Genomic DNA, 267,695 nt, shown 5'->3' with positions numbered 1-267,695 from the left:
TTAACCATCAGACCAAGTGTGTACAGCAAGCCTGTACACGTGAGCCTCCCATCCATCATATTAGCTTCCTTCCTTTATGGAACAATTTACTACCACAGGCCTTCCCACATATTCAAAATGCTGCATCAATGTTGCCTATGAACAATTTCTCACATAATGGTAATGATGTTTGCAAGCCAATCCCTTCTTTAGAAATAAAGGCATACGTGGATAATTGAGCCACATTTAGCCACAAGCACAGGTCCAGCGGATAAAGATCAATGTTGCTAATGAGGTAAGAGGATGCATGGTGGAGAGAACACAGGCGTAAGAGATGTGGTTTACATAGGAGATGTGGTTCCGCTGCTTGTTTCCTCTCAAAGGTTAGGAAGCAATGGCCCTGCCCACCCCAGCCCGTGGAGATGTGTATCCCTGAATCGCTGTGAAGGACTTGACAAGTGATATCACCAGGCCACTGATTACTGATGACAACGGATCCGCAGTCTTTATTCTCCAGATAGCAGGAACCCTGCAGGGTCAGAAACCATCAGCTCCTACACCCCTGAAGATCAAAAATGTTCTAATCCATGGCTAAGGGCTGCCTCCAGTGGAGTGGAAATGTACTGCAGGCCTTCTGTGGTCTCAAGACACAAAAACACCATGCAATGCTCAGTGCAGCCCTTGTAAAATGCTTTCCTCTCTTAAGCGAATTCCAAAGCTTTAACCCATCTTCCCTGGGCTTGCTCTCTGACGTGCCATTATGCAGCCATCAGATCACGGCGCTCAGATGACAGAATGTGAGCATCGCTGCATTGCGTTAACTTTTTTCAACCTCAGTTTTTAGAGCTTTAAGAACTAGAAAAGATCTCCTTATGGTGCTGTTCTAAAACAGAAAAGCAGTAGATGTGTAAATACTGGAATATATGGCAAAGCAACCAAAATATATCTATTAGTAGGTTCCCCTCTACCAGCCATCTCTCCATTTCACAGCTGACATGATCTAATTAGGACAGACTAGTTTTCAACCAAGATTATCTCTGTGTTACAGCTCTAACAGGAAAGGCCTCCTGAACAGAAATATTATAGCTCTGAGGAAGAAGGCAACCAGGAGACAAGAAATATCGCAAAGTCACCCCACAACAAACCTCACACAACAGATTTCTTGAGTAGTAAAAACCCAGGCAGAGGTGGCTGCCTCTGCTCAGGTGAGAAGCAGCAGAAAACTGAGCATTAGACAGGATTTATGTAGTTTCTTGCAGGGCAGATCTTTCCAAGGTAGAGATTTCTAGGATGGGGATGGGTGGGTTTTCAGGCCCTGAGCCTGGGCTTTTTATACTCTGTATGGAGCGGCTGATTCCAGAGCCTGGCAGTTGAGGTCCCCAGGAAGGAACAGGGCCAGGCCACTTGCAGGCCTTGGGATGACAGGCACATTTTTCTTCTGATGACCAATTCCCAAATATCCTACTCAATGTAAAAGTACCCAGACACGAGTACTACTTTTCAAGCTATTTGTACAGCTTCCCTTTTTGCCACCCCCCTCCATTTCTATTCAGGAAACACATGACTCCTGGTGAGTTACACATTCTTGTTGTAGAGTCTCAGATAAGAGTATTTTAAGAAGTCGGGAGGCGGTGGTGGCACACACCTTTAATCCCAGCACTTGGGAAGCAGAGGCAGAGACAGGTGGATTTCTGAGTTCAAGGCCAGCCTAGTCTACAGAGTGAGTTCCAGGACAGCCAAGGCTACACAAAGAAACCCTGTCTCGAAAATACAAAAAAAAAAAAAAAAAAAAAAGTGTTTTAAGAAAAAGATGCAAATTTTGTAAACATGTGTTTTTTCTACACAAAGGGCAAAAACAACAGTCAAGGAACTAAATTCAAGTAACACCCTAACACCTGAGCATTCTGAACTTGGTCCTAACTGCTCATATCCACAAATATCTACCACATACCCTAGCCCTGCCACCCAGGACCAGCTCCAGATGTGTTCTTGCATTTATTTACTTTTCAAATATCATGTGAGGGCGCCCACAGGGCCTCTGAGGAAGTCAAGATCAACTTGACTTGTCGATGTTGGTTTTCTCCTCCCACGGTGGGAGTTCAGGGACAGCCATCAGGCCTGGCGGTGGCAAGCTTCCTGACCATAACTCCAGGATCTGGAATGCACTCTCCAGCACTCCATCCAAACCTATTCTCACAAAGGCTCAATGTGTTGCATGCAGCGAGTTCCTCTAAGTTACTTGATGTAATAAAAAGGGAGGCTAATGATATAATTACCCATGTTGAGTATTCAAGTTTCCTTTTCTGGTCATCATGTACAAAACATGCATTTTATGTGTATCAGTATAAATTTTTCTTATATGGCTTAGCAATTTAAAATATCTTAGACCAAGTAATACGTAATGTCCAAATTGGTAGCCCCAAGAACTCCCATGTGTTTAATTTTCGAGCTGCCTGAACTCTCTAGAGCAGCGCTGTTCTGAAGGTGACTACGGTTATGTAATCCAGGACGGCCTTGTAGATCTCCAACTAAAAACCTTTCTGCTCACTTACACCACCTTCTTAGAAAGGTACCAGCAGACATTTATTCAGTATTTTTTTATCATTTCATGAACTAGCAAGACAAGAAAGTAATTTTGAAAACACAAATAGAAACCCTACATAAATTAATAAGCTTTCAAACTATTTCAGGGCTCAAAATTTAAATAAGTAGTCACAGAAAAGTCACGTTTTTATGGAAATGCTTTATTTATTTAAAAAGAAACATCATGAATATACCTGCCTCACTTTTTCAAAGCAATGCAATGCCCAGCAACTGAGAAAAGGACACCCTGCTCTCTGAACCTGCTTCTAGAAATACTGAGGCACGGGGCTCATGGGAAGGAGAAATGTACAATGTAATTACCAGACATAATATATAAGAGAAAGCACACATAACTCAATGGTCATGAAAAAAAAATAGATTAATCAAAATATTTTGTTTAAAAATAGTTAAGTTCAAGTTATATGGAAATTGTACGCATGAAGCACAGTGTGTAATCAGAAGGACTCTTCAATGGTCACTTCTACAACAAACTAGCTTGAGTTAGAAAGCTAAACTTGTTTAACTTCTCTTTTTCAAAGTACTTCAAAACATCACCAAAGTAAACTACCATATTTTAACCGTTCCAAAACCCGTTCTACAGTTCCTACCACATGCATTCCCCTTGGGGTGCACACAAAAGACACAGCTGCTAACAGAGCAAAGTAGAGAGCCAATCAAGAAAAGAAAACAGCCCAAGTAAGTGAGATCAGCATCCGAGCTTTAACTACATCCCTTCCCCCTTTCCCCATCACTTCTCTCATGTTGTCTCTGGAAAATAAGCAACTAGGGGCAACTGGTGGAGTCACTCCCTTGTGAGACCTCTGCTCCTGGCCACCACAGTGTGGCCAGCACAGGTACCCCTCTCCATCTGACAGAAGTGAGGCCCAAACCTCACTCCCACCCTTGGGCTGGAGGAATAACACTGAAGACTCTACTACTACTGCAAAAAGGGAGACTTCTTACTGCTTGGTTGCCGTGATAGCACTTAACCATTTAAATAAAGCTTAAAATTAAAAACCAGAAACCAAACTGCACATAGCCACCCTCGAGAAAACGCAAAGTAAATGATAACCCTACCCATAAAGTCCCCTCCTCTATGCCCAAGTCATGGCATTCACTTTCCCTGTAATAACCCTCAACATCCACGGTTAGATCTTCCCTGCCAAGAACACTGTCAGAGCCAGCATGCTGGAGGCTGTGGGACAAACAGGCAGCTTCAAGCCCACTTTAGCCATCAGGCTGGTCTTTCCTGTTCTCAGTCTGCACACCCAAAGTGCTGGAAGCTTCTGGAGACAGCAGCTGGGGGAAGCCAGCCTGGCTCGCTGCTGAGGGGGTTGGCAGGGAAGGCCCCCCGCACAGTGGAGTCCGCCTCAGCTTGATCACTCGATGGGGTGGAGACTTCTTGTCAGAAAGGAGCACCTTGGCGGGAGGTGGCTGTGTGGCTTGGTTTTCAGAGCTCTGGGCATCTGGGGAAGCAGGACCATGTCCAGACGCCCCTGTGGCCACAGAGCACTGGGCAGCCTTCCCACCACTGCCTCTTTGAGAGCGGTTTGCCGTAGCCTGAGAGGAGAGCTGGGCAGCGTTGGCAGGTGACACCCTCACTGAAGCAGAGTTCTTGACTTTAATTTGGGTACTTGTAGAAGGGCCCAAAAATCTGACTGGCTTAGGACCAGTCTTACAGTTCACACCTTCGTCCTCTTCCCTGAGGGCTATCAGCCGCCTGGAAATACAGAAGCATTCTTTTCAGCACTTATACTTTTGGTAGCCAATAAAAGTAAGTCTCTGTTATTGGGTCGCCTCAGGATGACACTGGAGACACACATAGTATGCACTCACTGATATTAGCCTAGAAGCTCAGATTACCCAAGAAACAATTCACATATCAAATGATACCCAAGAAGAAGGAAGGAGAGGCCCCTGGTCCTGGAAAGACTCAGTGCAGCAGTACAGGGGAATACCAGGACAGGGAAATGGGAAAGGGTGGATGGGGAACAGGGGGAGGGAAGAGGGCTTATGGGACTTTCGGGGAGGGGGGATCCAGGAAAGGGGAAATCATCCAAAATGTAAATAAAGAGTAGATAGATAGATAGATAGATAGATAGATAGATAGATAGATAGGTCTATGAAGTTCACATTCAAGCCTAACAAAGAAAGAGAATGTTTATGGATAGCAGCTCGCCTCATTCCCCACCACGGTCAACTGCAATGCAGTGAGTTTCCTAAAGACTGTGTCTGATGCTTACACACTGTATCCTAAAACCACACATGGAGTACTGAGTAAGAATTAGACTACATATCACTCTGCTCCCAAGAGTTTTGCGTGATGCACAGGATAACCAAGAATATTCAGTGTTCTTTCCAAGAACTGCAGAAAGGGAGTTCTCAGCCAAATGAATGTTACTCTCCAACTCAAGCTTTAAAACCCATGCTGACAAAGAGAAAGGCTGCAAGCCTCAGGAAAGGCAATGTGCCTATTGAACTGCCGCAGCTGTATTTGCCAGTCACCATTGTCCTGACAGCCGGCAGAATCTGCATGCCGTGACACACATTTAGAGGAGACAGCTATTAACAGTCATGCCCATGCTAGACATAGGTATTTTTAAATCTGAAAAGTACTGAACAAATTACTCAGACTACTGAAATGAGTTTACCATTCATTATAAACAGCCTAAAGGAAAAAAAACTGCCAAAATTGACCTTAAAATTGTAAAAGTCCTGCCTGCTCCGCCCAGTTTTCCTTTCCTGGCCTAGGCCCCTCCTGAACAAACAGAGCATTTGTTCACTGTGGTGCACTTCCTCTCCACAGTACTGTCTGCTAGAAGCAGTGCAGCACAGTGAACCCTTGTCTTTGAAACAGAATCCTGGTCTAGCTTCATAGAATCTTCCACACATAGCAAAGAATGCTAATATAATATACACAGCTTTAAAATGTTACTGATCATAATTACACATCACTTTTGTTATCTTGTTTATGCATCAAAATGCTACTTCCCAAAACTCCGAGAAAAGATCATTGACATGACAAAGAGAAGGCTACCATCAGCCATTCCTCCGCTCTGCTTCCCGTCTGTATCTTCACCTGACTCCACACCAAGGTCTCTTGACCTTGGTACAACCGACCATTTCAGTAAAATCATTCTTTTGAGGGAAGCTGCCAGCAAGATAAGTCCCAATATCCCTGTCATCTACCTATAAGATACCAGGAGCATCTCCCTCCCTGTGGAGTGCAATCCAAAAGCTCCAGATATTGCTAAATAGCTCAGAAAAAGGATTTATTAAAAAAAATCCTTCCCAGTTGAGAACCAATGTTCTAGATTCAACATTTGCTGATGGTCCAAACAACAAAATAAACTAATAATATAATAATATATAAATTAGAAACACAGTATCTTTTAAGAAATAAAATGTTGGGTTGGAGAGATGGCTCAGCTGTTAAGAGCACTGATTGCTCTTCCAGAGGTCCTGAGTTCAATTCCCAGCAACTACATGATGGTTCATAACCTTCTATAATGGGATTTCATGCCCTCTTCTGGTGTGTCTGAAGACAGCTACAGTATACTCACATACATAAAACAGATAAATATTAAAAAGAGTTAAGAGAGAGAGAGAGAACAGCTAAGAAGTAAAATGTTTTACAAAGAGATCTTTACTAAAGAATCACCTTTATTTCTTTGAAGAATTCAGAGGGAAAAGGCAGGAAAGCAGTCACAGTTGCACTTGTAATCAAATCCCAGAACAAGGGATTGAGGAACAAAACACCTGATGCTGTGGATAAACTGAGACATTAAAAAAGAAATACAGGGGGCTGGAGAGATGGCTCAGGGCTTAAGAGCACTGACTGCTCTTCCAGAGGTCCTGAGTTCAATTCCCAGCAACCACATGGTAGCTCACAACCATCTGTAATAGGATCTGATGCCCTCTTCTGGTGTGTGTCTGAAGAAAGCTACAGTGTACTCATCTAAATAAAAATAGAGAATTTAAAAAAAAAAAAAGAAGAAGAAAAAAGAAATACAGGACTGGAGAGATGGCTCAGCAGTTAAGAGTACTGACTTCTCTGACAGAGGCCCTGAGTTCAATTCCTAGCAACCACATGGTGGCTAAAAAAACAATCTGTAATGGGATCTGATGCTCTCTTCTAGTGTGTGTCTGAAGACAGCTGCAGAGTACTCATAATTAATAAATATATGTCTTAAATAATAAAAATGTTTAAAAGAAGGGAGTCTGGAGAGATGGCTCAGCAGTTAAGAGCACTGACTGCTCTTCCAGAGGTCCTGAGTTCAAATCCCAGCAATTGCATGGTGGCTGACAGCCATTTGTAATGAGAAACAAATAAAAAACCTTTGGGTCAGGAGCCAGCAGGGCTGGAGCAAGATGAAGAAGGGAAGGAAATAAATAAACAAACAAACAAACAAACAAAAAAGAAATACAATCTTACAGCACGTAAAACACAGTTATAGACACGGCCAAAGAGTGAAAATAATGCTAATAATTTCATGGAACTCAAGAAAACATTACCAAATAAAGATGCTACTTGTGACAATAGAAAAAGAAAAAAGAATTTCAGACCAAGCCACAGGAAATGTCCAGTAGTAAGCCTAAGTACGTTTTTTTTAAGAACTGCCAACAAAGCCTGGCATTTCACTTCTGTGGGGGAAACAAGCCTGCCACAGCATGGCCACAGCATCTACCCTTCCTCCTACAGCCACAGTCTCCTAATGAAAACATACTTCACATCAAAGGACAGCAGAATAACCTACTTTTTCATAGTTTTTGTATCTTTTTTATTTAATAAGATCAATATTTTTATGTTAATGCAGAATATTTATTATGTGATTAAAAGTAAAGCCAAGAGTATTCATTTCCCCTTTATGATGGTGACAAAAAAATATCAACTACAGATTTTAAAACAAGATGTAATCATAGCTAACCTCTTTCGAATTGGGGCCATATGGCGCAGGCTTCCATGTAAAGGCCGTTCTTCCAAAGTCCAACACTCTATCAGCTCGTGGGGCACACGCCAGTAGCTGACTCCTTGGAGATAAAAAGATAATTGAGAGAGCTATAGGAAAGCACTCCGTCACCAGAGACTGGCCTAAAGTTGTCTATAGTTTGTTCCCCTCAGGTGATGGACAGGTTTGGACAGCAGATACAGGAAGTGCCTTCTAGTGGCACCAGGACAGCAGAGTCACAGCTCATGAGCTGGGTCCAAGAGCAGCTGGCTTCGATCCAGGGCATGCTCACAGAATGGGAAGTATGCTGGTTACAGGCACAGGCTCTGATCCTGCTGCGCCCGAATCTCACTGTCACTCACCGAAGTGACCTTGGCAAAGTTATCCTCTTCTATGAAAGTTTCATATAAGAGGGTATATGATGTTTTTAATGATCATAGTATATACCCTGCAAGAGTGCTGTGATCGTTAAATATGTTAATATACATGAAATGCTTAGAACAGGTTAGGTACTCTTAAAGCCTTCAGGGTTTTACAGACAATTGCAGTATGAGTAAAAGCGTAAAGGACGTTTACAGTGGTGTCTATACCAGTGCTCTGTCTGCTGCATTGGGCTACTGTGACCATCAAATCGGGTGTACCTGTGAACCACCCTGTAGACCATTGTCACCAGACAGGGTTGAGTAGTTAACAGCACTTGCTGATCTTAAGGGAACTATACGGAGTTCCCAGCAGCCATGTCAGGCAGCTCACAAGTACCTGAAACTCCAGCTTCCAGGGAAGCTGCCAACCCATTTTGGCCTCTGCAAGGACATGCATACAGATGGGCACACACAAATAAAAATGTTTTTAAAAAAAAAACTTTAAAACAAGAATAATCTAATCTAATAATCAAGCCAGGATTTTAGCAAATTTCATTCTGTATTTCAAATCTGATATACTTTGATTCAAAGTTTAAGAATGTACCCTTACAAGCCTCAGTGGCATTGTACTAGTAAAGAAATTGAACACAGAAGGTCACATATTTTACAATCTCATTCATATGAAATATCCAGGACAGGCAGACACTGAGACAGAAGGAAGACTGTGCAGGAGAGCATGGAGGAGAGACTGTGGGTTCCCTGAGAAGATGAAAACACTCTGGAACTCGACAGCAGGTGGCTGCTAAGCAGGGCAGCAACGCCACTGATGCGCATGCATTTTACACCACCTCCTTCTACCTCACCTCACCCCACTCCAATAAAACACACAAAATTATACACAGACATACAAAAAACACTAAAAGAGTAATTTTCAATAAAAAACTGTTGGGTTCTTTACAGTAACAGCTTTTAAGTCTCCACAATGAGATCAGTATCTTTTTAACCATTAAAGTTCTAGAAAACATGACTACCTTAGTAAACTGGCATATAAAAAAATTCATATATACCATATATCCAATACTCAAGAACTCAATGACACTCATTAAGGCCAACACTTTGTAATTATTTACTATTTCCAAACCTATATCTATTCTACTACAGAAGTATTCCTAAACCTGGTCCATTAAGTTCACCTGATTTTTCAGGTTAAATTTATAATAAAATTTACATGAAACTTATTTTTTGAGAGATACAGTTCAATGAATTGGACAATGCTAGTCACTCACTGGCCGTGCCTAAAAATTTCCTCCTACCACCTCCCAGCCACGGGTTTCCCTTCTGAGCCTAGTTTTGTCTTCTCCAGAATGTCATATACATCAATCACAGAATATTCATACTTGTATCTGGTTTCTTTAATGTGCTATATCAAGATTTACCCACCCTGACATACTGATAAACATGCATGCTCTACTGCCTAGAGGATATGCACTCCAACTTGATTAAGCAACGTGTTTCACCTCTGAATTCTGAAACAGCTCACTGCTCCACAGTGCAGCCAGCTGCTGAGGCGGGGCAGCCAGCCCTCCGGCCCTTCCCTCCCAGTGCTGGGATCAAGGCTGCAGTCAGCATACTCAGCTAAAACCTTTTTTTTTCAACATATAAATAATTCACATCATTGTACATAACTTGGAAAATCTAGAAAAGTAGACAGCTAAAAACTAAGGAATGATAATTCAAGATGCATCAGTACATTTTCATTCTAGTATGTTTTGTTTGTTTTCAAACAGAGTCTAACTATCTAAACCAGGTTGCTCTAAAACTCACTATGTAGCCCAGGCTAGCCTTCAACTCGGCGAGCCAAGCCTCCTGCCTGAGACTCCTAAGTGCTAAGAGTTCAGGAGTAAGCCACCATGTCCAACCAATTCCAGTCTTTTTTCATTTGGATTCCTTCTTATAAACGTTTATTTGATTCTGTGTGTATGTTTGTGGGCACAGGCATGGTCCAGTCTATGCTGGAGATCAAAGGATAAGGTGCAGAAGTCAGTTCTCTCCTTCCACCTTGTGGATTCAGGGATTAGCCTTGGGTCAATCTGGCTTGGGGAAAAATCTCACCAGCCTCCTTCTCAGTGTTGAAGTACACACTTCTTAAACATTGCAAGTTACACAGTAGATCTAAATAAACTCTTACTTATTAAATATACATAGCTAAGAACCATACTTGAAGTCACTGAATTATAAATAAATAACAATACATAGCAACTCATGCATGGGTGTACAGATTTGAAAGCTTCAATATCACCGTATGGTGACAGACAAGTGACACACTGAAAAGTATACTTCTAGGAAGAGAGGGGCGCAGATGAAAGGAAGGGACAAACAAGGGGTGCAGAGAAAGAAAGGCCGCCTTTGCCCACTTGGAAGTGGGACAGGGACTGAGTGCATGGGGAGGCGAGCCTGTATTCCCAGGAGGCAGAAGCAGCATTGCTCCAAGGCCCAGGCCAGCTACACCAGGCTGCACAGTAAGTTCTAGGCCAGCTTGAGCTACAGTGGAAAATTTTGTCTCAAAAACTAGAAGAAAAAAAGAGAAAACAAGAAAAAGTCCACGTGTGTCCATGAAGCAGATGTTTGCACCCTACCTACCTTTTCCTTCCCAAGCATCAAAGGCATCCATCATTTTCTTCAGCTCGGCTACTGAGTAATAGCTCCAAATGTACTGGACATTATTCCCCGCCTCTCTAGAAACATTGCAGAAATGTAATGACAATCTACTACTTACATATGAATGTGTCTGTGTATATCCAGGTAACACGCACTCAATAAATACTTGATAATCAAGGGGAGAAGTATCTAAGCACCACTTGTTCCTCTATTGCCCCTAAGCATAGGTTATGTACTCAGAAACCACAGCAGATAATAAGAATTCATCTCCTTTTAAAGGTAGTATTCATCAATTCCACAATATGGAAGTATATCGATATATTTTTAAAACATTTTAGAAAGCATTTATGTATAACTGGGCATAATGACACATGCCTTTAGCTCCAGCACTTGGGAGGCAGAGACTGGTAGATCTGAGTTCCAGGCCACCCAAAGCTATATAGTGAGAAATTGTCTCAAAATAAAACCAACAAATGCTAGTTAGAAAAGATCCAACTTTGATGACATTTCCCTAGCATCATGTCAGGTGCTTGGATGTCTTATATAGATTATTGCCTATAAAGATTTCAGAAACAGCAATAATCCTAGTCACCTGAGAAGCAAGCTTATACGTATTAGTGATTACATGGACCACTTCAATCTCCCACAGAATATACAGGAGAGAGAAACTCTGTTAAGTGACTTGATCAGTACGAGTTCACATGGATATCACAAGAGGACAAACGTTAAGAATTTAACACACCCACATCACAGAAGCCTAAATCTGAAAGGGGCCAAAACAAGGCCCAGACTGGCCTCCAGGCCGCTCGATGGGCTTGGCGACTCTGGCTGGTGCACGTGCCCCACACTGCAGTCCAGGGGAGGTATTAAGCGGGAGGCTTCTTTCTCTTAGCTCTATAAAGGCTGATTATGGCACTTGAGACTCAATGCACAGAGAACCACTGTTCTTGATCCTGCAAAAGGCCCAGAACTGACATCTCTGTGCAAAGGCCTTAAATCGCACCCAGCCTGAAGCAGCCATGCCATAGCTCTGAGGGCTCTGTCCACTGGGCCACACCCACAGCCTCTTGTAGTTCATTCAGTACAGTATTTCATTCAATAACAATTCTCAAAACTGTTGAAGGATACCAAGCCTCTCTTTTTGCACTTGCTTACATTGAATTTTGAACATACCTTTTGAAAATGCTTTTACTGTGAATTCTTCCTCCCAGCTGCTTATCAATGGCATCTGTCCCATCAGTTTTTGTAGCATAGACACCAATAATTCTACTCTCACAGCTTGCACCAGATGTGTTAAGATAGTGGAGAACCCAAACTGTTGGTTTATTGCAAACTAAGCCATAGGAATCACAGAAGTCTGTTAAAGCCTAAAGCAAACATATATATAAACTTAGATTTAATTATGAAATAAAAGATAAATGAGCTAGATTACTTTCATGAAAAGCTAAATGTGAACTAGTCACAAAGAGAAATAAAAATGTCATGAATTTTAACTTAGTCTATAAACATAAATATAATAAATTAATTGGGAGGTTTTTTTTTCCTTTACCAAAAAAAAAAAATCAAACAACAAAAAACCTCTACAACTCTTTATTTAGAGAGACTACTTTTCCAATCAGAATTGTTCTTTTATTTCTTCTTTTGGCTTGCCATCATCACTTTTAATTTTATAATCTTCATACAATAACTAAAAGTTAGAATTTCTCTTTCCTCAGAATACTTTCTCAAACTTCTCACTTAAGCCCACAGCTGGTCCTTATTTTTAACTCCAAACTCCAACAATGAATTAATCAGATGAGCTTGTCCTTCTATGCTGCAGGGTTGCTATGGTGAGGTCCAGCAGTGTCTGAACTCATCTGGCATTTACTTACTTAAGTCATCCACTGACTTGCACACTAAACACCCACTATCTGCTGAGCACTCTCAGGTCCCGCAGATGTGACAGTGAATATGAGAGACAGTCTAAATACTGTGTCCATACCTAACTCAGAAGACCGACACTGAGTGATCAGCACACCATGTAGCAAGCCCAGATGTGCTCGCACAGGAGGCTCCTCCCAGGACTGTGGCGCAGACCTTCCCTGGAATGGCACTGCTGCTCTGAGTGCCTGCAGGACAAGCGTCTTTGCTGTGTCCACTGACAGTCTTAGTGTCTGGGAGAGCAGGCAACGTGAACACACCTGCTGCTTATCTATTCAGTCATGGAACCAGGGTCCTCACATGTCTGGCGCTAAATAACTCCTCTATTCATCTTTAGCATTATGTGTACACATATAAGAATTCCAAATCAAACTGTCCTAGGGAAAGAACTAGATTCCATTTCTTGGTACTCCACACAGTCCCTTTACAAGGCCATACAGAATGTGGCACTTATGAAATAAACATTTATAAAATAGGCTGTTGGAATAAATGCAGGCATTCTTTGCTCTTTTTAAAATATAAACCAGAAGACAAAGGCTAAGAGCTAAGGCAGAAGAAGATGATGCTAACCTCTCTAATCTCCCAGCAAGACTTTTGAGCTCTATTCTGTTGTTTGGCTAAGTGGCATTATCAAGACTATCACTTGGCAATTAAATGTGCGAAACATTAGTAACAGATTCCATATACTCAGGCAAGTCCCTAAAAGGGATTTTTCTGCTGCACTCCTAATAACCAACCAGCCATCAGTTTGCTTCCTGAACGGACATCCAATTCTAAAGCTCCTATCAAGGTTCAGGAGCAACATCTGCTTACAGAAATAATTTCTGTATGTGTTAATTATCAACAAATACAACACCTATTAATAAGGCACAGATACCAAAGCTTTTCAAATCATGTAAAGATCTCTAAAGTGTGATATAAAATAGAAACATTTGCTGATCTTGAAGTGAACTCTGCATATCTTACTTAACATGACAAGCTGCCATATTCACTACGTCAGGTAAGAGTTTCTTACTTAGCATAAAACATAAAAAAAAATTATCTTAGTAAATAGTACCATTATACCGTCATTAACATAGTATTTCTCTAGTTTAAAAAGAACTTCAGAAGCCAAGTATATTAGTGTGTGACTTTAATCCCAGCACTCAGGAGGCAGAGGCAGGTGGATCACTGTAAGTTCAAAGCCAACCGGGACTGCATAGCCAGTTCCAAGCCACCCAGAGCTATATAGTAAGACCTTTTCTCAAAACAGAAACAACTTCAGAAGAACAGTTCTATTAAAAAAGAATCAAAAAGTGTTACGTTTTCAGTGAGATACATAAGCTTAATAAAACTTTTTGCCTAGAATTAATTTTGGCCTTTAAGAATGACTAGCAGTAATTAAGAAACATGTTCAAAACTGATTACAGACTGCCTTGCACTGTATATATGTGATATCACAAACTATGCAAAATAACATATCGCTTTGTGCATAATAAATATGTATTTTGAAACTTGAGAAAATGCCAAGACCTTTTTAAGTTCTATATTTGACCTTAAAGAATATGTCTCCATCTCATTGGCCAAGTGGTCAGACAGGCTGTACGGGTAAGGGATGCCAAAGTAGTCAGCCTCTTCCTGCAGGGCGGCTCGAGTCTGCTCGTCCAAGGGGGTCTGAACCTCCCCGTGGAGGTAGTCCAAAATGTATTTAAATAGATGTCCATCACGGTCAATAATACACGCCCCTAGAAAACAGTTCCAAAATGGTTGTGCAGATTCATATGATGATCAATAAGAAGTCAAAGCAGCCAATACCCTTACAGTAATGTTTCTTTTCCTCACAAGATTAACACTTAGTGTGGAAGTGGGTCCACATCAGTCAGATGAAGCTAAACTTCTGCCTCACTGCCACAGCAAATATAATGATGCTCCCTCAACTCAGTAGATAATATTCTAAAAACTGAATTATTTGGAGGCAATACCTATATTTCTAGAACACTGTAAATAATTCTGAATACAAACATATATGACCTGTCACCATGTCTGATTGTACAAGTATACTATGTGCACAGGAACCAGGCTAAGGGGGTGGGTGAGGCTGAAACCAAACCCATACTTTGCCTCATAAACCCTACTACACAACCATACCTTCCTGCAAAAACTGGTTCCTTCTCTAACTTACACAAAGAAACTATATGAGTTAATGGGGGACCTTCTGTATTCTCAGCCCCACATAGTAAAGTGTATTCCAAGACCCACTTGGCTCTTCAGATGCCGTCACTATCACCCTGATATAGCCAACTGCAAAAGCCCAGGCTTCTGGCAGAAGAGATGTGCCCCTAACCTCAGCACAGCTGGGCAGGACAGGCGTGTGTGGCTCCACAGTAAGGAGAGTGTGCTTGCCCCTATGTCGACTGTTTGAATGTCATCGACAACACATGTCTGGGATTTCTGGTGCTAGGTGTGGACTGTATTTGAAAGCATTGGGTTAGTCCCTTTGGAGTGTGAGAATCTACATTTAAAGAAGGAAGGCAAGCTGTGAGGAGTGGTAGCACACAGCCACAGGTCCCAGCACTCAGGTGAAGGCAGGAGAACTGCTGTGAGTGTGGAAGCCAGCCTGAACAGCTCTGGGAGCTCCTATCTCCAAAAAAGTTTAAAATTAGTTTTAAAAACAAGAAATGCTTTGCTAGCATCGCATATGATTAAAGACTTTGCTTAAGACAACTCAGCAGAATTAAAAAGAAAAAAACCTCGGCATAATGGTAACTAAGGAGTTCAACCCCCCACACCCTTTTATTTTTCTTGCAGTGATGGACACTTATCAATCCATCCACATCTCTCCTTCTCTCCCTGTCCCTCTCTTCCTCCCTCCCTCCCTTTACTCTCCAACAGTAGTTCCTGACAGGTAGACAGAGGCTCGCAGGAGGGCCAGCGGGTTACTCTCTGCTTTCAACCACCAGCTGCAGGCGGGGCAGTTCTCTAAGACCCTACTCCTGCCCAGGTCATCTCCTTCCCTCCCTGTAACACGCAGGCCATTTTTCTGGGGCTCACACATGGGGCAAAAAAAATTGAGCTGTCTAGCATCCTCTTGTGCTAATGAAGATTCACAGCAGGTTCTGTTACTCCCACAGTACTTAAAGGAAAGAGACCACCCAGAGCCCTAGCCTTTATGATGTAGTTCTCTGAATGACCCACAATAGGAACTTGCCGTTTTTCAACCACACACGTCAGGTCATACAAAACTGCACAGTTGGACCAAGAACTGAGGACAGCACTGGCACTCTCCAATGGCTGCTTTGCGAGCTATGAGGATAGTTGCTTTTTTAGGAAAATCAACCTTGAAGTGCGGAGAGAAGCTAATAAAGCATCTGTCTCACCACCATCCATAGTGCCGCATGGAAGCACCTCCTTCCAAACCACAGCTACTGCCATAACCAGGCCACGGCCGACCTGCACACCACCTCACTTCTCTGTCAACCTTTAGGAACAGCACCACAAATTTTAAAACTGGTATTTAATTTCTCTATGTACTTAATGAATCTCCATACAGTCATAATGAGCTAAGGAATTAGTAGGCTAATATAATACATTCCTACAAAATAAAATCAAAAGGAACTTAAAACAGACTCCCACTTTACTGAGCATTCACTCGGTCCACACTTCAGACATTTACCAGATTCATCCGTTTTTAGAGGGAAACGACCACTGAACATAGATGCCAGCATGGAGTCCTTAAAGCGGCACAGAGACTCTCGCCGGGCTGTGTAAGTGCAGCCACCCACGCTCAGCCGAAGGATGTCGAGCACTTCCTCTGCTTCCCGGCCGGCCATGGCTCCCTTCGACACCTAGAGCTTTGCCTTAAGCGTTCAGAAACTTCAAAACAATCGCAGTCCCAGACCTCTGTAAAAACAAAGGACAAATAAATACCCTGCTGAAAACAAATGGACGAGCTAAATATATTTCAGTACAATTATACAGAGTCTCTTTCGTGTGGTATGGAAGACAGCTAAGATATGGTGTGTTGGGAAAATCTGTGCCTGGGGTTTTACAAATATACAGTAATATAAATCACAGCTGATTAAATGACTGTTTAAAGAGTTACACAAGACAATGCCCAGCAGGCACAAGTAGAGCCAAGGTAAGACATGCTGATGATTATTGGCACTCACATGTTCTTGACAAGTCTGAAGGAACCATCTAGACTACAGAAATCAGTATTTAACATAGGAGCCAAAAGGCTTCAGCACTTACAATCTCTGGGTTCTTGGTGAAATCATTTACATTCATTTTCTTGTTTCCTTGTCTATAAAATGGAGGCAGCAATGGTCCAAAGAGCTCCGGAGACGTAATTAAGGTAACACCGCAAAGCAAAACATGCGGCACACACTAAGTAAGTATACAGTAAATGACAAACTAGATATGAGCATACAAAATTTCCCTTAACGTATACACTGAGGAACTTGAAGTAAACTTTAGAGATTAAAGAAATAAAGAGCAGAAACTAAGGATAACTGGATCATTAAGTTATAGTTAACTATATATCACTAACTGAAATCAGAAGTCTATTCATGCCAAGGGCCAGGGTGGCCAAGTGGTTAAGAGCACATGGCTATTTTTGAAAAGACCCAGGTTCAATTCTCAGTACCATATGACCTACAATAGTCAATAGCTGTGACTCCAGGGATCTGATACCCTCTTCCAGCCTCTAGGGGCACTGTATGTACTGTAGCACACAGAAACACAGGCAGGCAAAACACCCATACACACCAAAACGAAGGAAATGTCCAAAACTGAATTCTATTTCTACAGATTGTTCTAGATCCTCAGGTGACACCCTGTAAGTCATTCAGCTTCTTGACTCTAAAACAGCCAAAGCTTTGGGGAAGGTTTAAACATTTCTCCAGAATTCTCCATGGAATCTGAAATGGGCTGAAAATCAAAGGTTAAGTTCCTTACTACTGAACATCTGCAGTCTCTATACTTTCATAGTAAGTCTTAAAATGGCTGCCAAACTCAACTATATCCAAACCAATTCAGTGGTACTGACCAACTAAAATCCTTCCCCACAGACACCAACTCTGCCATATGCCAATAAAATGGGAGGAGACCATTAGAATCTGAGAAAGGACAATAGACAAAATTCATTAGGGACCAAACAAGGTCCAGGCCTCCAAAAACACTTACTGGTGTGACCTCTTGCTGCCTTAAGGTCCTGGAAGTAGCACTCTAATCAATCATGAGCAGGGCACCAACTGGTTCACACTGTTCAGTTACCTGCTCTCTAGAATTCTATTTTTCATATTCCTACATAAGATTCATCTCTTGCAAGATCTTTCTGTGCAGAATTAGAATCCTTGCACAACAAACTCTTATACAGATTTTATACCATGTGTTTAATCTCTACCTTTTTCTTCTTTTTTTTATTTTATTTTGTCCATAAGCCCAATAAAAGCAAAGGCACTGTCATTCTTGGTAATCCCCATTTACTGAATGCTTATTGCGTACCAGACACTGTGAAGAAACACTAGACAGATATGACCTAAATCATAGAAAACTTTATCATACAAACATTACTGTCCCTATTGACACAGAACACTAGGGGCAAAAAAGTCATTGATGTGTGTGGTGTCCACACAGACTTGCCTGTTAATAGGCAGTGGGGCCAGGCACAACCCAGGGCAGCCAGGTGAACCTGAAGGGTTCTCATAGATGCTCCCACAGACCATCCCTTTAACACAAGTTCCACCTCTAGGGCTCCCGATTTAGGCCCTTCACTGACTATCAGCTGCCATCTGGGGACCACAGCCCAAGGCCAGGCCCTGTGATGGCACTCCTCGAAGCACCCACTGAGGCCTCTGTTGTGTGAAGGCAGGGTTCCTGCACGATCATCTGCAGCAAACCGTCGAGGATGTCTGCTGAAAGGGCAGACTCCGGGCCACATCAGGGTCTGATTCACGAAGTCTGATCTGAGAGGTGGGGATGGGCGCCGACTCCACTTTGAGAGACACAGCTCATGGGGCTCACGGCCCTTCGCCACAGCTGGACAAAACCGAGAACGGTGGGGTTCACCAGGCCCCGCAGAGGCCAGGTCCGCCTGGGCCAGCGGAGCCCGATTCGGTCCACACCGAAGCCTGGTGCCCAAGGCGCCCGTGTCATCAGAGAGGCGGGCCGGGGCCTCCCTCGGGACGCCCCCCGAGGCTTCAGAGCCCGCCACCCACCCGGAGCCGGGTTCCTCCTCGCCGGGCGGAGCGGCGACTGTCTACTGACCTGCGGCCGCCAGGCCCAGGGCGCAGCCGCCCGACGCCGCGGGGCCCGGACGCGGAAGTAAGCCGTCGCCTACTCGGATGCTCCGCTACTGGTAGAGCGGAGCAACCCTCGGCGCCCCCGTGCGGTCCCGACGTGCAGTGCGCCAAAAGGGAGGCCTCAACCCCGGATACGCCCCGCCCACGGGACGGCGGTGGCCACGCCCCAAGAACATTCCGGAACTGTCCCGCGAGTCTAGGCCCCGCCTTGGATCACCTCTTCCTGGAAAAGAATCTTTTCCAACCCCAGGGGGCAAACTACTCCTTTAAGCTTATAGAACTTGGATATATCCATTTGCATTGTTTGTGGCTTACAAAGCTTTTTCACATGGCACACTTTAATTTAGTCTATAACTTTAAAGGTGGTGATTGGTTTCTAAAAATACTTATTAGATCTTTGGAAATTTCATACATCAGAACTAAGATGGTAGTTTTATTCTTGTTACAGAAAGGAAAACCGAAGAGGGAGGGCAAGCCTCCATTCCTGCATACCTGGCACTGTGTTAAGTCCCTTGTAGGACTATTTAATTTCATCTTAATAAAACCCCCGTAACACTTTCATCTTCCAACTGCACAGGACGAGGTATTTCAAGATGAATGAAACAGTCCTGTTTTTCAGGCACTCCACTCCTTACTAGATTCTAAAGTCCTCTTTACAGGTCTTAGGAAAGAAACCAGCCGGAAGTAAGGCAGGCAAAGAAGTTTTGGGAGACAGGGAAGGTTTGTTCAAGCTACCGGGATTTCTCACAGGGCCTGAGAATGGAGCGCTGGTCAAGACAATGTCAATAGTTTACATTTTAGTATTTTTAATGACTGTAATCAAAAGATCTGACACAAACAACTTAGGGGAGTGAAGGTTTATTTTGACTCTGAGTTTCAAAGATATCAGTTCATCACAGACACCAGCCAATTCAAAGCAGTCTATCCCTAACAGCAGCCCTCTCTTCAAATGCCCACATAGACACATGTAGGCTTGCCTCACCAATCTTATCTGAAGAAAAAAAAAAAAAGAAGGAAAAACAATTGTGTTTTAAGCACAGCTGCTCAGCTCTCCTAATGTGGTGTGAAAGTAGACATAGACAATGAAAGAAAATGAATGAGCATTACTGAAGTTCAGCTTTATATGGGCAGTGAAATTAAAATTTCTTATTGCATGGGTCAGGAAATATTCTTCAAAATGAGGGTTTTTTTTGTAACACTAATATATGAGGTATGTATTCTTAGATCATGGATTGTAAAAAACCAATGGCTGACCCAGAAAATGGGAAATCATTTGAAATGTAAATAAAGAATACATCGAATAATAATAATAAAAAAACGTCAAAAAACCCTAAAAAATAAATAAATAAATAAATAAATAAATAACCAATGGCTGCCTGCCTATGGCCCGTAATTCGCTGCCTCCTCTTCCTCCTCTTTGGAGGAGCAGGGAGGCAAAACAGATACCAATCAAATATTTACAGAGGATAATGGCTACCTCAGAGCAGAGGCGGGGCAATGTTCAGCTAAAATGAATGAAGCTTGAGTGGAGATCCCTCATTGGTGGGGGCCTGGGGGACTTCAGGTGGAGAGCTAAAAAACGGGGATGTGTTCACTTTCTGAAGAGACTCAATAATAATATTTTAAAGAAGAAAAGAACTTGGAAATTTGTAGAAAGAAAAGAAACTGGTATACCTGAAGCTGGGTAGGCACTGGGATATTGGGAAAGGTGAGAGAGGGAAGTTGAAGAGTTAGAAACCAGATTTTTACAATCTTTGTTTTGAAAGAGGGTTTTGCTCTGTCAGTAGGGCTAGCCTGAAGCTCATTGTCCTCCTGCTGAGTAGTGGGATTACATCTGAATCATCTGCGGGTTACAGGTCTACACCGGCAGGATTACATCTGAAACAGCTGTGGCCCTTGTCTTAGTTTAAGCATAACAGGAAACCATTAACCAGACTGAAGCAGGGAAGTTGTGTCTGTCTGTCTGTCTGTGGGCTGACATGAGAACAAATGAGAAAGGTATAATATTGAAGCAATTAATTATTGTAATAATTTGGAGGAGAATAATAGTGTCTCTCTGACCTGTGATGGCTACAAATAGATCCAGGTATTTAATACATTTAGAAAACAGAAAGGGCATAAAGTCAACTAGTAAATCACCCAGGATGTTTTAGTTCAGGTCCTTGAGCAAGCATCAGACAATAGGATGAGATTAAGTAGGCAAGAGACTTACCAGCTTCTTTGGTATGAGGGAGTGATGTCAAGGCAGGGAGGAGGAACAGAGAGAGATTAAACTGGATGCAAATTTAATTCCAAGGAGGTAAGGATGTGAAGGCTGTGAAAGGCCAGGCCTGTGGTGGCGCTTCTTAGAAAACTTAAAACTGGATGTGATGACTCACACGTGGAGACACAGATTCGGGGACAGAGGGAAGATCATAATCCTAAGTCTGATAAATCAGCCCAAACTACGCTGTTACAGGACAAGATGGGCCATGCTATGAGCCCAAACAAGAAAGTTTCAACAGACCTGCGGAAGTCTCCAAAGGAGTCTGTCTTAGTGTCTCTGCCCCATTCAATTGCTGGGGGTGGAAGGGGGCAGTCTGGAGGAAGTACTATAGCTTTGAGCACAGGGGAAGGATTTCAGAGCACAGCAGCTGGGCTGGAGCCCTCAACAGTGCTCCCAGCAGCTGGAGACTGGTATGCTGCACATTCGTGATAGTCATATAAAGGTCATAAAGCAAAGGGGGAATCCATTACCTTTGAAGTGTTAGCGTAAACTGAACAATGGCAAATTTCCTAGGATGTTGCATTATGGGAGAGAACATACATACTTGAGGAAAGAGATAAGAAGCTGTCCTGTGCTGGTGGTGGTGACAGTGGCAGTGGCACACGCCTTTAATCCCAGCAAGTAGATCTCTGAGTTCAAGGTCAGGCTGGCCAACGGAGTAAGTTCCAGGACGCCCAGGGCTAAGGGCTACACAGAGAATCTTGAGGATGAGAGCTAGGTGTCAGACACCAAAGTGGAAAGATAAATAGAAATGAATCTATCAAATCTTTGTACATGTCTTTGTGGGTCTGTGGGGTAGAAGATATGATGTAGATACCAGCCCAGCCTCTCAATAGCATGAACAACCTTGACTAGAGCCTGCGGATAAGCAATAAGTGGACAGTATCCAGCCAGAAAACTGACTACACTTCTGGATATCTTATCCACCCCTAGGTAGATCCCCCTTCCATACACACATACGCCTAGACCAGCAATACAGGGTCTTGTCTAAATTACAGAAACATTCTTGAATCATCCGAAGTCTCATGACCATTTCCCTCTATTCCTAACAATGCTCCTGTTGTTTTTTTTTTTTTTTCAAAAAGAGTCTGATCCATCTTCCCATCTGCAACGCCATTAAAATTCTCTAGGGCTCCCCCTCCATCATCCAGAAAGTCGACCATCCTAGACTGATCACTCAAGATCCATCCCCTAGCTTCCTACTTTTCAACCTTTGCATCAAGTTGCCCGTACCCCAGCAGTTCTTAACTGCTTCTACAGCAGGCTGTGGCTGTCAGCCAGATGGATCCCAGCTTGATTTCATGCCTTCTGATGTGGTTTTGCCTAGAGCCTGTATTGCTGGTCTAGGTGTATGTGTGTATGGAAGGCTGCCTACTCCTCCGTCAGCTATTCTTTACTTCTGAATTATTTCCGCAGGACCACATGTGGTCTCATTCACGGTCTTCTCAACACAGCGTAGAGGAACGGCTCATTTGTTTGCTTTCCTTCTCCTCTGGTAAAAGATGAACTGCCATACTGATCTTTAACTTCAGCAAAACCCCAGGCTCAAGGTACAGAGAAGAAAAGGAAGTGGGCAAACAGGCAACAGGAAAAACTTCAAAGGATGGGTTCCATCCCTCCAAATCAAAGGACAGATGTGTAGCCATGAGCCTCCTTGTTTCCAGAATAACAACTCTGAGAGTTAATTATTTATAACAAATGTCTAGGTCATAAGCTTTGGTCCATTCCTTGACTAGCTCATAACTTTATATTATTATTATTATTATCATTATTATTATTATATGTAAGTACACTGTAGCTGTCATCAGACACCCCAGAAGAGGGCATCAGATCTCATTACAGATGGTTGTGAGCCACCGTGTGGTTGCTGGGATTTGAACTCAGGACTTTCGGAAGAGCAGTCAGTACTCTTAAATGCTGAGCCATCTCTCCAGCCGCAGCTAGCTCATAACTTATATAGTAGTCTGTGTCTGCCACATGGCTGGTTACTTTCCTCAGTTTCATGCATACTGCTTTCTCGGAGTTGGGACACTCCAAGAATTCCAATCTCTCTCTACCAGAACTCCCATTTTCTATTACCTGCCTTATCAACTTTTTATTGGCAAGTGATGCTTCCACACAGTATGTAAGACATTCTATCTACAGACAGATGACCCAGATTCTTTAGTTCAAATACCAGCGTGTCACTCACTAAATCTTACAGACATTTTTAGCTTTTCTATGGTTAATTTCCTCAATTATGAAACTGGAAACTGATGTCTGCAAGAGAAGCAGGTAGGCTGACTCCCTTGCTCCTCCAGATCCAATCCCCAGGCTCATTCCCAGCCCTGCAGCAGAACAGCTGCTGCAGACCCCCTCATCTCCAGTGGATCCCACAGGTCTTGCCCTCACAATCTCCCTCCCCACACTCATTGCACTGTTCCACGCCCCGATTCCAGCAGGAACGCCTAGGAACACACAGGCCCATCTGACCAAGGAAGCAGGTAGATTGACTAAAGATCTTCGCTTCTGCCTCCACTCCTCCCAGTACAATCCTCCAGTCTCATTCCCAGCTCTAGCAGCAGACCCTCTGCTGTGGCCTCTCCTCACTCTCTGACCCAATTGCCAGGGAGTAACTATATCCTGTAGGAGAACCCCAGCACATCACTATTTCTAAGTGTCAGCTCCGATACCAAGATGCTCATTTTACCTAAAACCTCCAGTGGCCACATTATCAGGACTCCAGATGACACAGAGCCACCGCACACTACTAAGAACCAGAGGGGAAAGAGAAGCAAGGAACAAAACACCCACCCAACAAAGATAAGACCAGGTATCTGCACTTAGAATTGCAATCTTCCCCATCCCAGAGGTATTTATTGCCAGTGTGAGAATAGAATCAACAAAACAACAGCCAGGACAATATACCACCAGCAGCACAAATGGTCAAATGAAATAAATAAAATGGTTCAAGACCTGAAAGTAGAAATAAAATCAATAAAGAAAACTCAAACTGAAGGAAGTCTGGAAATTAAAATTTTAGGATTTTAGACAGGAGCCACAGAGGCACGCCTCACCAACAGAATCCCAGAGATGGAAGGTAGAATTTCTGGTATTGACTCAATAGAAAAATGGATAGCTCAGTCAAAGAAAATGTTAACTCTAAAAACTCCTGGCATGAAACACCCAGTGGATCTGGGATATTATGAAAAGACCAAATCTAAGAATTATAGGCATAGAGGAGGGAGAAGAAAGCCAGGACAAAGGCACAGAAAATATTTTCAACAAAATATCGTAGAAGAAAACTTCCCTAACCTAAAGGAGATATCTACCAAGGTACAAGAAGCTTACAGAACACCGAATAGACTGGTGGACTAGGAAAAAAATTCCAACATAATAATCAAACCATTAAACATAAAACCAAAAAGCAGAGTATTAAAAGATGAAAGGCCGGCAGTGGTAGTGCACGCCTTTAATCCTAGCACTTGGGAGGCAGAGGCAGGCGGATTTCTGAGTTTGAGGCCAGCCTGGTCTACAGAGTGAGTTCCAGGACAGCCAGGGCTACACAGAGAAACACTGTCTTGAAAAAGAGAAAGAAAGAGAAAAAAAAGAAAAAGAAAAGGAAAAGGAAAAGGAAAAGGAAAAGGAAAGGAAAAAGAAAAGCTGAAAGGGGAAAAATAAACAACTATAGACGGAGACCTACTAGAATTACACTTGGCTTCTCAATGACAGCTCTAAAAGCCAGAAGGGCATGGACAGATATGCTGCATGCCCTAGGAGACCACAGATGCCTTCCAAGACTATTATATCCAGCAAAACTTTCAACCACCAGAGATGGAGAAAAATAAGACACTCCGTGATAAAACCAAATTTAAGTATTATCTATTTATAAATCCACCTCCATAGAAGGTACTAGAAGGAAAACTTTAACCTAAGGAGGTTAACTACAAAACACTGGAAATAAATGATCCCAGACCAGCCAAAATCAAAAGAGGGGAAGTACACAGACACACACACACACACACACACCATTGCTGAACAACAAGAACAAAATAACAGTAATCGACAATCCCTGGATATTAATATCTCTCAACATCAGTGGCTCCAATTCCCCAGAAAACTACAAACTAACAATGGATGGGAAAACAGAATGCATCCTTCTATTGTATCCAAGAAACCTGCCTTAACATCAACGATGCATATTACTTTACAGTGTAGGTATGGAAAAAGGTATTCCAAGCAAATGGACCTAAGAAGCAATCTGGTATAACCGTATTAATATCTGACAAGATAGACTTCAAACCAAAAATAATCAGAAGAGCTAGAGATGTATACTACATATTCATCAAAAGAAAACTCCACCAAAGATAGTGAATTCTTAACATCTATGCAACAAACACAAAGACACCCAAGTTCAAAAAAGAAACCCTGCTCCAGCTTAAAAAACACATAGACCTCACAAACTATTAGGAGATCTTCAACACTCCACGTTGACCAATAGATAAGTAAAAAACTAAACAGAAAAATGCTAGAGCTAACTGAAGTTATAAGTCAAATGGACCTAATACATATTTACAGAACATTTCATCCAACTATAAGACCTTCTTCTCAGCACCTAAATTAAACATTCTCCAAAATGGATCACATACACAAACACAAAATAAGTCTCAACAGATATAAGAAAATTGAAATAACACTCTACATCCTTTCTGACCACCATAGAAACTTAACAACTTATCCATTAGAAAGAACATTGCACATTTTATTTTATGAAGCCACAGTTACCCTGATACCCAACCACATAAAGACCCAACAAGAAAAGAGAATTACAAACCAATTTCCATTATGAACATAGATGCAAAAATTCTCAACAAAATACTTATAAATGGAATCCAGAAGACATCAAAATAGACCATCCACTATGATCAAGTAAGATTCATCCCAGAGATGGAGGGATGGTTCGATGTACATAAGCTGATAAATATAATCCACCATACAAACAAATTGAAAGACAAAAAACACATTAACATCTCATTAGACACATAAAATACCTTTGACAAAATTCAACACTCTTTTAGGATAGGATACAAGTCCTAAGAGATTAGGGATACAAGACACATACCTCAACATAATAAAGGCAGTTTAGATTAAGTCCACTGCATAATTCAACTTAAATGGAGAGAAACTTAAAGAAATTCCACTAAAATCAGGAGCAAGATAAGGTTGTCCATTCTCTCCATATCTGTTCCATATAGTACTTGAAGTCTTAGCTAGAGCAATAAGATAACTGAAGGAAATCAAAGAGATTCAAATTGGAAAGGACTAAGTCAAAGTATCATTACTTGCAGATGATGTGATAGTATATATAAGTGGCTCCAAAAAATTCCACCTGGCATGGGCAAGGGGGAGATGCCCTCCCTCACCCCTCACCCCTCACCCCTCACCACCTGTGGCAGGTGGGAGAACTGGCCCTGGAGTCATGAGATCAGGAAAGCTATCCTTGTGCCTCACCAAACTCAGCACTCAAGAGACTGAGCCCCGCACCTCATTCGAGCAGCATAGTAGAGCTGACCCTGGTGTCATGGGTATGGGTATGCTGACCCCAAGGGCATGAGAGGAGGAGGGCTGGCCCAGCCCCTAGCCAGATGTGGCATTGGATGAGCTAGCTGGGGAAGTGCTGGAGAGCTTGCCTTAGAGTTTTGGGTGCAGGAGAGTTGGCTGACTGGCCAACCCAGTTACCACCCAGACCCAGATCCAGGGCTTTAAGTTAGTCCACCCCAACATCTACCCCATCTATGAATTGCTGGAGTGCATGAAAAGGCGGGTCCTACAGATCCAGATCTATAAGATCTCCATGACACAAGGCAACAGCAGGATATTTGAAAGACATCCCGGTAAGGATCCAGTATTGATAGTGTAGCAGAAGCCAGAAGCCTTGAAACAGATCAATGACTTACTGCAATGAACATTTGCAGTAAGATGTGTGGACAAAAGGATGTAGTGTGGGACACACCATGACACATTAAAGCTTCCATGAAGAGACTGTTTAGTTTTGTTTATTTTTTATTTTCATTTTTTATCTTAAGTTGGGAGGGGAGGTGGCAAGGACAGATGCAAAGGTTCAGGGTAGGATTGGGGTGCATGATGTGAAATTTCCAAAGTACCAGTAAAAAATGTTTTAAAAAATTCCACCAGGAAACTTCTGCAGTTGATGAACACTTTCAGCAAAGTCGCTGGATACAATATTAACTCACAAAACCCAGTCACCTTCCTATATACAAATGGCAAATGGACTGAAAAGGAAATCAGGGAAACAATACCTTTCGTGAAGGTCTCTAATAATATATCTTGGGGTAAGTACAACCAAGCAAGTAAAAGACTTGTATGATAAAAACTTCCAGTCATTAAAGAAGTATCAAAACATAAAAAGATGCTCAGCAGTCAGTAGGATTAGCATAGTGAAAATGGCTATCCGCTCTCACTCTTGCTTCCTGCGTGCTTCTCTCCGGCTCTTCCCTTCACCCTTCCCTTCCCACGTCCCTTCTCCCTCTCTCTCCATGTGCCCATGGCCATGGCCAGCCCCTTCTCTCTTCTCTTCTCTTCTCTTCTCTTCTCTTCTCTTCTCTTCTCTTCTCTTCTCTTCTCTTCTCTTCTCTTCTCTTCTCTTCTCTTCTCTTCTCCTCTCCTCTCCTCTCCTCTCCTCTCCTCTCCTCTCCTCTCCTCTCCTCTCCTCTCCTCTCCTCTCCTCTCCTCTCCCTCTCTCCCTACCCCCTCCCTCTCCCCCCTCTCTCCCCCTTCCTCTGCCTCTACTACCTTCTTAACTCTCCTCCCCATGCCCTGAATAAACTCTACTCTATACTAAAAAGAGAAAAGAAAAGAGAAGAAAACAGGGCCATCCTACCAAAATCAATCCACACATTCAATGCAATCCCCATCAACATTCCAACAAAATTCTTTACAAATGTTGAAAGGACAATTTTCAGCTTCATATGGATTTACACACACATACATACACACACATACACACACACACACACTATAGCTAAAACAATCCTGAAAAATCAAAGAACTGCTGAAGGTCTCACCATGCCCAATTTTAAGTTGTAATTACAAATGTGCAGGGAGCCTAGATCAGTTCCATGCAAGCTTCCTAGTTGGCAGTTCAGTCTCTGTGCCCAGGTTCACTAATTCTGAAGATGTCCTTGTGGTGTCCTTGACCCCTCTGGCTCCTACAATCCTTCCTCTCCCTCTTCCACAGGATTCCCAAGCTCCTCCTAATATCTGGCTGTGGGTCTCTACAGCCGTTCCCACTGTTGCTGGGTAGAACCTCTCTGATGATGATTATACTAAGCTCCTGTCTGCAAGTATAGCAGAAGATCATTAACAGTGTCACCTCAGGCTCCTCATGGCGATCTGAAGCTGTCATTGGCTGACCATTCCCTCAATTTCTGCTTCATCTTTATCTTTTTCTTTACATCTTTACAAGATGTAAGCAGGACAAATTGTAGGCTGAAGGTTTTGTGGCTGGATTGATGTCAAAATTCCTCCCTGGTTAGAGGAGATAGCACATTTAGGATCCATATACCCCATTGCTAGGAGTCTTAGCTAGGACCACCTTCAAAGATTCCTGAAAGTTTTCATTGGCCTAAGCTTCTAGCTAATCCCAGAAATGCCCCCAACCCTATTCCAGTTGTCTCTTCCAGTCCTCTCTCCCTCTGTCTTCCCCTGAGATGATCCCTTTCCCAATTTTTTAAATAAAAATAAGAATACAGAATCATACAGTGGGGAAAACTTTAACAAATGGTTAAACTGGATGACCATGTAGAAAATGGCATGTAAGAGAATCCAAATAGATCTATACTATCATCTTGCCTAAAACTAAATGCCAAATTTATCAAAGACCTCATCATAAAACCAAATACACTGAACCTGAGAGAAAAGGAAGTGGGAATAGCCTTGAGCATATTAACACAGGAGCAACTTCCTGATCATAACACCATTAGTTCTGGCACTAAAATCAAACATCAATAAATGGGACCTCATGAAACTGAAATGCTTTTGCAATGCAAAGGACATTGTCATTCAGACAAAACAACCAAGAACGGGAGGAAAAAAATTACAAACTACATAGCCAATAGAGACCAAAAGTCAAAACCTATAAGAAACTTAAAAAAAAAAACTAGATGTAAAAAAAAAAAAGAACAAAAAACTAGATGTAAGAAAAAACAAAATATTTCAATTAAAAATGGAGTGCAGATCTAATCAGAAAATTCTCAATATAGAGCACTTAATGGTTAAGAAATACTAAAGAAATGTTCAACATCCTTAGTCACTAGGGAAATGCAAATCAAAATTACTTGAAGAGTTCATTGTATACCTGTCAAAATGGCTAAGATCAATAAAACAAATGGCAGTTCATGCTGGTGAGGGTGTGGAGTAAGGGGAAAACCCATCTTTTGTTGGTAGAAGTCCAAACTTGTACAGTCATTACAGAAATCAGTATGACAGTTCCTCAGGAAGATGGGAATTGATCTACCTTAAGATCCAGATATACCATTCTTGGGCATTTACCCAAAGGATACTTCAAGCCACCACAGAGACACTTGCTCAACCATATTCTTCACTGCTCCATTCATAATAACTAGAAATTGGAAATAGCCTGGATGTCCCTCAACAGACGAATGGATAAAGAGAAGGTGGTACATTTACACAATGTAATACTCAGCTGTTAAAAAAAAAAATGACGTCATGAACCGGGCAGTGGTGGTGCAGTACACACCTTTAATCCCAACACTTGGGAGGCAGAGGCAGGCAGACTTCTGAGTTCAAGGCCAGCCTAGTCTACAGAGTGAGTTCCAGGACACCTAGGGCTACACAAAGAAACCCTGTCTGGGAAAACCAAACCAAACCAAACCAAACAAAATGACATCATGAAATTTGCAGGCAGATCAATGGAACCAGAAAAAAAATCGTCCTGAATCAGGTATTCCAGTTCCACAAAGACAAATATAGTATGCATTCACCTATATGTGGATATTAGCTCCTAAGTCGATAATATCAAGAACCATGGAATCTGTAGAACTATAGAGGGTAGGCAAAAATTAAGGGACCAGAGGGGACATATTTCATTTGGAAAGGCAAATAGAATAGATAATTATGGATGGCTAGGTGGCTGGGACAGAAAGATCAAGTGGGGAAGCAGGGGGAGTAAGGGGAAGCAGGTTTAGGGAGGGAATGTGGGGAGTAATAGCTTAAGTGAAGTGACATTTGGTGAACAATATGAATACCTAATACAGTGGAAGCTTCCTAAAATGTATGCATATATGAAGGTGATATAAAGGATTGCCAAATAATGGGGGAGACAGAATCCCAATTACCCATCTCTTGTTACCAAATGAAGCTTACAGTACTGGAATTGGGTTACAGCTAATTTAATTGTTGGCTAAAGGAGTCTCATTAGGAATATCCAAATAACCCAGGCTGTTGCCAAGATAATAGGTTGCTCTTCATAAGCTGACAGAAAGGCCCCATTGTTGAAGACAATACCTATAAAATTCACTGAACATGAAGAAATCAAGCTGGTATTTATACAGAGCCCTCACCCCTATGTTATAGCATCACTGGCACATGAAAATACTCTGCATACTACCAAAAGAGGAAATGTTAGCCCCAAGCCATGAACCCTTTGATCTACAATGGTGTCCTGCCTATAAAGATATGCATGCTAGAACAGCGGTGGCACAAAGCTTATGGAAACAACCAATCAATACAGATTTGACTTAAGACGAGCTCCATAAGACGGAGCCTATAACGTCACACTGCTTGGATGACTAAGAATCAGAGACTCCATAGACAAGGGACCTAGGGTAAAACCAAATAATACTGGTCTTAAAAAAAAAGATAAAATTACTTTCAGTTTTTTGGATTTGGTTTTTTTTTTGAGACAGAGTTTCTCTGTATATTCCTGGCTGTCCTGGAACTCACTCTGTAGACTAGGCTGGCCTGAACTCAGAAATCCGCCTGCCTCTGCCTCCCAGAGTGCTGGGATCACAGGTGTGTGCCACCACCGCCCGGCAGATAAAATTACTTTCAATGATATTCTGTTATAGGCAGTGATTGTCTGCCTGTGTATTTAAACACTGTGAGAGTTTAAAAAACACTCAGCAGTTGAGAAAGGCCCAACTTGGAACTTCCCATCAGGCCTTAGGGAAGGTCCTGGAGTCCCCCTCTCTCTCCTCTGGGTGCAGGAACCCAGCACACTAGAATAATAAACCTCTAGCTTTTGCATCGAACTCCTTTCTCAAGTCTCAAGTTGGGGCTTTCCTCCATAGCTAAGGCTCACTTTGAGTCTTACAATTGTCAACCTGTAGGTCACAGCTCCTTGGGGGTCACATATCAGATATTTTCCATATATTTATATTACCTATTCATCACAGTAGCAAAAGTACAGTTATGAAGTAGTGGTGAAATTATTTTATGGTTTTGGGAGGGTCACCAAACATGAAGAAGTGCATTAAAGCGTCACAGCATTAAGGTAGAAAACCACTATGCTATAATCACACTTGCTCAGCCATTCCTCACACAGCAGATGGGAATGAACACCCACAGCCAGACATCATGCAGAGAGTGAGAGACCTTGGCACACTCAGCTCTAAATGTGATGTCTCCATCAAATCCCTCCCCTTAGGGCTCAGGGAAAACTGCAGAAGAGGAGGCAGAAAGAGAAAGATCCAGAGGAGATGGAGGACACCAAGAAAAACAAGGCCCTCCAAATCAATGTGATCGAAGCTCATCTGAACTCCCAGAAACTGACACGGCAAGCACAGGCCCTGTACAGGGCTCAGCCAGGTCCTCTGAATATGTACATATATATTATGGCTTCCAGATCAGAGTTTTGTGGGATTCCTGAGTATACAAATGAGTAGATCTCTGATTCTTATGTCTTCTCTTGAATCTTTTTCTTCTGTTTGATTTTCTTGTCCAACTCCAATGTGATAGTTTTTTTAAATCTTACTATATTTTATTTTGTTATAGTTTACTATTATCTCTTAGAAGACTGTTCTTTTTTGTAGTAAGAGACAAAAAGAGAGTGGATCTGAGTGGGAGGGGGTGTGGGGAGGAACTAGGAGGAGTAGAGGAAAAGGAAACTACAATCAGGAAAGGTTGCATGTGAAAAAAATTTACTTTCAACAAAAGGGGAAACTTTAAAAGGGAAGCAATAGCAGCTATCATACAGGATCACTGTGAGAGTTTAAAAAACATTTACCAGGCTTGGCACAGTCTCTCCAACACGGTGAGCACTTGACAGACATTATTTGCAGCTGTTATTACTTAGCATAGAGCAGGCTTAGCAGGAAATTTCCTATTAGAGAAAATAAAAATAATTACTGTGGTAAAGTGGCATAAAGCATTGAAATAACCTTTTGTAATGGGGGGATGGCCAGGTCAAGGTGTGCTTTCCAAGCTTGGGCAAATCATTGTTCTATCCACCTTAGTGAGAAGGAGAAATCTCTGTGGGTCCTGGACTGAATACAAAGGAGGAAGGGAGCTGAGCTCCAGCATTCATTGTTCTCTGCTTCCTGACTGTGGTTACAATGTGACCAGATGCTTCAAGATGCTGTTACCATAATTCCTATTGTACTGTGCAGTTGTACCCCGAGACTGTGAGCCAAAGCAAAGAAAAACAAAACAAAACAAAACAAAAAAATTCTTCCTTATAGTGGCTCTTTGGAAGTGTCCAACCACAGCTAAGAGGAATGTAACTAATACAGAAATCCGTACTGAGAACGATGGCTGTTTCTGTGATAATCCTAACTATGTGGTTCTTAGTCCTTTAGAGGAGTTTAGAACTTCATGTTAGGAAATCCCTAAATACTGAGAGAAAAGTTTAATGCATCATTCTGGTGGAGGATAATACCAAAAGAACTGTGGACAGACTAGTTAGTTCATGATTTCTCTACAATGGTGCCCCAAAGAACCCTGCACAAAACAAGGATACCAAGACCTTGGTACTTACACCAAAGAAGGAATGCACAGCATGAAGCCAGACCAAAGAAAGACTGTGCATGCTACAGGCAGCAGAGGTAAGGAAGCTGGACTATCTATGCTCCTTGGCACACAGAAGACTCCATCAGGACCTGTGGATGCCCAATGTAGAACCACAAGCTTTGATGCCGTCTTCCAGTCTTGCTTTGTTTGGCTCAATCTTTCTTTGCTCTAACTCCATTCCTCCCTTTGGAATGAGAATGTTTACTCTGTGCCATTATATGTGGATGTCATAACTTGTTTATTGATGTTATACACTAATAGAATGGCCAAGTCTTAAAAACCACTCTATACTTACACTTTTGAATCATGCTGAATAGTAATGAAACTATTAAAGACTGTGGGACCTTGAAGTTAAAGTTGGATGCATTTTGAATTGTGAGTTGATGTCTTAGGTTCTCCACCCTCTGGGGCTGGAACATGGTCCCCTCATTCAATTACACCTTCACCAGCTTTCTGCTTTCTTTTTAAAATATTATTATTATCATCATCATTATTATTATTAATTTGATATATTCTTTATTTACATTTCAAATTATTTTCATTTCCTGGATCCCCTTCCACAAAAGTCCCATAAGCCCTCTTCCCTTGCCCTGTTCCCCAATCCATCCCTTCCCGATTCCCTGTCCTGGTATTCACCTACACTGCTGCATTGAGCCTTTCCAGGACCAGGGGCCTCTCCTTCCTTCTTCTTGAGCTTTATTTGATATGTGCATTATGTCTTGGGTATTCCAAGCTTCTAGGCTAATATCCGTTTATCAGTGAGTGCATACCATGAGTGTTCTTTTTGTGATTGGGTTTCCTCACTTAGGATGATATTCTCCAGTTCCATCCATTTGTATAAAAATTTCATGAATTCATTGTTTTTAATGGCTGAATAGTACTCCATTGTGTATATATACCACACTTTCTGTATTCATTCCTCCCTTGAGGGACATCTGGGTTCTTTCCAGGTTCTGGGTATTATAAATAGGTTGTGATGAACATAGTGGAGCATGTATCTTTATTACATGCTGGGGAATCCTTATTATATGCCCAGGAGTGGTATAGCAGGGTCCTCCAGTAGTTTCATGCCCAGATTTCTGAGGAACTGTCAGGCTGATTTCCAGAGTGGTTGTACCAGCTTGCAACCCCACCAGCAGTGAAAGAGTGTTCCTCTTTCTCCACATCAGCACCAGCACCTGTTTTCTCCTGAGTTTTTGATCTTAGCCATTCTGACTAGTGTGAGGTGAAATCTCAGGGTTGTTTTGATTTGCATTTCCCTGATGACTAAGGATGTTGAACATTTCTTTAGGTGCATCTCCACCATTCGATATTCCTCAGGTGAACATTCTTTGTTTAGCTCTGTACCCCATTTTTAATGGGGTTATTTGGCTCTCTGGAGTCTACCTTCTTGTATTCTTTGTATATCTCGGATATAAGCCCTCTGTCGGATGTAGGGTTGGTAAAGATCTTTTCCCAATTTGTTGGTTGCCATTTTGTTCTTTTGACAATGTCCTTTGCCTCACAGAACCTCAGTAATTTTATGAGGTTCCATTTGTCAATTCTTGATCTCAGAGCATAAGCTATTGGTGTTTTGTTCAGGAAATTTTCCCCTGTGCCCATGTGCTCAAGGCTCTTCCCCAGTTTCTTTTCTATTAGTTTCAATGTGTCTGGTTTTATGTGGACATCCTTGATCCTCTTGGACTTGAGCTTAGTACAAGGAGAAAAGAATGGATCAATTTGCATTCTTCTGCATGCTGACCTCCAGTTGAACCAGCACCATTTGAAGGACTTTTTTTTCCAATGACTGGTTGTAGCTCCTTTGTCAAAGATCAAGTGACCATATGTGTGTGACTTCATTTCTGGGTCTTCAATTCTATTCCATTGATCTACTTGCCTGTCACTGTACCAATAACATGCAGTTTTTAAACACTATTGCTCTGTAGTACTGCTTGAGGTCGGGGATACTGATTCCCCCAGAAGTTCTTTTACTGTTGAGGATAGTTTTAGCTATCCTGGGTTTTTTGTTATTCCAAATGAATTTGAGAATTGCTCTTTCTAACTCTATGAGGAATTGAGTTGGGATTTTGATGGGGATTGCATTGAATCTGTATTTTGCTTTTGGCAGGATGGCCATTTTTACTATATAATCCTGTCAATCCATGAGCATGGAAGATTTTTCCATCTTCTGAGGTCTTCTTGGATTTCTTTCTTCAAAGACTTGAAGTTCCTGTCAAACAGATCTTTCACTTGTTTGGTTAGAGTCACACCAAGATACTTTATATTGTTTGTGGCTATTGTGAAGGGTGTCATATCCCTAATTTCTTTCTCAGCCTCTTTATCCTTTGAGTATAGGAAGGCTGCTGATTTGCTTGAGTTGATTTTATATCCAGCCACTTTGCTGAAGTTCTTTATCAGCTGTAGGAGTTCTCTGGTGGGGTTTTTTGGGTTGCTTAAGTATACTATCATATCATCTGCAAATAGTGATAATTTGACTTCTTCCTTTCCATTTTGTATCCCTTTGACCTCCTTATGTTGTCTAATTACTCTAGCTAGAACTTCAAATACTATAATGAATAAATATGGAGAGAGGGGGCAGCCTTGCCTAGTCCCTGATTTTAGTGAGATTGCTTCAAGTTTCTCTCCATTTAGGTTGATGTTGGCTACTGGTTTGCTGTATATTGCTTTTATTATGTTTAGGTATGGGCCTTGAATTCCTGTTCTTTCCAAGACCTTTAACGTGAAAGGATGCTGAATTTTGTCAAATGCTTTTTCCACATCTAATGAAATAACCACGTGGCTTTTTTTCTATAAGTTTATGTAGTGTATTACATTGATGGATTTCCATATATTGAACCATCTCTGCATCCCTGGGGTCCCTACCTGAACATGGTGAATGATCAGTTTGATGTGTTCTTGGATTCGGTTGGCAAGAATTTTATTGAGTACTTTTGCATTGATATTTATAAGGGATGCTGATGGCATCCCTTGGTCAAAGGTTCTCTTTTTTGTTGGATCTTTGTGTGGTTTTGTTATCAGTGAAACTGTGGCTTCATAGAATGAGTTGGGTAATGTTCCTTCTGTTTCTATTTCGTGAAATAGTTCGAAGAGTATTGGTATTAGTTCTCCTTTGAAGGTCTGATAGAATTCTGCACTAAAACCATCAGGCCCTGTGCTTTTTTTTTTTTTTTAAATTGGGAGACTGTCAATGACCACTTCTGTTTCTTTAGGGTTATGGGACCGTTTAGATGGTCTATATGATCCTGATTAAATTTTGGTAGTTGGTATCTGTCTAGGAAATTGTCCATTTCATCCATATTTTCCAGTTGTGTTGAGTATAGGTTTTTATAGTAGGATATGTTAATTTTTTAATTTCCTCAGTTTCTGTTGTTATTTCTCCCTTTTCATTTCTGGTTTTGTTAATTTGGATACTGTCTCTGTGCCCTCTGATTAGTCTGGCTAAAGGTTTATCTATCTTGTTGATTTTCTCAAAGAACCAGCTCCTGGTTTTGTTGATTCTTTGTGTAGTTCTTTTTGTTTCAACTTGGTTGATTTCAACCCTGAGTTTGATGATTTCCTGCCTTCTACTCCTCTTGAGTGTATTAGCTTCTTTCTGTTCTAAAGCTTTCAGGTGTGCTGTTAAGCTGCTAGTGTATGCTCTCTCCAGTTTCTTTTTCTAGGCACTCAGAGCTATGAGTTTTCCTCTTAGCACTGCTTTCATTATGTCCCATATATTTGGGTATGTTGTGCCTTCATTTTCATTAAATTCTAAAATGGTTTTGATTTCTTTCCTTATTTCTTCCTTGATCAAGGTATCGAGTAGAGCACTGTTCAGCTTCCATGTGTATGTGGGCTTTCTGCTGTTTTTGTTGCTGTTGAAGACCACCCTTACTCCATAGTGATCTGATAGGATACATGGAATTAGTTTGATCTTCTTATATCTGTTTTGTGGCTAATTATATGGTCAGTTTTGGAGAAGGTACCATGAGGTGCTGAGAAGAAGGTATATTGTTTTGCTTCAGGATGAAAGGTTCTATAGATATCTATTAAATCCATTTGATCCAAAACTTATGTTAGTTTCACTGTGTCGCTGTCTAGTTTGTGTTTCCCTGATCTGTCCATTGAGGAGAGTGGGGTGTTGAAGTCATCCACAATTATTGTGTGAAGTGCAATGTATGCTTTGAACTTTAGTAAAGTTTCTTTTACAAATGATGGTGCCCTTATATTTGGGGCATAGATGTTCAAAATTAAGAGTTCTTCCTGGTAGATTTTTTCTTTGATGAGTATAAAGTGTTCTTCTGTGTCTTTTTTGATGACTTTTGGTTGAAAGTCTAATTTATTGGATATTAGAATGGCTACTCCAGCTTGTTTCCTGGGACCATTTGCTTGGAAAACTCTTTTCCAGCCTTTTACTCTGAGGTAGTGTTTGTCTGACACTAAGATGTGTTTCCTGTATGCAGCAAAATGTTGGGTCTTTTTTACAAATCCAGTCTGTTAGTTTATGTCTTTTTATTGGGGAATTGAGTCCACTGATGTTAAGAGATATTAAGGAATAGTGATTTTTGCTTCCTGCTATTTTTGATGTAATTTTTATGTTTGTGTGGTTATCTTCTTTTGGGTTTGTTGAAAGAAGATTAATTTCTTGCTTTTTCTAGTGTGCAGTTTTCCTCCTTTTGTTGGTGTTTTCCATTCATTATCTTTTGAAGGGCTGGATTTGTGGAAAAATATTGTGTAAATTTGCTTTTGTCATGAAATACCTTGGTTTCTCCATCTATGTTAATTGAGAGATTTGCTAGATATAGCAGTCTGGGTTGGCATTTGTGTTCCCTTAGGCTCTGCATGACATCAGCCCAGGCTCTTCTGGCTTTCATAGTCTCTGGTGAAAAGTTCGGTGTAATTCTGATAGGTCTACCTTTATATGTTACTTGACCTTTTCCCCTCACTGCTTTTAATATTCTTTGTTTAGTACATTTGGTGTTTTAATTATTATGTGACAGGAGGTGTTTCTGTTCTGATCCAGTATGTATAATTTTGTTGAAGACATTTACTGGCCCTTTAAGTTGGAAATCTTCACTCTCTTCTATACCTCTAATCCTTAGCTTTGGTCTTGTCATTTTGTCCTGGATTTCCTGGATGTTTTGGGTCAGGAGTTTTTTGCATTTTTTTCATTTCCTTTGACTGTTGTATCAATGCTTTCTATGGTATCTTCTGCATCTGAGATTTTCTCTTCTATCCCTTGTATTCTGTTGTTGATGCTTGGATCCATGACTCCTGACTTCTTTCCTAGGTTTTCTATATCTCAAGTTGTTTCCCTTTGTGATTTCATTATTGCTTCTACCTCCTTCTTTAGATCCTGGATGGCTTTGTTTAATTCCTTCACCTGTTTTGTTGTGTTTTCCCTTAGTTCTTCAAGGGCTTCTCCCTGTTTACTTGTGTTTTCCTGTATTTCTTTTTTTTTTATTTGATATATTCTTTATTTACATTCCAGATGATTTCCCCTTTTCCCCACTCCCCGAAAGTCCCATAAGCCCTCTTCCCTCCCCCTGCTCCCCCATCTACTCCTTCCCACTTCCCTGTTCTGGTATTCCCTTATACTGCTGCACTGAGCCTTTCCAGAACCAGGGGCCACTCCTCTGTTCTTCTTGGACATCATTTAATATGTGGATTATGTCTTGGGTATTCAAAGTTTCTGGGCTAATATCCACTTATCAGTGAGTGCATACCATGATTGATCTTTTGAGACTGGGTTACCTCACTTAGTATGATGTTCTCCAGCTCCATCCATTTGTCTAAGAATTTCATGAATTCGTTGTTTCTAATGGCTGAATAGTAGTCCATTGTATAACTATACCACATTTTTTGTATCCATTCCTCCATTGAGGGACACCTGAGTTCTTTCCAGCTTCTGGCTACTACAAATAGGGCTGCTATGAACATAGTGGCGCACGTGTCCTTATTGCATGCCTGAGAATCCTCTGGGTATATGCCCAGGAGTGTACAGCAGGGTCCTCTGGTCCACAATCCCAGCCCTACAAAGGATAATAGGGAGAAAACACCATTACAACGAGGAAAACTATACCCTGGAAAAAGCAGGACATTAAACTTCTTTCATCAAATCTCCTGTATTTCTTTAAGGGGGTTATTTATGTCCTTCTTGAAGCCCTCCCTGAAGCCCTCCATGAGCATCATGACCTGTGATTTTAAATCCAAATCTTGCTTTCCTCCTGTGTTGCGGTTTCCAGGACTTGCTGTTGTGGGAGAATTGGGTTTGGATGATGCCATATTGCCTTGATTACTGTTAGCAACATTCCTATGTTTGCCTTTTGCCCTCTGGTTATCTCTGGTGTAGTTGGTCCTGCTGTCACTGGCTGGTGCTTGCCTCTCCTGTGTGCCTGCAGGCCTATCTCAGCAACCCTGGGTGACCTGCTTTCCCCTGGCACAAATTACTGTGATGCTGCTGAGTTTCTGGGTGCAGGTAGAGTCCTGGTGGAGTGTGTCCCAAGTTATCCTCTACTCTGGTGATCCCTGTTACAAAGTCACAGGAGCAAAGATGGTGGCTGAGACCCACTCTCTTGTAAGTTGTATTTGGGTATGTAGCTCTGTGGCACTGATCAACTCTGGATGCAGGCTGTGCTGGCTGTCTCCTCCACACAGCTGGGTGTATAGCTGGCTTCCTGAGCCACTTGTAGATGGTGTGCTGTGGCAGAGGATGTTCCTGGTCTGGAGGTGGAAACTGGAAGGCTCCTGCCAGAGGCCTCCGGACAGGATCCTCCAATCTGCAGGGCAGGTCTCAGCTGTGCAGGCTGCCTCTGTGCTGGCTGCTGGGTGGATATCTGTCTTCCTGTGTCTCTGGGAGATGGCGCCCTGTGGCAGAGGATGTTCCCCATCTGGAGGCAGAAACCGGAAGGCCAGCTTTCGGCTTTTAATGGTCTCCTTTATTGCCTAAGCCTGGCTGTCCTGAAACTCAATCTAAGGACTAGGATGGCCTTGAACTCTGAAATCCTCCTGCCTTTGTCTCCTGAGTGCTGGGACCAAAGGCGTGCACCAGCACACCTGCCTCAGCTTTCCTTTAGTTCCTTTTCACTATTTGGAAGCTCAGCTGGGCGGGCCTGGCCTTGAGGGCATCACTCCCTCACTCCATTTAGCATCAGGCTTTCCTACAGTCTGTTGATCTCACTGTACTCAGGACTCAGTTCCATTCCACTTCCTGGTGCCTACTTCTCCTCAATCCATTCTTTCTCTGTTTTTCCTTTCTCAGCGTGCTTCTTTTCTATAGGTCTGCATATAGACTAATAACTGTAAAACAGAGTTAATACTAACCTGTTTTGAGATTTTCTCTGCCAATGAAATTGGTCCAAAAATTCTTCAGTTTGTCCTCAGGCAGACTTTTTGGACAAGGGTGAAAAGCAGGTATATTCTTTGCTAAAATATCACAAGAACACTCTCTATTAACAAACATACATTAATATGCTCTTCCTCTGAAAACCCTTGAGCCAGGCCCCCACAGTTCAAATCACCCTCAGTACCACTGTCTTCCATGTTCCTACTATGATGGACCATTAAGTCCCACTTAACTGCTTGTTTAATCCCAAATCCCAGAGTCTGCATTCCTCCTAACAATAGCATGATCAGGTCTCTCTGAGCAACATCTCAGTACCAAGTTCTGTCTTAGGGTTTCTATTGCTAAGAAGAGACACCATCACTATAGTAACTCTTATAAAACATTACTTTGGGCTGGCCTTAGTTTCAGTCCATTACTATAACAGTGAGAAGCCTGGCAGCATGCAGATAGACACAATGCAGGAGAAAAAGCTGAGAGTTCTACATCTTGATCCACAGGCAACAGAAGGAGACTGTGAGCCACACTAGGCTTACTTTGAGCACATATGAGACCTCAATGTCCACATCCAATAGTGGCATTTTCTATGGACCATTCCTATTCACAAATGGCCCTGAGAGTACAGGGAGTCTACATGGAAAGCTATGACTTTAAATTAGTGTGTTTGAGTGTCACGTTAACAAGGATTAAACATGTAATGGTTAATATTGTCAATTTGATGGATGGAGCTGAAGAACATCATACTAAGTGAGGTAACCCAGTCTCAAAGGACGAATCATGGTATGCACTCATTAATAAGTGGATATTAGCCTAGAAAACTGGAATACCCAAAACATAATCCACACATGAAATGAGGTACAAGAAGAATGGAGGAGTGGCCCCTGGTTCTGGAAAGACTCAGTGTAGCAGTATAGGGCAAAACCAGAACAGGAAAGTGGGAAAGGGTAGATGGGAGAATAGGGGGAGGGAAGGGGGCTTATGTGAGTTTCGGGGAGTTGGGGGGGGCAGAAAAGGGGAAATCATTTTGAAATGTAAATAAAAAATACATCAAATAAAAAAATAGATCTCCAATTTGAAATGATGAAGAATCACCTATGAGCCAATCCGTGACTGTACCTGTGAGAGAGTTCACAGACTGGTGTCTCAAGGAAGAAGGTAGACAAATGTAGTTAGTACAACAGAAGTTATGTTTTATTATGCTAAGGAGCATCACATAAATTCACTCTAAATTCCTAACCACGGTCCTAAGCCTATCTTGGCTCCTCCCCGTGCATCATATCTTAGGTGAAGGTCATGTCCAGTCTCTGAAAGGAGTCTCTGATTCAAGGGTCAGGATCCTGCAGGATACTCCCCAGCTGGAGGTCAGATCAAGGTAGTGTCTTCCCAGGTGTGCAGAGCTTAGCAGAGCATTGGTCTCTGCTTATATACTGCCCAGTGGATGTCATGGGGTTCTAGGTAGGCCAGCGTCTGGTTATCTTGAGTGAGTGATATCACTGAGTTTTGGCTATCAGGTGCAGCCTTGGGCATGGTGGGGATCCTAAGCTATTTTGACATGTCTAAAAGACAGTTTTTACTATGCTTTGACAACTGAGTTAGGTGAAACAGGAAGAACTGCCCTAAATATGGGTGCACCATTCATGGGTTGGAGTCCTAGGTGGAATAAGGAGAAGAAACTGAAGCGCGCCGAGCTTACATCTCTGGACTTCCTGGGTGTGGACACCATGAGAGCTCTTGCCTTAAGCCTCTTCCATCATGATCTCTCCACTGTAACCCCAAACTGTGAGTCCTCATTCTTAAGCTGCTTTTGGAGTATTTACCATGGCAATGGGGAAAACTCACAAATGCAGATAGCCTGGTAGCCTGACTGTGCAAGCCTTGCCCCTTCGCCAAGGTACCCTCTCTGTCCTCTCCACAAATGGTTTACACCACAGAGTACTCTCTGCTCCTGTGAGCCAAAGGCAGCTTTTAGAGGTGCAGTTCATCCTCCCAGACTTGTAGGTGGTGAAGTGAGATAAACAGGCCGCTTCTACCTCGTTCTGTTGGTTTATTGATGTGCCGGCTCCTTTGCTTGGACCCTGATCAGAGACCATCCTTCTTAGCTGACTTTTTAGTTTAGCAATGCTGGTTTGTTAAATGTAGATGTCTCTAGATGTAGTAAACTTTCTTTTCTTTTGTCTTCTCCAGCTTCTTTGGGTGTGTGGATATGTGCCTCAAGACAATCAAAATTTAACTGCCTGGGATCCAGCCTTACGTGTAGAAAACCAGACAATTAATTATTGAAGGAAAAAAGGAAAACAGGGAGAAGATCAAAACCAGTGTCTATTTCAGGGAACTGTCACAGTTAAGCCATGGACTTCATTAATTTAATTAACAATAATTGCACCTCAGATAAAGGCTTCAATACTGTCATCCCACAAAAAGGCATCTTGGGCTTCAATACTGTCATCTCACAAAACTACCTTTATTTTATTTTTACAGATGAGGCATTCACAACAAGGAACAGACAGCTGAAGACTGAGCTATAACTAACCACGGCTCCAGACTCTTAATCCAACACTTCCACACCCATCTATTGCTCCAAAGCCCACTGAGAATAGGTTCAATTCAGCCCAACCTGTCAAATTTTCAGTTTAGAGAGGGGATCTAAAAGGAATATACATTTTCAAACGCTTTTTTAAAAAACAGTTTTCAAAGTTTTTACACTCTTTCAGTTGCTCTAAAACCAAAGAAAAACAAACAAACAAATAAACCAAAACCCAGCAACTCTAAAAAGAAGAGGCGCTCGCATCCCTGCCTTGTTACAGATATTTGTGACAACCTCACTCCTCCTGTTCTTTTAAATTCTAAAGTTGTAGCTACAAACTAAATCTCTCCCTAAGTGCATTACTTATTTGTCTCACTGCTGCGACAAAAGATCAGGCAGAAGCAACTAAGAGACTTATTTGGATTCTGGAGAGAGATACGGTCAGGATGACTACAAACTTGCTCTGTTTAAACTGGGTTTCTAAACTACGTTTTTAAAAAGAAAAAACTAGGAGGCGTTTGGTTTGTTTTGTTTCCTGAAGGGCCTTATTCTTACCTTGAGGATTTTTAACCAGGATGTCTAGACTATGACCCTAAGGTCAGCCCCATTAGCAGTTGAGTCTTGACTGCAATCTAAAGACCACCTGGCTCACTTCCCACAATTGTTTCCCCCTCCCCTTATTGTGCAATTGTTATCCTAAAATATTTACCAGACACTCATACTGCTTCTGTAATCTTGCTTAACCAATGTTTACTTACAAACAAAACAAACAAAAAAAAAAAAACACAAGCTAAAGCCTCAGGTAGCAGTAAAAAATCCCCAGAGCTGAGCCAGTTGTGGTTTATGCCTTTAAAACCTTCTGCCCATCTTCTCCTTTTTCATTAGCCCTCAGATTGACCAAAGAGGCTGTTGTTGCAATATTGGCATAAGTAGAATAAATTTGTTTTTTAATCTCTTCTCTAACTGAAGTTTTGCCTGGTAAGGTCTTTCTCTAGGAGTCTCCACATCTCCAACGCAGTCTTCTTGTGTGATAAAAATTTTCCTGGAGAAGACATAGCACACATGTCTATTCATGCCAAATCGGCAAGACCACCAAAGTCCTATTGGATGAACCAATGAGTTTTATTGAGATTACTTACATGCATATGGGTGAGGGGTTAATTACAGGAGCAGATATAGCTCAATACAGCTGCATCACCCAGCATGGGTGACAGACAGTTCACCACACTGGGAACCCAGAGAGGGTTTCTCTGTGTAGCCTTGGCTATCCTGAAACTCACTCTGTAGACCAGGCTGGCCTTGAACTCAGAAATCCACCTGCCTCTGCCTCCCAAGTGCTGGGATTAAAGGCGTGCGTTAACTCCTGTGTTAAACCTTTTCCAGGCAGCTGGTTTGGTCTGAGTCTGCAGCTCTTCTCCTTTGAGAGTCCTCTTTGCATTTCAGCTTCATTTTATGACAGCGCAACTTCCTTCTAAGAGAGGCTAAGAGAGGCTAAGAGAGAATCTGATCAGTGTCGGCGACTTCCTGAGACTATTTTGAGTTGTTTAAAGAGCTTCCTGCAGGAGGGAATGTTTCAATCTCAGAAGAAACCGTTACGCCATTCCTGTTATGTCAAGGAAAGGTTGATAGTGTGAGTATCAGCTAAATGAATGCATTGTTCCTGAAATCAGAAATAGAAAAGCTGGCTGCTTTGGTTAGAAGTGGGGGCAGAAGATGAATTACACATCGTAGAGGCAGAAGCAATGAACTATGAAGGCAGTCCAGTTAAAGTTACACTGGCAATTTTGAAAATGTCTTTACACCAACAGTTTCCCTTGGGGGCTTCGAAATCACACCACATGTGGTCTTAAGGTTAAAGTGTGTGGTTCAGGACAGGTGCACATTAGTGGATAGTACCTAGTAGCTGTAGAGGAAGATGCGAGTCTGAAGATGAAGATGAGGAGGATGTAAAACTCCTAAGAGCATGCTCCTAAGAGCATGTCTAGAAAGCAATCTGCACCTGGAGGTGGTAACAAGTTTACACAGAAAAAAGTAAAACTTGATGAAGATGATGATGATGATGATGATGATGATGATGAGTTTGATGATTTTGATGAAGAGGAAACTGAAGAAAAGGTTCTAGTGAAGAAATCTGTACCAAGATACTCCAGCCAAAAATGCATGAGATACCCCAGCCAAAAATGCACAAAAATCAAACCAAAATCAAACCAAAATGGAAAAGACTTAAAACCATCAACCCCAAGATCAAAGGGCCAAGAGTCCTTCAAAAAACAGGAAAAAAAACTCCTAAAACACCAAAAGAACCTAGTTCTATAGAAGACATTAAGGCAAAAATGCAAGCAAGTATAGAAAAAGGTAGTTCTCTTCCCAAATGGGAAGCCAAGTTCATTAATTATGAGAAGAATTATTTCCAGGTGACTGACTGTTCAAGATCTCTGGCAGTAGAGGAAGTCTCTTTAAGAAAATGGTTTATACAGTTTGAAATATTCTGTCTAACTTCATTTCTGTAAGAGTTGATATCTGGCTGTCCTTATGATGCAAAGTAAGAACTTTCACTACTGTGTCTGATAAATGCTGTCCCCAGCACTTGGGAGGCAGAGGCAGGCAGATTTCTAAGTTCGAGGCCAGCCTGGTCTACAAAGTGAGTTCCAGGACAGCCAGGGTTACACAGAGAAACCCTGTCTCGAAAAACAAACAAACAAACAAAAAAACTCAAGAACAACAACAACAAAAACAGATGCACTGAAACTAGTAGAAGAGAAAGTGGGGGAGAGCCTCAAACACATGGGTACAGGGGAAATTTTCCTGAACAGAACACCAATGGCTTATATTCTAAGATCAAGAATCAACAAATGGGACCTCATAAAATTACAAAGCTTCTATAAGGCAAAGGACATTATCCATAGGACAAAATGGTAACCAACAGATGGGGGAAAGGTCTTTACCAATCCTACATCTGATAGAGGGTTAATATCCAATATATACAAAAAAGAAGCTAGACTCCAAAAAAATCAAATAACCCTATTTTAAAAATGGGGTACAGAGGTAAACAAAGAACTTTCAACTGAGGAATATCGAATGGCCAAGAAGTACCTAAAGAGAAACCCAAAGTGTGGATGCTTCCATCCTTAGAAGGGAGAACAATTTATTCACAGGAGTAAATACAGAGACAAAGCTTGGAGCAGAGACTGAAGGAAAGGCCATCCAGAGACTGCCCTACCTGGGGATCCATCCCATATACAGTCACCAAACCCAGACACTATTGTAGATACCAAGAAGTGCTTGCTGACAGGAGTCTGATATAGCTGTCTCCTGAGAGGCTCTGCCAGAGCCTGACAAATACAGAGGTGGATGTTCACAGCCAACCATTGGACTGAGCATGAGGACCCCATGGGGTCCCCAATGGAGGAATTAGAGAAAGGACTGAAGGAGTTGAAGTGGTTTGCAAACTCATAGGGAGAATAACAATATCAAGCAACTGAGCTCCCAGGGTCTAATCCACCAACCAAGGAGTGTACATGGAGGGACCCATGGCTCCAGCTGCATATGTAGCAGAGGACAGCCTTGTTGGGCATCAATTGGAGGAGAGACCCTTGGTCCTGTGAAGGTTCGATGCCCCAGTGTAGGAGAATTTGAGAGTGAGGAGTAGGAGTATGTGGGTGGGTGGGCAAACACCCTCAGGGAAGCAAGGGAGGGTGGATGGGATAGGGGAGGGGGATGATGGGATAGGGCATTTTGGGGGGAGACCAGAAAAGGGGATAACATTTGAAATCTAAATAAAGGAAATATCCAATAAACAAAAAGAAAAAAAGAAAAAAGTATGTCTCTACTTAACATATTTTTTAAAAAATGGAAGACGGAACTCAGGCAGGCTGGAAGATATGTCAAAGATTTAGTGTGTGTTGGGGTCTGCGAATCACTGCACAAGGCACTCAAATACAAAGCACTCATTCACAGTCAGACAGGCTTGGTTTATTGAGTGCCATACTCCAAGACTGATTGATTAGGGCAGTGGTTAAGCCTTGGGAGATGACTGTGACATTGAGTCCGGGTCCTCTAGGTCTTTTTTAAACCAGGGATCTACAAACATCTGTGTTGCTTATTCAGTCAATCATGATTTAGGGATAGGGGACTTCCTTAGTAACCTGTCTTTGTTGTACACGTATCTTGTTCCCACTGGTCGGGGTATTCACCTTGTCCAACTCTCATGTCCTAGCTCGTCAACTAGGATGGCACTTGTCTAACACTCATGTCAAGGAGGATGTCAGTTCCCAGGGAGGTCTTGGGAACTTAAACTTCCCTAAACTACTCAAAATGAAAATCTTATTCCAAATAGTTTCATATATGTCCTTTTTATGTTGAGAGCCATCCCAGGAGCAGCTTATAAAAGCAAATACCATAAGAGCTTATGCACAGGCGCAGGAAGTCCTGCCGGGCAGTTTGGATCCAAGTTTATCGTGGCTAACTACACAATGTAGTCCTAACTGACTTCTATTCTGATTGGTTTCCAAGAGCACAGAATACAGCAGAATATGCAGTCAACTTGGGCATGAGAAAGTTTCCTAGTCACAGAAGAACAACATATGAGAAAGTTTCCTTCTAATATTAGTAATAGCACAAAATGACAGGCTAGCCAGGTTAACAGTTACTTAGGCTTTAACATTTTACCTAGGTCTTAATTGAGGGTATATGCACATACTCGCTTGTGAAGTTGATTCTCTCCTTCCTCCATCTGAGGCCCAGGAATTGAACTTGGGGACCAAGCCTGGAAGTAAGCACAGAACAACCTCACTAAGGTCATCTCTTTTTTTAAAAATCCTTTTTCTTTAAGATTTACTATAGTTAGTAGCTGTCTTCAGACACTCCAGACGAGGGTGCCAGATCTTGTTACAGATGGTTGTGAGCCACTATGTGGTTGCTGGGATTCAAACTCAGGACCTTCAGAAGAGCTGTCAGTTCTCTTAACTACTGAGCCATCTCTGCAGCCCATCTTTTGAGTACTCACCATCCATTTTGCTAGTTATTGGTTGGTCCATTTGGCTTTTATTGATGTTCCATTGTTTTAAGTTTTCATACCTCCTAGGTATTAACCTTCTGTCAGATATGTAACCAGCAGAGACTTCTGTCGTCCAGGCTGTCTCTTCACTCAATTACCTCCTCTGCTGTGCAGCAGCCTTTTAACGCCATGAAATCCCATGAGTCCATCTTTAGTGTTCTTCCTAAGCCACTGGAATCCTTTTTAAAAAGTTCTGGCCTCTGCCCATGTCTTGAAATGTTTCTTTCATGTTTTCCTAAAATGAATCCAACTAGAGATAAGCGTATTTAAAAAGGAGGTAGACACAGAAAGGCAAATATCATCCTTTCCTCATGTTTAAGTACTAGAATTCTTTACGGATACATAAAAGCATTTACACATACATACATGACATGAAAGCATGTGGAAGACTAGGGGAAGGGAGGATGCAAATGGGAGAGAGAAAAGGAGAAGGGAAAAGTAGAGTTAATTAGGACGGGACGTGAATCCAGCCAAAATACATGACGATACATCTGACTATCTCATTATGAAGCTTGGCAATGAATATACAACATTTTTTTAAAACTTTAAAGTGTTATTTATATAAAGATTGAAAGTTTTCTTCTTTATATGTAGGCTTTCTTTGTCTGCTGTTATCCCCAAATTTGGTCAAGTGGTTTTCATGGTTTTAGAATTTTTCTTTGCATTTATCTTGTAAATTTATTTTATAGATGCAAATTTACCTCCGTTCCCCCCCGAAAAACAAAAGTATAAAGCAAGCACTTTCCCATCCCTTTAGATTCTTTATGATGCAAAATCATAATGCTCAAATGCCATCAATTAAAAACCTCGTCAATGACCTCATTACATTTTGTCCAATTAAGACAAACTTCTTTTTTTAAGATTTATTATATGTATAAATGTTTTGCCTGCATGTACGTATGTGTGTGCATACCCAGAGGAGGGCATCAGATCCCCCAGAATCGGAGTTACAGATGGTTGTGAGCCCACCACGGGAGTGCTGAGAACTAAACCTGGGTCCTTTGCAAGAGCAGCAACTGCTCAGAACCTCTAAACTCCCTATTTGCATTTTTTAAAGTGATGAAATACAGCAGGGTTTTTTTTTAAATCATTTCTTGAAATTCTACATATCTATTATTAACTATTTGTGAAAGGAACCAAAGTGACTTGGTTCCAAATAAGACTAACATATTTTAAAATATAGTTGTGATAGTTAAAAATGACACTCTGTGTACTCTGCTAAAATGGAGTATCACTGCTGCTCTTACAAGTGCAAAATTGAAAAAGGTTTTTAAGTGAAGTGTAAAGAAGCAAGGATCACAATTGGAAGGCCAGGATGCAGTAAAGTAATCGCACAGCGAACAACACAAAGCCCTGCAAAGGACTTGAGGTGCCCGTCGACCCTTTAGGGTGTCGCACTTATTCCGTGGCGAATCGCCTTTTCAATCAGAGATGGTGGAAATGGCTACCAGAGGCTCAGAGACGCAAGGAGAACCTGTTTACACAGGATGCAGCGCCCACCCCGGTCCCCCGCTCACCTAACCACGCCCATTCGACTCTCAGCGCGTCCCGCCCCTTCCGCCTTCCACTTCCGGGTAGCGCCGCCATCTCGGAATCTGATTGGCTGGAGCGCTAACTGCTAACTGCCGCGGAGTTTAAACATAAATCTTGGGCTTCGCGGATTATCGAACTTCCAAGCAAGTGTGGGCGCCCACAGCTGAAGGGGTTGCCAGTCGGCGCGGGCGAGGCCTGCGGTGCTCGCACCCTTCTCGGCAGCTCCTCCTGGCGCCACAGTTCTCGCCGCTGCGCGGCGGCTTGTAAGGCCGGGACGCGGAGCCGGCTTCGGCTTGGGCGTTAACCTCCGTTCTGACTTTGAGCCCCTAGCTGAGCGAGGGGTCGCTATTAACTTTCAGGTCAGTACCGGGAAGGAAAAGGGATCTAGGTCCTTGTGGCGAGGCCTGAACCGGTTGCTGGCGTGTAGATAGGCATGTTATCTCCAGGGCAGGGCCTTTGCCTAGCTTGTTTCGAATGGAGAGCTGATAGCTTGGCTCGGATCTGGGCATTGGGAGCTGACACTTGGGAAGAGAGATGTGCTGTACGCTAGGGCAGGGCGTAGGGGGTCCACGGGAGGAGGAATGCAGAGTATTTTATCAGGAACTGTTTATTTCCCTCCTGGGAAGTGGGGTCAAAGGATGAGAAGAGATCACAGCAGAAGCTGTGGATGAGACTGGGGGATTGGACTGGAGGGAAAGTTGAAGATACGCAGTTAGCCTACCTGCTTGCTTCCCTGCTCAGATCGTGAGGTGAAAACCTGCAGTTAGCCTGACTGCTTCCCTGCGGTTTTATGTTTTTATTTTTGGACAAAATTTCAGAACAATTGAACTTTAATGTTGAAGCGTTCCTAAGGAGTGAATTTCCTCCCTGTTGCAGAAATTCACACCCCACACAGCCATCTTCTCGGTCATTTATTTGTCAACTGTCTTTCCACATCTGTTCAATGCTTTCAAACATGACCATTAAAACATTGGGCAGATTTTTTCCACTGAAAAGTACTTTCGTGTGTTCATATTTATTTCTGTCAGAAATGTTTATCCAAGGAGCTGCTCTGTGCCAGGCACTAAGAGGCTTTAAGAGTTCAACAGAAAAAAAAAATTGACAGAAACTTGTGTTTGTCAGCATTGCTCTAATCTCTCTTCTTCTCTGCAAAGATGCTTGTGATGGCATTAGAAATGCCTAGATAAATGAGAATCTTATCATTGGATCCTTACATTAAATCTGCAGCGTGTGTATGGATGGAGAATTGCATGTACCTGACTAGGTCACTTTGTAGCCTACTATAGGATTGATTACAGGATATGAAGAATTGGAGGGCAGTTAGGGTGAGGAAGATAAAGATGATGTGGCACCTAGGGATTTTTGTGATGGACATGAAAAGAATACTGAGATTGTTCTGTGGACTCAAAGCTTGTGGAGGGAGTATAGGTTTGGGGCGTTGACCCCGTTTAAGCACATAGCCCAGCATCATTACCTGCCCCTCAGTGAAGCTTTTTCTGATCTGTTTTCTCTGCCTAGATAGCATTAACACTTCTTAAATATCTTGTGTGTTAAAGTCATTGTTTTTGTCAAACGGTCTAATTATTTATTTTTCTGTTTCTATTACTTTGTTAACCAGTCTAGACCATAACTCTAGACTTAAGAAAGCTTATAATTTCCCATCTTTCCAGCCCTCTCCACTCCTTGAATGTGTCATTTCTTTTGTGCTTCTATAAAGATCCACCTGCCTGTCTAAGGTTATAGCATAGTAACAGAACAGTGTCAGCCTCACACTGGACTCTTCTTCCATGACAGCAGGGACCCTACCCTGACATCTGCTGGTAGCCCATTGTGTCCACTAGGCATGGAGATATAATATAGGTTTGAATGGAAAAACAAAAGTATTTACCTTTTTGGAATTCACTAATTCTCCTGAGTATATAAATTCATATTTTGAGATTTTTATGCAAAGGGCTTTGCAAATACTTATGTGGGCAGTGTATTTTATATTTTAAGTCATAGTGGTTGAGCTTTAGAATGGTTGTTACCAGTTTTTACTCTTTGTTTTATTTATTTATTGGTTTTGGTTTTGGTTTTGGTTTTGGTTTTGGTTTTGGTTTTGGTTTTTTGGATTTGGTTTTTTTCGAGACAGGGTTTCTCTGTATAGCCCTGGCTGTCCTGGAACTCACTCTGTAGACCAGGCTGGCCTCGAACTCAGAAATCCGCCTGCCTCTGCCTCCCAGAGTGCTGGGGTTACAGGCGTTCGCCACCACCGCCCGGATAGTTTTTACTCTAATTAATCAGTGCTGTAGTCTCCCCCCACCCACCCACCCCATCTTTCTTTTCCTTTCACTTTAGAAATGGAGTACCCAGGGATAGAAGTTGACTCTGTTACCTCTGGAATTAAGAGACGAGTGAAGGACAGAATTGCAAAGACAAAGTTGAATGTTTCTCTTGCTTCAAAGATCAAAACAAAAATATTAAGTAAGTACCTATTTAGCAAATATAGAAAACTACTAAAATGACTACTTTATTAGCTGGTGCTTTTTCTGTTTTCTTTTTTCTGTCTGTGGCTTTCAGCTATTCAGCTGAATGGTTTTGCTAATCTGTCCTTGGTGATAGCTGAATTGTAAGCAGTGTGGCCCCCAGGCAGCTACCTCCCAATATGGCTTCTCTAGAAACGAGCTAAATAGAGTAAGAGATTTGCTCTGCATTCTGAGGCAGTCAGGTGATAAGTCATGTAGAAGTGCTTGGCCAAGATCAGTGTGGTAGGTAGTACATGATTTTATATAGGCTAGAGTTCACCAAGAAAGCACTATGCACTTTGGAAATGAGATTTTATGAATCCTGGCAGTAAGGTGTTAGGACGGCAAACAGATAACAAATAAAGCCTCAAACAACAACAACAAAACCCCATAAAGATGGGAAACTCCCCAGGATAAGCTTTTATTGCTCCCAAAAATATCTCAATGGTTTATGCCCATGTTGGCTACTGTCTGCCTGCTGATGCTACACCCATGACTTATGACAAAGCCAAAATATCTAAGTATCTTTAAATCAGGACATTGCTCCTACCAGGATCTGTAGGTAAATCTGAATTAGCCAGCTTTCTGCAATGGTTATTTCCTACTTCATTTGTCAGGACCATTTGGAAAACAGCAGGAAAATGTTGTTAGTTTAGCTTCTAGATGTCCTAAAACTGGTTGTGGTCTGTTTCTATTGGTTATGCCAAGGAGAGCCAACTGAAACTACTCTGTACCAAAGATGAAAAAGATGAACTCTTCTTACAGATTCTTTCCTTCCTTCCTTCCTTCCTTCCTTCCTTCCTTCCTTCCTTTCTTTCTTTCTTTCTTTCTTTCTTTCTTTCTTTCTTTCTTTTTTTCATTTTTTAAAATTATTTACATTTTTTTTACAATACAGTCGTTGCCCTGCTATTCTTTCTTTTTTTTGATGCCCCAAAAGTCTCTCTGAATATCTGAAAAAAAGATTATATTTAACAAAACTTATTTTAGTAAGATATGTTAGAATATGCCTATAATTTTAGCACTCAAGAGGCCAAGACAATTGTATGTGTGTGTTACTGTGGAGTATGTTATTGGCATGTAGTAGAATCTAAATTCAAGTTATGAAAATTTAATCATATTAAAGGAACATAATACTTTTAAGGTTAGTTTAATCATAAACTCCTCACCGAAATGTCTTTGCTACCGTTTCAGTAACAATTTAAATCATAGTAACATAGAGTACGGTCAGTTAGTAAAAAGTTAGAATCATTTGGGTAGAGGTGAAGATCCTACTGGTTCTAGACAATTAGTTCTTTCATTTGAAGTTTAAGAAATGGCATTTGGAAGAACAGGCAATTTTATTGAGTTGGGGAGCCACAGAAACTTGTGCAAACCTTTCCGATTGGCTGCCCTACCTCCTGTGGGTCTCCAGTGAGAGCTGTGGGGTCATCTTCCCACCTTGCCTTGTCAAGGTTGAGAGGGCGCAGGTGGCTGTAGGGCAGCTCACTGTTGGCTGCTCTGTCTGCAGAGCTCAGCTCTCGTTCCCAGCACACACCTCAGCTTCTGCCTTCTCTCTAGCTTTTCTTTCTTCAGTTTCAAAATCTGGGCACATTTTTTTCTCTAAAACTGTACATATATTGCCATTCATTTCCGAATATCATTTGATATCTATAAAGTAAACTGCTTTTTTTTCTGAAATTATTTTACTAAGGAATGTGAGATTTTATTAAAGAAATAAAAGATATAAATTGAATGTTAACTTTTTAAAAATATTTTTGCAGACAATTCTTCTATTTTCAAGATCTCTCTAAAGCACAACAACAGAGCATTAGCTCAGGCTCTTAGTAAAGAGAAAGAGAATTCTCGAAGAATTACTACCAAAAATATGCAATTACAGAAAGAAGTAGAGAAACTGAATTTTGAAAATACCTTTCTTCGATTAAAGCTGAATAACTTGGTATGGAAATTGTATTGTTTTGGACTCTCCATTAAAATTTGGACTCTCATTTAACTACATTACTATAGAAACTCTAAAAATTTTTTTAAATTTCAGTTGTTGTAGAGAATTATTGAACATCAGTATGCTGTGTAAGTCTATACTAAAGGATAGACACCTCTTGGTGATAGAATAGACATCTTGTATATGAGTATACTATAGCTGTCTTCAGACATACCAGAAAAGAAAGGAGCATCAGATCCCATTTCAGATGGCTATGAGCCGCCATGTGGTTGCTGGGAATTGAACTCAGGGCCTCTGGAAGAACAGCCAGTGTTCTAAATTGCTGAGCCATCTCTCTAGTCCTCGAATAGACATCTTAAGTCTTGCTCTAAATGCATGCTGTATGTACTATAAACCAGTGATATAAACCATGATCAATATTTGGTTGTTTGCCATAAGCAAAACTTGGCCCATTCATACATGAAAGAGTCTGCAAATATTTCTGTTCTCCTTTAGCATTTCTTTGGCTACAAGCCAAATAAAATTGGAGGTTATCTTTCTTTGTAGTTTTAAGTCTAAAATGAGTAGAAATTGGTTTAAAATAGAAAAAATGGCCTGTAATACTTTGATGATTTAATTCATATTACTGACCAACTATGTTTGTTTTCCGTGTGATATACAGTTATGTGAAAACAAAAATATCAGAAAATTGATAACTAATGTCAAATGTTCAGTGTATCTGTGTGTTCATGGCTGTTCTGAGTGAACATTAATGTAGCATTTGAGCTTAATGTGATCTCAGTTGAAAACAGTCACCAGGCATGATTTCCCGTCTGTAATCCCAGTAGTTTAGAAGCTGAGGCAAGAGGCTTGCCACTAACTCAAGCCAGTCTCACTATGTAGTTAGTTCTAGAACACCTTGGGTTACAGTGTGAGGACTTGCCTCAAAGAATAAGAATAGAATAAAAAAAGATTTTCTTTTTTTAATTTTTCATTTGAGTTTCCTTACACCGATGCTATCTATAAATGTATCATCATGACAAATTTCAAACCTTAGTTAAAAGATGTCTTTATTTTCCATGCACAGAATAAGAAGCTTATAGAAATAGAATCACATGTGAGCAATAATTTGTTAACCGCAATTGAAATGAGCAGTCTTTCTGAGGTAAGTGAATTCATGTGGGGAGGGCCATTTTTTTAGCATTTCTAAAGACAGTTAAGATTAAATAGTATCAAGGTGTAAGATATCCAAATGTGCAAAGAAATAACAGTAATCATGTATAATCTGCATCATCTTTACAATTGGTTATTGAAATTATTTCATTAAAATCTAATTTTGATTTAAAATAATAGATTAAACTGCTCTTTGGAACATGACTCACCCAAAATATTTAGAAACAAAGTCTTAGAAGACTGGAACATTTCAAGTTAGAAAAGAATTTATTTTAAAATGAAAAGAATTGAAAAATTATTGAGGTGAAAATAGGCATTGTATACAAATTCTAGATCATTTAAAATAGTGACACAAAATAAACCACAGACATACATAAGAGTCAGTATCATCCATATGAGTCAGGGGAAAGTTTTGCCATTCTTCTGAGCCTCCCCTAAGGAAGACTTTGCCAATCCTGTGGGCTGAGGTCTTGTCCCTCATGTCAGTAATACACATTCTCAGGATTTGGTCCACTCCCCCATTCCTTACTCACTGAACCATTTCCTATTGCTAGCCACATGGGTTATCTATTGCTGTTACCTTGGTGTTAGTGTAGAGTACTTTTTTCTCCTATATCATTATATTTTTTCTTTTTTGGATTATTTTGTATCAGTATGCAAAAAGCTTATTATAATTCACCTTGAAACCACCAACAAAAACACACTCTCCTCAGTTACTGTCTCATTTGTACTTTTTCAGAGACTTGTTCCCACATTCTCCTTTCTTTTGATTCACACCCTAGACTTCTACATCACTATAGTGTTTCCATAGGTCACCAGTGGCACTAGGGTGACAAGATCCCAGGGGGAGCGGTTGGTCCTTAGGCTGATCTTAGGGCTCTCAGTACTCTAAGATCTTTCCCTGATTTTCTGCCTGTTCTTTCAGCCTGGTTGTTTGGTTTCCTTCCTAACTGCTAAGTTTCAGAGTACCCAAGACTTAGTTATTAAATTTCTCTTTTCTGTCTATACTCATTCTTGTTAGGTAATTTTGCCAGTCTTTGTTTTAATTACTAATCTGTACTGATAACTTCCAAATGCGTGTTTCATGCTACATATATGTAGTAGACATGAACAAATTATGTATAGTTATAACTATCTTGTATATATATTAGTGTATATCTTTGATTTTCTATTTATAGAAAGTTTTGAAGGGTTGCTTAACAAGAATATGAGGAGTGATTATCACTAGAAAGTATGATGAAGGATGAACTATTTTAATCTTATTTTTATAATTATTTACCAGTTAAAGCCCAGAGTAAAGGCTGGTAGTTCGGTGGGAGAATAGTTAGCTGGCATGAACGGGGTCCGTAGTTACTTTCCAGCTATACACATACACAGTGCAAGAATGTTGTTCTGTTTCTCTTGGTATCCTGGTATAATTTGCTATTTTAATGACAAATCTGATACAATAGATTATTTCTTACCATTTTTTTTTTTGTTTTACTCAAAAAATAGTTCGATCAAAGTTCTTTTCTCCTGTCAGCTAACAAGAACAAAAGGATCAGTAAGCAGTGCAAGCCTGCACATCAGACATATGCGAGGTAATTGTTTAAAACTTGCTTAAGCTTGACTTATGTGTTTGTGCCATAGAAGATAGTAGATTGGGCTTTGAGTGGTTTTATTTACTCATTCTAAAAACAGAAAAAACAATTATAGATAATGACTTATAATTAAATAATGTGTAATGTTGCTTTGTTGAATTAAACATTTCATAGACTTCTATTTTATACTTCAGTTTAGTATACCTTTAGTTACCTGGGCTAGACTGACACTGGCTCAGAGCATAGACTTCATAACATAGTCATTGCTCTCTGTCAGCCTGTAGCTGTGCTACTTGAGGTGGAAATGGGAACCATGTGTTGGGTCTTGTTAACTGGCTCTTGAGGACTCTGAGGAAACTGTCCTCAAATGCAGATAAACTAAGTAGGTTGTAGTAGTTGCTACTTTTACTTACATTTCTTCTGGTCTTTTTTCTTGCTGAGCAAATCTGATTAACTCTTTGCACCTTTAACATCATGTATACTTACTGTCCTAATCTGTGAGATTACCTCTCATTTTGGCTACTCTTTTGTCTAAAGTCTCTTTCCCTTTTTGATTGACTTGGTTACAAGTCATCAAAGCATACCCAGTTTCAAAGCTGACATGTTAGACAGTAGACCCTGAGGCTGAAAGATGTGAAGTGACTTAGGCAGTGCCTGGAATCTTTCCATCTACTGAATAAGTTCATTGTGTTTGTTTTAAGTGTATACAGCCTCTGTATATTACATAATGTATATGTAGACATGAATTGCCTAAGTGTAAAGATCTTGTATTTGTGTAGGTATATGCATGTGTACTATTCCAATGCATAGCAGAAAATTAGAAAGTTACTTAAAGAAACATCAGTAGTGATTATCCATTGGGTAGTTTGGTTAAGGGGAAACTTTGCACTTCAATAAAAACATTAAGTAAGGCATTCATCTTTGAAATACTGTCTTTACCACAGGAGGGGAAGAGCCCTCAGGTCATGCCATTTCTGTCGTTTTCTATTTATTCCAGTTTGTTCCATTGGTTTATCTAAATCTGTATTGTTACCATTTTGTACCAGTACATTTTATTAGTGTATTTTTAAAGTAGTAAGTTGTATTATCTTATACCTGTATATTTTCAAGAACTCATTGGCTGTTGTGCATTTATTGTTCCAAATGTCTTCTTATAGCCAAATGTGGTGGTGCAAACCTGTAATCTTAGTGCTTGGGAGGCTGATGCAGTAAAATCTCAACAAGTTTGAGGCCAACCTGAGCTTACATAGTGATTTTCAGGCCATGTTGGACTACACACAGTTAGACCCTGTCTCAATAAACAAACCAGAAAACCACAATCAAGTATATTTGTTTGTCATACAAAAAATTCATTATGTCCTTTAATGAGATTTTTGTTTGAAATATTTTGTACATATTAAAGGCAGGTTTTCATACATAAACAGCATTATATAAACTTATCTAGAAGACCCTAAAGGAAAAAAGAAAAGAAAAAGTTACCCATGATCTCAGATATATCCCTGTAGCTTCCTCTCTGATCATCACCCAGTGCCTGCCTACCTAAGGATTCTGACCTTAAAGCATCGTATATCAATTTTGTGTGATTCCTCTAATGATCAAAAAGTACTTCTAAGCCGGGCGGTGGTGGCGCACGCCTGTAATCCCAGCACTCTGGGAGGCAGAGGCAGGCGGATTTCTGAGTTCGAGGCCAGCCTGGTCTACAGAGTGAGTTCCAGGACAGCCAGGGCTACACAGAGAAACCCTGTCTCGAAAAAACCAAATTCAAAAAAAAAAAAAAAAAAAAAGTACTTCTAAAAATCTGACTTTAGCTCAGCATTGTTTGTAGGAGTTATCTATATTGTAGCTGTAAGTCATCCTCATTGCTATGTAGTATTCCATTGCATCTCCATTCTGCCGCTCTGCTGGGTTTCCAGCTTTGATCTCTTACAGATAAGGCCACCACATATAGATATATAGATATCTCCTGCTTGGTGAATGAATCCACATTCTATTTGGTATAGACCACCAAATTGTTTCTGGAGTATGGTCCTAGCAGCAGTGTATGAGTATTCCTGTCCTATATCCTTAGTGTGTAGTGGTGTTAAATTCAAGTTTTTATCTTTACTTCCCTGATGACAAATGAGGTTAAATACTTGCTCATATGTGTTCTTTTGAGTAGTATTAATTTTTATTTTGCCTATAACAAGTATTTTCTCTCTGGCTCGCATCTTTTCTTTTTGGTCTCCTTGGGATATTTAGATAAATAGTTCTTTATAAAGCTCAGTTTGTGTGTGTGTGTGTACATGTGTGTGTGTTCCCTCCCAATGTTCTGATTCTTTCTGTGGCCCTTTATTGATCTTTACTGATTACAAGGTCATTATTCTGTTTTCTACCAAAAGTGGGAAACAGAATTATCTTCTGTTGGGGTTCAGGAATTGCCACACAGACCATATAAGTACTGATCTCAATTAAGCAAGAATATTTTATTGAACAGACATCTCAAAACTAATTAATCAGGACCATAAAAAAGAACTTGGGAGCCTAAATGTGGTACCAGTCTGTTAGGGTAAGCTTTTTATCTGAAAAAAAAAATTTAGAAGTGCAGAAGGGTAGAGGTAGTACTACATTTTGGCTAACATGGCAAAGTATTATCAGCTGAAGTTTAAGCTGGTTGATCCTAAGAGAGGTAAGAGACATGTTTCAGGACACTTGTAGTTGTTTCTTAAATTATGTTTTCTTCTCGATGTTAGCTTGCACAAATACAATTAATTTTCAGATACTGGCCTGTTTCCTGTGAACTTGTTAATTCTAACAGCTTATTGGGGCAATCTCCTTGAATTTTCTATGAATATACTTTTGTTATTTGTAAATAAGAACCATTTTCTTTCCCTTTTGCAAGCCATTTCTCTTTTCTTTTTTTTTACTTTGTTGCAATAGCTACTTGTTTAAGTTGGAAAAGTCATAACAATAGGCATTCTTACTGTACTTCCATTGTTAGGTATGATGTGAACACTTGTATTTTCTAGATCTTGTCAGATTATTAAAGTTCCAGGCTGAGACAAAATATCACAAGTTCAAGGCAAACTAAAAGCTTGGGAGAAGTTATCTAAGCCCACAATTTGTTTGTTTGTATTCCTTCATTGTTTATTATTGTGTATGCATATGGGTATGGTGGGTGGGTGTGAGTACACATGCCACAGAACTTGGAAGAGGTCATTTTTTACCTTCTACTGTGGGATCTAGGGATCAAATTCTGGTCCTTGGACTTGTATGGCAACCCAATGGGCCATCTCACTGGCCCTAAGCCTATAGTTTTGTTTCATTTTGTTTTGTTTGTTTTGTTTTTTGTCAAAACCTTTTTCATAATATCCCATTTCTTTTACTAAAAATTAGAACATTCAGATTTCTTATTTCTTGGCCAGGTTTTTAACTTTTCTTTAAAGACTCCTTCTAGTTCTCATTTTTCAATCATCTAAAGTGTCAAATTATAGTTAGTCAAGAGCAGCTGCTCCATATGATAAGACTGTCTCAGAAAAAGGGAACTCAAAAACTCATGGCTGGGAGGTTTTTTGTTGTTATTGAAAAGATACTCCTTTATTAGTTTATATAATGAATTTTCATTTTTTTCTATTCATATAAAATACAGTGAATTGGTTAATTACTATTAGTAGGTGTAGGTATACACATGATATGTATATAGGGTGTGTACATATGATGTGTATATAGGGGTGCAAATACATGGCATGTCTATGAAGATCAGAAAACAACTTGGTGGAGTCTGTTTCCACTTTTACGTGGGTTCTAGGAATTAAACTCAGGCCATCAGGATTTCCAAGGCAAATACCTTATCTGCTGAGGCATGTCTCTTTATGATCTATTTTTGAATTCCTTCTCTGCATCACAAAATCATTATTGTTGCTTTAAAGGTATATTTCATATGTATTATAATGAAAGCTATTAATTTTCTTTTGTTGCAATTATTTTTCAGGTTTAGGTATCTTAGTTATGCTGACTGATAAACATTATTTTCTAATTTAGGAAGCATATTATAAAGTGGTATTATTTTTCTTTAAGAGCTTAAGAAACGTTACCTCAGCCTATAGCTTTCATGCAGAGAGGTTTTAAGAATATGCCATTTTTTTTTTAAAAAAATACTATTTTTAATTGTCTCTGTGTGCGTGTACGTGTGCGTGTGTGTGTATGTGTGTGCGCGCATGCGCGCGCGAGTGCGCATGCACTTGTGTCTGTGTTTATAAGCATGTGAATGCAGATGCTCGCGAAAACTAGAGGCTGATCTTCCCAGGGTTGAAGTTAAAAATAGTTGTGAGCTGCCTAGTATGGGTGCTAGAACCAAACTCAGGTCCTCAGCAAGAGTAGTACATGCTCTTAACTGCTAGACCATCTCTCCAGCCTGCCCCTATTCTATTTCTTTAATAATCTCTATGTTCTACTTATCAAGTTTTTACTTTTTTTTTCATATAATTTTTCCATTTTTTCTAAATGGTCAGATTATTAGTATAAGTATAGTGATATCTTTTTCTTTCTATGTGATTTTTGTAAAATACAGGATTTCTTATTTCATTCTCACTTGCCTTTAGGGTTCTATTAACTTCAGAAAATGATGATGACAATGATAATGATGGTGCTGATGATAAATGGAATACAAAGAATAACAACAGAACTACATCAAAGACATCACCTGATAGTACCTCTTCCGTATCAAGACAACCTTTATCCTTACAGCAATGTAATTTGGAAGTATTCCTTCCTAAAGAAGATAATCAGAAAACATGTGGTTCAGGTCATCTAGAACATACTTCAAATGTTGATATACTTCCTAATGGTAAAATTGTTTTTAAAACTTTATGTAGCTTTTCTTAAGGGCAACAATGTCTAAACAGCTTATCAGTTAGTAGATCTCTTGTATTGCTAACTTACACTTGCTAACTTCTACCATTTAAAACTACTGGTGAAAATTTCAACTTGAAGTAAATAGCCTGACAAATGTCAGATCCATGGGCACCTATTACTGTTAGTCTAGAAGCAATCTCCAAAACTGAACAGGACCAAGCTTCCCATTTTGCTTAGCTTGTAATTTGAAAATACCATTATATAGATTTAGTTTCATCTTCTCCTTTACTGGATATGAAAACTGTTCATCTAGATGGATATAGTGACTTTTTCAAGCTCATAAACAATTAATGATTATGTTGGTTAGTATTGATTATCAAGCTGATATAGTCTAGAATCATCTGGAAAGAAAATAGAGATCAATGAGAGATAGTCTGGATCAGGTTTGCCTTGTGGACATGACTGGAGGATTACCTTGATTTTATTGAGATGGGAAGACTTGTCCACTGTGGGTAGCACCATTTCCTTGCAGGAGATCCTTAACTTTAAGAGTGGAGAAGGCAGGCTGAGTACAAGCTTCTATCACCCATTGCTCTCTTCCCTGACTCTGGATGTGGCTATCCTCTTCAAGTTCCTGCCACTTTGACTTCCTTGCAAAGATGGGCTGTAACTCGGAATTATGAACCAAATAAATTCTCCCTTAGGGTGCTATTATCTATATTTTACCAGAGCAACAGAAACGAAAATGTCATAGTATTAATGAACTCTAGTAATGACTTAGTAAGAAAATATGATGACGCTTAATTTCGTTATATGGTCTTCCTGATTGATAATCCTGTACTGTAGTCTATGGTGCTTACGTGTTTATTAAGTATTAACAGACTATAATATAGAACCCTAATTGTTAAGCTTAGAGCATGGTATTTTTCCTTTCCACAGTCTTAGGTATCCTCCCTACCAGAGTTACTGCTATTATTTGAGTTCATGGTCTCCTTCAGCTCTAGAAGTAGGAATTAATGGCTCCATTGTTGTATATACCCATTCTAATCATGGGACCGAGGCTGAATGAATGCTCAGTAGTATGCATTTCAGATGTAAAATGTGACCTGTGAGTAGTCTAATGTAGATAGTAGAACAGTAGAATAGAGTAGCAGTTAGTCTAGTTTTTATTAACATGAATTCTGAATGATATAAGGGTCTGAGAAGAACAAATTGTCACACGTCCTCTCTGAAACAGTTAAGTATCTGCATTGTTTACTGTAGATTATTACTTATTTTTGTTTTTCTTTATTTTGTAGAGAGCCATTGCCACCCAGATCAAAGTCCTAAGAGTTCTCTGAGTGAGATGGAAACTGCTCCATCTCCCAGCCTCAGACTAGAAAAATTATCACTTGATAATGTGACTAAGAGGAAGAAGTGTGTGTCGTCAACTGCAGACATTCTGTATGTGACAAATTTAGATAACCAACTGATTTCAAGTCCAGTATCAAATTGGAATAATGAGATAAATGGTGATACTAATGAAACCAGTAATAACACGCAAAGAAATACAGAGTGCTTTCTTGACTTACCTTCCGAGTCTTCCAGTGTTCCTAATGCAAAGTGCGTGGAGCAAGTACAGAACACTGATAACTTCCACTTGCAGAAAACTTTGTGTGACTACGCCGACATGGAGTTAACTGCTACTGATGTAGGCAAGATTGTAGCAATTTCAAAAAGCAATAAAAATCAAAAGAAGAAAAAAGCAGATTGTAGAAAGGAGACTTTCAGAAAAGTGAAAGGTACAAGCTCTGATAAAAAGAGAGAATGCACAAAGAGAAAATGTAAAGGTAGTTCAGAAGAAGATGCTGAGGAAAAGAGTGAGACCAGACCAGAAGGAGGCTCTGGTGTCCTAGATGGCACAGGGGATTCAGAAGATCCAAGCTGCATTTCCAATCCTGAACAGCCATCTCAGGTAAACATGCAGAAGAAAATCACCCCCCAGAACAGCTCAGATCAGGAGGACATTCAAAATAAAAAGAGGAGGCAAACATATACGACAGATGAGCAAAAGGAAGCATACTCTTTGTCCAGACATTCAGTCAAATCCCTTCAAGATGGCAAATTTGATCTGTATCAGAACCCCCTACACCAGAATTTAAATAAGCCTTCTCGACAGACATTTGTGATTCATAAATCAGAAAAAGTTAATTTATTTCCAAATCAAGAAGATAAAGACACCACTTCTGAAAACCTAGAAGTTACAAATGAATTTTATAAACCCGATCTTTCCATCAAAGCTGATGAAAATGTATGTGACAATGAGACTGAGACAATGTTAGAATTGAAAAAGTATGTCAATGCTCAACAAAATCAAACAAAAATAAATAAGACTAAGCAGAAAAATCGAAGGACAAAAATAATTTCTATCACGAACCAAATATATGAAGACAATGATAAAGATATTCATGCCCTAGAAAAAGGCAACTTTCCCTTCCAAACCCAAGCAAATAAAGAAACCACCAGTGGAAACCTAGAAGCTTCAGAATCATTTGAAATACCTCTTGTTTTCACAAGGGACAACAGAAGCTCATGTGACTATAAGACCCAGAATGTTCTGGATCAGCACAAGCAAATTGCTGGTATATACCCTGCTCAGAATGAGTCCCAAATTAGCAAAAACCCTAGGCAGAAAATAAATCGCAAGACAGAAGTAATTTCTGGAGTGAATTGTTTTAGTAATGACAAAGGTGTTCATTGTTCAGAAAAGGATAAGTCTTTCTTGCTACAAATGGATAAAGACATCCCTGGAACCTTAAATGACTTAAGTGAGTTTGATATGCCTGCTTTTTGTAACAAAGATAGTGCAAAGTCATGTAATTATAAGCCTGAAATGCTCTTAGGGTTGGAAAAACAAGACCCTAGTATGCAACTTGCTTGTCAAGATGATTCAAAAGTAGATAAGAAGCTTAAACAAAAGGTAAATCGAAAGACAGAAATAATTTCTAAAATCACCCAGATACATGAAGATGATGGAGGAAGTGCTCCTGACCCAGTAAATAAGAAGCTCAGTCAGAAGGTTAATATATCAGAAATCATTTCTCAAATGAATCAAATATATGAGACTGTTAATGAAGATGGGAATGGCTTTAAAAGCTCTATCAAAGATTGCCAAGATGTTAAAAGTTGTGACTTTGGGGAAATCAACAGTAAAAAAAAGGAAAATTGTGGTCCAATTCAAAATCCTTCCACACTAGTTAAAAAAACAAAGAAAAAGGTATCATGTAAAGCAGGGAACAGTTTGACAGGAGATAAGAACAGGTGTACTTTGCAGCTAACAGATTCTTCACAGGTGTCTGTCACCTTAGATGCTGGCTTAAAGCATGGTCCGAATAAAGCAACTTCTAGTCCTGGAGAGAAGGCTAACCTGCCAAAGAAGCGGAAACAAAGCACTGTGAGCTCACTGGGAGATGCCTTGTCTGTGAGCGTGGTAAAAGGAGGAAGCCAGCCAGCCAAAGCAGTTAGTAAAATGACATCCAACTCAAAGAAAGGAAAGACCCCTCTAAGTTGTTCTTCTGAAACCCATGGAACAGCGGAGATAACACCCAGCACTGACCTCACTAAGGCCCTTGACTCCCAACAGTCTGAGAAGGAGAACTGTTTGGAGAATGAGAAGATTGCCAAGAGTAAGCCAGACTTTTGTACAAAGGTGTTGAAACCTTTATCTCAGACATGTTCATCTAACATACAGAATTCTTCCTTGGACAGTATGTGTAAGAGGTCTCTACCTTTGAGCTCTTCTTCTAGTAAAAATCTGATGCTAGAAGAAAGTTCCTCCTTGGCGAGTACATGCATCTTTCAAGTAGGGGATGATGCTCATAAAAAGATAAAGGAAGGCACACAGAAGTCAAGACCAGGTAGGCCGAAGCTCTAGAATTACATTCTTTTCACTTAACCAGTGGTGTATTTTCAGTTGAAACAGGCATTTTTTTGTGAAAAATCTAAGATAGTGTGAATATCATCATCTATAGAAACAAAAGTGAAAGTTTGTACATTGAGAAGGTCACTGAATATCTTGGGCACTTGAAATATAAAACTTGAGTTAGCCTTTACTATGAAGTTATCTAATAATGGCTTTAGGCAGATAAGGCCTCTCTTCATGTGTTTGGAGGAAATTAAATGGTTTAAATGCATGTATAGGGAATTGTATTGAATTTATTCTACTGAAGACAAGTTTTATAAAAGTGGGGCTCAGTTCAGCAGCTTACATAAAATGGGATTAGAAAAATGTAAAGGTTAACAGATACAGTATGTGGTAAATGTTTTAAAAGCAGACACTAAGCTAAGGGTGTATAGTGAGAAATTTTGATTAGAGGAAATTGCAAAGATAGCAAGAAGGTAGCACTTTAGACTAATGGATAGGAAGATTTTTTTAACATTAGTGTTTACTTTTGTTTAACTGGTTTTTAAAATAATAGCTATAAATAATCAAATAAAATCAGAGGAAAAAACCTACTAAAATGGCAACCACCATTTACCATATGTACATGGACTTGAATCTGTGAATATTTAAACACATTCTTGAAATCATATTTCTATACTACTGATTCTCTCACTCCTCAGTGTTCAGTCATGGGGATTTCCTTTGTCATCAGAGATTTTATAACATGAGACATTCTTATGTAGAAGTTTTTCTACTTGGAACCAACATTTCACTATGTCTATAGAACACTAGAATTTTGACGCTAAGGCTAGTCTAGATAAAAGGGGGACCCAAAACAGAAGAATTCCAAGAGTCTAGGTGGTAGGTATGTTAGAGGAATAACTCATCTCTGTCTCCCTCATGGTGTCTTTGACACACTGAGTATCCAGATCTGTATGTTTTGTATGAATGTGCAGAGATTGTGTAGGTTATGAAGAGTAGAGCCATACAGAGCCTCTGTGATTTCAGAAATAAAACATAGAAGACCTTTCTTTTTATTGCTGTCCTAGATAGTTTTATGCCAGCCTGACACAAACTAGAATCAATTGCAGTGAACAACTTTCTGTTGAGAAATGCCTCTTGTAGGCAAATCTGTAAAGAATTTTCCAGATTAGTGATTGATGTGGAAGGGCCCAGCCCACTGGTGAATAGAGCCATCCTTTGGCTGCTGGTCCTGGGTTCTATAAGAAAGCAGCTGAGCAATCTATGGGAAGCAGGTCAGTAAGCAGCACCCTCCATGCACTCTGCATCAGCTCCTGCCTCCAGGTTCCTGCCTTGATTTCCTTCAGTGATGGACTGTGCTGTGGAACTGGGAGTGAAGAAAACCCTTTCCTCTCCAAGTTGCTTATGATCACTGTCTTTATCACAGCAATGAAACCCCTAAGTAATGTCTTACAATTGCTCTATTTTAGCTCCTTTTTCTCTCAAAATTAAATTTTTTAAGTTTTAAAATTTGATCACTTTGAATGGTAAACTGTATTGACCTCATACTTATTTCCATATCTTTACATATGCTTGTACAAATATTTGTGACAATATTATTTTTAGGCAGCAGAACGTCCTTGGTCTTGATGAATACCACTTCTGTTTCGAGTAACACTGCAAACCCTAAGGATGAGTCAGAAGATGAGTCTTCATATCTGATGAGAAGGAAAAGACAGTGCACCCCTCTCAACCTGGCAGAGCCAAGCCTTAAAAAGCAAGTGTTGCAGTGTTGTTAATGTGCTTGTGAGAACTGTGTTGCCTGGATTAGTATTTGAACACTCCTGAATATCACTGACTCATATGAATCTGTTACACAGTATGAACCTGGTAACAATTAGGTCAAAATGAAACCTTGTTCTTCTGCTTTTTTTTCTCTAGTTTTAAATTAATGTAGTTTCATTTAATCTCTATCTTACTACTGTCATTTTTAAAACTTTAATTGGTAACTATAATTTTTTTTAATTTGTTGAATACAATTTACCAGCCATCGTTTTCATAGCTCTCACGTACATGTATTTCCTGTGTTGCTCCCGAGAAATCAGTGTGCTTTATATTTCCTTTGGTCCCAAAGAATAACAATTTTTTAAAAAAAAATTTTAACTGTAGATAGATAGTAGTGAAGAAAGACTTCTAGTCCTCTCCCAATTTACCCACTCCTCCAGTTCTATAATTATCAACATTGTGCTCTATTTGATTCAGCTATTGTACTTTTAAAGCAAATCTCTGAGTGATTTCATTGATAAGATTTTTCTGATGCTGGAGAAATAGCTTCATCAGTAAAGCACTTGAATAAGCCTGAGTCCCTTCCTGAGTGCAGACCCATAAATCATGTAAAAGTCAGGCACTACAGCATGTGCCTGTGAATCCAGCACTGGAAAGGGAGAGACAGTGGGGTTCCTGGAGCTTGCTGGTCAGTCAGTCTAGTCACATCTGAGAGTTCCTTTCAGTGAGACCCTATCTCAAAGAATCAATTGAACACATCTGGACATTGGCATTGACCTCTACTCTACACACACATTGCTTAGCAAAGTTTACCACATTAGGATTAGGCAGGACAGCTCAAGGTGGAGTTTGCCCTGCACGCATGAGGCTCTAGTTCACAAAACTATCAATAAATTCTTATTGTCCTTTAATGACTAATCTATTCAAATTTTCTTAATTGCCATAAAGTCACTCTGTTTACATTGTTTTCTTCTAACTGGCCAGCTGTATACCACAGATGGGAATACAGTTTTCTGCTTTAGAGTGCTAAGCAGATCCCTGTGTTGTGTTTAGCTTTGCTTCTCTTTAACCTCATCATACCTGTGTCATTTCCTACTCCTTTTTCTCTCATGGCATCCTGAAGATTACCAGGCAGTTAATTTGTAGAATATCCACAAATTGAGATTTGGGGTTTTTGTTTGTTTGTTTGTTTGTTTTTACCTTTTTCCCTCATGATCATACTGTAGTTATGCATTTTTTTTAATGAATTCCATGTGAAAGATATGTCCTGGCATCATACCAAGGATTTATTATGTTAGTCTGTTCCTTTACCATGATAGGGCTAGCTTTGTTCTCTTAGCTACTGTTGAAATCTGCTGGGTTTCTGCAATGTGAAATTTATCTTTTCCTAAAGGATTTGGGCATTTTGACATCTGGCCTCTATCCTACACACACACACACACACACATTTCTTAGCAAAGTTTACCACATTACCACATTAGGATTAGGCAGGACTGGAATTATAGCTCAAGGTGTAGTTTACCCTGCACACTATCTTTACTATGTTTACTTTGTTATTCAAGTGATTCTACCTTTGGTATTAGGAGCCCCTTCAGAATAGCTTCTGATTTCCTTTAGCAAGACATACTCTTGACCATTTCATTACTTTCTGACACCACAGATGTTTCAGGTTTGTCATCAACTTTCCCTGTCCTGGTCCTAGAATCAGACACTTCTTAGGAATTCTGATTTTTTTTTTTTTTTTTTTTGGCTTGAAAAATTGTGTTTAGCAACCAGATTCTGTGTCCTACGAATGCTCATGGCTGACATTATAGTGCTACCTGCCTCTTGCTACACAGCATTACCATAAATCTAGTAGCTTAGAGAATAGTACTATTTATTCTTTTTCAGAATGTAGGCATGGCTTAATTGGTGTTCAGGGTAGCTTCTCTTAAGACTGTGCGCAGAGTGCCACAGTTCTTCTCTGGAGGCTCTGCTCATAGACACTATTGGTAGAATCTTCTCATGAGGGTAGAAGAGGACTTTAGTCGACTATTTTCACCTCATGCTATATGGACTTCTTTCCCAACAAGGCTACTTGCTCAAAGCCAGCTCTGGAAAGACTCTACAGCAAAACCCTTTATCGAAATAGTGTTTTATAGTGAAATGTGCTCTCAAAAGTGAGGTGGCCTTCACCCATGCTACATTGTTAGACACAGATCACTGTTCCTGCTCATAATCTCCTGGAAGGACGCATGTAAAGGCATGACTGCCAGTAGATGGGGATTGTGGGTAGTGTCCTTGTTATAGTCTGTACAGCACTGGGATTATGTTTGGGTCTCTCACAGAGAGCACTAGGATACACACACACACACACATATGTATACATACATACATATGTATATTCTATATATGTGTGTATATACATCCTAGTTTCCCAGTGTTGTGTGGCAAAACTTTCCTGGGAAGAAAAAACCCATACATATATCCACAGCAAATAGGGAACCACAACAGGCCAAAGTCCACTTTACTGAACCAGTGAGTTTTATTGGAATTACTTAATGGATGAGAGGTTACTTACTGGAGCAGGAGTGGCTCAAAGACAACTGTATCACCATACCCCACCCGGGTGACATCTCACAAAAGCTAGAAAACCTAGAGCTCACTGCACAGCGTACAGGTAGCACAACAAGCTGGAGAGAGAGCTTTCCTGGTGCCTCAGTTGACCTAAACCTCTTCCAGATAATTCAGCTGGTTTCTGCTTCTTCCAGGCAGCTGGTCTGATCTCAGAGTCGTCTTTGAAGTTTGGCTTGTCTAAGAGTCTTTGAAGTTCAGCTTCCTTCAGTGTGAGGAGAACTCTCAGCTTTTATTGCTTATTCTAGTGAATCTGGTCAGTTTCAGTGATTTCCTGGAGCTATTTTGAGTTTACCTACTGCTTAAGGAGCTTCCCACAGGGTGGAATGTTTTAATCCTGGAGGAAATTGTTATACAACACTCACATAGGCATACACTTTTATATTTCTGTATATATTATATATATAATAAAATGATACATTTTTATTATAGTTTTAATTTAATATTCCAGGGTTCATTTTAGCATTCCTCTTTGCTTAATATGTAATATCTCAATAAGTAAAGAGCCTAGTTCTCATCTGAAAATATTTTCTTGTTTGTTCAATTCTAGTACATAATTTCAGAATTATTATTCCATATCCCTGTTAAAACCATTTTACCAACTGGATTTATATATAATTCTTTCTGCTGTGGTTTAGTTGGTTTCATAATCCACCGAGGTTCAGACATAATTGCTTCTCTTCATTGTACTGATGTCATTCCTGTCTACACTGTGGTGGAACACACATGCTCCAAAACACAGAATATTGCCATATTTTTAATTTGTGCTAGTGGCGGGTAAGAAATGCTATCTGGGTGTTGTTGCATTTGCAGTTCTCATAGTAATATCCCTAGGTTCACTCTATCTTCATCTCTTATTTTTCCCTGCCTGATCTTTCTGTTCTTTTGTTTGTTTGGTTGGTTGGTTTGGTTTTGGTTTTTCAAGACAAGGTTTCTCTGTGTAGGCCTGGGTGTCCTGGAACTCACTCTGTAGACCAGGCTGGCCTCGAACTCAGAAATCCGCCTGCCTCTGCCTCCCAAGTGCTGGGATCAAAGGTGTACACCACACTGCCTGGCAATCTTTCTTATACTAACTGTGCTGCAGTGAAATCTGTGTTGCTGTGTACCCATGTGACTCTTTTCTATCAAGTTTTTGTTTCAGAAAGATAATAGCTCTGTTATTTAAAGTAAAAATATGATTATATATTCATTATAGATTATGGATTTTACTATTAAAATATCTTCTTTTCATATTCAGTACTTTGCAACTTAAAAGATAAACGTTTAAAAAAAAAAACTTTATTTAATCTTCCTATGATTCCTATATTCCAGTCCTTGGGTGTGGGAGTTCTACTTGAAATAGACGCTCTTGAAGTATTCTGCTTCTGACATGACAGCTGGGTTGTCATCATTCATAACTTATACTGAGAGTATATTGTGCTTTTTGTTTAACATTTTTTATCAAGTCCAATTACTCAAAATGGTATAGTCAATGACTCTGGAGATGAGTTCCAGCAGAGAAGGGACCCTGCTTCCCAGGTAGCCCTTCTTTCTGCCATTTTAGTTCAGAGACTGTATGTATACATTTCAGCCAAAAAACATAACCTCTTACACATGCGCATGTGCATGCACACACAATGTAGAGAAGGGATTCTGTGCCACCTGGAGCACTGGGTACTAGGAGGATGGATCAGCCCTCTCCTGATGAAATGCTAAAAACCAAAGTAAACTTAATGTGTTTCTTGGCTAATATGAATGTAAAAAGGGGCTCAGCCCAGAGAGAAGTGAGCAGGAACCCTAAAGGGTAGTTAACAAAGCTTGACTTAACATTCTCAGCCTTAGGGTCAAGGGTCAGAATGAATATCCTGGGACTTGGCTGGTATGAAGTCTAATGCAGATCCTTTCAATAATGTTGAGCTACTCTCTCAATAGAACCATAACCTAAAAATAAGTTCCCACTGACCTCAGCCCCAAGAAGTAACTGTATTCCTGAATGTGTGAGACAAAACTAATATTCTAGAATGTATAATTAAAACCAAGCCTTTATTCAGATTTCAGTTGGAATCTGTAATATCAGGAAAGTATAAAGACTTGAGTTAAGAATGGAGTATAAGAAACCCATAAATTGTAGTTTTCCTTTTGTTGTAAGAAGCAAAGTGAATATTTTCTGGAGAACACCTTCTCTGGCTCATGCATTTCCCACAGGTACAGTTCTGAGGGAAATGAGTATCTAGTTCACAGAAAACATACTACAATCCTCCGCCCATGTGCAAGTGCTTGAGGTTCCAGCAGAAACAGTTGCAGCTGCAGCCAGAGTATGCACTGAGTGCCTGTGAAGGAGAGGCTTGAAGGTGCCTAAGACGGTGAATGAAAACGGTGAATCCCAGAAAAGCATGCCCAGTGTGACTTCACTGGGATAAAGAGGCCTACTGTAAATAAAGTACTAGATATATAGTCATGGGTGCTGAATACTGAATACTTGAAAGGTCACACCTCACCCATGTGGCAAAGCTGTGTCTAGGGAAACTGATTACTAGAAATTTTCTTTTCTTTTGCAGCAAGATGAGAAGATGAAGTCAAGGTGAAGTAGATACGGATCCTAGTTTTTCTGAGTTCTCAATGCACACGTCAGAACAGAAGCCTAAGAAGGACATGAAACAAAGAAGGATTCGGTTGGTTGAGTTTTGTACATGAAGAAGTGTTCTGTTTTTGTTTTTGTTTTTGTTTGACCTTTCTTGGATTATTGCTAGATCTATGTGCATAATATAGCTATATCTTAGATAATAAACTTAAAAAAAAAAAAAACCACTGGTCATCACATAACTTGTTGATTTAAATTTCTATCAAAATCATATAACCAAGCAACTATTCCTTTAACCAAGTAAAATGTATCAATAGATAGTCTTGCATTGGTTATCTTGTATATCATGCTATCTTGTGTTTTGCTTTTGAGCCATTCAGTTACATGAAGATCATAGAGGATTTGAAAATCATCTATTGTTGGAGCATGTGTCTGGCTCCTCTCACCATTCTATGTTAGGAACACTTGTTTGGCAGCAGCCTGTCTCAGTTACACATGGCAGGATGACTGAGACAGAGGAAGCTGTCGTGGTTAACAGCATCTCTAAGAATTTCGGGCCACATAGGAGATATGCACTCTAGGCATACTGAGAGTAGCTTTCCAGATTAGTGAAGGTGGTAAGCGCAGCACCATCCCAGACTGGGGCTGTAAAGAAGGTAATGGAGAAGACTGGTTGTCCCCAACATTGCTCTTTTCTAACTTGCTGAAATGTGATTGGCCACCTCACATTCCCACTGCCATGGCTTCTCCACCATGATGGGTTTTATCCCTTCAGACTGTACACCTACTCCTTTAAAATACTTTTTTATCAGGTATTCATCCCTGCAACCAGAAAAGTAGCTAGTACCCTAGCTTTTCAGACATTTAAGTGTGTGTGTGTGTGTGTGTGTGTGTGTGTGTGTGTGTGTGTGTGTGTGTGTGTGTGTGAATGCCATGGGAATACCGTCTGTGTAGGTAAGAGAGCCACAGGAGCTTGACTTACAGGCCAGTGTGAGTGGTTGGAACCAAGCTCAGATCCACTGGAAATGCAGCAAATGCTTTTAACCACCGAGCCACCACTCCCAGACAGGTAAGGCATATGCACAGAAGAGTACATGAATCCTCTAGAGCTGGAGTTATAAGAGGTTGTGAACCATCTGGCATGGTTGCTAGGAACTCAATTTGGGTCCTCCATAAGACCATGAACTGAGCTGTCTTTAGCCCATTTCCATTTATTATTATTATTATTATTATTATTATCATTATCATTATTAAGTAATAGTCCTTATGTCTGAGCCCACTACATAGTTTCCCACAGTCACAATTAGGCAAGCTTTAGCTGATGGAGGTATAAACACTTTCTTAGATAATTTCTGCCTAATAAAGGGATAGGCCCACTAATCTGTTCATGAGCACTTGAAGTAGTCCTTGAACTGTCTTAGGATGACAGGTTTGAGACCTGTTTATTGCAGGAGAACAAGGCACAGAATTCTTCTTAACATTAAGGATGCCATCTTGACTGCTAAAACACAAGAACACACCACCCTGCTTGTGCAATGGAGGTTGACGGCCTTGTCAGAGGAGCGTTTACACTGTGGGGAGAGTTGCCTCCCTGACAGTCTGCTCATGCTTCAGGAATACTGTTTAGGACTTCTGACCTCCTGGAGTTCCTCTGACAAGATATTTTTTGTTGCTTTTTTTCCCTACCTTCCATGAGATTTTTCTTTTATTTATCTCTCCCATGAAAATTACTTCATATTTTATAGCCAGTCTCTTTCTTGTTTCTACTTTTGGTAGAGTTTCATTATACTTAAAAAAAAAAAGTTTCTGAGTTATAAAAGTACCCACGGTTTTAATTTTTTAATTTTTTTAAATTGTGTGCATACATGCATACATGCTACAGAACATGTGGAGGGTCTGTTCTCTCCTTTCATCATGAGGATCCCAGGACAGAACTCAAGTCATCATGTTTGCTTTTTGCCCATTGAGCCATCTTTGTGAGTCCTACATTTAAATTTCAGACTAATAGAGAGTTTATGTATGGTGTGAAGTATACCAGTAATATTTTACTATTTCTCAAGTGATCTATTGAACACACACCTATTTACTGATTTGAAGTTTTTAGTGTTGTGTTTCCATGTGTGTCGATTGTTGATTTTCCTTTTGTTCACTTGTATGTCATTTTATGACTTAATTCTCTTTAGAATGTCAGTGCTTTCCTCATAGGTTTTGCAAATCTTATAATAAATTTATCATTAGGCACTTTGTCCTTCTATGGGGTTGACACAAGCAAGGCTTTCTCTTCAGTTCTCCTAATTTACTGTTTACATATGTGAAGATTACTGATGTTTGTATGTTGATTAATAAACCCTGTTGCTTTGAACAATATTTTCTAGACATACTTCTTCAACCAAGCTATCTGACCCTATTTTTTGTGATTCTATGATTAATACAAGTTCCTTGCCCAAAGCCATGAGTTGGTGAAAAAGAAGTTTGCTCAAGAAGTGAAGTTGGCACCTCACTTTGGAAGGTGATAAACAAAAGCATTCATCTCCCAAGACAAAGACCAACTTTAGGGACTCGGCTTTAAAGGGAGAGAGGGAGGGGCAAGAGGGCAGGACAGGAAGGGTGGGAGCAGAGGAGGCAGGGTTGTCCTATATGCATATATTCTGGGCAGTCTTCATCCTGGGTATGTTTTCTCTTTGGCAGAAGATCTTGATAAAGCAGCTAAAGTTTCATCTCTTAGGCCATTCCCTATATTCTTTAAATAAAAGAAACGTTGGTTTCTTTTTCACCATTAATAGCCAAACACCTGCTAGAACCCCTTAAAAGTGGAAAGAGGGTTGATCCGTGGTGGCTTGTCCCTGCCAGGCAGATGGGTATGAGTGCTGGGACTTGTGGCAGAGAAAGGAAGCAGGCAGATTAGGGTCCTGTGATCTGCTTTGTCCGATAGACCTGTCTGCTGAAATAGGGCCACCAGCTAGGGAACCAGATGCTGGAAACATAAGCCTGGGTGAGTACACGTAAACACTTTCCCCTGCAAGTTAGCCACTGTTTCGCCTGTATTTAACAAGACCAGCAAATGGTTTGGCCCTCTGTTTGACAAGTCTGAAGACCAGAAACATAGACTCTTTAAGTCTAGAGAAATGTTACTGGTTAGTGAGTTTGAGATCTTTTTCCTAAGAAGTTAGCCTGCACTTAGCCATTAACAAAATTATGTTTTACTGAAGAACAGGGAGAAATAACAAAAGACCTTCTAAGACCCTGCATTGCTAAAGACTAAAGGGGCCTGGCAAGAGAGAGAGATGTTTTTTGTGTGCGTGAGCCCACCCCCCCCCCACACACACACATGCACACACACAGGTCTAGGAATATTTGTCAGTGCACTGGAACCTTGTGTGTTTTAGCCTTTTGCTTTGAAAGAGGCTATCATCATGTAGCTAGGGTGGTTTGAAATATGCTGGCTTCAAACATGATATCCCTATCTTGGCCTCTGGGAGCTGGAATTACAAGTGTGAACTACTACGCCTGGCTAAAGTCCACTTTTTAATGCATAGCAGCCATTGTCTCAACTCTGTCACTTGACACTTGCCAAGACGGAAATGTTCTGTTCTTTGCTAGCTGAACTCTTGTCTAGAGGGCACTAGAGGAGAGAAGCAGAGAAAGAAAGGGCTCTGCTCCTTCCTTACTGCTCACACTTTCTGGGAGTTTCACCTTAGTAACTGCATTTGGCCCAACAGTGCCAGTTGACTGTAGTTACCAGCTAGCTTCAGCATCCGGGATCAGCCTAATGCTCCAGTCTGCAGTCGGGCATCTCTGTCAGAGGCCACAGCCTATCTTTTCACAAGACTCCTTCCTTGCACCCCTCTTTAGAAATCTCAAGCCCGGGTCTTGAAAGCCCCTCTCCTGAGGTATTGGCAAAGACTGAACACTGCCCTTCTTCAGAGGTGTCCCAGATATCTAGGTGTAATTAGTCCAACCCCTACCTTTTGTTACCACAGTTGCCCACTGCTAGAATGTTCAGTCTGCATCTTCAGCAGCATGTGCTGCGTGGATAAAAGGATTTGTAAAGAAGTCTTAAACCTTCACCAGTTTTACTGGTTCTATAATACTGATGTTCTTGTTCTTAAATAGATTTATGGACAAAATAAAGAAAATAGCTTAAATTTTTAATATTTATTATATATGAGTGTTTTGCCTGTGTGTATGTATACCTGTGTATGTGTGTACATGCATGTATGTGTGCGCACGAGTGTGTGTGTGTATATATGTATGTGTGCATGAGTGTGTGTGTGTATGTGTGTGTGTGAGTGTGTGAGTGCGTCTGGGGCCCTGGGTCATCGGAAGAAGGAAATCAAATTCCCTGGAACTGGAGTTGCAGAAGACTGTGAATATTAGGAATTGAACTTGTTGGAAACAAATGCTCTGGGCCACTGAGCCATCTCTCCAGCCTCTAGTTTAAGATTTTAGAAACAAGATTATTGGTATCGGGGGAATAAAAGAATTCCAGCTCCTTATCTATCCACTATTACTGTAGCAGAATGCCCAAAATTAGATACTCTATAAAGAAAACAGGTTTGTTCTAGTCCTGGATCCTGGAAGCTCTTAACCTTTGAACCATTTTCCCAGACCCTGTCAAACATGAAATATTTTTCAAAAAAAATGTTTTACAGGTATGGAGGCTCACACACACCTTTGATTCTAGAACTCAGGAGGAGGCAGGTGATAGAAGCTGTCAATTCGAAGCCAGTAAATTTCAAACTAGCCATAGCTGTATAGTGATGCTTACACACACACACACACACACACACACACACACACACACACGAAAGAGAAGAAAGAAAAGAATGCGTGCACACACGTTTTCTGTCTACTGATGCATTTAAGGGTAAAACACTGTCTGAAAAGTGTTTAAGATACTCGGGAAGCCAGGAGGTGTGAACCACTCCTGGAATTGTTAAGATATGGTTTCTTCTCTACATACAAATTTGGGAAGTTTTCACAATAAGAATATCTTTAATCCCAGTACTCAGGAGGCAGAGGCAGGTGGAGATGTGTGAGTTCAGGTCTACAAAGAGAGTTCCAAGACAGCCAGGACTACACAGAGAAACCCTGTGATTGGAGGGTAGGGAATGGGCGGGGATGGGGGGGGAGTGGGGGGATTTTGTTTTGTTTTGTTTTGCATGAATAAAACATCGATGCCAAACCCCAAAGATTTCTAGGGAGATATATTAAGTGAAAGGAGGTCTCATTTGAGACTTGCCAAGTTTTATAAAGTGGATTCTAAAATGTAAAGAAAGCCAAAAAAAAGTAACATTAAGGACGCGGGACTCTTGGGAAGTGACTCAGCAGTACAGCCAGGCTGCCCTCCCCCTAAACAACCAGACAGAATTCTGGAAACCACATCCAACAAACAAGTATTGGCACAGGATACTAGAGGAATGACTCAGGACTTCCTGAGGTTGTCTGCAGAGCTACACCCCCACCCCCCACCCCCGTCCCATCGATGCCAAAACCCAAAGATTTCAGTATGTCTCCCGCGCTGGCACACTCGATAGTGTCAGGATAGTTTTCCCTTTAAGACCTCGGCAGCACTGGCTCTTCCAGAACTTTCTGGGAGGGTGGAGACCCAGAGGCACAGGCAAGCCCCGCCCCTGCGGCCTCGGGTACTTTAGTCTCTCCAAGTACCGGTGCTGCTAGGAATCTCCAAGCGCTGCTAGGGACTGGCTAGGGACCTCGGTGTCATGGAGTCCCCACAGCTGCTCTTCTACGTGAATGGCCAGAAGGTGAGCTCCCCTGCACCAGTCCCAGGCCTCAGTTCTGGGCCCTATCCCAGCCTGCGCCCTGCTTTCTCTGAAACCTTAGCATGGGGTCTCATTATAGGTCCTCAGCATAGGAATCTGCATTATAAAACCTGGCAAGTCTCAAAGGAGATCAAATTATTTTTCAGACCTTTTGCATCACGACTAGCGTGTGGAAGACTTGAGAGTTTCAGAAATGTTTGAATCCCAGGGCCTCTCCCCTCCCGACAGCCAGCAGCCAGCATCCAGACCTTTACTCCCTTAACACCCCCCACCCCCATCCCCGCTGATAACATCTTCCAGCACAATTGAATAAGTAGCTTCAATTCTCAGCTTATCTGGGTGTGCCTTGACAGGGCCACAGAAAAGCACTGATTCTAGCTACCTTGGGATTTTTCAGATGAAGTTGTAACTTGGTGAAGCCGCTTGCCAGAATCAGGGACACCTGCAGAGTGTGGAATTTGGTTTTGTTTGTGAGTGCCAGCGCCTTGGCTCAGAAGACTTTATGGCTGCTCCAGGCAAGGCCTGTTGCTTGGGGACAGTAAAGTCCTGGGGCATTATTTAAAGCAGCCACCTGAGCAGTGGCCTAGCTTATTTGAAGTGTTCATAGTATAAACGGATAGCTCTTTGTGTGGGGGATGGAGACCTGCTGTCCACAATGTCAGTACTGCTTCCTTACCATCCCCCTGTGTACCCTGGCTAGGGACAGCCAGAGCCCTTGTCCTAGCTGGCATTGGCTGACCCTCAGGAAGACAAGGAAGGTTTAGCCCCAAGCAGACCTTTCGTGTGTGAGGCCTCTTCTGAGGCTATGAGTTGATTCACACAGCTGTAATTTTGTAATGTTTTCTTCCATGAAGAACAGGGTCTCCCAAACATTGACGCCTCCATAAAAAAATTTGAGTCCCTGCTTCATGACCCTGAAGTGGGACAGATGGATTGATCCTTAATGAGCTCCACTAGCCCCACCCCCACCCGGTCCCCTGCAGGACCACCGTGAAGGTGAACTAGAATAATGGGTGAAATGGCTGCCCTGCTCCATCGGGTTTCCTTTTGTATAACAGAACAAGCTGGAGAGTGTTCTGTTCTTACTAAACAAACAGAATCCACTGCAGATCTGCCGCTCACTGAGTAACCTCTTGGAGGCAGACTCCAAGGCTGCTAACAGGGCAACACTACTTACTGCGGAAAGAGCGATCATGAATACTCTGTGTGTTTTCATGAACATCCTGACACTAAACTGTGTTTAGGCTTATGGGATACAGCAAACCACAGAAACAATGCGACCCCTGGTGGTGTGGAGTTGACGCTGTGCTGGGGAACCAGCCAACAGACATAACTAAATGGACAGAGTGTGGTGTCAGGCAGTGGCAAGTGCTGCCGTACAAATGGAATGATAAGCAGGAGCTGATGGAGTAGATGGAGGGGATGCTTTGACCTTTCAGAGCAGGGGCATTGGAGCAGTGTGTGGGGTGAAGTAGGACCCAGCCAAGTGCGCACACATAGACACACACACATACACACACAGACATACACAGACACACACATACAGACACACACAGACACATGCACACACAGACACAGACACACAGACACACACACACCTCACATATATACATGTTTGTACACAAACATGCACAAATGTATATATGTACACAAATACACATATATACATACACACACAGATATGGAGAAAGGAATTTCAGGTAGAGATATCCAGGTGCAAAGGTCCTGGAGCAGGAGAATGTTTACATGCGATGGAAATAGATCGTTAAGGCTGGAGGTATGGCCAGGAACCAGAGTACAGCTTTATAAATGATGCCAAGAGCCTAGAGCAAGAGAGCAGCCATGTTGAATCTGAGTTCTCCTCCCTTCTCCCCCTCACCTCCCTCTCCTGCTTCCAAACCAGGAGGGTTCTTAATGAGTAGCACAACCTTATGCTGTACTGATTCTGAAGACTAAATGGGTCCTTCCTTATCTGAAGTTCACCTTAACCCATCTTAGTCCCACTATTAGCAATGCTGGACCTCCAGGTTCCTCGGGCTGGATCCTGGGATCAAATGTTCTATGAACACTCTAGAAATAGTTGTTTAATTTTATTTTTTCCATTTATTTGTGTGTTTATTTGTTCATTCATTAACTTTACATCCTGACCACAGCACTCCCATTCCAGTCCCTCGCCCTGGGGTGCCAACTCACCCTGGCACCTCAAGTCACTCACTGCAGGACTAGGCACATCCTCTCCCACTGAAGCCAGATAAGACAGCCCAGTTAGGGGAACAAGATCCACAGGCAGGAAACAGATTTGGGGACAGTCCCCACTCCAGTTAGGGGACCGACACAAAGAACAAGCTGTAGGCCTGCTACATATGTGCAGGAAGCCGAAGTCCAGGCCTTGTGTGCTCTTTGGTTGGTGGTTCAGTCTCTGAGAGCCCCCAAGTGTCTAGGATAGTTGGCTCTGCTGGTCTTCTTATGGAGTCCTTATCCTCCCTGGGTTCTTCAGTCCTTCCTCCAACTCTTCTGTAAGACTTCCCATACTCTGGGCCTAATGTTTGCCTCTGGGTCTCTGTATCTGTTTCATTCAGCTTCTGGGTGGAGCCCCTCAGAGGATAGTCATGCAAGGCTCCTGTCTGCAAGCACAACAGAGTATCATTAAGAGTGTCAGAGCCTTGCCCATGGGATGGGCCTCAAGTTGGGCCTTTCATTGGCCATTTTCTCAGTCTCTGCTCCATCTTTTGACCCCTCGCTTGCAAACAAACAAACCACAGAACCATGTCAGGTTTGTGTCCCTCTCAAGTTTAGTGACGCATGTGTCCAGTTCAGGTAAGCAAGCTTCACTGCTGCTTGCTACACGGGTAGAAGCAGAGAGCAAAGAGCTGTTTGGAGAAGCACAAGAAGCCACTGAGAGAACAGCCCAGTGAAAAGTCAGACTCGTGCCTTTGCAGACTTCTGGAAGACCTGCACTGTGCTTGGTGACCTGCACAGCAGGACTCTGGCTTTTGCTTTTCATTCTGCATGAGAGGAACCCTGAATGCTAATGTAATGAAAGCTAAAAGTCCCTGCATTGCTGTTGCCTGAGCCCTGAACTACCTGCTGCCCGACCCTACCTGCCCTTGGGGGTTGGAGGAGAGATGGTCCAGAATCAAAGTCAGAGTCCAGGAGCAGGTGTGCCGAGGCCCCAAGCTCCTTTATACCCTCCACCCGCGCCCCCATTGGTCCCAAGAAAGCATCTCTTCTTAGCAGCAGTTCCTGATTGGCTGGCATTGTCTGCGGCAGCAATCCTTGGTCTCTCAGGCAGTCTTCAATTAGGTCCTCCTGCAGGAGATACCTTTTTGGCTGCATGGCCCCAGACATTTATGTAGAGGTGGTCTGTGTTCCTCCTTCCCGGCTTACACTGAGTATAAGTGATATGAGTCAGGTGAGCTGGCAAGGGGGTAAAGGGGACATTTATGAAAGACATGGTGCCAAAGAGTTTTAAGTTCTTAAACTCAAGGACTCTGGTGTTAATTCACTGAAGGCCTACCCTTTTTGGTTCCTCTACAAGGAACTAATTTCAGGGTGGAAGAGAGGATCCTTTTAACAAGTGTCTGGCTGGTTCGGATGGCATGGTGTTGTTTTAACAAAATGTCAATCCTTCAATTTTACCAACAAAGACTAAGGATGCTGGAGTAAAACCCTGCTAGCTCAGAGAGACAGAGAATGCACCCAACTGACCTTCCTCCATAGCCGGAGGTCCCAAAAGGCAGAAGCCTTCTTTTCCATACCACCTAAAACAAAAACAAAAACAACAAAACAAAACAAAAAAAAACCCTCAAAACGGAATGCATTCCACTTCCTGTGTGTGTCCTCCTGACTTCCTCTTACTCTCTATGGTTTTTCCCTATGTTCAGTTGCAGCCAACTGGTCGCTTGCTCCTCCTCTTGACCTAGTGTTGGCTTTATTTACTCCTGTTTACAATATTCAAGCAGCAAGCTCTTGAATTAAAGATGTGTGCAAGGAATGAGCCATACAACAACTAGAAACAGGTTCTTCCAGTAAATAACTCATCCCATCTTGATTGTATTTGGCAGTCTTAGGATTAAGTTTTTTGAGTTTAAAGTTCTATACAATGTTCACGTCAGTCTCCTATGAACTCAGCAATTTAAATGTCCTGAGCAATTTCTAGTCTGAACCTGATCTTTGCGGGTAGTAATCATGGTTAAGTAGAACACAGCGGTCAACCCAGAGGTGCCTGCCGTCTGTGCAGAACCTATCAGCACAAGAGGCATGGGGCAGTTTTTCCCAGAGGTTAGCATTCCCGCAGTCCACGTGGATTAGTCATTGCAGGGCCCCATCCTCTTCTTGGAGATCCCAAAGGTTACTGTCAGTAATGGTCATAGTTTATTGTATAGAACTTAAACACTTAAACCTTTTCAGATCTCCAGAAGGTTTGAGGATCACAATCTATTAAGCATATCCAAAGCACACAAACTTTTCTCTTAATTTGTTACCTGCTTCAGACCCAAACTGAAAACATATTCAGGAAGCTAGATGAAAATTATCTCTAGAATTATTACTGTTATGACTATTAGTATCACGACAGAAACTTTTTATAGACATAATAATATTATAGATTTTGAGTATAATTTTTATACTTTAAGAAAAGTTGTAAAGAGTCAAGTCAAAACCAAAAGTGTTGGAGCCCAGGAGTCACCTCACAAACCACACGAGCCCTGATCTCAGACAGACAAGGACAGTTTATTGAGCATACAGGCCAGGACTGGTCCAACAGGGACAGACTTGGAAGCTGAACTATGACCCCAAATTGAGATCCTATAGGGCTTTTTATGCCTGAGATCTACAAACATTTGTGCCAAGTTATTCCACCAATCATGATTTAGGGAGTGGGGACTTCCTTAGGAACATGTCTTTGTTTTACTTTGTAATTGTCTTATCCTGTTCCCATTGGTCGGGTTATCCAATGTGGTGGGGGACTTGCCTTGCCAAACATTCCTGCTTTCTCTTCTGAACCAGGATGTCTGTTACACATGCACCTGTCTCTTTCTGCCAAGCAGGATGTCAATTTCCCAGGAGGTCTTGGGTATTTAAACTTTACTTGACCCCCACCCAAAATGGAAGTTTTATTCCAAATACCTTCTTATATTGGTACAGGTGCAGGAAGTGCTGCTGGGTGGTTGGTTTGGGTCCAAGCTTATTGTGGCTAACTATACAAAGCAGTTCTGCTGACTTCTATTGTGATTGGTTTTTACAAATACCAAAGCACAAAACATCCTACTAATAGTAGTAACAATATATGAGAATGTTTTCTTATAATATTAGTAACAGCACAAAACGGCAGGCTAGACAGGTAACATTTACCTAGGCTGTAACACTTTACCTAGGCCTTAACAAAAAGATTATGATATTAGTGGCAATAAGATAGTATCTTATTTTTTGTTGGAGTCCAAGAGTAGCCCCACAAACACCAATCTCAGTCAGACAGGGATGATTTATTGAATGCATATCCTAAGACTAGTTGATTAGGACTGTAGCTCAGATGGGACTGAGCCACAGCAATGAACATCTATGTCAGCTAATAAAGGAAAAAAACCCACAAAAATCACAGTGAGTTCATACACAGGTGCCAGAAGTGCTGCCCCATGGTCAGCTCTGACTCAATCAATTTTAGACATAACAGTTCATATATATTGGCCTTTAATTTGATAGGTCCTACATAAAGCGTTGTAGGATTTCTTAAGATTAACAAACATCAAAACATATGGAACATAAGAGGGGATGTGGTCAACACGACCTTGCTCTGAGTCAAGTTAATTTCTGTGTCAATGGCTGGCAGGCACGTTACAGCAACAATATAAATACTTGGATGGCATGGGAAAAATGGCTACAGCTATGATGGGGGGCAAACCTCAATAACTTTTGTTTTCCTTTGTCCCATACCCGGTGGCTCTTCTGATATGAAATAGAGATTTTGGGTTTTCCTTTAACAAGCATGCATGGGTTTAGAGAAGGAGAGAGTCGTGCTTGAACCCCAAGGCCAGCTTTAATTTTTTTTTATTGGGACCACATCAAGACCATTCGCCACTGATGTCTGTGGAGGGCAGCAGAGACGAGCTGGGGGTGACCACTTGGCCAGTTTACTCGTTTTCTTGGGACGCTTTCTCCTGATGACCCATCTTCTTTCTTCAGATGTTTCACTTGTCCAGTGGTTTCTGGATACCTTGGTTGGGTGCTTTTATTCTCCTGGAAAAATAAAAACAAAACCCTGCCCAAACTTTGGCATGTTGTGTCTTCACTAGAGCAAAATGTTTTTTGGCAATAGTAAAAGTATTATCTTTCAATTGAAATTTTAAAAAAGTCTTTTGAAAATTTGAAACTAAGTATACCTTTATGGATAAATATGCCTATATTTTCCTTTCTCTTTCTATACAAATTCAAAGTTTAAGAGTATTTAATTTTGGACTACAAAGGACATTCACTTTGAATTTCAGCCTGCTTTTTGCAAGCAGCTTTTAAATTTAAATCATGGTAATTCTTCTGTGTCTGCCTCTCCTCCCAAGTGTTAGGATTAATGGTGTGAACCACTGCCTGGCTATGGATTCCTTATAAAAGTTATTCTCATAGCATTGTCCTGGTTTAGTTTGGTTCTCCATTACTCCTTAGTTTTTAGTGTTAGGGGTAAACTTGCAAGTTTTTCAAATGTGCAATCCATCATACTTGCTGACTTATTCTGAATTTGTTCCCTGGCAAATTTTAATATTCTAGTCTTAATTAAACAAGAGCTAATTTGTCCACTATTTCATTATTTTCAGGCCATTTTGCCTATCTTGCCTTTATGGGCTACATAAAATTTGATGTCTTTGCTAAGTTTTGCTAGATTTTGTCATTTTCATTCATGCCTCCTATGACCAGGTATCTTTGTCACTTATCTGCTAGTTGATGGCTTTCCATTTCGCTGACCTACATCATTGCACACACACCATGACCTGGAGAAACCAGAGATTTCCCCGTTGCTTTCCTGGTTGTTTGTCTTATAGCCAGTAGCGCTGCACTGATTTTGTGATTCCTTCCTCAGCATTGCCCGTTTCATCCCCTGGTCTATAGGCTGCCACTTTCCATTAGTTTCTATTCCATCAATGGTTGATAAATCATCAGTAAACCATGCATTAGCCAAATGTTGTGACCATCCCCTCAGTCCCCACACTTCAATAGGTGCCTCTTTTGGGGAGGAGTGAGTGAGCAGATTAGGCAACTGAGCTATTTTCTCAGTGTGGGAAGGCCACATCCTGGTCATGAAGGAATTCAGATAGGTACCAGTTCCACCGTTAAACATTTTCTTCATGACTAAACCTGTAAAGGACTCTGTCTTCAAAGGACCCAATCCATCATTGTTATTTTTTATTTTTATTTTTCATGCCTAGTTGACCATTTTAAAGGTAGAGTGGTTGATACCTTTGAAAGACCAACAGCTGTCATGTTCTGCTTATGTATAACCTGAATGTCTGTGGCCGCTTTTAATAATACCTTTTAATACTTTTCTTGGAGGCAGTCTTTATTTTATGGTTTGTTTCTGAGATTGGAGAAATGTTAGTCTGTGTTTTCTATTTCTGCAACAAATCACGTCCCCACAAATTCATGGCTATATTAACCACATGTGGCTTTAATTTCCCTATTTGTCCTTCTGGCCCTGCACACTCAACCTATCCTGCACTTTGTTTTACCTGAGATAAAATTCCAATACCTAGAAGCTGAATATTTATCTCTTAAAAAGGCCAACCTGGGTGCCAAGATTTTGGTGAAATTATTGCCACATCTGATTCTGTATCTACTAAATCTTTAGTTCCTATGCTATTTATTTGTATTTTTAGCTTTGGTCTCTTATCATTTATAGCAGTTTGCCAAAATACTTGTTTTCTTATCTCTCCTGAATATTTTGTTTTATCTACTGAAGCTGTTCTGTCCATGATTAAATCCAGAACAATGTTGTTTTTAACAATAGACATTAATTCTTTTAATTGTTCTGTGGATGATTTTCTCTGATGCTGACAGGCAATAATTAATCAAATTTGATTTCCGGTCTGCTGGAGGCCCCCTAGGGCATTTCCTGATGGCAGTGGATTGCCTTGCCGGTCCCTTGCTGATCATTAGTCTAATGCCAGCCTTTGCCAACCTTCCGCATGCTCCAGAAGGCCAGGCCTTCTTTTTGATTATCTCTAGAAAAAAAAAGAAAAACATTGTTTCTAGGAATGCTTTGCCTACAGTCTCTTTTCAAATGACCTGGGTTACGACAATTAAAACATCTGACATTTTGATTTTTCTTAAAACTTTTAGAAATTACTTTTATCAGTTTAGCATTATAAACATGAGATCCAGTATCAGCCATGTCTGTAATCCATTCATCTGTCGGTGCTGATCTTGCCTTTAAAGGCCTCACCACCCCTTTGCATTCTGAATTAGCATTTTCAAAAGCCAAAGATTTGATTAATATTTTTATGACTTCTGAATGTGATACTATCCTAATTACAGCTGAAGTCAATCTTCGCATAAAATCAGTGAAGACTTCTTTGGGGCCTGTATAATTTAGTAAATGATTCAGACCTCTTTCCTGATTCTTCAGCCTTGTCCTAAACATTTAAAGCTGCTAAATGACATAGTACCAAGGTGTGATCATCGCATTCAAGCTGCCTTTGTAACTCAGCATGCTGACCTTCACCTAGCAACTGATTTTGAGAGATATTAATACCTTTATCCGTATTTTTTTGTTATATGGCGCTACCATCCTCTTTTCACTGCTGGCACTATTGGACCAGCTTCCAATATTGCTGCTGCCAAATATTTCCAGTCTTGGGGATGATTCTGTTCTGGGTTGCCTATGAATTTAATATCTGCTTTACCTAGGGTGAATGCAAGCCATATGAAACAATCATTTCCTTAAATCTCCTCAAATCTATTATGTCTATAAAACTTGATTTAACTTCTTCATAACCTTGGGGGTGCCTTTTGCATCCTGAAAGGTCTTGTATATTAACTGGATAAACTAAGGTTGGTTTTCTAACAATTTGGGGTTGCCCATCTTCGATACAGTCTTGTCTAAATTCCTCTGTCTGTTTCTGAGTATTTTTCTTATTTTTCTTTTACAAGTCTTTCTAAGGCTTATCAATCCGCTTCTCATACTTAGCACAAAACACTGCTATGGCTAGTAAGGATAAAATACAAATTATCAGACTGATAGTAATTATAATCAATATTATATTAATATCAATTAAGTCATTTATCTTTTTGTTTTTTTGCTTCTATTTTTAAACCATCTAAAGTAGCACTATATGGAGTTCTAGCACCTTTTATTATGGTGTACTGCACAGACATACATGTATAAGCAAAAACTGATACACAACATTGAAATGTAATGCTTTAAGTTAGCACATAAAGAAATGGATCTGTGGCAAGTTTGCTTTGTTTCTATTTGTCCTCTTCCCCACTGTGGCCCCCCAGCTGGTGCCCTTTGCTGCTCTCACGCCCCATGCATTTGAGATTCCTTTGGCATTCACAGAACAGAACAGACAGAAAGAAGCATGGCTTGCTATATACTCTTCTGCAGTGCATGTTCCTCTAGAGTTTGCTTTGTCTTACAAGTGCCTGACTAGAGGTGCAGGGGGGCAGTCAGCAGTGGAGTGTATGCCGTCTCTTCCTTCATTCCACAAAGGGCCAAGTGCCACATATGGAGAAAGATGGTCATGGTTTATATGAATATTTTAAGCATTACCTTTAAATTTTATGTGTATGGGTGTTTTGCTATTCAAGTATGTCTGTGCAGTACGTGTGTGCTTAAAACAACTATTTTTTTAATTTAATCAAAATAGAGAAAGCAGGGTTCCATGGCCAGCCATTATATCTCAGTTTCTGCTCCTGACTGTCAGCCCGGTTGCTTAGGTGTGCCTGGCTGCACAGCCATGCGTGGTTCACCCAACACATGCATGTGCTGCTTCATTTGCTGCTTTATTTGGGTGTTTGGGGACTTGGTTGGATGTGGTCTCAATGTCCTCGGGGGCAGGGGAGTCTTTTAAGTTACTGTCGCCATCTCTCAGATGCTCTGTTCTGACAGCAGTTCTCTCTGTCCCTGCTTCTCCCCCTCCCGACTCCACTGTTCTGTTCCAGTGTCTTTCTAGGGGATGGGGACAGAGTTGCTAGTGTGCCCATGTGTAAAAACGGCCACCACCTTAGGGAACAGCGATGAGTCGGGATAAGGGACAGGAGGGGTTGAAGATTTATCCTTTCACTTGTATGTTGACATTTGCATATCACAGGAACATTTCTCTCAAATCAGCAGGAACCTATGATGGGAGCATAACAGCACAGCAGCTCTCATTTCTGCATAACTATGTTTCTCTTGCTCAGGTGGTAGAAAAAAATGTCGATCCTGAAATGATGCTTTTACCGTACCTGAGGAAGAACCGTATCCTTTGCTGTGTACTATGAGGGTGTTTGTGTGTGTGTGTGTGTGTGTGTTAAGTCTGTGAGTCTGTGAGAGTGTACATGTTTGTATGTGAACATATGAGTACATACATAATTCTGGAAGACTATAGCATATTTGAGTATGCATTTGTATGTTCTTGTGTGTGAGTTTGGGAGGAATATGAGTGTGAACCTTTGTGTGAACTGCGAGGGTTTGTGGGTGTGTTATTGAGATAGACGATGTTTGAGTCCGTGTGTCTGTGAGTATTGAATGTGAATGTATCTGTAAGTGTTTTGTGTGCTACTTGGGAGAATGTGTGTGTTTGAGTGAGAGTGAGTGCATGAATGTATGCATGCATGTAAGCGTGAATGAGAGTGAATGCATACCAGAATGTGTTAGGTATGTGTATGAGCCTCTGTGTGTGTATGTATTAGTGAGCCTCTGAGTGGCAGCCATTGGTGAAGCCACACTGAACTGTCCTATGCATGTCTGTGATGGCGTTGCTTCCTAAGGCCAGGGCTATTCCAGAAAGAAAAAAAAATGCAGAGAATGTTCTCTTTAACTGAGCTCCTCCCAGTGCGACTCACAGGAACTAAGTACGGCTGTGGAGGTGGGGGCTGCGGCGCCTGCACAGTGATGATCTCACGGTACAACCCCAGCACCAAGACCATCAGGTAGGTGTGGCAAAGTCCAACCGTGAGTGAACTTTTCGCTCCTTTGTTTTATTCCCTCATTTGGTGAATGTATGTGGAAAGAACAATGCTGAGCACTGAGGATTCCCACCAATATGAATATGAATAGACTGGAAAAATTACCCCCTTCAGGGAGTCGAAAAGCTGCCTGACTCTGCTGTCTGGGAGCTTTGGAATGGCAATGGAGGATAAAGCCATGATCACACTCTGTAGTCAGGGCCTGATAACATCTCCATGCTCCCACACATGCATTCTCTGTCCCAAAGTCAGAGAGCTCTGCTCCAAGAAAGAAATAGAGGTAGCATCACTCTCCTACTTAAAATCACCCCTGGTTTCCTATTTTGTTTACATCTTGCATTTGTCTTCAATACATTGTTGTTTCACATATTTAACGATGCCTCTGTCTCTTCCCCTCTTCTTCTAGGACTCCACTCATGCACTTGCTAGAGCACCTTTCCTCATTTCCCACATTCCAGGCGAAGACTGGGGTCTGAGTAGGAGCCAGGGCTCTGCTGTGACATCATTCCCTGAGAAACCTCTGCTGGCTTCACAGCCTGACTGCCAGCTTTTTAGAATACTGAAGGTTCCTTTTTGGTCTTCTTTCTTACCTAGGTGTCACGAGATCTTTGGCAACCATGTTTGTTGTCTTATTCTTAGCCCCTAACATGATAACATTATACTCAGTGAAAGCCTAGAGTTTTCTCTCAGTTCTGCCCATTCTGATCTTTGTGACAGCACCTAGATACCTGGGGAAATTCTTCCTGTCAGTCCTCTTTGAGCCACTTCTCCAACCCCAAGCGCCCAGGTCACATGGGTCAGGACGAGTCCAGCTTTGTGTTTTAACCCTTTCTACCCAGCCACATGTGACCATTAATGATCTGCTGACTTAACAGTCTGGTTTCTCCTTCCTTACTCTGATATAAGGTGGGCTCTTCATTTTCCTTATATTTCAGAGACACAGCAATTACATCTTAAGGCTTACAACTGTTCATAGATCTTCTCTCTTATTAGGATTCGAGTATAGGGTTTTTAAGCTTCTCTGTGTATAGGATGAGTTTGTTTTATACACATATATGATGTATTAATTCTTTCAGGATTTCATACATGTATACCATTTATTATCATCATTCTCCTGCCTCTTCTCCCCTAATTCCTGGATGTACCTGTCTCCCATTTTATGTCTTTTTTTTTTATAACCCACTGAATCCAGTTTGTGCTACCCATGTCCTCACGGGTGCGGGGTCGTCCCCTGGAGCACACCATATGCCACACCCTAAAGAAAACCAACTCACTCTCCCCAGCAGCCACCAACTGTCATTGTCACCTGAGGGGATGGATTCTTTTTTAGTATGATTTGGTAGCTTTTCTGACTTATATTGGTTTTAAAGCAAGATGGTCTTTAAACTCTGTGGTTGAGTTCATTTAGACCAACGTTCAAACTCACTGCCACTGGGAAGCCTTCCTTGGCACTTGCTATCACTGCCACTGGGAAGCCTTCCTTGGCACTTGCTACCTGGGATCTGCCTGATTCTAGCCCGGGTAGCAGAGTCTCCCACACCACTGGGCTTCACCCTGCTGACTTTCCTTCTCTTTGAGGCCTTCTGAGCTCACTCCCACTTGGGGCCCACAGATGCTATCTGTCTGCCCTTCATGTTGAGCTCCTTCAGATCATCCAGAGTTTAGCAGAAGCATTAATAATCTCATCTCTCCTTGATTCCCCACACAAGTCAAATTCCTCCTCTCCTCACAAGCCATTAATTTATCCGCAGTCCTTCTCACAGTCTGACTGACCTTTCAAGTTGTCTATCTTCCCTGGGCTAGAACACACACTCTGTTGGGATTATTCTGTCTCATTCACTAGTGAGTCCCAGTACCTGCAGCTCTCCCTGGCTGTAGAGCATGTAGATAGTCACCCAGGTCTTATGTTTACTCATCAGTGAGTGATAGTTTTTCTTTTCATTTTTTTTTTCTGTTTTTATCCTATGGAGGCAAACTTTATATCCTGCTTAAACATGAAAATTTGTCTTAAATTTTCATGAATACCTTTCAAATAATAAATGTAACTTTAACAGCTTTGTGCGTTACATAATTTTGAAGCATCAAAACCATCATACTCCTATGTCTTCTCCCCTAATTCCTGGACTGCCCCCCCCAAATAGGGGATTATTTTTAGCAGTCATCAGTGAACCAACCGTCTTATGGGTAACGTTTATGTCCATGACTTATGCTATATCTACAAAGGTGTAATTGCAGAGTTAGTGAGCATGTGAATTCTAAAATTATTTTTATGTCTTCCAAATGAACTGTCTTCCAGAAGGATCCCAAGAGCAGATTTGCACTCTTATGAGCGGTAGGGGTCCGATTTCCCCAGGCCTTTATTAATAGTAGACATTATGATTTTAAAAATATTTTTGATTTTATTTGATAAAATGGTGTTTCTCCTTGTTGAGTTCAAATCTTTGCAGATTATTATGGGCTTTGAACATTTGTCTCTTGTGTCTGTTGCCCATCTGTAGTTGTGTTTAGTAAATGAGCTCATTTTAAGTGTTATTTTGAACTGGGCATTTTCCGAAGTGGTCTTGTGGAGTGGAATAGCTCTTTACCTGACACTCTCTTCTCTTGAAGGGCAGAATCAAACTCATCTTATTACCCAACCAGCCTTGGCCCAGCTCCCCCCGCTGGAGCAGGATGGAAGTAGGTTAAGGTTCATGGCCAGTTACATGCAATTAGAGAGTGTCAGCCCCGATCTGGAAGGAAAATAATTAAGTTGGTTGAAGCTGTTCAGAAATTGGAGTTATGAGGTCTAATTTTAATTCTGCCACCGGTACTCCAGCTGTGACCCTGAATAGATCACTCTCATTTTCAGATGCCGCGTCTGTAAAAACGAATGTATGCTGAGGAGAGGAACTGCAGATGAAGCGCCTGGGCCATCACTCCTCACCCTCCTCCTGGAGGTGCCCAGGGAGTGCTCAGGCCTCTTTCCCACTGATGTCGCATAATTTGCAATCTGTGCTTCTCTTTTGCATTCTGAAGGCATCATCCAGCCAATGCCTGTCTGACCCCCATCTGCTCTCTGTATGGTACAGCAGTCACCACAGTAGAAGGCATAGGCAGCACCAGGACCAGACTTCATCCTATTCAGGTGAGGGTGCCCTGCTCCCTAAGGGGACTTAGAGTAGGAAGTCAGGGCTGGGCGGCGTGGTCACAACAGTTAAAGCTCAGCTGGGGCTGAGAGTTAAGCTGCAGTGCTGTGAGTAACTGGCTTCTTGGGAGCATGCTTTGGAAGACTAGAAGACCCCCTTCTTAAGGAATGTCTGATGTCACCCGCTTCATTTCCCCTGTGTTCTGATTAGAGGGAAGAACCGTCCTGCATCTCCAAACCCAGAGGGGAACACTAGCCAGATGCAGTGACACATGCAATTTGGAGGTTGTTGTGGGAAAGTGGAAAATAACTTGACTTAAAGGCCGAATTGAAAATATCACACATACATCCCAGCCCCAAAAGATGTGTCAAGCTTGGACTTTTCCAAGGACACAGGCTCTGCCACGGAGTCTGCAGCTTCTCTTAGCACAGTGCCTTTCTGATATTGTCTCAGGCCTAGAGCCCTTCACCTCGGGGTGCTCCTCCCAGCACGCCATCAGTCCCTGTCCTGACCTAGCAGTGGGTGGAACGTAGCCACGTAGAAGACAGGCAAACGTCGCGTTCTGTGGATGTGATAAACAGCTTGGGTTTAATGCTTTGAAACCCATTAAGCTAACAGGAGAGGATGCTGCCTGGACAGTCTGTGAGACCTGCCCTCACACAAGCAAAGGGGCCCTTTTCATTTTCAACTGACACTGAGCTCTCATTGGTGCCATGCTGCTGGGAGACAGTAGCCAGAATGCATTTCTCTCTTGGAAGTCAGACTCCAAAGAGAAAATGGTAGGGATGGAAACAATACGGGAGAAATAAAGGCAGTGTTTCTATCTTGATTGGATTCTGGGTTCTGGTGCTTTATAAACTCCTGCATGCCAGAGCTATGGGAAGATCAAGTCATTTGTGTTATACTGAGTGTTTTTGCCTGTGTAGTGTATGCATGTGTATATGTGCATGTATGTGGTATATGCATGTGTGTGTGGTATGTGTGTATATGTGTGTATGTGATGTGCATGTGTTCATGCCTAAGTATTCCATGTTTACAAGTTAAATATAATTTGGTCATGTATTCTACTTCCTCTACTACAGTGGTTCACACATTCATTGCGGGCTGAGGAGTCTTTAAAAGACACACAGTTTTATCTCTCCCCTGACACTCTAAGTTAGTTGAGCTGGTGTGTTACTGGGGTGGGACTGGCGCATTAGTCAGAGTTCTCTGGAGTCACAGAACTCCTCTATATATTGGAATATCTCTATATATTGAGAGAATTTATTGTGATGGCTTACAGTCTGCTGTCCAACTAACCCAACAATGGGCAGCTGTGAATGGGAAGTCCAAGAATCTAGTAGTTGCTCAGTCCCATGAGGCTAGGTGTTTCAGCAGGTCTTCTGTATAAGCTGGAATACTGAAGAAGTAGGTTCCAACAGATGTGCTGGCAAATAAGTGCCAGCAGGCAGAGAAGAAACCTTCCCTCTTCCGTCATCCTTCTGTAGGCCTCCAGCAGAAGGTGTGGCCCAGATTAAAGGTGTGTACCACCAGGCCTGGATCTAAGCTTTTTGGAACTTGCTCTGTCCCAGGCTGGCCATGATCTCAGAGATCTGTTTGCCTCTGTCTCCTGGGAGTAAAGGTGTGCACCACCTTGCCACGGCCTAAGCTTTTCATGGCTACTGTGTCTCAAAATCAGGATAAAAAACACATGTCTTCTAGCCTCAAGATCTGGATCACAGGTGTGCCCTCCATTTCTGGATTGTAGTTCATTCCAGAAATAGTCAAGTTAGAACTGGGAATAGGCATTGCAGTTGGTAAGTTAAGCTCCCTGGTTATTCAAAGGCTCAGAATCAGTGTCTTAAATAAAGTCAGGCAGCTTATAGGGCTCAAAAGTCAAGCTTATACACTGACCAACCCAAAGGAAACCTCCTGAGATGAGATGAAGGCTTTTGGGAGGCCTTTCTCCATATTCACTGAATGCAAAAATGTTCTGAGAAAGTCACTTTGATGTTTTAGGCCTGGAACAAAGTGCAAGGTCTGTATTTCTAACCTTGTGCTTTCCAGGAGAGGATTGCCAAGTGTCATGGTACCCAGTGTGGGTTCTGCACCCCTGGGATGGTGATGTCCATGTATACACTGCTCAGGAATCACCCGGAGCCCACCCTGGATCAGTTAACCAATGCCCTTGGTGGTAAGTATGGTTTTACCTTTAAGTGATAATGACAGTACTAACTGGAAAGCTACCATATCCCACATGCTGAGTTAAATGCTCTTTGGTTATTAGTTTAAACAGCTTTGTAAGATAGCTGCCATTATCATCTTCATTTCATAGATGGAGAAGCTGAGATTTAGAGAGAGTGAATTATTATACATTATCCCCCCTGTAGGGAAGAGTTGATCTCTTGAAGTCAACCTGCAAACCAGAGCTGCACATTGTGTTCGACTGATGGATTGCTTGAGCCTCCTGGTCTCTCTTCCTATCGTTCTCTTGTTTTCTCCAATCAGAAAGCTGGGCTCTTCATCCACCCTGAGGTCTGAGTGTGGCTCTATTCCTGTTGTTTCCCTTTGGTTGAGTGTGTTAGTGGAGTCTTAGGAGAGCGGCCTGACTTTGGGGAATCTCCCCCCAACCCCCAAATCTGGTCTCTGCCCTCATCCGGGAGAGATCAAATGGGAAAAGTGAGGAAGGGCAGGAAGGGATTTACATTTTCGTTAGGTTTAAAGAAGGGAGATTGAATATCTCCTAATCCTGCTTAAAAACATGTTAGTTGTCTTGGTGGGCTCAGCCTTGAGGGGAGAGGAATAGTGGTTTTGGATAAATACTTTGTAAAGGACTGCATGCAGACCTTTACAGAGTGTAGAGTGGATCAGGAGTCTCATTCAAGTGTAGGGCAAAGGAGACAGACTGAAGTGAGGCAGAGGTGGCAGGTGTCATCTTGGGTCTAATTACCGTCAATGCCAATAAACCCAAGTGACGAGTCAGTGGTCTTTAGTAAAAGCAGATTTTAAGTCCAGATGCCCTCACTACAACGAATACTTATTATAATGACACCTTTCTACTCTGAGCTGTGCCTCTAAATTCAATTCTCTCCCTGTCCCTCTCCCCTGTCCTGTGTGTGTGTGTGTGTGTATGTGTGTGTTCATCAATAAGGTTCTGAACAAGTTTTAAGCATTAGAAGGTTCTCAGACTCAGAAATGCTTCCCTTGGTGAAATGCTCCCTGGCTCTATTTGTCTTAATCTCTTACCTCTTTTATCTCTGCTCAGAAAGCTCTCATATTTACTTCCTCTATGAAATGCTTCCACGGCACAGGTACAAAGGGGTGACATAGTAGCTAAACTGGGTCCTACCTGATTTCCCAGAGGTTGCATCACTGCCTTATGGCTGTAAACACTGACAAAGGATTCTCAGATTTTAGGATGCTTAAGACGTGCATGGGAAGTGTATAAATAATAAAGATTTGGAGGAACCAATCACTGTGTGAGACTCGGGGAGCCTTAACTTACTGGAGACCCCTGAGTGAACAGCGTGGAGACGGGAATCAAAGCAAAAAGCAAGAGAAATTTTATTTAATCCAGCATGCTGGGGTCACCCTGCACATGGAGAGAGAATGACCATGCACAGGGGGCTGTGAGGGCCTTTATACAGTCCTCAGGGCAGCCACCATTAGGCACAATGTGATTGGCAGAACAGTGTTACCTTTAAACTAATTGGTTGTTAGGGGATGAGGTAGGTAACCAATGGTCTCAGAATAACCCTGGGCTTCCCTTAGCTTCAGGGACCTCCCTGTGGTCTGAGGAATGTAATTCAGCCTCTCCCTTCTGGGAGGGGCAAGTGTTCCATGACCTTTTCAAAGTTCCTGAGCTGACCCTTTCAACTAGAGACTTGATCTTGTGTTGTTTCTAAGTTAAGACTTCAGGGGCTGGGGGATGGCTGTCAGTAAAATGTTTATGACGAGGACCTGAGTTTGGATTCCAACCACCCAGGTAAGAGTCCGGGAGTGATGGTGTATAACCGCTGTGCTGCTTGGGGGAGCGTGCTTCAGGCACAGGAGGACCAACCAGCTCATCGGCCAGCCTGCCTGGCAGAATTGATCATTGCCAGGTTCAGTGAGAGACCCTGTCTCAAAAATAATGTGAAGAGCAATTGAGCAAGACACCCAGTGTCCACCCTGAGCCTGCCCATGTACTCACATACCTGTACATACACGAACAGGAATACACACGTAGATCACACACACAATAAAATATGACCTTACATTGAGGGTGGAGTAAGAACCCAGAGCCACTGTAAGAGACACTGGCCAAAGCATTTGTGGTAAATAATCTTGTGCTTAGTTGCCTCCCAAGTTCAGAAACGACTTACCTTTTCTTTGCTGTTACAGAGTAACTTTGTTCTATCAACTGAAACTTCCCTCTCTGCTTCTCCTTATTTCCTTTGCTCTGCCTCTGTCAAAAACTGATAGCTGCCACAGTAAGTATTAATAAGGAGGGGAATCTTTCTTAAATATGGAGTGAGGGGAGAAAATCCTGCCAGTGGTGGCAAGACAAGGCTGCTCCCATGACAGACTTCAAGTTGGCAGTTAAGGAAACTAGGCCTAAAAACTGGGGAAGTCCATGCGAGCCCAGGCGAGTCGAGTCCATTACTAATAGAAAAACCCCAGGCTCCAGCCTTCATATCCAGGTAATGGAATGGCCCAGCCGCCTGGCCTGAGGCAAGGACAATGGGTCAGCAGCAATTTGCAGACTTCCTTTGCAACTTCCTTAGCAACAGTTTACAGACCTCCCCAGCAAGTTTCCAGCTCCCCACACCCTGTTAATGAACTGTCTGTAGAGATGGACCCAACAGATTGACATAGAGGTCACCTACCCAGGAATCCCTTAAGGGGATTTATCATACCTGCAAGGGGACAAAGGAATCCCTTAAGGGGATAAATCTTGTCTGCAAGCTCACTTGGGTGTCTCTTTGTCTTGGTAATGGGAGACCTAGCAGCATGCGAGACTTTTGCAGAATAAAACACTCTTTGCATTTACATAGTGTTTAAGTCTGAGGTACCATTCTTCAGCGAATCCTCGACCCTTATCCTTGTAATTACATGCGTGGACCATAGCACATTATGCTAATTCAAACAAGTCAGACTCAGGAGAGCAAGCATTGTATCATCCTGCTTATTCATGGAACCTGGACTAATCCAATTTGTAGAAGCAGGGAATAGACTTGTGATGGAATAGTAATGGTCTCAAGTGGGAGAAGGAGGAAAATGAGGAATTATAGATCAAAGGTTACAAAGTTTGTCATGCAAAATGAATAAAGTCCAATCAACTCAACTTGCTTCCCACAGCTACCAATACTATGCTATCTATATATTAAACAGTTGCTGAGATGGTAGAACTTTTGTGAAATACCTTCTTCATGGTAAATGATTAAATGAACAGATGGCATGAGGAGACCTGGGGTGGTGGGTGATGACTGTGGGGATGGATCTCCGCAGACACCAATTGCTGATCAGTTGATTAGACAAATATGGATTTTTATGTCAATAACATCTCAATAAAGTAGCTGTTGTTTTCTTTAAGTTTCCTTCTTGATTATAACCATAGAATAGGTTTTTAATCTTAAAATTATTGTGTCACTGAGGGTATAAAATGTATTTACAGAGAGTAAATACAGATGTATGAGATGTTAAAATACACTTCAGGATTCTTGACTAAAAATCCCAAGATGCTCATGTAAAAATGAAATTCCAGACATAAGATTTCAAAATTACGGCATCAGCTAAAGCTTTCTTCTAAGATGGTATGCGCTTCATGGTGTCAATCGTATGGCGTTTCGGGCCTCTGTGCCTCTGTCTAGGATACGTGACTGATGACCAAGCTGGTTCTGTCTTTTCAGGAAATCTGTGCCGCTGCACTGGATATAGGCCCATAATTGATGCTTGCAAGACTTTCTGTAAAGTAAGTAGAGAGAAATACATGGTCGGATGTGTTTCCTCCAAAATAAAACAGGGTAGGAATGCCCGGTATGATTACAACAACAGCCATTTCTGCTAACACAGGACTACTTCTTAGCACAAGGTCCACAATTGCTGTGTGGCTTTCTTGGGCTTAACCTCATTGCTGGAGAGTTAGGTTGTGAGCATCTGAGCAGCGTGACATTGGCCACAAGTCATTCCTTCCAAGAAGCTGCTCCTGGTCTGTCTGCCTAAGTTAGGGACCCTGCCTGGGGCCCTCTGTAACCCTCTGTGAACATGATATGTGCATGGACATGACACAGTGTGACACTGATTGTCCCTGAACCATTCCATGTTTTTACTGGAATGGCTGCTTGATAGTGGAGGCTGTCCTTTTCCGTGACATAGTCACCACCTACTAATCAGTAGACAATCATTAATGTTAATAGGACTAACAAATAAAAACCTATGAAAGACATTGCTTTCTTTTTCTTTGGTTTTAAATCACCATATAATTTATGACTCCCCTGAGGCCTTTAAAACTCATTTAGCCATAGCTGGTACTCCCCCCACCAGTAGAAGATCATTTCTGCAAGATGAACTATGGAATTAATACCTCATAGATAAGACCAGAGTAAGATGCTGATTCTTGTTACTACTATTAGTGGTATTTAAAATATTGTTAGTATTAATAATAGCAGTGCTTTATGCTCACTGCTGTGTGGCAGGGTTATCTATGAAGACCTTTTAAACTTCATTATATGAGTATTCAGACTTTCTTGTAAACTTAGTTTTTCAGTAGAGTTAGTTTGGATATGCTGAAATATAAATGGCTTTCTTTTGTGTCACCTTCCAACATTGCTTCTACAGCTTGGACTGTAGGCACCCAGTTAACAATAGAATCCCCTGTGGAATTCTGACTGACTTGTCTTGTGTATGTGTGCGTTTTCCCCCATTAGGCCTCTGGCTGCTGTCAAAGTAAAGAAAATGGGGTGTGCTGTATGGATGAAGGAAAAAATGGATTGGCAGAATTCCAGGAAGGAGATGAGGTCAGTGCACAGCGAGGTTGTTATAAAGTTGTTAAAGGCGTGAAGTGGCTTGACGTCATCTTCAGAAGAATCAGTGACTGGCCAGGTTGATGAACTTGTCTGTGTCAACATGGTTCCCCTCTCACGTTCACTGCCTCCTTATATTCTAAAAGTTCAGCCTACAAGGGAACGGGAGTGGAGGAAGGAGAGTTGACGGCACTGTGGTATAGGTGAGAGGATGGCTTCTTGTTGCTCTGTAGTATTATGGAGTAATTCCATTTGACAATTATTTGACGATTTCAAAATAACTCGCAGAATCCTTCTCAACTTGCAGAAATGAGTCATGTATGAGATACCGGATACTAAGCAATAACTCGACCTCAGCCTGTGCATGTGCTGCAGTGCTGCTCCGCCCACAAACAGATGCAGTGATTGCACCAATTGAAAGCAAAAGACTCTATTTTATAAATTTGTCGCACCAACGTTGTCATTTTCAATGACAGAAGCAAAGTGGAGACAGAGATAGAAGACCAAGACCAGGAGAGGTGGCAGTGAGGACTCTCCCTTAAGTCCTCAGGGTCTGGCTGCTCCTGCCTGTCTCCTCCACTGTCCCCAAACTCGAAGGAGAATGCGTAGGGAGCTTCGGAGGGCAGGGCCTGCTGATGCCTGTGAAGTTGTTAGGTGTCAGCTTTACATGACTGGGACCTGGGATCAGGATAGGTCAGCTCCTTTTTGTCTCCTTTTGTGGGGAGATGAGGTCGTGTGAAGCCCATTTCTGTGCCCAAATTTGTGAGATAGCTAAGGCTGGCCTTTAATTCCTGACATGCCTGCCTGTTTTTCAAGATCTGTGATTATAGGCATGTGCTACCATCTTCTGGGTTGTCTGGCCGTCTTGTGCCAGTCTTAGCCTACAACCATTTAAAGTAGAGGGTGCTTGACAATAGCATGGTAGTCACCCCTTGTCACCTGTCCCTGCTCCTGCAATCCGAGTTACCTGTGCTCAGCCATATTCTCAAAGTATTATGTGGGAAATGCCAGAAATCATTTATGTTTCAAATTACAGGCCGTTATGAATAGCGTAGTGAACTCCCGCTGAGCTGTCCCCTGGCTCACTTGGAATGTGAACTACCTTTTTATCCAGTGTATCTACGGGGCACACATTACCTGCCCATCTGTCACCAAGGAGTTGTCATGGCTATCAGACTGACTAGCACAGTAATGCAGTGCTGTGTTCAAATAATCACGATTTTACTTAATAATGAATGACTCTGAAGCACAAGGCAAGTGATGCTGTACTTCAGATATGACAGTGAGTAATTATAGAGTCCTTCTTTTAAAGATTTATTTATTTATTTTATATATATGAGCGTATCACTATTGCTTTCTTCAGACACATCAGAAGAGGGCACCAGACCCCATTACAGATGGTTGTAAGCCACCATGTGGCTGGGAATTGAACTCGGGACCTCTGGAAGAGCAGTCAGTACTCTTAACAGCTGAGCCATCTCTCCAACCCAGAGTCCTTTTTCAAAAGTGAAAAGACAGGGGTAGGGTATGTTTAGTACTAGAGTGTGTTGTGAAGATTTACAGTAAGAATGAATTTTTTAAACAATGTAGTGTGTATAAAAGCCTAAAGTTCAAACTGCCTGTGGTTTTGGGTACCCACAGTGGTTGTGACAGAGATCTCTCTTGAGAATAAGAGGTCCCATGATAACTTCAGCCATTTTCTCTTTTTAAAGACAAGTCCAGAACTGTTCTCGGAAGAGGAATTTCTGCCGCTGGACCCAACCCAAGAGCTGATATTTCCTCCAGAGCTAATGGTAAGGAAGGCAGTTGCTCACCCCGCGGAACTCAAGGGGAAATGTCAGGAGGGGCCTTTTCAAAAGCTCATGGTGCGATTCTCAGATCTCCTCGGAGACACTGTGCAGAGAGAGCGGTTAAAGCAGCTAGTCGCAGCTTGTCAAAGTGTGGAGAATAATTATCTGCACTCGTGAATGGGAGCTCCGTATCATACTCCCTCCCAACCCCAAGACTCAGGGACCATAGAGAAACGGGGTGGAAAGAGTGTCCTCTGGACATGAGAGAACCACCTCATTCATGAAGTCTTTGTTTGCACAAGAACAAACCAGTTACCATCCGGCATGGAGAGCTGAGAGGTTCACAACCCCCACCCTTAGCTCACACACTATCAATAGTTAAAGGCTGTGGGGAAGGGACAGTCAGTTTTCTTCAAGGTATAACCTAGTTTGACCATGACCCAGTGATGGCTCCATGTCCCTAGGTTTTGGGGGAAAAAAAGGAGAAAATGATGTTGCATGGGGTGGGGAGGGGGCAGGGGATGCAAGTGAGAGGGTGGAAGGTGAATCTGAGAGGAATTAGGGGAAGGACGGGAGGAATTTAATAACAGTGTATTACATTCATATATAAGCTTCTCAAAGAATTGATAAAATATTACGAAGAAAAAACCCTGATGGGCAAGTAAGCGCCAGCCAGCCGTCTGTCCTCCTCACCACAGAGTCCAGAACATGTGGGCCCAAGAGGAGGTGGAGGGCGGAGCCCCCGCCCTGCGAGGGGAGGATGTCAGACACAGCTGGTGATGTCTGTTAAGTCACAGATGTACAATCAGTGTCCTTCAGGACCAGTTTGTTTTCTCCCCCCCACTCCCACGTATGCGGAAGTTCATTTTCCTGACAATTTGGCAAAACTGAGCATGTTGCTTTGGTAGCGAACGTCAAAATGAGTTTCTGGGAGACCTTAGAGCCGACAGGAGCTGTTTCCAAGTGTAAACTCCATTGTTGTCAGACCTTAACCATGAACTCTGACTCCTGGGAAAGCTCTATTAAAGCTCGAGAAATTTAGTTGTAAGAAGATATCCTGTCTCTAGAGTGAAAACAGAAGAGAATTTTGCCACAGGCTCTCTCTCAAACCCCTGTTGTTTTTCAACAGAGAATAGCTGGGAAACAGCCACCAAAGACCAGATTCTTTTATGGTGATAGAGTGACATGGATGTCCCCCGTGACCCTGAAGGAACTTGTGGAAGCTAAATTCAAGTATCCCCAGGCCCCTATTGTCATGGGGTACACCTCTGTGGGTATGTAGACTGTACTTGGGATATTTTATAAAGGAGCGAGTTCAATGCATTGATGTCAGGAAAATAGCCAGAAAACCCAGTATTGTTCAAGAAATGTTAACAGCATTAAGTAGCTGCCTGCCCTCTGCCTCCCAGGAGCAGAGCTGGTCTTGGTGGTCCCATGGTAAGCCAGCATCAGGGTGCAGGTACCCTGGCTTTCCGTCTGGGTACCACACTGGCCCTCATCCTGAAACTGCTCTGTCTTTCCTCCCTGGATGGCTTCTCGGTGGCTATGGCATATTTTATATAACCAGCAGTTTTGGAGTCTTCACCTTTTCCACGTAGGCCTGGCGTGGCTGCCCATTCCCTCGCAGGGCCTCCAGGAATCTCCAATTGGAATCTGAGTGTGCCCTATGGCACACGTTTTAGAGCTAATAATTCCAAAGACTCCCTAAATTCAGTCAGGCACTCTGTCTGCTTGTGGTTTGCAGTAAACAGACCAATAAAAGGAAACAACTTTCATATGTGCAAAGACATCAGTTTAATCATAATTAAAAGTAAAGAGAGTCGTTAGTGTCCTTTTGTTCTAATCTCGTGTCTCTCCTACAATTCCTTAGGGCCTGAAATAAAGTTTAAAGGTGTCTTCCACCCCATCATAATTTCTCCTGACAGAATTGAAGAGCTGGGTGTCGTAAGCCAGGCCCGGGACGGTGAGTCCTTAGATCTCTTTCCCTATGGAAATGCACCCATCAAGTTAGCTGCTTAGTCCACGGACCGGCAGGCAAGAGACGTTTCTAGTCAATTCGCAGTTTTTCTTCAGACAGAATGGTGAAGATGATATGGAGGGAGTCCAGGAAGAATTCTCCAGAGTTTCGCCAGAATCTGGGAAGTCAGATTTTCGCTGAGAAACTTTCATATCTGCAGGATCAGGGAGACTATTCAAGGGAAGGTCTGTGGTGTGAGTGCAGAGCAAAAGATGGCGGTGCCTGAGCAGGCTCGCTGCTCTCCAGAGCACCGCAGAGGGAAAGGGGCGTGAACTGAGCAGCTGCAGTCCGGCCTTTTCATTCCTGTGAAGGAAATTGGTGTAATGACAGTGAGAAGCGGCAGTCGCCATGTGTGGGTTTGGAATAAAGCTCTGAAATCCAATTCCCGGCTGTGGCATATGGCATCTCTTAAGATCTTGGGAAGGAGGACTGAACTGGATCTCAGTTTTGAGACCATGAAATGAACCTGTTAATGTCTCATGGTTTGTTTTTAATTCATGGAGATTTTTTTTAAGCTATCAGTGAAATGTGATAGATTCAGTATTCAAAGAATCCAGCCTTCATGATCTCTACCCCCAACTCCACCATTAATCCCGCCATACATCACTGCCGTCACCACAACCACCTCTATCATCATCAATATCTCCCGCCATGGTCATTTGTCACCACAGTCAACCCTGTGTCACCACCAGTGCTGATAGGCACAATCACATGCCTCCAATATAGAGATTCCATGCCTGTAACTTAGGTCTAACATTTTGAGGCCATCGGTGATCAGGTAGTTTACTCATACAAGGCTTTATTTATTTCAGGGCTGACCCTGGGTGCTGGCCTCAGCCTGGATCAAGTGAAGGACATTCTAGCTAATGTGGTCCAGAAGCTGCCGGAAGAGAAGACACGGACATACCGTGCTCTCCTGAAGCACCTGAGAACTCTGGCTGGCTCCCAGATCAGGAACATGGCTGTATGTATTTGGCATTCATGTTTCATAATATGAATTCTTGTCTTATAATATGAAATTCTTAGAATTTGGACCTCTACAAATATATGGAGGTTGCTTTTAAAGATATGATCTAGCTTTTTGTTATATATATATATATATATATATATATATATATAGTGAAACATCTACTCCTTATAGCATCTAAACTACTGAATAATATTAAAGTAGAAGATTTAAATTCAGAGTATCAATTTCAGTCTTGGGTGACTCCTTTCTGATCTTTAAAGCAAATGAAGAGAACCACTCTCTAAAGCAGGACTTAAAGCCTTATCATAGTATTTACGCTTTGTAACCATGTAACAAGTGAAAGAAACTGTTCTTAAAAGTCTTTAGGGGGACACATCGTGAGCAGACATCTGGACTCAGATCTGAATCCGCTTCTGGCTGTGGGTAACTGTACTCTCAACTTACTATCCAAAGGTAAACAGCAGCTTCTGCTCGGGGTGTGGGGGGTATTATAACCTTGATTTGTTCCTATCACCTCTGAGGAGGCAGGAAGCTCAGTTTGGAAAATGACTATTCACTATAATAATAATTTTCTTTGCCTTTTTGAGGCTGAAAAGTTGCTCCATCTTTCATAAAACTATCTGCCAGTCTCTCCACCTGTTTCTTCTTGAGACCTTGCTCTATCAGGTGACCAAACGATCTGACCTTGAGACCTGAGGTTGTAATTATGTAAATATGTTTGTTTAATTATGTTTAGTTTGTTAATTATGTAAATATGTTTGGCTGCATTTGTACCTATCCTGGGATTCATGTAGCCTGTTGGCTATAGGATACACACATATGCTAGGTGTTTTCTTCCCCTACATTGGGCATGCTTGTGCTGGTTAATGTGACAAGGAGCCTCCAGCATTCATGTCTTGGGTTAATATGGGTTGAGCATTGGCAAAGACCACAGCTTCTGAGAGCCGCCAAGCCCTCTTTTGGAGCCGCTCCACCATGGCCCCAGGTGTTGACTCCCATGCCCAGCTTTGGACGTGTACTTAGCTTATCTTTATTGAATGCCCACAGATCTTTTTCAACTGAATGATTATTGGACGGACCTTCTGTGGTACTTATTTATGTTCCTTGAGTGTTATTTTTGAAATTCAGTGCAGGGATTTTGTTTCTCTTACACTAATTTGTCTAATAGTTATTAGGAAATTCTTATAATTTGGCCGTCTACAAATATATGGAGGTTGCTTTTAAAGATATGAGCTAGCTTCCTGTTATATATATTGTGAAACATCTACTCCTTATAGCATCTAAACTACTGAATAATATTAAGGCGGAAGATTTAAATTCAGGGTATCAATTTAGGTAGCACACCTGTGTAAAAACCCCTGTCATGAGAAGTAAGGTTACATGAGAGAATACAAATACAGAAAACTTCTTAGATTTTTTTTTCCTACAAAGTTATATTTTACTATGACTTTAAACTGTTTCTGCCTCTGGTCCACTGACCAAAAGCTTTAGATGCTGTGGATGGGATATAACCAAATAAAATAGCATTCACCGGTGCATAAATTCCAAATTCACTAAAAGGTTGTTTTTATAATTCACTTCTGGAGATAATAGGGCTCCCGGTTATAGAGAAAAATGAAATGGTTATGGATTGATTTGATCAGATGTTAGAAGGGATATTAATATCTACTTCCTGGTAGCAAAGTCCTGAGCCAGCTGTGCCATTGAGAAGGAGACTGCTAAGGTCTCTGTTCTTTAGGAAACTCTGGGTGTGTTTTTATCTGAAAGCAAGTATGTAAGACTAAAGGAGGGAGGAGGGCTAAGCTGGAAGAAACATCGAAGGATGTTGTCAAAGAAGACACAACACACACACCACCACCACCACCACCACCACCACCACCACCAAGCCTGCCACCTCACAACCAGTAGAATTATTTCCCAGGTTTGTTGAAGAGATTGTGTTCTTTCGTCCACAGATGGAGAGCGGCAGATCCCTTTAAGTGAGCAGTTTCTCCGCAAGTGTCCTGAAGCAGATCTTAAGCCTCAGGAAGTCCTGGTCTCAGTGCACATTCCCTGGTCCAGGAAGGCAAGGATGGCCCTTTGTCTCTGTTTCCCAGTTCCCCCATCAGTCTGAGTGGGCTCACCCAGGAGGTGACAAGGGGCATGTGTGAAGCACATCACTGTCACCCTGATATGCAGTCTCCAGCCATTTCTAGAGCTAGGACACCTCACTTCCTCTGCTCCCAACTATAAGCTTACTTTTATGCAGTTGTTTAATAGACCCTTTGTCCTTTCAAACTTACTCCCTGAGTGAGACAGGTCTGTCTACATCCTGGGCCTGAAAGAAGCCTTAAAAAAAGACATTTGCAGTGGAAGCATGGGGTTGGGAGTTGGATAGACTGAGACTTCAGTTCTGGTTTCAAGTCCTGAACTAATTACTGAACCACCTGAAGCCCAAGGCTCCTTGTTTGTTCTGTGGTAGAACCAAGCCTACCTCATGAGATGTGGTGGTTTAGGAGGCTGCTGTCCTGAAGAGCCGCACACTCATCATGGCTTAGACAGTGGAGACTGACTTTCTGGAAGCTCCGATGATGAGGTGTCAGCAGGGATGTTGGCTTCCTTTGAGGCCTCAGACCTTGACTGTAGATGCCTGTCTTCTGCCTTTTCATGTCTATGCCCCATGTTTCTTTTCTTAAAGTGACACCAGGTGGGTTGGATTAGGGCCCTGGCTGATAATTTCACTTTCACTTAGCACTTTGAACATCTTGTTCCCAAGCACCAGCATCCTGGTTTAAACCTAGGGCCCGTAACAGAAGATATGCTAACATCAAATCACCCCATCCAGCATGGCATTGTCTCTTAGGGGAGTTCTGTTTGTGCCTCTTTTCTTCAGTGGGAGTTTGTATCAGCCTTCCGACAAGCCCAGAGACAACAGAATGCACTAGCGATTGTCAACTCTGGAATGAGAGTCCTTTTTAGAGAAGGAGGTGGTGTCATTGAAGAGTTATCCATTTTTTATGGAGGTGTCCATTCAACCACCATCAATGCCAAGAACTCCTGTCAGAGACTCATCGGAAGGTAAGACATTGTGTCCTTAGCGTCCAGGTGACTGAACAACCTGCCCTGTGGGAAGCTGTAATGAGAGGAAAAGATGCTTTGGGATCTCACAGTTAGCTGGCTGGGAATTTCAGCTCGATTTCAGAATCAATTTCATGTGTTTCTTAGAGCAAATTCCCAAGTGAGCATTATAGAATCTGTGTATGCAGTGTGTGTAAGCACACAGATGTCTGTGTGCTTGTGTTAGTGTGTGCCTGTGCATCTGTGTGTGTTCATGTGTATCTGTCAGACAGAGACAGGGAGTGGGATGCCTGTTCCCTGTACTATAAATTGCCATTCTTTTTGTGGGGAAAATAATGAAAATAATTTACTCTGATGAAGTGTAAAAGTGAAAAGATGCTTGCTAGCCATCTCTTTTGCTTACCTGAATTGTTTTTATTTTTAGGTAATACTAATAGCTAATCTTTCTTGGGAACTTACTAGATAAATTAACAGAAGAGCAATTCAGACATGTGCTTTAAACTTTTGATGTAGTGGTTCTCAACCTTCCTAACGCTGAGACCCTTTAATATAGTTCTTCATGTTGTGGGTATTCCAACCATAAAATTATCTTCATTGCTATTTTATAACTGTAAAATTGCTACTACTGTGAATCGTGATGTAAATATCTGTGTTTTCCAATGCTCTTAGGTGACCCCTGTGAAAGGGTCATTCGAGTCCCAGGTTGAGAACCACGGCTTTAATGAGTCAGACTGCCCAATGCCTGTCTTAGTCCAGTCTCTTTTATCTCCATGAACTCATTCTATTTAACCTTATGGGACCTCAGTTTCCTTCTCTGTGGAAGAAGAGAACCACACTGACCTTATGGAGTAGTTAAGAGGGTTCCATAAGTGAATGAAGACAGTGCTTGTTCCAGACCTGGCATACAGAAGTGTCACAGGAGTAGAAGAGGCAGCTAGCGATCACTGAGCTAAGGACTCTGATGGGGAGGGTGTGGTGGGACCCCGCCCAGACACTTGGAGAGGAGCAGACTGGGTCTTGGGTCGCCTGACTGTAGAGCCTTCTCTCCTGGTTCCTATAAAGACCACAGCCATTTACCTTAGCTGTCAGCTGAACCTACCTGGCTGAGTCTCCTCCTCTGCCTCTCACAGGCCCTGGAATGAAGAGATGCTGGACACAGCCTGCAGGCTGGTTTTGGAGGAAGTCACCCTTGCAGGCTCAGCTCCTGGTGGGAAGGTGGAGTTCAAGAGGACCCTCATCATCAGCTTCCTCTTCAAGTTTTACCTGGAGGTGTCACAGAGATTGAAGAGGGAGGTAAGTGGAACGGGTCCAGTGAACTGGGGTGCCCAAAGCGTAGGCTCCAACCCCTGCTGGGGCCACACATTACCGATGATGAAAAGCTACTGTCACGCCCTATTGGTGAGTGTCCTCCGGCCGATCCTGGGTGTGGCTGTGAGTTTGAGGAATTCCAAGGAGGCCTCAGACCTGCACAGGGTTTTGCTTAACACCACTCAGTTATTACCACCTCATAATAAACATGGCATGTCTGGGTAATTCTGAGAAAACTTGTTAATGAGGTTAATACATTTTCTTTCCTACGCTTTTCCTAATGCATTTTCTTCCTTTCCCACGCTTGGTTTTCTTATCTGGATTTCTTTCATTCGTAGGATGATGGCAGTCACCAGAGCACCTTGAAGAGAGTCATCCTAGGGAAAGGGCTTAGCATAGTCCCTGGTGCTTTGGAGGAATGCTGGGTAGAAATGGTAGTACTTAATACTAATTAAGTATTAATACTAGCGATGCACAGGCGTTTATTTGCCTGCTTCCCCTTATCAAAGGGCTACATGATTGTTGCCTAGAAAAACGGGAAAAAAATTTCAGTATAGATGAGAGTTAAGAACTAATGGGTTGTATCAGACGTTTGAGACGAGGGGCTTGAAGTCATATAGAAACATATGACATATTTCTACCAGGTGATCAAAGGTGGAAAAAGCAAGGCTAACTGTAGACTCTCCTAATGAACAGTACATATCACAATTTCTTGGTGAATCAGCTGATATAATTAAAACTGTGCTCGATTGAGCATCCTCTCTTTGAAAACAATAGCTGTTGTCAGTTTAGCTTTTTTTCTATTAAAATTGTGTAAGTTACAAAAATAATCACAAAATAGTCTCATAGCACGTGGCCCATTTCCTCTGTTTGCAGAAGGCGCACTCCTGAGGGTGACAGCTGCTGGGCCACGCTGCACACAGGACAGCCTGGCTGGGCGCCACCACGTTGCTTTACGAACATGTGCACTAAGGGGTGCTAGTTTTGGCTTTTCCTGCTTTAAGTTCTGTCTTCCCTGATTTGTTTGACTTCTCTTTTGTTGTTATATGTGTCCCCAAGTCACTTGAAGAAAAGTAAGAGTGACAAGAGTGGGAAAGTAATGATTGGAAAATTGAGAAATTGCTAGTTATTGGGAAATAATCGTATGAAACGCAGATGGTGGAAGTCAATGACATTCTAATTGGTTTATCACCTCACGAGGAAGATATGTGCCTTTCGGGGTTCATGTCCTGGGACCAAGGGGTTGTTTAAATTTTCAGAGTTCTGAAAGGGTGAATGCTTAATCAATGCTAGACATTATAGTAGAGATGTCTGCTGAGAATTATTCCAGGACTCCCTCCCAGAACATTCTGGTAGATTTTAAGTATCTACTATTTGCCTTCGCAGGACCCAGGTCACTATCCTAGCCTGGCAGGCAGCTATGAGAGTGCTTTAGAAGATCTTGATTCAAAACATCACTGGAGAACATTAACCCACCAGGTTAGTGCATGCATGCATGCGTGTGTGTGTGTGTGTGTGTGTGTGTGTGTGTGCATGTATTTAAATTCAAAGGCAGTCCTTCAAGTCCCTTGCCTGCTGGTGACACATTGCCTTCTTCAGGGTTCACTAAAGCTTCAAAACCAGGCTGAGAGTGTAGTTTGATGGTATAGCATAGACAAGTCCCGAGTTTGATCCCTAGTACTTCAAAAAGAGAAAAAGAAATAAAAACCAATTAGAAATCACGATTGAAAAGAAACCTGGAAAATGTTAAAGAAATATACCTGTTTTAGTCTTAAAGGCTCTTTTTTTTTTCCCTTTTACTGTGGCTTTCGGCCAAGAACATAGACAGTCTGGCTGTTACTATACACTTTTTACCCTGGTTTTGTGACTATTGAAGCACAACCAAAGGCAAGTTCTGAGTTGGTCCAAGAGCTGTTTTGGTTCCTTTGAAAGACCCATGGACACACCCTGCCCTAGGGGCGTGAGACCTCAGAGGTGCAGCTGTTACCACAGCTGTGAGTTTGTTTTGTTCCAGTGCTGGGATACTTTCTTTTCCAAGTTCTTCCTATCTGCTTGGTTTTCTTCAAATGAGTTGCGAAATCAAACATTCATGCTAAGAGTTATTGTCTAGGTTTCCTGTGAAGGCTTACTGAGATTAAGGAGCTCTGCAGAGCTTTCAAATAGAGTTTCTGTCATAGTGTCATAAAAACATATAATGGAGCCATTTTGTTAGTAATCTGGGTAAGACTTACTGTGTGTTTTCCTGCAATAGTTGTCAAGAAACTGGACCAAGAGTTTTGTTGACTCAGGAATGGGAAGAGATTTTAAAACAGAGACGCATCAGATCTGCTGATGGATTATTTATAAAACCGTGTACCTTGTCACAGTGAGCACCACAGCAAAGTTGCTGTAGGTCCCTTGAGGTTTTGAGCAATATGTTCAAATAATTTAAATATTCCAAACTGCTTTGGAAGTGAAGACTTTGAAAGTTAAAAACAGCCGCCTTCTCCCCGGCGTTCTATAAAATACTGTGGCCACAGTCTGTGACTTCTGCAGGCCCCGACATCACCTTGGCAATGGATAGCATCCAGGGGGAACAAAAGCCAAGCGATGACTGCTCAGATCATCCAAAGAAAAGTGAAAGTCTTCTCAGAGCTTGATTTTGAAATGGATGTGTCATGCTGGGTTCCAAGTCAGTGTTGGGGGTGCAGTGTATCATGGTTTCTTACAAACACACACACACACACACACACACACACACACAGGAGCATCCCAGTGTCCAGAGCAGCTTCAAACCTTGACAACCAACATTTTGCCCAGATCACTTGTTTGCTTTTAAAGTTTGCTTTCACTGTCCTCGCAAACCTCGAGGTTGTCAGACACCAGAGAGATCGGTTGTTTGTTATCATGGTATTTGATGAGGTGGATCCTTGCTTAAGCTACAGGTTGAGGGGTACCACACAAGCTGAGGGGTGCAAACTGTGAACCTCATGCTACAAAGTAAGAAAAAGGCAGGGCCTACACCCCCCTAACGGCCTAAAACTGGTCGCCCTGCCTCCTTCCGGTAGCTGACTGTTCCATGTGGCTTCAGGAGATCGCCTGATGAGGAATAGCCACCTTTTCTCATTGTCTTTACCTGTGTAACAGGAAGGAGCTGCAGTGCGTTGCAGCTGGTGGCCACCGATAAATCAGTGTTCACATTCGGCAGTCCTGGGCTTCAGAATTTCCTTGCTCTTTTCAGCAGACCTGGCACAGTAACGTTCTAAAAGATTTTCTCTGCAGTTGTGAAATGTTCCATTATTTACAGTAAAAGGTGTTAGCATTAATAATAGAAAACTCCAGGAGCCTCATAGATCCCTGTTGGCATGTTTGCCCAGTGTCCAGGCCTATAAGTTACCTACAAGTTTGCTTTTTCAGGAAGGAAACAGAAAATCTCTGAGAGTATTTTATAAAAACCTAAAAGAGATGTGGATCAATTTTTTTCAGTCAAATATTGTGCAATCTGAGAGCCTCATATGAACTTTGGGGAACTTTGTCAGAGAAATAATCGATACCTCCTACAACACTTGAGAAAACATGCCTGATTGACACCTGCCGTTTGTCCTTTCATCACCATCCAGTTCTCTAATGGTGGCCGTGGGGTGGGGTGTGTGCGAGAGGGTGGGGGGAGTGAAAGGTTGAGGGGGGTGGGAGTGAGGGTGCGAGGTTGGGGGTGGGGGCTGAGGGTGGGGTGAAAGGGGGGTGAGGGGGAGAGGTTGGGGAGTGAGAGGGTGGGGTGGAGGGGGAGGGGTGAGAGGGTGGGGGTTGGGGATGGGAGTGGGTGGGGTAGGAGTGAGAGGGGAGGGGTGAGGGGGAGAGGTTGGGGGTAGGTGTAAGGGCAAGGGTGAGGGTAGGGGTTGGTGTTGGGTGTGAGAGGGAAAGGTTGGGAGGGGTAGGGGTGAGAGGGAAGGGTGGGGATCGGGAGTGGAAGTGACAGGGTGGGGTGAGGATGAGAAGTTAGGGGGTGGGGGTAGGAGTGAGGGTGAGAGGGTAGAGGGTGAGAAGTTGGGGATTGGGGGTAAGGGTGAGAGGTTAGGGGGTGGGGTAGGGTGGGTGAGAGAGTAGGGGATAAGAGGTTGGGGGTTGGGGGTGAGAGGGTAGGGTGGGGGGTTGTGGAGCTCTTTGCTGGGAACAGAGCAGTGAGTTGGACCCATGGCATAGAGGATGATGAGGCTACTTCAGACCCCTGCTCACACCCCAATTCCCACGTGTAAATTTGATTTCATATTAAAAAAGAGAGATCGAATCCATGTGCTTAGACAAATAGAGTTTCCACTGAGATATTTGGCATCTACATTCCAGAAACTAAGGAAAAAGGCATCACGTTTATACATCTCAATTTGACTGCCAAATTGTTCTCACAAGCTGTTTGGAGTAGTGAAATAGTGACTGTTTTCACACTCTGAAGTATTCTGGTGTAAGCATGAGTTTACATAGCTACCCTTACGTGGGAGACATACATTCTGTGATTATTCCTACGATCTCTGTAGAAATATGAGTTATATGCCGGTCCTTCATTAAACAGAATGTAGACCCAACGCAGCTTCCTCAGGACCCAATCGGGCGTCCCATCATGCACCTTTCTGGGATTAAGCATGCCACTGGTGAGGCTGTCTACTGTGACGACATGCCTGCAGTAGACCGGGAGCTGTTCCTGACCTTTGTAACGAGTTCAAGAGCACACGCTAAGATTGTGTAAGTGTCCTGCCCCGCACGCAGAAGATTCTTCCTGCTGTCTAACTCTGTCCTGCCAATGAAAAGCAGTGTAAATGGAGGCTTGCTGACACCCAGAGTAGAGATGAAATAGGATTGAAATGAAGAATTCCTCACAAAATCTTGCATAAGTAGCTGTATGGTGCCCCACTGCCTGGTAGCCAGCTGTCAACGCAATTAATTCTCTGAGAGTCCTTAGCTTCCAGCTGCCACATTCTCAGTGACTTTGCGTTGTATGAAGCCATCTGACATGCTTTCGTAGGTCTCTTGATCTGTCAGAAGCTCTCAGCCTGCCTGGTGTGGTGGACATCATTACTGCGGATCATCTTATGGAAGCAAACACCTTCGGCACAGAGACATTTCTGGCCACAGATGAGGTACTGCCTTCTTGCTGTCTCAACAACTTTCCCAGTTACTGGCTCCTCGTATTTTTCCTAGGGATAGTGTCTGATTTGGCATACCACAAAGATTTCAGTATTCTTTGAGCAGTAATCATGAATGACAAACATTCTAATAGATATGAACTCAAGTTTATTCATTTCCCACGGAAGTAAAGTTGATTGGTGATAGAAGCTGTTTTCAGGGCTGGGGTGGGACTCAGTTGTTGGAGTACTTGCCTCACGTGCACGAAGCCCCAGGATCCATCCCCAGAACCACACAGACTGGATATGGTTGTGTATGCCTGTAAATGCAGCACTTGGGAGGTAGAGGGAGGACGATCAAGACTTCAGGGTCATCCTCAGCTACACAATGAGTGTGAGGCTAGCTTGGGATACATGAGATGATGTCTTTAAAACAGATTGATACTTTGCTGTCTTATTAAACTGTAACATTATGCTGCCAATAAATGTGAAAGACTACATGGGCAGAGAATTATAAATTGTATGCACAAATTTGTGACCCTCCCCTCCCAAGCATCGCCAGCTTACCCCAGTCCCAACGTTTTGAATTCAGTTAGCCTCTCCAGTGTGATGTCATGCCATGTCTCTTGGTCTGCAAGTTCTCGCTCCCTCGCTGAAGTCTGATTTATTTGCGTTGTCATATATCCCAGCAATTTCAAAATTAGCTCAGCAAAGAGGTGTGGGGCCCTGCGCTCACAACAGCTTCCACTCCAGAGAAGCCTAATGAGCCCAGCCCTTCATCCTTGTTCTAAATTCCTTTGCAAGTTGTAGATACTCCCCTGCCTACTGCGCTTGCTGCAGTGAGGGCTCGTGCTTAGTTTATGTACATATTTCATGTACTGCTTCCCATACGGCAGCGAAGCCGAGAGGAGACTCGCTCAAAGTTTCAAAGGGTCAACTCTGGCTGCTCTCCAGGCTACTGCAATACAACAAAGGCAGGACTCAGACTCTGCATATCTCAATCCACTGTCTACCCAACAGAACTTCATCATCTCAGGCAGCTTCCAAGTCTGAAGTCAAGGTTGAAGCTCACCGTGGCAGGGCTGTGTACGCTGGCAGGGGCAGTGTGAATTATGGCTGTCCTCTGAAGTCTACCCCCACACAAGCAGAGTTCTACCCCTCTCAGAATGGGAGAGAGGACCACAGCAAATGACAGGAGTCTGTTTTGTGCCCTCTTTTCTGTGCCACAGGTACACTGCGTGGGCCATCTCATCTGTGCCGTGATTGCAGATTCTGAGACACGGGCAAAGCAAGCGGCGAAGCAAGTGAAGGTAGTCTACCGAGACTTGGAGCCTCTGATCCTAACGATTGAGGTATGCACTCAAACTGATGGCAGGTCAGGGAGTGCTGTGTCTGTCACAGTGTCAGCATAACACTGTAACACAGAAAATGGGATGCTTCCGCCCAGAGAACCCATCAGCTCAGCACGTATCCACAGAAACCTGGGTCTTCTGTCTCTTCTCTGGTTCTCACAACCCAGCTTTCTCCCATGTAGCTCCGGGGCAGCCAGGAATCCTGGGCTTCTCTGTCCATGTTTGTGATGAGTGGTACGCTAATGTCTGAGCGACTCAAACATGTCTGAGATCCAGACTCATTTGGCTACTTCAGTCCCATGTCTCTCTCTGGATTAACGTCTGACCAGATGAACAGAAGATCTGTGTCACAGCTGAGATGGGGGTGGGGCAGGTTTCTGTGAAGCACGTGGGCTGCCTGGGGTGTAGAGACCTAAACTAAGATAGCAGCATGATTTGGACGGGGAAGGTATGAATGGTGGACAGGCAGCTGGGATAGCACAGCCAGTCTTATAGCTCTGACTTGTAGTCTTTTGCTTTGGCAGATACACAGTGGGTACCAATAATGTGGTGTTTGTCCATGTAGCTACAGATACTCCTTTAATATTCTTTAATGCAAATCTTAAATATCCATGAGATATGGATCATGTAATGCCTACAGAATTTTGGCAACTAAACAACAACTACAACAAAAACACACAAAACCCCTGGAATCTCGCATTTTTATCTTAATTTTCGTACAGAAGTTGAAAACACGAAACGGTGGTGTTCGCCTATGGCATCCCTGTGGCCCTTAAATTATGGCCTTTGCATAAATGTCAATGAAACGAGCAAGGCTTGCAGGATGTACGTGGCATCCCATGCTCTGAGGCGAACCCCTCTCAGAACGGGAAAGAAAGCCACTGTGGAGGACAGAAGCAGGTCTGTCAGGCATCCTCCTTGACAGCAGAGGCCTCTCTATGCCACAGGTACATTGTGTGGGTCGCCTTACCTAAAGTGAGAAAACCGTTGGCCAAGATCAGTGTTTTCAAGAGAACTTGGCCTTGGGTGTATTTCCTGTGGTGCTTTATTCCCAGGAGCATGGTCCTTAGTTCTGGAAAGTTCCCGTAGTGTTTTCAAATTAAAATAAAATCATGTCAAGAGGACAACAGTAAGAAATATTCGTGTTTCTGTAGCCAGAGTCCAATCCAAACCTCCTTTCTCTTTTCTGCTTCTTTCATCCCCTAGTTTCATACTGTCCTATCCTTTCTCTGAAATGTCTGTTTTTGAGCTATAATGGCTTTTAAAGAGGAATTCCGTGAGTGACGAATGCTTCATCAAGTTTTTGCTTGTACTCTTTGTCAGTGGCTAAAAATCCACTTTCCCCCTTTTGCTTCTGCAGCCAAATTAAAGTTGCACGTAAGTACTTTTCCCTCGCTGTCTCAGCCTTGACCAACAGACCCTAATTGCTTGCCAGAAAACATCAAATATTGATAGTGCGTGAAAGCGTCACCTCTCACAGGGAGCCTCACCCAACTCTCAGCATATTGCTCTCCGATGACCACTGTCCAGCTAACAGGATTCAGGAGATTGGCTCAAAGTCACCCAAAGAGCAGTCAGCAAGTGAGACTGGAAAAGATTAACTCTTACAAAAAGAATAGAAAAGTTACTTAAAAAACAAAACAAAACCCTGTCATATAGGAACTTTTGGTTAAGTACAAAAAAAAAAAAAAAAGCTTATGAGCTGTTGATTTAGTATGAAGAGTATTCTCAGCAAAAGGGGCCTGGAAACAAATAATCTGAGTCAGTAACTGAAGGCTTCATCCAGCCTATGCTTCCTAGAACTATGAATGGAGAAACTCTACCCAAACTCTTGGAACAAGTGTGAAAAACAAGCGCCCTCCTCAGAACCTCTCTGTATCCATCAGCAGCAGTAGATCTGTGATCTGTGGTCAGTGCAGGAACAGTGCTCTGCTTGTGTGCTTGGCTTGGTGAGCCCTCACTGAGCCCTCACACGAGCCCTATGAGCTCAGACAACTATTGTCCCCCACCAGAAACTAACAGGGCTCCCCAAGGGCACGGAGCAAACATTCCACCGAAGATCATAGCCTTTCAGTAGAGGAACTGGCACAGTCACAGAAGAGGCATCTATACAGTTTCTGGTGGCCAGAGGGATCCAGAATTAGGAGGCCCCACCCCCAACACACACACACACACACACACACACACACACACACACCTGCCAGCTGCTTCACAGATGGCTGGAAACCCGTGGTAGAGAATGCTGCTAGGAGCTGGGTTGCAGTTGAAGCTTGGCTGTTCTACTGTAGTACTTCTCAATTGGACACCAGGGAAGCCAGTGTGAAAATGGACTTGTGGTACCCAGGCAAGCCCAATGTGAACCATCAGTCTAGGGCCGGTGGCTCCTGTCACTGCAGTGCCCGGTGCAAATAAAATGCTCAGGGCCCTGAAGAAGGAGTGGGAGTCTAGTGGGCAGAGCCTGTGTCTCCAGTCATTAGTGGTTTTAGCTCGCATTGATATGACATTTATGCCACAGGGTTCTTGTCTCATTTCACAGTAAGCTGAGTGTGTGCCTGCCACTTGATCCTCAGAGAGGCTTACAGTCAAACACTAGGAAGTGGGGAAGTGGCCTGGAGAGATAACCCTGTCTGTCTGAGTCAGCTAAGTGGCCTTGGCTACATAAAATGGATGATTAATCCCAGGGAACTGTCAGCCTGGAAAACAGTAGTTTTGTTCTGTGTCCCCTCTTAGAAGGTGTTTTCTGAGCAGGCTCAGTGTGCTTACACTTACTGGGTTCATTTGCATTTGCTCCTTGGAGAGTCTCTGAAGCCTGGCTTTCTTAACTTTCCAGAGCCAGGTGGAGAGAACCTGGACCCACATGAGAAGTCTGCTTTTCCCACAGGACCTGGGCCGCCCAGAGGCAGGCTCTCTGTCAGGCTGCCACAGTTCTCTGTTCTCTTTCCAGGACGCTATACAGCACAAGTCCTTCTTCGAGTCGGAACGGAAGCTGGAGTGTGGGAATGTTGATGAAGCTTTTAAAATCGTGGATCAAATTCTTGAAGGTAAAACTTTCTTCAACCCTGAGCAGCGGCGGCTTTCTGTGCATGTCTAGTCTAGGGCTTCCTTTGCCTTCGAGAAGCCACCCAACAGCCTCAGCAGCTGTTGCTTCCAGAGAGTGGGAACCTTCAAGCTAGCGGTGTGAAGCGCCCACAAACAGCTCTTTGCCTCCGTCCGTCCCCAGCCTGCCCTGGTGCTCACTGTTGAGGGATATTGTCACCAAGTACATAATTCCGACGTGACTACACTAGAGAGTTTTGTGCTGCTTCCTCTGCTGCCATGGTTACTGGGGCGCATAGAGTGCTCTTAGAAATGCTTTTTTTTTTTTTAATTTTAAATCAGGCACTGGCAGCCTTCAGAATAGCATTTAGTTTCATCTTTAGTGTTTTGAAATTCAACAGTGTCAAGGATTTCTTCAGATTCATACAGTTTGGGGTCACCCAACTTCTTAAATCTGTAGGTTTATATCTTCTTCCAAGTCTGGGAAGAATTTGGCCATTACTTTTCTTTTCTTTTTTGTTTGTTTGTTTTGTTTTGTTTTGTTTTGGGTCTTTTTCAAGACAGGGTTTTTCTGTGTAGCCCTGGTTGTCCTGGAAATCACTCTGTAGACCAGGCTGGCCTCAAACTCAAACTCAGAAATCTGCCTGCCTTTGCCTCCTTAGTGCTGGGATTAAAGGTGTACGCCACCACCTCACAGCTGGCCATTACTTTTCAAACACTTGATTTCAGTGACACAAACGGCAGATCCCCCTTCCTGTCACATGGTTTTATTGTTTTCTAGTCTATTCTTTACCAGTTTTAGATTGGTATGATTATATCATCACCCTCATCATCATCATCATCACTAGGGTTTTTTTTCCCCAAGACAGGGTTTCTCTGTGTAGCCCTGGTTGCCCTGGAACTCACTCTGTAGACCAGGATAGCCTAGAATTCATAGATCTGCCTGCCTCTACCTTTCAAGTGCTGGGACTAAAGGAGTGTACCACCATGTCTGGATGTTTTTAATTACCCTTTTTCTTGCTCATTAATCATTTCTGCTCTTGAATCTGACAGTTGCAGAATTTCCTTTTGATATGTTTATATCTTTCTCTTGTTAAGATTCCACATTTTGATTATTTCTCATTGAAACATTCTTATGATAGCTGCTCACCTGTCAGATGAGCCAAACATCTGTGTCATTTTGGTGTTGGTCTTTCTTCACTGAAGTTGAGGTTTTCCTGGTTCTTGGACTGGTGGGTGACTTTTTATAGACTCTGGGATATTTTGAATATAGTCTTATAATAGTGTGGCTCTTAGTAACATCTTCTGTACTAGAACTGACGGTTGCAGGTGGGCAAGAAGGAGCAGGGTGCTGCCTTGTTACTGCACATGAGGGGAAAGAACAGCTCCTACTGGGAGCAAAGATGTGGACCAGCAGAGGTTGCGTGGTGTACTCATGACAGTTGGCAGGGCTGGGAATCTGAGCTCCCCAATCAACCTCTGCAGGTCAGGGTGGGGCTACAGGTCCTTCCGTTGTAGTTGGTTGGTGTTAACTACTTCTAAAAGTGTCTTCCTAGGTCTCTCTTCTGGTCTTTGACTTTCATGAGGCTGTTTCCCATAGCTTCTAAATCAATTATGCAACCAGCGGGCATCTCTTGATGTCCCCTTGGCTGTTGAGAAACAAAGAGAAAATGAGAAAGGCCCATCCTCTCAAACCAACAGTACCCGTTTACAAGAAGCAGATAGGAAACCATATTGGAAAAGACATGGCAAGGCACTAAACCAGTGAAATCAAAAATGGCATGAGTGGAGGAATTAAGAAAAAGTGTGAGGGTTAGAATCACCCAGGGAACCTTACCCAAAAAGAGAGAGAAAGGAAGGAAGGGAGGGAGGGAGGGAGGAAGGAAGAAAAAAAGAAGGAAGGAAGGAAGAAAGAAGAAAGGAAGGGAGAGAGAGAGAGAGAGAGAGAGAGAGAGAGAGAGAGAGAGAACAGAGACAGAGAGAGACACAGAGACAGAGAAAGACAAGACAGAATAATGAATGGACTTCTTTGGGGATAATATACAAGAAATAGAAATGCAATATAGGAGACTCCTATAGAAAAGGGCTACCCTCTTGCCTGGAGAACAAAGGAAAAGGTCAGGGTTTATTGGTGAAGAAAAGATTATCCAAGTTCTATCTTAAGAAGGCCCAGTGATGTTGGCAACATCATTGGCAGAACACATTCTGACTGGTGTGTCTCAATATTTAGTAGGTAAGACATACGTATGAGTTAACGTAGGCCCTTGTCACTTTGGACTGAGCTTGGGAGACCATTTTGCAACAGGTGTTTGCCCCATGGCCTCTTGATGCCATTTTTGTTGGATATGACACAAATGACTCCATTTTACACAATTAACCATCATACTTCTTGGATCTGTTTATCTTTAAGGTTCAAGTGATTAGACTTATCTAATGGAGGAAACAGGGAGGAACACAATATTTCATCCCATCTTGAAACTAGAAGTCTCCTTGTCACGGAATTTTGACTCTAGAAACTCAGATGTCTTTCCTCAGGGCTCTGGCTGCACAATTTGACAGGATCAAGTGTTTCTTCTACAACTCTGCTTTCAGCTGAAAGCTAAACATTGGGGTTTCCCACCCTTCAGTGTGTGGCTTAGAGCTCAGTCAGTGAAATTTCTGTGCCATAAGATAAAGGGAGAGGGTGGAAAACAACCTGCTCTCTCTGTTGACATTTGACTTCCACGTGTTCTCTTGTAACAGGTGAAATACACATAGGCGGCCAGGAACATTTTTATATGGAAACCCAAAGCATGCTTGTTGTTCCCAAAGGAGAGGATGGAGAGATTGACATCTATGTGTCTACACAGTTCCCCAGATATATACAGGTAACATGGGGTCATTGAAGTGGGGACATGGCTAAATGGTTTCTGACAGCAAAATGTACAAGAACAATTATAGGCAACAACACATTAAGTACTTATATATGCATTTGGATACTAACAACGCTAGACCTTCCTAACTTAGAAGAGGGTTTTTATTAGAGAGAAGTCTTTGCTTGTGGGTGCAGCTTTAAAGTCAATTATACAACCAGCAGGCATCTCTGATGTCCCCTTGGCTGTTAAGAAACAAAGGGAAAATGGGAAAGGCCTGTCCTCTCAAGCTGATAGCACCTCATTTACAAGGAGCAGCTAGGAAACTGTATTGGAAAAGAAACAGCAAGGCACTAAACCTTCGAAGAAAAAAGTGACATGAGTGGAAGGATTAAGAGAAAGGAGTGTATGTGTGTGTGTGGGGGGGGCATCAGAATCACCCAGGGAATCTTACAGATAAGCAGCTTTTGTTTGCCTCTGTGATGCAAGGAGATCAGGAGGTGGGAGAGAAGCTATCTATCCCAGGCAGTTCTACAGGACAAACATCTCTCTTTCATTTACCCACCTGCCTCTCCTAAAAGCCTCTGTTGCCTATGTCCTGTGTCCCAGGCAACTCACGTGCAAGAAAGGGATGATGCCTGCCTGCACGGGTCTAAGCATTGAGGGAAAGGTCAGAAGCAAAGCGAAGGGATCTGGATGTGATGGGTCCCAAGGATCCAGAGGAGGAGTGTGAGGAAGTGAACAGCAGCACTGCGGAGGGTGTCACACCAAGAGGGACCAGATAACTGCTGTCCATGCCCCGTGTGACAGTGGGCTTCCCCTTAGTAAAAACCAGTTAAGATAGGATGACCAAAACAGGAACCCACATCCTGGGAAGACTGGTCAGTGTTCACAGTAATGCAGGAAGGATGTGAAAAATGGAGAGGCTCAGGGCTGTGACGTCTTACTGCTTCAGGAAACATCCCGAGAGGGATTATTGTGGAAAGGATACGCTGGCTGTGGTTCTAACAGGCTTAGAATTATCTCACCACTATGGAAAGAACTTGTTCATGTTAACAGTAGTTTTAGCAATGTCATTCTAGCCAAGAGAATAGTTGTTGGTGATGGTAACAACAACTGGGCAACAATTGGGCACTTTTCCTTTCTGTCATTTATCATAACCATATGAACCGTGTGGCTTGTGTCTCGTGTTCAACATCATGGAAACAAACTGTGTAATAGTTGTGACACTCAGGGGACAGGCTTCTTGTCAGGATTGTGGGCCTGACTTTTATGACCATAAGTCTTGCTGATGATGGGCCAAAGCAATGAAACCCCTTATCGTTGACAGGATATAGTTGCTGCAACCTTGAAGCTCTCGGTCAACAAGGTCATGTGTCACGTAAGGCGTGTTGGTGGGGCATTTGGAGGGAAGGTGGGCAAGACCAGCATCATGGCAGCCATCACTGCATTCGCCGCCAGCAAGTAAGTGGGAGGAATCTGATAAACTGAATGTGAAGTGATATCTTAATACTGGGACGTGGAATGAGGAAGAATCTAGAGTAAGGGTATTTAAGATCACACGGTACAGAGCAACAGCCAAGCGACGGGCCAGCTTATTAAACTTCTTTGTCTTTTATTGCCAAGGACTGTAAGAAGCAAAATAAGCACCAATCACTGAAAATATGATGAAAGCCATTGTAAAAATATTATAATACATGGGCTAGGCAGTGCTGCTGCATGCCTTTAAACTCAGTGCTCGGGAGGCCGAGGCAGGAGAATCTCTGTGACTTTGAGAGGCTAGTCTGGTCCACAGAGTGAATTCCAAGGACAGCCAGGGATACACAGAAACATGCTGGCTCAAAAAACAGATAGATAGATAGATAGATAGATAGATAGATAGATAGATAGATAGATAGATAGGAAAGGCAGACAGATAGTAGAGCAAGCAAACAAAATTTGCAGTGCTTAGAAAGTCAACAGAAACAGGTCCCGCATGGGTGGCATTGTCCTTAGCATTGATAGTCTGAGTGATGTGTTTATGGGTCAGATATATAACCCATTTAATCTCCTAAAATCAATCAGCCTCTCTTTCTCTCCCTGTGCTTTCCCGGCCATGTCTGTCTGTTTGTTTGTTTGTCTGTCTTTCTTCTCTCTTGAATTAAATAGATGCTTTTAGTGTTGACATTTATTTATCTTACTGTTTTTCAGTGAGGATTTAAAAACCTCACCATATAGGGAATTGCCTTTGGAGCCAACATGTAGAAGGCATAATGACTGTGGAATAACAGTGAGCTCTTTTGGTTGTTTGTTTGCCTGATTGGTTAATTTTTATTTTCTGTTTCAGACATGGCCGCGCAGTCCGCTGCATTCTGGAACGAGGAGAAGACATGTTGATAACTGGAGGCCGCCATCCTTACCTTGGAAAGTACAAAGTGAGCAGAAGAACGAGTCAGGGAAGGATTCCTGTTGCAATTAGAGCATTCGTAAAGGCAGATGGCTACACTGACAGGGGAAGAACAACAAACACATCGGAAACTGTGTCTTACTCAGGTTTCCTTTGCTGTGATGTTACACCAAGGAGGAAACGTCTATTTCACCCACAGTTCCATATTTTAGTTCATCACTGAGAGCAATTAGGGCAGAAACTCAAACAGGTCAGGGACCTGGAATCAGGCTTTGACGGTGATGGAGGAGAGGTTAGCTCCACAGGGCTTGCCCAGCTGCGTTTCTATAGCACTCAAGCCCACCAGTCCAGGGCGGCACCACCCACACTGAGCCCCCTCACTCATTAATTAAGAAAATTCCCTACAGGCTTGCCTAGAGCCCAGTCTTAGGCAGACATTTTTTCAGTTGACAGTCCCTCCTCTCAGATGACTCCAGCTATGTCAAATTGACATAAAAACCAGCCTAAATGAACGGTAGTCAAATTTTCTGCTTCTTGTGCTCCGGTTTAATTACCGCCCAATTCAATGAGATTTCCGCTCTGCTTGGTGATGTAGGTTTGAGAGAAAGTGCTAGCTAAAATTGAGCATTACAGAGTGAATGATTGGAAAACATGTGACTGTATACCCGTAAAGTCAATCTGATAACCATTCTTTTCACACATAAAAGGTAAAAATAGAATAATTCCTATAACAATGGTGCTATATGAAATTGCAATTATTTGCAAATGGTTCCTCATTTTTTAATATATCAAGCATATTGTGAAAAACTATGACCCAGAAATTCCTACAAAAGTTTCTATAGAAGAGAATAACTATCTTTTCACCTTTTAAGAGATTATGTTATGTTTTAAAGCTTGCTGACAGCTTTAACAAATAACCCAAATCTCTCAGGATCTTAAACCTTTATTATGTTATTTCTTATTCAGGTAGGAGTCTTGTAGTTTGCATGGATTGGAGGAGGGGAGGGCTTGCTTCAGTCATCCAGGGACTTGTTTTTCTAATAGCACCTTTATCCCCTTAGACTGCTCTCTAGTAACCATTGGGTGTGTACAACTATTTAAATTTGTATTAAATTAACAAAATTAAACTAATATGATGCTGTACACAATGTTTCAAGTACACAATGTCCACCTGTAATTGTTGACTATCATATTCCAAGTGTAGACATGGAATATTGCCATAGTCCCTGAAAGTTCTATTGGAATCTGTGCAGGGACCTGAGTCCTCCACAGAGCCTTCTGCAGCAGGCAACAGACAAGGGAATACTGATAGAGATGACCTATCAGGTGCCAAGCCTGTAAGTGATAGACCTTGCTTCTGTCCAGACATTGTGGGACTGACTTTGGCACCTTGCTGTGGGGATAACTGGAAAATGTAGTCTTGTGTGCCCAGATACCAGCCTGAGGGAGGCTTAGAGCCCCAGAATGATTTTAAATTTAACTTCACACTAAAGAGTGAGACCAAGTTGTAGATGGAATTCTGGGGCTTCTCTACGCTTCCCCCGAAACTTGTTCCCAAGTGACGACAAGGTGTTTCTATGCCTATTCCAGCCCATTTTAGCTCTTGAATAAATGACACAGAGACCTAATAAGTTTATTAACAAGCTGCAGGCAGTTTGCTGGGCAGACACTCATCTATTCTAAACCTCCACGGCTGCCTACTTCCCAGGCTCGTTGTCCCTCACCTGCATCTGAGTCTTGCCCTGGCTTGCTCTGGTCCACGGTGTCGTCATGGCTGTCCCGTGATGATCTGCCTGTGGCAAGTCTTCCTGGTACTTCTCCTCTTCTTTCTTCTTATGGCTTCTCTCTCACGGCATCCTCATGACTAATCCTCTTGGACTAACATCTTCCTTCCTTCTTTCTCCACCTCTCCTCTCTTTTTGCTTGGGGCCCCCTGACTAGGATGGGAAGTCCTGCCCAATTCTCTTCTACCCAGATAATTGGCTGAGCAATATTGACCAATCACAGGTGATGGAAAACAATCTTTACAAGTCACTGAGACAGGGAACGCTCTAAGTATCACGAAAACACCAACATCCAGACTGCAACCAGATCTCTGGGCATGGCAATCGGCATCTGGATACACAGTGCACAAAGCCATCCATCCCCAAACACTGTAGATTGTTGGCAAATCACTTGCCCTAACTGGGCTTGAGCCCTTTTCAAGGAGGGTGACGTGACTTCTGTGGATAGGATGGCCTGCTGAGTGAACATGGAGCAGGTCCCTTCAGGAGGCAGGACGGATAGACAGGAAGCAGCTGAGACTGGGACATGGTTGTGAGTTATGGGACAGACAAGCTCCAGAGCTTATATTGTATAAAGTAGTATTTGTTGAAAAACTTAGCACCACATGATGAATAAGGCCACAAAACACAGCCTGGAGTTTTCTAAAAGAAAGAAATCTGGAAGCAGCGATCATTCTGGAAGGAAAATGATGATGTTGTTTGTCTAAGTGTTGGGGAAGAAATGAAAACAGGTCATTGAAGCAGAAATGTCTTTCACCTAAATGATCAATCACTCAAAAGGCTGGACCATTATGATGGAGGACATCACCATGGTCGCTAGTGGAGAGAAGTGTGAGGACAGGAAGTGAGAGTAATTATGTTATATAGTGATATATAATTATATACTAGCATTGAGTATTTATCTAAGGAGTACCTGCTGTAGGGCCTGTGCTCAGCTTATGTTCCCCTTTGCTGCAGCCTAGAACCTAAGCCGAGGGAATGATGCCACCCACTGTTTAGACAGGTCTTCTGCTTCAGTTAACCCAATCAAGATAATCCCTCCAGGGGTTGCCCATTGGCAATTCTAGATCTGTCAAGCTGATACTTAACACTGACTGTCACACAGAGTCTTCCCAATATCACCAAGCCAGCTCTGTATTCAAGAAACAGCTGTCAAACCTAACTCCACAAAGCTTTCCCCAAGTACAATTAAGCGATCTTTGTGTGGACTTGGCCTCCAGAGCCAGTCCCAGCAGTCAGCTCTCTCCCCCAGGCTGGATTCATGAACGACGGCAGAATCCTGGCCCTGGACGTGCAGCATTACTGCAATGGCGGCTGCTCCCTGGATGAGTCGCTATGGGTAAGTATTTTAGAGGAAGGTTTTATTCTTCAAAGAGTAGTACATAGAGTGATTCCTCAGCTCAGGAAATATTCACTCTTTACATAACGTTTAATAAAGGACTCACTGCAGAATAGCAAAGAGTTCCTGAAAACCACAAGCAGACGGAGCTCAGAGATCTCAGCCAAGCTGTAGGCAGTATGCTGGGCAGTGTGTCTGCTTCCCATGCCTAGCACTAGGCCGAGCTTTGAAAATTAAAGGTAATAACTGAGATTGAGTCAAAGCTTTTAGATTTATCTTACAGCAAAATGTATTTAGCTGGGGTGTGAGGTCTTTCAGCATTTTTTTGTTGAGAAATAAAGAGAGGCGCTGTTTCCAGCCTGGCTTCATTCTGAGGTATCTGCATGGTTAGGAAATGCAAAGAAGACATATCGGTTCATTGCTCACATCGGTTCTGGGTTTCTTCAGGTGATAGAAATGGGGCTTCTGAAGATGGACAATGCTTACAAGTTTCCCAACCTACGCTGCCGGGGCTGGGCCTGCAGGACCAACCTTCCATCCAACACTGCTCTGCGTGGGTTTGGCTTTCCTCAGGCAGGGCTGGTCACTGAAGCCTGCATCACAGAAGTGGCAATCAAATGTGGCCTCTCCCCTGAGCAGGTAACCCTCCTCTAGTCTGACATATAAAAGATGCTGAACATCTGAGCTGGGAAGGCTTTGGAGACCGTTTAGGTTAAAGAATTAGAAAGGATATCCAGAGAGTAAATTAGTTGTTTGAGTTTACCCAGTCAAATAGTTAATAGAGTCAGTAACCAAGTTTAGTGGTCCTTGCTTTACCCATACTCCACTAAAAAAAAAATCTAGGAACCACTATTTTAAGAATATGAATTGGAGGGACTAGAGAGAAGGCTCAGTGGTTGTGAGCCCTGATTGCTCTTCCAAAGGATCTGGGGTTCAATTCCAAGCACCCACAAGGCAGTTTACAGTTGTAACTCCAGTTCCAGGGGGATCTGACACCCTCACACACATAAACATGCAAGCAAAACACCAATGCACATAAAATAAAAGTAACTTTTTTAAAAATTCAGAGCATGGATTAGATTCACACACACACACACACACACATGCACACACTCACATGCACATGCTCATGCGCGCACGCGTGCACACAACCTTCAAATGTCTCACACACATACACACATGCACATACACATGCATACACACATGCATTCACACACACACCTTCAAATGTCTCACACACATGCACATAGTCACACATGCACACACCTGCACGCACTCACCCCTTCAGATGTCTCTCTCTCTCTCACACACACACACATACACACACACACACACATGCACGCACACACACCTTCAGATGTCTAAGGTCATGGTGCTAGCATCCACTCAGTTCTGATCTGGTCTGCACAGCAGCTGGCGTTGCAGGGTCTCAAGCTCATTCTTGGCCAATAACTCAGTCTCATGAGAAGTAACCAGGGTTTCATGCAAACTACCTACTCTCTGGAGAGGACCTCATTTCCACCTGGCCGCCCCTCTGAGAGGTTCCCCATCCTCACAGCGCTGTACTGAGAAGCTTACCTCAGACATCCCAGTCCTTGGAGATAAGCTGTATCCAAACCATAGGAACAGCAGCGTACCCACCACCTCAGCCTGCCAACCCCTCCCTCACTTCCCCAACATCTCAGGTGGCTGTCGCAAGGTTTGTCATTTCAGCTCTTAAGTTGTCACCTGTCAATTCTACAAGTCTCAGCCTCAACTTCATTCATTAGCAAAGATAATTCCCCCTCCATTTCCTCCTCCACCCCAGGTTCCAGTGTGGAGTTTAGGTAGAGGAGACACGCTGAACTGGCTCCCCCCACCCTCCTCCTCTGCACTGGGCCTGAGAGGACAAGGGATGAAAAAAAAGTGCCTGGGAAAACGCACCCACGCATGTGCACATGTGCACGCACGCACGCACGCACGCACGCATGCACGCACGCACGCACGCCCCGTTCTCTCTTTGGCACCTTGTGCAGATGGACCGCATGCAGCAGTACCTCTGACAACCACACCCCTTTGCCTCCTGCTCCAGGAGGCCTGGAAAGCGCAAACCCTCAGTTCATCTACGTTTTCCCTCTTAACACTAACTCTAAGACCAAAGATAGGAGCCACCTTCTTTATGTCTCTTAAACTCGTAGGGGTCCTTGTCCCTGCCACTGGCAGAAGCCTCTGCCATTGTTATGTTTGGCAGTAGAAAGGAGAGGGGAATGACACAAAGACATCCCTTCCTGTCCGGGAAGTCACTTAAAAAATCTATTTTCCCTTGAATGGCAGGTTGGATCAAGTTCTACTTTCCCTCTTCTAGGGATCCCAGCAATTGCTAGGGGAGTGGTTTGGGAAGGCTTGTGTTTATAATGGCCTCTATCTGCTTGTAGAGGGAACCGGTCTTTTGCAAAAGTCGATGCCTTTTGCTCTCTGCTGAGAGACTTTAGTTGCCAGTTCTGGGAATACTGTTAATAGTTTATATGGGGCGTTGCATATCTGGGGATGGAATCTTCTCATTTGCAGCTACTTGCCTGAGACCTACCCAAGAAGGAGCCAGTCGACCGCCTATGAGGTTAGAGGAAGGGCTCCTGAGGCTCCGCCCAGCCTTGAGGGACTAATGTTAATGGCTGCTGGAGGCAGTCAGGTTACTTTCTGCAGTGGTGTATCCACTGGACAGTTGCCCATGCTTCAGAAAATAATGTCCCGGCCGTGTCTGTGCAAGGGATTCCAATTATGCATAGTAGTTCATACCACAAAAACACAGGCGAGGAAGCATGTTGGGAAGAAGGGTTTCCATGGGCCTAGGGACTAGGGAGGAGGGATGAATGAGGGAGTCAGACACTGAAAACAATGAAAATTCTTAATATGCTTGCATGAAACTCTCAAAAAAATTAAAAGCAATCTTGTTTGTTCCCTCCCTTAGCCATTAGCTATATTTAAACAAATATTCCTTTGGTTTGCCTTGGGAGCATCTACACAACCCAGGTGGCTTAGCCCAGGCAACCTTGCAACTGACGCACACAAGAACCGAGAGTCAGGGGTGTACCTGGACCATACTGAGATTCACAGGAAGAGAGGTTTAGGATTCTACCTTATAAACTGTCACAGGAATAGCACAGAAACAAGTGAGTCCAGCATAGTCAGTCAGGGTTCTGAGTGGTGGATGAAGAGGATGCTATCTGTGCCTTTATGAATAACTGGGTAGAACCCAGCTTGGCCCTTTTAGGATGGGCAGAGTGGGGGAAGAGGGCAGTAGGTGGACAAGACTTTGTCTTCTGAGTTTCCTTCATGTTTTAATCTCTTCTCCTTCCACAGGTTCGAGCCGTAAATATGTACAAGCAAGTTGATAATACCCATTACAAGCAAGAGTTGAACGCCACAACCCTCTCTGAGTGCTGGAGAGAGTGCATGGCCAAGTGCTCCTACTTCGAGAGGAAAACAGCTGTAGCAAAATTCAACACAGAGAATTCTTGGAAGAAGAGGGGCATGGCCGTGATTCCCCTGAAGTTTCCTGTGGGTATTGGATCAGTAGCCATGGGACAGGTCAGTCTTTCAAACACACGTGGGAATGTCACCTGGCAGAAGCCTGGGGAAACAAGGGTGTCAAGGAAACTTCCCCTGGTTGAACTAGCCATATGATGGCCCTGCCCCACCCAGGTTGTGCATGGCAAAGCCTGTATTACTTTGGGACACAAGAACTCTGCACAACCTGCAGGGGTTTAACAGTTAGAAACATTCTTGGTGGGGAATGGCAGGGGGGAGGACCTGTGATTTATTTCTGGCCCTGGTGCTAAGAAGCCGAGCTAACTGCTCTGAGTCCTGGATGTTCATGTAAGAGACTGGGACAGAAGGTCTCTAAGGCCCCTCTTCCAGCTGGGTGACTTGGTGTTTCTAGACATGAAATAGAAATGGGAAGTTGTGGGGTACTGGGTGACTGACTTCCTTGCTAGGTAGGATAAAGTAAACCTGGAAAAGTAAATTATTGAACTTTTTGAGCAAAGTCCTTGGAGTTTGTACTCTTCATAACTGTTATGAGGGAAGACTGGGCACTGTTGCTATGGTTTCTTTAGCTGACTAAGGCTTTGCTTAGCTGCCAAATGCCACCTGCTTTTTGCCTCTGGTTTTGAATGAAACTTTTGTGTAATAACTTGTGAGGGGCTGCTGTATCCTAGCTCACTGTGGAGCAGCAATGCAGACCCCTTATCTAAGTTTTTACACATACATGTGTGTATTGCACACACACAGATGCACACACACAGAGATGCACACACACAGATGCACACACAGATGCACACACAGATGCACACACACAGATGCACACACTGAGATGCACACACACAGATGCACACACTGAGATGCACACACACAGGTGCACACACACAGATGCACACACACAGATGCACACACACAGATGCACACACACAGATGCACGCACACAGATGCACGCACACAGATGCACACACTGAGATGCACACACAGATGCATGCACACATGCACACACAGATGCACACACAGATGCACACACACAGATGCACACACACAGATGCACACACACAGATGCACACACACAGATGCACACACAGATGCACACACACAGATGCACACACACAGATGCACACACACAGATGCACACACACAGATGCACACACAGATGCATACACACAGATGCACACACAGATGCACACACACAGATGCACACACAGATGCACACACACAGATGCATGCACACAGATGCACACACTGAGATGCACACACAGATGCACGCACACATGCACACACACAGATGCACACACACAGATGCAGCAGAGCTCTCACATCACTTGGCATTTCCTCCATGTTTGGATGTGTCTCAGAGGAATAACCAGGAATGAGTGGGTCTGGGATGGGGCTCCATCACTGCTTGTGCTGTGTGTTGAAGACCATGAGCAGCGAGTAGGCAGGCCCTTCCCCTCTCCCCAGCTTTAGCCTTTCACCTAACCAACCCCACTGAGTTTGGCATCATCCTTAGAACCTGCATCCTTTGCAGACAACCTACAGGAGGCATGTAGAAGGCTCGGAGTGTGGACAGTCACACATGGTTGTCTTGTTGGAGCCTCTCACTCCTTGCCTGTTTGCACACATGAAATTGAACACAGAGTCACGTAGCCATCTGTACAAGATTTTCCCAGACAAGGGAGATACTCAAGAGGCGGGGTCCAGGACAAAAACACAATTAGCGAAAAGGAAGGGAGGAACAAACTAATACTGGGAAAATGATTTTCGAGCAGTGAATTCTGGGGGATACATGTATTGCTGCTTAGCTGGCAGCTAGCCGAGAGATCAGCCAGGCCATCTGTCTGGGAGCAGACAGGAGCACAGAGGATCAGCATGGATCCTATTGAATCCTGGGTTGAAGGTCATAGATATGGGTACACTGCCTGTAGGTAATGGTGGCATGGTATAATGTCTCCCCCACCAGAACTATCTCCAAAGGTAGTTTGAAAACTAATTATCAGTTATCCACTGAGCTCTAAGTCTGTCTAGAGATCCTCTCAGGGAAATCTGAGAGCTGACTGAGCACGGAGGAGCTTTTGCTGCTCTTGCAGAGGAAGGGGTTCACTTCCCAGAAACTGTGCGGTTCAGCACACAGCTGCCTTTCTCTCAGTTACAGGGGATCTGGCAACCTCTTCTGTCCCCTGAAAGGGTGTGTGTGTGTGTGTGTGTGTGTGTGTGTGTGTATCTGTGTCTCTGTGTGTCTGTGTGTGCACATGAGTTCGTATGTGAGTGTTTCTGTGCATGCGCATGTACATGAGTGTGCGTGTGGTATATGGTGTGTCTGTCACAAACACACACACACACACACACACACACATAAATATAAATTAAAACAAATCTTTAGATCTTATCTCATTCCACCCTTAGGAAAACCTATAAAATTTGTGTTTTCATTTTCACAGTGAGAACACCAAACTTCAGGGAGGTTCAAAAACCCTCTCCACTGCTCCACAGCTGGTAGAATTTAGGCCAAGGCTGACACACTTGGGTCCAGGCAGCTCTGGAGACCCTTCTCCTCAAAGCACCCTGTGACTGCAAGTGAGGTGGGAGTCAGCTGACCTGAGGAGAGAGGAGGAAAGGGCTAGCCTGTGGCCTCATCCTTACAGCTGTCTCCATGTGGACCCTTTGTGCTCATAAGCTTCGAGTAGGGCTGAGTGGAGGGTTTGGCACCTGTCACACAGGGTGCTTGCTGGAAGGCGCGTCCAGAAAGGCTTGTTCTGCAGCAAAACTGGAGAGGGAATTAGGGTGAGCTCCGGAAGGCTGGGTCTGGTAGTGGGTTTGTCTGCTTGATCTCATCCAATTGCTTTCTGGAAATAGACAGTGGGGTGGGGCAGTGGGGCGGTGGTAGGATATGGATTTGTTTCTTAAGGCATTGTTTCCTAATTAGAGGCATTTAAGGGCATGGATATCTCCCTGTCCCTATCCCTGGAGAGATCAACTTTTCAGGTTTATGTGTGGAGACTCTTTGTTTAAATGTGAATGTAAGCACACCAAGGTTGAAGAGAGGAATAGCTGCTTACACACATAGTCACAGGTCATCTGGCTAGCAGTGGCAGAACAAAGATTTGAACTCAGCACTTCAAACCCCAGATCCATGTCTTCCTTGTCTCATGCTGCCTTCCTGAGCAGAAGCAGTTCTCACTCCGCCAGTCAAGGGTTCAGATGCACCTCATTTGGAGATTCTTCCATTTCTAGACTGTGAACCCTAAAGGATGTAGATGGTATCTAGTTAACCTATGCATGCTCAGAGCTTATCACAGTGGCATAGAGTAGGGGCCAGATGTTGCAAGGCTGAGGTATTTGGGGACTCTTACAATTATAGCTAACTTCTAGCTAAGCCACTAAGTCCTCTATATTTGAGAATCATCTGGCTCTGCTCAGTTGTGCCAGTTTTACAGCTGGAGCTTTGAAGAATTATCTTTCGTGGTGCTAAGAAGGAACCACCGGGTGGTGCCACTTAATGGAACCAAATTTGACATTTTTAGTGGTGAGAGGAGTTTGCAACACTGCATGAAACAAATTACTCAGCAACAAAAGTACTGCTCCGGACCAGCAGGCAGAGTGCCTCACCAGCAGGCTTAGACAAAGGAGGACACATTGTATCCAGTGCGGTTGTAGGGTAGTCACACATAATAAGTTGTATGTTCCACCCACATTTACCAGAGCCAAGGAGGCAAATTACAGAACCTGTGAACTTATGGAATAGATTGAATCACTACTCTAGCAAGTTCATGTATCAGCGCCTAGTACATCTGAGACCTCTTGTCCAGTTCAAAAGGAGGCGTAGGGCATGTCGTTTCCAGAGTGCTGTGAAATGTAATAGAACAAAGCCCAGAAGTGACTGCCACATCTGGCACTACAGTGCAGAATAGCAAGCTCTGGGCTCTCTGAAGAGGACACTGCTTCTTATCTTTATTTGGGAAGAAATGCTAGGAACACAGGAATTATGTAAACTCATAAGTTCAGCCTGTCACATCTCTGCAGGGCTCTTAGGGATACTACTATGGTTTGATATTCTAAGACAGACTGTGCACTGGGTGCATGAGCATTTGCCCTCAGATGTAGGTTATTATTTTGATAACTAGGAAAAAACAGAGATTGAATTCACTGTCAAAAGTGTCTTTCTTGGGCTGGGCGGTGGTGGCATATGTGCTTAATCCCAGCACTTGGGAGGCAGAGACAGGCAGATTTCTGAGTTTGAAGCCAGACTGGTCTACAGAATGAGTTCCAGGACAGCCAGGACTATACAGGGAAACCCTGTCTTGAAAAAAACAAAAACAAAATTTTAATTTTTTTCTTTTTTTAAAAAAAGTATCTTCCTTGGAATGGTGGTGATTTCTGCTTATTCACTGGAATAATATATACCTTTGGATGCCAGATAAAAAGGCAGTTCTCCAGGTGTGGCCAACAGGTCACAAATGGATATAAACTCCTTCTGGTGGGCAAAGAATTGATCTAGGAATATAGTCCTTTGTGTGGGGTATATGACTGACTTGTAGTTCCTGAACTCTGACTGACTGGGGTTGCTTACAAATCTGAATAGTAGAGTCTTGGTAGAATTTTAGGTTTAAGGAATGGAAATCACCTTGTTACCAGAATGTTCTAAACATATTTCTTATCTTTACAAATCCCTGATTAAGCCAGGCACCGCGGAAGGGAAGGAAGGATGGATAGACAGGAACTTGGAGCAGACGGTCACGCTGCATCCTCACTCAGGTATCAGTGAGCGGTGTCAGTTAGCTCACCACATGCTTTTCATGTAGTCCAGACCCCGGGCTTTGAAATGGTGCCATCCACAAAAGGGTGAACTTTTCCACTTCAAACAACCCAAATTCCTGACTCCTTCATTAGAATGTCCAGAGATTTCTCTCCTAAGTGATTCTAGGTTCCTGCAAGTTGACAATTGCAGGTGACACAGTGAGTTAGACACCATGGTGGACTTTCTAGCCCAGGGAGATGTGGGAAAAGCCAGTGGTAAAAATCTGTTCATGTAGTCTGGCTTCTTCTGAGCCTTTAATTCTGCAAGCAGCTGGGCTGCTTCCAAGGCCATAGTGATCACCCTTGGTCTCCTCTTCACTGGGGTAATGTACACCTTTGGATGCTCCGAGGAATGACACAGTCAGATGATTGCTCCAGAGGGCCACAGCACTGTGCCAGGATGGTTTGCAGGGGTTCCCAACCTGCGGGTCACGACTCCTCTTGGGGATCGAAAGACCCTTTCACATGAGTGGCATATCAGATATCCTGCATATCATATATTTACATGATTTACTATTCATACAAATTTACAAATTCAGTACATTTAAAAATTTACAAATTCATGCAAAATTACAGTTATGCAATAGTAAATAATTTTACAGTTGGAGTCAACACAACATGAGGAACTGTATTAAAGGGTCATAGCATTAGGAAGACTGAGAACCACTGCTCCAGGATAATCTGAGGTCATTTTGCAGCTAAACAATGACAGTGTCTCTTGTTTGGATTTGCATTTTGGGGTCTGCGTAATATACATACAGCTGTGGGAATATGTGTGAACACAGCTGTTCCCCTTTCCTCTCCACCTACATATGCCAACAAACCCTCCTCAAATAAAGCAACCTAAAACATTGTTCCTCCCTAGGGAGACAACCCCTGAAGATACACATGTCTTTCAATATCCTAATTAGGGTCACAGTCATACTCAAGACACAAAGCTTCCAGAGACCAAGGGTGATCACTATGCGGCACTTGCTTGCCCTGGCTGTGACTGATCTATAGATATAGGTGATATAGATATAGATGATATAGATATAGATATAGATATAGATATAGATATAGATATAGATATAGATATAGATATAGATATGATATAGATACAGATACAGAGATAGAGATAAATATAGATAGATGATATAGAGCTAGAGATATATAGATATAGATATTGGGGGGCAGGGCCTGGGGGAGAGGTAGAAGGTGTCTTAGGTGCTTTGACTGGTCAGAGCACATCTCTGAGTCATCTCTTCATCCTCTCTGCAGGCAGCTGCCCTGGTTCATGTTTATCTTGATGGCTCTGCACTGGTCTCTCACGGTGGGATTGAGATGGGGCAGGGTGTCCACACTAAAATGATTCAGGTAAGAATGCAAACACCGGGTTCTGTTGGATATGTCCTCTCAGATGTGTTCATGAGAGAAGACCATGAGCATATTTCTCTGTCCCAAAATAAATGGGTAGGAGGCTGTCAGCTTGACAGCTTAAACGTTAAGCCATTAGCAGAAACTGGGTAAACAAGTCAGTTTTATTACTGAAGGCCAGAAAAGCATGTGCCAAAAGATGGGCTTGTTTTATTGCTAAAGAAGGTTCCTGTTTGTTCTCTGCTTCCATTTGGATATATTGACAACTGAAGTGTCCTTTCTGAGTTTTTGCTGGGTGGTGAAAAGATGTGTAAATTCGGATGGATTGCAATGTTTCTTGCCCTTTTTATATTAGGGGCTCTCAACAATCAATAACATAAATCAGACTTGATATGTCTAGCCAGTGTTTATTAGCAATTCTACTTTAGGGTCCTTCTATTTTGTCTGATTCTCTTCCAATAAAAATTGCTAAGATGTTGCTGGTGTAAGTTTGTTCCTTGCCGTGTTATTTTCCAACTAGTTTTACAAAGAATAACCACTGCTTCCTGACATTGCAAATTCCTAACATTTGCCTGGCCTGCTGTGCCTGGCTGTAATCCCAGCACTCTGGAGGCTAAGACAGGAGCATCAAACAGGCCAAACTTGATCACATGGTGACATCCTGTATCAAAAATATAGCAGCCAAGCAAAAGGACATTCTTAACACACACGACTTTTAATGGCTGCTTGTATATTTGTAAATAACTCTACCCCAGTGATTGAACAAGTTGATGAATATCCTTCAAAATAAACATATGATCCTCCCAGTGATTGTTTTCTGAAGTGACCCACCAGGTGAGGAATTGCTGGATCGCATGGTACGAGTATTTGAAATTACTCGATACATATTATTAAATTGTTTTCCATAAAGTATCTATAGCACTTTACCCTGAACAAACATTTAATCTGATGAATTGTTGAAAACATTAGATGATTTTCCAGGTGAATGAAAGCAAATCTGGTGATGTAATTTAAATGTGTTTTTAATTATAGGGCCTTGGGATGTGTAGGATTTGTTTTGGTTTTGGTTTATTGCTGCTAATACTTGAGAGTTGTCTAGTGACGACTTTTCAGTGAGAGTTCAGTGATTTCTTACTTAAGCCAAAGAACTAATGTTGAGAGCCTGTCCACTTTGTCCAGATGCTTTTCCGAGAACACCACCCATTGTGGAAGGGCTCAGGATGCCTGTGCCCTTGGGCAAGCTGTGGACAAACTCTACCAAGCACACCGTTAGCCAGAAAGAGATGAATTCTGAATCAACTAAAATGTTTCCAGCACCAAACAGTACAGACTAAAGAAACCTGAGTCCCATGCTGACCCTCAGCCCAGCACCGTTCTGTTCTCCGGTGATGCTTGTGTTCCCGAGGGCCTTCTCCTGCCTGAGAGGTGCTCTGGTCCTGCAGTGTCCAGAGCTGTGAACAGAAATCATGCAGCCCCTGTTAGAGTGACATCCACTTTGCTAGAAGTTTGCACAGCTCAATGGCAGTGATTTCATTAGTACAGAGACTTGATGAAGCCTTTCCCCTGCATTAGCCTGGAGCCTTACTGCCTTTTCCTAATGATATTTCACTTGAGCATAATCAGAGGAAAAGGAAATGTGTTTAAAACTCAGGAGTCCAGACTAGCTACCAGGATTTTAAGAGAGAGGGAATTTTATACCTGAAGGAATGCATGGTTCTGCTCCTTTATCCCTGTCTTGCATATAAAGGCTGCACACACATGCAATACCAGCCAGGCATGTGCTGCAACTGACCAAAGTGTTTGAAATAAAACCACATTTAAAATTCTAGGTGGTCAGCCGGGAATTAAGGATGCCGATGTCTAGTGTCCACCTGCGTGGGACAAGCACAGAAACTGTCCCCAACACAAATGCCTCCGGAGGCTCTGTGGTGGCAGATCTCAACGGATTGGCAGTAAAGGTAAAACTCGCTGCAGTGACATCATTCATTAACCCTTCTGGGTCACATCCAACAGCTGGAGATCAGAAGAGTCATTCATCTTTTAGTATCTCTTCCATTCAGGGCAGACACAGACCCAGCAGATGGCATAGCACTCAGCATTTGGGTAGCAAGTCCTTGTAATTTCACCCCCTCTAAACCCCAATATCATCCTCTCAGTGTTCAGTCAGCCTCCTACCTCTTGCCGGGGCCTTCAGATGATGATCTCTTCCCATTGCCTCTCGCTCTGGCTTCTTGAAAACTTAAATGTGCCCAGAAAATTAAGGCTTTGCAACTAGTGGTTGGTGGTTCATGGTGGTCCTTCTGTGAAGTCTTGACCTTGACCTAGGGTAGTGTGTAAGGCAATTGTCTTTCGGACCAGTACATGTCTGACTGGCTCACACACACAGACCTCCCTGCATGCAGCCTTTCATGCCATCCTCTGCTGCCTTGATACCCGATGTCTCTTTGTTCCTCTTGCTTCCAAGGTAACTCCATGGGATGCGATATGGTGTTGTTCCAACACTGATGTTTTCATGAAATTATTAGAATTTTAACTTAAAATCATTTACAGGATGCTTGCCAGACTCTTCTAAAACGCCTTGAACCCATCATCAGCAAGAATCCTCAGGGGACTTGGAAGGATTGGGTGAGACTCATTAGTTTTCTATGTTTTATCATCAAAACTAACAAGATACAGAAGGGCGAATGTGTGTGTGTGTGTGTGTGTGTGTGTGTGTGTGTGATCTATGTTTGTGGAAAGGGCAATTCAAAGACACTGTCATTGCATGATGACAAATAAGAGGCCCTGCTGCCCGTGGCATGTGGGGGGATTCACATGCAGTGTGGGAGTAGTGTGCCCAGGGATGTCTTTTACAAAGAAAGATGATGTGCATGCTACAACTCCTGCCATAAGCTACAAGTGACGAATGTTCCATGCTGTGGAACTGGGTGCTTTCTGGATAACAGCTGTTTGTCCTTTTCCTTTGAGTTCACTGTTTATAAAATAGAAAAACAAAAAACCAAAACCAAAAACAGCCAGGCAGTGGTGGCGCACGCCTTTAATCCCAGCACTTGGGAGGCAGAGGCAGGTGGATTTCTGAGTTAGAGGCCCACCTGGGCTACAGAGTGAGTTCCAGGACAGCCAAGGCTACACAGAGAAACTATGTCTCGAAACCATCCCCCCCCAAAAAATAAATAAAAAGTAAGTAAAAAACCAGTGTTGGGATCATTTTGTAATACATAGGCACTCATTTAGAGATGGAAAACTAGAGGCTGGAGACATGGCTTAGAGGTTAAGAGGACTATGTTGCTCTTCCAAAAGATACAAGTTTAATTCCCAACACCCACATGGCCACTCAGAATGGTCTCTAACTCTAGTTCCAAGGGATCTGGTGCCTTTTTCCATCCTTTGCAAGTACTGCATGAGCATACATGGTACACAGGTATACCTACAGGTGAAACCACCCATACATATAAAGATAAAACAAAGTAATTTATCAAAATAAAATAGGAAACCAAGCCATGGGTTATGATCTATACACATTGTAGATACCCAGTGGACCAGAAACACCCACCTACTTCTTCTGATACACTGACAGTTTAGTCACAGGAAAAGACACACATTCTGACATCAACTCGCTAACTTTTCAAAATGTCAGGTTATTAAGTGTTAGATGCTATGGAACGTATCATACCACCCTGGTGCAGCTGTCATGCTGACTGCCCTAATTAATAGTTGTGCAATATCAAAGCATAGATTTGGCAGTGTGTTATGTTGAGTTCTGCTTGTGAAGATTCCAGGGCCAAGGCTGCTCAGTGTGAGCAGGCATGCTGGGGATTCTGGTGGCTCAGTCAGCCACCCACATCTCACCCAAGGGCTCCTGCTAGTTCATGAAGGCTCACGATGTAACAAATAATTAGAGGAATATGAAACTTTACAATCTGTTCTTGGCATCTTTGTCTTATCCCTGCCTAGTGTTTCCTGAGTGCAGAAAGGTTGAAAATGGCTGTCTTGAAAAAAAATTAGCATCCAGATATATATAATTCAGGAACACCCTCTGTCGTCATCCTTTGCACAACACTGGCCTCACATCCACTGCATGGTAGACAGCAACCCCCGCTGCAATGCTGCGCCCTTCACCATCTCTCAGACTTGAGAATTTGGACCTGACCTTTGTTTCTCTGTTTAGTAGTCAGCCATATATATTTGCAGAAACGAAGACCATTTGATGTAATTGCAACAATTTAGCAAAATCACTGCTCTCAACTGAAATGGTTATGGATACATGATATAAAATTAAACATCCAGTCATTGTTTCCAAAAATTGGCCATGTTAATAGCCTAAGTCTTTTCAGATAACTGAATGGATCTCTTCATAAGCAGGACACAGTGGCCATTATAGTTCAGTTTATGATCATAACATATCATGGCTGACATTTACAACCACATGTATGGAGTAGATGCTGCTTCTCCACACAGCAAGCCATGGATGCTTATGCAGGAGGAGCAAGAGGACAGGTGATGATCTGTCTGGGGCCTTTATGGTTATTGCTTTACTTCACACGTAGTACAGATAGGACTAAACTCCTGGGCAGTTCTCTCAGGCGTATTTATCATATCGTGTTCTGTTGACCCTCACAGGCCCAGACTGCTTTTGATCAGAGCATCAGTCTCTCAGCTATTGGATATTTCAGGTAAAAATGTCCCTTCAATCATGTATCACAGACAAAAGCAAGCATGAGCCTGAAGAAAAATTTCAGTACTGTTTGTAATTTTGTCTCCCAAAAATGGCTCATTACCTCAGTTAGCCTGGTTTTAAAATGAACTTTTATCTGCAAGTTAATCCAGGTATACAGAAAGACCTTTGCTGGGGAAAGCTGATTCAGATCTTATTGTGGCCATGTTGTAGCTCTCTGGGAATTTGTGCTTGGAATCCGCAGCAGGGGCCTTTTGTTGACAATGTCATTTATCCCTAAAGTTAGGAATCAGCAGTAGGGGTTGGATGGTTGAAATTAAGCCAAGACCTAAGTACCTCCTGGATTACAGAGGGAGAGGGAGGGGGAAGGAGGAGAGAGAGAAAGAGAGAGAGAGAGAGAGAGAGAGAGAGAGAGGTGGAAGGTGGGAGGGGGAAGGGGAAGAAGAGGGAGAGGGAGAGAGAGGGAGAGAGGGGGAGAGAGAGAGAGAGAGAGAGAGAGAGAGAGAGAGGTGGAAGGTGGGAGGGGGAAGGGGAAGAGGAGGGAGAGGGAGAGACTGTGGAGTCCTGAGAACCAGAACCTCTAGGAAAGCATTTGCTAAATGTTTTCACGGAAGTGCTTACTGAGCCAGAGAGCAAGGAACTGCATGCAGATAAACCCCATTTGAAACAGTGTCCGGCATGCGATGCAGGTTGAATCCCCCAATCTGATAACCATAGAATCATATAATCCAATATCTGCTAGCAGCAACAGGATAATCATAGAAGTCTGAAGCTAACCTCAGGAGTGAGTTTCAACTCTCAAGGATAAGTAGGTGTTTTTAACCATGCATTCAACTGAGCAAGCTATGTTTATTGGACACAGTCTTGAGCATGTGATATGTGCTGGCGTGTCCCTGTACGTATATGTGCTTCAGACAGGCACAGCTCCCTTCTGGCTGGTTTTGTCATCGTTGTGACTGTGGGACTTGATGAGATTATTGAACAGTGCTCCTCGGCCCTTCTGCTGTTTCTTTCAGGGGTTACGAGTCCGACATAAACTGGGAGAAGGGGGAAGGCCATCCCTTCGAATACTTCGTGTTTGGAGCCGCCTGCTCAGAGGTGGAAATAGACTGCCTGACCGGGAGCCATAAGGTCAGTCCGCCGGGACTGTCTTCTCACTGTACTTGTGAGACGCTTAAATTCCACACGTGCTGGTGTGTCTATAAAGACAAAGAGAGGGGGACTATGTTCTGTGGAGGTGTGGTGAGGTGTGGAGGAAGAGGGTGTCTCAGCTTGCCCGTGCTGAGGCATCCCTTCCCCCTGAGGGACCAGCCACAGGACAGTATAACATAAAATAGAGTTTATTCAGGCCATGGGGAGAGGAGTCAAGAGGGTAAGAGGGGTAGTAGAGGCAGAGAAAAGCAGGGAGAGGGAGAGGGAGAGGGAGAGAAGAGAAGAGAGGAGGCAGGCCATGAGCATGGGGGAGAGAGAGGGGGGAAGAGAATGGAGAGGGGGAAGGGAATGGGGAGGGGGGAAGGGAATGGGGAGGGGGAAGGGAATGGGGATGGGGGAAGGGAAGAGCAGGAGGGTAAGAGAGGAGCAAGAGAGCCAGGAGAGCCTAGAGGAAACCCACCACACCACCCAGACCCACGCTCCCATCCCATCAAAAGCCATAAGCCCATGTCTTTGAAAGTAGAACCTTCACTGACATTAGACTTCAGAGACCACCATTGACACCAAAGAATCCACAGATTCATTGGAGGTCGGAAGTGTTACCAACCCCCAGACAGGGCCTTCTTTTCTCTGCATTTTTAAGTTATCAGAAAGCAAGTAATAAAGCAGACTTATTCTCTCCAACCCCAAAATAAAAGCTCTACTGCAATGGACAGAAGTTTAGACACTTGTTTTGCTGATACTTCTTGAACTCTGTGTTTCAGTAGAGGTCACTGAGCTGGGTGGATTCTGTGTATTAGCTTGGAAAGTAGCCATAGTGTTTTGCAACATAGGGTTTTGAAGGCCAAAGCTGCGGCTTTTGCTGTTTCACTGTTTGTTGTGGTAGATTAAATTTAGTCTCTTGCATCACCCAGCTTGAAGCTAATCAAAAGCAAATAAATATTTTATTCTATTCTTTCCAAGGAAAACAAAGTGCTTAATCGGGTTAAGAGTATTTGTGTGGGGGCTGGAGACACGGCTTGGTGATTCAGGGTATTTGCAGACGATCCAAGTTCAGTTCCTAGCACACACAGCGTGGCCTACAGCCATCTGTGACTCCAGTTTCAAATGATATGACACTCTTCTGGCCTCTGTGGGCACCAAACATGCACAGAGAGACCCATAAAAACATGTAGACAAACACTCATCCACATAAAATAAAAATAAATACATGTATAAAAGAAATTCAGACTAGGGACTGGGAATGGAGCTCAGTTAGTGGCTGTTGGCCTAGGATGCCTGAGGCCTTGGGTTGATTCTCAATGCTGTATAAGCCAGGCATAGTGGACTCTGTCTTTAATCAGTGGAGGAGTGGAGGCAGGAGAATCAGAAGCTAATGGGTATTCTTAGCTACATATCATATTCAGAGTCAACTCGGACTACATGAGACCCTATCTCAAAAAATAATTTTTAGGTAATAAACTTTGTCACATAATGAAATCATTGTTCCTTCTTTATTATGAACTAAAATGGTCCAAAGAAAGACTTTATCCCAAACCCAGGCAAGATATATTTCTCAGCTTCTCTGTGAGTTATCTGCATTAAGATGGATATTTTTTTTACTAGAATATCAGAACAGACATCGTCATGGATGTTGGCTACAGCATAAACCCAGCCCTTGACATAGGCCAGGTATGTGTAACTGTTTTGCCTTGTTTCCTGTTTGTGGAGCAGAAACTGCAGCGAGGTCTGAAGGGGAAACATCCACTTACTGGTCACCTGATTCTTCTGTCCCTTTAGACAAAATCTTTCTCTTTAGACCAGCGGCAGAACTTGGTCCTCTTAACATTTATAAAAATTGAAGAAATGGTGCTTTGGGTAGTTTGAAAGATGTATATAATCTGACTGGAGATATTGAGAAAAGCAAGACTAAACCTAGAGGTGGTCAGTGGCCTGAACCCTGAGGGATATAGAGGAGATAGCATGAAAAATGGAGCCTCAAATAAATAAATAATAGAGTAGGCTTTACTATGAGGTTTGGTTTGCCGGTAGACATGGGTCACTTGTGGAGTCTTCACATGCTTAAACCTGTGGGTGATTAAGCCCACTACCATCCAGTTACAGCATCCTGTAACATCTCTCCAGTTGTGGCATATCATTGGGAATGGGGGAAAATGTATAGAGTGGAGACACAGAAGGCAGATTCAGGGGCTAGAGAGATGACTCAGTGGATAGCGTTTACCTGGACATCTTAGGTCAGATCCCCAACAGTCAGTAAAAGCCAAGTATAGCAGCAGCACCCTTCTGTAACCTCATCACCATGGCAGGATGGAGACAGATTCATTTCTGGAACTTGCTAGGACTCAACTTGTGGAATCAGTGAGAGACCTTGTCTCAAATAAATAAATAAAGTAGAGGGCAAAACATGAAGATACTGGACATTGATCTCTGGCCTGCACACACATATACACAAGTGTGCTCATGCATACACAGTGCACATGCCTACTTGCATCTGCACACAAACACACACACACACACACACACACACACACACACAGGATTGGGAGAATTTAGTATGGACCAGGTAGGTAGACTAGAATGAGCAGAGATGCTCAGTTAGAAGAAGAGTAGAGGGAATCAACTTAAATAAAGACGTGATCCAGCCATGGGGCTGGGGGAAGAGAAGGGAAGAGGCTCTGATTGATAGAGGTTTGACAAAAGCAAGGTCTTAGCTTAGCGGTCAGAGGTGACATGACCTGGGAGATTGTGTGGCATATGAACATGATTTATCAAACTTCACGACCCATCCCTGTTACTTTTGGTTCCTGTGTCTAGGAACTTGGCCATTTCAGAGCTGTTGAGAAGGCTTAGCAAACACATAGCTGGAACCCTTCATGTACATTAGCTGTACATGAGCCTGGAGAAGAAAGCCAGACAGCTTATGACCTCTTGTGTACAGTGAGGTGGCGGGGCTCCCCAGCCCTGAGAACCTTTCCTTACTAAGCTGGGTCTCTTCAAAGTCAGCCAGAGAAGGGTTTCATCTGCCTCATTTGTTGAAAAAAAATAAAGGTATGTGCACAGGCCCTGTGAGAAGTCATCTGGAGTTATCACGTCAATAACTAAACCAAGACTAAAACCCATGCCCTTTAAATTGGAATTTTGCACTGAATGGAATTAGGTGGACTTCTGGGGATACTCTCAAAGACACCCTGGAAGACTTCTAGAACAGTATGTCAAGGGTCAGACAAGCAGCCTGCTGTTGACGTGCTCTGACTGTTTTGCCTCCTTCTCTGTTCTCAGGTTGAAGGTGCATTTATTCAAGGAATGGGACTTTACACAATAGAGGAGCTGAGTTACTCTCCTCAGGGCCTACTATACAGTCGTGGTCCAAACCAATACAAGATCCCAGCCATCTGTGACATCCCCACCGAGATGCACATTTCGTTTTTGCCCCCATCTGAACACTCAAACACCCTGTATTCATCTAAGGTAAGCTCTGCTCAGTGGCTAAGTCCATGCCCATTTGATATCTATAAGGTGGAGAGACATTGGTCTACTTAGGTGTTTGGTGTTTTTATGGTGATTGCAGAAGACTCCTTATTAAACATTCTAATTATAAAATAACAACATAGTAAAATGCTTCAGATATTCCAAGTCTTGGAGCCTAGCATAAACTATCAGACTCCATTTGACTTTCTAATACAATAATGACTAATGTGCTTATATGTGATCCCTCCATTTGGAATCATTTTCATAAGCTAGATCCCCGAGTATGAAATATCAAGATCAGTGGTTAAATTATTTTTTCCAATAACAATTTACTTATGGAAGTCTGTAGGTTATGTATGTGTGTATCTAATTAATATGTACACGTATATTCAAAGGGAGGGGCAGTTTCTGTCATAATCTACATGGCTCATTTCTCTCCAGGGTCTGGGAGAGTCTGGGGTGTTCCTGGGATGTTCGGTATTTTTTGCCATCCATGATGCAGTGAGGGCGGCGCGGCAGGAGAGAGGCATCTCTGGACCATGGAAGCTCAACAGTCCTCTGACTCCAGAGAAAATCAGAATGGCCTGTGAAGATAAGTTCACAAAAATGGTATGCTACATCCAAGAGAAAAAGAAAACACAGAAAGATTCTTCATTTCTGTCCCCTTGGCTTTATGGCCAAGTCTTTTTTAACCCATGATTGCAGTTTTTCCATGCAAGAAAAGAGAAAAGATGACAGGAACTCAGTAGGGCACATGAGTGGGACCGAATGGCCTTTGAACTCGGCTGTCTTTTCATTGGCCTGCTCTTGCTTGGTCTCCCGTGGGCGCAGCCCGTTATCACTTGAGGGGAACAGAAGGTTCCGTCTCTCAGTCTTATGTCTCCACTTGTATCGAGCCTTTCAAGGATCCCTGAATCAGGCTGGGAAGTCGGAGGCTGTGGCCTTAACCTGGAACACCAAGCTGAGAATGAAGGTCATTCTGTTTCATCCCATATCCACTGTCGCCTGACAGGCACTGGGAAAGTGTGATGGAAAGGTCTCTCCCACAGTAGGGTCCCTGCTGAGCATGGCTTTCTTTGTAACCTCAAATTACACATCATATTGGTATAGGAAAGCACAGAAATCTAGAGTGTGTGCTCAGCCGGGACCCTATAGTGGCTACAAGATCAGTCTCCATTCTCTTCTGCCTGTCCCCCCCCCCCCCCTTTGCAGGCTGTGCAAGGTACCCTCTACCTCACACTGGAGGAAGAGACACTGGCTCCACAGCCCTTAGTCTCTCCAGGTGGAGTTGAAACTCTCCATGCCTCTCCTGGATGCCTCTGCATCACGTGATGTCATTCTCTGATCTCTCATTGGCCCACATGCCTCTGGTGCTTTCACCTGCATTATCTTCAGTTATTTTTTTTAACCTAAGTCACAAACATTTTTCTAAGTTATAAGCATCCAAATCTGTTCTTTCCTTCCAGATCCCGAGAGATGAGCCTGGATCCTATGTTCCCTGGAACATACCTGTGTGAGTCAAATAGGAACCTCTGGAGGGATTGGCTCAGCAACTGCAGAAGCACCTCCTGCTCTCTCTGCTCTAAGATGCTGACTATGAAAGCCAGAGTTTCACAGCCCAGAAGAATCCATAGCACTGCTTTCCACGAAGCCGATTCAGAAGTTGCTCTCAAAGATACTCCAGATACACCTGAGCAATTCTAAATCATCTATTAAATTGCACAAATATTAAATCATTTGCTCTAAGGTGGTTTCATTCATTATTCTGTCCCTTGGATCCGTCAAGCTAACTGGACTATATGACAGCTTGTCTGTGGTTCACTTTTAGTTTGTATACACTGGCAGAAGTTATACTCTCTAACAAATGAAGGTTTTTATAGATATTTTTCCTGTTGTAAACTGTAAAATCAGTGTATTCATTTGTCCCTGAGAATCATCATCCATCCTACACTTCTTGTCAGACAGATACAGGCCCCATAGCTAAATAGTCTCTGGGACCACAGGGATCAGAAGGAGACAAACAGATGAACTTCATCAAAACTACAGAGGTGGCAACAGCATTTCCACCTCTCAGGAGGGCCACACAGGAAGGTATAAAATCCAAGGTTAACCTGGGCTAGGGAGCAAGACCCTGTCCCAACAAAATAAAGTTTAAGGTAGTTGAATGCTTGCCTGATGTATGCAAGGCCTTCCAGCATGGAGGGGGGGTGGGTGGAGGAGAGAGAGAGAAAGAGAGAGAGAGACTCAGCACAGAGAAGGTGCTCAGCCTTGTTTGTCCTTGGGAAATGTAGGTCAGAGTTGTGGTGAGACACTATTCACATACACTGTGACAGCTGGCATTGAAGCGACAGACAATGGATGGTGTTTGAAGCAGATAGAGAAACTAATGTTCCTATCCATTGCTGGAGGGGTGCGTATGGTGCAGCCACTGGGGAACAGTTGGGCAGGTAAAACATTAAGCAGAATTTGCACTTGATTATTAAAACGTTTTCACAGAAAAATCTATACACAAACATTCAGAGCATTGTTCACAATGGCTCCACTAGCAGCTAACACTTAATAAATAATGTGCAGTACATTCACAAAAGTGAATTCATTCAGTCCTTTAAAGGCATGAAGTATGGATACATGCTACAGCACATGTGAATGTTGAGAACATTATACAGATGAAAGAAAACACACAAAGAGGACATATATATTCTGTCTATACAAAAGGTCCCAAAGCGACAACGTCTCAAAGATGAAGTGGGTAGGTGGTTGCTAAGGGTTGAGGGGACAGAGGGCCTGACTGCTCATAGCACAGGGTTTCCATTGGGGTGATTTATACACAACAACCCTCCCCAGCCGTGTACTTTGTTCTGGTTTGTCATCTGTCACTGTGATAAACACCACGGTGAAAAGCAACCTGCGGAGGAGAGGTCCTGACCGCAGATGCGCTCTGAGGGCAGTAAGGAGCAAGAACTCAAGATGAACCAGAGGCAGAAAGCATGAAAGGGTGCTGCTTGCTGGCTTACTCTCCATGGCTTGCTGGGCCTGCTTTCTTATGGAACCCAGGACCACCCAGGACCGCCCAGGACCACCCAGGACCCCCCCCCCCAGGACCACCCAGGGATGGCACGGCACAGTGCTCTGGGCCCTTCTAAGTGAATCAACAGTCAAGAAAATATCCTAGAGTCTTGCCTGCAAGCCGGTTTGCCTGAGGCAATTCCTCAGTTGAGGTTCCCTCTTCCCAGATGATGATATGTCAAACTGAGGGAAACTAACCAGCACATGCCCTAAAAGGATAAATGTATAATAAGTTTTTGGGGTTTTTTTTCCCCCTAGACATTTCTCAAAGTATCTGAGGAGAGAAATAGTAAACTCAAGAAAGTTGTGCCTGGTGGTCTGTAGAGCTAGGGACACAGGCTTGGCCTTTTAATCCGATGAATGTGGAGCACAGTTAAGGGGGTCTCTGAAGCCTGTCAGCCATGGCAGAAGGACAGGGAGAGTTCTCTGCCTTCTCCCCATCTCCTCACCACTGCCTCCTTTCCACCCTTTGCTAGCTTCCCGCAGCCCATCCCCTACAAGTGCAGGCTTCCGAGGGGTTGTTGATCCTTCTCTCTCATTACACTGTTGCTGGCCGGAGACTGTTACCCCGTGGTTAGAGTTGATTCTACTGCTGAAGCTCTCTGACTCTGAAAACTCTGCTCCTTCAGAATCAGGGAACATTCAGACGGGGTCTTCCAGTGCTGGCTGGCCTGGAACCTGTTATGTAGACCGAACCTCAAACTCAGCGATTGTTGTGCATTTCTCCACTAAGTATTGGGACCAAGGCCCATTCTACCACTTGTTCCAAGTCCTGCTTTTGATTGTGACTTGGATGTCTTAGACCCTTCAGATCGCCTGTGTCCCAAACAGCTCTCCCAATAAGTATAGCTATCTTTGGGTTGCTTGGCCAGAAATAAAAAAATGATCCCAGAACTGTTCAACTTGTGAACACAGCTATGCAGGCGTGACAGCCTGTCAGTCCCACCTCAGAAACAGTTCTTCAGTGGCCAGTTGCTGTTTTGTCAGCTGTTGTTACTGCAAGCCACAGTCCTTAGCCCCTGATTGTTGCAATAATGTCCTCTTCTTACACTCAGATTTGCTTCCCTTCCAAACTGTTGTCCATGTTGAAGCCAAAGTTTTGTATGAACTAATGGATATACTTCTCCATGTATACTGCACACATGCATAGGCATGTATGCATATGCTATGATGTTCTAGTCTAACGACCTTCCATGGTATCCCATTCACCCAATCAGGATCTTATCCTGAATCCCTATGGTGCATATGTACATGATGTGAGTTAGCCACATCGAATTATCCAGCTTTCTCTTGGGATCCTTTCTTCTGTCATGGATTCCCCTCCCCCCCACACACACTCCGCCCCTTACTTTGAAGGCCCTGCCTCTGTCCTCTGCCTGGAAAATGTCCTTGCTTCTTCTTTGCCTCCCTGTGTCTGCCTGCCTGCTGCTCTGCAGTGCTTCTCCTTAGGATGCAAGCCATGAGCATGCGCAGGGAAGCAGGAGGGAAGAAGAGCATCCAGAGTAAACTGCAAGTGGGGACGACAGAGGAAGCAGGCATGGGAGCCAGGTTCCCAGACCTACACAGCATCCTGTGCCAGCACTGCCCCCCCAGCTCACACCAGTGGAGTGGAACATCCCTGGGGACAGTCTGGTGAAAACGGAAAAGAACTGAGCTTCGTTCACAGGTTGGTCGGCACCAGGTGTAGGCACCAGATGTAGGCACAGATGGGTGGCACATATGCATTACAGTCTCTCCAGCAGTTGGTAGGGAAAACGGAACATACTTTCCCCAATGGACAAAGCTTTTGCATCTGCTTTTCCATTTCTTTTGGAATATACAAGCATCCAGAGGATTGAATAATCATGGAGTAACAGATATTTTGGGCAGGTGTTCAGAGAGTAAGAAGGGACAGATGGGGGAGTGTAGACAAGAAGTATCAAATAGGGAGAATGAGCCTGATCATGAGAATTTTTATACCACAGATGTCTTAGTTATTTTTCTATTGCCATGATAAAACATCATGACCTGACAACTTATTAAAGAATGCATTTAATTTGGGGTCCGTGGTTCGAGAGGATAGTAGAGGCTATGACCATCATAGCAGAGAACATAGCAGCAGACAGGCAGGCATAGCCTTTGAGCAGTAGCTGAGAGCTCACATGTGGAGACAACACCATGAGGCAAAGAGAAACAGCTCACTGGAAATGGTGCGGTCTTTTGAAACCTCAAACCCAGCCCCAGTGACACACCTTCTCCTACAAGGCCATACCTCCTAATCCTTCCCAAACAGTTCTGCCAACTGGAGGCTGAGCACTGAAGTATCTGAGTCTATGGGGGCCATTCTCATCCAAACATTACAACAGGTTGACAACCAGAAACATGCTTCCATGATGGAAAAGTTACCAAACAAGCCGCTAGACAGAATGACGTGGCTGCTCTCCTCCTTGGCTACCAGAGGGCTGGAACAGGACATGCTTCCAAGCACTCACACTTACAGTCATCATCCTAAGGTCCCATGAAACACCATGTCAGAAGAATCTACAACAAACTGTGAGTGCGGAGTCCACACACATCGCTCACACTCTGAACTGCCAGGTACCACTTGGGTCTGACAGTCCTGGAGTGCTTACATAGCTGGAGTGTCAGGTTGGAAGTCACCCCTCTCAGGATGCAGATGTGAGATGTAAAAGACTGCGCAGTGTTCTGCCTCACTGACAATAGGCTAACAGAAAAGAGTTGAGCATTTATAGATTATGCAACTAGCCATTATATGTTTTAAAGTCCTCCAGATAACATAAAAACCCTGATAGAAATGAGAGGACAAAGTATCCACACTTTGGTCTTCCTTCATCTTGAGCTTCATGTGGTCTATCAGTTGTAACTTGAGTGTTCCAAGCTTTTGGCCTAACATCCACTTATCAGCAAGTACATACCATGTGTGTTCTTTTGTGATTGGGTTACCTCACTCAGGATGATATGTTCTAGTTCCATCCATTTGCCTAAGAATTTTATGAATTCATTGTTTTTAATAGCTAAGTAGTACTCCTTGTGTAAATGTACCACATTTTCTGTATCCATTTCTCTGTTGAGGGACATCTGGGTTCTTTCCAGCTTCTGGCTATTATAAATAAGGCTGCTATGAACATAGTGGAGCATGTGTCCTTATTACATGTTGGAGCATCTTCTGGATATATGCCCAGGAATGGTATAGCTGGTCCTCAGGTAGCACTGTGTCAATTTTCTGAGGAACTGCCAAACTGACTTCCAGAGTGGTTTTACCAGCTTGCAATCCCACCTGAAATGGGGGAGTATTCCTCTTTCTCCACATACTCTCAAGCATCTGCTGTCCCCTGAGTTTTTGAACTTGACCATTCTGACTGATGTGAGGTGGAATCTCAGAGTTTTTTTTTCTTTTTTTTTTATTCAATATATTTTTTATTTACATTTCAAATGATTTCCCCTTTTCTAGCCCCCCACTCCCCGAAAGTCCCGCAAGCCCTTTTCTCTCCCCCTGTCCTCCCACCCACCCCTTCCCACTTCCCCGTTCTGGTTTTGCCGAATACTGCTTCACTGAGTCTTTCCAGAATAGGGGGCCACTCCTCCTTTCTTCTTGTACCTCATTTGATGTGTGGATTATGTTTTGGGTATTCCAGTTTTCTAGGTTAATATCCACTTATTAGTGAGTTGTTTTGATTTGCATTTCCCTGATGATTAAGGATGAACGTTTCTTAGGTGTTTCTCAGCCATCCAGTATTCCTCAGTTGAGAATTCTTTGTTTAGCTCTGTACCCCATTTGTTAATAGGGTTATTTAGTTTTATGGAGTCTAACTTCTTGAGTTCTTTGTATATATTGCATATTAGTCCTCTATCAGATGTAAGATTGGTAAAGATCTTTTCTCAATCTGCTGATTGCCCTTTTGTCCTGCTGACAGTGTCATTTGCCTTACAGAAGCAGAAAGTGGATCAAAACACCCATGGCTCACAGCCAACTAATAGACTGAGCATAGGGTTCCCAATGGAGCAGCTAGAGAGAGGATTCAAGGAGCTGAAGAGGTTTGCAGCTCTGCAGGAGGAACAATAATATTTACCAACCTGTACTCCCAGAGCTCCCAGGGACAAAACCACCAACCAAAGAGTTCACATGGAGGGACCCATGGCTCCAGCTGCATGGGTAGCAGAGAATGGCCATTTTAGACATCAGTGAGAAGAGAGGCTCTTGGTCCTGTGAAGGCTTATTGCCCCAGTGTAGGCGAATGCCAGGTCAGGAAAATGGGAGGGGGACTGGTAAGCAGGGGGAGGGGGATGGGATAGGATGGGGTAATGAGGAAAGGGGATACCATTTGAAATGTAAATAAAGCAAATATCTAATAAAATATAAAAATATGTGATGATAAAATAAAGTTCAAAGCTAAAACTTTAAAAAAAAATGAAAGGGCACAAAAAGAAGTAGAAATATGCACTAAATATATAGCGGGCAGATAACAGAAGAGAAATGGCAGCTAACTGTGGACTGTCCTCGGATGCTGGAGAAAGGGAGGGGGACAGTGTGGTGGGGTGAGAAGACACACCCTGTCGTACATGATGTGTATGGATCATTCAGCTCAGGAATGAGTGACTTACCTCCAGTAAGATCCTTGCTTCTCAGCCAGGGATTGCAGACCTGAGAGTTTGCTCAGCAGGAATCCTTGCTCAATACCCTTCTTCCCGGCCCCCAGACCCCTTCCTGATCTCACCTGACACCTGACTCACTCTAGGACCCACCCCACACCCCTTCCCTGAAACCTCTTTTTCTTTTTCTCCTGTAGTGCCTTTTCTGTCTTCATGACCCACACACTCTCACCTAACTGCAAGAGAGAGAGAGAGAGAGAGAGAGAGAGAGAGAGAGAGAGAGAGAGAGAGAGAGAGAGGAGAGAGAGAACAAGAAAAGAGAGAGAGAGAGAGAGAACAAGAAAAGAGAGAGAGAACATATGCAAATGAGGATGGGGCTCAAGCAAAACAAAGTATGCATGACATGCTGTAAGGAAACCTCTAACTCTGCATCCTAATTTTAAAATAAAAATTAACAGAATAAAAAACAGAAACAAAGAAAACCTGCTCAAAATAAAAGTAAGGAGAGAGAGGAAGGAGGGAGGTGTCTCTAAATACGAAGAAATAGAGCTCAATTTTCACTGCAGCATATTTTAACACACTCGCTCACTGCGTGTGTGTGTGTGTGTGTGTGTGTGTGTGTGTGTGTGTGTGTATGGGCACACGTGGACCTGAGCCCAGAGAAAGCAGAAATGTCAAAGCCCTTGGAGCTGGAGTGACAGGAGGTTGTGTTGCCCAAAAAGGCAGCCCGTGCTTATCTACAGAGCCCTCTCCTGCCCTGTAGAATATTTATAACTAGAGACCTGAGAGCAACTCACAACGTAAATGGACGATGACTGTCAGGAATGTTTGGCAATAACATTTACAGTGCTTGTACTGGGCAGCTGCTGTTTTAAGCACTTTCCCTGCATGGGCTCCTGTAATCCCCACAACAACCCTGAAGAAGGTGTTTTTGTTTTGTTTCGTTTCATTTTGTTTTTCCCCAACTCCTAGGTAAATCCACTGAGGCACATATAGCCAAAGTAAGTTGGGAGAAAGAAAAAAAGAAAACAACTTTGAAATCATATGAATGGTCTAATTTCACCTTTTAGAAATTAACAAAAATATTGTTAAGAAACTAACAAAAATGCATGTAGGCATCTATTTGTGTTCATAAATGCCTTCTAAACCTTCGGCAGCATGCATGATTCTGGTTACTAAATGTTGGCACAGAGAAAGTTTACTTTGTTGCTTCTCATACTTGTATCATTTCTTAAAGCATTCTTTTTTATAGTATAACAGCAAAAATAACAAACAAATACACTGTCAAGACATGGATCTGACCCACTACAGTCACTAGAGGAAAATGCTCTCTAGTGACCCGTGTCTGGGACCGGGAGACGTGAGTCCTGGGCCAGGTTTTAAGGAAAGCTGAAACTGGAAGAAGGAGGAAGGTTGGGAGCTACAACGGGGCAGGGCTGAGTGGGAGGAGTACTCCGAAAAAGCCAGAGAGCAGCTTTAAATCCAGTAAGGCTCTTCGGTCTCCTGCAAGGCATAGCAGTTCATCTGAGAGGTGGACTTGGGGACAGACGCATTAGGCACACGGCACAGAGTGTGGGCGGCAACTACCCTCAAGCAATGTCTCGTTCTAAGGAGTCAGATGAGCTTATTTTCTTTGTGAATGGAAAAAAAGTAAGTTCTCTACACTGTAATGAATAAATGCACATTAGGAATGCTGGTAGAAGCGATACGCCATTAGCTTTGCCAAAATGAAGTGTTGTGGGGGGCGTTGTTGCTTGCTAGACCTAGTGATCTGCCGTGCCTCTTGGGGGGACAAGGGGGGAGAGGAAGAGAGAGACTCTTTAATGTGTTGGGACTAGGAGGGGAAAGTGTGTAGTTATGTGTCTCCAACAAAGCCTCGTCACATTTGAGTGCACCTAAGCGTTAGGCACCGGGTTCCCGGCAAGAGAATCCTCTAACTCTTCCTCTACACCTCTTCCAACTGGGACTCAAACTTCTGTGCCACCCAACTTCTGCTTTCACGTGCATGCACACGGGCATCCAGAGTTCAAGGTCTTTAGGTCATTTGCAAATGCTTTTAAAACCTTTGTTTCCGGAAGAATGGAAGAGAAAACATACCAGAAGGCCAGAATGAACTGTTAATTTACATGTTAACCCGTTATTCCTTTAAGATTGGTTTCTTAAGATTGGATTCATGCTTGTAATGCCAGAATTAGAGGCGGGGTTGAGGACTACTTAGTCTCAAAGTGAGTTTCGGGACATCAAGGGCTTCATAACGAGACTCTTGTCTCAAAAGTAAATAAATAAGCAAGCAAGTGAACACATGAAGTGTCTTGACTCTCTTAAGCTGAAGCCCTACCTTCTCTGTCTTGAGCTCCCGAGGCCCAGAGAGGACCTAAAATGGCTGCAGTATGGTCTGCATATATGCTGGATGTTCTCGACAATTGCATGTGATGCGAAGATCAACACCCTGTTCTCAGCATTGTTGTCACAGGGAAAAGGGCAGTCAGGGTTTAAGCTGAGCTTGTGGTGCTGTGTGGTGTGTGCTGTGTGGTGTGTGCTGTGTGGGATATGCTGTGTGGGGTGTGTGCTGTGTGGGGTGTGCTGTGTGGGGTGTGTTGTGTGGGGTGTGCTGTGTGGGGTGTACTGTGTGCTGTGTGGGGTATGCTGTGTGGGGTATGCTGTGCGGGGCTGTGCTATGTGGGGTGTGCTGTGTGGGGTGTGCTGTGAGGGGTGTGCTGTGTGGGGTGTGTTGTGTGGGGTGTGCTGTGTGGGGTGTGCTGTGTGGGGTGTGTGCTGTACGCGGTGCTTTGAAGGCTCAGGGTAATTGTGCAATGTGGCCCAGATCTCTTGGCTAGCAAATACTGGGGAGACCTTGGCTTTCATCTCTGGGCTCCTTTCCTTGCTCTGTGATCACTTCCTGGGGGAGATGGCCATTTATCTAGAACACTGAAGCTAAAGGGAAGGGTGGGGATTTGCGAGAATGTTTTCCTAGGGCTGCTGAAGGAATCCTGTTTGCCTACTGCTGTCAAAGCTCTTGTTTACTTAACATTTTAAAGGTGGATGGAGAACAGACCAAAACCAAAACAAGACAAAACAAAAAAAATGTTTTGGTGGTGGTGGTGATAAGGATTAAAACTCTTAGTTTAATTCTCTGTCTTCTATTATAAGGTAGGAATGCACGAAATGCTTAAATGTATGGAATTTCTATATTTTTGTTATTTTCTTGAGCCCATAGTGTGCTAGAATTCAGAGGTTTGTTAAACCTCCGCTGCTCCTCTAAAACAAAGCCAGACGTTTTCCTGCCAAAGTATAACCAAGTACAATACAGCATTAAGTAATTTCACAACTGCAAAGAGGGGTGGGTGTTTAATCAAGTGAGGCAATAAAGATCAACAAACGTGTTCTGAATCATTCTCGCTACTCAGTAACTTACACAGACCCTTCCTCTGTTCAGGTCACTGAGAGGAACGCAGACCCCGAGGTTAATTTATTGTTCTATTTGAGAAAGGTCAGTATCCTTTTGCTTGTTTGAGAAAATAAAACCAGCTTTGCAGGTCGGGGAACCAAGGACTTCACTTGCCTTCACAGAGCCATTTCCACTGCATTTCAAGGAGAGGGTTTTACTGTGTGTAGGAACGGTGTGACATGAGGTCACTTGCCTTTTAAGTGGGATTGGTCATGAGAGTGCTTCCAAATTTATGCAAGTTCAAGAACTGCCTGGGGATACTGATCAGAATCTGAAGTTCAGAAGCAGGAAGAGGTGGTGCAAGGGTGAGAGCCAGAGTGTGGGTCCCCAGAAATCACAGAAGGCCTGGCACAGTGGTGCACATCTGGCAGTGCACATCTGGCAGTGCACACCTGCTAATCCAATGCTCTTCCAGCAAGATGGGAGGTAAAGAAAGTAGAGCCTCTGAAAGTCCATGGGCTAGCCTGGGGTTAGCAGCACATCAATGAACAGGAGACTCCGCTTTAAGAAGAGATAAAGGGCTAACACCTGATGTAATCCTCTGACCACGATAGACATACCAAGGCACTCAAGTACACAACACACACACACACACACACACACACACACACACACACACACACATTATACAGAGATAAAATGTTAAGAATATGGATTTCTCTAGTCCTGCTTCCAAGAACCCAAAACTAATAGTCTGTCTTCTAGAGGTAAATTCAACTGGTTCTCAACTTTCAATCTCTAGGTGACTGTAGGCACCCCTCTCCCTGGCCCTAAGAGATAAATAAAAACATCCAAGCAGATATACTCTGACATACTTTGCTGATGTTTGCTGTGAGTTTGTGTGCTTTAATATCCAAGAAATTTTGAAAAGTGTCCTTAGAAATCAAAGGAGACGTGCCATCTAAGTATGCATACACATGTGTGTGCGTGCATGTGTGTGTCTATGTATATGTATGCATGAGCGTGTGCATGCACATGTGTATGTGTGTTCACGTATGTGCAACATGCTCTTTCCATTTTGATAGTTCACAGCTGTCACATTGCTAGCTGGATGTGCTGTGGTTACCGAGATCTGACCTTCCCTTAACAGCCCAGCCCTGTGATTCAGACAAGACAGAGAGTATGATGCAGAGGACAGGGAAATGAACATATTACAAATCAACAGGCACTCTCTTGGGTGACAGTGGTCACTGCGGAGGAAAGGAATGGGATGAGGGTGGATAATGGCCGAAAGGACCATGCCGATCTGTGTGTGGAAGTAGTAGTTCTATTCCTCGCCTCTCCGGAGCAGAGAGCTTTCAGAGGAGCATTTCCCAGTCCAAGCAATTGTCAGGCCCATTTGGACTCACTACTGAGGGAGATGCATCTTTGTTCTTTATCAGAAAGCTACATAATAATCTTATAAGTTTCCTGGTAGTTTATAAAAATCACGTTTCCTCATGAACCAGAGCTACAACACAGATTGATTTATTTTTGCCAAAAATCATATAACAGCACAAGTTAAAAATAATTAAAGAGATAGAAAAAAATCTATATCATGGCCTGGCTGAGACTTGGGGATGTAGTTCAGTTGGTACAATTTATACCTACCATGACCAAAACCTTGGGTTTAGTCACTAGTACACATATAAACAAGGTGTGGTAGTACATGCCAATAGCCCCTGCAATCTATGAAGTAGAGGCAGAAGGATCAGAACTTCAATATTACTTGAAATTCTTTCTAAAAACAAAAAAAGTAGAAAAGAAAAAGCCCCCGCTTTGCCGGGAGGAAGTAACCTTCCCGGGACGGATGGACCTCAGCAGAGCCTGCCACCTCCACCAACCTGGCCTTCGTCTGATCTCTAGTTCTCCTTCCACGTAGGCAATCATGCTTTTTCACTTGATACATTAAACTCTGAGGTCCAGCAATTGGGACACTTCCCTTCCTGAAAAGCTGCTGTGCTAGCAGAGCTGTAGTAACCGAGTCCAAACTGGTCGTGAAAGAACAATCCTTCCATGACGTGCTCCCGTTCCAAGCATGCTCATGTCTTTTGCTGTCACTCTTATCGGCCTATATTCATTACATGTAGTAATGGGTTTATTTTGTTAGTTTCATATATACATATACATGCAAACATATATGTGTATATATGTATATATGTATGTGTGTGTATATATACATATGTATATATAATATGCTTTGAGTTATCCCACTTCTCTCTCGCACCTCTCCCACTCTTGACGACTTCCTTCTTCCCAGCTGTCCCCCTTCACTTTTATACATATATTTCCTTTTTATGACCCAGTGAGTTTCCTAGGGTTGCTCACAGGACCGTGGGTGCAGGTTAATTACCAGAATATGGACACCTTGCCAGTGGTAATGCTCCTAAAAAAAAAAAAACACTTCTTCTTCTATCCCCCATTAACTGTCTATAAATACTCAGAGGTATGGTGCCTCATGAGATATCCCACCTCCAATTATAGAATATTGATGTGACGGTCCCACTCTTGGCAGATACAGCTGCTCTGAGTTCAAGACTTCAACGGCTGCATTATGCCCAGAAGACAGCCTCTCCCATAATGCTCCCTGAGTCTTGGAAAGGATAGTATAGATGCCCAACTTATGGCTGAGTGGTTAGTTATTATCATCACCATGGCCAATTGTGAGTCTCTACAGTTGCTGCTGTCCACTGGGGGTGGGGAAATTTCAGACCAAATCAGAGAACAGCATTAATCTATGGGCAGGAGCAAATTATTTAGAAGGCAATTTGGCAAGTACATCAAGTTCATGTAGCAAAACAACAGTAACTTCCCCATTACAGCCTGTGACCTCCCCAGTCACAAGCTTTTAGCAGTGAGCCTCAAATTTAAGCAAAACAGAGTCGGTGGCCCCTATAACACAGTGGCCACTATTTTGCTACATGTCTTGCCTGGTCAGTCAGTAGTGTTGTACAAAGAGTTCACAACTGAGCCAGAATGTTGATGACAATTCTCCTCAAATAGCCTTCATAGCATCTCCCAGGACTATGAAAAACTTGCTGGTTTCTAACTAGCTACCTAACACTGTGATGACAGTGAGGCCTGACTCTCCGCCCTCCCCACTGTCAACACAAGAATGAACTGAAAGCTTAAAGTACTTTGTGTCTAGAAACTCCAAATTTCTCTGCCTTTCTTTCTTTCTTTCTTTCTTTCTTTCTTTCTTTCTTTCTTTCTTTCTTTCTTTCTTTCTTTCTTTCTTCCTTCCTTCCTTCCTTCCTTCCTTCCTTCCTTCCTTCCTTCCTTCCTTCTCTTTCTTTCTTTCTTTCTTTCTTTCTTTCTTTCTTTCTTTCTTTCTTTCTTTCTTTCTTTCTTTCTTTCTTTCTTTCTTTCTTTCTTTCTTTGACAAGCACACCAGCTTTTGTTATGTTTTTAGTTTTTGTTTTCCTTCCTTTCTGTTTCCTTGATCAATAAAAGTTGTAGAGTCTCTACTGGAAATGCTCCATTTTCGATGATGGGAATGCTTTTTAGTTTCCTTCCTTTCCGGACTTTGTGTGATTAAAGGGATAACACTGATGTGAAAGCAAAGTTGGAGTGTTTCTAAGCAGGAATAATCAGGACTTCAAAGTGCTGGGGCCATGGGGGAGGTAGGACTCTCCCTTGCTGATCTGGAGGTCCCTGAGGCTGACTGCTTGGCCATTGGCAGTGACTGCTGTCTCAGGAGATGCAGCATTCTGACTTACACTAAACACCAATCATTTGTCAGGTGAGTGAGGTATCTCAAGAAGGCCTACACTGTGGTGTTTAGTTTTCCACTTGACAGACTTGAGAATGACCTGAAGATGCTCTTTACGCATGCCTGTGGAAGGTTATCTTATGAGACAATATGGCAAGACACCTCTTAATTGTGGTAGGACCCCACAATTGAGCAGGTAGTGGGTGGGGTCCTGGACTGTACAAAATGGAGAAAACTAATGGAGATCTGACATCCACATTAGTTCTCTGCTTCTTGACTGTGCGTGTCATGCGAGTGTCTTCAAGTCTCTACCAAGTTCCCTACCATGGTGGGCTGTACCTTGAACTGTGAGCCAGGATAAACCTTTTTGACCTGAGTACTTTTATCACAGCAACAGAAAAAGAAAGGATATATACCATTCTGATGTCATTCTTGTGAGTTGTAAAGATTTTTATGGTAAGAACGGAAAGTTCAAGTTCTTCTTTCTTCCTTAACCATAACACTTCCAGTCCGACTCACAGGGACAAAGTATGGCTGTGGAGGAGGTGACTGTGGTGCCTGTACAGTGATGATCTCAAGATACGACCCCATCTCCAAAAAGATCAGGTACCTGTCCTCTACCAGCAGGCTTGAGACTGACTCCAACCCTGACTCCCCATGAGATTTACTCCTGACACCCTGGAGCATGCATTCATTCTACAAAGGACTCTAAAACAAGCAACCCATAAGTTACCATCTTGAGAATGTGGCACAGAGTTGCACTGAGTCCTAGCAATGTTGGCACTGCATTTTACAAATGATGGAAACTGAGGTTCTATGGGAATTAGTGTCTTCACCATAGCCAGAGAACTAGTGAGCCCACTACATTAGATTGTGAGCCCCAAGTCCATTGGTCTGTAAAGCCAAGATTCTTTGTGTAAGTCCCACTCCAAGAGAGCTGTGAAAGGCTGCTTCCTTCTACCAACTAACCTAGTCTTCCCCTAAGCACAGAGGACCAGGTAAAGCTGTTTGCATCCATGGGACCTGGATGCTGGTGTAAATGACCACTAAATGACCCGCCTATAAGGGCGTCTCACTTAACTTCTTCTAGAACCACATACAACCCACATTGCTCAGAGGACCAGCAGCTCCTTATCAGCCAGCTTTCATAGTTGACAGGATGAAATGGACGTGCCAACCAAGACCGTTTCAACTCCTTGTTTTGACAAGATAATCCGGCGAGACAATGATTTTCTTAGTTAACAATATTTATTTTTAGGCAGACATATAAATTCAAAATCATTTATTTGATGATTAGGGAGAAGGTTAGGGTTACATACACTCAATTATCTTCATGACAAAGTAATTATAATCCTGTAAGTGCATGTTTTTCTTTCTGCCTTCCAATACTACTGTTGTTCCTATGAATTCTTTTTTTTACTTCACCACGTGAACTTTGAAGTCATTTCTCTGTCGCTGCCTGCCTGGTCCCCATCTGTTCTCTGCATGGGGCTGCTGTCACTACGGTAGAAGGCATAGGAAGCACCAAAACCAGGATACACCCTGTCCAGGTAAGAGTGTGTTTTAATGAGTTTAAGATTTAACAAGTTGTCCTAGTCATCCGTAACCACCATTAGGGTTATCTATCTGTATAGAGAACTAATTCAGACGTTGTCTAGATCTGGGCAGTCTGTGTGCATGTCTAAGGGAGTGGTCCTGATTGGTAACTGATGTGGGAAGGCCTCGCCCTCAGTGGGCAGCCTCGCCCTCAGTGGACAGCACCATTCCCTAAGCTGATGGCGAACTCCATGAGAAAGCTAGCTAAGCATAAGCCTCTCTCATGGCCAGCAAGCACATCCTCCACAGTTCTTACCACACTTCCTTGATTTTGACTTGAGTTCCCCACTCAGAGGCAATGACTGTTATGTGGAATAGCAAGCAGACCTGCCTTCAAGCTTCTGTCTGGAGTTCCTGTTTTACTTTCCTCACTGAGACACTGTGAGCTAGAATTGTAATCCAAATAAAGCCCTTTCCCCCCAAAAGTTGATTTTAATCAGATATTTGTCATGGCAAAAGAAATGAAACAGGAACCCGGGTTGATGAGGCCTCTTTAGTTGTCCAGACCTTGGATTGTGGACGTAGAGGACAGGAATATAAGGGCTCTACCCCCTTTATTGCCACTACGTGCAAATGTGTGGAGGAACCTGAAGAAGGTGGCTGAGTGGCTTCCTTCATCTCACAGCCTCAGAGACCCCACCCCACTTTCTGGGAATACTTACCACAAAGATTACAATGGAGACAACTCACCTTTATCTTGGTTTAGACAAGAAAATGAGGAAAACTGAAATGTATATTCTGTGCGAATAGCCAGTCATGACGCTAATTCTAGCCAGAAAAAAAGTTTGTGCCCTACACGTTGGCCATTTAGCATTTGTGCTATAGTAGTCTTCTATCAAGATTGTGTATGATAAGTGGTCCCAAGATTGATTTATAAAATCTTTGAGGGCAAGGATTTTGTCTTAGCCTAAAGAATAGCTTTCCACACCATAAGAAGTTAGAATCTATAAAGACTATCAGTGGGGCTGGAGAGATGGTTCAGCCAGTAAAGAGCTTCCCTCGAGAACACGAGGAACTGTGTTCTAGTCCCTGCGCTTGCCTGTAATCCTAACACTAAGAAGGCAGAGAGTGAGAAACTCAAACCCAATAAGGTGGTGGACAGTTGAGGATGACACTTGATATTAAACCCTTTTTTTCTACATACACGTGCATCTTACGCACATATGCACACATGTATGAACTTGTACTCACACTGCCACAACAACAGCAACCACACACACACACACACTACAGATTTCCCATCCTGAGATTCTCAGTCTGAAGTACACATGCTTTTCACTTTTAGGAAAGGATTGCCAAAGGCCATGGTACCCAGTGTGGGTTCTGCACTCCCGGGATGGTGATGAGCATCTATACTCTCCTGAGGAACCACCCGGAGCCCTCCACAGAACAGATCATGGAAACCTTAGGAGGTAAGTTGATGACTTCTTAAAATGTAGGCTAACGAGGCAGCTGGGAAGCAAGAGCACTTCCATGCACAGAGAGCCAAAGCCCTCGACTCAGGTGTGTATACTGAGCCTTATGATCTACTCTTCTTAATGTGTTGAAAAGTCTCCATCTTGGTTGAATGGGAAGACAGACCGAGGCAACTAGGAGAAAGTCAAGGACAGTGTCCATGTAACTGTAACATTCTTGGTGACATATCTTGCGACTTTTTCAGGATGCCTGTGTGGGCATCACTGATGTGATTTCAACACTACTATGGTGATGGTGTTGGGAAGTATTAAGACTTTGAGATCTGTTAATTATGCAGGTGGAGCTGGCCTAAGGAAGCAGCCACCTTGTGGTTTGTTTTTGTGTTTTGCTGAGCCTGCCTTGCTGGCACACTTGTTATTCAACTATGACTGATGCTCATGAAATCATGGACTCTTAGGAACTGAGAGGAAAATGCAGTGATTCATAAATGCACATGCCATTTTTTGCCTTGAGACTTCACCTTTGTCCTTTTGGGACTTTTTCTTCTTCTCAGGTCTTCTATGCACATCCACCCTGTCAAGACACTTTTCACTTTCTCTAATTTTGCAAATCTGACACACATTGCCTTCCGTCCTTATGCAAGTCATGGACTATTGACTAGAATAAGCCAAGCAGAGCTTTATGAGGAAATTAATGAACATCATTAACAATGAACTGTTGTTTAATTGTTCCTTGTCAATTAACATTTTCTGTCCTTGCTACAGAGGAGCCAAAACTCGAAAAATGTCCTGTGAAATATCCATGCACTGTGTCTGAGGCATTCAGCATATCAGTGAATTCTTTTTATTTGGTTTTTTGAGATAGGGTTTCTCTGTATAGCCCTGGTTGTCCTGGAAATCACTTTGTAGACCAGGCTAGCCTCGAACTCAGAAATCCACCTACCTGCCTCCCAAGTGCCGGGATTAAAGGCATGCACAACTACTGCCTGCCACCCTAGAATTCTTCTACCAAAAGATAAGGCTAGCTTTCTTACATCCCCAGTCTCAGGAACTGCTGTTCTTAGGCTCTGTCATCACATATAACCCCTTTCAGAACAGATCCAAAGAACTGGCCAAGAGTAGAGACAACCTCACCTAATAATCATCTTTAAAAAAAAATGAAACACAGGTCAAGGGTCGCCTGTCTCCAGTGTTCTAGAACCACTTGGTCTATTGTTACATCTCACAAAGATTGCTTCTCACGGATTCAGAAGCTCATCTTGTCATAAGACACCATTCACGCGATCCATCTGAAACTAGAACATTTAAAGGAGCTACAGGTCCTCTTAAGTCTCCGCACCTCTTGGGCTTCAAGGCTTTTCGAACAAGGTTGAGCTGATGCTGAGTTACCAGGTATTCCTGTTGTGAGAAGCATGGGGTAATTATATGAATAAGGCTCTTATGCCCTCCCTCTGACGTCACTTAATGGTACTCTGTATTCACTGAGCTCTGTGTTTGTCCCCCTTTTGATGTGTTGTTGATGACGACATTTTCTCCAAAGCCCATCTCAGTCTCATGTTTATTCAACCAGACACTGCTTGTTCTGTGGCACACCTTTACATTTTCTGCTTTGCCTTATGACTTTCAACCTCTCTTATCTCCTTTCTGGTTTTGCTGATCAGAAAGCAATCTGATCAGAGCCCTTCTCCCTCCCTTCTTGTCACAGCCAATCAATCATACCCTCTAAACCCCACATCAGAGTGCTTCTTCCTCTGCTTTTGTGCTATGCATCCATATGTGGTTTCTCACCAGCGAGGGGAGGCTCTGGCACTATGCTGTACTGTTTGAAATTGCCACTGCCCTGAAGAACATCAAGAACATCTCTTCACCTTCAGAGACCCTGGCCCCAACACCTGCTATTGTCACATGATAGCCTCTCTGGTTAGCTTGACAGCTTGGCCCGATACTGGTTTCTCTGACTCTTATGACCTTCAACAAGTCTTTATCCCCATTCCGCTTTGTAGCAGAGGTAGAACCTCCCAAACGCGGTTCACTAAAGGACGCATTCTCAGCTGTGGCTTTCTCTGTTCCAGCTTCTTCAAAAAGTATCCTGTCTGTACCTTGTGTTGGGTCAGGTGACCCATGTTGTCCCCTCCCTCTAGCTGTCAGATGTTGGGCCGACTGGTAGGAAGGTGTTGATCTGAAGGGTTCCCACATGAGAGCTGCAGGGGTGCTGAAAGGAACTGTTCAAGCAGAGTCGAAGGGAAAGAGGGGTTCATGAAGAAGGAAATCTCAGCTTTTTGCTGAAAACCAGAAGGTCTGCAAGCAATTTCAAAAACTGCAGGCAGCTAAGAATCAGAGATTTGGGTTAAAATAGTACTTAGTAAAGGGAGCAGTAAATCAGGACAAGTTATCCTGCCACTCTGTTGGAAGCTGGTGGGGACATGAGATCCTCAACTGAGTCACAGAACAGACGTGGCTGAAGCAGCTGCATCCAGGCAGCTCCTGGGTCCCTGATCCCACGAGGCAATTTGGAGAGAGCCAGTAACACCTGCATGTGTGATAGGTTACGCTACAAGGAAGAACTGGATTTGGGGAACTCAAGTCTTGTCTAACCGGTGGCACATCTTTGTTATACTAGCAGGTGTCTTTTCTGTGATGAGTCCCTGTTTTTACTTTGTCTATAGTGGGTGCTGAGACACAGTGTGGATCCCAGCAGTGCGTGTTCACAAGTGATGCACATCTCTGGTGTGTGACCTGTAGCCCTTATAGAGGTTCTCTCTGATTTTGTCTTTTCGTTTCACGATGTTTCTGTTCTGTACCTCTCAAGACTGTACCCCACAAATAGGTCTGAGTGACTCCTGATAACATGTGTGAAATCTAGAAATACTCGCAGGATTTTTAAATGATTGACAGGGAGCTAAAGAGAAATACAGCAAGTTCAGAGAAATGGCCTTGGAGTTGAAACTGTGTCTTTCACTCACCCAGGGAATCTATGCCGCTGCACTGGATACAGGCCCATTGTGGAGAGTGCGAAAAGTTTCAGCCCCGTGAGTATGAAATGATGGATGACTGCTGAGCCACCGTCATCCCCACCCCAAACTGCCTCTTCCTAACCAATCCGCTACACGCACACCAGATGGGCTTCAAAGAAAGTGCAACACCGTGTTTTAAAGAAAAATGATTTTCTGGTTTTGCCCATCTCAGTAAGCGTAACTGAGTACTTTTTTCAGAAACACAGACAGGTAGCACCATAATAGCTCTTTTTTGAAGGTGAAGTTTAGAAAAGGCATATTCTTAGTGAAAATGGATTAGGCCATTCTAACATCTTGCTCCGTGATAAAGAGAAACTGATAAAAGTCTGTTTCTCAGACTGTCTCTTCCACAGCACTTTGGGTTGAGACATGGCCAGAGCGGCCTGTTTCCATCAAGTGAATGCCCCTCTTTGCTCCGAATGTGATTCCATCTGAGATGAATACTGATGGGAGATGTGGAAGAGCAGAGAAGCTGGACCATCACTCACATTAGGTGAAATCTATTGAAAGCAGGACCTGCAGCACCCACAAAGCATCAATTTCAGAATCCCTCCACGCTCACCCTCTGCACGCCCTTCTGAGGCAGATGCCAAGTGCCTCCCCACTCCGCCATGAAACAATCCTGATCTGGGCCGCGTTTCCCACACCAAGCAACCTTCCAACTCTCTAGACAGTCACAGGATGCTCTGGGCTTTAATCTAGTTAGTTCTGACACTAACTACTCAGAGTTAGTGTTACCATCTACAAGTTAAGGGATCGCAAGACTGACTTCATCTTAGCAAGTGCTATCGAGCCTTTGGTGTTTCTGACCCACTAAGATCAGTAGTTCTATGCCCTCACCCCCTCAGCCTTCAGGATTTTGCCAGGATAGTCAACATAACTCAGAAAGTGTTGCTCATGCTTGCTGGGTTATTATAAAATATGTTATAAAGGGAACAGGTAAATACTAGATGGGTTGGAACGTTGGACACCATCGAGAAAGGGCTCCTGTCAAGTGGACTTGAGGTCTATCATGCTCCTCACGCAAGGGTGCTTCACCAACTCGAAGGCCCATAAATTATCCGGTTCAAAGGATTTTTGGATGTTTTAAACTTGTATGGTATGTGTGAAGGTCAAAGAACAATTTGCTAAGCTGGTTCTGTCTTTCCACATTTACCTGAGTTCCAGGGATTGAACTCAGGTTGTCGGGATTTCCCAGAAACCACTTTATCCACTGAGCTGTCTCACCAGCTCCCAGAAGTTCTTATAAGTGCATGGTTACACACAGGTGCAAGCCCAGCCCTCAAGGGGCTAAATAATAAAAACAAAAACAAGGTGAAAAAAACAAGGGGGAAATTAATAGCAAGTTCAAGACCAGCCTGGCTACTCCACCATCACCACCACCCCAGAAGTTCTTTGTTTGGTTGGTTTTGGTTTTGTTTTTCGAGACAGGGTTTCTCTGTATGGCCCTGGCTGTCCTGGAACTCACTCTGTAGACCAGGCTGGCCTCGAACTCAGAAATCTGCCTGCCTCTGCCTTCCAAGTGCTGGGATTAAAGGCGTGCACCACCACTGCCTGTTTTTTGTTTGTTTGTTTGTTTGTTTTCTTTCTTTGTCCTTTCCTTTTTTTTTTTTTTTTTGTATTTTTTCCCAGACGTTCTTACAACTGCATGGTTGCACACATGTGCAAACCCAGCACTCATGAAGTGAGCTAAAGCAGATTAACTGTAAGTTCAAGACCAGCTTGGGCTACACGCTGATGTCAAGGATGGTGTAAACCTCAAAGTAAGATCGTGTCCCATCTGAAGAAACAAAAAGTTCTTTAAAGCACACAATATCCAGTCTATCACCCCAGGCCAGGCTACCCACTGAGCTAGGTTGGTGGGCTGCAAGTTTAAACCCAGTGACCACAGGCTCTTTCTGCCACTTGGTTCAGTCTAAGGCTACTCAGGAGTGGCTGCAGGCTCAGCAATAGGAAGGACATGTCAGTGGAATCCAGTCCCTGCATCTTGGTGACAACCCAGAGGGCACTGTCCTGACTTCAGAAGCTCCAGAGTCCCCTGGGTCTCCCACTCCTCCTTTGGACAACCTGCGTCTCACTTGTCTTTCTGCAGAGGGTCTTCGAACGTTAAAAGTTTTATAATACAGGGGATGTAATGAGCATAAAACCTACACTAGGAAAGACAATCAGGAGATTGCAGTTAGCATTAACAATTAGAATATAAAATTATGCTGACTGAGCATGAGTTAGCTGCATATCAGAGCCTCAAACTCTGATTCCACAATTCTCTAGCTGCATCACTGATACATCACCTGACTTTTCTACACCCTTGCTTCCTTGACTGGGAAGTGGAATCTTGACTAAAAGAACGAAAACATAGTGTGTCTACAAAACATGGAACATCGTGCTGAGCTCGAAGTCTTTGCTCAACCACACCTAGATCACAGCTAACACAGTCTACCACTTCCACTACTGTCGAGTCCTAGTCCAGTCTATGCTACTGTAACTGAGTACCATGCGCCAGATGGGCTGTAATGAGCAGAGTATTGGGTCTATTGGGTCGCAGATCTGGAGGCTAGGAATTCAAGATCCACTTAAAGGGCTCTCTTGCTGTGTTCTAGCTTGGCAAAAGGCACAGCAATCTTGGAGGAGATTTGGGGGTAAAGGGGAAGTACAAGGGGTCCTAGTTTGCTCTTTGAATATGAATCTTCCCCGGCTGCACTGGCATCTGTCTGTGAGAACTCCCTCTAAGATAATCACCGTCAATATGAACCCCAGAGGACACGCACTGAGAGCATCGTGTATGATCATTATCACTGGCCTCACCTCTGGATTCTTACAACTCTGTGCCTCTCTGATTTCACCATTAACATTTTCCACAGAGTTCAGCTTGCTGCCAGATGAATGGGGAAGGGAAATGTTGCTTGGATGAAGAAAATAACAAGCCTGAGAGAAAAAACAGTGTGAGTTTCCCTTTTCTTCCCTCATTTTCCTCCATCCTCTTACACTTGGCCTCAGTGCATTCCCTACCCCCATCCCACCGGAGTCCCCCCTGCACCCCCACATCATGCTCAAATCCCTCCAACATCCAACCCACAACCCCCTGCACCCCATCCCCCCATCCTCCCTCATGCCTCTCAGCATCCCACCTGCATCTTACATCTCCACCCCCACCCCCGGACTCTTCACATTTCACCATCTCACCTATGTCACCCCACATTCTACCTGCATCCCACTCACATCCCCTGCACCCCATCCCCCATCCCCCCTGCGTCTCACCTGCATCTCACTCACATCCCACCCACAGCCCACCCTCATCCCACCTGCACTCCACCCTCATCCCACCCGCACTCCACCCTCATCCCACCCGCACTCCACCCACACCACCCGCATGAGTCAGAAGTATTTTTCAGAAGTGTTAGGAAAAAGCAGAGGCTCTAAAAACAACTGTCTTTCTCCTGGCCTTTCCCCCTTTCTTTCCACTGACCTTGGGTCACTGCCAAGACAAGTCCCCGGGAGGGGGGCTGGAGGGCTCCTGGGGGGGGGGGGAAGAGGGGAAGGAGTCCTCGGAACTGGGCCTCAGTGAATAGTAACTATGTGGGGCACAAATGTGGGGAGCTGTCTTTAGAAAGACGGGCCTGTCAACCCAGCTCTGTGACTTCCTCACTCTAGATTAACATCCTCTTGAATCTGATTGGGTGATCACTGCAGGCAGTTTGGAGTAAGGTATGTGTGCTCACCAAGCCCCAAGCCCAGTGACAAATGCGCAGCAGCTGCTGATTAAGTGTCTGACTTCCCTGGCGACGGAGGCTCAGAATTACCCTTTCAGCCACTTGTGGTAATGGACTCTGTGTGTTAGATTTCCGTTTTCATTCTTTCTGAGCACTTTCACTTCCAGAAATCCACACCAGGAAAATAATTAGAGGTAGGCTAAATATTTATTATGGAAAAAGATATGCACCACAGCATATGTTTATGTTTATATTTAACAAATATATATACACATATGTTATATGTATATGTGAAGAAATACATGAAGTAATTTAAAAATTGAGAATGCGATACTATTAAATATGCATATGCAATATAAGTACATATATAAAAAATAAAATTAGAATTAGAAAAATATGCATAACAATAGTAGGTCTGCACTATGCTATTATGAAGCTGTTTTGTTTCTATAGACTTCAGCAGTTCAACATGATTTTATTATAATTACACACAAACACACACACACATGTTTAAATAAAAGGAAACTCCCATGGGTGTTATAGTAGTTACATTAAAATTACAATTTCCTCTAAAAGTCAAGTTCACTTGATTTCTAGTCTAGAGAAAAGGGAAAGGGAAATTTTTGAAAGAATAATGTAGGCCCTTTACCCCTCAGGCACCAAATATCCCTGCACATGGTGACTGATGTCTGCAGGCCCAGAGCAGAGCAGGAGGCGAAGAGCCCAGGTCTCAGCTCTCTATGCCCAGTCCTGTTCCACACCAGTGGCATCAGACTGTGCACCCAGCCCCTGTGTCCAAATCACACCCTTTCCCAGCCCACTGTCTCTTGACCACTACTCAGGCATTTCTGCTCTTAACAATAAAGGAACGAAGCAGAGGCCTACATGGGTCCTGGGAGTGGATTTGGGACTTCTGGGTTGGGGTTTCTTGAGGTCCTGGTGGCAAAAGCCTGGGACTAACAGACAGTGGGCTGCTGGCTGGGGTGGAATGTTCTCACTCTGGGATCTCCTTGCCCCCTGTGGAGGGACTTGGTGGGAGAGGGCCAGTGATCAATAGCCAGAGACAAGGTGGGAATGGGCTTCTTAAAGAAAGCCACATTGAATGCTTTCCAACCCATATAAATACGGGCACACCCACATGGCGTCAGCTCTGTTGTCTGCAACTTATGGAGTCCCCAGTTTCTCTTGGTCATGTGACTCCCTGCAAGAGAAGCTTCTTTTATTCCAACCTCAACTACTCATTTTAGCTCTCAATCACACACTCCACACTGTAAGATGTGTATGTTATAGAATGGCTACAAAGGGGTTAATTAAAGGGGCTGCAAACTCGTAGGGTGGGTTGATTGAAGGCAGAGAGCCATTGCAGGAAGTTGGGTAAGCTATAAAGAGCCCAATTAGAGAGCAGCTGGAGGTAGAGCCAGGCCAGGCTCTATGCAGTAGGGACCAGGCAGGGGACTGACAGCAAAGTGGGCAATCCAAGGAGAGGACCAGCAAGAGCGAGCAAACAAGAGAGAGCGCCATTAATTGGTTGCATTCGCAAACTACATTGTGAGAGGCTTTAGTAAAGAAACTATGAAAATGGCCACTCCATGACTGAGGTGGTGCTGATAACCAGAGGCACCTGGGAGAGCCCAGAGCAGGAGACAAAGCAGCAGATTGGCCACAGCCAGGGCTGGGGAAGGGAGACCTGGCAGGCAGGGGACAGTTATAGAGTGGGGGTCTGAAGTGAGCAGGGTCAGGCTGGAGCTTTGTAGAATAGGGACTGCAGGAGCCCCGGGCCGAGGGCTTTGACATGCAGTGACAGATGTCACTGGAAAGCCGCTTCTCTTCTGGCAGAGGCAAGGGAAACGATGCCGTTCACAGGTTTCTGAGGCTATGCTGGCTTTTCTATTCTGCAGAAATCTTTCTTCAGTCGGGGTTGAGCTGGGCCAAGACTGCCACTTCTGGGCATATGCACTTCCTGAGACCTAACCTACCATGGGGACAGTGGCTTGGTTAGCAGGGGCATTCTGCTATGGATCTGAGTAGCTTTGGGGACAGTGTGAGCTAGTACACTGCTTAATACGTTATGGAGTTTAACCCAGTAGTCAGACACAAAGATGGGCAACAAATGACTATTATCAAGAAAAAGAAAAGCCTAACATGAGTTTGCCTTTGGCTCTGCAAAATTCCAACCCTCAACAATCACGAAGTTCTAAGCTACCAACCTGGGCTGAATACACTGCAGCCTCTTAAGAGTTTCATGATCCCTTCTCTACCCTACCCAAACCCCTCCTGCCTTCCCTAGTTGTTTATGGCCTCTCCTCCCCTCTGCAGCTCTCGGCAGCCCTCTCTTGTCCTCTTCTTTCTCAAGCCCTCTCTGCCCTCTCTGTCTTCTCTGCCCTCCCTGGCCTCCCCTGCCCCCTGCCCTACCCTGCCTACCCTGCCCCTCTGCCCTCCCCTGCCCTCCCCTCCCTCCCCTGCCTTCCCCTGCCCCCTGCCCTCTTCTCCCTCCCCTGCCCTCCCCTCCCCTCCCCTGCCTCCTGCCATCCCCCGCCCTCCCCTGTCTCTCTGCCCTACCCTGCCCTACCCTGCCCTACCCTGCCCCCTGCCTCCCCTCCCCTCCCCTGCCCCTCTGCCCTCCCCTGCCCTTCTCCCCCTCCCCTGCCCTCCCCTCCCTCCTCTGCCCCTCTGCCCTCCCCTGCCCTCCCCTGCCCTCCCCTGTCCTCCCTGCCCTTTCCTGCCCTACCCTGCCCTACTCTGCCCCCTGCCCTTCCCTGCACTCCCCTGCCCTCTCCTTTCCCCCTGCCCTCCCCTGCCCTACCCTGCCTACCCTGCCCCCCTGCCCTCCCCTCCCTCCGCTACCCTCCCCTCCCCTCCCCTGCCTCCCCACCCTCTCTTGCCATTGCTCTATGTCCCAGTTCCCAGGCCAAGCTTTTCAAACAGGAAGTAGACATTCAGTACTTGGCCAAGAACCATAATGCTTTACCAACTTTTGCCACAAAAACTAAAACATTCTTTATCTTCTTTAGGTTTGCACCAAGTTGTATGAAAAAGAAGAATTTCAGCCCTTGGATCCAACTCAGGAGCTTATATTTCCACCTGAATTGATGGTTTGTGCTCCTTCTGGTTCATTGGTTTTATGATGCTTGTGAGGGAAGGGACACGCCCACACACCACCAGTGCGCCCACAGTTGTGCCTCTGCCTTTATCTGCCCCTCTGGGTCACTTTGTGTTATGTTATGTCCAGAACATTTGTTTATTTTGAACTTTGCTCTGATCTTTCTCATAGTCTAGATCCAAGGCACATTTGTTCTGGAACTCAGTGTTCTGGTACCCAACGCCTGTGAGGATGCATAGAAAATTCAGGACAAGACTAGGAGCAGGTCTGAGTTGGTTGTCTCAGTAGCCAACTTCTAGAGATGCCCACTTTACGCGGTTTCAAACCATTCCTCCTGGCATCCTTTGGACTCCTTTGCATTTGCTTCAAAAGCTTCTGTTAGCAGAGCCCCAACTATCAGGCCCCGAGCTAGAAACCCAGGATGCAGAACACACAAACTGCTTGTTCCCTGGGCCACTTCCGGCTTTGACAGTGCCCCCCACGGGATGTTCTCCTGCAGTGGTGCACTTGCCTCTGCTGCCTCCGTTGAAAGCCTAGGCAACGTCCCTCTGCACAATTCTTGGTGGCTTTTTATTTTTATTTTTATTTTTTTTGTTTTTGTTTGATTGGGTTGATTTCAGAGCCACTTGCATCTTTAAAAATTGCCAACCACCAAAAGAGTTTTTGTTATGTGGGTCATACAATTAAAATGGAAAATATTTTAATTATTCACTCGTTTTTATAAGTAACCAGAGAAAGCTTTTAAAATAAAGATTTATTTTTATGTGAATGGATGTTTTGCCTAAATGTGTCTGTACACCACATGTGTGCAGTACCCATGGAGGCCGAAGAGGGCGTCAGATATCCTAGAACTAGAATTACTGATGATTGTTTCGCTCTCGTGGAGGTGTGGGTGCTGGGAACCAAACCTTGGTCCTCCCCAAAGGACCCTAAGTGATCCTAACCACTGAACCATCCTTCTAGCACCAAGAATAAGGTTTTTTTTTTTTTTTTTTTTTTTTTTTTTTTTTTTTTTTTTTTTAGGATAAATAAAACATGACTCTTGAAAAGCATTCTTTTTTCCTCAAAGGGAAGTCAGTAACAATGGAGTGGTATTGTTCTGGGTTTTTGTATATCTCTTTAACTCTGGCTTAAGAGAAAGTAATTAGGATTGCACACACAACTTCAGGCTGCAGACAGGTGTGAGAACACACACTGTGGAGCATTTTAACACTTCACTATGTACTCCAGAGATAATGTGTAGGAAGAAGGCAAGTCATAATCATCGGACTTCCTTATAAAATAGTCTTGACTTTGGAACCCTGAGGTGTGCTCTGGGTGGACTTCCTGGAGTACTTGTCCTCCACTCTGAGAAGGGCTGGCTTCACCTGGGGAGAACTTATTTAACATTTAGCAGTCAGAGTTTCCCACATTCCCAGGACCTCTCCTGTCCATCATCCTTCCTCCCACTCAACACACAGACACATAACTTAATGCAACATTTGCAGCAATGAAGATTTCAGTTAACCAACCCGCCCTTAGTGACAGCTTGTTTCCAGCAGCCTTTTGCCAGGATTTCTGTGCGACAAAATTATTCAGTGAGATGATCTATGAAGACACAGAAATTATACCAAAAGATCTGCCCTGCAGATGCTCCCACAAAGAACAAGAATGTTTTCATAAAATATCTCTGCAAGGAGATCATCAAAGTTTACCTGAAACAAATTAAGCAATTGGATTCCTGCAAAGCCCTTCCTGAGCAATGGTTGCCTTGTTTAATATTAACTGGAAGAAACTGTTGAAACAGGGCTTCTTCCAAATGCCACAACCTCAGTTTCAAAGGCTACCAGGCAAGGAACCTGGTGCCCTGGTATCCACGTCTTCATCCCGTTAACCACCTGTGTTACTGTGACCAGGCCACGACTCTGGTTTGGCCCTTATTCCATTCTTTTCTTCGGTAAAACTAAATGAGTAGTTACTGTGTTTGCTCATTCTTTCCCCCCACACTGTAAAATAATGCCAAATGTGATTTGACCTACAAGGATGGGATCAACTTTAGATAGAAAATACAAGCCTATGAAATGACTCCTGGATAGAATCGAAATAGCAGCACAGAAAGCCCACTAGAGACAAGAAGAGAAGGAAAATAAAATTAAAAGTCTGCTTGACTGAGCATGAAATTATCCTCATGAATATTTACTTCCCACTCACTCATGTTAATGTGTTGCTACATATCACAGCCCTTTATTTTAGAAAACTTGATTGGGGGGGGGGACCTAAAAGACAGTCTGCCCATTAACAACTGAGAAAACCCCACCAGTAGCTTTGAAGCTCTCGGTTTGCTTGGGAAACATAACCATCAGTGTAAGGTTGCTGGCTTGAACCAGCTTGGCATTCCTTGATTTTACTGGGGTTGATGTTAGGGGCAGGGAGAATTTTTTTGCTATTCATCAAGACAGCCATTTTACCCCATATTTTAGTGACCATGAGAGTCAAATGACACTCATATATCACCCTTCATTTTCACAAGCATCAAATCAGGCATAGAGAGGGTCCAAAGTTTTCCTAAATTGGTCTGGATACTTAATAGCCAAGCTGGGTTTAGAACGTGGGTCTCCCATCTCATGGTATATTCCTCACGCTTCTCTGCATGGTGATATCACATAGCCCTCAGGCCACATGTGCTTAGTTTTCTGTTGATGGAATATCATTCTTGGTAGTTCAAGTCTGTGGTCATGTCTTCAGTTGGGAATTAGGGTTGACATGAGATACCTCAGCCCTTGTCCTAGCATGTAAGAGTCTTGTTTATAAGTTAGGACTTCACTAAAATTATTTTTAAGCTAGAAGAGGAGAAAAAATATTCAAAGGAATGGAATTAATTTAATTCTTTCTTTGTTCTGTTATCCATTGCTCCTGCCTGTCCAGTAGTGAGCTGTGAAATCTATGCATGTTTCCTCACTGACATCACCATTGTCTGAATTTAAATACTGCAGAGGATGGCCGAGGATTCCCAAAATACCGTTCTGACTTTTCGTGGGGAAAGGACTACCTGGATTGCCCCAGGAACCCTAAATGACCTTCTGGAACTGAAAACAGAGTACCCCAGCGCACCCCTCGTGATTGGCAACACCTGTCTCGGTGGGTACCAAGACCCTCTTCTTTCTTGCACTGGTGCCCAGATTACTGAAAGGCGGAGAACGCTATAGCATTGACTCACAAAGCGGACTCACCGGTCACAGGGTGTCTTCCTTTTGCCTGGCTGATGGCCAGCTTGTTGCAAGGCTGCCTTTCCTGGTCCACACTGTACTTTGGCCTTTCATCCTAGACTATACCACGTGATTAGATTTGGAGTGTAGGGGGTAAGGCTTTCATTTTATTCCTGGGACCAATAAATAGTAAAACAGGCCTTTTTCTTAGAGAAAGTCCCAGCCTGAGTAAGGACCACTGAGAAGGGAAAGAGGCTTCTCTCCCCATGATTTCAATTCAGTGAGTTCTACGTCCTAGTCTTACTTGCAACATGAAATCTAGCTGTTGTATTCATCATTATCATCCTCTTCCTCCTCCTCTTGATCCTCCTCTACTCCCCCCCCCCCATCTTTGATGGAACCTGAGCTATCAGATGGTAGGCAAGTGCTCTACTCCTGAACTATATCCTCAGCCCCCTTTACCTTTTAAAGTTTTGATACAGAGGCTTCCTGAGTCGCCTGCCTCCCATGCCCCTGGGATTATAGGCATTTGCCCCCAGGCCCAGCATCCCGTATTATGATAATGTTTCTCTCTTTTAGGGCTTGATATGAAGTTCAAAGATGTCTCTTATCCAATTATCATCTCTCCTGCAAGGATCTTAGAATTATTTGTGGTGACTAATACAAAGGAAGGTATGTTCTCATTTATTCTAAGAAGGTCCACATGCTGCAAATGACTGGGGGAAAAAAGCAAAGCTTGCTTGACACTCAGGAAATCACAGGCTCGTGAGATGGAGGAAGTCACACCCGGCACTCCAGTGCTGAACTGTAACTGATCCTTTGTAAAGAACATGTCCTAAGTTTAGAAAATCCTGAACAAGTTTGTACATCCTGTCTTGAGATTCAACTTTTTCTGCAGAGAATCTGGCCTCAAATAATGTTTACTGATTTGCTCAGACACTCACCCTGCTATGTCTAAGGTCCTCACTCCTTGAAGAGTACCTTCCCTGGCAGCTGAGAAAATGGCTACCCCAGCCTCTACCCGGTAGACACCTTCAGTTCTTTCTCCATGGCCACAGAACCAATTGCAGTGAATGCTCACAGTTCTCCAACAAGGAGAAGCTTGATGCTCCTCCTATACAATATAGTACTTGATTCTTTAGGGAAAAGCAAGCCCACGAAAAGTACAAGTAGAATAAAGCCATTTCCAAACATTCAGTTTTCAATTCATTTTCAAGTTATTGGGTTTCTCCCATGAGCCAGGCACAGAGCTGTGAGCTAGCCAATAAGGTCTCCCAAGAAAGACACGGTTTCTTCCCTCAGCGTTAATCACACAAGCAACAGATGTGAGAGAAGTCATCAGATGATGTAATGCTGTGCCGTTGTTAGTCATATTTCATCTTCAGCAGAATCTTCTTCCACAGCTAAGAGATACTTTCAAAATGGTGCTATTTTAGGATTATGACACTTTCAGTGCTTTTTAAACTTTAATCAGAAAGAATCTTGGAGTTTTTCTAAGGAAGGAATGATACAAAGGTAAATAAGAATTTGAGTGCTACCACTTGTTAGAGTAAAGCCAGATATGAAATTACAAGCATCAGATTGAGAGTTGCATGTGTCAATGGTCTTCTCAATACCTTATGTACTTTCTATTAATGAATACATTTAATAAAGGGAAGGATTTTTTTTAATGTTGCTTTTTGATCCCAGACTTGGTAGCTCATATCTGTCATCTCAACATCTGAGAGATTGGAATTAGAGGGTTTCTATGAATTTGAGGCCAGCCTAGGCTATTCTATAGTGAATTCCAGGACAGCCTGAGCTGTAGAATGTCTCTGTCTCTCTGTCTCTGTCTCTCTCTTTCACACACACACACACACACACACACACACACTTGCTCGTCATCTTGTAGGAGCAGCTAGTGCAGAAGAGCATGTTCTGGGCCAGGGGAATGCCTACCTGACCAGCACGGTCCTAGCAAGCCTCGTCTTGGGGTAACTGGGAACCTAGGGACAATACACAGGCACACACACTAGGTTTTCCAGGGTTGCCATCCTCACCCTGCTTTCAATGCTGCTGAGTTACATCTCAACCCTGTCTCTGGACACTCAAGTCAGTCTTTATTTTGCCAGCAAACGGATCCTCATGTAGTAAGCCTTCTTTCGACATCCACTGGGTTGTAAATAGATCCCTGATTTATAATTTCCAGTGGCTTGGATCTCTATTTGTTCAATGATAAGTCACAGCCAAAGGAAGGCAGGTCAAATAAGTTGATAGTCTGAGTACACAGTGTGGGATGAAAAGCCATGGAGGGCAGAGAGGTGGACAAGTAAACAGATCTCCTCTCTCTAGATGAGTCTTTGGACTTGTGAGCTGGGCTGTTTATTCTAAGTTGACTGACTGGACAAACAAATCAAAACCTTACCGAAGGAAATTCTGCCCAGAGATAAATCATCCACCACACCCATTGACACCCACTGAAGCAACCCTTCCTTTCTCAAGGACGCCAGCAAGCCATGTAAGGCAAGAGCCTGCCCACTGCAGTCTTCTCTCGACAGTCCTTGCCAAAAGTTAAATCACGAGCTCCCTCTGCTGAGTGTACACTGATAAATCAGAATCTAAAACATTTGTGTTCTTGGAAATGTAAGCGTTATGAATTATAATTTTCTCTATAGGAAGTCTGTAACAGTGCAATGTACAAAGCAGAGATGGACTAGCTGGACTTTTCTGGCTTCCTGGCAAGATTTTCTAAGCGTGACTGCTGCTAGGGTGGTGCTTCACAAGGACCAGAAGCATCAGTAGGAGGCACCCCAAACACCCCTGCCACACCATCCTAGCCCTTAGCGTAGCTGAAATCACACTGTTGAGTATTTGTTTACTTTTCTCTTTCCTTACTGAATGCTGACTTAAGAGAAGACCTTGTCTATATTCTTTGCCCTAGGATGACGAGCTCAGTAGATGCTCAGAAATAGTTACATAGTGGATGAGGCAGGTCTAAATTTATTCATGGTGTCTTTTAGGGCAATGATCCAACCAGAGAGTAATAGAATACTAATCACACAAATGGAGATGCAGGTTTACTAGTAAATAATAAATAAGACCGGCAAGGCTGGGGAGATGGTTCAGTGATCCAAACACTTGTGGTCTACACAATCCTGAGGACCAGAGTTCGGATTTCCAGAAACATGAGTAGGTGTGTGAATGGCCTGCTTTTAATTCTAACTTTGGAAGGCAGCAACAGAAGATCCCTAGAGCACACTGGTTATCAGGACTATCCACATCAGCAAGCTCTGGGTTTGATTGAGAGACTTTGCCTCAATGAATAAGGAGGAAAACTGATGGAAGACATTCCTAAAATCTTATATGTGCACACATATGGCAGCACAGATGCAAACACACACACACACATGAAAATGGGAGGAGAGAAATAAATAAATGTGAGGGCACATGTGGACAAGGGAATGGAATCCATCCATGTTCAACTTTTAAATGGGAAGGCTTGAAATGAACCAAGGAAGCAAGTGTTGTTGTGCAAGTCATCAGAGATACAGTGGTCAGAAGCAGGTCTTCACACTGCTGCGCCGACACTTATCATCAGCTGCTGAGGGGAGACGTCACACAAACTACGTGGAAGATCACAGCTATGACCAGGGCTGTACAAGAGAGGCACGTGATGTTAGGGGGCAGGTCTGACGAAACTGCAACTTGGGAAGGCAGATGCAAGAGTGGAGAAGTGCGTGTTCAAAACACCAGGGTCAGAAAACAGTGCCTGGTGCTGGTCAGAGAGTCTGGGCTGAAGGCAGCAGACAGCCACTCAGCCCTCAGTGAGGGCGTGAGCACTGGCTGTCCTGGTATGTTTAGTTGCCTTTTAGGGATCATGAGTTATTTTTGCTCTCTCTTCTCCTTCATATTTATAAGGTGGTCTGGTGAGCATCTGAAATTTTCTGAGTGGAAAAGACAGCTTCATAATCAACTCTTGACATCTTTCTTCATTTCCCTGCTTACAGAATATTAACAAAGCTCTCTCGCTCTCAGGGCTGACACTGGGTGCTGGCCTCAGCCTGACCCAGGTGAAGAACATCTTGTCTGATGTGGTCTCCAGGCTCCCCAAGGAGAAGACACAGATATACTGTGCTCTCCTGAAGCATCTGAGGACCCTGGCTGGGCAGCAGATCAGGAATGTGGCTGTAGGTTCTTTGCACCTTCCTCTGGGTGGGGACTCTTTAAGGAGGAAGGATAGCATTGATTCCTAGTTCTGTTTCTGGCTGTATCCATTTGTGGTTTCCACATGGCTGAATGAGAGGTTACCCTGTGACGTAAGCCACTTACATGACCAGGTTGGTGTGCAGGAATGATGTCTTCCTAATTCGTCAACATGACTTGGATACTTTAAAACACCTCAGCAACTTCATCACTCCAAACACACCTTGCCTGATTCTCTGGCCCCACGCTCACAGCCCCATTTCCCACCAACACTTATACGAAATGTGTGTGGCTTCACTAATCAAAATTGATTCATTTAAAAAAATGATTAATTTTTTCTGCTGACCTGGAAGCTTCACATGCATAACTGTGGAATAATGTCCTCATCAACAAACCACAACTTGAGTTCCTTCCTAATCGAGGTGGTTTTCACTGTGTTCCTACTTTTGGGGATTTTTTTTGGGGGGGGGGTTGTTGTTGTTTTGTTTTGCTTTTTTGCAAATAATTAAAAGGATAAGTGATTGCTGTAAACATTTCAGATTTTGCAAGAAAACCTGGAGCCATGCTGGCATGCTTTATTCTAATTGCTGAATTATCCTGAAAAGAAACACTAGGCACAGTGTGCTTCGTCACTCACAACAAAAGCCCGGGGACGCTTATTAATCTTCCGTTTAGTCCTTAGGTGGTCATATTATCAGTAGACTGCCGACCTCCGACCTCAACCCGATCTTGGGTGTAGGCAACTGCATCCTCAATGTTGCTTCAACAGGTGAGTTCCTGAGTTCCCTTCTAAGTACATGTGATGGTTTACCAGACACGAAGCACAGAGACGTGGGGTGATGGGAGCTCACTGTTTATACCATTTGATCCAGTGGAAAGACCTAGAAGCACACACACCAGGAAGATAGTAAGCAAATAGCACCCTTCAAGAATGTGAGAATGGTCAATAGATCCATCGCTACTTGATTTTTTTTCTTTTAACTTGTTGTGTTATGTATATTTACATTAATTGCCAACTTGATAAGATCTGTAATCAGTAAGAGACAACTCTTTAGGAAGATCTGTGAGGGATTATCTTACAGATATTAGAGTAGGTAGGTCTGTAGCTGGGCATGCCTGTGAGTGATTGTCTTGGTCAGGTTAGTTGGGATGGAATGACCCACCCTAGTGGAGTGCCACACCATTCCTTGGTCTTGGGTTCTGTACTGTAGACAGAGGAAACTAGCTAAGCAGGTAAGCACTGCTCTCTGTGGACTGTCTACGGATACAACAAGAGCAACAATTCCAGCCTCACGCCATTATGATGGACTGCACCTTTGAACTGGGAGCCAAAATAACCCCTTTCTCCCCTAATGTTTTCTGTAGACACTTTGTCACAGAGACAGAGAGTGTTGCCAAGACACAGACCATTGTCAAAAGCACTGCAGCTGGCTGACATTACAGAGGCTGCAATGGTTTATGCTAATGGCGGCTCTGCCGATTCTCTAACTGGTGGTGATTCACCTCATCTGTGCTTATATATTTAAGTTCTAAAACAATCATTAACTTCCTTTAAAGCTAAACTTTAATACTTTAAAGAAAAAAAGCTTGCTTTTTTTTTAAACTCTCATGTACCACAGGCACAGAACACTTTAGACTCCAGACATGGGCAGGGATCACAGAGCAAGCAGTTCCCAGCAGACTGTAACCAAAGTTGGCTTGATTCTGACTCTATTTCATAGAGTATCATAGGCCAGCCACAAGCTGAGGAGTCGGATCACAAGCGGCAACACTTCAGACCCCAACCACGAATTGGGTCTCTGGAACTTCTGACCAAAGTCAGGGCCATGGCCCTACCCTTTCGATTATTTTGCTACATTGACTCCTCAAAATGCAGGCAAGCACTTGACTGTGTTTGCCCATTTGCTATAGGGGATAGCAGCAGGTGAGCAGCAGGTGAAGCACATACAGGGCAGAGCTCATGGGAAAAGACTCAATGCTTCTAAGTCCTCTCCAAGCTTACCACCCTCTGGTCACCTCCATACTTTCTATCATCGGGACCCAGCCTTTAGAACCTCACGGTGGATGTGGTTGAAGATGCCACTGAAGTTTGCTAAAGTATCAGTCCTCTAATCATATGGTTGCTTACCATGGCAACCAGGCATTCAATTGCCCACTAAGAGTCACTTCATTAATGAAAATAATGCTTCTTTCATACAGAAAACCCCAGGGAATTTAGAAGCTGTGTTAAATACTCTTACCTCTCAGGTCTAAGAGTTCCAAATCAGCAAACAGAATCGAAAATCAAACTCTAAAGCAAGACAGACTCTTTGTAGCTCTTCTGTTCACAAGGGCTCTAGAGATTGTCAGAGACTAGGGCAAAAGCCAGATATGTATTTCTTACTAGTTCACAATATTTCAGGTACTGTGCATTTGTGTGTGTGTGTGTGTGTGTGTGTGTGTGTGTGTGTGTGTGTGTGTGTGTTGGATCAAACTCGGGGCTTTGAGTGTCCTAGGCAAGCTCTCTAACATTGAGTCGGACCACCAGACCACCAGTCCTGTTATGGAAAATTCTATCGCAGAATCCACAGGAGAGGGTGATGTCAGGGGCTACTAAACAAACGGTCATTTATGCTGACCTTGTCAAATAAACTTATTTGAAAAAGATGTTCCAGCAGCACAGGACAGGGAAGTAGTCCCTGTGTGGTAAGAAAAATGACAATGACAATTCTTTCTGGTTTACAACTTACACAAGAAAAATCAGTCTGTTTTCACATGACGATTGGTCAAAAAGTATAGTTGTTAGTTTGACTCCATCCTTTCTATCAATCTGACTCCCAGATAGCTATTACCTCTGCGCACATTGCACATCCACCTTCAGAGGACAGAGATTCATCCTCATTCAGGCTCAGCAAGAAGACCTCCCCAAAGAGTTCTCAAAATGCCACAAGGAAACAAATATTTCACTTTGCCTAGGTGGCTTTCTCTAGAAGCATAATGTTTGTTTCTGGGTCTGTGTTTTTAGGATTTGGGTTTAAAATAGTTGGATGAATTATGGCTGCTTTGTGTGTCGATGGTCATGGCTGCTATCATCTAACATCTTCACAAGCAGCATCCCATTGCTTACACAGCCTTCACACACATGTAATCCTTGCCCTCTCTCATTCATACGTTCCCTGCCGACCCTGATGACATCCCTCCCCCATCGTCTGGCACGGTGACCACACATACACACTGATTCAGGTTGTTCTACCCCATAAGTCATACACTGTAAGCAAGGCAGAGAGTTTCCCACACACTGGATAACCCTGCTACTCCAGGGTGAAGGCTCTCTTTTCCAGATGAGAGTCAGGTCCTGGGTGGTCAGGATGTCGCAGGTAGCTGTGCTCAGGTCCTGGGTGGCCAGGATGTCGCAGGTAGCTGTGTGTCCATTTACTTTCCATTCAGGAACTTGTTTTTAGAAGAATACCTCTGGATTCAATAAAAGAGTAGCAACGACCTAAGCCTTTGATAAAGTGTTTTCCCATCCACAGAAGGAACACAGCAAATCCCTCTGACTGACCACTTTCTTGCTGGAGTTCCGGATGCAAGCCTGACGCCAGAGCAAGTGCTCATCTCCATTTTCGTGCCGCTCTCCAGGAAGGTATGAGGTCACACGGTGTATGATAGTTACTGGCATTGCTCTCCCTTTTTAATCCTGAATTAGATTTGGCATAGAGAAGCATAGAATTTGTCACAAACAACTTATGCGCGCAGAAGTGCAAATAATATCAACTGAGCTGTAGCCAGCTCCTTCAACAATGCCTTGCAGCATCAGCACCGTGTACTATTTCCTCACACTTCTTCAGCGGCATTAAGGCTCAGGACACATACATCTAGAAGCAGCTCAGTGAAAAGGACCAGTTCCCCTAATGCACAGCGGAGGAGATTGCACTCCAAGGAAGTTTTATCATTTCAACCAAGATTTGTGGTGAAACGTTAAGGGATCAAGTCCTTGAGCCCCCGTCAACCTCAGAAGTGCTAAGTAAAATAAACATTTTAAACATCACTTTGGCCTTAATGTACCATTTTAATATTTTCTTTAAATTAATGATAACTGCAGAGAAGTCCATGAGGCACCGGTGACCTCTAGTTATACAAAGATGCTCTTAGCACACCAGGCTTCCCTGTGGCCATGGATGGAGAAGCATAGCCTTGGCTCACTGTTTGTTCAATAACAATATCTGTTTTCCATTGGGAGCCTTGGGTAAATGCTACTATTGTAGCTCAGGTTTTGTTTCTGAGATCAGTTCAACCAAAAACTGAGACCCAGTCATCACTGCCACCAGACTCATTGTTGACACTTGTCCACAGCACCAGTCATTCTGTCAACATTTATTGAGAGACTTCTGAGCAGGTAGAATGCCAAGGACATCATAGTCACTTTCATCCTCCAAACATGAGTAGATATCTTCCTCTGCCAGAGCTTACAGAGTACAGTTTTAGCTCAAGTTCAGCAGTGTGGCAGAATACATTAAACAATAAAATTGGAGATTTGCTGTTTTTGATTGGTCAGAAGATCCCAACATGCAAAACCTTGCAGGCTAACGTTGAAGACGCTACAACTTCAAAACAAGCTTTGCCAAATTGAGAAGAGAAATGGTGTTCTAAGCATGGAGTCTATTCCAGAGTTCATGTGTTAGTGAGGATAATTGTAGCAAGTAGGGTGACTCTGAAGTTAAAAAGCACATTCCATACTACATCACCCATGTTATGTGCCTGTCACCCCACAAAGGTCAACCTAAATCAGCTCATAAAGATAGAATCAGAGACCTAAGTTAGGAGACAGTCTGCAAACAGCCTATGATTCCCCAAATCAGTGCTGTGAAAGAACAAAGCAGAAAAATCTTGTAGAACAAAGAAAGTAAGAGAGCTGTGAAGGTATCACCTTTGTGGGTAAGGCACACCCAGAGTTGGAGGCTCTGGGGAGTCCTGCTTACATGCTCACAGAAATGTGAATATGGACTGTATGTTAGATATTAGCATTGTATCACTGTTAGGCTTGTTGCTAATAATGCTGTTGACCCAGCGCTATGGGGAAAGTTCTTATATTTTAGGAGTTACGTACAATAATCTTTAGAGATGAAGCATCATGACGCCAATGACACACTTCAACTTGGACTGAGTGGAGGAGTGTGTCTTAATCTTAATGGTGGGAATACATGATTCATCACTGGTAAAGCCGAGAATCTAAGTGAAGGAAATATATTTATTTATGGTTCTGTTCTTACGACTGTTATCGATTTGAAACATTTCCAAGTAGATAGTCATTCTTCTCACTTTCCAGTGGGAGTTCGTATCAGCTTTCAGACAAGCCCCACGTCAGCAAAATGCGCTGGCAACAGTGAATGCTGGCATGAGAGTCGTTTTCAAAGAGGACACGAGCACCATCACGGACTTGAGCATCTTCTACGGAGGGATTGGTGCCACCACAGTCAGCGCAAACAAGTCCTGCCAGCAGCTGATTGGAAGGTGACTTACAAAGTTTTACTCTTACTATATGAGTCTCTTGTCATTTGAATAGTGGCACCTGACCTGACTGGCAAAGGGAAGGGGGTGTGCCTTCTGGCTATGGAATATAGCTCTTGAGTAAGCACAAGAAAACAGTACCTACAACAACGCTGGTGGGTGTCATGATATTCCCTCGTGAGAAAATAAACTTGAGTAACCTTTGGTTACAGTTTAGATTCACTTTGGTAAGGATTAGATGCTCGCTTGGCCCCGCACACACTGAGCTGGCTGCACTCCTCCGTGCGCTTAGGTGCTGGGATGAAGAGATGCTGGATGACGCTGGCAAGATGATTTGTGAAGAAGTCTCCCTCCTGACCACAGCCCCGGGAGGAATGGTGGAATACCGGAAGACTCTTGCCATCAGTTTCCTCTTCAAGTTTTACTTAGATGTCTTGAAGCAGTTGAAGATGAGGGTAAACTTGTGTTTGCCTGTAGGATGCCCTGGGGAAGGGAGTTTGTCCTAGATGCTTCTCCAGCTTCTGGGAAGTCAAGGACACCATCATAGTTCCGCTTACATGCTACATTTCTGAGGCCCATTCTCAGTGAAACCCAAAGCTCTCAAGTTCACTCAAACACTCCCAAATCAATAGTAACAAGCCAGTAGAGACGCTGCAAAGACATTTAAAATCCTTTGTCAACACAGTCTTCACAGGAAGCACTTTCCGTTTAACAAACTACATGTCGTCATTCCAGGACCCCCGTAGATACCCTGATATCTCGCAGAAACTCCTACACATTCTGGAAGACTTTCCTTTGACCATGCCTTATGGGACGCAGTCATTTAAGGTGAGTCTATTTTCTGAATGAATACAATAGCCTGAAGAGACTGCATCTGTCTTTTGACCTGGCTCTACTTTGAATTTCAAGTTGCTACTATGTTTGGTTGTCATTGTTATTTACTTTTCATTGGTTCTTTGTAACTTTCACATCATGTCCTCCTCCCACTCAACCCCCCCTCCCCTTGTACATGCTCTCTGCCCTTGCAACTGCCCTGTTGTGGAAGCCCCTTTTGTCCACACTTCTTTGCTTGTAAATGTTCATTGCAATGAGTCACTGGTCTGGTTCCAGGCCTCTGGGTACTGCTACTCTATCAACACTGGAACCTCACTGGGACTCCTCAGATATCCTGTTGTTGTCCTGTGTCATGGAGATCCGGTAGCTTTGGATCTGTAGGGCTGGTCCTTTCTTGCAGTCCAGTCAGTGGGGTAGGTGTTGGGATAGGATAATTCAAAGCCCTGGATCTAGGCCTGAGACCTGAGTTGGTCAGTCCGCCGGCTCTCCCGCCATTGGGGTTGACTCACCAGCAATCACCAAAACCAGGGCCAGCTCTACCCCGCTGCCCAGGCAAGGTGCAGGGGCCCGTTTTCCAAAATGTTGCCTCTGGTGAGGGACAGGACCAATTCTCCCTCTCTCAAGACCCCTGGGCCAGCTTCCCTGCCTCCTGCAGGAGGTAAGGAGTGAAGGAAGGAGAGGATATCTCTTCCTCATCCACACCACCGCACTGGAGATGAGTGGTAGGGTCAGCTCTCCCACGCTTGTATCCTTGGGCCTGCTCACTCACAGCTCTCACAGTGTGCAGGCTGCTATGAACGGGGCCAGCTCTCTTAATCTCAAGCCTTCAAGGCCCTCTATCCCATGATGCCCAAGTGAGGGTGGGGCCAGGTCTGCACAGCCTTCAGACATCAACATATTCCCGTACATCAGCACAGACTAGGGACGTCCACCTGGCCTTTGGTGGTAACAGACCCCTGCTGCTATAGAGCTATGGACCCAGATATGGTGGCAGCACAGGCCAGGACCCCACCATGTTCCCAGGTGGCATCACCAGCTACTCACATCAAGCTTTCCTACCCGTGAGTGTCCAGTTCTACCTCTCTTTGTCATGCCACACCCTTCTGTTTCTCTTTCTCTTCCATTTCTCCACCATTTGCTTGCTCCTCTTAGTGGCTCCTGGGGTTTCTGAGTATCTGGGGTCATCTCAGGAGTGCTATGCCCTGCTCGTGCATTGTGGCCCCAGGCAGGGTCATCTCAGGTGTGATCTGCCCACCCCTTAGGCCTACACAGTGTAGGACTGGAGGTCGTCTAAACTTAACTCTCTGTTGGGACCCCCGGAGCCAAACTGGTGATCCCTTCAGGCGCATTTTCTCAGGGACTGTTAGGCTGCCAACCTAACAGTCAGATGTTCACAGGTCAGAGCACTGGGTAGACAGAAGCTCTCTCCTCTGCCACCTACTGACGCACATGTGGCACAGCATGGGCTCAGCTACGGATTGGTTTTCATCAGTAGTCAGTTAGAGATCCTGCTATACCACTCCTGGGCATATATCCAGAGGATTCCCCAGCATGTAATAAGGATATATGCTCCACTATGTTCACAGCAGCCCTATTTATAATAGCCAGAAGCTGGAAAGAACCCAGGTATCCCTCAACAGAAGAATGGATGCAAAAAATGTGGTATACATACACAATGGAGTACTATTCAGCCATTAGAAACAATGAATTCATGAAATTCTTAGGCAAATGGATGGAGCTGGAGAACATCATACTAAGTGAGGTATCCCAGTCTCAAAAGATCAATCATGGTATGCACTCACTGATAAGTGGATATTAGCCTGGAAAACTGGAACACCCAAAACATAATCCACACATCAAATGAGGTACAAGAAGAACGGAGGAGTGGCTCCTGGTTCTGGAAAGACTCAGTGTAGCACTATAGGGCAAAACCAGAACAGGGAAGTGGGAAGGGGTGGGTGGGAGAACAGGGGGAGGGAAGGGGGCTTATGTAACTTTCGGGGAGTGAGGGGCCAGAAAAGGGGAAATCATTTGAAATGTAAATAAAAATATATCGAATAAAAAAAGAATATATCGAATAAAAAAAAGGTAGTACCCACAAAAATGCCTACTTAGTTGAGAATATTTGTGAGAGTAATTTTAATCTCCATATTAATTGTCATCTCTGATGTTTACTTTCCTGTGTTTGTTAGCCAAGGCCTAGTCCTGGAGGCTTGTAGCCTCCATACAATCTAATCTAGGCCTAGAATGTTTTCAGCCTCTGAGAGTAAGTCTCACCCTTTCTAGTTCTTTCTGAGCTCTGACTGGCTGATTCAACTCAGCTGTTCTGGCTCAACCTCCTCTCCAAGCTGACTGACTCTATCTAGTTTCTCCAGAATTGCTCTACTTGGCCTCATACTAACTTTGAAGATATCTTTAATCTTCTGGCTCCTTCACATTCTCTAGCTTGTTCTGTCTTCACCCGTGTCTAGCTTGTTCTCTCAACTTGTCTCTGCAAAACAATCGTGGTAGAACCTCCTCCTTCCTTCTCTGCCTCTCTGCACTGCTCGCTAAAGTAGCCTCTTTTTCCTCTCTCTTCATGAGAGTTGGGCACATCCTATTCTGTCAAATCTTTCTCTGATCCATCACTTTCCTACACAGTTAGACATCACTTTCAAACATGGTGCTTCCTTCTACAAACTAACTATTTTCATTATTTGGGATTAAGGGCATTTCTGTATCCCAGCCAGAGGGGTTAGAGGGCTTTGCCACACCACAACTAGAAATAGTCTCTTTTTTCCCAGTAAGTAACATAATTGTGGGCTTCACAGTGTGACCAAACACATGTTAGAGACCACCTAGAAAGAATGGTACCCATGAAGATGCCCTCTTAGTCTGGCGTGTTAGGGGCATATGGGCATAAAAAAAGAAAAAAAAGTAGATGCAGTAGAATGGTAGGGTCCTACTAATGAAAGCAAACAAAAAACTAAATTCCTAGAAATGAAACCAGGAAAAAATATACAGTGAGTTTGTAAAATAAACGTTTAAATTTTGGATAAACATTCAAAAGCATTTAAATAAAAAGAAATGTAATGCACAGCTAGGAAGACATAGTATACAAAGATAACAATTTCTCCTAAATAATGTATATGCCAAATATATTCCCAATCAATATACTGACAAGAGTTTTAATTTTGATTTTAAGGTTTATTTAGAAATATGAAAGTAAGCTGGGAAGTGGTGGCACACACCTTTAATCCCAGCACTTGGGAGACAGAGGCAGGTGGATTTCTGAGTTCGAGGCCAGCCTGGTCTACAGAGTAAGTTCCAGGACAGCCAGGGCTACACAGAGAAACCCTGTCTCGAAAAAACAACAAAAAAGATAGAAATATGAAATTAGGCATTTATTAAGAAAAAGAAAAAAACAGTAGTGAGGATTGTGCCCAACCCTACTCAGCACAGAAATGGAGTCTTAGCTCCAGTGGTTAAGCGTATAGGCATTGTATGATCGAACATGATTATTATAGGATTCAGGAATAAATTAAAAAGAACAATGAAGCAGCACCAAGTCCAGGACTTGGTGACTTTTTGTCACCACAAAAAGTAAAAAAGCATATTTCAAATAAACAATAAAAGGGAGAGTTTAGGTAGAGATTTCTATGCAAGTCACTTTAAAAGCAAAAAAAAAAAAAAAAAAAAACAGAACATGTTTCCCACCTTACAGTGAATGTAAATTCCAGATCTATTAATTTTTAAATGTTAAAGCAGCACCATGAAATCACTAGGTTAAAGAGTGCAGATTCTGAGTCTGAGCCCTCCAAATATGACCTGAACCCCAGACAGAAAGAAAGCCCCACAGATCCAGCTACATAAGAGAGAGTGCGTGAACGATAAGAAACAGTCACAGCAAAACCTTACAGATTAATAGGCACAAAGAATTGGCAGATCACTGGGGGAGAAAATGAACTTACAATGTTAAAGTGTACAGAGCCTCGCTCAGAATTTTTAAAATGCATTTAAAGCAACAGCGAGATAACGTTTCAGTCTATTGGATAGGAGTCATTTACATTTTGATAGTGCCCAGATCTCATTGGACTTGAAGTATTTTTCTGCAAACACAGTATCTGTTTAATAAAGTTACTGAAACAGAACAACCTATTTGTAAAGATTGTTGAAAGACCGTGTTCAGGAGCCCAGCAGCAGGGGGCAGCAGAGACCTCCTGCATCGTGTTTATTCATTTCCCATACTGATTTTAGGAGAATGGCTGTGTGTGTGTGTGTGTGTGTGTGTGTGTGTGTGTGTGTGTGTGTGTGTGTGTGTGTTCTGAGGCTATAGTTAAGCTGGGTTATCACTTGTCATCTTCTCAGTGGTGATGAGATGAGTGTTCAGGCGGCTGCTGGCTGGATCTTACCTGGAGAGCCTTCTCGCCTGGTTACATGTTACTCTGCTTGGGAGACATGGACTAACATCTATCTGTTCTCCCCACCCCTGGCACCACCCACCACCGACAGGACAAGAGAATGAGCCCATCCAAGTCCAGCTTGGTCAAACGATGAATGCATTGGATTAACTTACAAGGGTACAGATGAGGGATTACTCACAGGACTTCGGGTAGCCCCCAAACAACTGTATGCTCGAAAGGTACCACACCAGCATAGAGGGCATCCTCCAGCCCTCTCTAGTCAGTCACCTAGAACTCAGACTCCTGCTTCCATCAGCAAAGGCCTGCCTCCCCAGCCTCTGCCCTCTGCTCCTTTAGAGAAGCCTGTCCTGGGCCCAGCTCAGCTGGCTCTCATGGTGGCTGTCTCTGCACTTAACTAACACAGATTAGCTTGCAAGGGACTGTGGTGGCTTTTTAGCCCTTGCTATGATAAAATACCTGAGATAAATCAACTTAAAAAGAGTACAGGTTTACTTGGCTCATGGTTTCAGGAATTGACTCCAGTTTGGGGGGACGGTGGTGAGCCAGACATCCTGGGAGACAGTGTGTTGGGGAGCCAGGGTGCTTATTTTCCGGCAGCCAGGGAGTAATATGAGGAGGAAACAGCGCCATGGCCCTGACATTTTCTTCAAGGGCATGTCTCCCAGTCACCTAACTCCTCTCTGCTGGGCTCAACCGCTTCTCAGTATCACCCCAGGATGGTCACCAGGCCTTCATCACGTGAGCCTTTGGGGGATAATTCAGACCCAAATCATAGAAGGAAGCATAAGGAAACTTCATACCCGTGACTGTCCCATCAACTACAAAGCTGCCTTTAGAAGTCTTGATGCACCCTTCTCTGGGCAGACACAGGCCGTCACCAAATCTATCTTTGTTCAAGTCAAGTCTCAACTTGTATCATCTTTAGCGCACGTGAGTACCTTCTCTTGTTTCACACAGACAAGTCACAGGAAAGAAGACAAAGCCAGTTTAAGTCGAACTAGGATACTTTAGAAAGCTCGCCTCAAGAGAATAGGAAGGACACCCACCGAGCCGGGATCCACTGACCCGCAAACGGTCTTGCTTAATCATTTTGCTCTGTCCTCTGTTCTTTTAACACAGGATGTAGACTCCCAGCAGTCTCTGCAAGACCCAATCGGACGTCCCATCATGCATCAATCTGGCATTAAACACGCCACAGGGGAGGCGGTATTTTGCGACGATATGTCTGTGTTGCCAGGAGAACTCTTCTTGGCAGTAGTAACCAGCAGCAAGCCACATGCTAAAATCATGTAAGCTATGATGGCAAAGTCGGGTGGCTTGGCATACCCAGCAGGTCCTTAGGGACGCAGTTGCCGCTTAGCAATCAATCCTACCCAACATACTGAAAACCCAACCTGACTATGTATCCCAGAAGTACAAGATGATAGGAAAACTGTGGGCTTGGGGTTGCTGAATGAGCAGTTTTCGTCTGAAGACCTGGCCACTGTTATCCAAGAATGTAGTGGAGCAAGAACAACTTTTCTGCCTCATGCGATCCCCGAAGCTGTGCTTCTCTGACTTTTATGAATGTCTACCCTCAGAGCAGCCTAAGGGCACTGGCCTAGGAAGCAGAGACACACCCTGAAAGGTGGGGGTAGTCTGTGCCTGGGGCCCAGTGTCCTCCACTCCTGCAAGGTCTGCCTCTGTTAACACCCCCAGTGTGCACTTGGCGACTGATCTTTATGCGGCTCACAGGACGGTTCTCAGAGTTCCCATACTCACACAGGACGAGGTCCTTGCCACGGGGTGACACTGTGCTTCTGTTTCTTTCCTCCCTAGCTCCCTCGATGCCTCCGAGGCCTTGGCATCACCTGGTGTGGTTGATGTGATAACAGCTCAAGACGTGCCTGGTGACAATGGCAGAGAAGAAGAAACCCTATATGCACGGGATGAGGTAGTGTGATGATGGTGTCGTGAGCCCTCATGGCACGGTGACTGCAATGGCAGCCGACACAGGGGTTTTATAGCCACATACACATATGTATGCATGTGCATGTACACATACAGTGTATACGTGTGTACACATATTCTCTTCCTAAAGACCCGAGACTACCTGCCTGTACTAAGCCTTGTTCTGTAACTGTCATGAGGCAGCGAGAACAGCCTAGGCTGGTTCATGTCTCTCTCTTTGAAGACATTGAGGCTCACAGCCTTTGGGAGCTTATCCGGGGCACTTTGCTGGCGGTGGCTGAGCAGTGTTCACACCAGCTCCGCCCTACAAGTCCCTCTCCCACATCCCAAGGCCTTCTTCCTGCCTGGTTGACAAGGACCTGGCGGCTCCAAGTTTCCTTCCCTCTGTGTGCCCTCTGCTTCTTCCCAGGTGATCTGCGTGGGTCAGATTGTTTGTGCTGTGGCTGCAGACTCTTACGCTCACGCCAAGCAGGCCACAAAAAAAGTGAAGATTGTCTATCAAGACGTGGAGCCCATGATTGTCACAGTTCAAGTAAGTTCCGATCTGCTCGGCCTTTGGGCCAATCGGCAGTGAGTTAGCAAGATCTGTTCGGTGTCTCGAGGAGATGCAGTCCTTGTGAAATTCCATAGTCCTTTGGCATTTGTCACACACTCTGGTGATAACACAGACCAAACAATGGGGTTGTTTGTTTGCTTGCTTTTCTGGTTTTGTTTGTTTGTTTGTTTGTTTTGTTTTGTTTTCTGCCTTCCGGCTGCCTTCCTCTATCTATTAGATACTTCTGACTGGAAATGTACTGTAATCCCACTACAGACTCTCCCCTGAGGCCTCCCCGCCCCCCCAGCCCCCCCCCTCGTGGCCACTGGTTCTAAGGGCACCTGAAGCAAAATTATCTGGTTTTGAATCTTAGAAAGTTCACGCTTTGCCTCTTGCCTCTTAGGTGGATTTGAAAATTTGGAAATTTGGAATAATTTTCTCCTAGCATCTGCCCTGGGTTCCAGCTGCCCAGGCTCTGCACCACCACCTTTATGTGTTCCCTTGCCTTCCAAGTGGGACTGGCCACGCCCCCGAGTGGGACTGGCCACGCCCCCAAGTGTGAAGAGGACCCTTTTTTGCCTAGGTTTTACTTTGTCTTTTTATTTATTGGATATAATTTATTTACATTTCAAATGATTTCCCCTTTTCTAGCCCCCCACTCCCCGAAAGTCCCTCAAGCCCCCTTCTCTCCCCCTGTCCTCCCACCCACCCCTTCCCACTTCCCCGTTCTGGTTTTGCTGAATACTGCTTCACTGAGTCTTTCCAGAACCAGGGGCCACTCCTCCTTTCTTCTTGTACCTCATTTGAAGTGTGGATTATGTTTTGGGTATTCCAGTTTTCTAGGTTAATATCCACTTATTAGTGAGTGCATGCCATGATTCACCTTTTGAGTCTGGGTTACCTCACTTAGTATAATGTTCTCTAGCTCCATCCATTTGCCTAAGAATTTCATGAATTCATTGTTTCTAATGGCTGAATAGTACTCCATTGTGTAGATATACCACATTTTTTGCATCCACTCTTCTGTTGAGGGATACCTGGGTTCTTTCCAGCATCTGGCAATTATAAATAGGGCTGATATGAACATAGTAGAGCATGTATCCTTATTACATGGTGGGGAATCCTCTGGGTATATGTCCAGGAGTGGTATAGCAGGATCTTCTGGAAGTGAGGTGCCCAGTTTTCGGAGGAACCGCCAGACTGATTTCCAGAGTGGTTGTACCAATTTGCAACCCCACCAGCAGTGGAGGAGTGTTCCTCTTTCTTCACACCCTCTCCAACACCTGCTGTGTCCTGAATTTTTAATCTTAGCCATTCTGACTGGTGTAAGATGAAATCTCAGGGTTGTTTTGATTTGCATTTCCCTAATGACTAATGAAGTTGAGCATTTTTTAAGATGCTTCTCCACCATCCGAAGTTCTTCAGGTGAGAATTCTTTGTTTAACACTGTACCCCATTTTTAATAGGGTTGTTTGGTTTTCTGGAGTCTAACTTCTTGAGTACTTTACATATATTGGATATTAGCCCTCTATCTGATGTAGGATTGGTGAAGATCTTTTCCCAGTTTGTTAATTTGCCTTTTTTTTCTTTTTTTCTATTTTTTTATTTTCTATATTCTTTGTTTACATTCCAAATGATTTCCCCTTTCCCAGTTCCCCCCTCCCCATATGTCCCATAAACCTTCTTTTCTCCACCCATTCTCCAATCACCTCCCTCCTTTTTCTCTGTCCTGGTACTCCCCTCCAATGCTAGATCAAGCCTTTCCAGGATCAGGACCCTCTCCATACTTCTTCATAGGAGTCATTTGTTATGCTAATTGTGCCTTGGGTATTCAGAGCTTCTGGGCTAATTAATATCCACCAATCAGAGATTGCATTCCATGTGTATTCTTTTGTGATTGGGTTACCTCACTTAGGATGATATTTTCCAGTTCCAACCATTTGCCTAAACATTTCATGAATTCATTGTTTTTAATTGCTGAGTAGTATTTCATTGTGTAAATATACCACATTTTCTGTATCCATTCCTCCATTGAGGGACATCTGGGTTCTTTCCAGCTTCTGGCTGCTACAAATAGGGCTGCTATGAACATAATGGAGCATGTGTCCTTATTGCATGCCGGGGAATCCTTTGGGTATATGCCCGGGAGAGGTATAACAGGGTCCTCCGTAAGTGTCATGTCCAGTTTTTTGAGGAACCTCCAGATTGATTTCCATAGTGGTTGTACCGTCTTGCAATCCCACCAGCAGTGGAGGAATGTTCCTCTTTCTCCACATCCTCACCAACACCTGCTGTCTCCTGAGTTTTTAACCTTAGCCATTCTGACTGGTGTGAGGTGAAATCTCAGGGTTGTTTTTATTTGCATTCCCTAATGACTAATGATGCTGAACATTTCTTAAGGTGCTTCTCAGCCTTTCGAAGTTCTTCAGGTGAAAATCCTTTGTTTAGCTCTGTATCCCATTTTTAATAGAGTTATTTGGCTCTCTGGAGTCTACCTTCTTGAGTTCTTTGTAAATATTGGATATTAGCCCTCTGTCAGATGTAAGGTTGGTGAAGGTCCTTTCCCAATTTGGTGGTTGCCATTTTGTCCTCTTGACAGTGTCCTTTGCCTTACAGAAACTTATAATTTTATGAGGTCCTATTTGTCAATTCTTGATCTTAGAGCGTAAGCTATTGGTGTTCTGTTCAGGAACTTTTCCCCTGTGCCCATGTCCTCAAGGGTCTTCCCCAGTTTCTTTTCTATTAGTTTCAGTGTGTCAGGTATTATGTGGAGGTCCTTGGATCCACTTGGAGTTGAGCTTAGTACAAGGACATAAGAATGGATCAATTTGCATTCTTCTGCATGCTGACCTCCACTTGAGCCAGCACCATTTGTTGAAAAGACTGTCTTTTTTCCACTGGATGGTTTCAACTCTTTTGTCAAAAATCAAGTGACCATAGGTGTGTGGGTTCATTTCTGGGTCTTCAATCCTATTCCATTGATCTACCTGCCTTCACTGTAACAATACCATGCAGTTTTTAACACTATTGCTCTGTAGTACTCCTTGAGGTCCGGGATACTGATTCCCCCGGAAGTTCTTTTACTGTTGAGAATAGTTTTAGCTATCCTGGGTTTTTTTGTTATTCCAGATGAATTTGAGAATTGCTCTTTCTAACTCTATGAAGAACTGAGTTGGGATTTTGATGGGGATTGCATTGAATCTGTAGATTGCCTTTGGCAAGATGGCCATTTTAACTATATTAATCCTGCCAATCCACGAGAATGGACGATTTTTCCATTTTCTGAGATCTTCTTCGATTTCCTTCTTCAGAGACCTGGAGTTCTTGTCATATAGATCTTTCACTTGTTTGGTTAGAGTCACCCCAAGATACTTTATATTGTTTGTGTCTATTGTGAAGGGTGTCATTTCCCTAATTGCTTTCTCAGCCTGCTTATCCTGTGGGTATAGGAAGGCTACTGATTTGCTTGATTTGATTTTATAACCAGCCACTTTGCTGAAGTTGTTTATCAGCTGTAGGAGTTCTCTGGTGGAGGTTTTCGGGTCACTTAAGTAGACTATCATGACATCTGCAAATAGTGATAGCTTGACTTCTTCCTTTCCAATTTGTATCCGTTTGACCTCCTTATGTTGTCTATTTTGTGGAATAATTTGAAGAGTATTAATGTTAGGTCTTCTTTGAAGGTCTGATAGAATTCTGCACTAAAACCATCTGGTCCTGTGCTTTTTTTGGTTGGAAGACTATGACCCCTTCTATTTCTTTAGGGGTTATGGGGCTATTTAGATGATCTATTTGATCCTGATTTAATTTTGGTATTTGGTATCTGTCTAGGAAATTGTCCATTTCCTCCAGATTTTCCAGTTGTGCTGTGTGTAGACTTTTGTAGTAGGATCTGATGATTTTTTGAATTTCCTCGTTTTCTGCTGTTATATCTCCCTTTTCATTTCTAATTTTGTTAATTTGGATACTTTCTCTGTGCCCTTTGGTTAGTCTGGCTAAGGGTTTATCTATCTTGCTGATTTTCTCAAAGAACAGCTCCTGGTTTTGTTGATTCTTTATATGGTTCTCTTTGTTTCTACTTGATTGATTTCAGTCCTGAGTTTGATGGTTTCCTGTCTTCTACGCCTCCTGGGTGAATTAGCTTCTTTTTGTTCCAGGGCTTTCAGGTGTGCCATTAAGCTGCTAGTGTATGTTCTCTCCATTTTCTTTTTGGAGGCACTCAGGGCTATGAGTTTTCCTCTTAGCACTGCTTTCGGTGTTTCCCATAAATTTGGGTATGTTGTGCCTTCATTTTCATTAAATTCTAAAAAACCTTTGATTTCTTTCTTTATTTCTACTTTGGCCAAAGTATGATTGAGTAGAGTATTGTTCAGCTTCCATATGCATGTGGACCTTCTGTTGTTTTTGTTGCTATTGAAGACCATTCCATAGTAATCTGATAGGAGGCATGGGATTATTTTGATCTTCTTATATTTGTTGAGGTCTGTCTTGTGACCAATTATATGGTTGGTTTTGGAGAAGGTACCATGATGTGGTGAGAAAAAGGTTTATTCTTTTGCTTTAGGATGAAATGTTCTCTCTCTCTCTCTCTCTCTCTCTCTATATATATATATATATATAGTGTTATAGTGGAGTGTTGAAGTCACCCACATTTATTGTGTTAGGTGCAATGTGTGCTTTGAGCGTTAGTAAAGTTTCTTTTACAAATGAGGGTGCCCTTGTATTTGGAGCATAGATGTTCAGAATGGAGAGTTCTTCTTGGTGGATTTTTCCTTTGACCAGTAAGAAGTGTCCTTCCGTGTCTCTTTTGATGACTTTAGGTTGAAAGTCAATTTTATCTGATATTAGAATGGCTACTCCGGCTTGTTTCTTAAGACCATTTGCTTGTAAAATTGTTTTCCAGCCTTTTACTCTGAGGTAGTGTTTGTCTTTGACACTGAGATGTGTTTCCTGTTAGCAGCAAAATGTAGGGTCCTGTTTATGTATCCAGTCTGTTAGTCTATTCCTTTTATTGGGGAATCGAGTCCATTGATGTTAAGATATATTAAGGAATAGTGATTATTATTTTCTGTTATTTTTGATGTTATTTTTATATTTGAGACTACAATACAAAACACCTTGTATTGGTGTTTTCCACCTATTATCCTTTGTAGGGCTGGGTTTGTGGAAAGATATTGTGTAAATTTGGTTTTGTCATGGAATAATCTTGGTGATTGAGAGTTTGGCTGGGTATAGTAGTCTTGGCTGGCATTTGTCTTCTCTTAGAGTCTGTATGAGATCTTCCCAGGATCTTCTAGCTTTCATGGTCTCTAGTGAGAAGTCTGGTATAATTCTAATTGGTCTTCCTTAATATGTTACCTGACCTTTTTCTCTTACTGCTCTTAAGATTCTTTCTTTGTTTAGTACATTTGGAGTTTTGATTATTATGTGACGGGAGGTATTTCTGTTCTGGTCCAGTCTGTTTGGAGTTCTGTAGGTTTCATGTATATTCATGGGCAGCTTTCTCTTTAGATTAGGGAAGTTTTCTTCCATAATTTTGTTGAAGCTATTTGCTGGCCCTTTAAGTTGTAGATCTTCACTCTCATCTATACCTATAATCCTTAGGTTTGGTCTTCTCATTGTGTCCTGGATTTCCTGGATGTTTTCGGTTACAAGCTTTTTGCTTTTTGTATTTTCTTTCACTGTTGAGTCAATGGTTTCTATGGTATCTTCGGCATCTGAGATTCTTTCTTCTATCTCTTGTATACTTTGTTGATATTTGCATCTATTGACCCTGATTTCTTCCCAAGGTTTTCTGTCTCCAAAGTTGTCTCCCTTTGTGATTTCTTACTTGTTTCTACTTTTGTTTTTAGATCCTGAATTTTTTTGCTCAGATCCTTCAGTTGTTTGTTTTTTCTCCATATTTCTTTAATAGATTTTTTGTGTTTCCTCTTTCATGACTTCTGCCTGTTGACTCAATTTCTCCCGCATTTCTTTAAGTGATTTTTGTGTTTCCTCTTTATTGGCTTCTATCTGTTGGCCCATATTCTCCTGAATTTCTTTAAGTGATTTCTGTGTTTCCATTGTAAGGGCTTCTAACTTATTCATGTTCCCCTGTATTTCTTTAAGAGATTTATTTATGTCCTTTTTGTGTTCCTCTAACAGCATCATGACCAGTGATTTTAAATCCAAATCTTGTTTTCCTGGTATGTTGGGGTATACAGGACTTGCTGTTGTTGGAGAATTGGGTTCAGATGATACCATATTGCCTTGATTTCTGTTAGTAATGTTCCTGCATTTGCCTTTTGCCATCTGGTTATCTCTGGCGTTAGTTGGTCCTGCTGTCAATGGCTGGTGCTTGAACCTCCTGTGGGCCTGTAAGGCTATTTCCACACCCCTGAATGACTGGGTTTCCCCTGGCACAGATTGCTGATATGCTGCCCTCCTTTTGGGTGCTGTTGGAGCCCTAGTGTGCCTTGTCCCAAGCAATGCTATACTTGGGTTGTCTCTGTGTACCTGGTGTTGCCTGTCTGGTCCTTCCAGTAGTAAAGATGTTGGATGCCCTGTGGACCCCCTCCAAGTGCTGATCACTCTGTAGGGCCAATGGCCCAGGACAGGGCTTGTTGCTGGGTTTCAAATGCTCTACTGATGCTGGATCTCGAATGCCCTGGCTTCCACTGAATAACCTGCTCCTGTCCATTCTCGAGTGAGTATCAGGAAGTAGGATCTTTCCTGTATCAGATGTGGCACAGGTCTACCACATCCAATGGAAAGGGGGCAGTGTCAACTAACCTGCTCCTGCTGGTTCTCTAGAGAGTATTAGGTAGTGGGATCTTCCCCGTGTCAGATGTGGCACGGGTCTCTGATAGCAAATTCCTTTTTAAAAATCTTTGCTGTTAACATGCTTGTTTAATGAAATTCTGGAGCCTCTAGCACAATTCTTATCAATAACTGATCAATTTCATCATTACCTTGTGCTAGAGGGCCTGGTATACCCATATGAGATTGGATATGTTATATACAATGGATGATTTCTATTTCTGATCACTTGTTGTAGTTGAATAAACAGTGAAGTCAACTTGGAATCATCCTGAGATAGTTCAGCAGTTTCTATATTCAAAACAACTCTTTCTACATATTGAAAGTTGGTTACTATCTTAAGAGATTTTTGAAAATCTAATAATGCCATATGAATAACATATAACTCTATTTTTAAAACTAAACTATAAGGACTCTCAACCACTTTGTTTTCTGACTTATTTCCTGCCTTTCCTGATTTATTTGCATACAGTTGAATACACTTGAGGTCAAGTGCTAAGGAAAAATAAGGATGAACAGATTAACCTTCCCACATGGTTCATTGCACCAGAATAGACCAAGATAAGGAAGATTAAGTAATAGCAAAGAGGTCAAGAGTAAAATCCAAGCAGCAGGGGAGGAAAACACAGGTGGACGCCTTCATAATCTTCCTGATTTCGACTCAACTTCTAACTCCCGTAAGAGAAAAGATTGATTAATTAGAGATGTAAAATATGTATACCTGGACATGAAGAAAAATCATGTTAGGAACAGAAAACAGTCAACAGCTGGAAAAACTCTGCCAGTCACAGCATAGGAAACAAACATATTCCCTAATTATATAAAGATTTCCTAGAAATAAATAAAAAGAACAAGTAGGGAAACTGAACAAAGGCTACAAGTAGCCTGACTGAAAGAAGAAATTGCAAATGCTGATTAACCTGTTAACCTATTAACCATGGGAGCAATTTAAGAGGCAGAATGAACTGCCATTTTCAACATAACTATCATGCCCAGGTCTTGTCTGAATAATGGAACTGGAGCTTGATTCATGGGGCAGTGCTACAGGGCTTGGCAAGCATTCGGGAAGCCCTGAATCCAACCTTGTTGAACTGATGCATGCACATGCGCGCACACGCGTGCACATGCACATGCACACACACGTGTGCACATACACACAGGTACACACTAGAAGTCTGTGGAGCTGTGTGCACTTTTTAAAGGAGCACATTCTCTGTTCGTGGCTATGGGAAGATCTCTAGATTGAACTGATGAGTGAAGGCTAGGGTATACATAATGAGAGGGTAAAGCTAGAGGCCTGTGTGTATGTGTATATATCTAGAATACATAAGAAACAGCAGTAGTGCACCCACGCATGCTCACGCTTCAACAGCCTGTGGGGGTATGGTGTCATTCTGAAAACAATAGGATGTGTTGGTTAATTTCAAAGAAGTTTTTAATAAAAGTTTTGAAAAAAAAAAATAACCCAGTAAACCATTCACAAAATAAAGACTCAAGAATACAACCAAGTGAGCTTTTGAGAAACACTTAGATAAGTTAAAGAACGGGGTTAGTGTTTCTTCCAAAGATTAAAGGACACGGGTGTTCTCATTCAGGGAAGATTGACATGCACTTACACAACGGGCTCCGTTACACCATGATCATGTCTTCCCAGACGCACCAGCTTAGAAGATAGGCTCTAAGGTCTCCCCATATTCACTGAGGCATTACAAAGTTGTGTTTCAAGCATGCACCAGCCTAGGGAATTTGGAAATTGATGGTTATCATCACGTATGGGTTTCAGCATGCAGGATATACGAGTGACCAAACTGAGCAAGCAACACGCACAACCCCTTTCTTTTGTTACCTTCCCAGGATGCACTGCAGCATGAATCATTCATTGGACCTGAAAAAAAACTAGAACAAGGAAATGTTGAGTTAGCATTTCAAAGTGCTGATCAAACCCTTGAAGGTAAATTCTTTTGGGGGGCGTTGCAGAGAGGGGAGCTGGGGGGAGTTGCAGGGAGGGGTTGAGACTATGTGGCTCTAGCTTGCCTCAAACTTGAACTCACAGAGATCCCCCTGCCTCTCAAGGGCTTGGATTAAAGGTGTGCACCACCACACTCAGCCCTTTAACTCCCTTTATGATGGGAGTTTTTAATATATTGATGCTGTGGCTCCTTTACAAGTTGAAGTGAAGGTTGGTGGTGTATCCCAGCATTCTGGATGCTGAAGCAGAAAGAACATGAGTTTGATGGCAGCCTGGCCTGGTGGTTAGCGAGAGCAGTCTCAAAAGCTACAAGCAGAGGATTTAGCTCAGTGGCACTGCTTGCTTGCCTAGCATGCCCAAGGCCTGGCTGAACTTAATGAACCTTAACTCTGCTTGTGAAGTGAGGAGTGAGGGGGACAGCCCAGAATATAAGACTCTTGAGAAGATTGGCAAACATGAGAGAGTGTGATTGGGGGCGGGGTGGTGGCGGCTGTACTTGACAGACAATGAAAAGCATTCTTGCTTTGAATAGGAAATTGAAAGTATCTCAGTTGCCACGCAGAGCACCTGCCAGGAGAATCTTCATTGAAATGGGAAGAAAGGGTCCACAGAGGTCCCATCAAAAGTCACCACAATGTCCCCAGTGAGCCGTAACTGAGACAATAAGGCAGGAGAATTTAAGTGAGAATGTAGGCACTAACTATGTGTGGCCAGCAAGGAAGACTCTAAGGGTGTGTGCTGTCCAGGGGGAAGTGATACTATTAGCAACAGCAGACATGTTTGTGGGCAGGCAGATGAGGGATTCAAGAAGCCAGAAGGCCCTGATGGGCACTGTCCAGAAACATGAGGTGGAATTCATTAGCAGTTAAGAATTCAGATGCTTGGCTGACTAAACAGACACAGACTCCCACAGCCAAACAGTGGATGGAGTGAGCTTGGCGATTCATATGGAAAAATAAGAGGAAGGATTGTGGGCCCCAAAGGGGATAGGGACTCCACAGGAAGAATAAGAGAATCAACTAACCTGGAACCTTGGGGCTCTCAGAGTCTGAACGACCAACCAAAGAACATACACAGGCTGGACCTAGGCCTCCCCGCACATATGTAGAACTTGTGCAGCTTGGCCTTCATGTGGGTCTTGAACAACAGGAACAGGGATTGTTCCAAAAGCTGTTGCCTGCATGTGTGATATTCTACTAGCTGGGCTGCCTTGTCTGGTCTCAGTGGGAGAGGATGGTCCTAGCCTTGCAGAGACTTGAAGTGCCAGGGTGGTAGGGGACACCCAGGGGACCCCCCCTCCTGATCAGAGGAGAAGGGGAGGGGGAGGGGGAAAGATTATGGCGGGGGTGAGCTGACTAGGAGGGGAGCAGTGAGTGGGATGCAATGTGAATAAGTAAATATAATAAAATTAAATTTATAAAAAGAATTCAGATGCTTGGGAAGGAGTAGCACTGGAGTCAGCTTTGGGAGAATCCATAAAAATCAGTCTAATCCCTATCGGAGCAAGAAATATCTAAAAAAAAAAAAATCCACATTCAACCTCTTTCCACAGGGGGTTGGCATGACCACTAGAGAAAAAGACCAAAACCTGATGTTAGAGTCAAAATTGATACTGCGAAAAGAAACCTTCAGACAAATTAAAGTTCTGTGTGATTGAAGCATGCCGCTCGGGCTAAGCACGCGCACAGTGGGGAGCACGCGGTGGCGCTCTCAGTGTGGACGGGAGGATTCAGAGACAGAAGTGAAGTGAGGTGCAGAGATGGGTCAGGGGCAGCAGCGTGTGAATGGCTGCAGCTCCGTCCCTCGATCCGTAGCTGGGACTGGCCTGCTCCAGCTCCGGCCTAGGCCTCCAGCCACTTACATCATTAATTAGGGCAAAGTTCTTTATTACAAGTATGGAGGCACTCTGGGACTGGATTTATTCTAACATAACAGTATTACAATAAAACTTAGTCACCAGTCATTCGACAAAAGGAGGCATGGGAAGCAGAGAGAGAGAGAGAGAGAGAGAGAGAGAGAGAGAGAGAGAGAGAGAGGAGAGAGAGAATCTTCAGAAATTACAATTTCAAACCTGTTTCCCAGAGAAGTCAGACGAACACGGTGGTTCCAGGCTGTTCACCCAGGACTCTCAGCCAAGAAAGTCAATAAAGTCGCAAAAGGAGTGAACACAGCCTAGAAATCCAGATCAGTTTAAAAGCTGTATCTGTGGACTTATCACAAACCTGAAGTCTTTTACTCCTGCACATAACTTCACCTGCTACAAACTAAACTTTTTTCTTTTTTAATCTTTTCTACATTTATTTGGTGTGTGTGTGTGTGTGTATGTGTGTTTGTGCAAGTACATGAAATCAGTGGACAACTTTTGGGAGTTGGCTTTCTCCCACTGATCCATCTTCTGACCCACAATTTTAATTTTTAATACTTATGATTGATCATCAGTTTCTAAAACTTTACTTGCTACTTGGGTGAAATGTGTATAAAGGAGGAGGGTGGGGAGGAGAGATGTTGATCCTTCACGCCTCCCCTCCCTCATCACATACACCATCTATTCTCTCTACCTGAGGTCTCTCCTTTCTCTGGGTTGTTGTGTGGGTTGGGGCACTGTTTACAGTGCCGAGAACCCTCCTCTGCATAGCCAGCTTGGCAACGCTCGGCCACTGTGGGTCCAAGCGTAGTCTTCCAACCCAATGGATAACAGATGGAGTTTGTGTGGCTTAACGCTTCCCACAAACAGAAGACAAGGCATCTGGCTGGTTGTCGGGATTCAAGCACAAGTTTCTATATGCCGTGTAAAGTCATTAACTGTCCTGGGCAGCCTCACTGCAGAAATGAATTTGCCCTTAGGTAAGAGCGTCTTATTCTTCTCCCTTACCTGATATCCCAATTGTCGCTCAAGCCAACGAAAGTTAATTTCTAGTCTTAAGAACATGCTGACTGAGTAGCTAGGGAAATGGAGCCAAGTGCACAGGAGATTTTCAATTGCGTGTCATTGCCCAATTATGCATATGACGGCTGCTTTAGGAAGCTTTGTCAAGTTGCAATGATTCTTTGAAATCGAGACAGGAAACTCAGTGCCATTCCCATGACCTGAAATAAAATAATAACATTTAGCAGAACAGGCCACAGGCTGCTTCAGGTATGTTTAACAATGCGTCTCTAAGGCGATGTGTATCTGCTGTGTCCCAAAGGGGAGGTGCACTTGGGAGGCCAGGAGCATTTTTACATGGAGACTCAAAGCGTGCGTGTGGTCCCCAAGGGAGAGGACAGGCAGATGGACATCTATGTGTCAACCCAGGATGCAGCATTTACTCAGGTAGGTTCCAACACACAGGTCGGCACTCCTCTGACTTAAAGGTAAGAGTAACATTCAGACAAATCTCAACATCAAGTCAGAGGCAAAACCTGGCCCAAATTTTTACCAGTTCCCTTTAACTTTATACAAAAGTCATTTGTCTCAAATGACAACTACCTCCTATCTCATTAGGAAGGTAGGGTGTGGCAGCTCCTAGTCCTCATCTTTCTGAAGCCCCTCCCACCTCTAGCCTGTAGTGAGGGGCCTCCCTCCTCCCAGCCTGAAGCTTTAGATCTGCACCACAGGCTTTCCACATTTGCCTTTGCTGTGTCTATGTTAATCTCTAGTTATTTAGTACCTGCTCAGATCAGTAGATTAAAATATGTCTGCCCTATTCTTGTGCGTACATGTGTACATGGTTTGGGGGGGGGAATGTGTGCATGGTATTTGTGTACATGGTGTGTGTGTGTGCATGTGTGTTTATATGTGCATTCGTGTGTATGTGGTGTGTGTATGTGTGCTTGTGTGTGTATGTGGGTGCACATGCATGTGTGCAGGCCAGAGGTCCACCTCAGGTGTAGTTCCTCAGGTGCTGTCCTGGTTTTTTGAGACAGGGTCTCTCACTGGTTCGGATCTTTCCATGTCTGCTAGGCTAGCTGGCCAGCAGGTACCTGGGATCTGTCTCCTTGTCCTCCATGCTGGGATTGCAACTAGACACCGCCTCAGCTGGCTCTTTCTGGGCCTTGACCTTCGGTCTGCCTGCTTGTGCAGTGATCATTTTCCCAACAGAGCTCTCCCCAGCCCAAACATGGCCCATTCTTAAAAGTGACCCCCACCCCAGCTGGGCTGTGTTCAGTGAGACTTTGTCTCAAAAACTAAATTAGCAGGCTGGAGAGATGGCTCGGCACTGAGGACACATGTGAGTTCAATTCCCAGCACCCCCTCAGGCAGCTCACACGCACCTGCAGCTTCAGCTCCAGAGGACCCCACACCGCTGGTCTCTTCCAACACCCACACTCCTGTGCACATGTACACACACACACACACACACACACTTAAGTAAATCAAAATGAAGTTTAAAGTGTACTTCACTGACTCTGCTTCACTAGTAGATCGCCTCGACCTCCCCTCCCCTTCTGAGGCCTTGTGTTGTTGAAGTGGTTTGCGTGTCCGACTTACGCCTCGCTCCTTCCTGCCACACTCCCCAGTTGCTGCCGCTGCTCTGAACACACTTGTTTGGACATCCTCACGGCTTCCCCTGCACACCACTAGTCCTAATGTAGAACTTGCCATAGAGTCTTTTTTTTTTTTTTTTTTGCCAAATGACTGTAATTTTTCAAAATAAAAATTGACATAGTAAAATATAAGAAGGAAATGTGCTAAATATGTGTGTTTATGCAGATGCACATGTAGCCATGTGTTCCTATGGTGTTCTCCTTATATATACAACAAAGTCATTCTTGGGAAGTTTAATTTAACATTGATGATCACTTGTAGATGAGTTATAGCCTGGTTTCCCCAAGAGGCTCAGTCACAGCTAAAGACAGATCTGTTCTCTCTACCCTAGTTCTACTGTATTTCAGAGCCTCTAGCTTTTCTTATACCTGCACAACTCCATAGACATTCAGAAACCACATAGGTTATCCTGAGTACACAGACACTAACCCTGTTCACCATCAAGTTTGCACAGCCCTGCCACATCACTCCCTGCCCAAGATGATTCAGGTGGTATGTGTGTGTCTGTGTGTGTGTCTGTGTGTCTGTGTGTGTCTGTGTATATATGTGTGTGTGTCTGTGTGTATATGTGTGTATATGTGTGTGTATATGTGTGTGTGTCTGTGTCTGTGTGTATGTCTGTGTGTGTCTGTGTATATATGTGTGTGTGTTTGTGTGTGTGTCTGTGTGTATATGTGTGTATCTGTGTGTGTGTGTCTGTGCCTATGTGTATGTCTGTATGTGTCTGTGTGTGTATGTGTGTGTGTCTGTGCCTGTGTGTATGTCTGTATGTGTGTGTGTGTCTGTGTGTATGTGTGTGTGTATGTGTGTGTGTCTGTGCCTGTGTGTATGTCTGTATGTGTGTATATGTGTGTGTGTCTGTGTGTCTGTCTGTATGTGTGCATGTGTGTGTGTGTGTGTCTGTGTGTCTGTGTGTCCCTTTCCAGCTATGATCCTACTTTCTTGTGTGAGTTCTGGTGGCCACACTCTCTACCCACTAAGTCAGGAGCAATCATCCCCCTGATTGATGTTTGAGATAATCACACATTCTCTACTGAGCAGAAGTATAAATTATTTCAAGAATGGGAGTTGCCATTCTTTAAACTGCCCCCACCATATTATCGCATGCTCCCCTGCAGCCTCTTCTGTGCAGCCGGTTGTTACCATCTTCTCTCTGATCCACTTGCTTCCACTTTAGACCATGCCCGAGTCATAGCAGGCTGAGATTGACCTTGATACATCATCGTCTGCCAGCCTGGCCTGGAATCGTGGAACGAACGCTTCCTTTTGCATGGTGCCCAGCTTGCTCTGCCTCTTTCCCCAGCTCATTTACATAGGTGTTCATGCTCGGAGCTACGGGACCCCGGGACCCTCGCGGGATTGTGGGGGTTGCTGCACAGAAGGGAAGGGGAGCTCGGTAGGGCTATTTGTTATGTGGTCTATCATTCATTGATTTTGAAAAGCCATGCCAACGTATCCTCTCAGTTGGCATGTTACAGGCATCCACAGCATGGTCTGCAGTTGGTATTCAAAATAGATAAGTATAATTCTTATTGTAGGCAGTGAGAAAATACTAGGAAAGCTCTTTGGTAAATGGACTTCTTGCTAACTATGAGTGTTTTGTTTCACCTTCTGGGGCCCTGGGGCCAACTGCTCATAGGAAATGGTGGCTCGCACCTTGGGCATCCCAAAGAATAGGATCAACTGCCACGTGAAACGGGTTGGTGGAGCCTTTGGAGGGAAAGCCAGCAAGCCTGGGCTCCTGGCAGCCGTGGCCGCCGTGGCCTCACACAAGTGAGTGGGGCCAGCGCATGCTCACACGGAGATGGCTCTGTGGCCACACAGAGTGGGTGGGGCCTGCGCACGCTCACATGGAGATGGCTCCTCTATGTCTCAGTTCTTCCCCTCTGGTCCCGACAATTTCAATGACTTTTCGGGGAGACATTCCCCGAGGGATAGCTGGCCTAGTCAGCCTCACTGGGGGAGGGGGACACAGCACTGGGAGCAGGTTGACTCACCTGCCTTCCTGCTTTCCCAGAGTCAGCGGCAGGGTGGGTTCTATCTAACATGTCTGCTGCCTTTCAGCTCAGCTGTCAAGGAAACAAGAATCAGTCAACAGACAATTGGATTCGTCCTTAGTATTCATTGAGACATAAGCATATGCCCATACAGACAGAGGGGAGGATGGAGAGAATGAATAGTTGGATGTTGTCCACGTGGCTGGATACTACTCCTTGAGGAAGAAGGCACCTGGTAGCAATTAAAAATTTAGTGTGCTTAGGACAAAAACTGCTGACAGCCACGCTTCCTGGAAGAGCTATGTGGTTTGGGACTGCGGCAGGACACTTGTTTCTCACTGAGCCCCCTTTTGAATTTTTTAAGTTGTCCCATGTGTATGGACAACCTATTAAAATAGTGTAGCTCTTACTGAGGCACGTGGCTAACAAAGCACGCTGATGTAATGATGGGAAGGCTGGGTCACAAATCCTGATTCTGTAAGGCAGACCTGATGCCTCAGATAACCTAGAAACTAGAGGGAGTACTCACAAGCCACCCCTCTCTTCTCTCTGTCTCTCTCTCTCCTCTCTCTCCCTCCCCATCCCCCTCTCTGTCTCTCTGTGTCTCTGTCTCTGTCACACTCACACACACACACACACACACACACAAACAACCCGTATCTCTCACTCACTACCATGTTCTAGGGAAGACAACAATTACAAAGATAGGACACATATGCTCAGCTGTGTAATAACCCCGACCACAGTAAGCAGACTGTGAGGGTCAGAGCTTCGTAAATGGGAAGTTCTTAAGTGAATTATTGGAGGAAAAGAAGGCTAGGTTGATAGGATGGAGGCGGGCCACCAGATGTCCATGCTATGCTGTTTTTGTTATTATCTATTCCTGATAATAATATCATCATGGGCTGCATCACATATGTGGAGCTCCAAGAACAGCATTATGGAGTGTGCTCCTTCCTTCTACATTCTGTGGCTGCATTCTGATCTTTCTCCTCTGCTCGATGGAATGACCGTGGTTGCTGGCACGTTCCGCAAGGCTGAACTCGGATCTCAACTCTGTTAGAATTGTGATCCCGTGTCTTTCTTTCTAGGACTGGCCGCCCAATCCGTTTTATTCTAGAGCGTGGGGATGACATGTTGATAACTGGAGGACGTCACCCACTACTTGGGAAATACAGGGTGAGTGGGTAGCAAAGTCCCTGCACAGACACCACTTCAGGGGCAGTGGACGCTTGCAGCTCCAGCCCTTTGGAGCTCTCTGCCCCCCTCCCCCGCCCTCGTGCAGTGTGGTGTGCTTGCTTTGGCCTTCTTACCAATTACAGTCGTAATCACCAGTGTGACCTGTGAGCCGCTGCACATAGAAGGAAAAGAGATGCTAATACAGAGACTGGGAGCGTGGCAAGGATGGACAGAAACTGGCATTTGTGGGTCTCTATTCCTGGGACCTCTAGAAGACAGATGTTTCCGGATTTGATGCTTGTCTGAATTTGACTCATTCTGTACATTCATGAATCTAATTCAAAATACTTCCTCTTTGCTGGAAGACTGTTTCCTAGCAACTTCAACCTGGAAGAATGTAAAGCCCTGTAGAACACAGAGAACATGCTAAGAAACAAGCAACAGACCTGATCTCCCTGGCTTCAACTGTAAACTCCAGACTTCAGCCCTTAGGGGAGATTTGTAGACATTAGCATAAAGCCTGAGTAATTTCTCACTCCACTGTGGTCAGAGGCAGGGATCTTCCTTATGTGACTCCTGCAGCTGAACCCCCAAACTCCATAGTGTGTTCCCCCTGACTGTGCTTCAGAGCACTTCCTACATACAAGATACTCTCCTTCTCATTCCCTTCTGAGGACCTGGCGCATACTTCCCAATTAGATGGCTGGTGATAAGCCCATTTCCACACCAGACCTCTGGCTTCTTGTATAGGAGGCATGTCTGTTTTCTTAGTAGTGTGATGGTCAACACTCTGGAAAGGAATCAGAGGTCAGACAGACAGGGAAGCCCGTTCTCCTTGGAGTAGTCATTAATTCAACAGACAAATACCAGGTTCCACAAGACCTACCACAATCAGTTGAGCCAGGCAAACCAGGGGACTGAGAACTCAGTCCACCACAGGGTTCCTTTGTAGTTTTTGACCTTATCCTTCCAACTAAGTATATTGTAAACTATTGACAAAATAGACAATCTTTTTGTAATGCTGTGATAAAAGCTACCTGCTTTGTGGGAAACAAAGATAAATGGAAGAAACAGTATGTGTGTGCTGAAGAGAAGAACCAAGATGTAAAGATCAGTGCTCTGAAGGGTCAGAAAGCATTCCAAGGAAAGAGATGTCTAAGGCACGTCCCAGTAGGTCAGTTCAGTCAGAATCCCTGCCTCTCCCGCAGCTGCTGTGACTACCTCAGGCCCAGCATGGATTCTGAACAACACCTGTCTCCATCCTCCCAGTGCCTAACTAGGTGACCCAGATCCAACCTAGCTATGATTCCTCCACTGCTCAAACTGCTGAAAAACTATGCAGAAGGGAGAAGAGACACTCGGTGTTCTTCATGGAAGACAGAGCAGACTGCCCCATCTCTTTCTCTTAGGTTTTCGAGGCAGTCTCACTCTGTAGCTCTGGATAGCTTGAATGCTTGGGCTATAAATGAACTTCCTGTGGGTCAGGTCAGCAATGATCAGAGTGTGGTCACTGGATCAGTAGTAGCAGGGGCCACCAGGGCATTTGCTCCCAGGCTCAGGTCTACTAAGTCAACGTCCCTGAGCTTGAGGGACTCAAGCTTCAGATGGTGACACACATGAAGCTTTGGCGTGGGTGACAGCTTTGTCCCTATTGTCATCCTGAGAGTACTGAGGCATCGAAAGGTGGAATGGGCATCCCAAAGCAAATGGCAGAAGGAGGGTTTGAATGTAGGCAGGCCCACTCCCCAGCCTATACTCTTGGCATCCACTGACCTTCCACTTGTTCTGTTTAAATGCTCAAGAAATAGTATTCACACCACAAAACTCACGGGAGCAAACATTGCTTAATTGTTCACAGATTGGCTTCATGAACAATGGGAGAATCAAGGCGGCAGACATCCAGCTTTATATCAACGGAGGCTGCACCCCGGACGATTCTGAACTGGTGAGTGACGTGCATCTTGATGACAGGAGCCTCAAGGATGCCTAAGCCGGGTGTCTTAGAGGGTCAGCTTAGAAGGCTCCGCCCACTGACCTCACCCACTTGCCATGAATGATAAACCATGAGCAAGTACAACTCGATGCTTCCAATTCTCTGCCCGCTGCCTACGGAGAAGTCAGGGAATGGTAAGATGCTCTGGTTCTGAGGTACCCCGTCCAGGTCCAGGAGGGTACCCAAGGCTTGCTTTCCACTCACTGAGCTCTAGGGTCTGGGTGTGAGCCTCTGATGAATGTCTTAGGTTGACCCCCAGAACTTTCTCTGCAGAGAGCTGAGTCTTCCTTTTCTCCTTCCAACACCCTCTTCCGGGCAGAGCTGGGGGAGTTGTGGGGGGGGGGAACATGCTAACATGTGGAGAAGAGGGTTTGGGGCTTGTCTCAGATTTGTACCAGGGAAAACTCTATCCTGTACCTCCTGCCTCTTCCCTCCTGCTTAGAGACTAAGCTCTACCTAGGCTCTCATCCAGACCCAACAGCTTTTGCAGTGCCTCTCAATCCAAAATTCACTCAGAGTCTTCCCATGCCTGTCACAATCTAATCCTTTAACAAGAGATATGAGGACACCATTGGCCTAATTGGCCCTTTTCCCCTTTCTAAATCTTCCCATCGATTCTAAAGGTGAAAGGGAGGACCACAAAAGTATGTTGAAACTGGGAACAGCATCTCTTTCTCCTCTTTGGACAAAAACAGTACAAACAAACAAAGCAAAGCAAAACAAAACCTTGTGCATTTTAAGAATTAAAAACAGGCAATGAAACCATAAAACTAAGCACCCAGCCATATATGTTGATGGGCAGGAAACAGGGATTCCTTTCTGCCTGTGGAGAATGGAGTCAAGAAATACACCTCAGAAGCGTTTGTCTTCATCATTCTACCTGGCCAAGGAATTTGACTGACGCCTAGATTATTTTGTTTTACCTTGGAACACTTTTTAGGTGATAGAATATGCTTTGCTCAAACTGGAAAATGCTTACAAGATCCCCAACCTCCGTGTCCGAGGTCGAGTCTGTAAGACCAACTTGCCATCTAATACAGCGTTTCGGGGATTTGGCTTTCCCCAGGGGGCGTTTGTAACAGAAACCTGTGTGTCAGCCGTGGCTGCCAAATGCCACTTACCACCAGAAAAGGTAAGAGGAGCTGACGATTGTTTTAAAGTGTTTAAATAGACAAATGGACCATTTCCAGTTCTCCATACCACATTGTTTCTTAAGTGCTTCATTTGATAACGTGTGGGCTCTGTGATATTCTATGGCCCATCTCTTTAGGGCTAGCTCTTGGAGATCTTTTTGTGAAATTGGGCATTTTCATCCACCAGGTTCGAGAGTTAAACATGTTCAAAACAATTGATAGGACAATTCACAAGCAAGAATTTGACCCAACGAATCTGATAAAGTGCTGGGAGACATGTATGGAAAATTCTTCTTACTACAGCAGGAAAAAAGCTGTGGATGAATTTAACCAACAGAGTTTTTGGAAGAAGAGAGGAATTGCTATCATCCCCATGAAATTCTCAGTCGGATTTCCAAAGACATTTTATCATCAGGTGATTATCAGAAACATTTAAAAGTTGTATATGTATAAGCACATACATATATGTAGCATATATATAGCATTTATATATGTGCATAGAGCAAAAGCTCTATTGATACTAATTCTTAGAACAGTGGTTCTCAACCTTCCTAATGCTGTGACTCTTTAATACAGTTCCTCAAGTTGTGGTGACCCCCCACCATGTAATTACTTTCATTGATACTTCATAACTGTAATTTTGCTACTGTTATGAATTGTAGCATACATATCTGATATGCAAGATATCTGATTCTGATATGGGAGCCTTGTGAAAGGTTGTTTGACACCCACCCACCCCAAAGCAGTCTTGACCCACAGATTGAGAACTATTGTCTTAGGCAATAATTCCAAAGGCAAGGGATATTTGTTTGTCAACTTGGTTTCTTTTGCCCTCAGAGCTACATTATTGATGGTTGAGCAACTGCTGATAACAAGATCTGCAGCTCATGAGTACTTCCTTAAACCTAATCCTGTCATAAACCTGTTGTGCTCTAATTAACTTCTAAGCACTACTGCTGGAAGCCATTTCTGATCCTGCCCTGCCCTACCACACTGATGCGTAACTCTTACAGTCAAGCAAGGGTGACATTTAACCTCCCTCAAGGGTTCTTCATTCCAGACTACTACATAAGCCCTTGTCTCTGCTGTCTGCCATTCTCTATCCTAGCATGGGGCATGTATGATGGTATGGGTAGATGCATTGCTCAGTGGACAGGTGGATGATGTGTGGGTGATACACTGTAGCAGCCATGAGATGATGTATGGGTGATACACTGTAACAGCCATGAGATGATGTGTAGGTGATACACTGTAGCAGCCATGAGATGATGTGTGGGTGATACACTGTGGCAGCCATAAGAAAGCCAAGGGATTCTTATGGGTATTCAGTTATTTATAATCTTCTTGAAACTGTTTCCTGAGTTTTTGAAAAAAACATGAGCTGGGATTTATAGGCATCACTATGCAAGGAAAGTGAGCTCACTGGATCATGCACAGAAAACCCACTGTGTCAGTGATTTTTCATTGTCTGTAGGCTTCTCATAAAGATACATTTCACCTTGGCAGTGTAGAGATAGCCAGAACCGAATAAGGAGTCTTTTAAAAATCAGTGCCATCATGATCAAGCAAAGGCGGGGTCCCCAAAAGGCGGGGTTGGTGGAATTTTAGAATGTGTTTTATGAGAGTTGCATGAGTAGAAAGATGAGCATATCTGTAGGTTCTATACCCAATATCCATGAGTTTGTTGTCTCCAACATGGGAAGATGAGAAATGCTCCAGCTCCTGGGACGCCTGCTCCCTTCCCAGGGTGGCCACGGGAGAGAGCAGCCCCAAGCTGCAGTGCCTGCAACTAGGTCACAGGTTTGCAGCCACTCCTCTTTTGCATTCTATCACTAAATCCTTTGAAACCATAACTTCGCTGGGCTGTTTTACCACACCCCAGATAATGATGGGAGGCAACCACTAACTTCAGGGAAGACAATGAGTAGTTAGTTATTAAAACCTATGTCACTAGATACTACCCATGTTATTAACATGTGCATGGTTGTTCAACTCTAATTGGCCCTGTCTCCTAGAAACAACTCTATCTACTCTCTCAAAACCAACAAATTTGCCCAAGATTGTACTTGCTCAGAGCACTCTGCTCCACTCTTGAAAGAGGGTAACATGAAATCAAATTACACCCACTTTGTATTCAATGCAGGGTTTCTAGAGGTGGTGCTTAAATCTCTAGCTTTCTCTCATTTAGTAACTCAAGTGAGAGCTCTACCTAACTCCAAGCATCATTTACCTAGCACAATACACACTAGGCATTTAGTGTACCTCCTTATGGGAAAAAAAAGTTACAGTGTTTTTTGGTAATCAATATTTTCTCAATGAAAATGTTCTACTGATTTGTTTGTAATTGTGTAAATAACATGTACTCACTATTATTATAAACAAACACATTTAAAAGACACCAAAAGTTTCCAAAAGAAAAAAAAACACTTGAAAGCCAACCATATAAAGAAAACTGCTATTGATTTTTGTTATAAACATATTGATTATGTTTTCTGTACCTCTGGAAGTATCTATGTTTATCTATGCAATTGGATGTTATTAGGATTACTTTTCAGATAGCATGCTCAGTTTTAAACACAGTTGCAAAGGGCCATTTTAGTGTGAGAGGGAAGCTGTCTCTTTATCTTTCCTTTACCTCCAGCTACAACAACGTCAATATTCTTAGTTTCAAGTACATGCTTCTACTTGCTTCTGCATGTCCCTCTCCAGGGACATATAATGGCAAGGTGACATTCACAGACCGATGGGAGTGTATGATGATGTCATATCTTTGAGTGAGAATGTTCCTCTCACCTTCCACTTTCTTCCGTACTCAGTGATCAAACTGGAACTAACAGCACTAAGTGGGAAAAGAAGAGGTGGGGTATGGGGAGAGGTAGCAGGGTAAAACTTTTCTGCCTCCCTTGCAATTCCATATCCGCTCTGATGCCACGGAAGTCACCTGCTCTGACCTGATCAACTCAGCACACCTTCTCCAGCACCTCCTGGGTGATTGATGACTTTATCCAGGCAAAGTGCTGTGATCTGGAGATTTGCTGCTGGAAGGTCTAGGTGTGTGCCTGATTTGAATGTTTAATGGCTATGTGGCGCTGACAGGTCGCTGGCTCTCATCTGCAAAATGGAAATGATATGGTAGTGATCATTTCAGTTCTGGGCCAGCTGATAGTCCTAGGGCAAGGGTATATGGCAGAGCAAAAGTCCTTCCTGTCCAAGGGCAATAACCCCATGGATGAGACACATGTCCCACACATAGACACAGACCGCCCAGCTTTACTCCGTCAGTGGGACAGCACCCACTCTCTGATTCATGAAAACTCTGAGCCCCACAAAATAATAACGCCTGGTCTAGCAGGCGGGACAGGGCAGTCCTGAAACACTGTCAGAGAATAGCCTTTGCAAGCCATTCCAAGCCCCCGCCCCAGGAGGCTGAGGGGTTCTACAAGGACATACATCAAAGAAGAGTACAAACATGCTAAAAGGGAGCTGGAGGGATGGCTCAGTGGTTGAGAGTACCTCCTACTCCTGCAGAGACCCTGGGTTTAGCTCTCACAAGCATCTATAACTCAAGAAAGTAACACAGGAGACCCAAGGCCCTTTTCTGGCTTCTTTGGGCACCAGGCATATACATGGTACATAGTCATATAGAAAAGACTCATATGTACATAAAATGAAGACAAGTTTTTAAAGAATATGCTAAATGTGCTTATTAGAAACATAACTCTAAATATTTCAATAAATTTATACTAAGACAAACCACATTCACTGGCAGAAACTTTTAAAAACAACCTCATTGAGATATAGTTTATATATAATAAAATTCATGCATTTAAGATGTGAGACGTGTCAATCATGTAATCCCATCACCTAGGATTCTGAAGCAGCAGGGTTGTAAATTGAGGCCAGCACAAGCTATATAGCACAATTCTATCTCCACAACAATAAAAGAGAAAGGAAAAAGAAAGAAAGGCAGCAAAATGTATAATTCAGTGGTTTGTAATCTTGTCACAGAATTAAGCAATGATGTGTGCAATAATTCACACTAAGTAACATTTCCAAAACCACTATTACTTTCACTTCATTGGGTGAGAGCAAGCTAAGTTTCCACCAGCCAGGTTGGAGTTCAGCACAATCTGAGAACAGATTTCCAATTTCGTTTCAGGCTGCCGCGTTGGTCCAGATCTACACAGATGGGTCTGTACTAGTCGCTCATGGTGGTGTGGAGCTGGGACAAGGTATTAACACCAAAATGATACAGGTAAGAGAAGTCGTTTCACAATTGTCTTAAAGAGAGCTTATGGAATACCCTGGACCATATTTGGGCTTCGTGATACAATAGTCAACATAGCCACAGAGTTCCTACTTGTTCTCAGTGGATCAGCTGGAAATGAGCCAGCTGGGAGATGAAGAGAGTCTTCACCTCCCTTCTGGAGTGAAAGGCACATTGTTAAAACTCAGCTTCCCATGGGTTCAGTGGCTCCTGACCCCTGACTGCAGCGACCATAAGAGCTCACAGACTCCAAAAGCTTGACTTTGGGCAACTAGCATTTCCAGACAATGTGTGTACATATTTAGCACCTAAAGTTTAGGCTTCCTGATCCCAGACAACCTGTTCCATCTCCAAAGATAAATACATTTGCTTGTGGTCATTTCGTAAAATGAGGAAACCCATGGCTGGGCCTACTCCAGCCATGCTACCTTCAGGCAATGGACTCTGAGGTAGTAAAGAGATGGAGGGTCTGTGTTTTGGCTTCACGAGATCTTGTCCCCACAGCAAACCCTGCTTCATGGCACTGGGGAGATTCTCCCAGTTTCTGGTATCTGACAGGGTTAGAAAAGAGAGAGGCCCTTACTGTTCTAAAGACCTATAAGGTCTTTATGAGTTTTAAGGTGTGTGTGTGTGTGTGTGTGTGTGTGTACATGAATTAAAAAACATCTTTCTCACATTTTCAAACAGAGGTAAGGAAATATCAAAACGTTCTAGAAGGTTAAGAAAATTTAAAAAAAAAACTTTTAAGAGGGGGTTAAGTCATTGTCCCAGTTACAGTTTGGACTGGTATAATCTGTCTATTCCTCTGGACAGGTTGCCAGCCGTGAATTAAAGATACCAATGTCTTATATACACCTGGATGAAATGAACACCATGACCATCCCCAACACTGTTACCACTGGAGCCTCTACCGGTGCCGATGTCAACGGGAGAGCCGTTCAGGTGACAAGCTCACTGACTCCCAGGAGAGAAGAACCCTATCACCCCTGAGAACCAAAGCCTTTTAACAGATGAGCCAGTTCTTCAGCACATCCTTAAAAACACTCCCATCCAACCTAACAGAAACAAGGATCAGTGTGACAGTTTTTGGCAGGGACTAAGTCCATAAGTTCTTGGCTTCATAGATGGGCAAAACATCATGGTCAGAAGAATGCATGGTAGTGGAGGTTCTTAACCTCACAGGAATGTGCAAGACAAGGGGCCAGGGGCTGGGGGCCAGGTATAACTTCCCAAATTGCAGAGTGCCAACTCTCGCTGCCTCTCCGTACCACACAAAACAGTGAGCACCAGAATATATTACCTAGCAGTATAAAGTCTATATTTGCTTCATATATTTCAAGAACATGCTAAGACACTAACATCACAAAGGCAGGTGAGAACGCCTCTGGCTAAAGAGTCATCTGGAGTACAAAACAGAACATGACCCACTGCTCTCAGCCTGTTATGGGTGTCTGTAGAAGTCAGGGGCTTGAGGAGAAGTCCCACATGAGATGCAGAGTCTTGAGTCCTAAGTCAGAGCAAGCAGGTCTCCTCCTTGAATGCTTCAAATGCAAATTGACTCCATTCTTTACCTTCATGTCTCTTTCCATGCAGAGGAATATGAAGTTCAAAAGCGCTGCTTAAACTGATCCCAACACACATACACACACACACACACACACACACACACACGAATAAAACTACCACACACTTCCCTCTAGGTGAGACGGAGCAGCCTTGTTGAGACAATGGCCCTTGTGTCTGGTTGGTTCAGCAGATCTTGGTAGCCATGACTCGGTAGCTGCTAGATTCCCAAATTCCGTGTCCATACACTTTGATGATTGTCTCTGAACTAAAGCCCCTGAGATAGCAGCCCGTACTATGGCAATCTAATCTGAAACAACCATCTGAGGTTGAACGTCAACATTAGAACGTCAACAGCATCCAAGCCAAAGCAGGTCAAAGGGAGTCAGTAGTCACTATACAATTTGGCAAGAGCAGGTGGGACTTGGCCTGGGAAAAGTGAAAAGATGTGGTTGTTCATTGCTGATATCTTCAGGTCATAAATGAGGTCCCAGGCTATGGAGAGCAAAAGATGTTCAAACTCTAAACTCATTTCACAGCACCCCAGGTTGCCTTTCTGTGTGACCCAGCAGCTGATCTGGAGTCACTTTTGTGCCCATTTCCCTGGGTAGTGGTTTCATATCTTTGCTCAATATTTGACAAACCTCAAATGAAATGTTGACACAGAAACAAACTCAAATAATCAATTAGTTGCTGTGGCTACACTGAGAGAAAGGGTTTGCATCCTTCTGAATTCCCTCTCAGCTTCTGTGGTGGACCCCAAAACTCCACATCAGCATCATTACTACAGGGGATGACCAGGGTCCTGGCCAGATCACATGAGGACACAAATTTGGAGACAAATCACATGATGACATCTGAGGGAGGCAGGGGGTGCAGGGACAGGTGGTAGGACAGCAGGATCATGTCTGGAAGGTGCCCTTTAATTCTCAGTTGCTTTATTGTCCCCTCCATCCCACAGAATGCCTGTCAGATCCTCATGCAGCGTCTGGAACCCATCATCAGCCAGAATCCTAATGGTGCCTGGGAAGAGTGGGTAAGTACCTGCGGTGGCTGAATCCTACAGAGCCTCTTGAGGCCACTTGGTAGAAACAGTCATGCCATGGAACGCCAGGTCCAACAGGGTCCCTTTTCTCCTGGGCAGCGTAGAACAGGGAATAGTCCTGGATATCCAGGAACACACATTACCTGGTCCACTTGTTCACATGTAGCTTCTTATGCAGTAAGCCTTGGGTGGAACTCAGGATCTGTATTTCTGCTACATTTAGTAGTTCCTATACCCTGTAAGCAAGAGAGTAAAGGGTTGATGTGAATCTCAAACATGCCAGCTCTTACCGAATGGACGTTGTGGTTCACCTACAGAAGAAGCTCAAAGGTGGTAAATGTTAAGGGCAGCTTTGTAGATAGATATTGTTTGCCAAGGAAGGAAGAACCCACAGCATCTAGTCCACTTTCAAAACTTCACGTTTAAGGTGAGTCCTTGCAGGAAAGTTGTCGCACGGGGTCCATCTGAAAGGCCCTCTCAGTGAAATCGACAGCTGCATGCTACTTTGCATAGTTCACACAGGCATGAAGAACATGGGATGGGTAGTCTCTGAGTGGTAAGACTTGTTCTTCTTTCAAAATAAACATTTTGTGTGAGAACATGGCCCAGATAAGAAAACGATCAACCCCCACAGTGTTTAATCAGTACCATTGGAAAAGGAAACACTTAGGGAGCAGCGGCAAATAGGACCTGTTGAGTGACAGGGATGTGTAACTGGTCATCTATCAAAGTTTCCTCATTTTCCACTGGGCTCCTTTGACATTTGAACAGTGTGTGTGTGTGTGTGTGTGTGTGTGTGTGTGTGTGTGTGCGCGCTGCGCGCGCGCACGCGCTTCATCAGAGTTTGCTTGGGATGCCCACATTTTAAGATCCTACCAACATTTACCTCTCATCTCTTTTCCATTGGTCTGTAAACAAATCCACAAAAACAACAATTCTATCTCTTCAGAGGAAGTCAGACTCAGCCAGTTACACCCCCGGTCAGCCAGTGGGTACCCACCTGACAGTTTGCTCCCTATTCGTCCTGCAAAGACACATTCCCAAGAGTAAGGAAGAGCATTACAGACAGTAGGTATTTGCTTTTTTCTTTTGTCCTTTGTCCTTTGAAAACAGAATTACTCTTTTTCAGGTTAATGAAGCTTTTATTCAAAGCATTAGCCTCTCCGCCACTGGATATTTTAGGTAAGAGGTGACGAATGTCATCATAATCCTTTTCCCTTTAGGATACGATGAGTTTGAAAAAGAGAGTATTCAGTTGTTTATATATTTAAGGTGAAATCTATTGTTTGTATTATTTTCACTGAAATGTTTTTACCTAGAGTGGGGTGCTATATTACTATAAAGGTAAATTATTTTGAGATGAGTCTCACAGTTTCCTAAATGCAATTTCTCATTTACATTATACATATATGTATATATATACATACATATATATGTATTATATGTAACACATACATATAACATATGTGTGTTATATACATTATGCCTCATTATTATTATAGGTTCAGGTTTCCTGTAATGGTCCTGTGAGGTGTAGGGACTTTTGCAGGCCTTCAGGACTATCTAGCATCTACTTAATACTTAATGAGTTTGGTTTGGGTATTTATTGTGACCCAAAATTTGGTGATTTTAAATATTCTTGCTCCTCAGAAATTTTGCCTACAGCCTGTATCTTGTGATCAACCCTCTTGTCTTGTCATATGGGGTTTTGGTTTTAGAAGTTGTGAGTCAAACCAGAGGCCAGAATAGTTCCATACAAATAGGATGAGAAGTTTCTGAAAGACAGTTGAACAGTTTTCTCAGACAAGGATGCTTGCCAAAGTAGGCAATAGATGCTTCACTAGAAGCAACAGAAAACTCATGCTGCTCTTGTCATGTGAACACACATGGACACATCTTTTATGATTTGGGGAAGAATAGTGGTGTATTCTGGAGATGTGTATTAGCTCTAGTGTGTCTGTCTGATGAGACAGCTCATATCAAGAAGATCTCCAAGTGTCAGTCACTCAGAGAAAGGGAGAACTTTAGAAAGCAGAGTGAGTGCACTCAGCTTTGTGTGATATGATAGACAAGACCATGGAAGGCAGAGGCTCTCCTGAGTGGAGGTTTAAAGGGTGGTAGCCACCCTGAAGAGGTACACTGGGAGCTAGAGGAGTGTGGGTTATGATTGTGGTTATGGATATGGTTATGGTTATGGTTGTGGTTATAACTTGCCATATGTGTGTCCAACAATTAATTAGGAGCTGAGTTCTAAACAAGGTTAAGGGAATAACCTTCTTCTATAGATTTTCTTATCATGTTCAATTTATCCAAGTCTGACATGGATATTCTAACCCAGTGTAATTGGATTGTAGAGCATTAACCCAAGAATCCTAATATGTCCCACAACAGGACAGGACACTAAGGACAGCATGTGTTTAGTCAAATGACAGCATCAAATAACTCCTTCCTCATGTATCAGTGGATATACCAAACAACACTGTAGAAGAACATCTTGAAACTGCAGTTCACCAGATCACTTGGCTGCCCTGATTGAGACACACATGGAAGATCCAGCCACTCCCTTTCTAGAAAGATGTGTTTGTTAACAAAGTGCTTTGAAGTGGGATGGTGAGGCCTGAGGTTTATAGTGAGTAGTGCCAGCATCCCAAAGGGTCAATGTCTCATGTGTGGCTGGAGTCAAGGCTATGTAAGGACTTCCCAGAGCAAAGGTCTGTGTTAGAACATGCAGCCCTACAAAAGCACCAACTCCTACTGCATCCTTCATGATGCTCATCCTTAAAGAGTTTACAATAGCAGAGACCACAAGATTGTTCAAAGTTCAGGGACACAGGGACACGCTTCTATAATCCTGATACTCCCAAGTCTGATCAAGAGTTCTAAGATAGTCTAGGTCATATACTAAATTTTAGACCAGCTTGTGCTACCTAGCAAGACCCTACATGGAAAAAGACAGACCACAATTAATCTAACCTATTCAGGAAGAGATGGTGGCCATGGTTGTGTATGGGGACGAATCTAACATCATGAAACCAAGTAATGGCTGAAACAGTGATAAATGTCAGAAATTAAGAGTCTGTAGTTTTTCCACGTCAGTGTTTGTAAGTTGACTTGCTGAGTAGACTGCAAGACAATGACTCCAAATGCTTTGATCTAAGACGAAAACCTGGGTACGAAGAAAATATTTCAAAGCTGGAGAGAGACACTTGACCATAGGACCTCTGTGCCCATCTTTGTGAAATAAAGAGAAACATCAATAGTCAATGTCCTTCACTGAGGAGAGCTGGCCCAGCCCCGTGAAAACAGTTGTACTGTATTTTGATCCCAGCTCTTCCAGCTTCTGTGAGGTTCTAGACCTTTCAACCCCATGACTGCTCAGCACAATTTGCAAAGCAGTGATAAATCAAATATCTATTGGGGTCAGGTCTCCAGTAACATCACAGCACTAACTCAAAAAGAGGATATTGCCCCTCTCACCGCCTCTGGATCTGAGAGATGCTGTTGTTTGAATTTATTTTAATTGCACATCTGACAAAAAAACACACACGGTGCCACAGATCTCCAGCAACCATGGAGTAGTTTTTCAAAAAGAAAACTGTGTTTTCTTTCTTTTCACAATTGTGATCACCTAGAATGATGGAGAGCAATAAGAAGAAAAAACAATATAACATGTGTAGATCTTAAAAGTTTTACACTTGCGTAAGGTTAAAAGTCTTATTGAAACCTCACATGAAGAGCATGGTCCTCCTCATGACAGGTGATGTGTCTTCTCCTCCACTCCAAGTACTTGGCAGATTTTCAGAAGCTCCACGTTTTATGAATACTTTACCCCTCAAGCCAGCTCGATTTCTCCCATCTCCATATTCTCAGAGAAAGTCTCACTGGCAAGCCCCTGTCCTGACCACAGGCTGTGTCTTGCCTTCTCAGGGGTTACCAAGCTGACATGGACTGGGAGAAGGGAGAAGGTGACATTTATCCCTATTTTGTTTTTGGAGCTGCCTGTTCTGAGGTTGAAATCGATTGTCTGACGGGAGGTCACAAGGTAAGTGGCAATCACATGCTACTAGCATAGCAAAATGTGCTGTGAACACAGCATGACCTACTGTTGTTTGCATATCCCATACAAATATTTAATAAACAGTAGTTTAGATACAAGAAAGTATTCTTGGGAAATGGGAAGGATGGGACAGATTCGGCATGTTTCAGACAGACATGGATGGTCTATCTTGGTGATGAGTGGTACTTGGAAGTGAGAAGGAAGAGCAGTGGTCATTCCTGACTTGGGTTATTAGACTGTATCTCATTCAGATTTTTCTTTTCCAGAGCTGGACCTGGTGTCTAGCACACAATTTGAGTTATGAATTCTTGGTCTCAGTTGTAGTCTGTCAATAATTATGTAACAGAAATTGTTTTCATATGCCATTCGCATGTGTACACCTCTTTGAAATCAGTGAAGAACCTTCTAGTAAATAACCTCATTGTGCACCTTAAAACGCCACAAACTAGACATTATTGATCTCTTATTTACTGATAAGAATGTGGGGCCTTTAGAGAGTTGACTAACCTTATCCAAGTGAATGTTACTTAATAGTGTAGCAAAATCAGAAATTCTCACTCAATTCTGTTTTCAGCACATCACAGTAGTTTTAGGTTTTGAACAAAAGAAATTAAAAAACAAACCAGCAAGTCACTGTTCCAGTCATCTGCAGTGTGCCCCCATGCATTAGGGACAAGTTACCAAAGAGCTGGATGCACAGGTCTTTCTTTGTATGATGGATAAGGACCACTGCTGGCAGGCAGGTGTCTCTGTGGAAATTTGGAACTTGACCTAATAATTTAGATCCCCACATCATCTGCACACTGGGCACGGGTGACTCTCTCTCCAGGATATGAAGTTCAGCATCACATGGCCTGCTCTGTGGGACCATACCCTTGCCTAGTGACACTGAGATAGTGACATACACTCTGTAAGCCTTCATTCTCTCTGCTGTGGAGAGGATGCTCGTAGACATGAGGGGCGAAAGCCACCAGACTGTAGAAAATAGTCTAAGGAGGCTAGGAATCAGCTCTGCAATGCAAAAGGGCTGAAATCCACTCTCACCACAGTCATCCAAGGTTTCCTGATCGTCCTGGGGTCTCAGAAAAGCTGCAGTGATCATCTAGAAACTAGGAAGTGGTCAACCAGGAGTACTGTCCCCTTGGCCACAGAGCCTAAAGCTGCTAATGGAAGACCTGGTCTAACCAAGATGACATCCATAAAACTATCACAGTGGAATGGCTGGAGAGGAAACAAAAGACCCTGCTAGGGATGAGCTGCTACTCAAAAGTTAAAATCACACAAGGAAAAACTGAAGGGCATAAAGATCCATCAAAGGGGGCATCTTGTCCATCATGAGAAGGATTCAGCAGGGAAATTACTCAGATGAATTTGTTTAAGATCTTCAAAGAAATGTATCTAGTTGGGCTTTCTTTCTTCCAAAAGAGAATATAAAAAAGTTAGTGACTAGGAGCTGAGAAGAAATATATCATGAGAAAAAATAGAATATGATTGTGGAAATATTTTAGAATATAGGTATCAATGAACTTTTTCAGCAAAAACTACAAGAGGTTCTCAATTACATTCTTCCTGGTAAGAAACCAGAATGAAAGAATGGAGCATAAGAAGCAAAGTTGTAGAAGAAATATTTGCCTTAAAACACACCTGTGAGGCCACTGGAGCCCGTTCAATAAGACATGACATGTAACATTAGCCGCAGGTCTCACACACACAGTAAGACACAGCTAGGTGTGTAGCTGCATCTCCTTCATACCCTTGCTGATAGAACAGGAAGATTGTGGGTTTGAGTCCAGCCTGCACTACTTAGAGAGTTTCAAGCAAGCCTGGGCTACACAATGACAATGTGTCTCAAACAAAGCATGGGATGACTTATTTATCCTAAAACCAACCCCTGCCACATAATTTCAACACACACACACACACACACACACACACACAAGTTTTTAAAATATCTCCTACAATATTACTATTTTAAAAATAACATGCTATGTATTTTTAAGTAATTTAATTTTAATATTATCTTTGCAATTTTATAGGAATGTTCTTGTCTGTGTATATAATTTTATGGCCTGGTTTTATTCATATGTTCATTTTCATAGTCACATTACACATCATTACTTCATCTCTATAACAATTATTTCAAGTGGCTATATGATATTAGGATTGATTAAGGCAAAATTCCACAACCTCTGTTTTGTAGGGGGATGAGCTAATACCAGGTACTTGTGAACTTTAAAAATTCTAGAAGACTCCATAGCAACAACTCTTTGGTCACCACGTAATAACCGCTGATTTGTATTTATCCCAAGAAACACATCTTAATTAATAACGTTTGGTATTTTCATGACCTTTACCAACAGCAGAGCTTTGTCATGGCCTTTCATAATCGCCCTGTATGCCCTAATCAAAGAAAGCATTTATTATTTACAAAATGGTGTCTATACTGCAACCATGTTTCTTGTTCTCCACAGAACATTAGAACTGACATTGTTATGGATGGATCTTACAGCATAAACCCTGCTGTGGACATAGGCCAGGTAGGCAATACCTTGTTAGTGAGATATAATATGCAGACACTTCAAACACCTCCATGTTTGCCCCTGTGGACACAGGCTTTAAGACACAGCTCCATCTTCTGGGAATCACCAAATAGCTTGCCAATTCTCTAAAGTTGGTTCTCTGTCTTCTCTTTCTATTGTTTTATACATAAGAATGTGCTCAAGGAGCAGAAATGCAAATAAAAGGGTGCACACTTCAAAGAAGAAAGTGTGGGTGCCACTTGGGTGTGTTGACTTCAAGCTGCCTGTGAGATCCAAGCGAAACTGCCAAAAACTTTGGTCTAAGCTTCAGGGGAGAGCAGAAGTCATCTATTTGGATGGGCTCGGTGGGGGAGGGGTAACTGAAATCATGTCGGCATCAGGACCATGAAAGGATGAGAGGGAGGAGAGCAAAAGAGGGACAAGGTTGAGGGCTTTAAGGCCACGGGGAAGAACCACTGGAGTATATTCACTATGGTTCTAATGTAACCCCAGTATTCAGTGCATCACAACATGAACAAATTCAACGTTTCCAAGTTCCTTTCTGCATAACATTTGTAGACATTTGTAGTTCCTAACATTATTTTTTCTTTTTAAGTTTTACTTCATGTGTGTGGACATTTGTCTGCATGCATGACTGTGCATGTGTGTGCCTGGTGCCCACAGAGGGCAAACGAGAGCGTTAGCTCCCCTGAAACTGGCATTACAGAAGTTGTGAGCTACCATGTGGGTGCTGGGAATCAAACCTCAGTCCTCTGGAAAACACTGGGTTTTTTTTTTTCCTTGACTTTCTAAAGACAAGAAAACTGTTTTTTTCCATTTTATCATAAAGTAGAATGTAACTCTATGTATAAATACCAATTAAGTCAAGTAAAACATCTATTCTAGTTAGTTCATAAACAGTCAGTGTCTTAGTTAGGGTTCCTATTGCTGTGATGAAACACCAGGACCAACAAGAAAGCTGGAGAGGAAAGGGCTTGTTTGGCTTACACTTCCGCATTGCTGCTCAGTACCAAAGGAAGTCAGGGCAGGAACCTGGAGGCAGCAACTGCTGCACAGACCACGGAAGGCTGGTGCTTACTGGCTTGCTTCCCATCGCTTGCTCAGCTTGCTTTCTTAAAGAACCTCGGACCACCAGCCCAGTGATGGCACCTCTCATAATAGGCTGAGTCCTCGCTCATTGACCACTAATTTAAAAAATACCTTTGGCTCTCATTTTTATGCAGTGAGACTCAATTCAAATAGCTATTGAACTAAGAAACAATAAATATTTTAGAATTTAGACTGAAATGAGGCAAAAAGAGCACAGATTGTAGGATACAAACCATTGCTAAAGATGTGTGCTGAGAAACTCTCTCCTGAGAAAGAGAAGATCCAAGACCTTGCTACCATCCTTATAACAGACACTTTAATAACTAGAAAAAGAGCTGTCTTCCCATCTGTTGAAAGATTGGGGGTATGAATAACTTTGTTGCAAGCAATGGACCACAGGGACATTAGACATCTGTCTCTAAAATCACTGCTAAGCAAACGACTCATCCGGCCATTAAAAATAAGCATTATCATTTTCTACAACAAGTCCTGATAGTTTTCTAAAATCTACCCTGGGGGTTCAGTAGCCATTGTTCACATCTGCAGGTGGAGCCCAGGGAGCTTAGAGACCTGGGCTCCAGAGGAAACCACCCATGTAAAAGAAAGAAAGCCTTGGCTGGTGCTTGGAAAGTCAGCACATCACTTTAAAAGTGGCATTCATTCTTTTCTGTGTCTCAGATCGAAGGAGCATTTGTTCAAGGTCTGGGACTTTATACTCTAGAGGAACTGAAATACTCACCTGAAGGAGTCCTATACACCCGTGGTCCACACCAGTACAAAATAGCATCAGTTACCGACATCCCAGAAGAATTCCATGTATCACTGCTGACACCAACTCAAAACCCAAAAGCCATCTACTCTTCTAAGGTAAGTATATATGGTCAGGCTTCATGCACACGAAGCCTGGAAGGAAGGATTGCCAAGGAAGATGGATTGAGGAATGGTGATGTAGCTGGGTGGTGGAGCACTTGATTGGCATGCACGAGCTCCCACATTCTATCCCCGGTATCACAAAAGGAAAAAAAAGGCTGGATTAGCATCCTGCTTTGAACAGTAACACTGATGCTTCCCAGCTAGAGAACTGGAGAGCTGGTCACTGTAATGTGCAGAAACCCTGGAAAGGGTGGACAGGATTAAATAAGCAACGCATAGTTCCGAACTACAGTCCATTTTACACACTGGCCCCAGACCACATTTGGTCTAAATGTGTTAATATAGTGTGTAACCTTTTCACCTCTCTCCGTGCTGCGCCCCACTCTCTCTGTGCTATTTACACAACTGTCCCCAGAGAGCTCAGTGCTGCTGGGTACAGTGGAAGACCTCTTTATCTCTTATCCTCACTGAATTCTCATCAGATTGCCCCTACTGACCCCTCTCGCTGTCTCCTCGGCTCCACGACATTTCCCACTCCTGTGTGCCTCCTTCTGCTTTTCCTTACTGATGACGTTCCTTTCTCTGCCCAGCTTTAAATGCCATTCTGTAGGTGTTCCCTGCATAACCTTTGTCTACTAGTTATCTTAGCTTAGAAGCATTTTGGAAGCAAGGCTTTCTCATCATCTGCATCTTTAGTCCCAAAGCAGATGCTAAACACAAGAAACATCTATTTAATGTTAGATGGGTTGAACTGAGTTTTGTTATTCTACACGTATATACACACACACACACACACACACACAGTATCTGCAATATTGTAAACAACCACAGAAGTGAATCATAAAATTATTCTACTAAATCATAAATCGCCAATTTAATGAAGTTAATAAAAGAAAATATCAAAATGTTTTACACAATAAGAAAAAAGATTTATCTCTTAGATGTCATCTGTGTGCATATACCTATAACACACTGATACATACTACTAGAAAAATATGACCTGTAGCTATTACCATGGTTTATAACACAAAGAAAGCTGGTGAGACACTGTCCTTTATAGCACATATACTATGTCATGTCAGAGGTAGACTCAGTATAATTTGCCTTATAAGCAGCAGGGAGTAAGGTGTCACATCCTTGTTCTGCCTTGTCAAGTGTCGCTAGATTAAGACCATTCCAGAGTAAGTCTCAGACTGAACAACTTTTGATTTCAGTGACTTCACAAAAAGCTCAAGAACTAGGAGCTTGTATCAACACACAGGGCTTTCCTCATTAAGTTAAGTAGATCACAGTACATTTTTCCAGAATCTATTTTTCATAGCGCTGAAATAATCTGCTTTGGGAAAATCCAAATTTCTGTGAAATAAACAGCAAGAAGCCTGGGCAAGGCAACACCCTGCAAAAGTGTGTGTGTGTGTGTGTGTGTGTGTGTGTCTGTGTCTGTGTGTGTGTGTTTGCATGCATGTGTCTGTGTGTGTGCATATGCGTGTGTGTCTGTGTGTATACGCATGTGTGTGTGTTTGCATACATGTGTGTCTGTGTGTCTGTGTGTGTGTTTGCATGCATATGTGTCTGTGTGTCTGTGTGTGTGTACGCGTGTGTGTGCATGCGTGTGTATATGTGTGTGTCTGTGTGTGTACGTGTTTGCACACACGTGTGTTTGCATACACGTGTGTCTATGTGTCTTGTGTGTTTGCATGCGCGCGCGCGCGCGCGCGCGTGTGTGTGTGTGTGTGTGTGTGTGTGTGTGTGTGTGTGTGTGTGTGTTTACAAGGCTGAGCTACTGCAGGCTCTGCTTCAGGCCAGGAATATGTGATCCTTGCTCTTCCTCTTCCCAAGAGGATGCACCCATCCTGTACCCTCATAAGGATATTAGCGGCCTTACGCTGCAACCCCCCCCCCATGCTGATACTCTTGTAATCCTGGAAGAATCCATCTTGTTGCCAAATTTAAGACATCGTCACCTTGAAGAGTTTCACAGTCACAGGGAAAAGGCCGATGACACTTCACAACTCTCTCTGTGGTCCAACTGTTCAGGTGTTTATTTTTAGCCATGGCAAGTGTATGTTAGAAGATGCTTCCTTAGCCGGGTAATGGTGGCGCACACCTTTAATCCCAGCACTCTGGGAGGCAGAGGCAGGCGGATTTCTGAGTTTGAGGCCAGCCTGGTCTATAGAGTGAGTTCCAGGACATCCAGGGCTACACACAGAGAAACCTTGTCTCGAAAAAACCAAATCCAAAAAACGGGAGTGGGGGGGTGAGGGATGGGGGGAGGGGGGAGAAGAAGATGCTTCCTGACCAAGAAGGCTCTCCTCCACAGTCTCCTAGCTCCTCCCTTCTCCTCCACTGTCTCCTAGCTCCTCCCTTCTCCTCCACAGTCTCCTAGCTCCTCCCTTCTCCTCCACTGTCTCCTAGCTCCTCCCTTCTCCTCCACTGTCTCCTAGCTCCTCCCTTCTCCTCCACTGTCTCCTAGCTCCTCCCTTCTCCTCCACTGTCTCCTAGCTCCTCCCTTCTCCTCCACTGTCTCCTAGCTCCTCCCTTCTCCTCCACTGTCTGCTAGCTCCTCCCTTCTCCTCCACTGTCTCCTAGCTCCTCCCTTCTCCACCACTGTCTCCTAGCTCCTCCCTTCTCCACCACTGTCTCCTAGCTCCTCCCTTCTCCACCACTGTCTCCTAGCTCCTCCCTTCTCCACCACTGTCTCCTAGCTCCTCCCTTCTCCACCACTGTCTCCTAGCTCCTCCCTTCTCCTCCACTGTCTGCTAGCTCCTCCCTTCTCCTCCACTGTCTCCTAGCTCCTCCCTTCTCCACCACTGTCTCCTAGCTCCTCCCTTCTCCACCACTGTCTCCTAGCTCCTCCTCCTCCACTGTCTCCTAGCTCCTCCCTTCTCCTCCACTGTCTCCTAGCTCCTCCTCCTCCACTGTCTTCTAGCTCCTCCCTTCTCCTCCACTGTCTCCTAGCTCCTCCCTTCTCCTCCACTGTCTCCTAGCTCCTCCCTTCTCCTCCACTGTCTCCTAGCTCCTCCCTTCTCCTCCACTGTCTGCTAGCTCCTCCCTTCTCCTCCACTGTCTCCTAGCTCCTCCCTTCTCCTCCACTGTCTCCTAGCTCCTCCCTTCTCCTCCACTGTCTCCTAGCTCCTCCCTTCTCCTCCACTGTCTCCTAGCTCCTCCCTTCTCCACCACTGTCTCCTAGCTCCTCCCTTCTCCTCCACTGTCTCCTAGCTCCTCCCTTCTCCACCACTGTCTCCTAGCTCCTCCCTTCTCCACCACTGTCTCCTAGCTCCTCCTCCTCCACTGTCTCCTAGCTCCTCCCTTCTCCTCCACTGTCTCCTAGCTCCTCCTCCTCCACTGTCTTCTAGCTCCTCCCTTCTCCTCCACTCTCTGCTAGCTCCTCCCTTCTCCTCCACTGTCTCCTAGCTCCTCCCTTCTCCTCCACTGTCTCCTAGCTCCTCCCTTCTCCTCCACTGTCTCCTAGCTCCTCCCTTCTCCTCCACTGTCTCCTAGCTCCTCCCTTCTCCTCCACTGTCTCCTAGCTCCTCCCTTCTCCACCACTGTCTCCTAGCACCTCCCTTCTCCACCACTGTCTCCTAGCTCCTCCCTTCTCCACCACTGTCTCCTAGCTCCTCCCTTCTCCTCCACTGTCTCCTAGCTCCTCCCTTCTCCTCCACTGTCTCCTAGCTCCTCCCTTCTCCTCCACTGTCTCCTAGCTCCTCCCTTCTCCACCACTGTCTCCTAGCTCCTCCCTTCTCCTCCACTGTCTCCTAGCTCCTCCCTTCTCCTCCACTGTCTCCTAGCTCCTCCCTTCTCCTCCACTGTCTCCTAGCTCCTCCCTTCTCCACCACTGTCTCCTAGCTCCTCCCTTCTCCTCCACTGTCTCCTAGCTCCTCCCTTCTCCTCCTCACCTGGCATTCTTCCCACTGAAGCCATGTTATAGGAGAGAAGAGGGAACCTCATTTGAAGGATTTGGCTTGTCCATCTGTCCCTTAGCCACAGTGCTTGGCACTAAGAGGCATTTGTCATCTGTGAGTTTGTGGCTTTTACCTTCAGTCTCAGGTGTGGATAGACTGGGTTTCAGCACAGGTTTGGAGTTTTTCTCCAGTACTTCAAATATGAATAATGTAACATTTATTATGTAAATTTAAATGCTATGCACCTAACATAGACCCTATATGTATTTGGGACACAGTGAACATAAACTGTGTGAGGCTGCTACCAATGGCACACGGCATTCTATTTTACAGTCACCTTTTTAAAATAAATATGTGTATTCTAAAATAACAACAAAAATTGGGAAATGAAACCAAAGTACAGTTGTTTATTACCAAGTATTTTCTCTGCGTACTTGTACTGTTGTACTTCCTTACAACGGTCAGGGCAGTATTCTATCCAGATCAGCATCTTCATAGCAAACACCCGGACAACATGTGGTGCAATGGTGTCACATTGTCACGATGTCACTAAACAATGAAAATTCTTGAGTTCCCTTATAGACTGCTGGACCGTTGTTGCATATCCTTCATCATTGATCAAAATACCAACATCAGTTGGACTGCACTCAGAAGTGTGTATACCTAAGACACTCAGTTTCCTCATCCCACCAGAAGAAAGGGAAAATCTTCTAAGGCAACAGGGAGCACTGCATAATAAGGACAAGCAGACACCTGTAAGATTGCTTAACACAAAATAGCAGGACAGGAGGTGGGAAAACTCACCCTGTAACCTGAACAGCAGGAAAAGCCAGGTGTTGGTGGCTTAATCTGGTTTGCATTGCTGTATCATAATACTAGATACTGGGTGACTTATAAGAAACTTATTTGCATCTCAAAGCCGGCAAAGTCCAAAATTAATAAGCCACACCTGGTGGTGACTTCTTACTGTGTTATACCATGGCAGAAGATAGAGCATATTGATTCAGAGAAAAAGGCCAAGCTCACCTCTGTAACAAACCCACACCTGCAATAACACTAATTCATTCATGAAGATGGAGCCCAGACGACCTAACCATCTCCTAAATGTATAACGAATAAGTTGTCAGTACACGAGCTTAGGGCAGACTTGTTCAAACAATAGTAACCAGCAAACACACCATTGTGCAGGAGAAACTGCTACTAAATGCATCAGGCATGGTATACGGTCTGGGAGTGTGGCCCAGTTTCATCCATGCAAGTTACCTGAGTCTCAGTTTCTACATCTCAGATGTACAAGGGAAGTTCAGGCTTTGGGGAAATGCAAAGGCTAAAGATGCTACCCATGCAGTTTGGCAGTGGTCTGTTTAAAATCAACTGAGGATGATGTTAGCTGCTAAAGTCACTTAGATGTGTTAGTTACCTTTGTATATCTGTGACAATAATACCTGGTAGAAAGGACCTAGCAAAAGCAAGACTTGATTTTGATCATGGCTTCAGAAGATCCACTTCATCATGGTAGGGAAAGAAGTTCACATCCTAGTAGCCGGGGAGCAGAGAAATGGACATTCTGACGCCGCTTGCTCTCCCTCTTGGCCTCCTATTTTATCCGAGCATCTAACCCACAGAATGGTGCAGCCCACATTGAAATGAGATCTCTCTGTGCCCTGAACTAATTCTGTCTGGGAGTGCATTCACAAACATCTCCAAAGATGTGTGCCTCAACAGTTCTCTAGATTGTGTTGACAACGAAGATTAGGCAACACTCTGTGTCATTCATTATCTTAATGAATAAGCAAGCTCATTTTTTACTGATTCGATCTCAGTACTTGCTCTCTTATTCATTCATCAGATATTTGCAAACACCTGAATACGCCATTTTAGCCTGAGCAAGAAAGGACCAGTCTCTGGGGTCAAGGTGATAGCATTGTTCATTCAGCTTTTTCTGGTGTCCATAACAGACAGTCATTATTTATTTCTGGATGATTTAAGCCTCTCAAGGAGCCTGTGACCACCAGCTGCTCCCCTTGTTGACTTGATGGCAGGAAGTCAACAGCCTAGCACCGTGTGTATAGACAGTCTAGTCTCCCCTCATAAATTAAGGTCTAGCTCACACTGTCAGTCTCTGGGGTTTGAGTAGTTTCCTAGGGACAAATTACCTCTAGAGCCTGGGATACTTAGGTTTCTTCAGGGTTACATAGACTCTTAGTTGGTTATAATGTTAATCCCTCTGCCCTAGAGGCCTAGACACTCTGCTTTCTCAGGAAAATCTTTCTGAGGTGTAGGGGCTTCAATCATGTTGTGAAAATATGAATACCTCCACCTGATCCCACTGCTGCCACTCAAGCCACCTGAGCCTGTGCAGGGCACTCACTCCCCCAGTTACTGGAAGGCATAAGTAGTCTAACATGTGGGAAGGCTCACCAGCACTGTGAAGGAGTCACTTGCCGTGAGATAACATTTGATCCATTGACAGACCCCCCCCCCCAAGGCAAATGTGTCAGGCTCTACAGCTTGGTGGCCTTGTAACTGTCTTCTTGTGCAGCTGAAGAATGATAAAATTGCTCAATGACACATTTCTCATAACACGTCCCTATCATCCATTCAATCATGACTGTACAGAAACACAGTCACAAGATCCCTTTAGCTCATCTCAGTCATCCTGGCCGGTCCAGGGCAAAGGGTCAGAGCATGAGAACCTGCTACCAAGGAGCAACTATCGATGAGGACAAGTCTGGCTGAGCGAGACTAGGTGGAGCAATGAGCAACTCAACAATGTCTTCAAAGGCCCTGGGTCCTCATTCTCCGAGGATCCTCTACCTCTCCAGTCTTCAGCGGTAGTCACTGCTAGAGGGATTTCTTGGGCATTTTACGTGAGTTAAGGCATACTTGATCTGTTAAGATAACAAATTAACCAGAGTATAAGACTAGAAAGAAAGTCATGTGATTCATAGTTAAAAAAAAATCCTTTGGTGTCTTCCCCTGAATTGATACTGAGACACCGCTCTTACACGGCTCCCAGAGCCCTGCTCATCATCCCCAAAACTTCTCGTGCCACCCTTTCTGTGCCACATAGCTTTTTTCAGCCCTCTTCTCTCTTCCTGATGCCCTTGAATGCCACCTGTACCAGAGTTCTCTAGATAAACAGAACCCATGGACTTCATCTGGATATTATAGATACATGTATGTGCATATGTTATACATGTGTGTTATGAATATAAGCATGCGTATCTATATGTATATTTGCATGTGAATCTGCATGTATGTGTATATACATCCGTACATGTATACACAGATTTATTTTAAGTAATTGACTCACATAGTTGTAGAACTGACAAATTCAAGATCTGTAGGGCAGTGGGGTGGCAGGCTAGAAAATCAGGTAAGGGTTTCTGTGCCGAGGACCTGAGACAGAATCACCCCTCCTTGCTAGGAGAAATTTGGTTTGCTCTTAGGGACCTCACACATATCATCAAAGCTAATAATATCTTAAAGCCAATGCTAATCACATCTACAGCAAACTTTCCCAGAGATGCCTACATCAGTATTTAAACAAGTACATGGGTGCCTGAGCCCATTTGGCTTATGCACAAACTTACACACTACCTGGGATTTATCTTTCCTTCCTCACCTGGCAAGCACCCTGTCGCCTCATACATCATCTCTTCAGGAAAAGCCATCTCTGCCTTTTTAGTTCATGCAGGGGACCACGACTGTCCTGTCTTGGCATACATTTTTTGTTGCACTCACTTGGCATCTATCTCCTACATGGATAAGCATTCAATCAGAGCTGCCCATACAGGTTCCCATCTCTTCATATCTAGCTATCAGTGGAAGGCTGCCTATACCCCTCGGAGTTCAGTTACCCCCTGCCTTTGCAGCCTGATGTGTCAGCCTGTACAGGCAGTCAGAGGAATACCCCAAAGCATATGAGACAATGGCTTCCATTCAGGACAGGATTATGAATGTTGTATCAACACAGCACGGTGGTAAAGGATGCTTGACTTTTACCTCTGGAGACTTCTAACTCATAGACTTCCAGTGGCAAACACCATCCTCCATGAAACACATCAGGGTTTACTGGTGTGCCTTGATAAAACTTTAACTCTTTGAAGTACTCTCTGTATCTTGGGAAAGCTCTTGAATCCTTGTCACTGATTTAATTCAGACTAAGAAGGATAAATCCTTGGCATGGACCCCACCAAGATTGTTAGTCATTAATCAAGGTATTTCTATACCATTCTCATCCCTTAAAAGCCCTGTTGGCACAGTGGGTAGCTTCGGATGCAACTGCATGGTCCCCTTGGGCATGGGCATGCCAGGCCTTGGCCAGGTTCTCATGGTTTGGCGAGTGTAACCAGCATCAGGATTACCACCGTGGCCAATCTTCTACCAGAATGGGGTTTCTCTGAGGCCCAACCAGCTTCCTAAACAAACAGAAACTGGCCCTGTAGCAGAGTTCAGGCTGTTCTGGGATAAACTGGATGACTGGAGAGACTGCCATCTTCAGAAAAGAATGATCACAAGCAGGCTATGATTTGGAAAAGGCAAGAGGCATCAAAAAAAAAAAAAAAAAAAAAAACATGCTTGAGTCCTTGATGGATTTGTGGAGCCAGCATTAACTGTACCCTGCATGGCTCAGGTACTGGGCACTGCTAAGCAAACAGCCCATGATCTGCCCCAGGGCCTACCCACTTACCAGCAAGATTGCTGCAAGGAAACACAAACTGAAAGGAGGGGACCCCTTCAGAAGCACTGCGCCAGCTCAGGCCAGCTCCCCTGACCCCGTGTCCCTGTCTCCGTCCAGAACCAGCTTTCTAAATGACTTCTCATTTTGTCTTCCCTCCCCACATCTCCAGGGCCTCGGCGAAGCTGGAATGTTTCTGGGTTCTTCTGTGTTCTTCGCTATTGCTGCCGCCGTGGATGCAGCTCGAAAGGAGAGAGGCTTGTCCCCGATTTGGGCCATCAACAGCCCTGCCACAGCAGAACTAATTCGCATGGCCTGTGAGGACCAGCTTACGAACCTGGTATGGGATCACCTCCATCTTGTCAATGAATGTCTGCAAGTCTTTTCGTGATTCTCAGTGCAGGGATACAGGACACGTGTCAGTTCAAAAGTAAATCCACACACCCCATAAGCACGATGTCTTCTTGTGAAAAATGGAAGTTGCTGGTGAGAGTTTTCAAGTAGGAAGTTATTGGATTTTTTTTATATTTATAGAAGGGAACGTGGGTTTTAAATGGTTAAGGAATGGTCTTTCCCACCTGAGTGCCTAAGAGCTGCAGAAGACTATTGCCTTTTCAAGAGTACTGCAGTCTTCCGCCACGACCCACCCCTCCACCACTTACTCAGGAGAAAGGCTGCTCATACCATTTCCTAAAGCCGTGTACACACTGCAACGCACCGTGTGTGCTGAATCCACACTACCTTTTAAAGATGGCAGGCTGGCAAACAAAATGCTTGACTAATAATTTTGTACTAATATAAAGGGAATGGGAACATCTTGGTGTACTGGGTTGAGGTTAACTATAAAATTAATCTTACATGTATATCTTCCAATGGCTTAAAGTCCTCCAGTCAAGCCAGGCCCTAGTTTCTAGCCCTATGTTTTCTGATTTTTCTTAACCTCAACATCACAATGAGGAAAGGAAGAATTCTGACTGAGTCATGGTGGCAAGCAGGGACAGGTGTGTGTGTGTGTTTAGGAAGGGTGTTATATAAAATTGACCAATTATCCAAATACAATGTCAGCTAAAATGTCCCTGTGCCATCAGACTTGAATGTGCCTGAACTGTTGAAGACAGATCTAAAATGTACATGAAAGATGCTCAGTACATTCTCTGCTAGAGGTGTGCCAAGCCAGTCACAGTTGGGTTGTGATGTGTGTGTGTGTGTGTGTGTGTGTGTGTTATCCATATGCCTGTGTGTATGCATATTTAAACTATTAGACTCATTCCTCTCCAGGAGTAAAAGAGAACAGGGCACAGTGAGATACACATTCACATTTAATTTAACAATTGTGACCAGGCATTGACAAATATAAGTATATATCTAAAACTCCACCTTGTGTGACTTAGAATGTAATGATATGTGTTTAAAATGAGAGTGGGGCAAGAAGAAAGTACCAGAGCAGACACGGCCCAGGGCAGACCTACAGAAGGTGACAGAGAAGACATCTAGCTAATGGATGAGAGCTAGACAAACAGGCAGAAGAAACAGGAATTCCAGGGAGAGGGAAAACTGAAGGAAATACGGGGCAGAGGAGAAAAGCATCAGAACACAGATAGTGTGTGTTTCCTGCATGGGAGACTGCGCAGAGGGAAATCTGGAGCGTCAACTGGGACGAAATCCTGAACCAGAACACAGAGAGTCATAAGTGTAAATTGGGTCTATCCTGAAAGCAGGGCCTTTGGAGGTCATGTGACCATGAGAATGAGAAGCTCAAGCAAGCATCCTGATAGATGCTATAACATGAATTAGCCTGAGAACGAACGGTTAGGAGCTACGATAGTAGTCAAGAGGTGACAGTCTTGAGCATGCAAAGCTAATGTCATTTGATGGAAAGGAGGTCAGGCAACGCCTGCTGTTGAGGGAAGGACCGGCAGCTGAGAGCCCAGGGTAGGCCTGTGGCCGGTCATCCTGGGGTGAGTGGGAGGACTGTGCCTCTCATATCAGTAGGCAGCAGGGAAATCCTTCCCAGGAGAATGGCAAATTCACTTTCAGATTTGCAGCAGGGTAGTCAGTCAGCCAAAGAATTTTGCCAACAAGCAACTAGCCCAGAACTGACCCGATGGCAGAATTCCAGGCAGATTTATGAGTCATTAGTACAAAGTAGTAATTAGAATCGTAAAAGTTCATCATTTACCTGAGGGAAGAAAATGGAGACAAAAAAAAAAAAAGGAGGGAGAGAGAGGAAGGAGTCGGATGTGCTTGGTGTGGGGATAGATGGACGGTGGGTCTGGGGGAGGGTGGCGGATGGTGACACAAAGGACCCACATCCTGTGCACACTGGATGTGAGCACACCTCCAGGGAGCCAACAACCTTCCCAGACACAACTTAGAACAGAACAAACTTGCCGGCCTGAGAACCTCACCCTCCTAAACCCTCACAGATGCAGGTGCTCCAGACCCCAAGTGCTTTGTTCCCGAGCCTCCTCCACCCCAAATCCGGCAGTGCCAGGCCTGAGTGGAGATAGACAGTCCGTTCTCGTGGCTCTTTCCGTTCCTGTCCTGTGTTCCCTTCCATAATATTACAGCACGGATAGGGGTGTGGGCCTTTGTGGTCAGGGAAAGTCACAAGAAATATTTGTACCCAACACTCAGGAGACTGAGGCAAGGTGAGGGTCATGGCCCAGGCCATCCTGGGCTATATGACAAGCCCTTGCCAAAGGAAGGAAAATAAAGAATAGGAAAGGAGGAGGGAAGAGAGAACAGGGGAAGGGATAAATAAGGACTCTCCCGAAACAGTTTCACTAACTTGACTTTTGACCCTTGTAGGGTGAGGGACACAGATGGATCAACATGGCATGATCCTGGGGAAATCCCATAGAAATCTGTGTTTTAATGTAATACAAATACAAATGTGTGGGGTTGGCTTTGCAGCACTTTATGTCTAAGTAGTGCCTGCTCTGGGCAGGAAGGTTCCTCTGACTCAAAGACTTGCTTTTCCAAAGGCAGCAATGAAGCTATGTTATCTTTGAGACAGAGCAAGAGTATTCGCTGAGGACTTTATCACCAGCAGTGGGCCTCCCTGGTGAGAAGAGAGTATTTGCTACAGGGAAGGGCTGTGCTGCTTTCAAAGTGTTCTTTCACAGGGCAGGCAGGCTGAACCTAGGAGCAGACGAGGAGATGTACTTGGAGGCTCAGGGCCTGGCTAGCACCATGCCTGAATGCTCTGCTAGAATTACTTGTCCTCAAACACTGAATGAGCCCTATAGCAGATCTGCGTGTTGTACAGTCTTGAAAAAACGCTTCCCTGTGTAGCCCTGGCTGTCCTAGAACTCACTCTGTAGACCAGGCTGGACTTGAACTTAGAAATCCACCTGTCTCTGCCTCCCAAGTGCTGGGATTAAAGGTGTGCACCACCACTGCCCAGATTAAAGATTTATTTATTGATTTATTGATTATATGTAAGTACACTGTAGCTGTTTTCAGATACCAGAAGAGGGCATCTGATCTCATTACAGATGGTTGTGAGCCACCGTATAATTGCTGGGAATTGAACTCAGAACCTCCGGAAAAGCAGTTGGTGCTCTTAGCTGCTGAGTCATGCTCTTCTGAAGATTCTGAGTTCAAATCCTAGTATGATGCCCTCTTCTGGAGTATCTAAAGACAGCTACAGTGTACTTACATATAATAAATAAATAAATCTTAAAAAGAAAGAAAGAAACAATGAAACAAAGAAAGAAACAATGAAACAAAGAAACAAAGAAACAAAGAAAGAAAGGAGCTTCCCAATCAAATCCCCCTTTACTTTCCAAAGCAGCAGAACATGAATTTGTCAAACTAGAACTCACCCCTCCAACTTGAGAGCATCTCGTGGTATGAAGTGGAAATCAAAATTCTGCTCCTGTCCTGCTCCCTAGGGCGGCACACATGCAAGTTCTGCATCTGTGCAGGGGCTCCGAGGTCGCTGTGGGCTTTCGTCCACACCTGTTATCCATCAGGAGTGAGGGCTATCCATCGCCCTCTGCCCAGCATGTCTGCTTACCTTCCTCTGTTGAGCCTCCAGCCCACGCCTCAGGATCGCATGCCGGCTTACTTCTTTGCATGACATATAAAGGAAACATTTAAAAAATAAAAGGCCTTTCAATTAGTTATACTGCATCAGCTTATGCCTTTGAAAGAATCTGTGGGAATTCTATTTCGTGGAATAACTATGAATTCACATCTCTGATCAATTTTGACTGACTGAATTTAATGAAGTCCGTTTACCCATCTGTAATTTTTATTTTATTTAGCTCAAAGGTTGTTTATGAAAACATGTGACCATCTCAGCAGACATTGCATTTCTCTTTGTATGGTCAGCCTTCTCTCTTTTTGCATATTTAACGCATTTCTATTTGACAGCAGGTGCTCATTTTTAAACCAAAAAAGGGTGACTTTTTAATGTAAAATTATTTGTATTAATTTAGGGTTTGTTGTTGTGTTGTATTGTGTTGTTTTTAAGCTTCCTTTAGAAAAAATTACTAAAACAAAAAGGTCAGCATTAACCTTGCAAAATATAAAGTTTATGAGTGCTAAAAGTACTAAAGTTTACAAGTGCTTCATTTTTGTACGCCATTTTTGAACAGGCTCTCGGCGTTTTCAATAATCACTGCTCACAAGTGTGGTGAGCGTAACTCACCCAGAGAGCATGTCTGCCTCCTGGTTTCTTTTCTGTCTCAGTTTTGATGAATGCTTACTTCACTAAAGAATTCCTGCCTCTGAGCCAGTTAGTTTGCCAGGGTTAAGACCTCATATCACTAAAGCCAAAGGGCGGACAGAAGATTAACTGTGGAGAGAAGTCTCTTTCCATTATTTGAACACGTGCATGCCCATGTCTGCCAGTGTATTTAAGAACACTTCATGAGTTCTTTTCAGCTGAGCCAGTATTGTATACATTTTGTCTCTGCTTGCTATGTCAAAGAATTAGATATTTTTTATTTATCTAAAATTACCTAATTCCTGTTGGGAAAGAAAAAAATCTTTGCAAATTAAGCAAATAAATGTGATGACTAAATAGGTTAAATGTTTTTTTTAAAAAAAAAGAAATTATTTTTGCCATCCATTAATTATATTGATTATTTTAGATGGTTTTTTATCTTCTGTTTTTAAACTGAATTCTCTCACCTTTGTTGTTTTTTTTTTTTTTCCAACTTTCTTTTTAGGTTCCCCAAACGGATTCTAAATGCCGTAAGCCATGGTCCATCCCAGTTGCCTAATGCTTGGGATTCAAGCACAAAAGCAGATCTTCACATGGACTTACAGCTTCAGCAGGTTACTTGTATAAACATCTTTATCTAAAATATGTAGAAAATTAGAGGCAGTTCTTACATTTTCATATTTACAAAATCTTGTAATCTTTAATCGCATGCACTATGAGCCGTGATGTTTATGGGTGTCAGCCAAATGCCATGTTTAATTCAATATACTAAATGGAGTTTTCCACTGTGTGAAGAATTTCTGTGCTGAGTCTATAGAGAAAATGAATATCTTTTCTCAAATATCTATGCTCCTATCCTGAAAAAACAAACAAACAAAAAAAATAAAACAGAGAAATGAACAGGATTCTGTGGTTGTTTACCTATATTTGTGAAGTTCTGGTATTATGATGCTGTGTGTAAAATGACTTGGTTTTATTTATCACTCTAGATTAAATGTAGAGTTTACGAGTTGACAGTCTGCAATGACTATGAAATGAGGCATTGCTTGCTTGTTTTAATGCACACGTTTGTTGAAAAGTCCCTTTATTGTTTTTCTAAGACTCTGTTTCCAAAGATTCACTGAGATGCTCCATATGGCAGGGTTGCCCTAAGATGACCCAGGGGATGACAATTTAGGGAAACTGAGGAAGCAGCTTTGAGATGTCAGAGCAGCAGTGGCATATGGCTTCCCCTAACCAATCCGAGCTGAGGCGAAAGCAGCCAGATAACTGGATCCACTGCCCCTATCAGTCAGGTTCAGAAGGCACAAGCACTAGTTTGATATCCACATCGTATTCAAAGTTGTCAAGTCTGAAACATTCTAACGTGCTTAGACTTTACTAAGTGGTTTTTATTGATATGAAAGTTTTAGTGGCGGAGATTTTCAATGAGCTGATTTTGCACATGGCATTGTCTTAAATCCAACCTAGTAACTCCTATCTGAGCCCCCACTCATTCCTTCTCTCCATTTTGGGATACCTCTGCTTCCTCCAGACAGCATCTCCAGCTTGGGGGTAGCCCATGCGAGGGTAAAACAGCAGAAGGGGGCAGTCAGTTTGCACACAGCACAGTAGTAGTTCTTACTCCTACCTTCATTTGAATTTTCTCACTTCTTAATCAGAATTATTAGGTATTTATACACTTAGATGCACAAAGAAAACACTGGCTTTGTTAGCTGATGTTTAGCTTATTATTTTCTAAATAGGTTTTGCTTTGTCTTCAAGACATATACATTCCTGCTTTCTCTCTTGATATTTTTTTCTCTTCTTTTGACATGAATGGTTGGTTTTCTTTTTTTTAAATCATTGGGGTTTAATAAAAATATTTAAAGCTATTACATTTCAGGGGCCAGAGAGATGGTTCAGTGGTTAAGATTACTGTCTGCTCTGGCAGAGAACCCAGATTTGGTTCTCAACATCCAAATGGTGGTTACAACCACCTGCAACTCCCATTCCAGTGGATCTAGTGCTTTCTTCTGGACTCTGAGGGCACTTAGGGCACTATTTGTGTACACATAGCACAAATATATTCATGCAAATAAAACACTCATATACATAAAATAAAAATAAATAAATCAAAAATTAATTTAAAAAACTAATTCACCTAGAATATGACAATAGTTGAATTTTACAGATTTCTGAAATGCGCTTTTTATTACCTTATCTTTGGTTGGTTGGTTTGGTTTTTGACACAGGATCTTAGCTGTTTAGCCCAAACTAGCCTTGAACTCAAAATCAGTCTTCCCATTCCTTTCTTGGGGGGAGGGTGGCTGGGATTACGGGCATGCACATATGTCATTTATTTTTCTATAAACTTTATGTTCTGTTTTCATTCCTTTTCTGAATCTAAATATATAGAAACTTTATTCTAAAACATATCTACGGCTATATGTCTTGTTTGTTCATTTTCCATTAAGTTCTAGTGTGGTTGCATTATAGTCACAACAAATCATTTAAAAGGGAAAAAAATAAAGAACAAACTAGGGTGTAAAAGAAAAAAAAAACAGAAGCATAAGACACAACCAGAAAGTGTAAAGGGAAGTAATGAAGGTAAGACACAAACGGAGAGGACACAAAGGGACCCAGTGGCTGTCAGAGCAGAGGACTGAGTCTCAGGCTGCTGGCCTGGCAGCAGGGCTGTACACAGGGCACAAGATGCGCAGCAGTGCTGGGAGACCAGAAGGTGCAGGGAGGGAAGGGCGCAGAGCCACAGACAGGTTGGGGGGGTGCCTGGGAGGAGCTCTCTGCATCTTGATTGTGAGGGCTGAGACTCGCCTTTCTCCTCTGTCTGTTCTGCTGCCTTAAGTGCTAGACTTAAGCATGCATGACTCATCGTTTTCTGTTCCATCCCGTGACTCTTTGGATTCTTGGTTAAGTTTATCTCTATATCATTCCTTAAACTGGAGGAATAGATTTCAACATGGGAAAAGCACCAGGTGCCCCAACTGAACAACTTAACTCACTCACATTGAGTGATGTCCACTGTGGCATTATGTGAGAAATGTGAAGGGTCACCAACCTCTAAACTCCGTATCTACAGCCCACCTGTGTGTGCCAGGCTCTGCCTCCCTGAGCAGCAGCTGCTACCTGCTCCTGCTTGGGAAGGACTGAGTGATCGTGGTAGCAACCACTCCCTAGCCAGAGGAAAATCCAATGTCTGCCCTCTACCTACTTAAAATATCACACCGATGAGAGAAGAACAGAAGATAGGGATTATCCACTTGCTGGATGTTTCCTTCATGGAGATACTGGAAAAGAAAGCTTCCCAGAAACGCCAAGGCCCTGCTGCATGATGATTACCAGCCAAGACTCTGCAGCCAGGCTGCTACAGGTTTATTCCATTGCTAGACTATTACTTTAGTCAAGTTACTTAAACTCTCTGCGCCTTCATTTACCAGGTCTGTAGATGAAGACAATAGTAGTACCTGCCTCATCTTTTTTTTTTTTTTTTAAGAATTAAATGAGCTGGTGCCTAGACAGTGCCTGGTTCACACACACATGGCGAGAACAACCTCTTATTGGTCTTGTAGGCATCTTCATGGTCACAGGGTGTACAGACCTGCACAGAGTACAGGCACAGGTCTTACTTGGGTTAGACCTGCTTACTTTCTTGGGTTAACTCAGCCAAGTATCCCACTGACCTCTGGCTAAATTAAAGCAGTTGTCCAGAAATGCACAAAAATTTCAGTAGAAAAAATTGGATAGGAATCTCATGTAGCACGACTCCTCAGCCAGAGAGAATGTAATAAGCAAAAGCTGAGACCAGCAAGAGATTTCCCTGAAGAAAATGGACTCCCAGCAGAGACATGGGTAAACACTGACAATATAGAAGAGGCTTCAGTAAGGAAAAAAAGAAACTAATAGCAAACCATTCAAATCTTTACTATAAAGATCTCATTATACTATAGACTCAGTCATTCATTTCTAAAGATATCAATTTATAAAATCTTCAGTGGGTTATTTCTGCAGTCATAGTGAGGCATTGTTTTGATCGCTGGAGATGCGTATGAATCATGCAGATGTAGATCCTACCCGGACATTGTCTAAGTATTCATACAAATGTCACTGCAAGCTAAGAAGGAAAAAGAATAAAGGGTGTCAGTAAGGGTGATGGCAGGGGACCTTCAGGTCTGGTGATCAGAGAGACAGCCTTGAGAAGGTAACATTTATGGGAAGACTAAAGGGCCAGACCTCACAAAATAACCTGGAGACCTCCAATTGAACCAGCACCATTTGTTGAAAAGACTATCTTTTTTTCCACTGGATGCTTTCAGCTCCTTTGTCGAAGATCAAGTGACCATAGGTGTGTTGGTTCATTTCTGGGTCTTCAATCCTGTTCCATTGATCCGCTTGCCTGACATTGTACCAATACCATGCAGTTTTTATCACTATTGCTCTGTAATAAAGTTTAAAGTCTGGGATACTGAATCCCCCTGAAGTTCTTTTACTATTGAGAATAGTTTTAGCTATCCTGGGTTTTTTGTTATTCCAGATGAATTTGAGAATTGCTCTTTCTAGCTCTATAAAGAACTGGATTGGGATTTTTATGGGGATAGCATTGAATCTGTAGATTGCATGCAGAAGAATGTGAATCGATCCATTCTTATCTCCTTGTACTCAGCTCAACTCCAAATGGATCAAGGACCTCCACATAAAACCTGTCACACTGAAACTAATAGAAAAGAAACTGGGGAAGACCCTTGAGGACATGGGCACAGGGGAAAAGTTCCTGAATAGAACACCAATAGCTTATGCTTTAAGATCAAGAATTGACAAATGGGACCTCATAAAACTACAAAGTTTCTGTAAGGCAAAGGACACTGTCAAAAGGACAAAACGTCAACCAACAGATTGGGAAAGGATCTTCACCAACCCTAAATCTGACAGAGGGCTAATATCTAATATATACAAAGAACTCAAGAAGGTAGAACCCAGAGAACCAAATAACCCCATTGAAAAGTGGGGTACGGAGCTAAACAAAGAATTTTCACATGAAGAACTTCAGAGGGCTGAGAAATACCTTAAGAAATGTTCAACATCATTAATCATTAGGGAAATGCAAATCAAAACAACCCTGAGATTTCACCTCACACCAGTCAGAATGGCTAAGGTCAAAAACTCAGGAGACAGCAGGTGTTGGCGAGGATGTGGAGAAAGAGGAACACTCCTCCACTGCTGGTGGGATTGCAAGATGGTGCAACCACTTTGCAGGAAATCAGTCTGGCGGTTCCTCAGAAAATTGGGCATGACACTTCCTGAGGACCTTGCTATACCACCTCTGGGCATATACCCAGAGGATTCTTCAGCATGCAATAAGGACACATGTTCCACTATGTTCATAGCAGCCCTATTTGTAGTAGCCAGAAGCTGGAAAGAACCCAGGTGTCCTTCAGTGGAGGAATGGATACAAAAAATGTGGTATATTTACACAATGGAGTACTATTCAGCCATTAGAAACAATGAATTCATGAAATTCTTAGACAAATGGATGGAGCTGGAGAACATCATACTAAGTGAGGTAACCCAGTCTCAAAAGATCAAACATGGTATGCACTCACTGATAAGTGGATATTAGCCTAGAAACTTTGAGTACCCAAGACATAATCCACATATTAAATGATGTCCAAAAAGAATGGAGGAGTGGCCCCTGGTTCTGGAAAGACTCAGTGCAAGAGTATAGGGGAATTCCAGAACAGGGAAGCAGGAAGGGGTAGATAGAGGAACGGGGAGGGAAGAGGGCTTATGGGACTTGCGGGGAGTGGGGACCCAGAAAAGGGGAAATCATTTGAAATGTAAATAAAAAATATATCAATAAAAAAAATAACCTGGAGATGTGATCCCAAGATTACTAAGCACTTTAAGCAACTCGTAGAGCAGGGATCAGAGGGAGCTCTTGATGTCAGGACCATTGGGAAATACATTGGCAGGTGACAAATTACTGTGGCAATTTTATCTCATGTAAAGCTGAGGATTTGGGTTTAAGTCTATGGATAAGCAATGTTGCAAAGATTTCACCACTGAATTAAACCTGTCCTAATTATGAATGGTTCTGCACTTGAGTGAGGAGCAGGATTTGGCCTAATTAGAAGACAAGATGGCAGAAGATGGAGGCTTGTTCTGGGACCTTCTTGGACTCTCAGCATTTTGGGTTTTGTGGACGCCTAACTCTTCCCCTAACCCCTAACCTCCAACTCTCCACAAAGGAAAAAAAAACCCGAAAAAAATTATTTTGTGGCTCCACGGGTAACAAAGTAAGTCCAAGAAAGTCTATGTTGTGCCAACTTTAAAAGGTCAGAAAACATTTTTATGGACCCTGAAAGTGAGCAGTCAGTGCTGTGGAAGGTTAAGAGGAACAGAAGTGGGGGAGCTTGGAGAGAAGACGGGGACACAACTGCTGGTGAGATCCTCTCATGAAAACACACAAACAAGCAGTCTGGAGCCTGGGGAAGTATCCTAGCCTCAGGTCACGTTCACAAACCTATAAATTCTTGCTTGTTTCAGGTTGATTGTGGAATTATTCCAGAAAATAGTCTAGGAATTCAAAAATAATGTCACTGTTTTCCAGTCTCTGCATCCCTTGAGGAATGCTCACTGAGAGCTAAGGCGTTGGTCTTAGTTGGGGTTTTACTGCTGGAAATAGACACCATAACCAAGGCAAGTCTTACAGAAGACTACATTTACTTGGGGCTGGCTTACAGGTTCAGAGGTTCAGTCCATTATCAAGAAAGTAGGAGCAGGGCAGCATCTAGGCGGGTGTGATGCAGGCAGAGCTGAGAGTTCTTCATCTGCTGCTAGTGGAAGGCTGCTAGTGGAAGACTGACTTCTAGACAGCTAGAGGGAGGGTCTTAATCCCACGCCCACAGTGACACGCCTACTCCAACAAGGCCACACTCCTAATAGTGCTACTCCCTGGGCCAATCATATACAGACCATCACATTCCACTCCCTGGCCCCCATAGGCTTGTCCAAACACATGAGTCTATGGGTATGGCTAGCCATAACATAATAAAAAAGTACATTTAGTCCAACTTCCAAAGTCCCCATAGTCTACAGCAGTCTCAACAATGTTAAAAGTCCAAAGTTTAAAGTGAGATCCAACCAATTACTTAATTGTAATCCCCAAATCAAGACAGGAAACTAGATGGGCAAACTCCAAACTCTGCATCTCCATGCCTAATGTCAAAGTGGTCTTCAGATCTCCAACTCCTTTTTCATCTTTGTTAACTGCAACAAATTTATTTTCCTGGGTTAGTTCTACTCCCTGTTAGCAGCACTCCTTAGCAGATATCCTATGGCTCTGGCATATCAAAAATTTGTGGCTCTTCAAGGCAGCTTCAGTGTTACAGCTTCTTGTTTCAGTGTCTGGATCCACACATGATCTTCTGGGCCCCTCCAAAGGGCTGATGTCACTTCTCCAGCTCTGTCCTCTGTAGTACTCTAAGCTCAGGTTGATCCAACCAAGCAGTTGAAAACTGCTGCTGTTTTTTTGGTGATCATCCTGTAGCAGCTCTACTACACTGAGGTCTTCTGCTGCAACTAGGCTTCACCGATAGCCTCTTATAGGCTCTCTTCATGGTGCCAAGCCTCAACTCCTTTGCATGAGCCCTTCAGCCATGGGCCATCAGCTACAACTGAGGTTGCACCTTCACCAATGGCCTTCCATGGCCTCTCACAGTGCAAAGCTGCTGTCCATGACCCTTTCATGCTTCAAAACCACTCCCACCTGAGTGACTCTTACACATTACCAAGTACAGCTGCAGCACGAGGTACAACCTAGGCTGTCTCTGGAACACAGCTTCTTCGTGCTCTCAAAAACCATTTCCCAGAAGATTTCACTTCAGTGATGCTGGTCTCTTAATCACAGTAAATTTCTTAGCTCCGGCTAACCAGCATCAATTGTCCCAGCAGTCCCTTCTATTTCTCACTCTAAAGCCAGGGCCCTATGGCTGAAGCTGCTGAGTTCTGCTGCTTGTAGGAGCTGGAACATGGCCCCTTGTTCTATTACATTACCACCAGCTTTCTGTTTTCCAACTCCTTCACTACCTAAGCTTGGCTGTCCTAGATTTTGCTCTGTGGATTGACCTTGAGCTCAGAGATCTGCATACCCATCTCCAGGGAGTAAAGGTGTGTACCACCTTGCCTGGATCTAAATTTATTTGGGTAGGATCTTGCCCCAAAGTCCCTTCATCTGTTATCTCCTAGAACATAGGATTCAGCTTCGTTTCACTTCCTGGTGCCCCTTTAATACTTGAACCATATATTTTATATTTTTCCTTTCTAAGCTTACTATGCTTCTTCAAAATGCTTTTCATAAGCCTTAGCCAGAGAACAAAGTCTCTGCTGGGTTTTTTTGTGACTTCCCTTGTCAATGCAATTAATATAAATCTCTTTACCTTAGCTTCAGGGAGACGGTTCAGACAAGGGCAAAAAGAAGCCACATTCTTCACCAAAATACCACAAAAACAGCTTTTACACTATATACTGAAATTCTTCTCCTCTGAAAACCATTGGACCAAGTCTGCACAATTCAAATCTCTCACAGCAATAAAGTCTTCTATTCATATTCCTGCTAGGGTGGCTCATTAAGCCCCATTCAAAACATTTCATGGCTTTCCAAGTCCAAAGTCCCAAAATACGCATTCTTCCAAACAAAAGCATGGTCAGGCCTATCACAGTTATACCCTAGTCCCTGGTACCAACTTCTCTCTTAGTTAGGGTTTTATTGCTGGGAACAGACACCACGACCAACACAAGTCTTATAAAGACAGCATTTAATTGGGACTGGTTTACAGGTTCTGAGGTTCAGTCCATTATCATGAAAGTGGGAACATGGCAGCATCTCGGCAGGCATGGTGCAGGAGGAGCTGAGAGTTCTACGTCTTCATCTGAAGGCTTCTAATGGAAGACTGACTTCCAGACAGCTAGGGTGAGGCTCTTAATCCCATGCCCACACCTACTTCAACAAAACCACACCTCCTAATAGTGCCACTCCCTGGGCCAAGCATATACAAACCATCACAGTATTGTTCATGGTAAAACTCCTAACCCCACCCGCTTCCTCCTAAGTCCCATCCCTGCAGCTGCCCATTCTCCAAGTCTCGTCTTATTTTGACTCTCTCCAGTTTTCTTGGGGTTCCTCTCCACTCATGGCCCAGATCATTCCCACAAAAAAAGTCATAGTCAGCAATCCAGGAGGACCAATGACCTCCCTGTTGTGAACCCTGTCATGCATGACAAGAAAGTGTGGCTGAGGACATGACCAGTCCCTTAGCCTGCCCTGTCACAACTGCAAATGCAGAAACTTTAAAAGAAGAGCCTGCTTCTTCTACCACAGAGCTTCATAGCTGGTCAAGAGCCAAAAATAAGTTGCTGTTGTGTAGCCGCCAGCAGCTACATGTAAACTGGGTTACCTGTTGAGAGAATTTTGGGGTCATAGGGAAGAGCGGCGAAAAGAAAGTACGGCTAGGTCAATGTTCACTGATCGAAGCCGTAAACTTTAATGGCGCCAGACCTTATAACAGTTCGGGCAAACCCTTCCCCCCAGACTCCAGGCTGAGTTCCGGTGGAAGTTGTCTAGCTTCTCTTGGAGGTCTTCGTCTTGACTGCTCCGGCAGCTGGGTGGGTCACCTGTTTAATTCAGGAATCCCTATACCAGGAAGAACAATGAACTTAACCTTTACTACGTGCACTCCACCCTAGGTGGAGCAGAATCCTGGCTAACTGGGAAAAGTTAACCTTGACCAAGGTCAAACTCTGACCAAGTGCAAGACTGCCCCAATATGGCTCTGTACATGTCCTCCCTTTTTTTATTAATTTGAACACGAGGAGGTAGAAAACAAGTGGATAAATATCCTTCATAAGAAGGCGGGCCTTAACCAGGAGGGGAAGCATTGACCGTAATTCCTCTTAAATATTGTATAACGTCTTTTTCAGAGGAGGGGTAATAGGCTCCCTTATTATTTTAAGGACAGCCTCTCGACGTTAACCCCTATGCAATTAGGTGTACTTCCTGGGGACTCAGAAGCAGAAATTCACCTCCCCATGCAGTGCTTTGCCTCGCACGTCTCGCTGGTACCCATGTTTGTTCAAAAACAAACACACATAGATCTGAGTTCTATGTGGCTCCCTCTTTGGAGATCCACTTGTGTAAGTTTTGAAGCCAGGGGGGTCTGCAAGTGTCTTTAACAGACATGTAATCTCTCCATCCAGGTGAGCCTGGGTGGAGACAGCCAGTCTGCTTAACAGACAAGGTCAAGAGTTAAAGGTGGAATAGGATTAACTTGTCCCAGAAGTATCCAATTCAGTTGTAAATTAACAACTTTAAGGATCCAAAGCTTGGCCTCTGAGGTGGGAGAGGTAGCCTTGTGTATCAAGAATTAAGCTGTTACTTCTCAGGAAAAGTGGAGACTATATGTTAAATTAACACAGCTGGCTGAAGATTGTTAGCCATCTTCAAAATTGGAATCTTCAATATTGGAATTATTTCTAGACCAGTCTATGGTTGAGTCAGCTGAGCACAATAAGGAGAAGAGTCATTTTAACTCTTCTTAATTAATTTTTCCTAAGCTAGCATAACAGTCTCCAAGTTCTGTCCCACAAAGTCTAAAAGCTTGAAGCTAGGCAATTTATCTAACCTGGGACATTTAACAATTGAGGTAAGTCAAGAACATATATCCAATATAGCTCTTATGTTACCATGGTCTGGGCATTCAGCAAGCACACAGTCAGCATATCTTCTGCAGCATTCTGTGGAAAAAACAGAGGACATGCCTTCTCCCCCAATATTAAATCAGGATCATGGCATATGTTAGTAAGTGAATTCCTTCATTTCACCTAGACATCAATATGCCTAATTACAAGATGTCATATACATTTAGCAAGGAGTTTCTTGGGATCCAAATTTTAAAATTTTCTTAAAAACATGCAAGCATAATTTAAATTATATGTACAGGGACACGATTTCCCCTCTCTTCTTTCTTCCAAGAAGATATTGTTTTATTAATTTAAGTTGGAACACAAAGTATAAACCATAACATAGGCAATAACTATGTAATTATATAAAATATAGTTGCTTTTTCTGTTAGAGCAGTTGCAACTAGACAGCCTAAAAATGAATCATTAGTCACATGTACATATTTTTTTAATCCTTTAAATTAGAAATATGAATATCATTTATCTGTAATAACTAAGTCCTCTAGGATTAACACCATTACGTGGTAGAGGTAGAAATTGAGGACATCAAGAACAAATCTTTATAATTTGATGTGCACAAAATATAAAATTATTTCAAATACCTAAAGGACAGTCATTTAGAGAACATATCCTTTGTTCTTAGAAATTTGAATCACATTTGTATAAACTGTAGAAATTAAGAATTAGCAGTATTAAAAATGGACCAATTTTAAGCAATTATAAACCATGAGCTATGTATATCTACTATTATTAAAAGCTTGACCTTTAACATCTTAAAAATAGCTGCTATAGCACCCAATTCAGGTATCTGTGTTGAAGCAGGGAGAAACTTAAAGGAATAAACATGTGATCTGATAGTACAAATTATCTTTTGGATAACAATTATTAATTTTGCCTAAAAATGCTTGCCATGTAATAGACCAACCATTAATAATAAATTTGATTGTTGCTTGAAGCAAGGAACAAATGTTTCCTACCTTGAAAACAGAGGTTTAAGACCTTCTGTGGCAAGCTTAAAATGAGGTAAATATAAGATAAAGCCAATTAATATATCCTAACAACCTTTGAAAGCCATTTACCTAAAAATTCTAAAAGTCTATAGGAGCAAGGGCCTGTAACAAACATTCTATGAACATTATACACTGAAATTTTTAAGATCTTAACTTCTGTATTGAAAGAGAGACAAACATTTTTTCCTCACAGGACGTAAGGCTGTTAGCCATTCCTTGAGGCAAAAACTTTCTAATGACATTGTTTTGCTTTGTTTCTTTAAAGTTAGAAGCAAATGCTTTTATAATTATCAGAATGTAAAGCAAAAAACCAACCCTTTAAATTTACAATAATTTTGCAGGGAGTAGACAGGCCAAATGTTAATGCCTTTATAGCCTCCTTGACCTTTCATAGACTTGAATTGCATTTTAACCCACACCAGGATAAGTCAAGAATTTTTTTTTAAGCCAAACACTCCCTAGGTGGGGCCTGTAAGGCAGAAACAATTTCTCAAGCTTCCTCACTAGCTTCCCCTGAGGCAGCTCTAAGCTTTGCATTAACTCAAATGTAAAAATTCTGCCCTAGGATCCACCCTGAGTCCTTGGCAAGGACATTGTATGAGATTCCTCAAAAGTAAATATCTTCTAATCTGAGCCTTTTATCTAAGACCAGAACCAAACCTACAAGGAAGTTGAGGATTAAACAAAAGAAACCTGTAATTCCACGGTCAAAGGAACCTGCTTGATATCAAATACATTTTCACTGAGATCTCCTTTTTAATTTTGGAGACAGCAGTATCACTCTTAAAATTATCTTAATTACAAAATGTTAACAATTACGAGCCTGCAAACTGAAAACTGTAGCCAATGACACACTGATTTTTATTGTAACTCAATGTTTTCTTGTAATATTAGAGCACAATTGTAATTTTGGAAGCAAATCTCAATTTTAAACAATCTATTTTCTTTAAAATTAATGGCAAACACATATTTACAGCACAAGGTTTGTATGCCAGTTCTTATGTTCAAGTGTATAACAGTGTAACTTATTAAAGAGACAATATTTTAAATCTTAATCTTCGTTAAGTCTAATCTCCAGGCCAAGATTCACATGAAACACCATGCCAATTTAGGAGCGTCCCAAAGGCCTGTATTTCCTGGATTGCGTCATGCCACGTGGTGTTCAAAATGGCGACTACCCTAAACTACCAGCCTTAATCGTCATGCCACGTGTTCAAAATGGCGACTACCCTAAACTACCAGCCTTAACCATCATGCCACGTGTTCAAAATGGCGACTACCCTAAACTACCAGCCTTAACCTGACTTTTGTTAATAACATTATACCTTTTAAATCATGTGCAGTGACTTAAGCCAATACTCTATAGTCAAGACATGCAAAATATACCTTTAAATCCAATTATAAACAAGAACAAAGCATGAGTGGCGTTAGGCCACGTGTAGTTAGTTAAGATAGCTCTAACACTGAATCACCAGTTTTAAACTAACCTTTTCTTAATAACACTATACCTTTTACATAATAACCAATTAATTTATAACTCTTTAGTCAAGAAATGTAAAGCCTTATATTATTAAAACCAATTAAAAACAAGTATAAAGCGACTACATGAATTTCACAAGCCAAACCAAAGTCTTCCCAAATCTCGAGGTTTCTGGGCTTTTAAGAGCGGCTTTTTCCCCAGCCATGTTTCTGTCTTGGGTGAGTGAGCTACGCTGCTGCAGCGTGGCTTTGAATCAATCCCCACACAAACTGTGGCTAGCTCAAAAGGTTACCAGCAGATGTAATCTTTACCAATTTTTTCTTTTTAACATGAAACAGTCATTCACACAAAGACACAGAGAGGACATAAACATACACATAGACAGTCGGTGCACCGGGACAAACACGGAAAGATACACAGAAAGTTAAGCGTGCTTGTTAAGCAATTGCATCCATTTTCCTCTTTAAACAGCTCTTAGAAGCTGTGGACATATGCCTATTTTTAAAAACCCCTTTCTTTTCGCCGAAATCAGCTCTTACGAGCTTTGGGCAAATGCCTACCAAATTCCTTCCCCATATTTCCCTATCTTATCAACCCAAGCAGTCCTGCGCTGGGTCCACGCAGTATGCTTGAAAAACTGTATCCATTCCTGCACTCACAACCATAGACACGAATTCACTAGCGCTAGTTTTGCCCTCTATGTTGCTTACCGTGCGGACACCATTAATTTTCATCTTTTCCACGAAGCTTCGCTGGATAGGGCTACCTCAAGAAATTCTCTCGTGCCAGGTCTTCCCACGTTCAGGCGCCACTATGTAGCCGCCAGCAGCTACATGTAAACTGGGTTACCTGTTGAGAGAATTTTGGGGTCATAGGGAAGAGCGGCGAAAAGAAAGTACGGCTAGGTCAATGTTCACTGATCGAAGCCGTAAACTTTAATGGCGCCAGACCTTATAACAGTTCGGGCAAACCCTTCCCCCCAGACTCCAGGCTGAGTTCCGGTGGAAGTTGTCTAGCTTCTCTTGGAGGTCTTCGTCTTGACTGCTCCGGCAGCTGGGTGGGTCACCTGTTTAATTCAGGAATCCCTATACCAGGAAGAACAATGAACTTAACCTTTACTACGTGCACTCCACCCTAGGTGGAGCAGAATCCTGGCTAACTGGGAAAAGTTAACCTTGACCAAGGTCAAACTCTGACCAAGTGCAAGACTGCCCCAATATGGCTCTGTACACTGTTGAATACTCAGCCCTGGATGAGAGGCCTCCATCATACCCTCCAAGGTTTAGAACACCAGGGAAGAGAAGGTGGAAAGAATGAAAGAGCTGGAGAAAGTATAGGCAAGGCTGTTTCACCCAGAAGCACTCAGCCGCTCTGACAATCCACACAGAAGATTGGGCCATAATCATTCCATCCTGGAGAGAGGGGTTCCCAAGGCCCTGGCCCTTCCCTGAGGATCTATAGACAGTTAATGGTTTCTGAGGAGGGCTAAATGCTTCAATATTGAAGCCACTGGTAATTGCCTATGCTTCTGGAATATAGCCCCTCATTCATGCTCCTATAATTAACTCTAGTTAACCCCAATGAGAGAGAGGAGAGAAGGGAGAAGTAGGGAGATCCAGAGAGAATCATTTGTTCATGGTACAATAAGAAACAACCTTCGCTATGCAGGGCAGTGTAAGGAGCTGACAGAGGCACAACCATAGGTGAGCTAGTGGAAGGCTAAGGGCATCACCCCTGCTGTTAGGGCCATGCACACCCAGGGGTGACTGGATCTTCTGCCCAGCTCTCCATGTGGAGGACCGCTTTGCTCCAAGGTAGGTGATTCCTGGCAGGGGGAGGGGAGAGAATTCTCCAACCAGTCTGCTGAAGAACTGAAGGTTCCATCCTTATAGATGAACTAGAACTGAGAAACCCCAAAATATATTACATATTGTAAGGCAGTATGAAAACTGTGGGAGTATTGTTTAAGGAAAGCAATATCTCAGACAGTTGCGTCAAGAAGCCTGTGTCATAGCCATGTTTCCACCTACATTGCTACACGTGGACAAATGTTAAAAGTTTGGACAGGTGCTGATTTCAGACTCTGGTGGGCCGGCCCAGGCTGAGATCTCCGGACTACCAAACTCTCTTCACAGAGAGGGTGACTTTTCCATCAGGACGAAAACAAGACTCAACTACACCGGCAGTCGAGGAGTTCAAGAATCTCCAAGTTCAAGCTATAGTTGCAGGTTTCACATGCTAGGAATGAGTTGAGTGCCACTGTTGTTACAATCTTGAACCAGGAGCCTGGGGCTCGGGCGGGGCTTCCAGGGCAGCCGGTGTCCTAGATATATACATTCTGACCATTGGGAAAGCACCGCTATGCCACCTGCTTGAAACAAGCATTGAAATCGCCCTGCTTTGAAACTGTCCACACATCTCAGCTGGGTCATGTCCTCCATGCTCCAGCCGTCGCAAATCTGACCCAATCCAGCCAGTGTCTGGGAGTTTCCAAGCTCAGAGACTCTGGTTTTAGAAAACTCGACACATAAAAGCTAGGGGGATGCATTGTCCTAACAGGTTTTTAATTTACTTATATAGTTAGTTAGTTAGTTACTTTTCATACTGACCTCAGTTTCTCCTCCTCTCCCCCTCCCCTCTCCCCTCTTTCCCCCCCTCTCCCCTCTCCCTCCCCTCTCCCCTCTTCTCCCCTCTCCCCTCCCCCTCCTCTCCTCCTGCCCCTTCCCCCCTCTCCCCTCCCCCTCCCCTCTCCCCTCTTCTCCCCTCTCCCCTCCCCCCCTCCTCTCCCCCTGCCCCTTCCCCCCTCTCCCCCCCATCCTCTGTCCACTCTCCCTTCTCCCCTTTCCCCTTTCCCCTCTCCCCTCCCCCCCTCTCCCCTCTCTGTTTGGCCTGAGCCTGCCTGGCCTGGGCCTCTTCTGGAAGCACACCCTCCTGACCTCACAGGGTAGGCAAGGGAGTTTCAGGAAGAGCACTCCTAACCTAGCTGTCTGTCTACAGTGTTCTCTTGCCACAGTGCAAATGGAGTCTTTTCTTAGTATATTACCATCCCCAAGGAGTCAGTGCTAATACCATTGATAAGCTGATGATTAATTCAGTTGGCACCTCTGGTCCAGAGCCTCTGTTGTCCTCTAGATCCCTGTATTCCACTGACATGCACTCTTGGAACTCAGAAAGCCAACTTAAACTGTCTAGATCCAAGAAAAGGTTCTGATTCCTTTCTCTAAACCCCACTCTCGGCTTTCCATCTTAGCCACTGATACTGCCTGACTCGGCTGTTCATGCCTGAGTTCTCTCATCTACTCTTTACCCCATTCTTATCTAATCTGCCAACTGATCCAGTTGGATGTATCCCCAAACTTCATACAAAAGCTATACTCTTCTCTCTGTCCTTATCTCTGTTTACACTTGATAGCCTAGTCTAAGTTAATGTAACCTGTAGGCTGGGGTGTACTGAAATGGCTTCAGATCTGACTCAACTCTACAGGTCATAATTCTTTCTCTATTCAATAGAATAATAAGAGTATTTGTTTTGAAATTTATTGTATTTATGTGTATGAATATGTCTCTGTAGGTCATAAATGTGTCATGTATGTGTGGGACCACAGAGGCCAGAAGACACCAGGTCTCCTTGAGCTCCCCTGGAGTTAGAAGTGGCTGGGAGCTTCCTCGTGTAGGATCCAGAATTGGGTCTTCTAAAAAGCATAACAAGCACAATTCATCTCTGAGCCGATTCTCCAGCTTCATTGTTTAAGACAGTATCCCCAGTATCCCAGCTAAACTTGAGTACCTTGAGCTCCTGATTTTCTTGCCTCCACTTCCTGAGTGCAGGGATTGCAGGAACCTGTCACCACACCCAGTTGCGTGCCAGGCAAGCAGTTTACGAACTGAGCCTGAGCCCCAACCCAAGATGGCTAAATTCAAGTCACACTATATTATATCCTACATGGAAACTTTCTGGGGCTTTCCTTCCCGCCTAGTTCTGAACCTTTGACTCACCTCTGCATCTCTGTCTCAGTCTCACCCCTGCATCTCTGTCTCAGTCTAACCCCTGCATCTCTGCCTCACCCCTGCATCTCTGTCTCAGTCTCACCCCTGCATCTCTGTCTCAGTCTTACCCCTGCATCTCTGTCTCAGTCTAACCCCTGCATCTCTGCCTCACCCCTGCATCTCTGTCTCAGTCTCACCCCTGCATCTCTGTCTCAGTCTCACCCCTACATCTCTGTCTCAGTCTCACCCCTGCATCTCTGTCTCTGCCTCACCCCTGCATCTCTGCCTCACCCCTGCATCTCTGTCTCAGTCTCACCCCTGCATCTCTGTCTCAGTCTCACCCCTGCATCTCTGTCTCAGTCTCACCCCTGCATCTCTGCCTCACCCCTGCATCTCTGCCTCGCCCCTGCATCTCTGCCTCACCCCTGCATCTCTGCCTCGCCCCTGCTCTCCTCAGGTACCCTGTGCTTTTTTGGCTTTAACGTGCCACGTTCACATCTTCTTTGGAGGCCATTATACTTTCTCTTTTCTCATACGTCCTCTTGGTAAGTGTTTCCTTTGTGACTGTTCAGACAAGACATGCCCCAGCCCTCAGTACCTCAAAACTAAACTTAACTACTTAATTGTGTCACCATACCCCATCTGCCACACTACTGTCCATTTCCTGATGTTACACCATTTCTTACATTTCAAATCTCTGGACAGGCAAGGAGCACTGAGCAGAAGATTCTAGAAACCTCTGAGGCAGCAAACAGAAGTGTGTACAAATGGTGAAGTCAGAACTATGGTGGTGCATGCCTTTAATCCCAGCACTTGGGAGGCAGAGGCAGGCAGATTTCTGAGTTCAAGGCCAGCCTGGTCTGCAGAGTGAGTTCCAGGACAGCCAGGGCTACACAGAGAAATCCTGTCTCCAAAAACAACAACAACAAAACAAACTAACAAACAAACAAAACTATGAGCTTGATGACAGCAGGCTAGATTAGAATCTGGCCTCAGACTTGAAACACCTGCTCTGCTCAAGACAAAAGGAAAACAATGCAGCCTTGAACATCCAGCAATCATCCCAGCCCTGTTTGCAGTGTGTGTGTGTGTGTGTGTGTGTGTCTGTGTGTGTCTGTCTGTGTGTCTGTCAGTGTGCCTGTGTCTGTGTGCCTGTATGTTAGCATCTCAACCTGTGCAGATTGAAAATCTCACTCGGCAGCTTCTGGGCTCTGCAGCGGGGCTCTCCTCTCTTATAAGGCAACATCGAACCCAGTGGGACATCTGCTCCCACCATACTCGATAGCAGCCTTGGGAATGCTGGATGCAGCCCATCACCCCTGCTCTATCCTATGACTTCCGTCCCTTTTAGGAGCCTCGGGACACCTCTCCCGGTGGCTCCAGGTTCCTCAGAAATTGGCAAAACTGTTCCTTGGCCTCACTCCCCACCAGGATTCACCTACATTTAAAAAAAAAAAAAAGGTTAAAGCTTCAGGCTCCAAGGCAACCTGCTCTTTGGACAAGCCACCTAAATCTTGATGTCTCACTTTTCTCAAAGTAATGGTGGCGGTGGTTGTAGCAGTAGTAAGGATGAGGGTGATGCTGACGGTGGTGGTGGTGGTGATGGTGATGATGACAGTAGTGGTGGTGGTGATGGTGACAATGATGCTCTCCTGAGTTGCTCCAGAATTCCCAGTCCATGAGAACAGCCTCCAGCCGTCAGCGAATCTGAGTTAGTATTTGCTGTGTTGAGTAAATTGGTACCTAGGGTATTGCTGAGCATGAGAATCTTAAAATAATTTGAGTTCTTAAATCCTCAAATTTGTGGGGGTGTACACAAGTAATCAGAGAAAAGATTAAGAGTAGAGAATGCATATGCCAGTTGTTGTTATAATCAAACTTTCAAGACGCGGTTGCGGAGGCTGGAGAGATGACTCAGCAGTTAAGAACACCGGCTGCTGGTCCAGAGGACCCAGGTTTGATTCCCCCAGCACCCACATGTTAGCTCACAACCATCCGCATCTGCAGCTCCAGGGAATCTGATGCTCTCTCTGGCCTCCCTGAATACCAGCCTCACCTGTGGAACACAGACATGCGTACAAAATACCCAAACACATAAAATGAATTAATAAAAGATTAAACATGCGTTTGCGGTCTTTCATCACATTCATAAGAGAATCTCCTTTGTAATCAAATACAAGAAAGTTCAGAGACAGAGTCAGTCCTGTTAGTGTGGACAGCAAAGTACTGATTTACAGGCTGGTTCATTTTTTTTTTTTTACCTCATAATTGTAATCATTTACTTGAAATTCAAATTTCATATATGAGCCCCTCAGTCTAAACCCAACGTGAAGAAACCAGTTTTAGACTTCAACAAGCCACGTGAATTCTTGACTCACTTGTGCCAGAGCGAGAAGCTACTGCCAAGCCTTTGTGGGCCAGGCAGGCGGGCCACTATAAATCACCAGTGCTGGGCTGTGCCATCGGCTGTGGCTTCCGGACCGTAGGTGCCCACGTTACTGTCCTGGTGTGCCCAAGGTAGAGGAGCAGATACACTCGTCAGTAGGGCATTTGTTTCTGAGTTGTGCTCCTGGTTTTCCACTGACACCATGCCTTCTGTTTCCGATTCAGACGAACTGATTTTTTTTGTGAATGGAAGAAAGGTAAGTTTCTGGCATGACTAATGTAGCTTTTCGTTCGCAGAGGGTAAGAGTCAGGCTTTTGTTCCTCACTGAGGTGTGTCACCAGACTTTTAGCAGTGGCACACACTTAAGCGTGGGTCGTTATCTCCATTTTTGGCACCAAATATGAAAAGTCGGATGTCTGCTTGCTTTTCATTCTCTCATATTGGAAACAGTAAGAAAAAGAACAGGTTATTTGCCGCGTGGTGCCAAGAATGAATTCGGACGGGCGGCGGCACCCTGCAGGGGTGAGCGGCTGACAGATGTAGCTTCTGTGTTTGTTGAGAATGAGCCCCACCTCTGTTCACCAATGCCCCTTTAACAGGAGAGAGAGAGAGAGAGAGAGAGAGAGAGAGAGAGAGAGAGAGAGAGAGAGAGAGAGAGAGAGCACTGAAGAAAACAGCCACACGTGGCTCTCAATGGCTAGCAGTCCCTCAGCCTAAGCCTTCACCCGGGAGGCAGCAGCTTCCCCAGGCAGGAGGGGCAGCACACAGGCGTTCTCTGCAGAGGGCTGGGCCACAAGATGTTCTCAGTCTTTTCTTCCGAAGCTAAACAAGGGCACAAGCAGTTCTAAGTGCTTCATAGTCAGAATTCATAGTTTCTTGTGTGTGACACTTAGCCAAAGAAAAAACAGTAAAAGTAAGTGCTGTGTTAGTAATTTGTCTTGGTTCTTGTTTCCCACACCTTGGTTATGCTATATTGCTAAGTTTTTAATGGGAAAAAAAAACCCAAAGCTTTAATAAAGACAAAGTTTCATAGCAATTTTTCCAGTCAAATAGTCAAGGAAGGTCATTTCTGAGAATCCTGTGAACATATAAATACAGAATGGGTGACAGAGACAGGCAGACAGATGGAAGAAAGGAAGGAAGGAGAGGGAGGAAGGACAGAAAGAAATCCAGGTGTATCAATCTGGAGGACCTGAAAGAGAACAGGCGGTCAGAAGCGCAACTGCTAAGTGTCAGTCTAAGGATTTCACAGCTGAGGGCTACTCTGTTTGGGAAATGGCCTTTGCTGATTTGTGCTTTGATGTTGTTTAATATTTTAATGTTAAAATGCTCGCATACACACTCCCAAACACCACTCTCCAGTCTTTTGATACGCAGGTACTTTTAGCTCATTTTATCTTACTTATTTCTAGGACAAATTGTAAAAATATCAAAAGGTGGCCAATCTGCACAGGCTGGAGATGGCGCGGTGTCGTGACAAGTTCATTCGTCTAGACCCAGGGGCTCAGTTTGACTGAGGCACAGTGTCCATCAGGGCCCATCACCCCACAGACTCCCCAGGGGCGGCTTCTGTTTCATGTGTTGGGGCTCTTTGTCTTTTTAACATCTCCTCAAACCCATATCTTCCTTCCTACTTATCACATGCCCGATTAGAGATGCAGGTGTCTCCTTGAGACAGATGTGGTATTTGTGTGCCTGCACATCTGGATTCTGAATTTGAGGACAGTGGTAGGAGGTGCTAACCCCTTTTGTTTATTTTGTTTCTGTGACTCTGCCTTGGTCTTGGGGCACTCCTCTGTGGAAATTTACCTCATCAGTGCATGGTGTGATGATCTTTCATGGGCTTAGCCTAGTGGTGGGGACACAGGCACCTTTCAATTCTCCCAAGTCCTCCCTCCAAAAACAAACAAACAAACAAACAAACAAAAAACCACAGCATGATCCTTCCTTCTGACTCCCCCCCACCCCCCAGAGCTGGTGAGAAACTGTGAGATCACAGCAGGGCCATCCCATAGGTCCTGCCTGGTGGTTTTCCAAAGCACAGTCCAGACTGCATTCCCCACAGCTGGTGGAATGCAAAGGCTTTTCCCTGTAAAAATGTCTGACCTTCCCACATCCCCACATCCGGCATTCAGATGCTTACAACATTCTGACCCCCTGCGCTTAGCTGCTCTCCTGGGGTTGTCTCTGTGTTGTCTCTGTGCGTTGTTATCACTTATGTCTCCGCCATTAGTAATGGCCTTGCTCCCTTTTATGTGCTGAATAAGAAGAGATTTGTTTTTCACACCATTCCTGAGATCTTTTCTGGCTGCTCACCATCATCGGGTTTGTAGTTGGCAGGCTTTCATCTCTATACATCAAATCTCACCCTTCTTCTGGACCCGTCATACATAGTCTGTGCTCTTTGGGCCTGAGACAGGCATGACTCCGGACAGCAGTGAACCTTGGGACAGGAGGACAGAACATACAGTATTTACCAGGAAGGCTGTAGCAGGAAATCCAAGCCTCAAGAGTCACCAGGCCTTGATCCCGGGACAGGGACAATGGGCATTATCATCCCCTGCTGCTATCTTGTTCCCTGCTTGTAAACCGTATCCATGTTCTCCCAGTTGGAGTGTTAAAGAACATGAGACTTGGATTCTCTGCCTCTGCAGTACATCTTCTCTTACCCCCCTCCCCCCACACAGACACAGAAACAGAAGCAAACAAACAGAAACAGGCATAGACAGAGTCTGGAGTCTGGGTGTTGGGCTGATCTCTACATTGGCAAATCTTCTGAGGACTTTAGGAGAGCTGATCTGTGAGAGGTGAAGGACTCAGCACCCGGTTTGCTTGCTCAAGTGCAATGAGACTGCAAGGTCCTGTCTCCTCGGCACAGAGCGCTGAGGAGGACAGCGCCCTCTGTATCTGGGTTCCCTGCTCCTCCACTTCCAGGTCAGCTACATTCTGACTTGATTTCCCCATCTTGCCTGGTTGCCCCAGCAAGGATGCTGGCTGGGTTCCTCTAGGGCCTGAGGGAAGCTGCCTGTCCTCTGTGCCAAGGAACACCTGGCGCTCAGCTGAGGGTGGAGCCCTGATGACGGCCACCTGGCTTTCCCGCACTCGTCAAAGCTCTGGTCCTGGATCCTCTCCTCTGGCTAGCTTACTTCTATGACTTTCTGTGACTGTGAGTTATCCAAGCCTTCCCACGTGGTCTTTTCCAGGTACGCACTGGTCGTAGACGATAGAAAATTCAGACACTGAAGTAAAACTTCATTGTTTCTTCAGACCTATGGTTCCAATGATCACTAAGAGGTTTTTGTAAAGTCACCCACATTATAAATATGTCCTCCAAACTAAGGATTGGATTGCTGTAACCAATGATGCCTCTTCCTGCAACCCCCTCCCTTGTTTCACAATATAGGTCATAGAGAAGAACCCTGACCCTGAAGTGAATCTACTGTTCTACATCAGGAAAGTTCGTATCCTTGAACTGTAATGGGCAGCAAACTGCTAAAAAACCCTCAGAAGGGTGGCAGGGAGGGGGGAGCAGGGTGGGGCTCAGTGGTGGAGTGCAGTTACTGTCCTTACGGAGGAACTGAGTTCAGTATGCAACACCCACGTGACAGCCCATGACCACCTGGCAATTCACAACTCCAGCACCAGGGAGAGCCCATGCCCCCTTTAGGTCTCAGCAGGCACAAACCACAGACAGACAGACAGACAGATGGAGGAAAGAAAGGAAAAGGGACTAGAGTACATATTCATATATAAACATAAATGAAAATAATAAAAATAAATCTTTTTTTATAAGAATGAAAGAAAAGCCTCTAGGTAAGTGACTCTGTCTTCCATTTATGGAGTCTAGTTGGAGTTCAGACATGGATGTGTGGATTCATATTTTATCAATTGTATTTTTACATGAGAAAACAAAAGAAAACCACAAAAACAAAAACAAAAACCATGCCCCACTCCCACCCCTCCAACCCCAGGGAGTTGCTTACTCTAGAAACTACTCCATGGCTTCCAGGCCTGTCTTCTCCCCAGTCATTATTTAGACTCTCTAGGCAGACCTGTGTTTGAGTGTGACAGTGTGAGATTAGCACTCTCTCACTCACTGGTGTTCATGCCTGTGCTTACACCATCTCCATACAAACTTCCATAGAACTGCACACACAAACATAGAAATGCATATAAGTACTGTGCTCTAGTTATCAATACAGCGCCAATGATAAGCTCTCAGGTTTTACCTTTGTTTTTCCACATTTGGTAGGGGGTGGGGGAGAGAGTCATCTGGATGTCATCAATTGAGGAGAGCTAAGTAATGAAAATAAAGGGTTGTCTGTCCTATTCTGTAACTTCCCATGAGACTATAATAATTTTTTTAAGTTAAAAAATGTGCTCACTGGGGCTAGGGAGACAGCACAGTCAGTAATATATTTGTCATGCAAGGACAAAGACATGAGTTCAACCCCAGGACCTACAATAGAAAAGCCAGGTGTGAACCTGGCAGAGACATCAGATCCCCGGGGAGGCAGAGAGAGACATCAGATCCATGGAACTCACTGACTAACCAGCTGAGCCTACTTGTCTAATTCTAGAGTAGTGAGAGATCGGGAAAATTTTTATGAGAAAATACGTTGACTGTACCAGAGGAATGGCACCGAGGTTGGCCTCGGACCTCCATGTGAGCACATGCACGCTGAGCTCTGTTGACAGGCACTAGGAAGCCAGCAGTGAACAAGATAATACTATCCTGTCTCCTTCTGTCTCTCTACATCCCAATTAACACTTCTAAAATAACACTTCATGGCTCTCCGAGTCTTACCTTGACAAGAATGTTCTAGAAATAGCCTGTCCCTGGTGTCTAACTTCTCCCTCCAGACTCCCTCCCACTACTTAAGCCTTACAACCTGACTTCCCACATTATCATTTTGCAGCCCCCTCCCAGTGAGGAGATGAGGACCATCGGCCTAAGTTCCGTTCCACTCACAGTCCACACTATCTAAATCCTCCTCCCCACCCCACTATCTCCCCTGTGCCCCACTGCAAGATCTCACCATTGGTCAGCAAACCCCATCGCTGCCCTCCCTTTAAAATCAGCTCTGAAACCCACACACACCCTACCATGCCTTCCCTAGACTTCCTAAAATGAAGCAATATCAAAAATAAGCTGAAAATGCAGACTCCCAGGTAACCATGGCCAGAAACAACACTAGATAAAACACCTCACCCCCAGGTTGCCAACACCCTCTCTGCTCCTTGTTGTTGGTGACTAATATAAATAATATAAATGAGGCTCCCTGGCATTCTAGGGCCCAACTTTTGATCAAGGTCAAGGGTTCTAGAATAGGGTGAGGTAGTTCTCTCGCCTACTCTTCAGCAGGTGGTTCTAATCAATGGCCACAGGAAGAAAAGAATGCTAAGCCATGCTACAGGCCATGCCAACCTGGAGACTTTCCCAGAACTCCTATAGGCTCTCCCCAGGCCCTGATCTTGAGCCCTGCCTTAGAAATCAGGCCCAGACTAGGACACATGATGAAGATTCTCATCTCCCTTGTATTCCAGCACAGTCAGGAGCCAACCCTGGAGGCCTTAGCCTCCCACTGAGTCACTACCTCCACCCCCTCTGGCCTGCCCAGATCTGCTGAGGCAGAGGATGCAGAAGGTTAACAAGTGTTGATCTCTCTAAGATCTTAGCTCTGGGATAAACCACGTACACGAATCTCTCAGAGCATTCCCAAACACTTGTTCTTCACACCACAGCCAGCCCTGTAATTCTCAAAATAATTCTTCTTCATTTGGGAGGCTATGGATATAAAATAGTTGATAGAATACTTGTCTGGCATTCAGGAAGCCCTGGGTTCAATCCCTTACCTCACATACACCAACTGTGATAGTGTATATCAGAATCCCGGCATGCTGAAGGTAGAGGCAGGAGAACCAGAAATCTAAGGTTATCCCTAACTACACAGTATATCTGAGGCCAGCCTGGACCATAGGAGAGCCTCCCTATCTTAAGAACAAACAAACAAATAAAAACCACAGTTTATATATTTACTCAAATAGCAAATTTTATTAAGCACTAAGTATTCAGAAGCTAGACAGACACTGCCTCTAGCCCCCTCATAGTGACGGGGACTGCCACACCAGGCACACAGGAAGTGATGACAGCCCTATCATGGCTGGAGCACAGGGAAAGGTGCCAGGCAGACATGAAGAGGGAGAGGGATCAAATGAGTTGAGTACAACTTTTCAGAAAAAAACTAAAGTGTTGGAGCCAAGAGTATCCTGATCAACAACGGGGGCGGGAGTGTCAT

The 267,695-nt window shown here is 43.4% G+C and overlaps 5 protein-coding genes, 1 long non-coding RNA gene and 2 pseudogenes across 11 annotated transcripts in view; 5 read left to right on the top strand and 3 right to left on the bottom strand.

Moving 5' to 3' along the window:
- Window positions 1-2,702: 2,702 nt before the first annotated feature.
- Window positions 2,703-18,818, bottom strand: Kctd18 (potassium channel tetramerization domain containing 18). Of its 4 annotated transcripts, none has more exons than XM_052192789.1 (7): window positions 18,649-18,818; window positions 16,104-16,330; window positions 13,964-14,175; window positions 11,705-11,898; window positions 10,514-10,608; window positions 7,491-7,593; window positions 2,703-4,282 (listed from the first exon to the last, which is right to left on the bottom strand). In XM_052192789.1, the coding sequence occupies exons 2-7, from the start codon at window positions 16,258-16,260 to the stop codon at window positions 3,790-3,792; spliced, it is 1,254 nt and encodes a 417-aa protein (XP_052048749.1). In that variant the 5' UTR covers window positions 16,261-16,330; window positions 18,649-18,818; the 3' UTR covers window positions 2,703-3,789. The 4 variants fall into 4 exon arrangements, with proteins under 4 accessions (XP_052048749.1, XP_052048747.1, XP_052048748.1 ...); XM_052192787.1 differs by having other exon boundaries at window positions 18,698-18,818; XM_052192788.1 differs by lacking the exon at window positions 18,649-18,818 and adding an exon at window positions 18,074-18,642.
- A 25,741-nt stretch (window positions 18,819-44,559) lies between these two features.
- LOC127692632 (nucleophosmin-like) lies at window positions 44,560-45,327 on the top strand (annotated as a pseudogene).
- Window positions 45,328-49,509: 4,182 nt separating this feature from the next.
- Sgo2 (shugoshin 2) lies at window positions 49,510-74,669 on the top strand. 3 transcript variants are annotated; one of them, XM_052192556.1, is made up of 9 exons: window positions 49,510-49,815; window positions 51,794-51,919; window positions 53,721-53,896; window positions 54,966-55,043; window positions 56,546-56,631; window positions 61,209-61,453; window positions 62,760-65,357; window positions 66,971-67,121; window positions 72,280-74,669. In XM_052192556.1, the coding sequence occupies exons 2-9, from the start codon at window positions 51,796-51,798 to the stop codon at window positions 72,293-72,295; spliced, it is 3,474 nt and encodes a 1,157-aa protein (XP_052048516.1). In that variant the 5' UTR covers window positions 49,510-49,815; window positions 51,794-51,795; the 3' UTR covers window positions 72,296-74,669. The 3 variants fall into 3 exon arrangements, with proteins under 3 accessions (XP_052048516.1, XP_052048515.1, XP_052048517.1); XM_052192555.1 differs by lacking the exon at window positions 72,280-74,669 and having other exon boundaries at window positions 66,971-67,264; XM_052192557.1 differs by lacking the exons at window positions 49,510-49,815; window positions 53,721-53,896 and having other exon boundaries at window positions 51,856-51,919.
- Window positions 74,670-77,840: 3,171 nt separating this feature from the next.
- LOC127692638 (aldehyde oxidase 1) lies at window positions 77,841-147,034 on the top strand. Its single transcript, XM_052193217.1, has 35 exons — window positions 77,841-78,067; window positions 88,472-88,529; window positions 89,107-89,203; window positions 92,255-92,363; window positions 94,411-94,537; window positions 98,235-98,296; window positions 99,252-99,341; window positions 101,060-101,140; window positions 102,267-102,411; window positions 103,008-103,100; window positions 103,967-104,118; window positions 104,484-104,577; window positions 106,080-106,189; window positions 106,997-107,181; window positions 108,312-108,474; window positions 109,876-109,968; window positions 113,033-113,202; window positions 113,483-113,597; window positions 114,812-114,934; window positions 117,879-117,975; window positions 120,713-120,837; window positions 122,153-122,286; window positions 123,149-123,236; window positions 126,245-126,331; window positions 126,779-126,970; window positions 129,671-129,898; window positions 135,908-136,003; window positions 137,833-137,961; window positions 138,554-138,628; window positions 140,624-140,676; window positions 141,695-141,809; window positions 143,436-143,501; window positions 145,110-145,298; window positions 145,740-145,907; window positions 146,765-147,034. The coding sequence occupies exons 1-35, from the start codon at window positions 78,026-78,028 to the stop codon at window positions 146,813-146,815; spliced, it is 4,002 nt and encodes a 1,333-aa protein (XP_052049177.1). The 5' UTR covers window positions 77,841-78,025; the 3' UTR covers window positions 146,816-147,034.
- A 7,392-nt stretch (window positions 147,035-154,426) lies between these two features.
- Window positions 154,427-244,146, top strand: LOC127692160 (aldehyde oxidase 3). Its single transcript, XM_052192228.1, has 35 exons — window positions 154,427-154,604; window positions 156,391-156,448; window positions 160,603-160,699; window positions 161,535-161,643; window positions 162,975-163,101; window positions 166,072-166,133; window positions 168,980-169,060; window positions 172,840-172,920; window positions 175,901-176,045; window positions 176,693-176,785; window positions 180,128-180,279; window positions 180,971-181,064; window positions 183,808-183,917; window positions 185,601-185,785; window positions 186,075-186,237; window positions 186,518-186,610; window positions 192,139-192,308; window positions 192,838-192,952; window positions 193,379-193,501; window positions 202,157-202,253; window positions 205,460-205,584; window positions 208,439-208,572; window positions 209,888-209,975; window positions 211,834-211,920; window positions 212,909-213,100; window positions 213,289-213,516; window positions 217,261-217,356; window positions 218,182-218,310; window positions 219,893-219,967; window positions 221,106-221,158; window positions 223,904-224,018; window positions 226,505-226,570; window positions 228,341-228,529; window positions 237,297-237,464; window positions 242,308-244,146. Exons 1-35 carry the CDS (start codon window positions 154,551-154,553, stop codon window positions 242,359-242,361), a joined length of 4,008 nt encoding a protein of 1,335 aa, XP_052048188.1. The 5' UTR covers window positions 154,427-154,550; the 3' UTR covers window positions 242,362-244,146.
- On the bottom strand, window positions 187,976-188,086 carry LOC127693164 (uncharacterized; annotated as a pseudogene).
- On the bottom strand, window positions 218,665-220,437 carry LOC127692163 (uncharacterized). The gene is made up of 2 exons (XR_007979413.1): window positions 220,292-220,437; window positions 218,665-220,212 (listed from the first exon to the last, which is right to left on the bottom strand). It is a non-coding gene; the product is annotated as an uncharacterized LOC127692163 (long non-coding RNA).
- A 17,452-nt stretch (window positions 244,147-261,598) lies between the features above and the next one.
- Window positions 261,599-267,695, top strand: part of LOC127692162 (aldehyde oxidase 4) — a 65,396-nt gene continuing 59,299 nt past the window's right edge. Inside the window, exons 1-2 of the mRNA XM_052192230.1 lie at window positions 261,599-261,652; window positions 264,800-264,857. Of these exons, the coding sequence (XP_052048190.1) occupies window positions 261,599-261,652; window positions 264,800-264,857 (112 nt within the window). The remainder of the gene's footprint in view (window positions 261,653-264,799; window positions 264,858-267,695) is intronic.

Source organism: Apodemus sylvaticus, chromosome 9 (assembly GCF_947179515.1).
Source record: "Apodemus sylvaticus chromosome 9, mApoSyl1.1, whole genome shotgun sequence".
In the NCBI taxonomy this organism is placed as follows: domain Eukaryota; kingdom Metazoa; phylum Chordata; class Mammalia; order Rodentia; family Muridae; genus Apodemus; species Apodemus sylvaticus.
This window is presented reverse-complemented; position numbering and strand designations above follow the sequence as displayed.

What these genes read in the sequence shown, in the direction of transcription:
- Kctd18 (XM_052192789.1), bottom strand. Translation starts at nt 16,260, where the DNA reads ATGGCCGGCCGGGAAGCAGAGGAAGTGCTCGACATCCTTCGGCTGAGC. An exon ending in TCTAAAAACGGATGAATCTG is followed by an intron (nt 14,176 to 16,103) that starts GTAAATGTCTGA and finishes ACTGTTTTCTAG; the next exon opens with GGGCGTGTATTATTGACCGT. An exon ending in CAAATATAGAACTTAAAAAG is followed by an intron (nt 11,899 to 13,963) that starts GTCTTGGCATTT and finishes TGTTTGCTTTAG; the next exon opens with GCTTTAACAGACTTCTGTGA.
- Sgo2 (XM_052192555.1), top strand. Translation starts at nt 51,796, where the DNA reads ATGGAGTACCCAGGGATAGAAGTTGACTCTGTTACCTCTGGAATTAAG. An exon ending in GCACATCAGACATATGCGAG is followed by an intron (nt 56,632 to 61,208) that starts GTAATTGTTTAA and finishes ACTTGCCTTTAG; the next exon opens with GGTTCTATTAACTTCAGAAA. An exon ending in CACACAGAAGTCAAGACCAG is followed by an intron (nt 65,358 to 66,970) that starts GTAGGCCGAAGC and finishes TATTATTTTTAG; the next exon opens with GCAGCAGAACGTCCTTGGTC.
- LOC127692638 (XM_052193217.1), top strand. Translation starts at nt 78,026, where the DNA reads ATGGAGTCCCCACAGCTGCTCTTCTACGTGAATGGCCAGAAG. An exon ending in TCAACGGATTGGCAGTAAAG is followed by an intron (nt 137,962 to 138,553) that starts GTAAAACTCGCT and finishes AATCATTTACAG; the next exon opens with GATGCTTGCCAGACTCTTCT. An exon ending in TCAGCTATTGGATATTTCAG is followed by an intron (nt 140,677 to 141,694) that starts GTAAAAATGTCC and finishes TGTTTCTTTCAG; the next exon opens with GGGTTACGAGTCCGACATAA.
- LOC127692160 (XM_052192228.1), top strand. Translation starts at nt 154,551, where the DNA reads ATGTCTCGTTCTAAGGAGTCAGATGAGCTTATTTTCTTTGTGAATGGA. An exon ending in AAGCCACATGCTAAAATCAT is followed by an intron (nt 192,309 to 192,837) that starts GTAAGCTATGAT and finishes TTTCCTCCCTAG; the next exon opens with CTCCCTCGATGCCTCCGAGG. An exon ending in CCATGATTGTCACAGTTCAA is followed by an intron (nt 193,502 to 202,156) that starts GTAAGTTCCGAT and finishes TTACCTTCCCAG; the next exon opens with GATGCACTGCAGCATGAATC.